Source organism: Dasypus novemcinctus, chromosome 8 (assembly GCF_030445035.2).
Source record: "Dasypus novemcinctus isolate mDasNov1 chromosome 8, mDasNov1.1.hap2, whole genome shotgun sequence".
NCBI lineage: Eukaryota > Metazoa > Chordata > Mammalia > Cingulata > Dasypodidae > Dasypus > Dasypus novemcinctus.
Genome location: NC_080680.1, coordinates 14,195,445 through 14,446,761, shown reverse-complemented (window position 1 = coordinate 14,446,761; position 251,317 = coordinate 14,195,445). Strand labels below are relative to the sequence as shown.

Here is a 251,317-nt window from a genome sequence, read left to right as displayed (position 1 = left end):
TGATCTTGGTATTCATAGACCACCACGAATATCGAGACTCAGAAAACTTTGCCTCCCTGGAAAGCTCCTTCATGCCCCTTTCAGGCAATCTCCCCTCACTGCAGAGACAAGCATTGCTCTTTTCCCACCATGGATTAAATTTGCCTGTCCTAGAACTGCAAGTAAACGGAGGCCATTTCTTATAGCCTGGATTCTTTCATTCCTCCAGGTCTTTTGAAATTCACGCGTGTTGGTCTGTGTATCAGCAATTCGTTCCTGTTCATTGCCGAGTAGTATTCCACCATGCGACGCCCTGACCTTTGTTTATCCGGTATCCTCTTGGGGCCTTTTGGGCTCTTCCAGTTCTTAGGGACCTTTGTGTGCAACGTTCTCATTTCTCGGGAGTGAACAGACTGGAACTTCTGGGTAGGATGGTGAGCGTGCATTGAGTTTCACCAAAAACTGCCAGATCATTTTCCAAGTGCTGCGCCATGTAACGCCAGCAATGAATGAGGCTTCCCGGGGCCCACGGGCCTCGCTCTGTGCTGGCGGCTGCGTCTCCACATGGCCTTCTTGTCCCCATCTCCACACAGCCTTCCCCCTGTGCCTCCCCGTCCTTGAAGGGCACCGATTAACGAGTCATACCTTCCAAGACCCTATTTCCACCCAGGGTCCCGTCATGGAGCCAGGGGTGAGGACGTGAAGGTATCTCTTCGGGGGGCCGCCCCTTGATCCGTGACGCTGTCTTCTGGAAGCGTTCTGGGCGTGCGGCGGGTGCAGGGCTGGTGCGCTGGGGTCTCCCGACACATGCAGCCAGGGCATCTGCCTCAGAGCTCGGTGGAGGACACTGAGGCCCCGGGAGGAGAGGCTGTGGGAAGGCTGCGACTGGGACCCCCAAAGCCCACGCGCGGGCGTGGGGTTGACAAGGCAGACGAGTGGCCCTGAGGCCTGAGACCTGGTGGTGGCCACGCTGTCTCATGCACACACCCCCACACGCCTTCCTTCCTAATGGACCATCGTCTCTCTCACAAGTCTCTGGCGTGGGAAACACTCCCGCCTTGGAATCACACTGAGGTTGAGAAGCCGCAGCGAGTCACTGGCTGAGCTCCAGGGAAGCGCGGACTTGGTGCCCTGCTCGGAAAGACTTCCCACTCGGTATCCCCATCACCCCCTCTGCTCGTGGTGCACCATGCGGCGTTTTACATTCTGGGCCGGCACCCAGCGGATTTTCCTGCCACCCAAACAGCAGATGGCCAGGAAGTAATAAGCACGGGAAAAAATAATTCCAGCGGGCACATTTGCAGTCAGAGAAGCATGGAGCTCGACACACGTCATCGTGTTAGGGCGAGGCCCTCCACCGGCCTGGGGCACGCAGGGTGGGGGACCGTGGCGGTGCTGGCCTTCAAAGGCCAAGAAGCCCTGACCCGCCGTCGGCCAGGGCTGGGGCTGAGCTAGATTCCGTGTTCTTCTCGGTGCCAACCTTTCTTCCATTCTCACAGAAGGTCTCCCCGGGTTTCCGGCCGGGGTTCCGTTCTCCCCCGCCCGGTCACAGCGCTGTGCTTTGGCTCTGAGCTCAGGTGGAGCACCTACACTGAGCCAGGCACGGCGTTGGGTACTTTTGAGACCGTGTCACTCAGGATTAAGTATGGCTATGAGCACCACAGAACCCAAAGTAATATAAGACTTGCGTAAACAAAATAGACATTTCTTTCCCCATCACGCAAATGATGCCCTGAGGCAAGCAGTTGAGGGTTTTTGTGGCAACTCCATGTTCTCAGGGACCCAGGTTCCCCCTATTGTTCTAGTCTGCCAGACGCAATACGTAGCCTCCACCTCATGGCCCATGATGGCTGCTTGAGTTCCAGCCATTGTGGTCGCATTCCAGCCAGTGGGATGGAGGAAGGGGGAATGCAGGGAGCACCCCATTCTAAGACACTTCTCAGAAGTTTCTGGATCTATCTCATGGCCAGAACTTAGCCACATGGCCACGCACCACAGGTGATGCTGAGAAATGGGGCTTCTACTCCAGGCAGCCATGCTCCCAACTAAAGTTGAAGGATTCTGTGATGAGGCAGAAGAAAAAAATGAACAGCGGCGGCCACAGCCAGCTCTGCCACATGTCCCCAGGCCAGCAGCTTCTAATAACTGCTGTAAGTTGACGTCTTACTGACATCTATAGTTTTTGCTAAATAGCCTAATCACCCAGAACCCAGTTCAAAAGGCAGGAGGCCATCCCCTCTGAGACGGCTCCCCTGCGCCTGGCTCTCGTTGTGCCACCCCTTCCGAGGGCCAGTGCTTCTCCGCGTGGTCCCCGGGTGGTGTGCGGAGGACTTGTCCCGCGCCGCCGACGCCCACCCCCAGGCCCCGGGCCGGGCCACGGGGGTCTCATCGGGGCCACCGGGGCTGGGTCCGCGGTGCGGCCTCACGCAGGCTCGGGGAGGGAGGGAATGAGTGCGTGAACGCATGCGTCGGTCCACCCCGCGCGCCTCTGAGCCTCGGGCGCACCCTCCTTCCCCCAGCCTCAGTTTCCCCCTCTGTCAAATGGGGACGAGCCCCTTTACCTCACAGCGTCGTGGCCGCTTGTACCTTTCCTTCCCTCCCCAGGAAAATAAAACTAGCGCTGAGCGCAGCTGCCCCTCTGTCGAGCGGCACAGCCCCGGCCCCCGCGCTCACGGCCGCCCCCCTGGCCTGGCGACGCGCGCCTCCCAGCGGCCGGGACAGCGGGGCCTCCCGGGAGGGCGAGGCCGGCAGCGCCCGCGGCGGCCAGCAGAGGGCGCAGCGCCCCAGCGCGGGCCCGAGCCCCAGGCCCGGAGCGAGAAGGGGACGGAGGGGACGTCTGGGCACGGGGGAGAGGGGCGCCGAGGGGACGGGGCTTGCCAGACGGCGTCGGAGGGCTGCTGGGCTCAAGCCACTACGGAAAGAACAGGTGACCTGGACTTCATCAGAATAAAAAGATGTTCGCGCTTCAAAGGACACTATCAAGAAAGTGAAGAGACGACCCACGCATGGGAGCAAATCGTTCCCAGTGTTACAGGCGGCAAGGGTCTAGTGCCCAGATTACAGAAAGAACTCCTGCAGCTCCACAGGAGGAGGACAGGTAACCCGATTTGGGGGGGGGGGGGCGCAAAGGACTTGAAAGGCCTTTCTCCATGGAAGATACACAAAAGGCCATAAGCTCATGAAAAAGGTTGAGCACCCTTAGCCATTAGAGAAAGGCAAGTCAAAACATAGCGAGGCACCACTCGCTCCGCTAGGGTGGCCCTTACGAGGACTTTTAAGCAAATCACTTTTATTGCTACATATTAATAAAGCATACAATCCATCCGAAGTGTACAATCAATGGTATTTGATATAATCATATAGTTGTATATTCATTACTTCAATCATTATTAGAGCATTTTCATTATTTCAATAATAATAAAAATAAACAAAAAAGAACAAAAGCCCTCATCACCTCTCAATCCCTCTATGCTGCCCCTCCCGTACATACCTGCTTCATCTGTTTCCATCTCTCTAGTTTATTTGTATTTATATTTTGTAAAAAAAAAAAAAGTCTTATATATGCAATATTACCCTTCTTCATATTTCACAAGGTTTCATTATGCTATACAGTCCCGTGTTACATTTTTAGCTTTCCTTCCAGTAATGGACATGTCCTTAGACTTTCCCTCTCAACCGCTATCACACGCATATAATAGCTCTGCTAGTTACAAACACTATGATGTGCTTTCACCAATTCTATTCATTTCCAGTGATTTACAACCTTTTTACCAGTTTTGCACAAACTAACCCTCAGCTTTCCATTCTCTAACCTCCTATTTTCTGGTGACCTATATTTTAATTATTAACTCCATGAGTTTCACAACATATTTAGTTCATAATAGCGCAATCATATTGTATTTGTCCTTTTTGCGTGTGACTTGCTTCACTCAACTAAATGTCCTACAAGTTCATCCATGTTGTTTCACAACTTCCTTTCTTCTTGCAGCTGTGCACTATACCATTGTGTGTATACACAACAATCTGTTTACCCATTCATCGATTGAAGGACACCTGGGTTGTTTCTATCTTTTGGCAATTGTGAATAATATCACTATGAACATCGGTGCGCAGATATCTGTTTATGTCACTGCTCTCAGTTCTTTGTTTTTTATTTAACAAATCAGTTTTATTGATACATATTAACCAAGCGTGCCATTCACCCAAAGTGCACAATCAGTGGTATTCAGCACAATCACATAGTTGTGCATTGTTCACCTCAATCATCATTAGAGCATTTTCATTATTTCAATAATAGTAATAAACAAAAAAACAAACAAGAAAATCCATCACCTCTCAGTTTCTCTATGCTTCGCCTGCTGTCCACAGCTCCCATTTCTGGTTATTCTTGCACAATTACTTTTTTTCTCTTTATAGAATGATTTATATTTACATTTTTTATAAAAGGAATCATACAATATGTCACACAATATATTTGGTTCATAGTAACACAATCATACCTTATTTGTCCTTTTGTGTCTGGCTTGCTTCACTCCACAACTGTCCTCCAGGTTCACCCACACTGTCGTCTAGTTTATGACTTCATTCCTTCTTACAGCTGTATAATATTCCATTGTGTGACTACACCACAGTTTGTTTATCCACTCATCTGTTGGTGGACACCTGGGTTTTTTCTGAATTTTGGCAATTGTGAATAATGCTGCTATGAACACCAGTGTGCAGATGTCTACTCGTGTCACTGCGCTCAGTTCTTCTGGGTATATGCCCAGCATGGTATTGCCTGGTCACATGGCAAGTCTATATGCAGCTTCCTTAGGAACTGCCAAACAGTCCTCCACAGTGGCTGTTCCATTCTGCATTCCCACCAACAGTGGATAAGTGTTCCTGTCTCTCCACATCCTCTCCAACACTTGTAGTTCTGTCTTTTTGATAGGAGTGAAACGATATCTTGTTGTAGTTTTGATTTGCATTTCTCTAATCACGAGTGATGTTGAACATTTATTCATTGTTTTTTTTCACCATTTGTATTTCTTCTTTGGACAAATGTTTATTCAAGTCTCTTGTCCATTTTTTAATCGGGTCATTTATCTTTTCTTGATGAGTTGTTGCATTTCTTTTATATCATTGATATCAATCCCTTCTGAGATACGTGATTTTCAAATATTTTCTCCCACTGAGTCAGCTGTCTTTTCACCCTTTTGATAAAGTCCTTAAAGGTGCAAAAGTGTTTAATTTTGAGGCGGTTCCACTTCTGATTTTTTGTTGTTGCTGCCTGTGCTTTGGCTCTAAGAGCCAAGAAACCACCCCCTACCACGAGGTCTGGAAGATGTTTCTCTACAGTTTCTTCGTAGTTTTAGGCTTCTAGGTTTTATATTTTGGTCTTTGGTACATTTCCAGTTGATTTCTCGTCTTGTTGCTCTGGCTAGACCTTCTAGCACGGTGTTGAAAACCTGTGGTGACGGCAGCAAGCTCTGTCTTACTCCTGATCCTAGAGGGGACGTTTTCAACCGCTCTGCACTGAGTACGTGTTGGCTGTGGGTTTTTCATATATGCCCTTCATCATACTGGGGAATTTTCCTTCTATTCCTATCTTTTGAGTGTTTTTTATCAAGAAAGGATGCTAGATTTTGTCACATGCCTTTTCTGCATTGATCGAGATAATCATGTGCTTTTTTTCTCTCGATTTGTTAATGTGGTGTATTATGTCAATTGATTTTCTTATGTTGAACCACCCTTGCTTACCAGGAATAAATTCCATTTGACGGTGATGTATAATTGTTTTTATGTGCCGTTGGATTCAGTTTGCAAGTATTTTGTTCAGAGTTTTTGCATCTATGGTCATGAGAGAGACTGATCTGTGATTTTCTTTTCTTCCAGTGTGCTTATCTGGCTTTGCTATTAGGGTGACGTTGGCTTCATAAAATGTGTGAGTGATTTTCCCTCCTCTTCAATTTTTTTTGGAAGAGTTTAAACAGGATTGGTGTTAATTCACAAAATGCTCGGTGGAATTCACCTGTGAAGCCAGCTGGTCCTGGACTTTGTTGGGAGACTTTTGATGACTGATTCTTTCTCTTTAAATGTGTTTGGTTTATTGAGTTCTTATATACTTTATAGAGTCAATGTAGGTTGTTTGTGTATTTCTAGGAATTTGTCCATTTTATCTAGGCTGTCTAGTTTGTTGATATACAGTTTCTCATAATATCCTCTTTTTTTCTTTTTCTTTTTTTGAGGTGCTGGGGCCAGGGGTTGAACCCAGGACCTCACATGTGGGAAGCCGGCGCTCAGCCACGGAGCACGTTGGCTCCCCTATGATGTCCTTTTAGGGTCCCTTTTATTTCTGTGGGGTTGGCTGTAACTTAGTCCCTTTCATTTCTGATTTTATTTGCATTGTCTCTCTTTTTTTCTTTGTTAGTCTAGTTAAGTGTTAGTCAATTTTATTGATCTTCTCAAAGAACAATCTTTTGGGTTTGTTGATTTTCTCTATCTTTTTTTGTTGTTGTTGTTCTCAATTTCATTTATTTCTGCTCTAATCTTATTTCTTTTCTTCTACTTCATTTAGGATTGGTTTACTGTTCTTTTTCTAGTTCCTCCAGGTTTACAGTTACATCTTTGATTTTAGCTCTTTCTTCTTTTTAATACAGGCATTTAGGGCTACAAATTTCCCTATCAAGACTGCCTACCCTCTATCCCATAATTTTGGTAAGTTTTCTCATTTTCATACATCTCAATATATTATTGATTTCTCTTGCAATTTCTTCTTTGACCCACTGATTACCTAGGAGTGTGTTGTTTAGCCTCCACACATTTCTTATTTTTTCCTTTTATCACGTATTATTGATTTCCAGCTTTTTCCCACTGTGATATGAGAAGATGCTTTGCATAATTTTAATCTTTTTTTTTTCTTAAAGATTTATTTATTTATTTAATTCCCCCCCCTCCCCTGGTTGTCTGTTCTCGGTGTCTATTTGCTGCGTCTTGTTTCTTTGTCCGCTTCTGTTGTCGTCAGCGGCACGGGAAGTGTGGGCGGCGCCATTCCTGGGCAGGCTGCACTTTCTTTCGCACTGGGCGGCTCTCCTTACGGGGTGCACTCCTTGTACGTGGGGCTCCCCCACGCGGGGGACACCCTTGTGTGGCACGGCACTCCTTGCGCACATCAGCGCTGCGCATGGCCAGCTCCACATGGGTCAAGGAGGCCCGGGGCTTGAACCGAGGACCTCCCATATGGTAGACGGATGCCCTAACCACTGGGCCAAAGTCCGTTTCCCAATTTTAATCTTTTTATATTTATTGAGACTTGCATTGTGACCTAACATGTGGTCCATCCTGAAGCAAGATTAATAAGCACTTTTTTTTTTTAGAAGATTTGTTTATTTATCTCCCCTTCCCCCTCACCCCCCCCGCCCCGGTTGTCTGTTCTCTGTGTCTATGCTGCGTCGTCTTCTTTGTCCGCTTCTGTTGTTGTCAGCAAAACGGGAATCTGTGTTTCTTTTTGTTGTGTCATCTTGTTGTGTCAGCTATCCGTGTGGGTGGCACCATTCCTGGGCAGACTGCACTTTCTTTCGCACTCCTTGCACGTGGGGCTCCCCTATGCAGGGGACAGTCCTGCGTGGCATGGCACTCCTTCAGCGCATCAGCACTGCGCATGGGCCAGCTCCACATGGGTCAAGGAGGCCCGGGGTTTGAACGGCGGACCTCCCATGTGGTAGACGGACGCCCTAACCACTGGACCAAGTCTGCTTCCCTCATAATCAGTTGAGAGGAATGTATAACTCACTAATTGGGGATACAACATTCTGTATCTGCCTGTTGGGTCTAGCTTGTTTACTTATTGTTCAAGTTCTCTGTCTCCTTGTTGATCTTCTGTCTCGTTGTTCTATCTAATGATGTGAGTGGGGGGCTGAAGTCTCCAGTGATCATTATAGAGATGTCTGCTCTTCCCTTCAGTTTTGCCAGAGTATGTCTCATGTATTTTGGGGCACCCTGGTTAGATGCCGAGATATTTATGACTGTTATTTCTTCTTGGTGGATTGTCCCTTGTATTAATATATAATGGCCTTCATAACTTTTTTGCATTTAACGCCTGTTTTGTCCTATAATAGTATAGCAGCCCCTGCTCTTTCTTGGTTACTGTTTGTGTGGAGTATCTTTTTTCCAAGTGGAAAAGTCTTGGCAAGGATGCAGAGCAACTGGAACCCTCATACATTGCCAGCGGGAATGTGAAAAGGTACAGCTGCTTTTGAAAACAGTCTGACAGTTCCTTCAAAAGTTAAACACAGTTACCCTACAATCTGGCAGTTCCATTCCTAGAGACATACCTCTGAAAATTGAAAATGAATGTTCATACAAAAAGTGTGCGCAACTGTTTACAGCAGCCTCACTCACAATCGGCCAAAGGAGGACGACCCACTGTCCACTGGCCAATGGACAGAACCTGGTAATGGGATACTAGTCAGCTCTCAAAAGGGACAAGGTGCTGAAGCGTCCTAGAGTGTGGGTGAACCCTGAAGCCTGGACGCTAAGTGACAGAGGCCGGATGTGAAAGAGGACGTGTTGTGTGATTCCATTTCTGTGAAATGCTCGTAGTCGGCAAATGCATGAAGACAGAAAGGGGGCTGGGGTGGGTGGGGGAATAGGGAATGACTGCTAAGGGATTGGGGTTTCTTTTGGAGATGATGTGAACATTCCAGAATTAGATAGGGGTGACGGTCGCCCAGTTCTGTGAATATGTGCAAAAGCACTGAATTTTTAAAGGGTGAATTTTGTGGTATGTGGAATATGTCTCCGAAGTAAAAGAGAAGACTCTGTGGTCAGTGGGAGAGCTGGGAGCGCGGGTCACTTCTGTGCCATGCCGCGGGGTGGTGGGCTGCCTCTCTGCCCCTCCCCAGACACTTGCGGCCTCTGGCTAATTCATCTTCTAATTCACATCCCCCACGAGCCTTTCTCCAGGCTGGACCTGGATGGGAAATTGCGGTTAGGAAAGCAGGGGTGGGCCCAGGAGGGGCGCAGCCGAGCGGCTGGGCAGGCGGGGGCTGGGGCCCCAGCTGTGCCCGCATGGCCGTCCTGGGCGCTGACTCAGGTCAAGGAAGAGGGCCCAGGTGTGAAGACAGGGTGGTCGGGGCATTCTCGAGGGGCTGGGAGCTCCTGCCCCTGCTGAGATGCCCGTGGGGCCGGGCAGTGGCTGGGCAGGGACGTAAAGAGGGGGTCCCCGCATCGGCTGCGGGGAGATGGCGACAAGCCCACCAAGTCACCAACAGTACCTCCTAATAAATGGCTTCATCTGACCCAGGAACAGGGGAAAGCCACCACTGGCCATGCGTCCCTTCAGCGCTTCCCAATTTTGTCCTGGGACAGCCTGACACTGGGGTGATGGGACCGAAGAGATCTGTCCTTCCTTCCGTCCTCCTGCCCTTCCTCTCCTCCCTCCCTGCCCCCTTCCACTACCCAGTGCTCTTGAGCCCAGCACTGCCTCCTATGTTAACTGCCCTTCTGCGAGGGGACAGTTCCTGTGCCTGGTGGATGGGGGCAGGAGGCTGTGAAGGGTCAACACGGCTTGCCCCGGGTCACCGAGCATCCCGTCGCAGCTGCCCCATGGGTGGGCAGGGCCGCGAGCCGTCGGTAGGTATTAGCCACGGAGGAAAGGGGAGGCAGGCCTGGGGCTCCCGGCTGAGGCCCCCCAAGCTGTGAGCAGGAGGGTCTGCACAGTGTGGGGTGCAGCGTGGGGAAAGGCAGGCCCTAGAGCAGGGGCATGTGCATGACCAGAAGAGAGCGCAGGCAGGGTGGGCGGCGGACCGGGCACCCCCCGCCCCGGCCGAGGCCCAGCGCCCTCGCGGCCAGGCGAAGAGCTGTGGGAGGAATTAAGGAACATGTTTGTAAAAACTGCACGCAGAGTAGTAGTCTAGAGGGGAAACCCCAAAACGTGGAGGTCGTGGCGTTGGGCTGTTGCGGTACAGGTGACTCCCACCCACCCCCGACGTGAACCTTCCATAACAGCATCTTACTTTGGTCAGGAAATCAGAGAAAACACACGGATTATAATGGGGAAAAACTGTCTCAAAGCACATGTTTTACCTTCTAAGCCAGGAGCTTCCCCTGGGCAGAAGTGAGGGGGGGTCCTGCCCCTGCGTGGACAAGGCTGGTGTGGGGATGTGTGTCCTCATGTACCCAGGGCTGCGCCCTGACCCCAGACCTGCCCCCTGACCCTGGACCTGCACCCTGACCCTGGGGCTGCACCCTGACCCCGGGGCTGCACCCTGACCCCAGACCTGCACCCTGACCCTGGACCTGCACCCTGACCCCAGACCTGCCCCCTGACCCTGGACCTGCACCCTGACCCTGGGGCTGCACCCTGACCCCAGACCTGCCCCCTGACCCTGGACCTGCACCCTGACCCCGGGGCTGCACCCTGACCCCGTGGAGCTGGTAGGTCTCCCTCTAGGAGGTAGTGCTGCAGCTGCATCCCCACGTGGGCTCCACTTATCCTGCATTTGTAAAAGCAAGAGCCTGGAAACCGCCCAACCACCCATCAGCGGGGTTTGGGCAGATAAACCTGGCACATCCACGCAGCCGGGAAACAGAATTGTAGAGAACGCTCTATCCACAGGCAGGAGATGGTCTTCGCCTTAGTTTGCTCCGCGCTCCTGTAACAAAGTAACAGGAAGTTCAGATCGAGGTGACAGCAGGCCACACGCCCCTGGGGCCCGTAGGGGTCTGGGATGGCTTGCCAGCAATCCACGGCATTTGTTGGCTGGTGGCATAACTCAGTTTCTGCCTCTATCACACGCTGTCTTGTCTGTCTGTGTCCCCCTTTTTACAAGGACCCCAGTTATACTGGATCAGGACCCACCCCAACCCAGGGTGGCCTCATCTCAACTGGTAACATCTTCAAAGACCCTATTTCCAGTAGGGTCATGTTCACGAGACTGGGGGCTAGGACTTCAATGTCTCTTTTGGGGGGTGCCACAGTACCTTTTGGGGGGTCACACATCTTTTTGGGGGAACATTGGTGCCCCTTTTTGGAGGAGCATATCTTTTGGGGGAAATGAATAAAGCCAGGGCCACACACTGAGCAGATGTATCTGAGCCGAGTGAGGGGCGACGGGGTTTCGGGGTGCTGCTGTGGGGTGGCAGCAGGCACAGCCCTGGGGGAGGACGGCCAGCCCGCATCCCAGGGTGACACGGGTGCCCCCCAGGAGCAGGAGAGGTGCAGACACCTGAGCTCCAGAAGACGTGGACTGGCTGCTCGGAGCACCTTTCTCCACGCAGCCCCTCATCCATCAACGGGGGACAGGGGAGCCCCGATGACAAAGCACCCAACAACAGCAGCATTTACCGTTATTTATCTTCAGCATTGGCATTCTGCGTATTGTGTGTCTTGGGGTAGGTCTAATTGGAATACACTGCACTTCCTGGACAAATATATTCATGTCTTTCATCAGAGTTGGGAAATCTGGGGCCATTATTTCCTCAAATACTCTTTTTCTTTCTTGTCTCTTTCCAGAACTCCCATAAAAATGAATGTTGGTGCACTTCGGGTTATCACTCAACTTCCTGAGCCCCTGCTCAAGTTTTTCCATTCTTTCTCTCTCTTCAGTTTTACTTTTTCTTTCCTCTATGTTGCTGATTCTTTCTTCCATGATTTCAAATCTCCTGTTGTATGCCTCTATTGTGTTTTTTATTTCACTTATTGTATCTTTCATTCCCATAAGCTCTGTTATTTTTTTATCCAAGATTTCAAAATTTCCTTCGTGCTCACTCACTGTCTTCTTTTTATTTCTCTTTCCCCTCCCTCACTCCTCCACCCTGAACTTTTTGTTGTCTGAGTCCATTCACTGTGTGATCTTCTGTGTCTCTTTCCTTTTTTTCTTTCTTGGTCTTCTCTTCTCATTTTCTCCTCTAGGCTTCACCGGGATTTGATCCTGGGGACCTCTGATGTGGGAGAGAGGTGCCCTGTTGCTTGTGCCACGTCAGTTACTGGTTTCTGTTGTGCTTGCCTTGACTCTCCCCTGCATCCCTCTTTTGTTGCATTGCCATCTTGCTGCGTCACTGCCCGCACAGGCCTAGCTCGCTGCGTGGGCCTGGCAGGCTTCCACCAGGAGGCCCCGGGTATCGAACCACCTCCTCCAATGTGGTAGACGGAAGCCCAGTTGCTTGAGCCACATCCGCTTCCCAAGTGTCTTCTTTTTTTTTTCAAAGATTCATTTATTTATTCCCCCCCCCCCCCGCAGCTTGTTCCTTTTCTTTCATTGGCTCTTCTCTGTGTCCATTTGCTGCAGTTTTTCAGTATCTGCTTGTCTCCCTTTTGTTGTGTCATCTTGCTGCACCAGCTCTCTGTGGTGCACAGGCTGGCAGCTCTCCACCACGCACAGGCCAGCTTTGCCTTTACAAGGAGGCCCCACCATATGGTAGACGGGAGCTCCGCTGATTGAGCCACAGCCGCTTCCCCCCAGTGTCTCCTTAATGTCTTTTATTTCTTTAGTCATGTTGTCCTTCAACTCCATGATTTGATTTAGGAGATCTAGGTGAACCTCATTAATCAGCTGTTTCAAGACCTGGAGCTTTGATTTGTATTTTTGCCTGACTCATATCTTCTTTTTCTTTATAAGGTTTGTAATTTTTTGCTTATGTCTAGGCATCTGATTCTGAAGCTGAGTATACTTTGATGTTCAATTTCTGTCCCTGGCCTAAGGATTTACTGTTAAGTGGCTGTGTGCCACCATGGTTCTTTGACTTTGGGTTCAACTTGTTCTAGATACTTAGGATTGTACCAGTTTAACTGCTCAAACCAGGGCTAAGGACCCATTATGGGGTGCAGGCCAGTTTCCAAGGGCCTTGGAGAGCCGGGCAGTAAGGGAGCCTGTTTGCCTCTTTTTTTTTCTTTTTCATGCACTTCTCAGGTGTGGCCAGCAGATGGAGCTCTTTGGCAGCCCTCTCAGCTCAGACCCCAGGTTCTAGGAGGGAAATGCATCTAGAGTAACTCTTCAGGCAGGTGGGTGGGGCAGAAGCAATGTCCTCAGGGCTGGCCAAGCCTCACCAACAAACTTTCTCAGAGGCTGTTCTCCACCGGGCCACCCCCTCCCTCCCTCTGCCTCCTCAGTAACCAGCCTGGGGCAGCAGGGAGGGTGTTTGGGAAGGCAAACTATCTTTAGGTCCCTGCCAGCTCTCAGTGCAAACAACTTCACAGCCCTACCCAGCCTGGAAGTGTGCGGCCCCTCCAGGGCCACAGACCCAGTTCCCTAACCAAAGTGCGAATTTCCTGCCGGCTGTATCCCTCCCCTTTCTTGGGGAAGAAGACCCCTGCAAGCCCCTCAGTGCACAGCCACTGCCCTCTGTTGACTGCTGTTTACTCCATAGGTGGGGGGATGGGTGTCCGCTGTGCTTCTGCAGCTCTTCTCGGGGGTTTGCAGCCAGCTGAGGCTCCTTCCCTTCACCCCTCTCTCTTCTGGGTGGTGCCTCCCCATCCCCTGGTGTCCTGAGCCCCAGAGCAGCCCTCCAGACAGTCCCCCCCACCCTCTACCTGTTTCACTGTCTTCTCTCTTTTTTTTTTTAAGATTTGTTTCTTTATCCTTGCCCCACCCCCCCATTGTCTGCTCTCTGTGTCCATTTGCTGTGTGTTCTCTGTGGCTGCCTGTATTCTCATTAGGCGGCTCTGGGAACTGATTCCAGGACCTTCCACAGTGGGAGAGAGGCGATCATTCGCTTGTGCCACCTCAGCTCCCTGTTCCGCTACGTCTCTTATTGTCTCTCCTCTGTGGCTCTTGTTGCATCATCTTGGTGCGCCAGCTCTCTGCATCGGCTGGCACTCCTGCACGGGGGGCACTCCCACGTGGGCTGGCACTCCATGTGGGCCAGCTTGCCCTCACCAGGAGGCCCTGGACATTGAACCCTGGACCTCCTATATGGTAGACGGGAGCCCAACTGCTTGAGCCACATCCATTTCTCCCCCGTCTTCTTCTTCTTCTTTTTTTTTTAAGATTTATTTATTTCTCTCCCCTTCCCCCGCCCCCCCCCCCCCCACCCCGGTTGTCTGCTTCTATTTGCTGTGTCTTCTTCTTTGCTTCTGTTGTTGTCAGCAGCATGGGAATCTGTTTCTTTTTGCTGCATCATCTTGCTGTGTCAGCTCTCCGTGTGTGCTGTGCCATTCCTGGGCAGGCTGCACTTTCTTTCGTGCTGGGCGGTTCTCCTTAGGGGCACACTCCTTTTGCGTGGGGCTCCCCTGCGCGGGGACACCCCTGCGTGGCACGGCACTCCTTGCGCGCATCAGCACTGCGCCTGGGCCAGCTCCACATGGGTCAAGGAGGCCCGGGGTTTGAACCGGGGACCTCCCATGTGGTAGACGGATGCCCTAACCACTGGGCCAAGTCTGCTTCCCTCCCCGTCTTCTAATCCTCCATCTCTCCCAAAGTTTCCCTGCTTTCAGTTATTTGGAGCATACACCTAGAAGTGGGGCTGCTGGTTCCTGTGGTAATTCTTTGTTTGACTTTTTGAGAAACTGCCAGACTGATTTCCACAGTGGCAGGCCCGTTTCCCATTGCCCCCAACAATGTACAAGTGTTCCTTTTCCCTCACACCCTTGCCATCACTTATTCTCCTCTCTTTAGAAATAATAATCGCCATTCTAGATGGTGTGAGGAGTATCTCCTTTTGAGCCAATACCTGACCTAGGGGCCGGGCATGCGAAAATCAGAGGGAAGGCGTTTCTGCATGGGGGGGCGGGGGCTGCCCGGGCGGGCCAGGCAGGGTGGCAGGGGTCCGCCGCCCAACCCCCGACCCCCCGGCCTTCCGCCACGATGTCCCGCCCCTCTGCCTCCACCTTGCTGCGACAGGGGGTGCTGGGGGTGGGTCCCGCAAACCAGGTCCCTGTCCCAGCTGCATCATGGACTGGGGGGTGGCCGGAACAACCTCCGTCCAATTCTGAGTCTCCCCTTCCCTGCGGGGACGACAGGGATTGTCCCGATAACGACACAGGACTTCCCCGGGGCGCGCAGCCCTAGGAGGAGGTTCTAGGTGTATCCCCACTTTAGGGAGGAAACCGAGGCCCAGGGACACGATGAGGAAGCGGCCGAGCCAGGGTCTGAGTTGGGCAGCTGGGCCCAGCGCTGGTGCATTTAACCGCTTGCTCTGCGTGGGGCCACGAGCCGTGCAAACACCGGTGGCTGCGTCAGCGGGCGCGTGGGCTGCCATCACGCTCCGCTTCTGCACTGAGTGTCGCAGCCCCGTCCTCCCAGCTGACCTGGCTGCAGCGCCCCCAGACAGGTGCTGGAGAGGTGGGGCAAGGCCCAGGGCTCGGGGCAGCTGGGCAGGGAGAAACCTGTCCATTCTGGAGAGAGCCTTCGCTCAGGGCTGTGCACAGAAAAGAAGCAAACAAGTGGCTCCCGGCCCCGTGGGGGAGAGGCTGGACCTCACTCCTAAGGGGACACGGAAATTCAAACCTTGCCCGGATACTACTTCTCTCCTGTAGAATCGCAAACAGACCAAAAGTCAATTAATCTGCTCTGTGGGTGAGGCTGGGGAGACGGACCCAGCCCCATATCACTGGTGGGAGTGTAAATTAGTACAACTCCTCAGGAGGGCAATTTGGCAACATCTACCAGAATTACACAGGCATAAACTTTTTGACTTAACAATTTCACTTCTGGGAGTTCTTCCTACAGCTGTACTTGACATGAGCAAAATTACTAATGTTCAAATTAGTTACTGTTTTGTTTTTAACAGCAAAAGATTGGAGCCAACCGTGTGTCCTGCAGTGGGGGGGGGCTGGTTACACAGGCTATGGAACATCCAGCCAATGGAATACTATGCAGCTGTGAAAAAGAACAAGGGGGCTCTGTACTAACTGTACAAACTGATACAGAAAGAATTCCAAAGCCGAGCTTTAGGCTGAAAAGTAAATGCAGGGCAGTGTGTTTAGCATGTTCCTTTTGGGTAAACAAATGGAGAAAATTAAGAATCTTCAACAGTCTTTGCATGCATGTCCATAAAGAGATTCCGGGAGAACACAGGAGAAACTAGAGAAAGCATTTTCAGATGGTGGGGTGGGAAACTGGCTCAATGGGGGGACAGATGTGAGAGGAAATGCCTTTTTTTTTTTTTGGTCCTTTCTGTTCTTTTATATTTTCTGGTTTTGAACCAGGTGACTGCAATGCCTATTCAGAAATTAAATAACAATAATAATTAAAAGTTTTCTTGCAGCCTCTCTTGGGTCTTGGGAAGGTTTTAGGGCAGACTTCCAATGCAAGGTGTTATCTTTGCTTTTCTTATTTAAAAATATACATCTATATTTTCTAATTGCTAAAGCGACACATGCTAATTTTCTCCATCTGGAAGGTGGGGATAACAGGAGGGTGTGGGAATTAAACGAGATGATCACGTTCCAGAACCAGACGCGGTGCCTGCACGGGCAAGAGCACGGAGCGTGCAGGGCAGCAGGAGCTGACCATTGTGAAAAATCAGAAAAGCACAAAGGGAAGAAAAAAAGTCATCCAAAAGGAAACAACCACTGATAATACTGGACCTATTTTCTTGCAGCACTTTTTTCTCAGACCGTTCTAACAACTGTTTACTGCGCTCCGACGATAGACTGAACTGTTTTGCAGTGCCGGGAGCCCCGTGGTGAGTGTACGAGTCAGCTTTTGCTATGGTAACAATCTCCAATCCCCAGCAGCTCACCAGAGAGGTTTTTTTTCATTCATTTTACACGATGGCTGCTCTGCTCCCCCCGCTTTCCGTTCTGGTTTGCTGAGCTGCCAAAAGTAATATACCAGAAACAGGTGGATTTTTACAGTGGGATTTATTAGCTTACAAGCCTAGTTCTGAGGCCTTGAAAATGTCCAAACGTAGACATCATCAGATGAAACCTCCTTCTGGAGACCGGCTGCCAGCAACCCCAGGCTCCTCCGCCACACGGCAAGGCACATGGCGGCGTCTCTGTGCTCTCCCTTCCCTTCCAGGTTGTGTTGCTTTCCGCTTCTTGCTCCCATGGCTTTCTCTGTCTAAATTTTATTCTCTTATAAAAGACCCACCCTGAATGAAGTGGGTCACATATTAAGGTAAGATCCTTCTCACCAGGAAGTTGATGTGGCTCAAGTGCTAAGACCCCCACCTACCATATGGAGGACCCGGGTTCCAGCCCTGGGCCTCCTGGTGAAAAAGAAGAGAAAGTGTGCCCGCAGGGTGAGCCAGTGCCCGCGCGGTGAGCCAGTGCCCGCAGGGTGAGCCAGTGCCTGCACGGTGAGCCGAGTGCCCGTGCGGTGAGCCGAGTGCCCATGTGGTGAGCTAGTGCCTGCACGGTGAGCCGAGTGCCCATGTGGCAAGCCAGTGCCTGCACGGTGAGCCGAGTGCCCGTGCGGTGAGCCAAATGCCCATGTGGTCAGCCGAGTGCCCACGTGAGTGCCCACATGGCGAGCCAAGTGCCCACATGGTGAGCCAGTGCCTGTGCAACTGAGTCATGTAGCAAGATGATGGCGCAACAAAAGAGAGACAAAGGGGAGAGTCAAGGTGAAGCACAGCAGAGACCAGGAACTGAGGTGGCGCAATGACAGGGAATCTCTCTCCACATCAGAGGTCTCCAGGATCAAATCCCGGTGGATTTCTAGAGGAGAAAGATGAGAAGACAGAAAGAGAAATAGATACAGAAGCTCACACAGCGAACGGACACAGACAGCAAAATCAGCAAGGCAGGGTGGGGGGAGGAAGGAAAAATAAATAAGAGTTTAAAATAAAAAAGCTCCTACCTACCACGGGTCCAGTCCCACAGGAACGGATTAACTGGTGTCCATACAACTTCAAACCCTCACTCCTTCCCCTTCCAGAACCCGGTTGGTGTGAGGACTGAGGCCTGTGTGGACCCACACAGCAGCTGAGACGAAACACACTCACATTCAAAGCCGAGTCACCTGCACCCACCTGCCACCTGCCGCGACAGGTCACGGGGCTGCTCCTCTCAGTGCTGCAGGGCAGCAGACTCTGGCCCCAGGGAGGCACGGCAAGGGGCACGGGTGACAAGGGTGGATTGTGCAATCCTCCTACAGGGAGGGGACAAGAGAACATGAGCAATACCTCGTTCTCACTCAGGGAGCGCAAACTAATAAATGCCCAGCATATTAGAAAAGAAAACACGGGCACGGTTTTACAAGCATTTTCCTGTGCCTTCAACAAATCCCTTACAACCATCATTTGCACGATATTCTGGTAGATGTGTTGTTTTTCATTGTTGTGTTGTTTTTATGCTCCCTCTTGTTGGAACCTATGATGGTTTCCAATCTTTGGGCATTTTAAGTAACTCTGATATCCACATCTCCTTGCTTTCCTTGAGGTCAATTCCTCGGAAAGGATCAAAGAAAAGGAATGTGTCTACGACTTCTGCAAAGCAGCTTTCTGAAAGGCTGTGCTAACTTACTTGTTCATTACAACATTTCAGAGTGCCCATCTTGCTACACGCTTGCCAGCACTGAATGTTATAATTAAAACAAACAAAACAAAACAAAAAGCTAAATTCCTGTGTGAAAATATTGATTTGGTTTAATTTGCCTTAAGATAGTTCCTGGTGAGAATAAACTTGGTTTTATATGCTTCGTGACCTTTTGTGAATTATCTGTGCCTGACCTTCATTCTTGGTTCTTTTGGGAGGTTGGTCTTTTTCATATTGATTCACGTGAGCTTTTTGCATATAAGTAACCCCTCACTTTTCATGTCTGTTCTGCTTTTCTCAGGTAGATCTGTGCCCTTTCGCTTTGTTTCTCATGGTGTTGGTGCATTGGGTTCTTGGGGCTGCCACAACCAATTCCCACAGATGTGCTGCCTGAAGACAGATGTGTATTCCCTCTGAGTTCTGAAGACCAGAAGTCTGGAATCAAGTGCCCGTAGGGCCTCCCTGCCTCGGCAGGTCCTAGAGGACCTGTGCTGGCTCCTACCAGTCTCTGGCGTTCCTGGTGGACTTTGGCTTGTGGCCGCGCGGCTCCATCTCCACGTGGCCTAACTCCCTGTGTGTCGGCATCGTCTCCTCTTCTCTCCTGTAAGGACATTTGTCACTGGGTTTAGGGCTCACCTCATGATCCTTAACTTACATTTACAAAGGCCCTTTTGTCAAAGAAGTTTCAAGAAAGAGGACGTGGACACATCCTTTTGGGAGCCACCGTTCCACCCAGCACAATGTGCAAACTCTATTTTTGAAAACATGGTCCAATTTTACCTAAACCTTTAAAAATCGCTCCCAACTCTTCTGCCTATTGCTCTTGGGTTGCCGGGAAACGGACTTTGGCCCAGTGGTTAGGGCGTCCGTCTACCATATGGGAGGTCCGCGGTTCAAACCCCGGGCCTCCTTGACCCGTGTGGAGCTGGCCATGCGCAGCGCTGATGCGCGCAAGGAGTGCCCTGCCACGCAGGGGTGTCCCCCGCGTGGGGGAGCCCCACGCGCAAGGAGTGCGCCCGTGAGGAAAGCCGCCCAGCGTAAAAAGAAAGAGCAGCCTGCCCAGGAATGGCGCCGCCCACACTTCCCGTGCCGCTGACGACAACAGAAGCGGACAAAAACAAGACGCAGCAAATAGACACCAAGAACAGACAACCAGGGGAGGGGGGAATTAAATAAATAAATAAAATCTTAAAAAAAAAAAAAAAAAAAAAAGAAACCCCTTGCCCACACCCATCCACAAATCTGACAAGTATTCACAGATACGGCATGACCTTCCTGGAAGCTGGAGCCAGGAGCCTGGACATCTGGGTCTACCACTCACTGTTGGCCTGCAGGCAACTCCCGTATCTTCTCCAGGTCTCAGTTTCTCCATGTGTTGAAAGGATGGAAATAGGGCAGCCTGCCTCCTCGGACACTTCTAGCTGGAGGTTTTAGGAGTGCCCCGTTGAGGCGCTGAGGGTCTCCTTCCTGCCTCTCCCCTCTGTGGCGCTTTGTTCTCCCTCAAGTCTTTCTTGACCTGACCTCTGTCCCTGAGGCCCAAGGTCCCCTTTGCCATGCTCAACCTCTGCACCACCTCAAAGGGCCAAAGCCCAGGTCACTCGCAGGCTGTGTCTCTTATCTCCATAGGCCCTGGGGCTTTATTCCAGCCTGGCTCATCCTTGAAATTCCTGTAAGAATGGTAGGAAGGGAAGCACTTGTGGCTCAAGCGATTGAGCTCCCACCTACCACGTGGGAGGTCCCAGGTTTGGTTCCTGATGCCTCCTAAAGAGGAAGAGCAAGACAGTGAGCTGACGCGATGGGTGGGTGTGGCAAGTTGATGCATCAAGATACCCAAGGATGGGAAGTGGACTTGGCCCAGTGGTTAGGGCGTCCGTCTACCACACGGGAGGTCCGCAGTTCAAACCCCGGGCCTCCTCAACCCGTGTGGAGCTGGCCCATGCACAGTGCTGATGCGCGCAAGGAGTGCCGTGCCACGCAGGGGTGTCCCCCATGTAGGGGAGCCCCACGTGCAAGGAGTGCACCCCGTAAGGAGAGCCGCCCAGCGTGAAGGAGGGAGCAGCCTGCCCAGGAATGGCGCCGCACACATGGAGAGCTGACGCAGCAAGATGACGTAATAAAAATAGACACAGAGTCCTGTGCTGCTGACAACAGCAGAAGCAGACAAAAAGAACATGCAGCAAATGGACACAAAGAACAGACAACTGGGGCGGGGGGGGGGAAGGGGAAAGAAATAAATCTTTTTTAAAAAGATACGCAAGGAGGAAAACATAACGACAGACACAACAATGGGAGCAGAGGTGACTCAAGCAATTAGGTGCCTGTCCCCCACATGGGAGGTCCTACATTTGGTTCCGGTGACTCCTAAAAGAAGACCAGCACACAGTAAACAAACATAGCAAATGCAAACAATAAGGGAATGGGGAAAAATAAAATCTTAAAAAAAAAAATAAAACTGTAGGAAAATACCCTCCAGGATTCAACGCCATTGGGACTTAACCTGCTGTTGTTCTGATGATAGCAGTTTTACTTGAGGTTGTTATTCAAAACCAAAGGCACTTCTGGTCACCAGTGACCAATTATCTTGCAAAATGGCAATTCTGCCTCTACAATCAATGTATATTTGCTTGTCAAAAGAGTCAGTGCAGAGGTTTATTGATCAGTGACTTCGTTCCTGGATGTACAGATATACATAAAACCTTCTGGAGAAATGGACGTCCCCAGCCAGGTGACCCCGGGGTCCGCTCCTGCGGCAGGTGCATGCTGAGTGCTGAGCCCAGAAGGTGGGGAGGGGACTGGGTTAGCATTTGGGGAGCACCCTTGTGTGCAGAGTCATCAGGTGATGTGGACTGAATCATGTACCTCAGTTTGGACGTGATCTTGGTCTTGGTCCACATTCTAGCGGGCATGGGCCCTTTTAAACAGGATCTCTTGAAGATGTGACTTCAGTTAAGGTGTGGCCCCACTGAAACAGGCTGGGCTTAAACCCAGAATCCTGGGGTCCTGTAAGCAAAGTGGAAGTCAGGCCGATAGAAGCCAGGGGAGCAGCCAGAAGCCGGGGGTCCATGGGAGCCGGAAGAGAAAGCCACTGCCAGGAGCACTGCCATGTGACAGAAAAGCCCAGGGCTGAGGACCTCTGGCCAGCCAGAGGACAGTGGCCCCAGGAGGAAGCCCGCCCCCGAGGCTCAGAAACCAGGAGCCAGTGAATCCCTATTGTTCAGCCAACCCACTGCGTGGTATTCGTTTTGGCAGCTGGGAAAGTAAAACATCTTAGGACTGGCCCACCTTGATGGTAGTCCCGTGGGGTGGGGTTAACAGATGAGCAGGCAAGCCCAAGAAGATAAGAGATGTGCCCTGATGCTCCAGGCATTAGCGGCAGGCCTTGAAGGTGAACCCAAGCCTAAAGATCGAAGTTGTCCCCTACCAGAGACAGCCCAGCTCTCCCCTTCTCTTGCTGACAGTCCCTCATCTAAGACTCAGCCCTGGCACATGACCCAGGCCTGGCCAATCACAGCACGCCTTCCCTTCCTCACAGCGATTGGTTCAGAGATGGACACATGACCTAAGTCAGCCAATGAGGCTCCATCCCAGCGTTTCTTCCACGGCCAAGGATGGGAAGAGCCCTCCTTTCCCTGGCATTACTGATCTTGGAGGAAGTTGGCCTGGGGCTGCTGGGAGCCACTGTTGCCTCCTTAGGAAGAGTCTGCCTGCGCATCTAGCCATCTCAGGTGGAAACAGAGCTGAAAGATAGGACAGAGACTCCAGAAAACCTCTCCTGAGCGCCTGGGTCCAGCCACTCCTGAAACTGCCCTGCTCGCTGGAGCTTCTATTGAATGGCTCAGTAATTCCCTTTCTGGCTTAAGCCAGCTTGAGTTAGAGTTTTATAAGTTGCAAGCAACAGTTCCTGAACAATTCACACTGCTGGAAGAAAGAACTAGTCTCTGCTTTTGAGTGCAGAAGAGACCAGTGTATAGCCTTGTGCAGGTCACTATCAGGAAATAATCCAGGGAGATTTTGCAGATCTGAACATTTCCCAGGACAGCCAGAGGACAGAAAAAGACAGAGGTAACAAACATCTGAAAGCAACCATAGAAACTGTGTGTGTGCGTGTAAAACAGAGAGAAAGCAAGCAAAAAAGCAAATGTGGCAAGATCTTGCAACTTTTCTTGTAGATCTGAAACTTTTCAAATTTCAAAACAAAATTCAAAAACAAATCTGCCGCCAATCCCATTTTAGCAAGCAGCGGGGAATGCTGGGGAGGCCCTGTACGAGGAGCCAAAGGGCAGCTGTCTGTGGGCTGCTCAGCCACACCCTGGCTGGGCAGCCTTGAGCATTGCCCCAGCTTCTTGGGGTGCAGCCTCTCACCCAGCGGCCTGGGTTACCAGGTAGGGCCTGGGCTCAGGGCCCACTGCCTCAGTTTCCATCTGGTCCCAGGGAGCAGAAGTGTGACCTCGGGCAGGTGACCTAGTGTCCCAGAGCCCAGTTTCCTCCTCTGTAAACTGCAGAGTCACAATTCTTACATCACAGGGGACTATAAGGACATCTGGGGGGCGGGGGTGGCCCCGTGAAATCCAGGTGCACGGAGGAAACCCAGTAACCGAGGAGAGGGCAAGAGGCTCCCTACCCTGGGTTGCTGGGAGGGACACGAGCTTGACGGCATGTCCAGGGCTTGGGCTGTGCTGCTTCTTGCTCCCCACTGTGGTCCAGACCTCACCTGGTGTCCTGAGCCTCCTGGCCCCGGGGCACGGGGTGGAGGAACCTGAGAGGGTCCAGGGAGGCTGCCTGGGGCAGTGTGTCAGCAACACAGCAGGGGAGGGGGGGCGGTGCGGGGGTGGGGGTGGGGGCGTCTGACCCACCCCCTCAGCAGCTCTTGGAGCCCGCCAGCTGCCTTCCTCACACCCAGGGCCCTGCCTTTATGCAACAAGATGGGGACAACCCCTTCCTACCCGGAAGCAAGGGGCAGAGCTAATGGGACCCTACACACGTCACTGAAAGCATCAACAGAAACCCCTTCTGTAACACCAAGGCAAAACAAAAGGATGGTCCGTTGTCATCAAACACCCTACCTTTGAGGACACGGAGGTAAATACTCAGGTGTGATATTTACATGCTCAGGTGCTACTCCAGGGTAAGCTCCTGGAAGTAGGATCCCGAGTCAAAGGGCAGGTGCATTTGTAATTTTCATAGATATTAACGGCCAAGGGCCGTCCCAGCAGCAGCACAGGAGCTGTTACCCACAGCCACACCCTACACAGTGCATTATCAAAGTGGCCGAGTTCTGCCGATTAGATAAGGCAGAGCACCCTGTGCTGGGGTCCTCCTGAGAGTTTGTCTGCAATTCTCTTATTATGAGCAAACTTGCTTTTTTTTTTCTCATATCTATGAGCTATTTGTATTAGGGTGGCTGTTAATTCTCCACTTACAGCATTTGGCCATTTATCTGTTGGGTGGTTGGTCTTTGCTTACTGATTTGTTGGAGCCCTTTATAAATGAAGGGAATTTGTCCTTTGTGATATGAATTGCAAAGTTTTTTTTCCTGCTTGTCACTTGTCTCTTTACTTAGTGGGACTTTTCGCCAGGCAGAGTTTTTTAGAACTAGATTTACCTATGTATATCTTTTGTACATATGAATGTATATATAAATACACACACAAATAGATGATGTGGCTCCTGGATTGTGTGCCATTGTGAAAAAGCCCTCTGCACTTGGAGTTCTTCAGAAAAAGGCAGTGTTTCATCTTCCTCCTTCCCATCTCCTAACCCTGGGCTTGGGGCCTCCTCCTCCAGGCAGCCTTCCTTGCTGTCCTGGGCAGGTGATACCTCCCTGGACCACACTGTGGTCATTTTCTGGTGTGAGGACCAGGTCAGGTACGTAATAGTCCCCAACAGAAGTTTGATAAATGAGTTACACCCACGAGGGGCACCTTCTGTCTGAACGAGCCAGGCCTTTCCAGGGATGTAGCTTTCTGGGACTCATGCAAACAATTTAGACAGAGCCTGCTGGAAAAAACCCAGAACCAAGGCAGGTGGGAGATGTTGCTAAGTGGAAAAAACCCTCTTTTGTGTTCATGTGGAGAATGACATGCTGCCTCTGGGGGTTCTAATGGGGATTGTGTCAAGTCCAATTTCTGGGCTGCATGGGGCCAGCTGAGTGCAAATTGGAACCTTGGGCCTGAGGGAGAGATGGGTGGGAGGACAGCCTGGCCTCGGCCACCTGCAGGTGTGGGGAGGGGCTGGGCGTGGTCAGAGCCCTCCCCAGACAGCAGTGTGAGCCCCCATCAGAGGGCCCCAGGTTCTGCTCCCCACACTTTTTTTTTTTTAAAGATTTAATTTCTCTCCCCTTCCCCCCACTCACTTGTCCGTTCTCTGTGTCTATTTTGCTGCGTGTTCTTCTTTGTCCACTTCTGTTGTTGTCATCAGCATGAGAATCTGTGTTTCTTTTTGTTGCATCACCTTGTGTCAGCTCTCCGTGTGGGCGGCACCATTCCTGGGCAGGCTGCACTTTCTTTTGCACTGGGCGGCTCTCCTTACGGGGCGCACTCCTTGCGCGTGGGGCTCCCCTACGCGGGGGACACCCCTACATGGCATGGCACTCCTTGCGTGCATCAGCACTGTGCATGGGCCAGCTCCACACGGGTCAAGGAGGCCCGGGGTTTGAACTGGGAACCTCCCATGTGGTAGACGGATGCCCTAACCACTGGGCCAAGTCTGCTTCCCTCTTTCTGGAAGAGGCTGCAGACCTCCCTCTGACGCTGTGGTCTTGAGCCCATCCCGGGACTGCCCTGTACTTCTTTATCCTCCCATAGAACACAGGCACCCTAGGGTGTGCCCTGCCTGGAGGATGCAATGGGCTTTCCTGTATCTGGCAGCTCTTCTCTCCATGGATGGGCTCTGCTGGCCGGGAGAGGGCAAGGAAGCCAGGGCTTCCCGCCGAGGCAGGAGTTTGCCACAGAGCCAAGGTGGGAGCAGTTTGACGAGCACGGGAGCCTAGGCAGCTCCAGCCATCCATCTTACCTACCCGTAATTCATGGCCGCCGGCTGGGCCAGCAGCAAGAACCAACCCTATGACTCCTGCCTGGGCTGCTAAAAGTTCCTCTTGGAGTCTTCCAGCAAATTTTGCTCACAGGAAGGTGGCTATATCCACTGCCCTCTTCAATGAGGAAACTGAAGTTCAGAAGAATTAACATGCCAGAGGTCATGCAGCAGGCAGGGGCAGTGCTGGAGTCTGAAGCAGATCTGAGGGCCTCCAGTAGAGCTGCTGAGCCTCCTCCTATGCGTCTCATCGCCTCTGCTATCAGTGCACCCCCTTTCCCAAAGGCACAGGGTAGGTGGAAGTTCAGAAAATGTGCTAAGCAGAAGCTGTCACTGGTAACATTTTGGTGTATCTCCTTCTGGGGTCCCCACCCTCTGCACCTTGTCTCCTAACATTTTCTTAAATCACTTTCCTTTGTCTTGATGGAACTCTGTAAGCAGCATCTAAATGGCTCGGTCTTGTTTGACTGTGTAAGAGTAACACGGTTTCCTTAAACGTTTTCCAGTTGCTGGCCTTTCAGGTCCTCTCTGAGGCTCACCATAAACAATCCTTAGTGGACATCCTTGTGCCTCACGCTCTACGGCCCTGGCCATTTCATTAGCGGGGTTTCCAGAACTGGGGCGTGTGCAGGAGCAAGTAGGCTGGGATTGGGGCTGTGTGGGTGCTCAGATTGGAGTGCTAGCTCTGAAGGGTGCAGGGTGACCCCTTTTTCGGGAGGCCCCGAAGCAGCAGGATGTGGCGCTCGCTAAGTCCTGCTGCTCAGAGGGTGCTGGCTGGAACCGGAAACAGGAAAAAGGTGCCTCCCTCCCCCTCCTTCCCATCTCCTGCAGCACCTCCACTGGCAACCAGCCAGCTGGGGGCCCTGGCAAAAGGGGACTGCAGACTTGCACCCCTGAGCCCCAGAGGGGGGACCAAGGGCGGGCATGGCCTGAGGGACGTGGCGGGGGAGCAGGCATGGAGCTCCGCTGCCCTGCAGAGATGCAGGGCTGAGAGAGAGCGGGGGTCGGCAGAGGTCGCAGAGGGTCCAAGAGCAGGTGCCCCCTCTGGGCTGCACCCCCCATCTGAGGACGTGGTGAGGATGAGAGGATCTATTCCTATGGCACAGCGACCAGGAAGGTCAGCACACTTGAGTATCCCGTCAGTGTTGGCTATTATTATTGTTATTTCAGCAGCAGCACTTAATTGATCTCTCTGGGATCCCACCACTAACTGGGCTCAGTGACCCACCCCCCCACCCCCATTTCGGACTGCTACTATTTTCTCAAGATCCCTGGCTCAAATTCCTGGTGGGAGGAACGGACTGGGAGTGGTCTAATCAGCTGAGCTGGAGGTGGGCTGATGGCTCCCAAAGTCATCTACATCTCAGGTCATTCTGGGGACCGCAGCACACAGGGAGCACAAGAAAAATAAACCCAACCAAATGGGATATGTAATTCTGTATTTCATGTGAGCCTAGCTGCATAAAATTAAACAATAACTCCATGCATGGGAAGAAAGATGTGAATGATGGTGCACTTACTGGATGAAAGCTTGGGGAGAGTTGCATGCATGCTGACAGATGTGTGCCCTCCTGAGGGGAGCCCAGCGGAAACCACATCTGGGTGGTGATGCAGAGAACAATCTAAGACCATTTTATTTTCCTGCTTTATGGATTTTCTCTAATGAGAATGTGCTCTTGAAAATCAATACATACATCCACACAATAGAATATTATTCGTCAATAAAAAGGAAGGAAGTACGGGCACAGCGTGGATGAGCCGTAAAACCATGATGCTGCGAGAAAGAAGCCAGTCACAAAAGGCCACATACTGGATGAGTCCATTTATAGGAAATGTCCAGACTGGGCTAATCTGTAGAGATAGAAAATAAATTAAAGAATGGATGTTGCTCAATGGTTTGAGCGCCAGCGTCCCATTTACAAGGTCCTGGGTTCATCTCCAGGTACTTCATAAAAATAAATAAACAAACAAATACTGTGTATTAAAAAAAAAAGAAAGCAAATTATTGGTTTGCCAGGGCCATTGGGGAGGGGGAAATTGGGCATAATTACTAATGCGATTTCTTTTTAGGGCAATGAAAATGTTCTGGAATTTGATATTGGTGGCACTCAACCTTGTGACTATAGTAAAAAAACCTCTGAATTGTTCACTTTAAAAGAATTTTATGGGGGAAGTGGCTTTGGCCCAATGGATAGGGCGTCCGCTTACCACATGGGAGGTCCACGGTTCAAACCCCAGGCCTCCTTGACCCGTGTGGAGCTGGCCCATGCGCAGTGCTGATGCGCACAAGGAGTGCCGTGCAGTGCAGGGGTGTCCCCCACATAGGGGAGCCCCAAGCGCAAGGAGTGTGCCCCGTAAGGAGAGCCGCCCAGAGCGAATGAAAGTGCAGCCTATCCAGGAATGGCACCGCACACACGGAGAGCTGACACAGCAAGATGACGCAACAAAAAGAGACACAGATTCCCAGTGCCGCTGACAAGAACACAAATGGACACAGAAGAACACACAGCGAATGGACACAGAGAGGAATGGGAAAGAAATAAAAAATAATAAAATAAAAAAAGAATTTTATGGTAGGTGAATTACATCTCAATAAAGCCCTTATGTAAAAAAAATTCATACACGCTTTTTAAATTTGAGAGTAAAGGCAACATCACATCATCTTTTGAATTATAAAGAAGGAAAATGGCACCTGTTCTTCCCAGTTGCTGGTCCTGCCGAGGGGCCCCCGCAGCAGGAAGGAGGCAGGCCCGCGCTGAACTGATGACCTTCCCCAAAGGCCCCCTCTGGAACTCCTGCCTTCGCTGACCCGCCTTCTTGGCCCACCTCTCCAGGGCTGCGCGTGGCTGTCACCTCGGGACAGGCCCGTGGGGCCCACGGCGGAGGCAGGTGAGCGCCGAGAAAGGAGAGCCGTGCACGCAGCGGAAGACTCGGCAGACCACACGGCCGGATCCCGCGAGACCCTGGAACGAGAATCTCATTTGGAACGAGAATCTCACTTGGAATGAAAATCCAGACCCGGGTCAAGGGGAAGCCCTGGGTAGCCTCAAAAGGCCTCACCATTGGCCTCCTGAGAAATGACAGGTGCGACAGCCAATCAGAATAGCAAACAGCTGGGGCCCCACCCCCAACTTTATAAAGGGGGAGGAGCAAACCCTTTAAAAAGCCCTGACGTGGGGTCCCAGGCACACAAGTCACCTTGCATTTCTCTTGTGGTTGGTGTCTTGGCATGGACCATGTACTTTTCTCGTTTCCTTGTTTCTTAATGAACTCTTCACTCCCTTACCTACCCTGTGGTGTGGCCTTAAATTCTTTTAAGTGACATAAGCCAAGAACCTAGAAGCCCGGAACCCAGAGGCATCGGGTAACCCAGGGAGGACCTCTCAGGTTAGCCACCTGGAGCAGGCAGCCCAGGCTGGGTTAGCTTGACCCCAGGAAGGCTACACCCTGCTGACGCAAAATCCTGACACTTTCCGGGGCTTGCAACATGACCGAGCCCTTCACGCTCCACATTCTGTGCCCTGAGATAAGCCAAAAATAGGTGTCACCCTGGCAGGTTCTTGTCCCCAAATAATAACACTTAGCATGTTTCCAACCAGCCACAACTCCTGAATACCACAGCTTCGTCCAGGATTTTGGCCAGGCCCCATTCGAGGATTTGCAGTGGCCATTGAGAACTGGGCTGATTTCCCACCATGTCTGGACCAGACCAACTCAGTAGCCATGGTGATTTGGGAATTCAACCTTGAAATCCTAGTATGTTTTTTTCAGGAGGCTTCAGAAACCGAACCTGGGACCTCCCGTGTGGGAGGCAGGTGCCCGGCCGCTCGAGCCACATCAGCTCCCAGTCCTGGTATGTTTAGTCTTTGGTGAGCCGGGCCCTCCCGAAAGCGCCGTCTTTTCTGGATGCCCTGTCTCTGAGTCGACGTTAGACCCCAGATTTGCACCAACAGACAGGCCTGTGGGCACAGAAAGTTGGTTGCTGCATGTGGCCTGCCCCTACCCAATCTGGACAGATGGCAGCCTGCCATCAGCCTGGGGCCCGCAAAGCCTTCCTGCGCCTGTACTTCTAGGACCAAGGTTCGAGGGATTCTGTAAATAGTGGGTGCTCTGTGGCTACTGCTGGGGACTGAGCCTTCCCAGAGGGCTGGAGCAGCGCTGCCCAACCCTCACCTCATCCTGTGCCCTCTCGGTCATTGGAGCTGGCTGGCCTGACCCACCTTCAAAGCCACAGAAAGGGGGTCTCGGTGGGTGGGACCCAAGGTGCTTCCCACAGTGGTGGACTCTGTCCCTCGGTGGGCCACTTGGGAGCTGGGGATGCAGAGTTTAATAGGGCAAGATTTGGGGGCCTGGAAAATTGAATTCACATCTTCATCCCTGTTGGAGAAATGAGCAGTCTGAAAAAGCTTGGAGTGGGAAACTGCTCCAGGAACCCAGCACAACCAGGTGATTCCTCCAAAGTGTCAAGAGGTCAACCTTCCCCACGGATGGGTTTCCCACACATGCACATTCACTCAGGCAGCATTTATTGAGCACCAACCATGTACCAGGACCTTTGGTCTTAGGTGGTGCTTCTCAGCCTTACCTCTAGTTTAGAATCACCTAGAAGCTTTCTTTTCTTTCTTTCAAAGATTTAGTTTTATTTTTTTATTCCCCCACCCTTGTTGTTTGCACTTGCTTTCTGCTCTCTGTGTCCATTTGCTGTGAGTTCTTTTGTGTCTGCTTGTCTTCTTCTCATCTCTTTAGGAGGCACTGGGAACGAATCGCGGGACTTTCTGGTGTAGGAGGGAGGCACTCAATTGCTGGAGCCACCGCATCTCCCTGGGCTGCTGCATCTTTCACTTTCTCTCCTCTGTGTCTCCCGTTGTTGCATCGTCTTGCTGCATCAGCTCTCCCTGGTGTGGGCTGTCAGCTCTCCAAGGCATGGACCAGCTTGCCTTCACCAGGAGGCCCCAGAAATCGAACCCAGGGCCTCCCATATGGTAGACGGGAGCCCAATTGCTTGAGCCACATCCACCTCCCAACCTGGAAGCTTTCACGCACACTGGGCCCTGCCGCAGACGCAATGAGTCAGCAGGTCTAGAGGTGGGGCCCAGGCGGCCACACTTTTTTTTTTTTAAGATTTATTTTTTAATTTTAAAATTTATTTCCGCCCCCCATTGTCTGCTCTCTGTGTCCATTCGTTGTGTGTTCTTCTGTGTTCGCTTGCATTCTTGTCAGCAGCACTGGGGATCTGTGTCTCTTTTTGTTGCATCATCTACAGCATCTGCTCTCCATGTGTGTGGCGCCACTCCTGGGCAGGCTGTGCCTTTTTTGCACAGGGCGGCTCTCCTTACGGGGCGCACTTCTTGCGCGTGGGGCTCCCCTACGTGGGGGACACCCCTGCATGGCCGGGCACTCCTTGTGCACATCAGCACTGCACGTGGACTAGCTCATTACATGGGCTAGGAGGCCCTGGGTTTGAACCCTGGACCTCCCATATGGTAGGCGGACGCCCTATCAGTTGAGCCAAATCCGCTTCCCCATCCATACTGTTTTTAAAGCCTCAGATGATTCCAAAGCCAGCCAAGGAGAAGGAGCCCCGGGCTGGAGGGGGAGCAAGAAAGGGCGGTGGGTGTGGTAACGGTGAGTCTTACTTTTGTCTCTTCAAGGTAGTGATGGCTGGGACAAGGAAGACGAGAGAGGAGCCAGGTCAGAGCTCACCGGAGTCAGGAGGCAGGATGCTGCCCTGCACACATGTCCTGGGCTTTTCCGTAATTAATTTTTTTTCATCTTAATTACGGTAACACATACATAACATTAAACATCTCACTTTCATTACACATATATATAAAATTCAGTGGTGTTAATTACAATTACAATGTTGTGCCAGTGTCACTGCCATTCATGACCGAACTTTTCCACCCATCAAACAGAAACTCTGTGCCCATTAAGCAGTAACTCCCCACTCCATCCTGTGCTCTCCCTCCCCGAGTGACCTCTAATCTACTTCCTGTCTCTATGAATTTGCATATTCTAGTTATTTCTTGTCAGTCAGCTCATACAACATCTGTCCCTTGGGCTTATTCCACTCAAACTCAAGTTTCATCCGTGTTGGCGCGTGTATCAGAACTTCATTCTCTTTGACAGCTGCATAGCATTCCAATGTATGCATACATCTGTGCTTAAAATTTCATTTATTTAAACTGTATTTTCTGCCCTACCGGAAATGAATATCTGCCACCCTCACCCACCCCTATCAGGATCTCAAAGACATTCCTGCATAATAAAGTATTTACTTAGAAAGTGGGCAGGGTAGCTTTCCTGCTTTCAGGCCTCTCTTTAGGATACTTCTGATGGAAGCCCCATTACTGTAAGGAAGTGAGTGCTGTCACCCGTCCATCGAGCCGTGACAACGTACTCAGCACTCACCCTGTAACCCTCTGCCGTTGTCTGCCAGGGCTGCTAGGACAAACACCACGCCACAGGGGCGGCTAGGACAAACACCACGCCACGGCTTGGCTTGAACAATGAGCGCCTGTCACCTCGCACTGGAGACCAGAAGTCCGAATCCAAGGTGTCGGCAGGGCCAGGCGTCCTCCCGCGGAGGGCTGCGTCTGGTGCTGGGGTCCTCCCCCACCGGCAGTCCCTCTCCTCTCTGGCTTCTGCTGGGTTCTGGTTTCTCCCGGCAGTGTCCAAGTGTCCTCTCTTCATAACACCTCCAGTTGTCGGGATTCAGACCCACCTTGATTGAATTTGGCCACACCTTAACCAACAAGGTCTTTGAAAAGTCCTGTCCACAGATGGGCTCGCGCCCACAGGAAGGCAGAGTAGGACTGAAGGGTCTTACATGGGGGGGTGGGATTCAGCCCCCAACACCCGCCTACAGCGGGAGTGCCAGACCCTCTGCACCTGCCCAAGGGGAGCTCCCAGTCCAGCTGGGGAGGGGCCCATGCTCGTGGGCGCGGCAGAGGGCGGGCTTGGAGGTGCCGTCCAGGACAGCAGGCGCCGGTGGCCCCCTATCCCCAGCCACCCCTCAGACCTCAGCTCTCTGACCCACCCCGCCCCCGGCACCCGCCTCCACCCCGTGTTGTTCCTCCCAGAGCAAGCTTCCCCCATCTCCACGCCTCTGGGGTCTCTTCTCGGTTATCTTCCCAGTCTGCCCGTCTAAAGTGGTAGCCCACCCCCTCCCCGCTGCCCTGCTCTCCTGGCACTCCCACCCCTGCCTGCTCTGCCTGCCCCCTCCCCTGCGAGAAGCGCCTGGAGGAGAAGCTTCTGGGCTTTGCTTCTGCTTTCACCCGGTGTTTGTTGAGTGACTGCGTGAGAGAGTGAGTGCAGCTGAGGGAATGCCCCGAAAGGAGAGCAGTCAGAGGCCAGCTTCCTGGCAGGTGTGGCCTCAGGGGCTTTGGAGAGGCCACTCCTGGGCTGTGCTCTGAGAGTGAGAGCGGGGAAGGGGTGAGGCCAGAGGGCCTTGGCTGCCCGAGCCAATCAGAGGCTGACCCAGTCCACGGAGGCTCTGGCAATTGGGTTCCTTAGAACTGGCTAGCTGCGGTGGGTGGGCCGATGTAGGGCAGAGGCGGTGGGGTCAGCCTGCCACCCTCCATCAACCGGGCCCTCCCGCTCTCCGGTGCACGCTCACGACCTGCCCTCTGCTCACCCAGTCACTCAACAAACGCCTGCTGGCCCCGCCGGAGGCGCAGGGGAGCACCTGCTGAGCACCTGCTGTATGCCAAGTCTACTGTCTCTGCCTCAGCCGTGAGCAACTGATGGCGCTGTCTGTCCTGTGACCTGCTGGGTCCCAGCACCTGCACAGAACAGGTGTCCTGGGTGTTTGACGTGTGCCCATGGGTCTCATCAGCCCAGGGCACCCAGGCGGCCTGGACTTGGGGGAAACCCGTCTGAGCCAGGGTACGCTGGTCCTGCAGGTGCCAAGTCTCACCTGTACAACGTGGGCGACTGTGCCTGCTTGGACCAACAGCTTCTAAGCAGGCATGTCCGAGGATCAAAGAGAGACGCTGTCCTGACGAGCCAGGGCTGTGCAGTTTGCAAAGTGCTCTTCACAGCCCCCGCTCAGGAGAGCCTGGAAACAACCAGCAAAGCAGACGGGCAACGTGGTGGGTGCAACTGGGTTCCCCCAAAGCCCCAACCCCGGGTGCTGTGACTGTGATTCTAATGGGCATAAGGTCTTGGAAGGTGTGATTAGTTAAGGTGAGGCCAAAACTGGGTTAGTTCAAAGTTTTAGTTTCCTAGGCAGCTTAAGGCAGACACCCTGAAATGGTTTGGCTTAAGCAGTGGGAATTGATTAGCTTACAGTCTGAGGCCAAGAAAATGTCCACATCAAGGCGACGCGCTCCCTGCAGACTAGCTGCGGCGCTCCTGGGCTCCTCTGCCCCATGGAGGCACACGGGGCGCCTGCTGCTCTCCCCTTCTCTTCCGGGTTTCCCTGACTTCAGTCCCTTGCTTTCTCTCCCTCTCTCTGTATTCAACCTGTGTCTAGAGGACTCCAGTAAGAGGGTGAAGACTCTGCCTGAGGACGTGGCCACCTTAACTGAAGTAGCCTTGTCTAGAGGCCCCACTCACAAAGAGTTGGCACCCCCAGGAATGCACTAAACCAAGAACGCGTCTTTCCGGGTCCACGCAGCTTCGGCTCACCACGTCCAGTATGACAGCTGCACTCATAGGACACAGAGGCTCAGAAACTTAGGGAGAAGGCCCCGTGAAGACAGGTTGCAGTGACACGTCAGCAAACCCGGGAGGCCGAGGCTGGCTGGCAAACCACCGGAAGCAGCTTGATATGGTTATGAACTCCAAAAATAGAGATTGGATTATGTCTGTGATCTGGTCTGTACCTGGGTGTGACTGAGTTAGGATTAGGGCTTTGATTGGGCCACGCCATTAGGGCATTGAGTCACCGCCCCTTGGTGGGTGGGGAGTCACAGATAAAAGGCATGGCAAAGGACAGAGTTGAGGGTTCTTAATGTTGGAGTTTGATGCTGAAGTCTTAAGCTGGAGCCCCAGGAAGTCAGCACGCAGAGGAAAGAGAAGCCAGCCCCAGGAAGAGAGGAATCCTGAGCCCAGAGAGAAGCAAGATCCTGGAAGGGAGGAACCCAGGAAGCCTGAACCCTGGCAGACATCAGCAGCCATCTTCCTCCAACATGTAGAAATAGACTTTGGTGAGAGAAGGAACTTATGCTTTATGGCCTGGTATCTGTAAGCTCCTACTCCAAATAAAAACCAATTTCTGGTATTTTGCATCAGCACCCCTTTGGCTGCCAAATCAGCACCGGAAGCAGGTGAGAGGCCTGGCCAGATTCTCCTGTAGCTTTCAGAGGGAGCATGGGCCCTGCCAACACCTTGATTTCAGACATCCAGTCTCCAGAACTGTGGGAGAATAAACTGCTGTTTTCTTTTTCTTTTCAAGCCACCCACTTTGTGGTTCTTTGTTACACAGCCCTAGCAAACTGATACAGGCAGTGATCTCCCTCCCCATCTTAGAGTCAAGGCAATGGAGGCTCAGGACCATCAGGTGGCCTGGCTAAGGTCACGCAGTGAATTAGGGACAGATGGCTGTCAAAGGCCCTGGCTTCCAAGGCCTGTCCACCTTCCTAGGTCCCAGGATCTGCTGCGGAGCCCAGCCCAAGACTCCCCGCAAGGAAGCCTGTCCCCATCCATTAGGCACGCAGCTGTGGACTCTAATGTTCAGGGGTGGCAGAGGGAGTGGGCGCTCTGTTGCGGTAGGTGTGTAAGTAAGGCTACCTGACTGCCTGTGAGAAACGCCGTCGGGAATTCACCTGTCAGGGCCCTTGGCTCAGAGAGCACACAGGCCTCACACAGGGACAGGCTCTCCCCTTGCCCCTGTGCCCAGAGGTGCACCCACCGACGTGTGGGTGCAGCCATCCTGCTCTATGCCCTCTAGGAGCTGGGAGTGGGCAGATGCTGGGGAAGGGGGAGGACATGATGGCCAGGTGTCTGCCATCCCTAGCCAGGCCCAATGGCCACAGGCCTGTAGGTGGGCCTGGCATGCTTCTGTCTCAGGACATCCCTTCTGGGGTTTTCTTTGGACAGGCCTGGATGTGCCCATCAGGGACAGGCTCGGGGACTCAGGGTGCCCTTCCCGAAATCATGAGTCCAAGCAATTGGCTGCCGCAGGAGTGGCACAAGTCCAGGATGACGACACCCATTCCGCAGGTGGAGAAACTGAGGCTCAGCCAGGGCAGGGACTGGCCTGAGGCCCCGCAGGTAGCGAGGGGTGGCTGGGGGTGGGGGGAGACTTTAGTGTCCGCAGAGCACGTGGAAAGATCCGCATCCACCCCGCCTGGGAGGCCCGGTTCCCTGTCTGGCTTTGAGGACTCCCCTGGGCTTGCCCGGCTCGCGTCTGCCGTTCTGCCCATCCCTTCCCTGGGGTGGGGCTGGGGCAGTTGAACCTTGGACACGACGCATGTCTCGTAAGGTGGAGATGAGGGCGAAATAATATAAATCAACAGGTGCGTGCCAAATGGGTAGCACACTGGGGTGTGCTGGTCCATCTGGGGGGAAAGTCCTGGTTTGTACTGTTTGCCCATTTCCACAGTGTAAGTATTTCCAGGATGGCTGACTTCAGGATTCCAACGCGGCATCCCCGAACCCAGCGCTGGGAAGCGGATCGTGCTGGCCGCTCTCAGGGTGCGTTTCAGCTGCTCCAGCATCCCCCCCCGGGGCCCGGAAGTCCCGCTGCTCTGGGTACCAGTGGGCTTCGCACGTTTCCCCCCCTTGAATCCACAGTGGTTTTGGTGTCTTACCTGCCAGCTTTTCTGTTACGTGAATTACTTGGTGTCCGGGGTGGGGGGCCAAGGTGAGAATACCCTGGGCAGCTCCCTTGTGCCAGCTGTGTGGTCACAGACAGGTGGCTTAACCTCATGGGGGCTCGGTTTCCTCATCTGGAAATGGGGCCAATGAGTATACATCCGGGGGTTAGGGGAGAGCGGGTGGGCTGTGACGTCAGTGCTTTGCACAGCTCAGAAATGAGTAGTAATGCGTCATCGACATATGCCAGGTCAAGGTCAAATGATGCCGAAGGGGGGACTTGTCTGTGGCAGTCCAGAGAGGGAAAGGGGAAGGAGCAATCAGGGATGGCTCCCTGGGGGAGGTGGCGTTTGGTAGAGGTGGGGGGCGGAAGAACGCTGTGGGTGGCGGGACTTGGGAAGCCAGCGTGTCCCCGGCTTGGTGTCTGTCTGAGGAGCTCTGGGATTCAGAGCAGGTTACTTCTGCTCTCAGGGCCTGGGGTTCCTCAACCGTAAAGTGGGCACACGGTGCGGTGAGGCCCCGAGGGGTGGGGTTTCTGAAGGCCCTTCCACCCCGGCCAGGCGCCGCCACCTCGGGTGCTCAGGCCTTCCTGAGGGCGGGCACACCCGCAGCCCTGGGCTTGCCCCTTCTCCCCCGCCAGGCCAGGGCCCAGGGCCCGGAGGCAGGGCAGGCCTGGGGGGCCCGCGGGCGTGAGCCTGCGGTCCCCTCTCAGGGGAGCCGAGGCCGTCGGGCCCACCGGCCTGCGAGCGGCTTTACGGGCTGCAGGGGCCCCGGTGTTAGAGCCGGGCACGGAGGAAGGCTGAGCAGCCCGCAGGCGCGCGGCGGACATCAGCGCCCGCCGCGACCCACCCGCCCCCGGCTGTGTGACCTTGGGCAAGTGACCTCGCCTCTCGCCCCTCGAAAAGCCTCCAAATCCAGTCAGGGACGTGGGGTAAGCCCCCCAGGCCGCAGCGCGGATTGAAAAGCCCCTGCCCGCACACCGCGCCCTCCCGGCGGGCGTCCAGGGGGCGGGGGCGCAGGCCGAGCCCCGGCCGCCCCCCGTGGCCCTCGCCCCCCGCCCGCCTGCGCCCGGGGGCACGAGCCGGCCGCCAGAGCCCGCAGCCAGGTGGGCGTGACAGGCCCCGCCCCGCCCGCGCCGGCCCCGGGGGCGGAGCGAGCGGAGGCCCCGCCCGCGCTCCCCGGGGTCGGAGCCGGTGCGGGGAGCAGAGCGCGAGCGCACCCGGAGCACGCGGAGCGCGGCGCCCGCAGCGGGGCCGGCGCCAGGGAGGAGCCCGCGGGAGCCAGAGCCGACGCCGCAGCCGCCACCCCTGCGCCCCGAGCGCCAGCCCCGCAGCCGGAGCGCGACCCGCGGACCCCGAGCGCGACCCCCGCGACCCCGCTGCCGCCTCTCCCCGCCCGGCCGCGGCCATGCACGGCGGCCGCTCGCCCTGTGAGTGCCGCGCCGCCTCCCCCCCCCGCCCGCCTTTGTGTGCGCGCCGCGCCACCGCAGCCCCCTCCCCGCGCGCCCGCCCCGCGGCCTTTGTGGAGCTGCCGCCGCCCCGGCGGTGCGGGGCCGGCCCGAGCTGGGCGCCCCCCACGGGGCCCGGGCCCCTCTCCGCGCTTCCGGGGGCCTCCCGGCGCCCCCTCCCCGGGATCCCCCCACCTCGGGGCCCCCGGGCCAGGCCCTCCCTTGCGGAGCGGCGGCGGGCGGGCGCTGGCTTCTCGCGCGCCCGCGGGCAGGTGCTCATGAGCCGGGTTTGTCCTTGCCCCGCAGAGATGGACGGCGATGGCGGCCGCCGGGACGCCCCCGGGGCTCTGACGGAGGCCGGGCGCGGCGCCGGTGCGGCCGCGGGCATGACGGAGCCGGCGGCGGCGGCGCCCCGGGCGCGGGAGGCCCGGCCGGTGCACCAGCGCTTCCTGCGGCGCAGCGTGGTGGAGTCGGACCAGGAGGAGCCGCCGGGGCTGGAGGCGGCCGAGGCGCCGGGCGCGCAGGCCCCGCAGCCGCTGCAGCGCCGGGTGCTGCTGCTGTGCAAGACGCGCCGCCTCATCGCCGAGCGCGCCCGGGGCGCCGGCCGCCCCGCGCCCCCCGCGCCCGCCGCGTCGCCGTGCGCCCCCGGCGGCCCCGCGCCCCCCGCTCCGGAAGCCGCGGCCGCGCCGAGCCCCGGCCCGGGTCCCGACCCCGGCCCGGCCCCGGCCGCCGCTTCGGCCCTCGACGGCAGCCCCAGGGAGGAGAAGGCGGCGGGGGCGGCCGAGGCGACCGAGAGGAAGGAGGAGGCGGGGGCGGCCGAGGCGAAGCCGGAGCCGGGGCGCGCGCGGCGAGAGGAGCCCGAGGAGGAGGAGGACGACGAGGATGACCTCAAGGCGGTGGCCACCTCGCTGGACGGCCGCTTCCTCAAGTTCGACATCGAGCTGGGCCGCGGCTCCTTCAAGACGGTCTACAAGGGGCTGGACACGGAGACCTGGGTGGAGGTGGCCTGGTGCGAGCTGCAGGTGAGCTGCTGGTGCAAGGGCATGTCCTTGTTTCTGCGCCCAGCCTTGCCTGGGCTAAGCCGCAGGCCTGGGGGGTGGGTGGAGTGGGTGGCCCCGGGGCAGGTGCCAGCCTCCATGGGTGGCCCGCCTGCCAGGTGCTGCCGGGCGTGTGTGGGCGGCCGCTGCGTGTGTCTGCCCGCAGGTTGGGGGCCCCCTAGACTGCTTTGGAGGCCTCGGGGTCCTGTGTGTTTCTAGGCTTTTTGCACCCAGGAGGGTGCTTGGAGGTGCGGGGAGAAGGGCCTCGTGCACATCGGGGGGCCCCCATGACCCCTCATTCCCCAGCCTGTGGAACCTGGGGGTCTGAGTTCTTGCGCCACTGCAGAATCTGGGAGGGGGTGGCCAGGCGGGCCCAGAGTGATTGGGGAGCTCTGAGCTGCCCTTGCCCTCTAGTGAGCAGCTGGCAGCTGGAGGACCTGCAGGGCTGCGTCTGCCCTGCCAGCCTGCCCAAGTCGGTGTACAGGGCCCGCTGGGCTGCAGGTCCAGGCCTTTGGCTACTCGAGGGCCCTTTCCCAAAATGGATGCGTGAGCGGTCCTAAAACCAAGCCATGCGGAACGCGGGCGAGGTGGGTTTCTTTTCCTTCTTTTTCCCTCTGGATGCCAAGGCCCTGGGCACGCATTTCCAGTGCCCTCACATTGGCTGTGTCAGCTCCAGCGCTGGAAGATTATATAAACGGTAACCCGAGCTGCGCGGGGCCGGCCTGGGGAGTCTGGGCAGCGCCTGTCACCGTGGGCTCGGGCGGCCCTCCCCGGGTGGCCGGCCCGACTGTGGAGGTGTAAACCTACCCCGCGCCCTGTAAACTTAGCCTGCCTCTCCGGCTGGGAAATGGGGTGCAGTTGCCGAGTCCTCCAGGCCCCTGCAGGGTGGCCTCTGTGTGCGTGCGCGCGCCGTGTGTGTGCACGCGGGCTCTTCGGTGGGCGTCGACCTCTCCTCCGCCCTTCTCCCAGGACAAAGAGCCCCGGAGGCCGCCTCTACCTGCAGCCCCTTTGCTCCCACTTTGGGAATGTGGGATTTTTTAATTTGTGGGGTCTGTGGCCTTCTGGCTGGGTGCTGGTGGGAGGCAGAGGGAGTGACATGCTCCCCCTCTCCCTGACCCCAAAGGGTCTGGACCCTCCCTGAAAGGTGGTCTCGCTGCCGCCGGTCAGGGCAGGGGGCTGTGGTCTGGAGGGCACCAAGTGCCCCTGCTGCATGAAAGGGCTGAGAGGAGAGTGCAGGCAAGGAGGAATTGGAAGGGGGAGAAGGTAGTTCTTGATTGTGGAGGGTGGCCGCGTCCCCCTCCCCTCCCTGTCTTGCCAGATGACCCAGCATGATGAGCTGGTGCTGCTGCCTAGTGCATCTGCAGGGCAGAGGACGGGCACGGGGTGCTGCAGCAGGCCGGATTCGAGTTAGAGCTCAGCAACTGGGCCCTGCCGATCTTGTCGAAGCAGGAGCATGTGACGCTTGGAGGTTTTGCTTCCCCGTTACTTTTAGGGAAAGGCAGGTGGTCTCATCTCTGGGTCTGCCACCTGCAGAGGGACACTGGGGGAACCTGACCCCCCCCGGGGCCTCTTTCGCTCCTTGACTCTCGATGGGCACGGTAAGGCTGGAGGTGGCTTTGAGTCCATCTGGTGGTGTTCTTGCCGAGCTGCTACTGGGTGCTCCGAGCTGTGGGGAGCAGTTCCTGTTGCTGGGTTAACGTCTGCTTCGGGCTGATGTGCAGAATTTGGGGTCTGCCCTGTTCTCGGAAGCGGCCCCCCATGCCTGGGAGCCTGTCGTGCGTCCTGCCCGTGCTAGGAGACTGCCAGAAACATCTTATTTCATCCTCGTCCTCGATCTGAGTCATTTTCCCCGTTGTATGGTTGAGGGCAGTGGGGAGGAGGAGTAACTTCCTAGGGAGATGGGTGGGGTGGGCATCGCAAGTTCATTTTACTGGCTGAAAAGAGTGAGGGAGGGTCGTGAGGTGGGGGGCTGGGGGGTCCCCAGGCAGGACCTGGGCCTGGCTGCTGCGTGGGGGGCCATGGAGTCTGCGCATGTGGGGGTCCCCAGCATGGGGCAAGGGCTGGGGTCCCGGAATGGGAAGGGGCGATGGGGGCTGAGGAGGTGACGCTCCCCAGGGTGGAGCCCGAGGGCCCCGACAGCCAGAAGCAGGGTCGCGGCGGGGAAGGGGCCACGGTTGGCCCGCGGTGGGCCCGGGGCCTGTTTGCGCTCACAGAGGGCACAGGAGGTTGCCCTTGGCAGGGTGGTTGGCTTTGTGCAGCGGGGGTGGGGGGCGGGGGCTGCTCGAGGCAACAGCGCAGAGTTGTTTTGCACACTGGCCCCCCCTGCAAGGGGTGACTGACTCCGTGGACAGCGGGCGAGCCAGCACGTGGCCTGTGGGGAGGGAGCATCGCAGGAGCCTGTGCCGTGCAGAGTCCCTCTCCCTCCCCGGCTGTGGCGGGGGGCTGCCGGCCAGGCCTGCTCCCGCTTTCGGTGGCTTTTTCTGAGGTTCCCTGCCAAAGGGAGGAAATGCCTCGTTGCTGGGGCCCGGCGGGTCCGGCTGGGAGGACGTGAGGTCCCCGCGCCTCTTAATTTCCATTGATAAGTTAGCGTTGAAAGGGCTTTGCAGAGAGAGAAACGTCAGCTCATTGCCGCCTCCCGGGGCGGCGGGATGGCTCACCTTGGTGAGGAGCTCCAGATGGTCGTTTCAAAGAATGACTCCCCTGTCTTTTCTTTTTTTTAATGTGCTTTTACTTTAGGCACCATGGCAGCGAAAATGCACCCAGGATTGCACAGCCCCGGTTCTATCACATTTTCCCATATTCCCGCTGCCAGATTTGACAGGGCCCCCCGCCGTGCTAAACGGGGTGCGGGGTCAAGCTGGGGAGACGCCGCGGTCGGCTCTGGGGCCTCCTGCCGTCCACTCACCTGGGGAGGCAGGTCACCATCCGGGCTGTGGCCTGAGCTAGAGTTTGGGGGAGCCTGAGTTTGCTTTTCGGATGCACTGGGCCCCCCGTGGGTGGCGCTCCAGCGGTGGGAACGAGAAGAGGCGGTTCCCGGCCCGCCGCCCTTGCAAGGTTGCGCTTTGGGGACTTCCTCCCTCTTCTTGGCTGGGGTCACTGGACAGCTACCTCGTGTCCAGAGCGCGCGCTCTCGGGCGTCGTTGCCCCTGAGCTGGCAGCGCCGTCCTGGCGTGGAGGAAACGCCTGGGGCCAGCACCCTGAAGCCATGTGGTCCGCGCGCCCGCCTGAGATGTACCTGCTTCTCCCAGGTGTCCTCAGGGACTTGCAAGAAAACGTGGACTTTTGCAGCCCCCCGCACTGGCCTGTCCCCCTGCCCTGGCCCGTGGCCGCCTTGCCCGCCTGCTCTCTGAAGGGAGCCGTGGCGGCCGCTGTTGCAGGGCTGGGCTCGCGGCGCCCGCGGAGGGGGACGCCGGCGGGACACTCCTGCGCTCGGCGCTGGGGTTCGGGGTCCCGTGCCCGTGTGAGGCTCCGTCCACTTCCTGGATCCTCAGGCTGGTGTAAGTCCTGGAAAGAAAAAGGTACCCGTGAGGGGTGCCGGGGGCCCAGCTCTGCCCGGAGGGTCCTGTCCGCTGTGGTTTGTGCCGACTGGACCTGAGGCTCCCTGGGAGCAGCGGGGGCAGCTGGGGGCGGCCAGAGAGGGCTCGAGCTGTGAAAATCCCCGTCTTCTCTGTTACGTAACCTGCGGTGTCCCGTTGCTGCCCGCGAGCCCACGGGGCTGACAAAGGGGCCGTGTGTTCCCCTGCGCCCCGCCCCTGGCCAGGGTTCCTCAGTGCCCTATTCACCTGCCTCACCACCCCCAAAGAAGGTGCTGTACCCAGCAAAGGGCGCAGAAGCGGGGGGTCTTACACAGGGTGGTGCAGGGAGCCCGCCAGGGCCTCTGGGCAAGTGGCAGGGACTTGTCCGGGGCCACCCAGCTCTGCCTTTGGGGTCTGCTCATCCCAGCTGCCCCAGGCAGCCTCCTGTTTAGTCACAACTACCTTGACGTCACCTTTGCACAGGTGAGTCCAGGTGCATCCACCCTGCTGAGCTGGGCCAGGTTGGAGCCTGACCGGGGGTTCTCCCCTGCCCACGCGCGTTGCACCGGCCGCCGTGGGAAGGAGGCCTGGCCGCCGGCCTTGCAGGGTGCCGATGAGCCAGAAGCAGCCGCGGCTTAGCCAAGGGAGGGGACAGACGCGCTGACCTTGCGAAGGCAGGAGGGGTGGGTGGCGTTCATTCGGGCAGGACATGTAGGACAAACTTGGCTCGAGCTTGCTGGCCGTCATTCTGTCTCTTTTTAAACCAAAAACCAATATTTTTAGAGAAGTTAAGTGTTCAGAAAAATTGTCCCCAAAGCGCAGGTCCCATGTGTTCCCGTTCCCCCAGTTTTCTCCTGTTGGTAACATCTTGCATTAGTTTGGGAAATTGGTTACAAATGATGGACTGAAACTGGTATCAATGCATTAAAAAAAAAATTTTTTTTTAAGGTGGTGCTGGTAATTGAACCCAGGACGTCGTATGTGGGAAGCAGATGCTTGCCCACCGGGCAACACCCGCTCCCCTGGTGTCAGTCCATTTTTAGTATCTGGAGCCTGCGTTGTGTGTGAGGTTTCACCCTCTGTGTGTGCACTTCTACGGGTTTGGGCAAATGAGTGACGCCATGCCCCGCCCCATACGGCCGTGACCAAGCCCCTGCTCAGAGCCCCGCTGTGTCGGGAGGGCTGCAGCTCGAGTCGGCTGAAGGCCCCTGCCTGGGTGCTCCGGGGTCAGCGCGCCGCGGGCGGCGGGGCCTTCTCCGAGGCACTGTGGAGCGTCAGGGATGACGGATGCCCGGCTGCCAGTTCAGCTCGGCGGGGTCTTGTGACTTTATTAGGCTGCCAGCACGCAGGGCGCCGGGAGTCGCGTGTGCTCCCTGCTGGAAGCGGGCCCTGCTGCGGCCGCGTGCTTGCCTTTCTGGGAATTCTCAGAGGCCCTGGCACGGGGGCAGGCACGGGCTGAGCCGCTGGGCCCCGGGGCACCGGGGGACTCAGGGGTGCCCGCGCCGGCCCTTCCTGAGCCTGGTGCAGCACACTCCAGAGGGAGGGCTGCCTCTCCCAGCCCCACGCGGCGGGCAGGTGTGCAAATGCTGCTCGTTGCATCTGCTCTCCCTGAGCTGCTGTTTTCTTCCCCCTCTGATGTGTTAAGAAGCCCTGAGAGAGGCAGCGAGATAAATGCTCCCGCCAGCACTGTCCTCTGGAACTGCCTGTGGGAGACTTGGAACGTGGCCAGTGCAAACGAGGACCTGAACTTCTAGTTTTATTTGTTAAATTGAAGTACAAAGACTCCACGTGAACCGGCTCCTCTGCTGGTTTAGACCGAGGGAGGGCGAGGGCAGCTCAGCAGCGGGGATTGCCACCCCCGAGTCCTGCGTGGACTTGGCTTGCAGGCGTCGCCTCTCTCGGGGAAGGGCCTGCTACCCCCGTTTCAGGTTATGACTGGATCTGCTCAGACCCAAGCGGCAGGACATTCCGCCAACCAGCCCGCCCCGGCTCTTGGTGAAGCCTGGGTGGTCCCGGGCTGGGCCCCACGGGGATAAAGTCCACGAAAGCCGTGGCTGGACACGTGGGGAAGTGAGAATGGGGCTCTAGTGTTGTGTCAGTGTTAAACGTCCTGCATCAAGCAGCCGCCGAGGGTGAGGGACGTGCTCTCTATCGCCCGGCGGTTTCGGCAGGTCCCGACCTAGCATTCAGGCTTAGGGGCAGTGGTTTCCCACCCGTGACGCCGTTCCCGGGTTGGCACCCGGGGGCTCACCCGGGGAGGGCTCAGAGCATCGTGGGTGGATTGTTAGAAGGTAGTGGTGGCGAAGGAAAGGACTGTTAACAGAGGGAGTGGACGCTCTGGAAGGTTCCGAACTCCAGGTGCCGTGCTGGGGACTGAGCAGAGCAGGCTCGTGCGTCCTCTCGATTAGGTCGTGTGGTAGTGTATCCGGCAGGCGGTGCCCTGGAGACACTGCCGTGGCCAGGACGGAGCAAGCCCCCTGCCCCGTGGAGGGAAGACGGAGGGGACAAGGTGCACAGGGACACCCGTGGGGGCGAGCGGAAGGGAGCGTGGCGTGGAGGGCGAGTCAGGCCGCGGAAAGGGGGCGAGGCAGGAGGAGGAGGGAACGGGCCGTGGGAAAGCCGTTCCAGGGGGAAAAGGCCAGCGCAAGGGCCCTGAGGCAGGAGCAAGCTTGGCGGCGAGGGGCAAGGGGGAGGGCCGCGGGGAGGGGAGGGGCCAGGGCAGGGACCCCGAAGGTCCTGGTGGGGAGTCTGGCCTCTCTCCAAGGGCGCCGGGCGCCGGGAGGGTCTGAGCAGAGGAGAGTCGTGGGCCGACTCGAGTTGCCACGGGGACAGCCGGGTGGAGGGGGGGTGGAGGCAGGGAGGCCAGGCAGGGGGTGATGGCCACTGTCCTGTCCGCCCAGAGGCCACAGGCTTGGGCCAGGGCGTGGGGTGGGAGCAGGGGTCGGGTCCCGGGTGTATTCTGTCAAATAAGAACCAAACCTGGACTCGGTGGGAAGAGTTGTGCTTCGCGAGGACGGCTGCGGGGAGGGGTCTTTGCAGTCGGGAGACCACGCATGCCAGGAGGTCTGCGAATGCCTCGCCTCCGAGCCAGGCAGGGAGGGTTTTTCTTTTATAGAGAGGAAAGGACCGGCCGTGGCGGAGCGGGGTGAGCGGGTAGCGTGAGCAGCTGGTGATTTTGAGCATTTTTTTTTCACAGGGGAGCAGCCTGTTTTTCTGGAAAGCCCCCTGTGAATTCAGGGGCCTGGCGGGTGACGTGTCACCAAAGTGGGGCTAACAAGCATTTTGTCCCGGCTGATGGGTGGGGGCCAGCCAACCACTTAGGAGGTGCACAGTGGGCACGGGGAGGCCATGTCCTGGGTGAGTGGGGGCAGCCGTGAGTCCCATCTTGTGTGTGTGGGGCTGCTTTGCAGTGAGCACACAGGGTGGGGGGATTCCTTAACCACCGCTGTTTTCCAGGAGCACGGGGCTCTGGGAAAAATTTACCACGGTGGGCCCTGAAGGTGGAGGCCCCCGGATTTGCTGGGTTAGACAAAGGCAGGAGTGGAGGGTGCCTGCAGGTTCTCCAGCCCGCCAGCCTCCGAGGTGCGGAAAGTGGGGGGTGGGCAGCAGACCTTGGTTTGGAACCTGCTAGACCTGAGCATCTTGTTGGGCAGGGCGGGCCCCCCAGGCTCCTCCGGCCTGTGCCGGCTTCTGCAGCAAAGCCGGAGGCCCAGGGAGTGTGCGAGGCAGTGAGGGCGGACGGGGGTCCAGAGTGGACCCCAGGACCTAGATGCGTCCCTGGGGCCCGCCCAGAAGGAAAGCCAGGCCCGGCGTCGTCTCCGCGAGGCCAGTGCTGTCCCCAGCTGTAAGCACCACAGACGGGGAGAGCAGATTTTTCAGGCTCCAAGTCCCACGAGGAGTCAGCGGCTGCCTTTTGAAAACCCCGCCCCTTCCTTTGGAGGTTATCCTTATCCTCGCTCCCACCTGGGCCGGCCAGGCTCCCAGGGCCGCTCAGCGTCCCCTGCCTGGGGAGAGGCTGCCCTAGGGCCCTGGGGCCCGGCCCGCCCCTGCCGCGCGCTTCCAGAACAGGCCGGGACACCTTTGGCCCGCCTGGCCAGGGAGTGTCCCCGGGGCCTGCGGCTGAGGCTCAGCGCCAGGCTGGAGCTGGAAGACGCCCGAGGTGATGGCGTGGGCTCCAGGCCGCTTCGTGGGGGCAGCTTGACCCTGTCCGGCCGAGGCCTGGGCCACGGGCCTCAGTCTCCCTCTGCGGTCTGCCCTGGCCGTGGTGGGCGGCTCCGTGCAACCCGCAGCGGGGAGGCGCCTGGGTCAGGAGACGTGGGGCCAGGCAGGGCCCTGGGACTGAGTGCCCTGGCTCGGCACCACTCACGGGCAGGCAGAGGCCCAGGGGGCGGCTTGGGGGAGGCGCAGTCTGTCCGGGCAGTGGGAGGGGTCCGAGGACGGCCGAGTTAGGTCTCCCCTTACCCCGCTCTCGCCCTTTACCCACAAATAAACTATTTTAAAGAAGTTGGAAGCAGAGGGAAAGTTGAGCCTGGGGAAGCGGTGGACCCCATTTCTGAGACACACCTGCCTTCCTCTGCTCTGCAGACGGACATCAGCCCGTACATGCCGGCAGGACGGACGGACAGCTGGCCACGGCTCCGGAAGTCCCTGCTGTGGGGCGGTGGTCCCGGGCGGCGTGGGCACAGGGCTTCGCGGCTGCCCGCTTTTGTCCCGGAGCGCCTGGGCTGGGAGAGGCGGCGGGCGTGCAGGCAGCGGCTGGACGTTTTAAGGGGCGGCTAGGATCGGCCTCTTTTTGGGGAGAGGAGTCTTGGGGACGCCCTTCAGAGGAAAAGCACACTCCCCCCCAGCACCGAGGCTCTGCTGCTTCCAAGAGCTTTCAAATCCAATTTTGTTCCCGGGAGGGTTGAATTCTAAGAATTTCTCCGAATGCCTGATTGCTATCTCTAATTCAAGTCGGCTTTCTTTAAATATATATTACAATTTCTTGAAAAGAATTAAGGAGGTGACGGTACAGCAGCCACATTAAAGGAATCTGCCAACACGTCCCCCCATAACCCAAGTGAATTCGACTACCTTTTTTTTTATGCATTAGGTTCAAATTCTTGTTTACATACTTATATGTTTTTTTTTTTTTTAAATATAGCTGGGCCATAGGGTTTAACTGCTTTTTAACAAACTTTGAAAAATTGTAGTAATGTGTATACGACTCAGATTTTCCCATTTGAGCCACTCTGAAATGAACAGTTCAGTGGTGTTATGTTCACAATGTTGCGCTGCCACCACCAGCCATTACCCAGGGTTTTGTGTCACCTCAAATAGAAACTCTGGTTTGTGATTCGAGGCTTGCTCCCCGTCCTTGCAGTTCTGGCTCTCGGGGAGGTTTTTCTAGAAGGGCCCATTCAGGCCTGCTTGGGGGCGGCTCCTGTCCCGGGGGCCTCGGTGCCTAGAGGTCAGCTGTCCTGAGCTGCTGTAGCCCGCCCGCCTGGCCTCTGCCTTCTGCTCCGCGGCCGGCCCTCGGGCGGGCGCTCGGCTCAGGCCTGCTGTCGGGCATTTCTGGGGCCCCGTGTTCAGGCGTCACCCAAAGTGTCCAGAAGAAGGTCTCCGTGGCGGCCTCAGATGCGAGAGAAGTCGTGGGCCTCAGGCTGTCTGGATGCCTCCGGAAAAGGCTCGGCCACTGCTGCGTCCTGCTGGGGTAGCCCAGGGCGTGGGGCCCCGGGATACGGGGGCAGTAGCCGTGGGGGCAGGAGGGGTGGGCGGGAGGGGAGTGCTTTTCCCAGGAGGACTGTCTTGCGCCCCGCGGCCCCTTGGCTGTGCACCCAGTCCCCAGAGCAGCTTTGGGAGGTCTGTGGGCCCTGCCTTCCCAGACGAGACTGGAGGCTCAGAGAGGCCATCCAGGGCACACGGCCAAGCCGTGGCCACCACCCAGCTCAGGCCACTCCCTGCGCCGCGACAGTTTCTGTGTGTGTCAGAGTGGTTGCTGCAGAACAGGGGGATGAGGGAAGCGGACTTGGCCCAGTGGTTAGGGCGTCCGTCTACCATATGGGAGGCCCACGGTTCAAGCCCCAGGCCTCCTTGACCCGTGTGGAGCTGGCCCACGCGCAGTGCTGATGCGCGCAAGGAGTGCCCTGCCACGCAGGGGTGTCCCCCGCATAGGGGAGCCCCAAGTGCAAGGAGTGCGCCCCTTAAGGAGAGCCGTCCAGTGCGAAAGAAAGTGCAGCCTGCCCAGGAATGGCCCCGCATACACGGCGAGTTGACGCAGCAAGATAATGCAACAAAACGAGACGCAGATTCCCGGTGCTGCTGACAAGAATACAAGCAGACACAGAAGAACACACAGCGAATGGACACAGAGAGCAGACAGCTAGGGGGGAGGGGAAAAGGGAGAGAAATAAATAAAAAATAAATCTAAAAATAGATAAATAGAAAGGGGGGATGTGCTGGGTGAAGCAGGCTTTGCTTTTGCAGACCTTCTCAGAGCCTTTGAAGCACCCATTTGCCTTCTGAGGCTCTTGGGAAGGGACAGCGGAGCCTTCATGCACCCCTACTTCCCTGTTTTTTCACTTTCTTATGGGACCAGAACGGTTCTGGGGTGTGATGTGGTGTGTCCACTGGGTGTGGAGAGTTGCTGGCGGGTGAAGATGCTTCTGCAGGGTTTCCTGGGAGCCCTGGCAAACCCTGATGTTGCCACTGGAGGTGCTGGGAGCTAGAAATGGGAAGTTTGCCTTCCCACGCTACTCCCCACCCATCTGGGACAGGAGCTGCCCTGGAGGGATGATTCTCCTGGGAGGTTGTCAGGACTCAGCCCCAGGCCCTCTGCATTCCTTACTCTGCCTCTGCTTGCTTGGGTGGATGAGCTGGGAAAGTTCTCAGCTGCTGGGGATTGCACGCGCAGACTTTAATTTATTCCACAGACCTGAAATCTGGAGGGAACCGGTTGAGGGCCGTGGCAGTGCCTCATTACATCAGTGAGGACAGCCATGCTTCTACTCTCCTTGGTCATGGTGGCGATTCGTTGCCAGGCTTGTCGCCTCGTGATAACACAAAGGCTGCCGTAGTTCCAAGCATTACAACCACATTTGAAGGTGCATGGATCGATGGACTCTCAGCAGCTCGAAGGCCCATTTCTCAAATGTCTATATCCATTTTTTAATTCATAACGGAGAGTATTTTCTAGTGATCCCCTTTTGTCTCTCTGGTTTCTGGTGATAAGAAGGAGGTAGAAGGCTGTGAGGAGGGTGCCGGAGTCTTTGTTGGTCATCGTATCCCTCCAAGATGGTGTTTGGCTCCCGTCGGCCCCTGCAGCCCTCCCCTGCCTGGGCCTGTGTCCCCAGCAGAAAAGTGCCCTTACCCAGCTCCTTCCTGATGCACCTGGGGCAGCCCTGGCTCCTCCCTGCCCCATACCCCTCCCTCCAGGGCACCTGACCTGTGGGTTTCTAGGCTCCCAGCCTCTCCCTTCTGTGCCTCTGCACAAGCGGGCGGCCATGTGGACACGCCTTCCTTTCCCACAGCTGCCTCTGACCCCGGCGCTTCGCCCACTCTGTTCTCTCCCTGCACTCTTCCGCCCTGCCCGTACCTGCCATGCCCCTCCCGCGGCTCAGCCCTCGCCCACTGGGAGGGCCCCCCCGCTCCAACCCGGTCTTGCCGGCCACGGCTCCAGGGGCTGGGAGAGCCACGAGCTGGTCCCTGGTGCTGCTCCCCGGTGCCTGGCCGCAGTGGGGGCTTGGGAGACAGTTGGGGGGCAAGGGAGTGAGTTGTGGGAGTGAGTACGTGTTCTGAGGGTCTCCCCCGAAATCTCTGAGATTCAACCCACCCATGGTAGCCAGGGCGGGGGGGGGCCAGACGGGGTGGGTTGGCGAGCGGCGGCAGCCCCGTTGGGCCTGCATGCGGGGTGCCAGGCCCTGCCCTCCCTGCTTGGATGTACCACCCCCCGTGCCCTGCCCCAGCACCCGTTGGAGGTGGGCATGGTCGGGGCCCTCCTCTCACAGACCAGGAGGCCGCGCCCTGGGTGGGCAGGGAACGGCTGACAGCAGGGCTGCCCTGACCCTGGGGGCTGGCCCTTGCAGCCCACCTCTCTCGGGGCGTCTCAGGGTGGGCAGCATTGCAGGACACTCACCCCAGGACTGGCTGCGCGGGGGCAGGGGCAGGGGCAGGGAGCTTGGCCGAGGAGCCTTGGCCGGGCCCCGGGGGTGGCGAGGGGCTTCCCAGCGTCGCCGGGGGTGGCACGGTCCAGCTGGTTTCAGCTTCAGCCTCTAGGGACGGGTGTGGGTGGGCTGGGCGGGCTTGGCCGGCGCCTCCCGTGCCTGCTCAGGGAAGGCATGTGCAAAGGCCCGGCGCCCGGATGAGCTTGGCCGGCCCAGGGTCCGCGGGGTAGAGGAAAAGATGTGGACCCGCTTAGAGAAGACCAAGGAGCTGTTCCTGGCACAGAAAGACACGAGGGGCCTTTACTGGGCCCCGTGTCCCCCGAGCCAGGCCCCACTTGGTGGGAGGGAGCCCCCCATTTCTTTCATGCTCTCCTGGAGACCCCGAGGCTCAGAGGGACATGGGAGGTTGTCCTTGCACCTGGGTTGTCCTTGTACCTGCTTAGAACTCCGTCTCTAGAGGCGGGGCACGAGGGTGCTGGGGGGGTGCCCGGCTGCTCAGGCCTCCAGGCAGAGAGCGGCCCAGCCTGGAGGCCTGCAGGGGAGTCCTGGCTGCCCCAGCACTTGCACCCTGCCCAGGGTGGACTCGGGTGCTCCTGAGAGCTCCCGGGATTCCTCCCGCTTAGAGACAGGGCCTGAGGCTGGGGCTTGCTGGCGCCTCCCCGCTGCAGCCTGCGCCTTGGGGGCCTGGTGGTCACAAGCAGCCGGCCTCCTGCTGCGGCCTGTCGGCTCCTGGCCTGCGCCATCCTGTACATCCCCAGGCGAGGAGTGACTCCTGGAGGGGCTTGTGGTGCACAGGGTGGCCAGCCATGCCTGGGACCCCGCCTCTCCCCGGGGCTGGGGCAACTTGCTGTCCCCTGCAGGGCATGGAGGGGTCGGGCCACGGGGACCTAGCCCCGGGCCCAGGGAGCAGGGGGCGCCCGAGGCGATGGGCTTGGGCTGAGCAGGCGCCCCAGAGCAGGGATGCCCGAGCTGCAAGGGAGGAGGGAGGAGGGAGGCCAGGTGGTGTGTGCCGCGGGGGCCAACCCTGGGCCGCCACGCAGGGCGTGTTTTCTGCAACTTAGGCTCCTGGGGAGCAGGATTCAATGGACAGTGAAATCTGATTAAAAAATTGCTCAAAATGTCCTTCCTCAGATGTGGCACTTGAGGAATCTCTTGTGATTTCTCTTCTGTCCTCGGGGATTTTTGCAGAGTCATAGCTGCAGCAGCCCTGGTAACGGGTGCCCAAGGCGGTGAGCCTCAGGCCCACAGCCCACTTGTGGGCCCCCCCCAGCTGCCCCTCCTCTCAGCTGCCCCTCCCCTGCCCAGGCTGCCCCTCTCCCCACCCCGGCTGCCTGTTCCCCTGCCCAGGCTGCCCCTGCGGCCCCGAGCCCAGCCAGGCCGCAAGGAGGTGCCAGGGGCCAGCCTGCAGCGGACCCCTGCAGTGAGGGCTGGAGCCCGGCAGCCTCACCTGCCGCCCCCTCGCCAGGGGTGCCTTTAAGGGTGGGTGGGAGGCCTGCGCCGCCCCTGCCCGCATCTGAGCAGGGCTGGCGCCGCAAGGGGGGCTTGCCGAGCGCCTCCCTTCCCCTGGCACTGTGGGTGCAGCCATGGGCCAGTCGCCCAGGCCAGGCCTCTCGGCCGCCCCGTGGCTCTCACTCGGCCCCTGCTAGAGGCGGTGGGGGCTGTGGGGATGACTCCCCCGTGAAGACCTGCTCAGGCCCTGAGCCCTGGGCCGCGGGGGTGGGCCTGTCTGTAGGTGGGACCTGTGTTAGGAGTGCGTCTGTGGGTGGGCTCTTTGGTACAGGGTGGGCCTCCATCTGCAGGCAGGTGGGCAGAGGAAATTCAGGCGCTGTCGGTCAGTTATTTTTCTGACTGCTGAGGAAGCCAGGAATCTAGAGAAAGCCACAGCGGGAGACCCAGGAGAGGGGGGACGTGAGACGGAGGAGAGAGGCAAGTCAGGGGGCTCCAGGGACGGCGACAGGCGGAACGCCGCCGACTCCGGAGAAGGCGGGGTCTGCCGAGACCTCGGTTTTGGACTCGAGCCTTTCAGTTGGGTTCCTGTTGCTTGAGCTACCTGGGGCGTGGCATTTGTCATAGCAGCCCTGGCAAACTCAGGCTTACCGAGGAAGGGGGCCAGCGGCACCGGCTGGGCAGACCTGGAGCTCGTTCGCCGACGTTCTGGGGCGCACAGGTCGCTGGGCAGACTGGGCGTTTGAGCCTGGCCGTGATGGCCCCTGCGCCATGCTCCCGCCCACGGCTCACTTCTGTGGTTGGTGGTGGCAGGGGCCGTGCAGGCTCAGGCCGTGGCGTGTTTGCAGGAGCGCCTGCTGACCTGGTTTCGGCACCCCAGTGTGAGGCTGGGGGACGTGCCCGGGCACCATCTACCTGGGAGCCGGGTCTCTGTCTCGGGGTGCTAGCCAGGCGCCCATCCTGCGTCTGCACCTTAGGAAGTAATGCTGCCCGGAAGGTGTCTGTGGAATTTTCCCTCTTTAATTGAAAGGACCTCGGAGAACAAAGCTTTTTTGGAAGGAATATTGAACTCACGGAGGGCAGAGCAGGGTGAGTGGTGGCAGCGCCGAGTATGGTGTTTCTGTCCACCTGGCGGTGGCGGCGGCCGCAGGCAGCCTGTCTGCGTCTGTGATCGTAGCAAAACTCAGTCGTCGCCCGAAGCCTCTTTGGCAGGTGCACGGCATCCCCGAGTTGCGGGATGGGTTGGAGAGTCATCTGGTGTCAGCGTGCGTGAGTTCCCTGTGCTGGTGGAAGGCCCTTGATAGGGACCAAGGGCCGGGGCCAGGGGGCTGGCATCTGCTGGTCACCCTTCCCCCAGTCAGCGGGTGCTGCGTCTGGCCCCTTCCGCCCCCTCGTGGGGTCGGCCTCTGACCAGCAACACACGGTACCTGATACGTCACGGAGGCCGGGGAGGCAGTGACGCCCGGGGGCCCCCGTGACCTGGTCCTGTTGGGTTGACGGGGCCCCGTGTCCTGGGAGAGCGGCCCCCAGCCCCGTGGAGGCTCCCCTGCTTTGCCCCTGAGCGGCCCCCCACTGCCCAGCATGCCTGCCCAGCCCAGCTGCTTCTGGTCAGTACTTCCTATGGTGCCCCTCTGGCCTGGGTGACAGGTGCTGTGTGGGACCCCCCTCTGGCCTGGGTGATGGGCTGTGTGGGACCCCCCCCCGCCCTGGGTGATGGGTGCTGTGTGGGACCCCCCTCTGGCCTGGGTGATGGGCGCTGTGTGGGACCCCCCTCTGGCCTGGGTGATGGGCAGGGGGGAACCCCCCAACCCTGGGTGATGGGCTGTGTGGGACCCCCCCCGCCCTAGCTGATGGACTGTGTGGGACCCCACCTGCCCTGGGTGATGGGCTGTGTGGGACCCCCCTCTGTTCTGGGTGGGTGGGTGTAATGGGAGACCCCCCCCAGGATTGGGTGGATGGGTGCTGTGTGGGAAAGTCCCCCAACATGGGTGATGGGCTGTGTGGGAGACCCCTTCCCCGGGGTGGCATCTGACATGGCCTTTCCCATCGCTTTCCTGTCTGGAGGGTGGGGGTCAGGGTGCCCATTGAGGGCAGTTGTGCGGCTCGGACATGTTTCCCATGGAGAAGCCCGAAGACACCAGGTGAGTGTGAGCTGGGGCGTCCACCAGCCGTCACCAAGGCCTGTGGCCGTCTCTGGGGGCCACAGCTAGTCCAGCACCTTCCCTGCACAACAGAGTGCTCTGAAGCGGGACAGCGTGGCTCTGCTGGTGCCCTGACCTCTGCTTGTCTCGACCCTTGCTCATGAACCCACGTCCAGGCGGGTTTGCCTGATGCTCCCAGGCCTGTGCCTGCCCTGGCTGGCGGACGCCCAGCCCCTGGTTGGCAGAGAGCTAAAAGCACGAGGGGCTCCCCGTCCTGCCCGTGCATAGCCGAGGGGCCCCGGGCAGGGAGGCGGCCTGAGCCCTGGCTGCTGCTGGCCCAGGCCCCGCGGCTGAAGCTGGACGCAGGTGTGGGGCCACAGCTGCCCTGACTGGGCAGGAGGCACTCATGCTGGGCTGTTCAGCCAGGGTGGCCACCAGCTGCCACGCGCCCGGGCTTGTGGTGGAGATGCTGAAATACGGCGTCCTCCTGTAAGCCTGCGCTGCGCGACTGTCGCTGGGAGGGCAACTTGCGGGAGAGAGGGAGTGCCGTGGGTGGAGACGTGGGAGGCTCAGCCCTGTCCATGTGGGTGGTGAGGGGGGAGGATGGGCGCCCAGGCAGCTGTGCAGTGCATTTCCTTGGGATCAGGTACACTGTCATTACCTGGGCCACTGTCATCTGTCTGTCTCTCTGTCTATGTATTTATCTAGCCTGTCTCTCTGTCTCTGTCTCTCGTATCTGTCTGGTAGCTAGCTATCCCTGTCTACCATATTATCTCTCTCTCCGTCTATTGGACTATTCCTCCATCCCTTCATCCATTTGTCATCTCTCTATCCATCTATCTCTCTGTTCGGATGAACAGATGTCCCATCTGTCTACCTGCTCATCCCTCTGTCTAGCTGTCCCATCTATCTCATCTATCTTCTATTTATCTGTCCACCTATAGCTCCATCCCTCTATCTGCCGCTTCCCTCTGTTATCTGTCTCTCCCTTTATCTGTCTATCCCTTCATCCGTCTGTTGTCTAAACATTTACGAGTAGGTTGTATACATCATGCTCCTCGAGCACTTAACCCTTGCATGTGTATTTCTTAAGAACAAGGGCACTCTCACTTACCTAGCATTTACTTTCAAATAATGTTTCCCCCTTACATAATTTAGGAGTTTTGTGTAATCGTGCCAACTTTTGAGTTTCTCGGAGAACAAGAACGGCCCAAGGTTGATGAATGTCCTTCGTCATTAGCAAGCGGAGACCTCAGAATTGTTTCCTTCAGGTGCATTTGAGTTGGGCTTGTCCTTTCCACAGTAACCGCCCCAGGAATTAAGCGCTGGAGGGCTTTGGGGGAGACTCAGAGGTGAGGGCACGCCCCAGGAATTAAGCGCTGGAGGGCTTTGGGGGAGACTCAGAGGTGAGGGCACGGCCCACGGGGTCAGGCAGGCCAAGCCCTGGCTTCCCTGGGCAGGTGGGGCCGTGCCTGAGCAGCAGCCAGAGGCTTTGGCTTTGCCCTGGGGGTGGCCCAGAGCTGCCAAAGATTGTTCTGTTGATAGTGCTGCTTTGGAGAGTAATTTGGAATCATTTAGGGACAAAGCAGGCCCTGGGCAGGCCACAGGGAGAAGGGAAGGAGGCTGGCCGAGCTGCTCCTGTCTTCTGCCCTTGAGCTGCCCTGGGGAGGGGTCCAGCCCTGGCTGTCTCCGTGGGGTTTCAGGGCTTTTAGACGCCAGTGGGCTCGCGTAGACCCTTCTCCTGGCATGTGGGGGCCCAGCCGCAGAGGGGCTTGCCTGTGTCCGCCCAGTCTCACTTGATTGCCTTTGAAAAGATGAAGATGGAGGGGTGGGGGGGGTGACTCTGCAGGGCCTGGTCCCCTCCTGTGGTCGGCCCGCCCGATGCTGGACCAGGCTGTTCTGCGGAGCGGATGTCTACGACGGCCCCCTGTGTGTGCTGTTCATCAAAAAGGTTTAGCTGGATCGCTGCTATCCCGTGTGTTAGGACAGTATTCCTCCTTACCGCCGAGTATTCCAGGTCAGCTGGCGGGGAGGTGAGGAGGTCCACCACCACACCAGGCAACCGAGAGCACCTACAGCTGCAAGCAGGAGAATCGCAGCCATCAGCCCTGTGGGATCTGAGCCCCCTGCCGTAACCCACTGCATGGACTGGGGGAGAGTGTGAACCACAATGTAAGCCATGGTCCACGCGCTGTGGCAGCGCTCCAGGGCGTGGTCACCAAATGCAGTGAATGTGCCTCACTGATGAGAGGGGATGCTGATGTGGGACGAGTGGGGAGTGGGGTATATGGAAACCTCTTATGATTTTTAACGTAACATTTTGTATGGTCTATTTATCTTTAAAAAATAATAATAATTTAAAGAAAGGTTTAAAAAGGAGACCCGAAGCAAATAGACTTAGTGTTGGTTCATTCCTCAATCTTGAGGATTTGGGGTGGTGATGCCCACTCTGCTTCTGATTGAGAGGGGCTTAGATCCCATGGGGCAGATGGATGGAACTGTCTTGCTTGTAATTGTAAATACTTTTTGTTGTTTTGGAAAGGGCCTTGTCCATCACCATCCTTTTGTTTGTTGTCCTGGAGAGTCCAATAAACTGGAAAGAAGTTCAACTGCTTTCTGTCGTTATAAATTCTTCCGCTTATGTTGGAATTTTATGTAATTGGGCTCATATGGTATTGAGTTGTTTTTGTCTGGTTGCTTTCACTCGCTGATATGTTTTGAGCTTCGCGGGTGTAGCTGCACGGTCGTTCCTTTTCATTGCTGAGCAGTGGCCGACGGTGTGGCTGGGCCATGCTTTTTCCTTTCGCCCGCTGCTAGACATATGGGCTGCTTCCAGGGTCGGACTATTAGAAATGAGGTTGCACTGGCCATTCCCACGCAGGTTGGAGGACGAGGGTGGAGCACGGGTGGGGGCCGGGTCACGGGCAGGGGGTCCGCTCTCTGGGTCCCTCATGGTGCGAGGGGCCTTCCCATGGCTGCCTGCAGCCTCCGTGGAGCCCAGGGAGCGCGCGTCTTCCATCCTTGCTGTCCCCTGCTTCCCTCGGGCAGCCAAGGCTGGGGGTCAGTGCTGGGCGCTGGGTGGCGAGTGGCCGCTGCCCAGTGGCCAGCAGCCCGGCTCGGGGGCAGAGCCAGGGCAAGTCCACGGGCCGCCCTGCGCTGAAGCGGCGCCTTCTCACCTCCCCTCCCGACGGGGCTGCCCGGCGCTGGGACCGGTGGATCGCCCGTGTGTCCCGCGAAGAGCCAGCGTTGGGCCTGCTCCGAGGGCCCATCAGCCTCAGTAAATATTTGATGACGGCAGCGATGGAAACACAAAGGTCTGCTCTGTTCTCCGGAGGGCGAGCGAGACGGTGACATTGAACGCCCCGGGCCTGCCGGCCGCTTCCGGGAGCGGTCTGTGGGTGCCTTTTAAAGGCAGGCCCTACTTGTCCGGGTTCCGACCAGCTCCCTACTGGAGCGGGGTCTGGCAAGGCGGAGCCCCCGGGAGCCCTGCCAGCCTCTGCCTGCGACCCGGACGGGACCCCCAGGGGTCCCGCCCACAGCGGGGTCTCGTCCTTCTGACGTGTCTTTGGGCCCGGGGCAGGGAGGAGTGCCTCGGACTCCGCAGCCACCCCTGGGTGGGCACCCCTCCAGGCACGCCGGGGCCACGGGGCGGGGCCGGCACTGGCTGCCCTGCCGGCTTCCCGGCCGGACCACCCGGCCCCGGGGTGTGAGGCTTCAGGTGACGGGGGCCCCGCGAGGCTGCTGGCCCTCCCGCGTGCACGCGTGTGCACCATGCTTGTGCCATCTGGTTCGCTGGCCGGGGAGGGGGCCTGTCCGGGGCAGGAGCTCGTGGGAATGGCGTGCCCTTTGAGGAGGGCCTCGCCGAGCAGGGCGGGCGCCCGCAGTCCCCGTGGCGGGCAGCCAAGCCAGGGGGGGACGCTGGGCGGATGCGCGCGTCTGGGGCTGTGGCAGCTCTCCTGCTCCGAGAGAGACACACACTTTGCACGGCTGGTGGCTTTTAAACAAAAGGCCTCGGCTTTTTGTGTCTTCCTTTGGAGGGAAGGAAAATAGGCCGGGGGCCGGGGCTGGGAAAGGAGCTGTTTGGAGGGACGGAGGTGGAATCTTGAGGGTTTCCAAAGAACTCTGTCTTTGGGTATGACCGTGAGCGGTTGTGACGATAGCAGGGGCTCTTTCCTAGACGTTCGGTCCATGCCAGGCCCCGAACTAAGTGCTTTTCCTGTGTGATCCTCTTCTCGCCTCCCAGTGGTACCTTGAGGCTGGCAGGGTACTGTGGGGAAACTGAGGCATGTGGCTGGAAGGGGCGGGGCGGGTGTGACCTGTTCTGTTGCTGCAGGCTCTGGAGCGGCGTGGGTCAAAGGCCATCGTCATTGGCTTTTTTTTTTCTTTTTAATTGAAATTGTGATTATGGTAACAGATTCACAGCGCAGAATTCCCCATTTTATCCACCTGCGTGGGTGCAATCCAGTGACGCTAATGACCTCACGCCGCTGCGCCGCATCACCGCCGCCGGGACCAGAGCGTCCCGCCAAGCCTTAACCCGGCCGTCCCCTGCCCCGGCCGCGGGAGCCGCTCGCCTGTCCCCGTCTCGGCGGGTTTGCTTGTTCAAGGCACCCCCGTAAGTGGAGTCATTCGCATGTGCCCTTCTGGGTCTGGCTGGCCGCTCGGCACGACCTCGGCCAGGGTCAGCGTGCCGGCCGCGTGCCCGCCCCTCAGGCCTCTCTGGGCCGAGTCGTGTCCCCTGGCCTGTCCGTTCGTCTGCCGGGGGACGCTGGCTGCGCCCGCCTCCTGGCTCTTGTGGGGCACGCGCCTTGGGTGTTGGCCTGCGGGTCGCCGTCCCTGCTGAAGTGTGGGCCCGGCCGGAGCGCCTGCTTCCGGGGGAGGCTAGGGCAAGCCCCTCCTGGGGTGCACTGGCTGCCAGTGGGGGGCTGCTGGCCTGACCGGGGCCTGGGGGCATCGCCTTCCACGAGTGCCACTTAGGACACCTGGCTCCAGGGCGTGACGCCAGAGCGAGGTCCCTTCAGACCAGGTGGGTGGGGGCCTGGCCTACGGGCAGGGGCAGCGCCAGGCACGCCCAGGCCAGGACTTGGGCCCGGGGCGTGCGGACGAGCAGCTATGGGTACAGGCCGGCCCTCAGCGTGGGGGGCACTGGGAAGCGGTGAGAGGCAGAGGCTGGAGATGAGCGGTTTCCCGTGCGCTCGGGGAAGGCTTCCCTCTCTCTTGAAAAGGAAATAGTAAGGCCGGCAGTGGCACCTCCCGCACTGGAGGGGTGGGGCGGGGGCTGTGGCTGGCGGTGGAGAAGGTCCTTGAGTGGGGCTGGCTCTCGGGGGTCGGGAGGATGGCCGGTTAGGGCCCCCCAAGATGCCCCTGTGCGGTTAGGACCCAGCCAAGGACGTTGGGCTCATTGGGTGGGCCCTGCATGGAATCACAGAGGCTCTGGGAAGAGGGAGGAGACGCTGGTGCCGGCTCGGAGGATGGAGATGGGGCTGCGGGCCAAGGTGGGCGGGTCGCCCCGGGACCCTGACTTTACCCCGCGAGGTTTTCCCGCTGCAGCCCTCCGGAGCCGTCAGCTCGTGTTCAGCCTCAGGCTGGGGGGAGCCAGCCCAGCCTGTCTGGGGCCCGTCCCGGGCTTGGCAGGCAGCAGGGTGGCTGCAGGCAGCCCTGGGGGACGTCCAGGCTCCCTGAAGACACTCTTGCAGCAGGCCCGCAGGGGCGCGGTCCTGGGAGGGTGCTCCTGGGGCGAGGGTGCCTAGAAGATGGATGGCTGTGGCTCCCAGGGCTGCTCTGGGGGAACGAGACGTGCTTGGAGGTGAGTGTTGGAAAGGAGGTGCCGGGGCCTGCGATGGTGCGGCTAGGACACTCGGGAGAGGAGTTTGAACTGCCCGGCACGGTTTGGTGGGTCACAGGGAGCCATTGAAGGCTCTCGGGGGAGGAGAGTTGATGGGTGAAAACGAGAGTCTAGGGACGGGGACCTGGCCGATGCGTCAGAGGTGCCGGAAACGGTGAGGGCGAGCCGAGGCGGCGTCTGTAACTCCCTGGGGCTGCAGCGGGAAGGCTGGTGGTTTGGTTTCCACCACACCGGGGACGCCCCCTGGAGCTCCCGCCCCCTGTGCGGAGGCAGGCGGCAGGCTGGCAGAGGGGGGGCTCCACCAGGCGGCGAGGACGGGGAGAGCCGCTCCATGCTGGGCTGCGCTGGCGGCCGTCACCGGGGGCCCAAGCGTCCTGGGCGTGGGACTTCCCGAGCAGAGGGCCCGGCAGGACCGAGGGCGGCGCGGGGGCCGGGAGGCTGCGCGGACGGGCGTGGCGGGCGCCGGGGTGCCCGGGGGGCTCGCCCTTCCTGGGCCAGGATGCTGTGCTTCCCGGCAAACTGGGGCGAGCCCGCTGTGCGCCCACGCCGCGCCCGTTCTCGTGGATGGAGACGACGCGGGAGCTGTGGGGTGGCGGAAGGGAGGAGGATGGGGAGCGGTGTTCCAGGGCTCGGGCCGGCCAGGCTGGACCCTGGTTGGGGTGCGTCCTCCGCGCGCTGGGCTCCGCTTTGGGCCCCTCATGCCTCTCTGGTCCTCACTTAGCGTCCCGCGTCAGGAGCAGGTGCCGTTGGGCTCCCAGCGGGCAGGTGCTCGGGTGGCGGGCTCGGGCCACTGTCCCGTGCGCCGCCTGGCCTGCTGCGGGAACTCAGCGCTGTGGCCCCCGCCCCCCGGGGCCAGGGCTTCTGCTCTGGTGGGTCTGGGGGAGCAGGCCGGGATGGGCTAGGCACCCCCGTGGGCTGGCATCACAGCGTCCTGGCCAGGGCGTGGGAGGGGTGGGCTGCCCTCACTTGCCGCTGGGGTCTGGGCATGGGGCAGGGTCCTGCTGTCCAGGGGCTCTCACTGGGGATAGCGAGAACCTGAGCCTGCCCACTTGGGGGGTCTGGTGGTGCCATCCCTTCTCCCTGGCCCCCATGTCCTGTGGGTACCCAGAGGTAGAGCTGGCAGGACCCCAGGGAGGAAAGAGCGGGAGGGAGGGGCGCAGCGGGAGCTGGCCGCGTGAGATCACCGGGTCAGCGAGCATGAGGCTCCAGGCTCAGGCAGGAGCCGTGGAACTTACTGGGACGAGCTGACGTTAATGGGAAGTTTCAGCTTCCCTTCTTCCGTGCTGGGTACAAATGGTCCCATTCCACACGCCCCACAGGCTGCGATGCACACTGATGTCGCCAGGGAGCCAGCGAGCCTGAGAGAGCGCTGGGGCTGCCTGGGCCCTCGCTCCTTCCTGGGGGCTGGCCCCCCTTTTGCCGGCAGAGGCACGGAGACCCTGTCCCCAGCTGGCTGTCGGCACCGGCTCTGGGCCAGGCCCTGCTCTGGGCACAGGGTGGAAAGGTGAACCCCGGCCCCGTGGAGCGTCGAATGAGTGGGCGGGAAGCAGGTGTGTGCCAAGCTGGGGACAGGCTGCTGAGTCCCCGTGGCCCAAAGCCGGCCTTCGGGCTGCGCTCTGCCCCTGACACCTCGGGGTGCCTGCCGCCTCTCTGCTCCCGCCTCCCACCCACTCACCCCCTCCCATCTCTGCCCCTCCAACCCCACCGGCCCCTCCCGTCTCTATCCCTCCTACCCGCCTACCCCCTCCCATCTCTGTCCTCACCCCCCACTCCTCCTATCTCCAACTTTCCACCCACCCACCCTCTCCCATCTTGTCCCTCCCACTCCACCAGCCCCTCCCCCTCCCCCACCCCTCCCATCTCTGTCCCTCTCCCCTCCCCCTCCCCCGCTCCTCCCATCTGTTCCCTTCTTCCACCCCCACCCCTCCCCCTCCCATCTCTATCCCTCTTCCCCCTCACCCCCACCCCTCCCATCTCTGTCCCTCTCCCCCCTCACCCCACCCCACCCTCACCCCTCCCATCCCTGTCCCTCTCCCCCTCCCCCCACCCCACCCCTCCCATCTCTGTCCCTCCTTCCCTCCCCCTCCCCCATCCCTCCCATCTGTCCCTCTCCCCCCTCCCCCTTCTCCCATCTGTCCCCCTCCCCCACCTCAACCCCTCCCCCTCCCGTCTCTATCCCTCTTCCCCCTCACCCCCATCCCTCCCATCTCTTTCCTTCTCCCCCCTCACCCCATCCCACCCTCACCCCTCCCATCTCTGTCTCTCTCCCCCCTCCCCCTGCTCCTCTCAACTCCCCCTCCCCCTGCTCCTCCCATCTGTCCCTCTCCCCCTCCCCCTGCTCCTCCCATCTCTGTCCCTCTCCCTCTCCCCCCACCCCCTGCTCCTCCCATCTCTGTCCCTCTCCCCCTCCCCACCCCCTGCTCCTCCCATCTCTGTCCCTCTCCCCCTCCCCCTGCTCCTCCCATCTCTGTCTCTCTCCCCCTCCCCCCTGCTCCTCCCATCTCTGTCCCTCTCCCCCTCCCCCCACCCCCTGCTCCTTTCATCTCTGTCCCTCTCCCCCCACCCCCTGCTCCTCCCATCTCTGTCCCTCTCCCCCTCCCCCACCCCCTGCTCCTTTCATCTCTCTGTCCCTCTCCCCCCACCAGCCTTTCCCATTTCCAGCCCTCTCTGCCCTGCGCTCTGGAGCTTGGGTGTCCGTAGCAACGGTTGCTGTGGTGGAAGCCAGCACCCACTCAGCCTCATCCCTTGGCGATATATTTTTGGCAACTGCACAGGGATTTGATTTGATTCGATGATTACTTTTTGGTGTTGACTTTTTCTCTTGCCGTGAGAATTTCGCGGCAACGCCGGTCAGCATTCGAGCAGGCGTTGGTGCGCGCCTCCTCTCCGCGGGCACCGCGGCCCGCCGAGGCCTCCCCTGGCGGCGTCCGTCAGCGCTGGCTGGGGGCGCCGCCCTCGACAGCTTCTTGTCTGCCCAGGCTCCGTGCTGGGGGTCTTGGCTGCTCGGGGCGTCCCGCTTGGAAGTGGGTAAAGCTGGGCTGTCGGGCTCGGCGACGCCGGGCGCCAGTGGCGGCCCACGACAGCCTCGGGACCCCCAACGCCAGTGCGATGTGTAGCCCAGACCCCCCGCTGGGGCTTGTGCTCTGACTCGATAGGCTTATGCAGACAGCCCGTTTGTTTCTGACAATTTTTAAGTCAACTTTAATGAGATGAAATTTACCTGCAAAACATGCACCAAATTAAAATTACAGCAACGTTTTGACAAATGAAAACACCTGTGTTAGCACCACAGTCATTTCCATTGTGCCAAAATGTTTCCTTGTAACTTCTTTAAATTTACTTTAAAAAAATTTATTGAAGTACACCACTTCTACAGAAACGTCAACGTAATTACACAGTAAGTGTGTGGTAATAGTTGTGAGCTTACAAAACACACGTGTGACATCGTACGGGGCTCCCCCACCTCAGCCTACCGCCAGCACCTTGCACTGTTGTGAACATTTTTAACTAATGATTAAAAGCATTCTCAAAATATTACTACTAGGCAAAGCGTTTTCCCCCAGCCCACTCCTGCTATTGTTATTAAGCCTGTTTTTACTGACGAGGGAGCGATGCCCAGAAGGGGGGTGCGGCATGGCGCGTCCGGCTGACCGCCTGGCTCTCCCCACTCGCGGCTCCTCCCTCTGGAATTTCTTCCTTTCTCCCCACCGCGAAGCCTCTTGGGTAGCATGCGCCGGGTCCCTGGTGCTGTTTCCACGCAGGCGTTCACGCTCTTTGCAGACCAGGCTTCTCGCCCTAAAACGCGGGTCCTCGGGCTTCTCCAGGCCGGGTCTGGCCCTCTGCGGCCCCTGGCGCGGGTCCCGGTACGGCTGACGGGCGGGTGGGCGGGTGTCGGCGGAAGCACCGAACGGGCACCCTGGGGCCCCCACCTGCGGCCTTTGAAGGCCACGGCCCGGTGCACGCGGGACCGGTTCTGGCCCAGGAGCAATTGCCGGGCGCTGTTCCCTCCAGGGCAGGAGAGGCTCGTCCCCCTGCGCTTCTCCTCTCCCGCCGCGTGCCCGCGCACTGGGAGCCGGGAAGACGGTCTTCGGCCCGCTGCCCCGAGTCAGCTCGTCTCCTTGCTCGGGGACTCCCGGGGGTCCCCGGGGGGCATCTAGGCTGGGGGGTGCGGTTTTCCAGGAAGCCTTCTTCAGTGTCCTTCCAAGGAACGCCATTGGGGTGGGCGAGCGCTCAGATGGGGGGTGGCCCAGGGCAGGGGGGGCGGGCGGGGCTGCCCTCCGCCTGGCTCCTGCACTGCCCCGGCCAGGAGCTGGCACCGAGGCGGACGCGGGCCTGGCCTGCCCTCTAGGAGCCGCTGTCCACTGAGTCTAGGGAGTCAGCATTTTGGGGGACTCGGCGGGAGGGAAGCCAGAGTCGCGCCTGGCGCCTTGCCTGGCCCTCTTGGCTTCCTCTTCCTTGCGTGTGCTTGGGGAAGTGCTGTGGCAGTGCGCAGTTGGCGGCCCGCTCAGAGCAAGACTTTTTTTTTTGAGGTACTGGGAATCGAAGCTGGGACTTGAAGGAGGCCAGGGGAAGGGTGGGCGGCTCCAAGCCTCCACATCTTGCCCCAGAGGGGCAGATGGTTCCAGCTTACCGCGGGGGCCTCCCAGGCCCGCCCCTGCCAAGAGCCACCCCCAGAGCATCTTACGCTCGGAGCGTCCAAGCCAGAGGCCGGCCAGCAGGAGGCCTATCTCAGAGGGCCAGAGAGCCCAGATTTTTTGTCCTGGTAGCCCGCGGGAGTTTTCCCTTGTTTTTAATTTAAGATTTTAAATGTATTGTTTAAAATTCTCCCGTTGGGCAGAACTTCAAGCAGCATGCCCTGGCATTCATTCTCCTGGAATCAGAAATGACTGAAGGGAAGCAGATGTGGCTCAAGCAGCCCGGACTTACACCTGCCACATGGGAGGTCCCCCATTTGGTTCCTGGTGCCTCCTAGAGAAGGAGTGTTGGTGCAGTGGACGGGCATGGCGAGCTGACGCAACGAGATGATGCAACGAAGGAGACACAAAGAGGAAAGACAGTGAGAGACGCATCAAACCAGGGAGCCAAGGTGGCTTAGGCGACTGGGCGCCTCTCTCCCATGTGGGGTTTGGTTCCCGGTGCCTCCTAAAGAGGGGACAGGCAGACCCAGAGAGCACACAGCAAATGGGCACAGAGAGCCAACAGTGACCATGGACGGTGAGGCAAGGGGAATAGGTATATAAAATAAACCTTAAAAAAAAAAAGACCAGAGATGGAGCTTAAGAGTTAACTTGATATCATGGCGCTTCAGTTCTGGTGGAGGAGTGGACAGCTCCCCAGGGGCTTGGCTTTCTCTTCTGGGGAAAAGAGGAACGTGTTTTCCTGTTTTCCGTTGGTTGCAGGATTGCTGTGTCACCTCAGGCCACGGTACTGCATTGTCATTGTCCTTATTTGGAGATGAAGGGCGATTTAAGGAGATGCCTGTAGGGGCCAGGGTGGCCGGGGGTGGCCTAGACCCCTGGGGAGGGGTCCTCGGCAGGACCCACCCCCAGGTTTGCCCCGGCATCCACAGAGGGGCTCGCGCGTCTTTACGCAGGCGTGAGCCTCCCACTCTGGCGCCCGGTGCGCAGTCGGTGCTCGGCACGTGCTCGGGGGTGACGCGGGCCGGCTCCCTTTGTCCCCATCCAGAAGAAGCATGTCCGCGAGAGGCCTGGCGGAAATCCCAGGAGCAGCGTCGGTGCGGGGCGTGGAGTTCCAGCCTCCAGCCGGCGGCTTTCAGCACACATCTGCTTCCAGAACAGATGCCGGAGGAGCGCTGCAGGAAATTCACCTCCGCGGCGTCCCTGGCTCTGAAGGGGAGGACAGCCTCGTGGTAGCCACGCTCCGCGGTGACCCGGGAACGGGCTGTGGCTGCGGTGCCCAGGTCAGCGCCGCAAGCGTCGCCCTGCCCTGCCAGCCGCCTCCCGCGCGCCTCTGCCAAGTACGTTCCGGCTTTGGTGTCATCAAGTTAATAAACAGATCGCGGAAAATTGCGCAGTCAGGAAAAAGGAAAACAAAATCTCCACCCTTGCAGCCTGCCCTGAACCCAGCCTGTCTCTGTCCTGGTTTTTTTTTCAGGTTATACTGCCTTAAAATCCCAGCCTCCGGGCAGCTTCGTGCCCTGCCTTTCAGCACCCCGAGGCGGTCCTTTCCTCGGGGTCCGTGGGCTTGAACATGACTTTCAGACGACACCGTCTTCCGTCAGCTTCCCCAGGCCCTGTCTGGGGATGTCTGGGTTATTTCTTGCCTTTATAAATATCTCTGCAGCCGAGAGTTCCGTGCAAAAAAACACGGGCGTTGCTATTTTGGGTGATTTCCCTGCGGAGATTTCCAGGGAGCGTTTGTGTGGCTTTGAGACAGGCCTTTGGTGGCCCAGACATTGTACGAGAGGCCCTGCCTCCCCGTTTCACAGCATCTCTGCTGGAAGCAGACACGTCAATTCAAAAGAAAGGTTTTATGTATTCTTTATTTTTGTCACCATGATCTGCCACCCTCTTTGTAGCTGAAAACAGTAGGAGAAATGGCATTTTTAGAGAGAACGGAGAGCGCCCCCCCTCTGGCCGCAGACCAACGCCCGGTTTTGCTTGGGTCTCTGTCGCCCTGCCCTGTCCTCTCCGTCGGTGCTTGCGTATGCACTTGTGGCGGGCGGTGGGCGGGCGGCCTTGGCCACTGCAGCTCGTGGCGGCGCCCGATGGCCCGTTGGGGGGGCGCCACGCTTGCGGAGCTCGCGCCCCCGTTTCTTGGTGTCTGTGCCCACTACCCAGCGGCGGTTCTTCCGAGTGATTTCTAGAGGAAAAGTTTCTAGACCCAGAGGCGGCCGAGTTGTAGGATGTCGAGACCTGGTGACGCCAGCAGGCGCGGGGGACCAGGGGACCTTGGGCTGGGGCTGGGCGGCACGGCTGTAGGGCAGGGACCTCAGCGCAGGTGCTCTGAGGTAACCCTGTCCCATAGAAATACAGGGAGCCCTGGTGCAAGCCACCTGTGTAGCATTCGGGTGAATGAGCAGGCTGCAAAAGCAAGAAGAGGTGGGTGTAACTTTAGTACTATACTTCATTTAACCCGATGGCCGCCCCTCCAAACAGCACTTTTTTCTTTTAACATGCTGTCAATATAAAATTATTGCGGTTTTAAAAATTCTTTAAAAACACACAACAACTAACTTGGCAGTCTAACACGTATTTTGTACCTACATAGCTTAAGAGCTCCTTGGACACCTGTGGCTCATCGCTGTTGACTTTAAGGGGAAGGCAGTACCGGATGTGGGGGCTCCCTTCTCTCCGGGAGTCTGATCTATGCCCTTGAGGCGAGTGGAGCTGCTTGGAGCATTTTTTTAAAGATTTACTTATTTTACTTAATTTTTTAATTCATCTCCCCCCACCCCGGATGATTCTCTTGTCTGTCTGTTCATTGTTTGCTCGCCTTCTCCAGGAGGCGCCGGGAACTGAACCCGGGACCTCCCACCTGGGAGGCGAGTTCCAGAGGCCTGAACCACATCCGCTCCCCGTGGGCTGCGGCGTCTGCTCGTTGCGGCGGGTGTAGCGCCTGCCTGTCTTCTTTAGGAGGTCCCGGGACCCGAACCTGGGACCTCCTGTGTGGTAGGCAGGTGCCCAACTGGTTGAGCCACATCTGTTTCCCCTGCTGGAGCATTGGACGTGCACAAGCACTGGGTGCCTGGCTGTGGCCCCCAAGCTTCTGCTGCTTGCTGTAAGAGGTCCTGCGGGATGGGTTAGCGGTATTGAAGACAGAGGGGGGTAGGGGGCCCTCGCCCACCCCAGGCTGCCTTGGGCCGCTGTGGTTCTCTCCCGTGGTCCCCCAGCCTGGCCCTGATTGGGTGCCTTTTTGTCAGTGCCTGGCCCAGAGGAGACGCCCTGCGGCTCGGCCGAAGCCCCTGCCAGCCTGGCCCTAGGGGGTCCTCTCAGCCCTGTTGGTGGGATCACTCTCCTCGCCCGGGGCGTCTGGAGAGGACAGAGTGAAGTCCAGGCCGCTTCCTTCCGGGCATGGGAATTTGAGGATTTACCCCCAATAAGAGGGGGCCAGAATCCCCCCTTTCCCACCTGCAAGCTCCCCGGGCTGAGAGTCTGGGAATTCCACCCATGCCGGAGATGCAGGGGTGCACGCATGGGTGTCTGCTTTCTGGGGAGGGTCCCTAGCACCCATCAGATTGCCACAGGCACCCTGGGGTGCCCCCGAGGCTCTCGAATGCAGTGCAGGGAGGGGGCAGGGCAGCCACGGTGGGACCTCCTGGTTGACCCCCCCAGATTACCAAGCGGCAGTGCTCCTGGTGGGAGCGGAGGGTGGACCCCCCACAGCCCCAGTGCGCACGCGCGGGTGTCGTGCTGCCGGCTGTCGCGCGGCCGCCCCTCCCGCGCGGGAGCTGTCCTTGGTGGTGGAAGAGGTCCATCCCGGCTGACGGTGTCCAGGGCACCAGCCAAATCTATCTTTAGGTGTTCCCAGGGGAAAATAGCCACAGGCGGGGAGGGGCAGCCCCTTCCAGAAACCAGATCCGCCCTGCGGTCAGGTGCCCGGGGAGGCCGGGCCGCCCCCGCCGGGCCTCTGCTCACCCCGGGCGAGTGAGGGGAGGGCGCCTGGGAGGAAGTGGCCCCCGCGGCCTGGCCCTGGCCATGTGCTCGGCCGCCCCGTCCCGTCTCCGACGCCCCTGCCGCTCACGTTCCAGGGGCTGAGGATGCGAGCAGATGTCGTCCCCGTGAGGAAATAACGTCAACTTGCCCTTGAGAAATAAAAACGCTTACTCATCGCTGCCCTGCCTGGTGCGCAGGGTCCCTGTGGCCCTGCAACTGGCCACGCGCTTCCGCCGTCCCCCCGTGGCTCCCTGCGCCTGCCCTCGTTCACCTGCTTCCTCCTTCCTGGGCGAGGCCGGGTCCTGGCGGCCGGGGCCCGGGACTCCTGGGTGCCAGGGTGGCCGCCCTGCTCTCCCCTCTGCTGCAGGGGCCAGTGCCTGAGGTCCTGGAAAGGCCCGAGCGCCGCGCGGCACCTGTGAGCCCTGACCGCGGCAAGCTGCGGCCCCTGCTCCCAGCTGCCACCTGGCGCCCAGGCCCCGGCCAGGAGGGCGTCCAGGTGATCCGCCCCTGCCAGCTGGCAGGTGCTCTGCAGAGGCCCCCCCACCAAGGACGTGGGATTTCCTCCCGGGGCACAGCAGTCCCCCCCGCCGACGGAAAGAATGGCTGGCTGCCCCCCCCTCGGGGCCTCGCAGAGCCCCCACACCAGGGTGCAGTGGGCTGGCCTGGCCACGAGTGTTCTCTGCTTCTCAGACGTCTGTGGACAGTCCAGATTGTCACGCGTCCTCTCCAGAGCGCTCTGCTCTTCATGGCTGCTGTACGTGGGTCCCAAGCTCGCCCTTAGCTTTTGGCTTGCATGGATTTATTTGTTTTAACCCTTTGAGTCTTTTACATGAAAAAGGCCAGCGTTGGGGCATCTTGTAACCACTGAGGATTTTACGATGCTTCAGATAGCAATGTGAGTTTAGAGTGAAAAAATACATACGTATGTTAAAGGTTTGAGGGGCTTTTCATTTTTTTAATATACTTTTTTGTTGTTTTAAAAAGATACTTAGATTACATAAATGTCACAAAGAAAATACAGGGGGTTCGCGTGTGCCCGCTCCCTCTCCATCACACGCTTTCCCACGTGAACAACGTCCTTCGTTAGCGAGGTACATGTGTTACGACTGAGGGACGCGTTTCGGAGCACTGCTGCTACGTATAGCTTATAGTTTACTTGTGGTTTACAGTCTTCCCCGCACAATTTTATAAGTGATGGCAAGATATATAACGGCTTGTGTCCATCATTGCGATGTTGTTCATTTACGGATAGTCTTCATTTAAGAATAGTCGTTTTGAAAATACCCATTGTTCTCTGATAGGAAAAACTCAAGTAGTTACAGAAGCGTATGACGTCAAGCCGCAGAGTACCCCCGGCCTGGTTGACTCCGCACGGGGGAACCCCTTGCTGAGGATGACTGACTCCGTGTTTGAATCTTGGGGCGCCAGCCCTAGTTGTAACCTTGGGTTCAGGGCTTCTCCGCCTTCCAGAGCCTCTGTGGCTGTCGGGGCCCCCGGCCCCCTGACCTCTACCTGGGATTCCACTTTCCTCTCCCGCCGCCCTGCAGCCCCCAACCCGGAATGGGCTTGACCTGGAACGGGCTTGACCCAGAACGGGCTCCTCTTGGCCGCTCTCGGACGGTCCTGCCTGGCCAGGGGCCCCTGTGTCCCAGCGTCTATCCCCTGTGCCTTCTCCTGTCCACGTGCCTCTCTAAACGGTGGAAACGTCCCAGGAAGGCTTCTGTCCGGGCGTCACGTCCCTCTCGTCCTTGCAGCTGCAGGGACCTGGGAGGACCCGGGACTGTGTTTCAGTCTCCAGGCGTGTAACGCTCCTGTGGAGCCTGGCAGGGCAGCCGCTCGCCCTGTCCCTGCCTGACCCCTTCCGCGCCGCTGCACTTCCAGAGTCCCTCTGCCTGTGCCTGGTCTCGGGGTTCCTGGAACGGGGAGCCCCTCCTCAGCTCCCCGTGAGCTCCTCGCGGGAAGAGGCTCGTGGTGACCCACCTAGCACAAGGGCGGCCCAGGGCGAGCCCACCCAGTGCTTTTGCACAGAAAGCAGATCTCCGGATCTGGCAGTGGTGAACGGGCAGGCTGGCCTTACTGAAGCAGCCCCAGCTGCCCCTGGCTCCCCTCCTCGGGCTGCGTGGTGAGAGGCTACGGTGGGTCAGGGCCAACAGAGGGTATCAGGAGCTCATCACAAGCAGTGTCCAGATGAGGAAGAACCTGTTCTGAGAAGGCTGCTGAGGAGACCTCTGACCTGAATCAAGGTCACAGTCTGTGGTGCCCAAATGAGGATGATCCTGTGTGCTCAGCGGACCCTGGATGAGACCTTAGAGATGAATCAGTGGTTCGTGGTCATGATGCCTGGATGAGGACGAGCCCATGTGCAGAGAGGACCATGGAGGAGACCTTGGACATGAATCTGGTTTGTGGTCCATGGTGCCTGAATGAGGACGATCCCGTGTGCTGAGAGGGCCCCTGAGGAGACCTCAGAGATGAATTGGGAGCTCATGGTGCAGAGAGTTCCATGAGAACTGAGGTGGGATCCCAAAAGGAGGTGGAGGCCAGCCTGAAACAGGCCCCGCCGCTTGGCTGCACTTGCGTGTTCCTTTCAAGCAGGAGGGATGTCAAGGGTGGGAGGGGTGGGAAGAGGGTATGGGGGGCAGAGGGGGTGGGTTCAGCTGCAGATTTGGACCATGGTGGGATAGGTGGCCGTGTGCCTGCGAGCTCCCGGTGACGGGAACGGACGCTTAGGCTCCGCCTCGGCTCCTGCACTGGGCGGGGGGCTGGACTCGCCCCGGGCAGCCCCTCCCTGCCCCCAGCCCCTTCCCCACGCTCCCGCCACCCGTGGTCTGGCCCCACCGGCGTGCAGGTGCAGCCTTCCCCTTGCCTGTGCCTGATTTGGATGTCCACAGTGGGATCTGCTCCCAAGGCCTTTTTTTATTTTTGGCTGAACTAGTTTTCTTAGTTCTGTCCTCACGGATGCCTGGGCAGAGCTCGCGTAGTTGAAACGTCCTGTCCTCCCCTGCCGTGTGCTTTGCCAGCCTCCTTTTAGGCTCACATGTTCTCTGGCCCCGGCCCCGCCCCCGGCCTCCCCGAGAAGGCAGAAACCAGGCTCCTCGGGGCTCAGATCGCAGTGCCCCCCCGCCCCGAGCTTCGCGGCAGAGCACGCCCCCGCACGGGCAGGAGGAGCGCGGCTCCCGCTTTGTCGGGCACCCTGGGGCCTGGCGACCTTGTGGCTCGCCCGAGGTCACAGCGTCGGTCTGCGGCAGAGCTGGCTTCTGAGCCTGGTTAATGCGAGTGGTAGGCAGAACCCCAAAACGGCTACCCAGGGGTTCCCGCCCTACTCCCCAGAACTGTGACCGTGACAGGATATCGTCGCACGGTCAGGTCCTAGTACCTGCAGGAGTTTTGCAGGGGTAGGTCCCCGTCAGTGGACTTCGCCCGCGTCAACGAGGCGATCGTCTAAGTAGGCCTCATCTAGTCCCACGTGCCCTTTAGAAGTGGGGCGCTTTCTCCGACTGGCAGCTGGAGTGGAGGTCAGAGAGGAGAAGGAAACAGGAGCCCACAGCCCACAGTGTCTGGGTGAGGGTGATCTCCCGTGAGAGCTGGCGGATGAATCAGGAGTTTCAGGTCCTGGCTTCCTGGATGAGGATGATCCCATGTGATGAGGGGACCCCTGAAGAGACCTGGGAAATGAATTAGGAGTTCATGGCCCGTGGTGCCAAGATGAGGACGATCCCATATGCTGAGGGGACCACTGAGCAGACCTCAGGGCTCTGGTGTTGTGGAGGAGGGGGCCAAGGGAGAAGGCATGTGGATGGCCTCTCGGAACAGAGAGCCCTCATGCACCAGTCAGCAAGGGAACGGAGACCTCAGCTCGACAGCTGTGAGGAACTGAGCTCTGCCAACAGCCGGCGTGGACCTGCAATGGATTGTTCCCCAGAGCCTCCAGATAAGAGCGCACGCAGGTGGGCTCACGCCTTGGTTTCTGCTAGGCGGAGCATCCCTCATTCAAGCTGCTACCCTTGTGTGGTCTTTGTTACACAGCAGTGGAAGACGGATACAATGTGCTCATCTTCCCCGGAGCTCTCACCTTTCTATCTTTTATTACCCCCCATGCGTCCTTACCCTGATCATCAAGGAAACCCTCTAGGCTCCCTCAGTCCCTAGGACAGATGACTTGAACTTGGTCTGCTTCCATCTCCTCAGAACAGCAGCGCATTGGCCCTGGAGGTTGACAGACCTGGTCGCTAGGAAAGAGACAATTCTGAGCTCCCCCTGGAGGAGAATGTGGGGGATTGCCTGCACAGGAAGGCTCCTGTCTCCCCAGGAGGCCACGTTTCTTTCATCGCTTCTTTTACCGGCCTCGGAAAGCCCAGAATAATAAGGAAGAATTCCAGGGGTCCCCCGGCTTCAGGAGGAGTTTGATCCAGCTTGGGAACGGGTCTCCTTTCCTCCTCTCCTGTCCTCATTGGCCTCTCCATTCTCAGGGCCATCTGAGTTGTCGTGGAAGGAGCTGCACCCAGGGGCCTTAGCCCCTTTCCCCTATTTCCAGCTAAAGCCCTGCGTGCCATTCTGGTCTGCAGAGTTCAGGTACCTGCCCTGAACCAGCCCCCGGCTTGGGGCGTGTCCCTGCTCCATCCGCTGAGCCAGGGCTGCAGTGGGGACAGATGGTCGCCATGGAAGCCGAGGTGTGGTCATGGGGCAGGTGCAGGGACCCCCGGGGTCCGCTCCGTGTGCCCATGGCAGGAGGGCGTGCCTGCGCCCGGCGCCGGCTGGGCGGGGACAGGCTTGGCCGCAGCCCTTCGCCACTGCGCTTCTTGTCTCAGGAGGTGCCGCCCCCTCCCCACCCTGAATTTAAAATGGTCTTGCCTCCTCTTGGCCGTGTGAACTTTAGGATCCGCTTTATTAAAGACAGACAAACTGAGGATTTGATTCCAGTTATGTTGAGTTTGCAAATACGTTTCGGCAGAGGCTCCTGTGAACAAAGGAAGGGCCACGAGGTGCTCGTGTGTGCGTGAGGTTTAGGGTCCCCAGTAAGTGTCCTTCCCCAGAAAGCTCTCGTGCCCGATTTGTGGTTGCTTCCCCAGGGGCTCCTTGCTGAAATGAACCATGTCTTCTTAAAAACCAAATGAAAGGACGCAGCCGTGCCTTTCTGTAATCCGGGGGTCCCTCCTCCGCCTCCTCCCCAGCAGCTGGCCAGGCCCCTTCCCGTGCTTCTGCTGGCCTGCCTTTGGGGGCCTTGGCGCAGAGGATTCTCAGTGGGACCCTGCCTGTCTGCGTCCTGCTGTCCCTTTCCCGCCGTCCCCATCGGACAGCCCCAGCAGGGTGCTGGCTTGCGCGGGGCCGGTGGCTCAGGCTGTGGGGGCCTCCCCGGCTCTCCCTCTGCAGCCTCTGCCGCCGGCCTTGCTGTCTGGTTTGGAGAAGCGGGTGTTGCTTCCCGAGGCTCCCCTGCCTCCCCCACCTGACAGCGGGGCTGGGTGCTGACGGCAAGCATTGCAGTGAATGGTGCTGAGATGCGGGCACGCCTGGCCACGTGCAGTTCTAGCTGCTGCTCCAGGCTGGGCGGCCCTGGCATGGTTCCAGCTGCGGGCGCACTGCTTGGGATGCCACCTTCCCTCTCCCAGTGTTGGAGGGAGAGGGGTCCAAAGGACATTTCTCCCAGTCTCTGTCCAGAGAAGAATCTGCTTCCATGCCCTAGTGGGGCTGCAGGTTGTTGACGGTGGCTCCCGGGGCGTGGGGGGTGTCGGGGCTGTGGGGGGCTCCCGGGGCGTGGGGGGTGTCGGGGCTGTGGGGGGCTCCCGGGGCGTGGGGGGTGTCAGGGCTGTGGGGGGCTCCCGGGGCGTGGGGGGTGTCGTGGCCGTGGGGGGCTTCTGGGGCGTGGGGGTGTCGTGGCTGCGGGGGGCTCCCAGGGCGTGGGGGGTGTCGCAGCCGTGGGGGGCTTCTGGGGTGTGGGGGTGTCGTGGCCGCGGGGGGCTCCCGGGGCGTGGGGGTTGTCGTGGCCGCGGGTGGCTCCCGGGGCGTGGGGGGTGTTGGGGCTGTGGGGGGCTCCCGGGGTGTGGGGGGTGTCGTGGCTGCGGGGGGCTCCCGGGGCGTGGGGGTATCGTGGCTGCGGGGGGCTCCCGGGGCGTGGGGGGTTTTGGGGCTGTGGGGGGCTCCCGGGGCGTGGGGGGTGTCGGGGCTGCGGGGGGCTCCCGGGGCGTGGGGGTATCGTGGCTGCGGGGGGCTCCCGGGGCGTGGGGGGTTTTGGGGCTGTGGGGGGCTCCCGGGGCGTGGGGGGTGTCGGGGCTGCGGGGGGCTCCCGGGGCGTGGGGGGTGTTGGGGCTGTGGGGGGCTCCCGGGGCGTGGGGGTGTCGTGGCTGCGGGGGGCTCCCGGGGCGTGGGGGGTGTCACAGCCGCGGGTGGCTCCCGGGGCGTGGGGGTGTCGTGGCTGCGGGGGGCTCCCGGGGCGTGGGGGGTGTCGTGGCCATGGGGGGCTCCCGGGGCGTGGGGGTGTCGTGGCTGCGGGGGGCTCCCGGGGCGTGGGGGGTGTCGTGGCCATGGGGGGCTCCCGGGGCGTGGGGGTGTCGTGGCTGCGGGGGGCTCCCGGGGCGTGGGGGGTGTCGTGGCCATGGGGGGCTCCCGGGGCGTGGGGGGTGTCACAGCCGCGGGTGGCTCCCGGGGCGTGGGGGTGTCGTGGCTGCGGGGGGCTCCCGGGGCGTGGGGGGGTGTCGTGGCCATGGGGGGCTCCCGGGGCGTGGGGGTGTCGTGGCTGCGGGGGGCTCCCGGGGCGTGGGGGGTGTCGTGGCCATGGGGGGCTCCCGGGGCGTGGGGGTGTCGTGGCTGCGGGGGGCTCCCGGGGCGTGGGGGGTGTCGTGGCCATGGGGGGCTCCCGGGGCGTGGGGGTGTCGTGGCTGCGGGGGGCTCCCGGGGCGTGGGGGTGTCGTGGCTGCGGGGGGCTCCCGGGGCGTGGGGGTGTCGTGGCTGCGGGGGGCTCCCGGGGCGTGGGGGGTGTCGTGGCCATGGGGGGCTTCTGGGGCGTGGGGGTGTCGTGGCTGCGGGGGGCTCCCGGGGCGTGGGGGTGTCGTGGCTGCGGGGGGCTCCCGGGGCGTGGGGGTGTCGTGGCTGTGGGGGGCTCCCGGGGCGTGGGGGTGTCGTGGCTGCGGGGGGCTCCCGGGGCGTGGGGGGTGTCGTGGCCATGGGGGGCTTCTGGGGCGTGGGGGTGTCGTGGCTGTGGGGGGCTCCCGGGGCGTGGGGAATGACCAAGGGGCCAGCAGGAACGGGACACGGGGCAGCTTCCTGGGACTGTGGGTGAGGCGGGCGCCCCCTTGGAGCCTGGCAGGGGGCGTGTGATGAGGTGCTGTCGGCCGAGGGCCCGCGGCGCGTGGCGAGGACCGCGCTGTCACACGCAGGCCGCAGGTGGGGAGCAGGCCCAGGCCAGAGGTCGCTGGGACCTGGGCTTCAGACAGCGCGCTCCGCGCACGGGCGGCGCGGGCCCTGGGGTGGCGTCCTGTAGGGGGGACTCTGGGCTGTGCCCATGGGCAGGGGGCGTTCAGCCCGTGCCACCCAGGAGCCCGCCACGAGCCCGCGGCCTGTTGGGGTGTAAGTTACTAAGACAAAATAAAATGCCTAGTCGGTTCTCCGTCATCTTAGCCACCTTTCAAGTGCTCGAAGCCGCGTGTGCCAGGGGCTGCTTTATTGGATGGCGCTACCGAGGAATATTCTGCCGGCTTTTCTCTCCCATGGCTGGCCAAGGAGCGCCTTTTTTTTTTTAACCAATTTTATTGATACATATTATTAAATCATGCAGTCCACCCAAAGTGTAAAATTAGCAGTGTTTGGCATAATTACAGAGTTGCGCATTCATCACTTCAGTCGTTATTAGAGCATTTTCATTATTTCAATAATAATAATAAAACAGGCAAAAAAATTCATCACCTCTCCATCTCTCTGCTGTACATAGCTGATATTTCTGGCTATTCTTGCATGTTTGTTTATTTTAAAGCAGTGTTACTGAGACATACTCACGTACGATACAGTCTGTCCAAAGCGGTCATCAGTGGCTTTTGGTATAATCACAGGGTTGTGCCTTCATCTCCACAGGTAGACCCCCTCCCCAACTGGTGAGGAAAGTGAAGACTTTTTTCATTAGAGCAGCTAATATGGAAGAATCATGCAAAATGTAGAGCGTTCCCATGTACCGCCCCTACTGTTTTTTCCTATTAGCATTTTGCTTTGTTACAATGGCTCAAACACCATTATTTTAATCTATAGTCCATACTTTACTTTAAGATTCAGTCTTTGTATTGTGGAGTTCTGTGGTGGCTGATTTTTTTAAATGAATTTTATTTTACATGTTAAATCCAAACTTTTTTTAATTTTTTTTATTTAAAAAAAATTTTTATTCCTCACCTCCCCACACCCCCCTGCGAGATGGCTCCCTCATCTGTCTGCTCGTTTTCCTCGGGAGGCACCAGGAACTGAACCTGGGATCCACGCTCCCCCTCCCCCCTTGTGGGAGGCGAGTGCCCAACCACTTGAGCCTCTTCTGCCTACAGCTTATTGCGACTCATCTTCTTTAGAAGGCACGGGGAACTGAACCTGGGCCCTCCCGTGTGTGAGGCGGGCGCCCAATTGCTTGAGCCACATCCACTCCCCTGTGTGGTCGGTTTATTTATTTACTCATTTATTTATTTCCCCCCCTTCCCCTCCTCCTGCCCTGCCGTTTTTGCTGTCTGTGTTGTCTTCTCTTCTCATTTTCTCTCTAGGATTCCCTGGGATTCCATCCTGGAGATCTCTGATGGGGTGAGAGGTTCTCTGTCAATTGTGCCACCTCAGTTCCTGGTCTCTGCTCTGCTTCACCTTGACTCTCCGCTGGTCTCTCTCTCTTTTTTTATGTGTCGTCATCTTGCTGCTTGATTCACTTGTGCGGGCACTGGCTCACACACGGGCACTCACGCGGGCACTGGCTTGCCTGCAGGCATGCTTTCTCTTCCTTTTCACCAGGAGGCCCCAGGGATTGAACCCAGGTCCTCCCATATGGTAGGCGGAAGCTCTATCACTTGAGCCACATCCGCTTCCCCAATTTAAAAAATTTTTATTCTGGTAACACATGCAACCTGGAATTTCCCATTTGAGCTATACTTACAGGTCCTATACAGGGTCCTGTGCTGTTAATTATGTTAGCCATGTGGTACCGCCGTCACCGCCACCCGTGACCAAAACGTTTCCTTCGCCCCAAACAAGCTCCGCCCCCGCGAAGCCTGGACCCCAGAGCGCCCTTCTGCCTCTTGTCCCTTGGGGCGCTGTGGCCCTCTGCGTGTGGCCCTCCCTGCCTGTGCTCCGCCCCACCCCCGGCTCCCAGGACGGTGCTGGCGGCCGGCTCTGACCTGTCCCCCGTGAACCCTTCAATCGCAGTGGCTCAGTTTGCTGAAAGCTGCTGGGAGCAACACGCGAGAAATGGGTCTGCTTTTACGACGGGATTTATGAGGTTAAAAGCTTACAGTTCTGCACAGTGTAAATATGTCCAAATCAAGCTGCTTTCTCCCCGAGCCACAGCTGCGGGTGGCCAGGCACGGGGCTGCTTCCGTGTGTCTATCCCCTCTCCTCTGGGCCCCGGTGCTTCCAGCGTCGGGCTAAAGGGGCTTCTCTCAGCTTCTGTGTCTGCGGCTTTTTATTCCTTTGGTTATAAAGGACTCCGGTAAGAAGATTACGACCCACCCTGGGTCATGCCACCTAATGAGACGTCCTTGACTGAAGTGATTTACTTAGCCAGAAGCTCCCACCTACAGTGGACTTGCACATGCAGCAGTGGACGAGCCCTGAGGGTCCACCGCTTCCAGCTGCCATCCACGGGGATGGAGGCTGGGGAAGTGGCGTGAGCCACCGGCATCGTCCCGTGCACGGGCGCTTTGACCCAACACCCGGGTTTTGGGAGGCAGACTCCTGCCATCTTGTACAGATGGGTGATGGAGCTCCAGGAGGCAGAGGGCCTGGCCTGAGGCCTCGGGGTGGGATTCAGTCCATGGTCTCTCAGATTTTACAGCATCCGTGGGCAGCCACCCCACTGCCCGTTTTGTTCCCACTGCCTTAAGCCGTGTTGGATCAGAAGACACGTTTGCATCTACCCCGCATTCCCGTGGGCGTGAGTGTGTGTGCATGGGGCCTCGGAGGGTGCCCCAAAGGCCTTGGGTGGGCCCTGTTGGACACCTGGAGTCCTTGGCCGCAGCCAGCAGAGCCAGAAGGCGGAAGCCAGCGTCCGAGAAAACCCCAGGGGGCGGCCGGGGAGCGTGCGCAGTGATGTGGCAGAGGCGCACCTGGGAGCCGCGGGGCCCCAGGGCCTGTCGGAGGAGAGGCGCGGCCTGTCCAGCCCTGGATTTTGGACTTGCAGCCTCAAAACCGTGAGGCAGTCGCTTCCTGGTGCCCCGGCCAAGCAGGGCGTGGTATTTGTCGTAGCAGCCCTGCCAGGCTGAGACACGCCGCTCTGTCCTGCGTCTCGTAATTGCCCTGGTCGCCCGGGCCTAGTCAGGGCAGGGTGCGGGGTGAGAAGAGGCCACGACGAGGGCGGCCCCTTGGCGCGCCAGCCCCGGCATTGTGCCCGCCGGCGTGTACCGTTGCCACCCTCGCAGCGCCCAGGAGGTCTCCGTTCTTGTCGCGTTCTATCGTAGGCTGGCCCGGGGCCCCCTCAGACATCTGCGCGGCCTGCAGCCCAGGCCTGTGCCTCCCGGCAACCCGTGCATGTGGACGGGCGCTCCCGGGCGGGGGCCACGTGTGTTCTGCTCCCCTCTGTGACCTCCCTGCGGGGGCCCCAGCCCTCCCAGTGGTGTCCGCTCACAGCCCAAAGCCCAGGGCCTCTGCCGTGCCCTGGCCGGTCCCTGCTGCCCGCCTGCTGCCACTCACCCCGCAGTGATGGGGCCAGCCAGGGGTCCTGGGGTGGCCCCCCGCCCCGGCCTTTCCCTTCTCTTTCCTCTCACTCGACCTCTGCAGGCGTCCTGGGCCAGGAGGGGCGGCGGCTCTGTCCTGGGCTACTCTGCTGCAGGTGGGGACAGCTCCCCCAGCTTTCCCCGTTTCCCCTGTCTAGTCCCCTGCCAGAAAGTGATGGACGGGCTGGCAGGGGAAAGTGCTGGACTGCGGCCCCGGCCTGGGGAGGGATGGGGGCCGGCGGCTTTTCCTCCAGGGCTTTTCAAGGGCCTGTCCTAAGATGACCCACCGGTGGCCTTGCCAGGGAGGAGGAGAAGGGGTCTCCCGGTGCCCCGTCGCGGTGACCTCAGCTTCTGGCCCTTCCAGACCTCACTGTGGGTCGGCCCTGCCTGGTTTGAGAGCTGAGGCTGGCCCCAGGAGGGTCTAGGATGGGGGGGCCTCTGCAAGTTGGGGAGCTCCCAGGTTGCACGTGTTCTGCCCAGCTGGAGGAGGACCTCCTCGGCGCCCGCCGCTCGTCATGGGTGACCCCTGATGGTGGGGCACCCTGCGGTTTCTACGCAGCAGTTCATGCAGTTGTGGTACACTGCTGCCCTAAAACCAAACCAAGACTTTTTATTTTGAAATAACTGCACCCTGAAAGAACGGTTGCAAAAGTAATGCAGAAGCAGTGCCTCGAACTCGGGCGTTCCCCGCCCCAGCAGACACGCAGATCCCCCGCTGTTGTTAGCATTTTTCCTCATTTGCACCGAACCTCATGTCAGCAGGTTTTCTCAGGGCTCAAACATGCGTAAAGCGGAAAGTACACACAGCCGCCGTGGAGCCCTGTCTCACTCGGGTTCCGCCTCAGCCGTGGATCCGTGAGTTAATTGTGCAAAAAGCTCCATCCAGCCCAGCAGGAGGTGCGTTCGCCATAAAACTTTGCTATTTGTTTTAATCAACTCCGTGTAATAACTTGTAATGGAAGCTCAATCCAGAAGAAAAAATATTTGACCCTTAGGAGGAAATTTTAGGTTGTAGACATGTTACTAAAATAAAAGTTTAAAAAAAAACAAAGCCACTAAAAAAATTTTGCTGGGAAAATGAGTATTTGCCACCGTTGTGGTCCATAAGGAGAGGATCTGGGGCATTCAGAAACCATAATTAAATACGATTTCACTTACGTGAAATACCTGGAATAAGAAACCCAAGAGATGGGAAGCAGATCACAGGTTACAGAGGCAGTGGGGAGGGGGAGAAAATGGGGTGTCCATTGCTGAACGGGCACCGAGTTTCTGTTTAGGGCCATGAAAAAGTTTTGGTAGTGGATGGTGGAGAGGCTAGCCCAGTATCACAAACGTCAATATTGTGACCGAATTGTACACCTGAGAGTGGTGACAGTGAAATGTTGTGTTATGTTTATGTTACGAGGAAAAAAATAAAAAAGAGAATTGGCCCTCAGAGACCCTCATGATCACAGGAAATAAAAAAAGATTCCACTGAGCCTAATTTTATGGTGATGGAAATAAAAGGCTTTCAAGAGAAAGTCTATGTCATTAGGCAAATGGGCAGGAATAGAGGTGGGACTCCAGACAGGAGGAGGGAACGAAGGTAAAGCCGGGTGGGTTCGCGCATTTTTAAAATGGCTGTGGCCGGTCTTTCATCACTCCGGTATTTTGATTCCTTGGGAAACATTTAAGAGGGCACTGTGCGCCTATTTTATTTAAAAGGCCAGTAGTTACAAAATGCTAGGAATGACATGCTTTACGACTGTTTGAAGTTAGGATGGTATGTTCTGGATGCCACCTTCACTGGGCGAGGGCACCTGCTCTTATGTCCTTTCTTTTCCCCGGGGCTTTGTAGGCAGATGGTGGGAGGGCCGCTGCGTGGGGCTGGCTGCGGGGGCTTTGGGCTTTTGTGCAGAGGGCAAAGGTCACAGGTCAGAGGTCTTCAATGGCGCAAAGGCCCTTCTAAAAGCCTGGGTTTGCGCCATCTCCACCCTCCGCTTCTTACCTCTGCCCCCTTGCTCCAGTCTTATCTCCAGAGGCGGCAGGGGTTGGGATCTGAAGTTCCAGCTTCGACCTTGGGGAGTTCCAAACTTGAGATCGTGGCGAGGATGAGAAGTGGAGGATGGGCAGTGCTGGGCTCTCCTGCCCCCCTGCGAGCTTCACTGAACTGTCTTCTCAGGATGTGTGGGTCGAGACTGCCCAGGCCGTGCTCCGGGGCTCCGCAGCCAGCTGTCCCTCCTGGGGGGACGCCACTTGCGAGCCGGTGGCTGCCCCACGGGCCGTGTCGGCATCCACGGGCGGGAGGGCCACGCCCAGCGCGGGTTGCTGTTTATACGGTAGCTGCATGAAAATTCTTTTTCTTAATCTTCTTAGCGATGCCTCTCTTTAAATGTGAATTAGGAAAAAAAATATGCCAGCACACCTGCGATTTCGCATATTTTATTGCTCAACAGGAGGTTAGAGAGAGTACTTAGGTTTAAAAAAAAAATGAGTTTATTTTACAAACTGCAGTAAATGTCAGGGGTGGCACATGGCAGCTGAAAGTTTGTCAACACTGCCCAGCTGTTGAACTCCCTCTTTCGCTGGCCCACGGGGTGCTCGCTGTTGGCCGTTGGCACCCGGGAAGGGTAAATAAACACGGCTCCGTCGAGCTGGCAGCTTCCACTGCTCCTGCCCCCCCTTTGGGGCCCAGCTGCTGGCGTGGGATTAGCAGTCCTGGGGTGTTGAGGCCCACAGGAAAATCCTGGGCCCCCATGTCCCAAGCGTCCCATCTGGAACCTAACACGTCTGGGGGGGGTGCTCCTTGGAGGATCCCAGACATGCCCGGTGGGCAGCTGCCCGCCCTTCGCCACAGCCAGGGCCGCCCCCAGGCCAGCGGCCACCCGTCCGGCCGTCCCCCTCGTTTTCCCTTCAGTGCCCATCGCTTTTCCCGTGGTGGCCTGTTTCCCAGGCAGGTGGTACCCCTTCATCCCTGCCTCAGCTGAGCAGGCGGGGGCTGGTGAGTCGTGAGTCTGGAGGAAAGCCGGCTCTCTGGTTTCCTGGGTGCTCCTGTGCAGACCCCGCTGTGAGGAGGGGGTGGCCAAAGAGTGGGTGGGAGGCTTGCTGGGGACCTGCCCCTGGTGTGGGGTGTGCAGGGTTTGAGGCTGGGCGAGGGGGCAGCAGGGAAGCCCTCCCACCCAGGTGGCCCGCCTTTCGGTGGGGGTGGGGCTGGGGGCCAGGGGAGGCGGGGCCACCTGGGTGGGAGGGCTTCCATACCCCAACCAGTCGCGGACACCTCTGGCCGGGGGACACCTCTGTGGGGAGGACGCCCCTCGGGCCGTGTCTGCTTCAGGGCCCGGGCCCTTCCTCCCCGTGGCTCACGGAGACTTTGGGGTGTGGAAAGAGGCAGGATCCTTGGGGCATGGTGCAGCCTGTGGGTGCACGGGGGGTGTCCCGCGCCACCCAGAGTGGGGTCTGCACACCCTGTGAACCTACCTCGCGGTCCCTGGGTGTCTGGCGGGCCCGGGGCTGCTGGCCCTGAGTTGGAGCGGCTGCAGGCAGAACATTCTCCAAGCGCCCCCTCGCCTGGCATTCCACCTTCTCCAGGCCCAGGACAGTTCCTGATAGAACCTTGAAGCTTATTCATTTTAAGGTACCGGGGGCTGGGGATTGAACCCGGGTCCTCGTATGTGGGAGGCCGGAGCTCAACCACTGGGCCCCATCGGCTCCTCTGAGTTGGTTTTTTTTCATTTGTTTGCTTGTTTTTTTTTTTTGTTGGTTTGTTGTTTTAGGAGATAGTGAGAACCAAACCCAGGACCTCCCATGCGGGAAGCAGGTGCTCAACCGCTGAGCCACATCCGCTCTTGACGCTTGTTTTTATTCTGATTTGCTAACCAAATGCAGCCGGAGAGTCATCTCACACCAGGCGTCGTCACCCCGGGACTTCTGTGGGTTCCAACTGCTCACCTCGCCCTCTTGCTGTTTGCGTGTGTGTGCGTGGAAGGTTGCCGCCTCGCAGGGCGCTTGTTCTTGGGCTTTTGCTGAAATAAGAACTCTGCAGAGACCCTCCAGGAGGGGGAGGGTTGCACAGCTTTGGGTCCACGGCCCAGAGGACTCTTCCCGCCAAGGTCCACGGGAGCGGTCCAGCCGCTGTGTTTGGGGCATGCCTCTCTGGTGCTCCTGGGTGCACAGCAGTCCGCAGGTGTGTTCCCCCTGGCCCCTTGGGAGGGCACACTGGAACCTGGGCGGACTCCAAAGGCGCACCTGTGTGGCCGCCCCTGCTGCCCCTACCTGGGCCTCTTGGCTGCAGGAAATGAGATCCAACTGTGCTTTGAACGTTTTTATCCTTTATAATCAGATTCATTTTCTCCACCTCGAGGGCACAGGTGCACTAATTTGCACAGCACTGGAGCCGTGGGAATCTGTGTTCAGTGGCCTCGCTCCAAGCTTTCGGAGTGGTTTTGGTGGATGGATTGTTAGGGTGCTCATAACCTGCCCCCCTCAATACCAGAGTTTTTTTACAAAATGTAACTCTTGTAGGATTTGGAACGCTTCCTAAGAAGGGATTATGTGCTTTCTTTTGCCCTTACACCTTGACCTTTCGTTCCACAGATATTCACAATATACCCGTGCCCGGGTCAATTCTGCCGTCCCGGAGGTGCCAGTCGAGTGGCGCAGGCACCAGTGGCCGCCAACGGGGTGAATCAGTTGTGGGAGGCAGGGATGGGGTGATGTCATGGGGAAGCCTTCTGAGGAGGAAGTCAAGTGTCATGTGGTTAAAAGTAGCCGAGGGGATAGAATAAGAAGTGCAGCCCCCTTTCCCCCTCCCACCTCCATCTCCAGCCCACCTCCAAGAGGCAACTGTCGTCCACATCCTCTGAATCTGTTCTTCTATGTGTGTTTTGACGTGTCAACTTTGAACAGTGTCCACCATGAAAAATGAACATGTAGCATGATGCACGGTCTTTCCCTTTACCTCTCAATTTTTGTCAGTTATGTTATTTATCACATTCATATTTTGCTCTGAAATCACAGTGAAATCTTTCATATTTGACTGGCGGTTGGTTCTAAAATGTTGGCAAAGATAATTGATAATATAAGTGATTCTGGAAGTTTCCTCTAGAATCATGTTAGAATGACTAGAGCTCTTGAAAAGGAATTGTAATTGAAATTTTGCTGCGCGAAGAAGGCGGGCAGGCCGGCACCATGGGTGCATCCATTTCCCTGCCAGCTTCCTTCCCAGCCCGTGTCAAGTTGAGTTACCGCCGTCTCACAGGCTGCCAGGAGTCAGCTCGGCCACTTGCTGTTTTGTGTTGCTTTGTAGTGTGTTCTAGTTGCTAAGCTGCTCAAGCAGATACCATGAAATGTACTGGCTTTTACTCTGGGAATTTATTAGCTTGCAAACTTACAGCCTGAAGCTGTGAATATGTCCAAAAATCAAGGCACCATCAGCCTTCTTCCTGAAGACTGGCTCTGGCCACCCGGGCTCCTCCGTCACGTGGCAAGGACCTGGCGGCACCTGCCGGGCTCTCCCTTCTCCGGGGTTCTTTGCCTTCAGCTGCTTGTTTCCGTGGCTTTCTCTCTCTCTGTCTGAATTCCGTTCTCTCATACAGGACTCCAGGAAGAGGATTAAGACCCACCCTGGATGAGGTGGGTCACGCCTTGCCTTAGGTTAAGCTCCCGCTCACCAAAAGATCCTGCCTGCAGTGGGTCCACCCCACAGGAGTGGGCTAACGTTAAGAGCATGCTTTCCTGGGGTCAGCTGCAAACCACCTCGTGGTGTTTGGTTGGAATACTTCTCTCAGTAGCTTTGTTTCATCTAGAGTGCGTGGGAGGTAACCTTTGAGCTCTTGCCAGCCTGAACGGTCTTTTTCCCTGGGCCCTCTCACCCCCTGGTTTTAATGTGTATCTGACTGGGTCTAGAATTCTAGCTTTGGAGCCAGAATTTGGAAGATACCGCTCCCCTGTCTGCTGGCAGCCGATGTTATGGTTCAGACCTCTTCCTTTGCAGATATGATCCCTGGTATTCTGGAATTTCATTGGATTGGGTCTGGATATGGGTCATGTTTCATTTGTTCTGATCTGGAGTTGGTAGATCCCTTTATTCTAAGTATTTGTTTTTTCAGCTCAGGAAAATTCTATTCAGTTATCTATGCATTCCAGCCACGGAAATCTGTTCTCTCTTTGATATGCGCTCGACTGGACTTTCAGTGGTTCTTTCATGTCTCTTAATGTTTCCCATATCTTTCTTTTATTCCCATTTGGTTTTGAATATTTCTACTTTGCAAAATACTAGGATATTTCTACTTTGTAAAATACATTTTAAAAAATTAATTTACATGTAATGAAATACATGGGTCTTAAATATACCATTTGATGAGTTTTGGCAAAGGCATACAGCAGGGTAACCCAAGTCTTCTGCTGTGATTGAAAGCATAGCCATTGCCCCCCAAAGTTCTCTCAAGCCCCTTCCCAGTCAGCCCCCAACAACCAGAGGCAAGCACTGTTCTGGTTTCAATCTCTCTGCATTTGCGTTGCCTTGTCTAGAGTTTCACATAAAAGGCATCATTCTGTATGCACTGTTTTGTGTCTAACTTCTTCCATTCAGCACAGTGCTTTTGAGATTTATCTGTTTGTTGCTTGAATCAGGATAAAATACATTTTTATGGCTGAGTAGTATTCCTGTTTCGGTAAACCAAACTTTGTTTTTTTTGTTCACCTGATGACAGACATTTCAGCTGTTTCCAGTTTGGGGCTATTATGACTAAAGCTGCTTTGAGAATTTGTGTACACGTTTTTGGTGAATATATGTTTTCATTTCTCTTGGGTAGATTCCTGGGAGTGGAATTACTGGATCATAGAGCAGGTGTAAAAGACCGCCAAGTAGTTCTTCACCAGCCATGGGTGACAATTTCAGTTGTCCCTCGTCCGTCCTTGCCAACATGTGGTATTACCAATCTTTTATTTTTTATTTTTATTTTATTTTTTTTCCTTTTCATTAAAAAATTTTTTTTGAAGATACATAGATCACAGAAAATGTTACATTAAAAACTATAAGAGGTTCCCATATACCCCACACCCCAATCCCCCACTCCTCCCACATCAACAACCTCTTTCATCATTGTGCACATTCATTGATTTAGTGAATGCATTTTGGAGCACTGCTGCACTGCGTGGATTATAGTTTACCCTGTAGTTCACACTCTCCCCCAGTCCATTCAGTGGGTTACGGCAGGATATATAATGTCCAGCATCTGTCCCTGCAATATCATTTAGGACAACTCCAAGTCCTAAAAATGCACCACATTGCATCTCTTCTTCCCTCTGCCTGCCCCAGCAACATCCGTGGCCACTGTCTCCACATCAATTTTAGAGTTTCTTCCTTTACTAGTCACTATAGTTCTATAGTAGATTACCAGTAAGTTCACTCTAATCCATATTTTGTTCCTCTATCCTGTGGACCCTGGGATGGTGATGCCCACTCCACCTCTATATCTAGAGGGGGCTTAGATCCCACATGGTTGGTGGATGCAATTCTCTTATTTGGAGTTGTAGGCACTCTCCGTTCCCTGGTGTGGTGGTTGACCATCTTCACCTCATTAACTGACCTCGGTAAGTCCAGCGAACCAGAGAGCAGGAGTTGCAACTCTGTTGAGGTTCAGGGCCCAGCTGGCACATAGACAGTCCAGAGATTCAAGTCTCCTGAGTATACACCAACCCCAGCGCCAACCACAGGCTCAGTACACAAAATTCCAAAGTAGGGCCCACTGACAAGGCACAGAACTCCGGAGCCATCTGCCATGACCGTAGGACCTGGGTGTCTCCGTAGCCCTCAGGAGCACCACTACCTGGGGTTGTATCTACTTTGGCTGTCTCTGGGATCCTCCTGAGGTGTGCGTAAGCGTGACCCTTCTGATGACCTCCTGACTTAAATTTCACTCTTCTGGTGGGTTTGAAGTGGTACCTAGTTGTGGCTTTTTTAATTTCTGAAATTTAAAGAACAATCATGCATACCACGCAGGACTCTTCTACATCGCCCACCACCAAAACCTTACGTTGTCGTAACACAGTTGTTACAAATGATGATAGAACATTGTCGTAATATTACTGCTCTCTACAGCCTATAGCTTCTATTTGATGTATTTCCCCCACAAATCATGCTATTAACACCATGCATTGGTAGTGTATATTTCTGTAGTTCGGGAGAGGATGCGCTCATGTTTGTACTGTTAACCGCGGTCCCTCTTCCATCACAGGCTCACGGGGTGATATGGCCCCCTGCCTTGTTCAGTCCATCCAAGTGGCTCTCATAGTCATCAGAGTCGTGCTGTCATCACCTCAGTCAATTTTAGAACGTTTTCATTTCTCCAGAAGGAAAAACCCCATACCCCATTTTACCCCTCTATTGCTGTCCCTTAGAATTGATATATCTTCTTTGTCGTTGCTGCACAATATTTCAATATTTCTGTTACCATCTATAATTTACATTAATTGTAATTTCCCTATGTATCACCATATTCTTAGCACTTTGTAAAAGAGCACCTTATACTATTAACTACGATATTCACCACTGAAATCACTATGTTAGACAGTCCCTAGATTATTCTTTCTTCCTCACAATTGAAATATTACATCTACAGACTGTCCTTCAGCCACAATCGCATTTATCAATCAGCAGTGCTAGTTATACTCACTATAATGTATTACCATCAACTCTATTCATTTCCACACATTTACAATAAACCTCATTAACAATTCTGCATCTATTAAGCTTCAGCTTGCATTCTTAACCCACATTCCATTTCATACTCCTTTCTTGTCTTTAGTTTCTCCCCTTGGAAATAAATTCTCTATTATGACAACTTTTTATTAGTAGAGGTCAATTTTAGGAACCCGCTGGGATAAAGCCTGAGATGCGAGCCTCAGTGGCTCTCAGTTTCTTCACAGAAAGTTGTGCTTTCATCAGCTCAATCCATTTCAGAACATTGTCATTACTCCAAAAGGAAACATCCCATACCTGCTGTTATTAACTCAGCATTGATACAGCACCTTCTTTACCATTGTTGTAAAAATATTACCATGTTACTCTTTTCTTTAAAAAAAGATTTATTAATTTTTATTTATCCCCCCTCGTCCACAGTTCCCTCGTCTGTCTGATCATTGTTTTGCTCACTGCATCTGCTTGTTTTCTCCAGGAAGCACTGGCAAACAGGGATCTCCCACATGGGAGTCAGTGCCAGACAGCCTGAGCCACATCCGCTCCACCGGGCTGTGGCGTCTGCTGGCTTGTGGGGTCTGCTTGTTAGGGTGGGTGCAGCGTCTGCTCTTCTTCTTTAAGAGGCACTGGGACCCGAACCCAGGACCTCCCGTGTGGTAAGTGGACGCCCAATTGGTTGAGCCACAGCCACTTCTCTACCATATTACTCTTAACTGTAGTTTATATGTTATGTTGGTTGTATTTTTCATGTCCATGTTCTTTAATTCTTAAGTTTCCTTAATTTGCATTTCCCCGGTGACTAAAGATGTTGAGTACCTTTTCGTGTGACTGTTGGTCATTTCTGTGTCTTTTTGTTCTGAAATATCATGGAGTTCATGTCTTTTTTTATTATGAATTATAGGAGTTTTGTGTATAACCTGGATATGAGACCTTTGTCAGATATATATATTGAGATATTTTCTCCTGATCTGTGGCTTGATTTTTATTTTCTTAAAGAAATCATCAGTTTTGGTGAGCAGAGCATGTTTCCATTTTATTTTCTAGATGAAACTTTGAACTTTTTGTACGTAGTCTCATTGGTTTTTAGACTGTGTCTTAACACTTTTTAGTAGGGACATCTCAGTTTACGTTTGCAAGAACTCCTTGACAGTTCCTTTTGTTAGAGAAGCGTGCTCCTATTTCTGTACATGAACTTCCTGACTCTTTACGGGAACATTAAGTGGATCTATTTCAGAGTTGCCTTTCTGTGTCTGAATTACGTTCCTGCTGGGTTCGGCCACGCCGGTGTGTTTTTTGGTGGTGGTGTGTTTGCTCTGTGGGTGGCCATCCTTTCTCCAGGCCCGCTTAGGAAGGAGCCTGGTGCTGGTGGGGGTTGGTGGGGGGAGTTGGGGCGCAGAGGGGCCTGGTTTTGGGGAGGCAGATGGCCTGATCCGAACAGCAGCCGATCCGGACGTTGCCCTTGCTCTGCTCCCAGCGCCCCCTTCTCTCACTGGACTCCCGGCCTGATGCCCTTGGAGGTCTTCCGGAAGGATCCCCAGGAGTCTTGGGTTTTTTTTCTGGCTCTGGTTCCTCCATCCATCCAGATGCACCAGCTTTCTGTCTTCCTGGAATTCCTCAGAATTTCTCTGTTCTGGTGTTCAGGCATGTTTACAGTTTCCTTTTAAAACATGCACGTGCTTTTCCGCTGTGCAGCGGTCGGGTGGAGGAGGCGGGTGCACGTGCGTGCTTCTGCCTGCGGAGCCAGAGGCCTGGAGATGGGTGGGGGGGGGGTGTGGGGGGGTGTTCCGGAGAGCGGCGCCCACCCCCGGCAACAGTGCTGCAGAGAAGAGCCGGCGCGTGGGCGGCACAGGCGGGCGGCGTGGCCAGGTGGGCGGGGGTGGCGAATTCCGCCTCGCACCCTGAATTAGGCACACAGGCGTTGGGGCCGTGCGCTCTTGGCGCTGGGGTTTTTGACTGCAGGGAGTAAAATAAGCACAATTCATTTACTGCGCGGTGCAGTCTGGAGAGCAGAGGGCTCAGCAGTTCTGAGCTCTTCGAGTCTCATAAGTGCAGGGCGGGGAGCACCCTGGAAGGGTTGTAGGAGGGGCCGGGAGCCCGACTGCGGAGGCAGGGATGAGGCAGTGGGGCCATGGGGTGGTGCGGGCTGGTCGTGCGTGGACTGGGTGGGGGGCAGCTGCGGGCGCCACAGGGCGGGCAGTCTGGGAGAGCTGGTGGCGCAGATGGAGGGCGACCGCTGCTCACGCCTCCGGGCGCAGCGTGCACGTGGGTCAGCAGGAGAGAATGGTCATCCCGGGCGGGCCGGCCGTTGGGGCCACTTTAGATGGCCTGCCGGTGTGGGGCGGGGCACTGGGGGCCCCAGGGTGCAGGGAGGGGTCTGCTGTTCCCCGGCCCCCAAGGGCCCCCGGCTGCTGTGCTCCGCTTGTCGCGGGCTGGCCGGCTTGCCTTTCCGCCTCCGGTTTCTGGCACTTGTCAGCGTCTCCTGCTCTCTGCTTCTAATCTGCTCTAGTCTTGAAATGCCTTGTTACAATTGTGTATAATCGAAAAGGAAACGGATGTCTCGTTCTTTTATAAAAAGGATCCAATGAGTCAGCGCTGGCGGAGGGGACACAGGCCTCGGGGAGGTTTCCATGGAGCAGGCACGTGGCCCGCAGGTCTGAGTGTCGGGCATCGCTGGCTTCCAGCTGCCTGGCTCGGCCGAGCTGGGCTGGGGGCTCTCTTCTAGCGGGGCCAGATGTCCCACGCCAGGGGCCAAGGGCGGCGGCCTCGGGGAGCCGGCAGCCCCTCCGTTGCGCTGTGCGAGTGGCTTCTGCGCTGGACAGGCAGGCTGTCTGTGTTTGCCGTGCTGCCCTCCACGGGCAAAGCAAGGAGGGACTCGCTTGGGATTCCGATCGTCCTCCTGAAACCTTTCCATGGAAATCTGTGCGCTGTGCGCCCGGGACGGGAAGCCGTCTTGGAGGCCTTGGAACGGGATTAAGCTCCCCAGGTTCCCTCCTGGGTCTTTCCACCACTGTGCTCCCGAGTGGGTGCAGGGAGGCGGCCCGAGCCGATCCCAGGGCGCCGTCCCAAACCAGGCCTCGCCGCGCCCAGAGGCCGGGCTGCTCACGGGGCGCCCGACTGAGCGTGTTTTGTGTCTGCAATTCTAGGACCGCAAGCTGACCAAGCTGGAGCGGCAGCGGTTCAAGGAGGAGGCCGAGATGCTGAAGGGCCTGCAGCACCCCAACATCGTGCGCTTTTACGACTTCTGGGAGTCGAGCGCTAAAGGAAAGCGCTGCATCGTGCTGGTGACGGAGCTGATGACGTCGGGCACGCTCAAGACGTAAGCAGGCCGGCGGGTGCCGGGGCCGCGATGGCCAGGGTGGGGGCCGGGGCCGGGTGTGCCCGCCGCGGTCCCAGCCGAGGCCTGGGGTCGCCCCACTTGTATGTGTTTTAGCGTCCTTGTTGCCCCAGCAAATACCGTGCCGTGGGGATTTGTTGGCGCACAGGCTGAGGCTAGAAGTCCAAAACCGAGGCGTTGGCAAGGCGGTGCTTTCTCCAGAGGCGCTGGCGTCCTGGGGCTGGCTGCCGGCCGTCCTCGGTGCTCGGCTTCTTCGTCATGTGGTGACACAAGAGGCAACATCTTCTCCCTTCTCGTCTAGGTCCTGTTGACTTTCGACTCGTTGCTCCCTGTGGCTTTCTCACTCGCTGTCTGAATTTCATCCTTTGCTTATAAGTGGCTCCAGAAGTAGGGGTAAAACCCCTCCCGATTGGGCTGGGTCCCACCTTGACCGAAGTGACCTCGTCAAAGGTCCCAGTTCCCCTGGATTCACACCCGTAGGGAGGATGATGTTTCGAACGTGGTTTTCTAGGGAACATCTAGCTGCAAACCAGCATGTGTGATAAATCACATTGTCCTCCTGGCGAGAAAAAACCCCCTCCCCAATGGAAACGAGTCAGAACACCCCAGCAGTAACTTAGCTTTTGGCCTCCTCAGGCTTCCTGGGAGGAATGGGAGCCATTTCTGGGAGACAACAGAGGAAATCTGTTTCTCAGCCTTTCCTCTTCTGTCCTACGCATTTTTATTGCTTATGATTTATTAGAGCAGTTTTAGGTAGACAGAAAAATCATGCAGAAAGTACAGAGTTCCCATATCACACACCCCTGCCCCCATGGTTTTCCAATCCTGCTAACATTTTGTATTGGTGCCTGGTACAACTGATGAGCCACAATGATTATAAGTACATGATTAACCACATCCATCAGTTCACGTTAGGGCTCACTTTTTGCATTGTACGGTTCTGTGGGATTTTTATTGCTTTTATTATGAAAACTTAGATGCAACCTACAATTGCCCATTTTAGCCACCTTCAAGAATACAGCCAACTGTGTTAATCACAGGCCCAGTGCTGTGCCACCGTCGTCACCACCCGTGCCCCAGACACTTCCATCACCCTGGAAACCGTGCACCCGTTAAGCCTCAGCTCCTCATTGCCCTCTGCCCCTGGTAACCGGAATTCTAATTTCTGACCCTACGAATTTGCGTATTCTACCATCTCATGTGCGTGAGGTATTTGTCCTCTCGACGCTTTGTCCCTTGTGTTTGATTCTACGGGGGATGCCAATAGGCACACGAGCCGAGGTGGTTTGCTTTCCCGCTGCGCGTTGTCTGGCGTCTTGTCTCTGGCCTGGGGCTCCGTCCCGGCTTGGAAGGCAGGCCCCTGGCCGGGCGCTGGGCAGGGCGCTGGACGCTGGGCGGGGGGCCCGAAGACACGGGGGCCGGGGGTGGGAGCGTGCGGTCAGGCACCCGGGACTGGTCAGCGTGCGGTGGTTCTGGGGGGCCCAGAGATGGGCTTCGGTTGCCCCGTCTCCCCCGTGGGGCCGGGCTGGACCTTTCGGCTCACGGGGGGTGTACATCAAGCAGGTAGAGGAGCCCCAGCCTGGCCGGTGGGCTCTTTTCCCCGCCCCTCCCTCCCCCGGGGCCCAGGGCCCTCAGCGGCTCACGCAGGTGTCCCGGTGCGCCTGGACTCCCCGTGCCGCCCGGTTCCCACGGGCCCAGGCTCCTCTGGGATCTGGGCAGCCACGCGGGCTGAGCAGGTGGCTGTCTCTCTGTCTGGTGGAACTCCGTCCCGCCCCAGCCATCCACACAGGCCATCCAATCATCCCACCCCCCACCCACGTGCAGGGCTCCACAGCGCAGCGAAGCCAGGATGGCGCTGGGCGCGTGGTTTCGTCGCGGGCTCCCCGGGGCGAGGGGAGCAAGTGGAGGGTGGTAGGCTGCCGGGCGTGCTCTCCCCTCCCCTACCTGCGGCCCAGGTGAGGCCCGAGTGCCGGTGAGCGGCTCAGCCATTCACCTGGTGGCGCCCGGCTTGCTCCCCCCTCCAGGTACCTGAAGCGGTTCAAGGTGATGAAGCCGAAGGTCCTGCGCAGCTGGTGCCGGCAGATCCTGAAGGGCCTGCTGTTCCTGCACACGCGCACGCCGCCCATCATCCACCGGGACCTCAAGTGCGACAACATCTTCATCACCGGGCCCACCGGCTCCGTCAAGATCGGGGACTTGGGCCTGGCCACCCTCAAGAGAGCGTCGTTCGCCAAAAGTGTCATCGGTGAGCCCACTCCTTCCCCTGCTGCCCCGGGGGCCTGCGCGGGGCCGGGTGGGGCGCAGGGGGCCCGAGCGTCCGGCTCTGGTTGGGGAGGTGTCTGGGGGACGGGGACCCCTCGGGTCAGGGCATCTGCGCCTCCTCTCTGGACTCTCCTGTGTCCACGGAGGCGTGTGTGGGCAGCACAGGAGCTCGGAGGGCAGGTCCTGGGGCGTGGGAGGTGGGTGCTCCAGGCGGGGAGAACTCAGGGTACGTGGGGAGCAGCCGTCACCGCAGAGAGGGCTTGGGGAGGCGGTGTGTGGGGGAGCCTGAGGAATTCCCATTTGGAACCCGGTTTGCAGGGCGTCTCTGCCGTCCGTCCCGCGTGTTCTACTCAGACGCCCCATCTTTGGGGAGCCGCCCCGGCTGCCTGGCCTGGTGAGGTGCCCCTGGGCAGCCCAGGCCCTCTGGATCTCTTCCTCCACGTGCCTCGCCCGCGGCTGGCGCTCAGGTGCCCACTGATGCCCCGGTGCGCGGCTGAGGCTCTCCTGGGAGTCTGGAAGAACGTTTTTGGGAAGAGGGCGCTTGGAGGGGGTGGCTGTGGACGGGGCTCGAGGAATCCAGATCGTCGCGGGTCCAGGAAGCCACTGGGCTCGGCAGAGGCCCCCGTGCGAAGGGGCTCTGAGGGGGGCTGTTTCCCACCTTACCGGATCCGCTGGTGATGTCCCCACGCAGGCGGGGCAGGGAGAGCTTGAGCTCGTGGCTTCAGGAGTTGGTGGTTTTGTTCCACCCCTGGGGGCAGATGTGGCAGAAAAGGAGAGCTCCGTTCACCCCTGAGAACTGTCACTTCGGCGGGAGTGGGGGGCCCCAGTTCCCTGGGGGCAGCCTCGGCGGGTGGGGAGCGGGGCCGAGCGGGGCCGAGCCGGGTGGCGGGTGCTTCGGTCTTGGGGGTCTGCCCTGCAGAGCCCGCCTCCGCGTCGTCGTTGGGCCTGGCCGCCCGGGGCTGCACCCTGTCCTGGAGAGGTGGGGTGCAGCGGCGCTGGCCTGCCCGGGTGGGCCTCGGGCTGAGGGGGCAGGCGCCCCAGGCTGTGAATTCCGGGCAGTTTGGGGCAGTTTGGGGCAGTGTGGCCCTGAAGGGTGGTGGGAGTCACTTTTTCGAACATTGGTTTATCAGCAGGCAGGTGGCCCAGCTCTGCGGGCGTCCCGTGTAGACCAGCTTTCCACTCCACTGGAGATTGGGGCGCTCCTGCTAGAGGGCCCGGGGCTCAGCTCCCTGCCTCAGCTGCTCGCCTTGGGCAGAACGGGGTTCTCGTGAGCGCCAGCTCCCGGGGCGCGGCGTGGTGAGACCCCAGTCCTCAGTAAGGAGGCGGGCGGCTCTGGGTGGGGGACTTGTAGTCAGGGCGGGGCTCCCAGCCAGGCTCAGTTACGGGGGCCCCCCGCCAAGGCCCATTCACGGGGACCCCCGCCCAGGCCCGTTCACGGGGACCCCCGCCCAGGTCTGTTCACGGGGGTCCCCGCCCAGGCCTGTTCCTGCTGTGGCCCCGGCCAGCCGGGCCTTCTCCCGGTGGTAGGACGGGGCCCTTGTCGTCCTGAGGTGCTGTTCCCTGTGGAAGGGCTAGCCCTAAGCTGTAGACCTGCTGTGCACTGGGGAGGGGTCCCCCATGCTTCCTGCCCGTGAGGAGGGTCTCCCTGTGTCCCTGCCTCTTCCTGAGGAGGGTCTCCCCGTGTCCCTGCCTCTTCCTGAGGAGGGGTCCCCCTGTGCTCGCTGCTTCTGAGGAGGGGTCCCCCTGTGCTCTCTGCCTCTTCCTGAGGAGGGTCCCCTGTGCTCCCTGCCCCTGAGGAGGGTCCCCTGCACTCCCTGCTTCTGAGGAGGGGTCTCCCCTGCCTCCCTGCCCCTGAGGAGGGGTCTCCCCTGCCTCCCTGCCCCTGAGGAGGGTCCCCTGCCTCCCTGCCCCTGAGGAGGGTCCCGCTGCGCTCTGTGCTTCTGAGTTGGGTCTCCCTTGTGTCGTGTCCTGCCTGCTGAGCACTCACTTCTGTGCTCCGCCGTAAGGGTTTCTCTCCGGCGGATATTCTGGGCTGTGCTCTGGAAGTGACCCGTTTTGAACGCTGCGACAGCCGCGTCCTCCCGCTGCGCTGCCAGCGTGTGGGAAGGGCACTTCCGAGCCTCTCGCCCGCGCGGCCGCGCCCGCTGCGTCTGGGCCGCCCTCCCGCCTCTCTCACCCTGGACCTCCGGGGCTCACTCTCGGCCCGGCCCGTCCAGGGGCGAGGACTCGCGGCCCGCGGGAGCAGCTCTCGGTGGCCGTGTCTCCACGCCGCTGGGCGCTCGCTGTGACGCCGCGGGCTCACGTGGCTGCGCGTTCAGGGTCACTCGGGGGGAGTCTGCCCCTCGCAGACCCTGGGGCCTCAGCTCCTCCCAGGTGGCCTTCTGTTGTGTTTGTGTGGCCTGGCCCCCTGTGGACGGTGGCCTGGATACGGTCCCTGAACCGGGGTGAGAGGCAGGGAAGGCGGGCCCACCCGGAGGGCTTCCCGGCGGAGGTGGAGGAGCCATGCCCGGGGGTGAGAGGGAGAAAGCTCAGCGCAGAAGGGAGCAGGGTGGACGGAGACTGGTCTCCCAGGAAGAGCTGCAGCCGGCCACGGAATGGGGCAGGACGTGCGGGGGGGTGGGGGGGAGCCCTTTGGTGTCAGCTGTCGCCGCCCGCCCTGGGGGCAGTTCCCCAGCCCCTCGCAGCCCACGCGGCCCCGGGGTGCAGGCCGGGCGCTGACCCACCCTGCTTCCCTGACTGCTCCCGCAGAGCGTCAGGGCCACTCGTGACCCTTTCTTGGCAGACCCTCCTTGCGGGCCCTCGTGGTGCAGGAGCCCTGAGGGGACCCCGGCGGTCCCGGGAGCTAGAGGACCCCCGCCGCGTCTGCTCCTGGGCGGCTGGGCCTTAGTTTCGCGCCTAGCTGAGCGAGGTCAGGGCGCTCCCCGCCCGGCAGTGCGGTGCTCGAAGCCGCCTCCATACCCTCCCTGGTTCCCACCGAGGACGCGTGTACCCTCCTGAGAGACCCAGGAACCAGCAGACCCTCACCCCTGGGCGGCGGGCGGTGACCCTGGGAAGGGCGTTTCCACGGGGTTCCGAGGCGATCTCAGCGTGGAAACGGCAGCAGCCCCTCCAGCGCCCCGTGGTCTGCCCCTGATTCCCACCCTGTGCCCCCACTGCCCGCCCACCTCCAGGGGGCTGGACCCCCCCAGGCAGGCACACCTGGTCAAACAGAAGAGGCTAAACCAAACCCATTTCTCCAAAAAAAAAAAAAGAAGAAAAGCTTATTCCAGAAGAGCCTGGTTTGGGCCCTGGAGGAATTTGGGGAGAGGGCGGGTTCTCCCAGCAGGGAGGACAAGCCTGGGAGTTTTTATGGGGGGGCTTTCTACAGGCACCTGCCAACCCCCCCTGGGACCCTCGGGGTGGAGGTGTGGAGAAACAGGGGCTGCTGGGCACCAAGGGTGGGTCAGGAGATGTCACAGATGCTGGGCAGCGATGTGTCCCCGAGCTAGGGGTGGATTTGGGGGCTGCTGAGTGGGCACTGAACCCATACGTGCACCTTGTATGCGGTGTATATATGGTTACATATATTTATATACATACTTTTTTTTTTAAAGTTTACTTTATTTATTTAACACCCCCCTCCCGTTGTTTTCACTTGCTGTCTGCTCTGTGTCTGCTCATCTTTTTAGGATGCCCCGGGAACCAAACCCGGGATCTCCCATGTGGGAGGGAGGTGCCCAATCACTTGAGCCACCTCCATTCCCTGCTTGTTGTGTCTCTCATTGTGTTTCCTCGTTGTGTCTTCTTATTGTGTCATCTCGTTGCGTCAGCTTGTCAGCTTGCCACGCCACGCCCATCATGTCAGCGCGCTCTCTTGCTCTTCTTTAGGAGGCATCAGGAACTGAACCCGGACCTCCCATTTGGTAGGCGGGCACCCATCTGCTTGAGCCACATCCACTTCCCCACACGTTATTTTTAAAATTCAGATTTAAATGGCTACAGTTTGAGGAGGGAGCAAAAAGTTGGGGTGCTGCAGTGTTCCCCAGAGGATGGGCAAAAGGGGGCATTACTGGGAGTTCCTCTGCCTTTGCTGAGTCGGGGGCCCCTGCCCCCCGACAAAGCCAGTCCTCACGGGAGCCTTTGGGGAGCTCATTGCTGGGCAGGGCAGCTGGTTCCTGGGTTCCCAAAGGCAGCAGAGGAGGCAGCGCCCTGGACGCCTGCTGCGTGGAGGTGGCCCTGGGGCGGCTCAGGCGTGTCTGCCCGTCACAGGGGCTTGCAAGGAGAGCGGGGGCTCTGGGTACTGGGCGGCTCAGCTCTGGCTTTCTGCCCCAGCGGCCTGGGCAGTGGTTTAGGCTGAGGCCCCCTGGGGGTGTCCCCACCCCTTCAAGGCATGTGGCGCAGTGCCTGCTGCCCGATGGGGCTCTGACCGTCATCCCCGTTTTTAACGGTGCAGCCCCGTCTTTTCCGGTTCCAGGAAGGAGGAGATGGTATCGCCAGGGCTTGATTGGGAATTGGTGGGAGTTTATTTATTTACTTATTTAAATTTATCTAGCTTTAAGCCAAGTCTTCTGTTTATTTTATTTTAACATTTGTTTTATTTATTTCTGTTATCCCGCCTCTTTGTTTGTGTTTGCTGTGTCTCTTCATTGTGTGCTTGTCCTCCTTTCATTCAGGAGGCACCAGGAACCAAACTGGATCCTCCCATGTGGGAGGGAGGCACCTAATTACTTGAGCCACTTCCGCTCCCTGCTTTGTCGTGTCTCTTATTATGTTTTCCTCCTTGTGTCTCTTGTGCCAGCTCACCGAGCCAACCTGTCACACCAGCTCGCTGTCTTGCCTGCCTTCTTAGGAGGCACTGGGAACCAAACCCGGGACCTCCCATGTGGTAGGCTGGAGCTCAGTCCCTTGAGCCACATCCGTTTCCCTTTGGTGGGAGTTGTAAACACTTAAACGGGCTCCCTTCCTTGAGCAAAGGAGAACATACCCTGAATACGGTACCTTTCACACGTCTGGGTTAACCTGGCTACGTTTCCTTGTCTCTCAGTTACAATTTAAGGAGTTCACAATACCTGCCCCGGGGTCTGGGCAGGCAAGAGCTGCTAGTGGGACTCCCCAGTGGGGGCACTGGGGAGGGATCATGGAGGGGGCTGAGGGCAGGTGAATACATCACCCCTTACTCAGGTGGGCTCAGAACCATGTGTAGGGGGTGGTCCCAGCCCGGGCAGTGTATTCACTCTTATGTGACAATCTTAGTGGTAGAAAAACACTTTAAAAAGATATTAACTTAAAAGTTGTCTGTGCAAAAGTTTTAAAATACACTCATCTGGTTTAAAAACCCAAAAGAATGAAAAATTCCTATCGAAATCTCTATTTGACTTCTGCCCTCTCTCCACTCCATTCCCTTCATTTCTGATATTTCCTTCCAGAATTCTTTCTGCATGGAAGCCAGTTGAAGCATACATTCTTGTTTTCCATTTTTATGCAAAATCTTAACTTTTTTTTGGTCCAGTACATAATCCATATTACATTGGAAAATACGGGTAAATGGAAAAAAAATATATAAACTCACCCGGGACCCATTTGTATCCAAGAGAGAACCACTACAAACATTTCCATGTATTTTCTGACCCTTTCCCTCATGCTTTTTAAAGCAATAATTAGCTCATGCTATTTTCCATCTGCTTTTCAAAAAAAACTAAAACATTTTGAAATTCTTTCAATCCACAAATATATATAGAAGTTAAAAACAGCCAATTGGGCCTTTTTTTTTTTTTTTTAAAAGCTTTCTTTATTTTTCTTACATTTTTTTTAGCAGTTATAGATTTGCAGAAAAATCTTGCAGAAAATACATAGTTCACATACACCTCCCCCCCACAGGTCCTATTTTAATGAAAGGTTTTCATGATTATGAAAGCAAAACCTGCTTGTAAAAAATCTTAAAAACCCAGGAATGTAACTGAGAAGCAGAACTGCCTCTGCCCTCCCGCCTCCAGAGGCCGTTTGCTCGGTTTACCTTCTTTCATTTGGGGTGGTCCTCGTATAAGTGTGATTTTATACTATTGTTACCTTTTTGTTTCTTTGAGGTACTGGGAGCCAGGGCATGAACCCCGGACCTTGTATGTGGGAAGCTGGTGCTCAACCACCGAGCCACATCAGGTCCGCTGAGTTGGTTCTCTTGTTCGCTTTTGCTTGTCGTTGGTTTCCATTTTCCTTAGGAGGCACCGGGAACCGAACCCGGGACCTCCCACGTGGGAAGCAGATGCTCAGCCACAGAGCCACATCTGCCCCCCCGTTGTTCCTTTTAACCTAACCTATTACGGGTGTCGTGCGTCAGCGTTCCTAGTAAGCATCAGTTTTAAGTCTTTTGTCTTCGTTCTGGCACAGTGTTCACTCTCTGTGAACATGACCTTCGGCAGCCCCCTGGTGTGCGCCATCCCCCGTCCCTCCCAGCACTGGGGCTCTTTATTGGTTTCGCAGGGCCACAGAGTGCTCTGACGCGTGGGTGCACACAGTTTTCCTGTCCACCCCCCTGTTGGAACCACCGAGGGCCTGCCTCCTTTTGGCAGTTCGAAGTAGCTCTGCTGACGGGGAGAGCTTGCCCTGCTTGTCTGGGGGCTGCCCGACGCTGAATCTGTCATTCATCGAATGGCATCTAGAGAGACAAGGGGGAGGCTGGCTCGGGGCTTTGCCTCCTTGGAGAGCTGCACCTCCAGGGTTTTGGCCCAGACCGTCCCTTGGGGCCTGGTCGTCTCCCAGCGCTGTGGGCAGAGGGCGGCGCTCCAAGGCTTCGTCCAACCCTGACATCACGTGGTCCCAGGTAGGATTTTTGGAAACTGGCTGGCATGGCATTTCCTTGGGGTCCTGGACCCAGGCCACGGCAGGTCCAGGCCTTGGACAGGAGGCACAGCGTATGGGGGTCCTGGCGGCCTCTCTCTTGGAGCTCCCTCCCGTGGGAGCCGAGCTGGGCATTCCAGGTGTGCCCTGGGCAGGTGCTCAGGGGAGTGGGCGCTGAGAGGTGGGGAGGGGCTCCTGGGCTCGGGCTCAGCTGCGTTCCCTGCCTGTGACCGGCTGACCACTGTGCCTCTCGCTCCCCGCACAGGTACCCCTGAGTTCATGGCACCCGAGATGTACGAAGAGCATTACGACGAGTCGGTGGACGTCTACGCCTTCGGGATGTGCATGCTGGAGATGGCCACATCGGAGTACCCCTACTCGGAGTGCCAGAATGCCGCCCAGATCTACCGCAAGGTCACCTGTGTGAGTCGGCCCGGGGCCCCCTGGTCAGGGAGGACATCCAGAGCTGGGCTTTGTGATCTGTCCCCAGATCCTCAGATGGCTGCGTAAGGAAAAGGTGGGGGAACTGAGGCTCAGTGTGGCTCAGCTGGCTGCTGGAGGCCAGCAGATGAAATCATGCCGTGGTCCTAGAAATAACAGGAATAAATGGTGCAGCTGGCCCTGCTCCTGGGAGGGGTGCCATGGCACTGCGTTGACACATTGGCTGCCACCCGGTCCTTGCTGGACACCCTTAATTCCCACAGGACAATGGGGAAACCAAGGCAGGGAGAGGTTCGAGCATTGCCAGGGGCCCCCGCCCAGGAGGCACACCCTGGCTGCCTGTCCTGGAGTCCCCTCCTCTGGGCTGCCCCTGGAGCTGCCTGTCCCCATCTTCTGTATTTGGAAAACACATCTTTGTTTTCCTTTTTGGCCCAGCAGTCAGCGCTCGGCCGGCTGCCTCTCTAGGCATTCGTCAGCCTCGGGCAGACGTGGGAATGCTAGTCCCCGTTTTGCTGTCGCTGTGGTTTTTTGCTTTTGTTGGGGAAGCTTCAGCTGTGCAAACAAACCGGGCATTGTCTTCCCTCGGCACCGACCCCAGGCTGGCTGTGCGCCCCCACTCGATGGAGGGAACACAAACCGAGCCCTGGGGGCGGGGCAGACAGAGCCGTGGCTGTTCCGTGCCCTTTTTACCTCTCCGTTTTCTCCCGTGCCCGTCCAGGGAGGCTGCGGGGGCCTGCAGAATCAAGCTTTGCCTGTGAGCGCCAGGCTGTTGTGATTCCCCGGCTTTCCCAGTGCACCCTCTGCTCTCCCCAAGCCCAAGCGTGGGGTGGCTCTGGGGCCTCGTGGCAAAGCCTGGGCTCACGCAGGGCTGCCGTGTCAAGTGGCTACCTCTTGAGTGCAGCTCTTCCCGGGCTGCCTGGCTCGGCTTGGCTGTAGCAGCCTCTGCCCACACTCCTAGGGCCCGGGAACCTGGGTTCTCGGCATCCCCGGGGCAGCTTTGCCCCCATCTTGTCCCCTCCACCCTGAGCCCTTGCAGATGGGAGCTCTGTTCTCTCCTGTGGCTGTTAATTCTGGATTTTGAGTCAATCATCTGCTTTTCTGGAGCCTCCGTGGCACAGCAGGCCGTGCTGTGCTTGGCACGGAGGATTCCAGGTGGAAAAGGCAGAGTCCCTGATGCTGAGGCACTTGGGCATGTGACTCAGAGACCCCTCCCACCCCCAAAAGATGCAGGATGCCCGGGGAAGTGCCGGAAGGAGGGGAGAAGAAGCCCTGGCAGCCATCTAAGCTTTTTCTATCAAGCATCTCTTAATTTTTCCAGAATCTACTCTTCACCCAGTATAAAAGCCTTTTGGTATTTGCAATAGCAGCACCCCACTTGCCTGGTACCAGAGTCAGTCTGCTAGGTGCCAAAATTCAGATACCATGAAATGGGTTGACTTTTACGGTAGGGATTTGTTTGCTTATAAGCTTACAGTTCTGAAAATGTCTAAAATCAAGGCGTTATCAGGTGATGCCTTCTCCCCAAAAACTGGCTGCTGGCAATGCTGGGCTCCTCTGTCACATGGCAAGGCACAGGGCGGCGCCTGCTGGGCTCTCCTTGCTCTTCCAGGCTGCTCTTGACCTCCTCTGGCTTTCTCTTCCTTCATGGCTTTCTGCATATTCATCTTTATAAAGGACTCCAGAAAGAGGATTGAGACCCACCCTGGGCCATGCCCCAGCTGAAGCGATCTAACCGAAAGGTCCTACCCACCACAGGTCCACACCACAGCTTTAAGGGCATGATTTTCTGAGGTGCATAGCATACATGCAGTGGCAGGGGGAGGGCGTGGGAGAGATTTAGGGGTTCATTTCCCAGCATCTGGGTGTGTGTGCAGGTGAAAGCGGAGTCCTAGACAGCTGTTGGGGTTCTGGTCTGGAAAGTGGGTGATGGATGGTGGTCTGGCTACTGAGCCTGGGGAGGACGGGAGGGCTAAGCAGCATCCAGCATTGGGTGCCGGGTGTTCTTGGCTGCTCTGATCCTCCTAGCACCTCCCCCGCCACTGTCCCCCTTAAGTCCCAGGAGACAGGCAAGGCTTCCAGGCCCTGAGTGGAGCGGTGCTCTTATCTTGCCTCTGTTCGTCTCTTTGCAATGAGCCCTCCTACCCGGCTGCTTCAGTGCACCCCTCCATTCCCTCGCGCTGCGGTACGGGCAGCTGAGCTGATCCACAGTCTGGAGACCACCCTCGGCTCCTGGATTCTCAGACTCAGGCGCCCTCAGCCCCCCAGACCCAGTGTCCCTCAGCTCAGAGACGGGAACCTCTTTAATGCTTCCCATGTTCTTTCTCCAGCACGTTCTTCGCCTGCCTCTGGGGTTTAGGTGAAAATATTCACCCACACTTACATTTATGATTTTTCCAAACCATCTGCCCTCAAGTAATGATTCTTGCTCCTTTCTCTTGGTGTTGTTAAACCTCCTGTTTTAGTCTCCTAGCTGCTAAAACAAAAACCCTGCAGTGGGTTGGCTGAGACAACAGGAATTCATTAGCCTCTGGTTGCAGAGGCTGGAAGTCTGGCTTCCTTCCAGGGTCAGTATCATCTGGCAGCTAGTGGTCTTTGGGCTTCCTTGGCTTTTCCGTCACTTGGCAATGCATATGGCGGCGTCTTCTCTTTTCTCTTCCAGCTTCTGTTGACTTCCAGCTTTTTGCTTCCCGTGGCTTCTCTTTCTGTGTCCAGTTTCCTTGGCTTCTCACAACTTCAGCCCTTTTGGATTAGGGCCCCCCCTTGTTTGGTTTGGGCTCACCTTATCAGCATCTTCAAAGTTCCTCTTCACAGATGGGTGCGCACCCACAGGGGGTGGGATCCGAACGTGCCTTTTGTGGCAGACATGATTCAATCCCCAGTATGTTCTTTTTTTCTCTTGACTTCAATGAAATGGTACGAGGGGGTCTCATCTTGAATGGGGGTGTATAGTTAAAATTACCCTGGAAAACCCCCTAAATTTCTCATAGAGCTCAGCGTTCCTGACATCTATTGCCGCGTAACAAAGAAGCCCTCCACGCCGAGGGTGGAACAGCTGTCATTTTCTTATGCTCATGGATCCTTTGGGTCAGGGGCTTGGAGGGGGCACATCGGGGATGGCTTGTCTTTGTAACGTGGTGTCTGGGTCTCCGACGGAAGCAGTTGGAGGCGACTCGAGCTGCTGGGACTGGAGCTTGAGAGTTGGTCCCTTGTGTCTGACACCTGGGCTGAGATGGCTCCAGCAGCTGGGGGGCTCGCCGGCGCACCCCCCCTTCCTCTCCGGGTACTTCCAGTCCCACCCAGACCCTCCTCGCCTCGGCGGGAGGCCCTCAGAGAATCTGAGGCTGTGCTCTGTCGCTGCCGCGTGCCACGTCATTGAGGGGCAGGGGCCGCGTGCGGGAGCCTGTGTGCCCTCATGCCCTCATGCAGTGGAGCCTCTCCCGCGGCGAGACGCCCGGCCTGTGAGCGACCCGGGGGGCGTGGGCGCAGAGGCAGGTGCAGAGCGGCGGCCTCCGGTGGGGGAGAGCTGCCCACGCGGCTCGGCCGCCGCGCTCCCTCTTCAGGTCGCCGCTGGGAGGCCCTGCAGGGTGAACGGTCGCGGCTGCGGGGTGGGGAGTTCGCAGCCTTCAAACGGGCTGGCTCGCGGGGCCTCCACCTTGCTGCCCGCACAGCCCTCCCCGGAGGCCCCGGTGGCGGGCAGTTAGACTCGCAGGGGGACAGGCTCGAGGGGGTTGAGTCCCTCCTTATTTCCCGAGATCCCCTGCCCTCTGTTCTGTGAGATGCGTGTTTCCGGTGCCCCTGAGAATGGGCAGGATTCCAGGACGCTCCGTGGGGCATCAGCGCTGGGAGTCACCGCCGGGTGTAGACTCTCTTCTCATTGTGAAATGTGATCCTTTATGTTCTCTTGGTTTAAAAAAAAAAGCCAAGGCCAGACCTGCTGTGGCTAAAGGGAAAAAGGATGTTACAGCTGAGTCCCACGTTGTGTGTACAGTTTTCTAAACTTGTTGCTCCCCGATCCTGCCCCCACCAGAAAACAGCACACACTCACCAGCCACCACCCCGGGGGGTCGTGATGGGCTCTGCTGCCTCTCCTGAAGCCCGCGGTTCTGGCTGCCGGCCTGCTCGCCCTGCCCCCTCCCCGCCCCTGCCTTCCGCTGGCCGGGGGCCACTGGGTGGGAAGATCACCTGGCCCCTACAGCGCCCTAGAACTGGGCGCCCCACCCGGCCCAGGAGCGGGTGGGAAAGGGCCCGGGCGCCAGTCACCCGGGCCGAGAGCCGCCCGAGGCTCCCCGGGGCTGCGCCCTGGCTGGTCTGGGGCAGCTCCTTCTGGGAGAGGCCCACCTCCCAGCTGAGGGGGCCCCCAGGCTGATTTGCAGAAGACCCCGGGGGGGAGGGGCGGCCACCAGGCGCTCGGCCATGTCCGCGTCCCCGATCGGCACAAGCTGTGTGTTCTGGGGGTGGCTTTCGTTCTCCCCTTTCCCTCTGGTGCTGAAGTCTCCTGCCGGCAGCTCAGGGCAGGAGGACGGGCCTGAGGGCGGCGGAGCGCACAGCGGCATCCCCCGGCCTCCGCCTGCCCTACGTGGGGACGTGGGCGTGGAGCCGCCCGGCACCCGGCTCCCGGGGCCTGGCCCGTGTGCTGTGTGCTCCGAGCCTCTGCGCCTGCGTCCTCGGGGGTCCTCTGGGCTTGCAGCACCCTCAGGTGGGCACCCTGCCGGTGCCCTGGGTGGGGGTGATCCCCGGGCTGGCGTGGCCGGCAGCAGGGACACGGGATGCCCGTGGTGGACCCTCGGGTCCTGTGCCGTTGGGGGTGGGCGCACAGTGGCTTGGAAAGGCTCCTCCGCTCTGTGGTGGGTGTCGTGCAGACCCACCACCGTGGGGGCTTCCTCGCCGCTGGGCCTCAAGGCTGAGGCTTTGCTGGCAGGACCACCCCTGATCCTCCCCTGCACAGGAGCCGAGAGAGCAGGCCCTCCACCCCCCCACCAGGCATCCTGCAAGGAGGGCCTGTGGGGGCTGGCTGCCACGTCCCACCCTGGGCGGGTGCAGCATGGGGGTGTCATCCTTGCCCCCGCTGTGGCCCGGCGAGGCCCCTGGACCCGCTGTCTCCCAGGGCCCCTGGTGGAGCCGTCCTGGCTCCGTGGTCCTGGCCAGCAGGCCAGGGGGTCAGGTTGTTTCCCACAAGCGCCCAAAGGGAGAGTACCCCTGTTCAGGGCACATGGGGCCTGCATGGTGGGGACCCAGTGCCCTCCGGGACCGTGCCGCGAAGCCTGGCACCCGCAGCTTGCTGCTGCCCAGCAGCCTCGAGGGGTGGGCCAAAGGTGAGTCCCCGGCTATGGGCGGGGAGGTCCGAGAGCTGTAGGGGTCTGGGATTTGTCACGCTGTGACTGTGCCTGCTGGCGGGGCCTCTCCCTCCTCCTTGTGCAGGGCCACGGTATGTACAGTGGGCGCCCTCTGTGTCCCAGCCGCGGTCAGGCTTCATGTGCGGTCTAGCCAAAAACTCACTTCTTCACCGCGGCCTGTGAGGGGGATGCTTTTATTTTCCCATTTTACAGATGGGCACACTGAGTCCCAGAGAGGTGAAAACAACTTGGCAGAGGCCACACGAGTCGTACAGGGCAGCGCCGGGATTGCCATCCAGCTTTGCTCCTGAACCCAAGCACCCTTCCCGTCAGGGCTTCAGGAGAAGGGACGCACACTGCCGGGACAGTGTGCGTGGTGAGGGTGGCGGAGGTGGCGACGTGGGAGGAAGGGAGAGGTGACTCCTCCAGTGGGGAAGCTTCTGGGTGGGCGTTAGGGTTTCAGGAGAAGTCTGCCCTCGGGGACGGCTGTGGAGCGTGTGTGTATTTCCCACCTTCAGGTCGGTAGGTCTGAATCGCCCCCTGTATTCGTCAGCCAAAGCTGTGCTGATGCAGAAGTACCAGAACTCTGTTGGCTTTTATATAGGGTATTTATTTGGGGTAGAAGCTTAACAACCACAAGGTCCTAAACAGTCCAACTCAAGGTACCGTGCACATAAGAGGTACTTTCTCACCCAAAGCCATTGGCCTCGTGTGAAGCAAGATGGCAGGCCATGTCTGCAGGGGCTCAACCGTCCATAAATCATCAGGAGTCAATCTTGCTAAGTTCTCTGCAACTTTGAAACATAAGTTTCAATAATAATTTTATCATTTACTTCTAAGCCTCATAAAAGGCCTTTTTCGTGTCCATATTCCTACCAAGTCTCTTCAGCACACTCTAGGCCTTTCGTATCAAGCGTCTCCCAATTATTTCCTTCTAAGGCCTTATCAAAAGTTTCTTTAGCAGCCATATTCCTACCAACAGTCTCTTCAAAGCAATCTAGGCCTTTTCCACCAAGCATCTCACAATTCCTCCAAAAAATATCCCTTACCCATTTGTAAAACTGTTCCAGCATTTTGGAAATTGCAAAAGCACCACCCCACTTCTCGGAACCAAATTCTGTATTAGTCAGCCAAAGGGGTACTGATACAAAGTACCAGGAATCTGTTGGCTTTTATAAAGAGCATTTATTTCAGGAAAAAGCTTACAATTACAAGGCCCTAAAGAATCCAACTTAAGGTACCACAAGAGGTACGTCTCGCCCAAAGTCTGTAGCCAGTGTTGGCACCAGACGGCGGGTGCGGTCTGAGGGTTCAGCCTTCCTCTTCCTCTTAAGGCCCTCTTCCAGTCTCAGCTGTAGGCTGGCGGAAGGCTCCTGTCTCTTCCTGGGGCATGTTCCTTTCCAGGCTCTGCTGCTCTGGTCTCTTCACAGGGTCAGCTGTAGGCTGTCAGTCTCATCTCTCTTCCCGGCCACGGCATCCTCTGCGTATCTTCACTTCCTTGTGAGGGTCTGTTTTATCAGTCCAAGGGGCTGGGTCTCAGCACTGAGTCGGACGCTAGTGACTGGTTGAGTCAAAGCCCTAATTTTAACGTAATTGAATTGGACGTCTCAGCTGAATCTAATACAATCAAAGGGTAACACGCCCAGAGAAGCAGACTGGTTCACAAACATAGTCCATCTCTCTTTTTCTGGAATTCACAAATACCATCAAACTGCCACACTCCTTTCTGCCACCCTCATGACCCATAACAGCCCCTCAGCAAGGACCGTAAAACAAGATGAAATGAAACTCACGCAGAGCAAGTCTTCCGGGCACCACCTTTCTCTTCTGATGGTTGTTAATGTGAGGTGAGCAGAACAGAGACGGGGGGTTGGCACCCTCGCCTAGCCTGGCTCTGTGGCTTTGGGCCAATCCCTTGGTCTACCCTGAGCCTCAGTTTCTTTATCTGCAAAGGACAGAAACCATATCTGCATTTTGAGGGTTCAGGGATACCTGTGCACATTGTCCAGTGTTACTTGGGAAGGGGGCAGGTCTCCCTCCCCCTCTGTTTGTCTCCATGTGGACATCCCTGGCCCAGTTCAAGAGGAAGCTCTGTAGCCCAGTTCTGATCAACACCTTTCCAGAGACCAAATGCTATATTTGAGGTGTTACATTCAGTATCAAATTCTGCAGCTTAGGTTGAGGCCATGCCACGTGTCTTTGCCAAGGTGACGGTCGTCACGAAGCTGTGAGTGTGAGTAGAGATCTTGACCTTGGTGAGACCAGGCCAGCCAAGATGGCGGCTGACTGCCTCGTGCTTTAACAAGCGGTGTGGGGAGCAGGTGCAGCTCAGTGGTTGAGTGCCTGTTTCCCATGTATGAGGTCCTGGGTTCAATCCCCGGTACCGCCTTAAAAAAAAATGGTATGGAAAAACCCCGACGACATTTCCAGTGGAATTTGTTTCTTCGAGGAGGCCTAAGTGGTAGGAAAACGTGTCTGTTGGCTACAAGCAACAGGAGATGGCAGATTTGCAGGGGGGATGTCACACAAGTCACCAACTTATTCCAGGCATTGCTTTATCTTGCCTGAGGTTTGTTGAATTTCTCGGAACTGTGAACAAATAGTTTTCATCAAATGTGAGAAAACCATTAGCCACCATTTCTTCAAATATTTTTTCTCTTCCCCTCTTATTCTGTCCTTCGTAGGCTGCAGTTATACATTTATCATATGCATATGTGGCCACTTGATATCCCAAGATTAAATTAGCTGACCAGAGCCTCAGTGACCAGTTTTTTCTCTGTACTTCCTCTCAGATGATTTTATTGGTACATTTTTATCTGAGTTTGCCGGGGCTGCTATGACAAGTACCACACACTGGATGGCTTAAGCTACAGGAATTTATCGGTTTGCAGTTTGGAGGCTTTGAAGTCCAAAATCAGGGTATTGCCAGGCACGTTTTCTCCCGCAGCCTGTCCTGCTGAGGTGCTGGCTTTGTACCGGCCTTGGGCCTCCTAGGCCTGTAGATGCATCTCTGCCCCCGTGACCACCTGTGTCCAAATTTCATCTGCTGAGAAGAACTTCAGCCGTAGTAGATGAAGGCCCTCCCTGATTCAATGTGGCCTCATCCAAACAGGGTCTTTGAAGGTCCTGTTTACAGAGGAGTTTGCATCCTTAGAACTGGGCGTTCGGATTTGAACCTGTCTCTGTGGGGGCACGATTCAGCCCACTGCAGTCTTCAGGTTCACTCCTTGTTTCTTCTGCAGGGTCTAATTTGCTGTTAATCTGTTCTAATGAGTTCTGTGCTCCTCATCTTCAGTTCCATTTGATTCTTTTGATACCTTCCATTTCCGTTCCTTGTTCTGTTCATTTTCCTTTAAGTACTTGTATGTAGCTCTAAGAACTTCTAACAGCTTTATCTGCAAGTTCCAGCATCTCTCTCAATTCTGGGTCTCTATCTGTTGGCTGATTTTCCTGCCCAGTTGTGGATCACATTTTCCTGCTTCTTGGTATATCTAGTAATTTTTGATGAGATGCTGTACATTGTAAATGTTTGTTTATGCCTTTGTGCTACGTGAGCTCTGGGAGTGAGTTTTGCCCGCAGCTCCCCTGCTGTTGTCATCCAGTCTTGTGTAATTCCCTCTATGCACATGCATTCGACTTCTCAGCCACGACTTGGGGGAACCTATCTGCTGATATCTGGGGCTCTCATTCTGTGTAGCTCCCTCCTCGCTGGACCTGCAGCCTCTTCAGCCTCCTGGAGGCTGATCTCTGCATCCGCAGCTCACTGAGGCTGCTGGGCACCCTTTGGGCTCCCTCCCTGGGCCACAGTCAGGGAACTACCTCTAGGCTCACCTGATTTGGTCCTTCCTCCCAGAGCTCACCGTCCTGGGAGTGTCTGAAAAGAGCTGCTTTGTCTATTTTGTCCAGTTTATTCGAGGTGACCACACCCGTTACTCACTACTCCATTGCAGCCAGCCTGGCAAGTTCTCATGCAGTGGGAGACCACCCCCCTGAGCAGCCAATTCTGCATGTCATTTGGGGTCAGCTAACCATCCTGATGTGGCTTTCAGGGTATCAAGCCAGCCAGCTTTGAGAAAGTGCACGATCCCGAAATCAAGGAGATTATTGGGGAATGTATCTGCAAGAACAAAGAGGAAAGGTGAGTGCCCGTGCACAGAGTGGGGTTCTGTGATGTTTTCCCAGCGGCAGTTGTTGCAACTGATGTTTGGAGCTGTGCTCCTGATAAGAAAAAGAGAACTTCGAAAGACGGAGAGGGGGGAGCAGGTGCAGCTCAGTGGTTGAGTGCCTGCTTCCCATGTACGAGGCCCTGGGTTCAAACCCTAGTACCTCCTGAACAAACAAAAAGAGAGAGAGAGAGAGATGTGCTTCAGGGCCATGGGGGTGTCGGGCATGTCAACAGAGGCCACTCTGCTGACGCTGGACTCCTGCCCGCGGCACCAGGGCTAGTCTGCGGATTTCGGACAGGTTAACCCTGCCTTCCTCCCTCGCCAGGCCCTTCCCCAGTTGGTCAGCCAGAAAGCTGGCAGTGCTCTCCCAGCCCTCCTGCCTCCCTCCGTCCACCTCCATACTCCTCCTCCCCTCTACCCCTCTTCTCTCCCGCCAGCTCCTCATCCGTCCTCTGCCCTCCCCACTCCTCCCCTTCCCCATCCTTCTCTGCCCTCCCCCAGCCTTCCTTCTCTCTCTGGCTCCTCGCCCTCCTCCCCTCCCCTTCTCCCTCCACACCAGCCCGGGCTCCTGCTCCCCGGTGTTGACCACTGTCTGTCCACGGCTGCCACCGCCCCTTCTCCCTGCAGTGACCCTGAGTCTGAGCCCTGTGCCTTCTCTACTGCCCCCTGCAATTTACCATCTTTTATTTCTTAAAAAAAAAAAACAATCTAAAAAAGTACAAAATGTAACCCGTATCCCAAAAGAAGCCAACAGCCATGCGGAGCCAGTACATGATCAAGCAAACCCTGGGACGCCGCCACCCAGACAGAGAGCAGCACCAGCAGTCTCCCTGAGCGTCCTTCCCCCGGTCACCCCGTCCTCTCTGGGCAGGCAGCTCCCCAGGTTCTGGTGGTCCACACTGAGAGCCGGCTCAGCCAGCAGGTCCCCTCCCAGGCACACCCCGAGCTGCACGCACGTGTCCCAGAGCTGGCCCGGGGCGGCGGGCTGGGAGCCACCCGACGTCCACCAGTCGGTGGGACAGGAGCCCGCTGCCCTCCCACGCGCACGTCTCGGCAGCAAACGGAAGGAGCCGCGACACCCGCGGCCGTGTGGGCGCGCTCACAGACTTGGTAAATGGAAGCAGCCGCCAGGAGAGTGTGCAGCGGGAGTGCGTTCCATGCGGTTCCAGGCGCGCAGGCTGGGGCTGCGGGTTTGGGCGGCACCTGCTGAAGAGCCGCGTGGCAGCGGTTGCCGGCGGCCCCTCCCCTCTCCCCACGGCAGCCGCGCCCGGGGCTTCCAGCTTAGGTCTGTGTGGTGCCTTGAGCCGGGGTCCCCGCAGTTGGCCTTGCTGCTCCCCGCCTGCCCCCCTTGCTGCAGCCCCCGCTGGCTGCCTTGCTGTTCCCTGGCAGACCCGGGACCCCAGCCTCCGGGCGGGAAAACCCTGCCTCTCCCCCTGCTGAAGATGCCCGAACCCTGCCCTTTGTGCCACCAGGCGGGCGTCTCCATCCGCCGCTGTCGAGCTCAGCTGAGCCTCCGTGTGACGGCTGGGGGCTCACAGGCACCTGTTATACCTGCTCACCGGGGCTGGGGAAGAGCCCCTGTTCAAAAACTATTTTCCGTACTCATTGCGTTTTTTTCTTTACAATGAGTATGTTTCATTTTTATAGCGAGGGAGGAGAAGCCTGCTGCTGCTCTAGTATATACGTGTACAGATGCGCAGTTCTCCCCCCACTGCCCCCCGCGAGGTGGGGAACGCCCATGTAAGCTGGTGAGCAACGCTCTCACGGGCAGAGCTCAGCCCACCGGCTGGGTGAAACCGGCGCGGCGCCGAGCTGCCCCGGGACGGCCGCGGCGGGCGAGGGGCCGCGGCCCCCCGACGGTTCAGGTGTGGCGCAGGTGCGCTGCCGTGTGGGGGTCCGCCCGCGGCCCTCCTCAGGCGCCCCTCCCTCCCCAGGTACGAGATCAAGGACCTCCTGAGCCACGCCTTCTTCGCGGAGGACACGGGCGTGCGGGTGGAGCTGGCCGAGGAGGACCACGGCCGGAAGTCCACCATCGCCCTCCGGCTCTGGGTCGAGGACCCCAAGAAGCTGAAGGGGAAGCCCAAGGACAACGGGGCCATCGAGTTCACCTTCGACCTGGAGAAGGAGACGCCCGACGACGTCGCGCAGGAGATGGTAAGGTGGCCGCGGCCGTGAGGCCGGAAAGCGGGTGTCCAGCCAGGGCCGGCAGGCTGAGGTTCCGAAGGTCAGGAGGGCAGTGGTCAGGACGCCCGCCCCCTCCGGGAAGAGCGGGCGCTGGAGGAAGGGCCACTCCGACGGCGCGCCGCCGGCTGCGTGGGGTCACGGCTGGTCCTGAGGATGGGGCTGGGGGCCCCGGTCTCAGCGTCGAGCGGGTCTGTACGGCGACGACGCAGGAGCGCGTTCTCCCCAACGACTCGGGGCTGATGGCCGTCAGGGCTCGGGCCCGGAGGCCGTGTGTAAGATGCGGAGGGCGAGCCAGGCGCGGCGGGCAGAGGGGGGCTCGTTTGGCCAGGCGCGTTCCTGGGACGCGGCAGGCTCGGGTTTGGGGTCTCCGCTTTCATTTGGCGTTGGAGGGGCAGCGCTGCGGTCGTTTCTGTTTCCAGCCTCTGTCGTTGTCGTGCTTTCCGCTTCTCGTCCTCCCTCCTGGGTCTCCTCCCTCTGGCTGAGCGGTGGGCAGTGAAGTGCAGGTCGGGCAGGGTGCTTAGCGGCCCGGCCCACGGCTGGCGCGACCCCTCTCTGCCTCGGGTGCCGGGCGGGTCTTGGGGGGTGGGGAGAGCTGACTGCGGAGGAGGGCAGGGGAAGAAGCCCTGCAGGCGAGGCACGGGCATCAGGGAGGCACAAGGCGGGCGGTAGCGGAGGTGCGCGGGCAGCCCGGCACTTTCCGGAGCCTTCCGTGCCAGGCCGAGCGAGTCTATCTCGGTTCTCTAGGCCGACGTGCTCAGAAAGCCAGGAGGACAGCCACTGGCCACGTGTGGGAACGTCAGTGTAAATCGATGAAAACGTGAAATTGCTGCGTTTCAGGTGCTCGGTGGCCAGGCGTGGCTCCGGCCACAGCGTGGACAAAGCAGCTGGAGAGCGTTTCCATTGGGGCAGGCAGTTCTCCTGGGCAGCGCCGCTCTGGACTGCGGGAGGGTGTTGGGTGGGCGGGGTGTGGTGGCGTCCGAGCAGGGTAGGGACACGCCCGCTGGCGGAGGCTGACCTGGGAGAGGGGCCGTGGCTGCGGCCAGGACCGCGGGTCTTTTCTGCCCCCGAGGGCCACCGCCTTGCAGGGGGATGAGACAGACACAGGCATTGGTTTTTGTTTTTATTATTTCAGTGCCCCAGCTCAGGGGTTTGGCCCAGGCAGTGAGGTTTTTGGTTTTTGTGTTTTAGGAGGTACCGGGGATCAAACCTGGGACCTCGGACATGTGAAGCAGGTGCTCAGCGAGTGAGTTAGTTACACCCTCTCCACCAGACACTTTTTAACGTACAAACGAGCAAGAACTCAAATTGGTAAGAGAAGCATTCACGTCTCCGCAGCAGCGAAAACCCAGCTGGGGAACAAAAATCTAGAAAGGTGTTTGCTATTGCAGGTTAAAAAAAAAGTAACAGATGAAAATGAAATGATACTAATTTTGACAGGAAATAACCAGCAAAAGTAAAACCTCCCAGGCTCCATTGAAGGGAGGATGCTGTCGGCGCCCACTGGGTCTGGCATGGTCTTTTAAAAATTTATTTTAGAGAAGTAGTGGGTTTACAGAAGAATCATGCATAAAATACAGCGTTCCCACACACCACCCTTTTCCTGCCACCTTCCATTGGTGTGGCACAGTTGGCATGTTCTTAGGGACTGCACTTCTTTGGCTCTGTGTTTGGAGAGCCACAAACACACACTTTTTTAAAGATTTATTTTATTTATCTCTACCCTCCCAGTGTTTGCACTTGCTGTCTGTTCTCTGTGTCTGTTCATTGTGTACTCATCTTCTTTTTTTTTAGGAGGCACTGGGAACTGAACCCCGGACCTCCCATGTGGGAGGGAGGCACCCAATATCTTGAGCCACCTCTGCTCCCTGCTTGTTGGATCTCTCCTTGTGTGTTTTCCTTATTGTGTCTCTTCATTGCGTCAGCTTGCCTCATCAGGCCATCGCGTCCACTCGCTGTCTTGCTCATCTTCTTTAGGAGGTGCCAGGAACTGAACCCAGGACCTCCCATGTGGTAGGCAGGCACCCAGTGGCTTGAGTCACATCCACTTCTCCTATGCATTCCTTTTAAATTTTATTTTTCTTTTCACAAAGTAAACTTTTGATTGAGATGTAAGCAAAAATGAGTGCGTTGCCCCTAATTGCACATACAGCTTGATGGGTTGTTCACAGGCTGGGCTCACTGAGCCCCGGGTGAGTCTGGGGTACAGGAGGAGATGGGAAGTGTGCAGATGGTGGGCTAGAGCAGGAAGAGGCGAGTTGTGCAGCCCCTTTGAATGGGCTCCACCGGGTCAGGCGGGTGGGAGCGGAGGACGCTGCTGGCCGCTGCCCTGAGCCCACTACCCCTCTTCTCTGTCCCCACCTCCTCCTCGCTCTCCCCTCTGTTCTCTTTTTCCTCCTGTCTCTTCTTCCCCTGACCCCTTTTCCGTCCCTCTCCCCCTGCCTTGCCCTTTCCTCACCCCGTCCCCTCACCCCTTCCTTTGCCTCCCCCCCCTCCCCCTCCTGTCTCCCTCCTCTTCTCTCCTTTAAAACATTCCTTTCTTTGTGAAGTACGTCATTCCTGAAATGGGTCGCTCATGCAAAAGGGGGTCCAGAGCTTGGGCTCACTTTAAAGACTGATGATAAAATACATGGGGCGTACCCCCATACCTCCCGGCCCCTCAGGACCCCCGCCCCCACCCCCCTGTTCTCCAGGACACACTGGCTCGAGTCCGCGTGAGCATCCGCAGACACCTGCAGCTCTGCCTGGGCTGTGCGCGTGGCGGCGAGCGCGTGGCTCCCACCCCCGAGGCCCGACAGGCTGGTGCGGTGCCCCCGCAGGCCCCTCTGCCGGGCTCCTCCCCTCCCCTCCGCCAGCCCGTCTGCAGCGGCCGGGGACCAGGGGCCTCCAGGGTCCCGAGACGCGCCCGCCCTCCTCCTCGGCCCCCCCCGCGCCCCCGGCTTGGGGCCCAGGACCCCGAGGTGGGCGTGCCGTGGGGGACCCTACCCGGGCGAGGCCGAGTCGTGCGCAGCCCGACCTCTTCCTCCCTGAGCGCGGCCCCCTCGCGTACGTGGTTACTTGCGTGGTAGCGTCTCCTGTGTGTTTAAGTCAGCACACATACTCTTTTTTTTGCCAATTTTTTTTTTTTTCTTTTTTTTAAAGATTCATAGATCACACACATAGTTATATAAAAAGGAAACTGGCACAGATGGAACAGCAGTCTCGGTTGTCATTTATAGCTGCTAAGCTTTAAAGGTGACTGCGGTGAGAACAAAGCATCGTGACAGCTGCTCCGCTGAGCCCAGGTGGTGGCCGCTCACCTCGGCCGGTGCTTTTTGTTCTTAAAAGGCGAGGTTGGCAAGGGTTAGGTGTTGGAGATGTTCTAGAATCTGAAAGAGACCTCCTTGCTAGATGAACGGGAGGGTGTGAGGAGGTGCAGCTGTGGCGGCTTTCTCCCCCTCCCTCTAAAGTCAACTCCCAGAGAGGCTGCAGAGTGGGGGCACAGCTTCCGTGGGGAGACGGGTGGGGTGGGAGGTGGACAGGCGGGTGGGGAGCTGTGGGAGGGGAGGTGGACAGGTGGGTGGGCGGGCAGGGGCGGGGCAGGCGGGAGTGGTCAGGCAGGAAGTGGGCAGACGGCCGGGCGGGTGGTGGATGAGGCAGGTGGGAGGTGGGCAGGGCAGGTGGGCGGGGGGCTGGGCAGGCGGTGGACAAGGCAGGCGGGGGTGGGCAGGTGGGCGGGCGGTGGGCGTGGTTGGTGGGGGTGGGCAGGCAGGAAGTGGGCAGGCGGGTGGGCAGTGAGCAGGAGGGCGGGCGGGTGGGGGGTGGGCAGGCGGTGGACGAGGCAGGTGGGAGGTGGGCAGGGCAGGCGGGCGGGGGGTGGGCAGGCAGGAAGTGGGCAGGTGGGCGGGGGGTGGGCAAGCAGGAAGTGGGCAGGCGGGCAGGCGATGGACAAGGCAGGTGGGAGGTGGGCAGGGCAGGCAGGCGGGGGTGGGCAGGCGGGCAGGCGGTGGGCAGGTGGGCGGGTGGTGGGCGCGGTGGGCGGGTGGTGGGCGCGGTGGGCGGGGGGTGGGCAAGCGGGAAGTGGGCAGGCGGGCAGGTGGGAGGTGGGCAGGCGGGAAGTGGGCAGGTGGGCGGGCAGTGGGCGGGCAGGCGGGAAGTGGGCAGGCGGGCGGGCGGTGGGCACGGCGGGCGGGGGGTGGGCAGGCAGGAAGTGGGCAGGCTGGCGGGCAGTGGACGAGGCAGGCGGGGAGTGGGCAGGGCAGGCGGCTGGGGGGTGGGCAGGCGGGAAGTGGGCAGGCAGGTAGGTGGGCAGGTGGGCGCGGCGGGTGGGGGGTGGGCGGGCGGTGGGCGGGTGGGTGGGTGGTGGGTGGGCAGGCGGGAAGTGGTCAGGCAGGGCAGGCGGTGGGCAGGTGGGCAGGCGGTGGGTGGGGGGTGGGCAGGCAGGAAGTGGGCAGGCGGGCAGGCGGTGGACGAGGCAGGTGGGAGGTGGGCAGGGCAGACGGGTGGGGGGTGAGCAGGCGGGAAGTGGGCAGGCGGGCGGGGTGCCCATACACCGAGGGTCCACGTGCCACATGGTACCAGCCCTTCCCGCATCTTCACAGCCCCCGCGTACTCAGAGACGCCAGCGCAGCGCAGAACGTGTCTAAATTCTCCATCAGAGGAAAGAAATAGGAAAAACACCTTGAAAGGAACACGACGGGTGGCTGTGAAGACAGGATGAAAATAGACCATGAACCGCAGCGCTCCGGCAGAGCCTGGCCGCCCACGGGGCAGGCGCGCTCGCTGCGGCCCCACGGCGTTTCCTTAGCGGCCTTTGGTGGTCAGCTGCGAGTGAGCCCCCCTGCGGGGCCTGCCTGGAGGCGGCGAGGCTGCCGGGCTGCGGGGGCAGAGGGGGCAGCGGGGGCAGTGGGGGCGGGGCCCTCCAGGTCCCCCGGTGTTGTGGGCCTCAGCGGGGTTCTCCGTCTCTTCCGGGCGCTGCTGTCGGGCGTCGGGGGCAGTGACGAGCCCCCTGGCCTGGCTGGGACCCCAGCCCTCTCTCGACAAGCCCCTGGGGGTCGTACCCTCGTTCTCTGGAGCCACCTGGAAAAGTCCCTCCCGGGCTCTCCGGCTGGAGGACGAAGGTCTCGTTGCCTGGGCTGCCTTTCCAGGCCGGGCTGCCCGCCGGCCCCCGAGCCCCGGCCCGTGGTAGCCTGGGGTGGGGAGAACCGGGCGCTCCGCCTCGGGCCCTGCCTTTTGGTGGCCACGGTTCCCCTCTGAGCTGGGTCCACTCACCCAGGAGCAGCCTCCGCCCGCGCCCCTCCTTCCAGGGGCTTCCGGCACAGACCTCAGACCTGAGCGAAGGGCAGACGTGATGTTAGGCGTCTCCGGGATTCCATCTGGTTCCCTGGAGGGCCTTCGGGCTGACAGCGGAATTTCCTTTTTAAGTAAAAACGAGCTACTGGCAAATGTGCAGGAAAGTTGCCGGTGTGCTTTCTCACCCTGAGCAAGTGGCTGATGTGCCCCATCGCCCTCAAGGTCTTTCTGCGTCTCTGCTGCTTACGCACAAGGCCGTTGCTGGTCAGAAGCAGGAATTAGCCCCGACGCATCGCGGCCGTCCAAGCCTCACGCCCGTCCACGGTTGGTCGCTTTTCCCGGGGTCCTGGAAGGAGCCGGCTCGGAGGCGCCCTGTGCATGGGACGTCACGTCCCTTTGGTCTCCTTTGGACAGGAAGGAGTCTCTCAGTCTTCCCTTGACCCGTCATGACCTTGATGCGTCTGAAGAGGACAGGCCGGCTGTTTGGGGACTGTCTCTCGGGTCGGGTTTGCTGTTTCCCGGGTGAGATTCAGGAGGCGCATCACTGGCAGGAGTTCCCCAGGACTGGAGCTGTGTTCTCTCCGCGCCCTGCCTCGGGCGCACGATCCCCGCCTGTGCCGTTGCTGGGGGTGCTCGCTCTGTGGCGTTACTCCTTGACCTCTGTGACTGCTAAGAACCTTATGGGGCTTACAGCCATATATCCAGGTTTTCATCAAGCTTTTTATCCATTTGTTCCATCTGTGGACTCCTGGTTTTCTAATTAGTTCAATAGGTTACGCTCCATTTATTATTAGTCACTTATTGCCGCATAATAAATTGTTTCCAAACATGACCATTTAAATACTGGTCATCTCATTCGGGTTCTGAGCCCCCTCAGCTTGGCTGGGTACTTCCGGCTCACATCTCTCATGAGGTTGAGTTGAGATGTTGCCCAGCGCTGCAGCCTCTGGAGACTCAATTTGGACCAAAGGCTCTGCCTGCAAGTCGCTCTTTCGGCTTTTGGCAAGAGACTTCAGTTCTTCCCCACGTGGCCCTCTCCATGCGGCTGATCACAGCGAGAGCAAATGATTCTTGAGAGAGATCGCACAGGCCCAGCCCGTGGAAGCTCCGTCTTTTTTCCTTTTCCTCTCTTCCCAGTCTTTCTATAACTTAGTATCGGAAGCGACATCCCATCACTTCCACCACTGTAAATTATTTATGGTCTTCCCACTTGCAGAGTGCATGTGGAGACTTTGTGGCCGTAACTTTAATACTTTCTTTCCTGTGACACGCACAATGTCCCACATTCGGCCGGCTGGGAGGCCCTTTGTGCTGTGTCCTTCTGACGTGCTCCCACAATTCTTTGGGCACCTCCTTAATTTCTGGCACCTGAGGATCTCCCAGGCTCAGCTGACACTTTTCCTGCCCCAGCACTGAATCTGCCAGTTCTTCTAGGACCCCTCGTCTCTTATATAACAGAACTAGATTCTTATCATGGAACATGGTAGTTAGGAGCCAAGATTTGGGTGCTGAGTGTGCTCATCGCCGTGTCGACACTGTGGCTCGCAGGTCCTCTCAGCGGGCGGAGGTGAGGAAGGGCTCCCTGTGTGTACACTGATCCACACGCACGTACACTCAGATCTGTAGTGGTGCGTATTTATGTATCCACCACCTGGTGAAAACCACACGTTCACACTTAATCGCCAATTCCAACCCAGCACCACAAGGGTCACCCTCATTTTGCCTGTTCCTGTTTTTATAACTGGTGATAGCGGGAAGCCTGGCTTCCTTTATTCTTAGTGTATTTTCTTATCTGATCGGTCCAACCTGTCCAACCCCCTCCCCTCCACCGCTGATTGTGTTCCCCGGCCCCACAATGCCCTGGCTCTCACATCTCTCAGTGGGCCTCCCCACGTGTCGACACCGGCCTTGTGCCGCCCAGACACTGATTCTCCGTGCTTCAAGGCCCTCCTGCTGGGGACCCCTCAGCCCTGCTTCAGCTGTGACCCCAGACTCTGGGCCACTGCTGCTCTCTCCACATCCCCTGCAGTGGAGACCTGACTCGGTCTGCCCTAGCAAATGCCATTAGGGCTGATGTTTCCAGGCAGGGAAGGGGAGTGTGTGTGGATTTGGAGTCTGAGCCATGACTGATAGGCGTGTGGTCATTGCAACTGTCCACCTAGCAGGAGCACCGCCTTCAAAAGGAAAAGAGAGGGGGAAGTGGATGTGGCTCAAGTGATTGGGCTCCCGCCTACCACACAGGAGGGCCATTTTCGGGTCATGGTTCCTCCCGGAGAAGACAAGACAACAAGCTGGCACAACAGGCTGGTGCGGCGAGTTGATGCAGCAAGAGACACATGGAGGAAAAAACAATGAGAGACACAACAAAGCAGGGAGCGGAGGTGGCTCATGCAATTAGGCACCTCCCTCCCACGTGGGAGGTCCTGGGTTCGGTTCCCAGTGCCTCCTAAAAAAAATATAAAGAAGATCAGCATGCAACAAACAGACAAAGCAAATGCAAAACAACGAGGGGATGGGGAGAAATAAAGAAAATCTTTTTTTTTTTTTAAAAAAAAAAAAGGAAAAGAGAGAAGCTCTGGCTTGATTGCTCTTGTGAACTCAGGATATTTCCTGACGACCGCAGGGCCCTTTTACCAATGCTCACCAGTGCTCTAAGTCAATTGTAGAATTGAGCCAGGAGGGGGTGCACCCCTTTCTGATCTCCGCTTGCACCGTGCACCTCCTTCCTGCACTTTGATTGTGTTCCCGTTCCCAACTGTGGCACCCTCTGGCCTCTGTGCTTTCTGCGCGCACGTCAGCAGCAAGGCCACATCCCAGACGTGGGCCCAGCCGCAGCCGCCCGCCTGCCCTCCAGCCTTTGCCGCTTTTTGAGCTGCTCTCCCTGCCCAAGGGTTGTTGTGCTCCCAGAGGAGACAGTGGGCGGCTGCCGCTGCTGCTGCTGGACTGGGAGCAAGCCCGTCCCGGGGGCGGGGATGGGGGAGGAGCTGCTGGAGGGTGTGGCTTTGGCTCTGGACTCTGCAGGAGGGGTGTGGGTCCCCACACGGCTCTCTTTTGCACCTGAGGCACCCATCACTGTTCCACCGCGATCTGACACACAAGGCCCCTTTCCCCACAGGTTTTTTTTTTTTTTTAATATTTATTATTTATTTATTTCTCTCCCCCACCCCAGTTGTCTGTTCTCTGTGTCTGTTTGTTGTGTGTTCTTGTTTTTGTCGGCTTCTGTTGTTGTCAGCGGCATGGGAATCTGTGTTTGTCTTTGTTGTGTCATCTTGTTGTGTCAGCTCTCCGTGTGGGCAGCGCCATTCCTGGGCAGGCTGCACTTTCTTTTGCGCTGGGCGGCTCTCCTTACGGGGTGCACTCCTTGCGTGTGGGGCTCACCTACGCCGGGGGCACCCCTGTGTGGTAGGGCACTCCTTGCGTGCATCAGCACTGCACATGGGTCAAAGAGGCCCAGGGTTCGAACGGCGGACCTCCCATGTGGAAGGCGGATGCCCTAACCACTGGGCCAAGTCCACTTCCCCTACAGGGTTTTATAGTTGAGCAAGGGCAAAAGGTTTGGGACAGATAACGAGACGATTACTAATGTGTGGAGTGCGTCTTGCCTCTGGGACAGGCCGAGTGATGGGAGCAGGCGGGGCAGAGCCTCCTTAGTGGGGTGCAGGAAGGCCTCCCCGAGAAGGGGATCCCACAGCAGACACCCCTCGGTCCGGCGCCACCATGCGAAGCCCAGGACCGAGCCCCCGGGTGGGGGCAGTGCGGGCTGGCGGTTCCCAGCGGCACCCACTGACGGGCTGACTTCCTTTGCAGGTCGAATCTGGATTCTTCCATGAGAGCGACGTCAAGATCGTGGCAAAGTCGATCCGTGACCGGGTGGCGCTGATCCAGTGGCGGCGGGAGAGGATCTGGCCGGCTCTGCAGTCGCAGGAGCAGCGGGACACGGGGAGCCCCGACAGGGCCCGGGGCCCGCAGGCGCCCCTGCATGTGCAGGTGACGTACCATGCGCAGGGCGGGCAGCCGGGGCCGCCGGAGCCCGAGGAGCCCGAGGCCGACCAGCACCTCTTCCCGCCCACGCTGCCGGCCAGCGCCACGTCCCTCGCCTGTGAGTGTCCCCGAAAGCCCTGGAGGGGCGGGCCGGGGGCTGGGGGGCACCGCCCAGCAGCTACGTCCCCACCCTCACTGAGCGCCGGGAGAATCGGCCCTCTCGAGGGAAGGTGAGCTCCTTTCCTTTTAGCGAGACACCCGGGGAGGAAGGCAGGGCGTACAGCGGTGGGCAGAGGCCCGGCGTGTTAGAGTGTGGCGGTGCTTCCCGCCGTCCACATCCCCGGCCACCCCGTCTCGGGCTCGTTTCCTTCCCGCCCAGGTCTGTGGGTGGCAGGCCCTGTGGGAAGGGCCCCCACCCCGGATTTCAGAGCGGGCGTGGCTCTGGGGGGGCATGGGCGGTACTGGGGGCTTCCCCGCGCAGCACGGAGATCTTTCTAGGACATCCCAAGGTCCGGCTGCTCGGGAGGGATGGGGCAGCCGTGTGGCCGGACCCAGGGCCTCCCGTGCCTGAGCCAGCGGAGTCTCAGAGCCCCGGGTTCTGATCCCAGCCCGCTCCCTGCCCGGGGCGGGCGCAGGTCCCCATCCTGTGGCGGATTCTGGTAGTTCCTGCCTTGTGCTCAGGGGAGGCTGTAGCCATGGCGGGAGCTGACAGCCGCCGTGCTCTGCTGGACACTTGCCCTCTGGGATGAACCCTCCCCAGCGTTACTTCAGTTTGAGGACAAAGCCTGCCTGGCCCTTGGTACCTTCTAAGAAAGCGTTCTCAGGGCATCTTTGGGACTCAGTGTATCTGGCGTCATAAGGCGCTTTGACAGGAGACTCTAGTTTCTTCTGCAGATACAGACAGGAGGGTGTCCTCCTTTGCCCTCAGTGTCCTTTTCCGCTCATCCCACAAGTTAACCTGGAGTGGAGTTACAGAGCCCAGCCACCCACTTGGCCAGTGTTGCACTTTGTTCGCGGGGCAAGTGTGAAGTAGCCCATCTGGTTTCTTTAACACATGTGTCCTTGTTTATGATTACAATAGCTAAAGGTTCTTCAAAGTCAGCTATTTAAATTCAGACAGGCCGTCTATCACTTTAACATAGTTCGGTCTCCTCATGATTTCACTCGAACCTCCTTAACTTTGCTTTGGAGAATGAAATTGTTCCATCCTGGTTCCCATTTTCTCCTAAATCCAGAAAGTTAATCAAAGAGCACAAACTTTTTGTAGGAAAAAGCTCCCCAGGTCAGAAACACTTAATTGTTGGGTAAACCATTTCTAGAATGGACAGTAGGTAATCTCCTTTTGTCTTACTTTGAAGAGGCATCGTTTGGGGTCTAGAAAGATGTTCCACTTGGGGTAAGATATTATCCTACAGGTTCGACCCAGTATCAGAAAATTAGCTTTAGCTGTTAAATTGCTAGAGCTAAATTCAGTGACGGGCTTTCGCTATGCAAACATACAGTTTTGGGTCTGACTTAGAATGATTCTGGCATTTTCCATGTAACATCTTTAGATTTTTAAAAAGTGTTTTTACTTATTTGTTTCCATTTTTTTTTACATAATGTAGTCACACGACATAGAATTCAAACATTGAAATTATCCTGCATGACATTGCAGTGATGGATACAGGCCATTATGCATTTTGTCAAACCCTGTAAAACTGTGCAGTGCAAACTGGTTAGCAGCAGTGCTTCATGTGTTCATCAGTTGTAAGAAGCGTACTACACTAACGAAGGGTGTTGTTTATGGGGAAGAGTGTGGGAGGGGGGAGGGGTGGGGTGTATGGAAGTCCCTTATATTTTTGATGTAGCATTTATGTAATCTAAAACTTAAAAAAATATATATAGTCAAAGAGGGTGGATGGCAAAAAGCCATTTAATTTTTTTTCCCCAGGGGCAACCAGCATTGCCAGTTTCTAACTCTCCTTCTGGGATAACCCCTCACCTATAATCTCCACACTCCTCCATTCCCCTTTAGGACACAAGTGATAGCAGGTGACACACTTTCCTGCGCCCTGCTTTTGGTCTTTCCTCATTAGAACAGCGGGGCACCCCCTCCTTCCATGGGGCTGCCCAGCCTTCCCGGGAACGGCTAGATCGTATTAGTGAGAGAACTTCCAGGCAATGCCAGAGAGCAGACCCACTGTCAGTCTTCTGTTATCAGGACTGTTCGGGAAACGGACTTGGCCCAGTGGTTAGGGCGTCCGTCTACCACATGGGAGGTCTGCGGTTCAAACCCCGGGCCTCCTTGACCCATGTGGAGCTGGCCCATGCGCAGTGCTGATGTGCGCAAGGAGTGCCCTGCCTCGCAGGGGTGTCCCCCGCGTAGGGGAGCCCCACGCGTAAGGAGTGCACCCCGTAAGGAGAGCCGCCCAGCGCGAAAGAAAGTGCAGCCTGCCCAGGAATGGCGCCGCCCACACTTCCCGTGCCACTGACAACAACAGAAGCGGACAAAGAAACAAGATGCAGCAAATAGACACAGAGAACAGACAACGGGGTGGGGGGGGATTAAATAAATAAATAAATCTTTAAAAAAAAAAAACAAAAAACACACACAGGTGTTTTGGATAAAACAGATGCGTCATTTTTTCTGTGACCTGACTGTTGGGTTTTCCTTTATCAGCCCACCTCTCTCTCTATCCTGAGCTCACTACCGTGTCTTTGGCCTAACTCCATTGAAGCACGCAGTGACTGACAGTTTTGTCAGTGAATTTTTAAAAAGTTTTAAATTTACCTCCAATGTTCACTTTTCAGTATGCAACTAATAAGTACATTGGCTTTTTAAAAAAGCAAAACAAGAAAGTGGACGTGGCTCAACTGATGGAGCATCCACCTACCACATGGGAGGTCCAGGGTTGGATCCCCAGGGCCTCCTGACCCGTGTGGAGCTGGCCTACGCACAGTGCTGATGCGTGCAAGGAGTGCCATGCCACGCAGGGGTGTCCCTTGCGTAGGGGAGCCCCGCGCACAAGGAGTGCGCCCCACAAGGAGAGCCACCCCACATGAAAAAGCGCAGCCTGCCCAGGAGTGGCACGGCACATATGCAGAGCTGACGCAGCAGGATGACGCAACGAAAAAAAAAAGAGGCGCAGTTTCCTAGTGCCACCAGATAATGCAAGTGGATGCAGAGGAACACACAGTGAATGGACACAGCAGACAAACGGGGGGGTGGGGGGAGAGGGGAGAGAAATAATATTTAAAAAAAAAAAAGCAAAATGTCACCCATATGGCTAAAATCCACCCTGCCCATCTCTCTAACCCTGGTCCCCTGGCCACACATTATTTTTATTTTTTAAGGAAGCTTTAGGTTACATAAATGTTATGTCAAAAATACAGGGGATTCCCATAACCCCCCCCTCCCCGCATTAACAGCACACCTCCTGGGTCTGGGTCTGGTGCCTTTGTTACGAGGGACGAATGTGTCTTGGAGCGTTGCTCCTGCAGGGGTGATTTACCATCCAGAGTGGTCGCGCAGGCGCAGGCTCCCCTCGCGTTTTGCCGTGACATCTCCTCGGCTGTCCCTTATTGGCAGTTTAACACCTGTGCTTGCTTTCCCACCTGCTTGGGCACAAATGCTAAAAGGCATCCAGACGTTTGAGAGAGTAACATAGAAAGTCTGGAAGTTCTTGAAGAATCCTTTCTCCCTGCAGCCCCAGCCTCTGTGAGAAACAGAGGCTGCGTGTGTGATGCTTCCCCCAGAGGCTCCCACGCTCGCTGACCGGGGCGTCGCCCGGAGCCGGGCGCCGGGTGCTTGGGCGCTGGGTGGTGGGAGGGGGGCCAGGCACCTGGCAGCTCAGCGGACCCCGGAAGCGGCCGGCAAGGGGCTGTTGGGGCCGTTGAGCCCCTGAGGGGCACCCCGAGGAGACTGGCTGACAGCACCCTGTGCATCCTGGCCGTGCGTCCTAGGAGAAACTGCCTTGATCACACAGGCAGGGCTCTCTGCCTTTCGTGTGCCTCTCTGGAGATGTGTCAGGTCTCCACGCACTGTCCTCTCCTGCCTTCCCTTTCCTCTCTCTCACTCCCCCCTCTCCCCATCGTCTTCCCCCTCCCCTCCCTGCTCCGCTCCCTTTCCTCTCTCTCTCTTTTCCTCCCTCTCCCTCTCCCTCTCCTTTCCTTCCCCCCTTCCCTTCCTTTTCCTTTCCTCCCTCCCTGCCTCCCTCTGTAAGTGGAAATGACTCGGCAGGTTGGCTCATTAAAAAAAAAAAATCAGAGCCATTTGTCTAATTGGTTTTGCACAATCAAACTCAGCGTTCCTAATGTTTTCCTAGGTTACAGCTAAATTCCCTTCAGCTTCTGGGAAAAATACATTGATGCAAAGTCACCAAGATTTCCCTTTATTTTGTCTTAAGTTATAAGAGGACACAATATTGACCCTCTAAAATAGCTTGGCGTTCTTAGGTGGCAAATCGTAAGGTTTGTGGAGCTTTTTGGAATCTGGAAACAGTAGACCTAAAATGCAATGGTGAAAAGGTCTATCTATCTATCTATCTATCTATCTATCTATCTATCTATCTATCTATCTATCTATCTATCTATCATCTATCTAATCTATCTAATCTATCTATTTTTGAGGTGCTAGGGCCGGGGATTGAACCCAGGACCTTGTATGTGGGAAGCCGGCGCTCAACCACTGAGCCACATCCGCTCCCTAAATTAGTTTTTTGTTTGCTTCCTTGTTTGTTTTTTTTTGTTTTTAGGAGGCACCAGGACCTGAACCTAGGACCTCCCGTGTGGGAAGCAGGCGCTCAGCCGCTCAAGCCCCACCTGCTCCCCGGGTTTATTTTATTTTCCATCCTCGCTGGCACAAGCAGTCGGGGTGCGCTGTCTCCCCAGTCTGCAGGCTGTGCGGGTCCACCACACAGCCAGGTTTGGGGGCGTGGGCGCTGGCCCAGCGGCCGGGCCTCTGAGTGCCTGACATGCGGTGCCCCGGGGAGGCTGCGGTGCAGGAGCCCCGGGGCAGCCCCAGGCCCCCTGCACTCCCCGCACGGCTGCGATCATCCCTCCCACTCCCGTTTCCCACATGGTACCAGCACCACCAGGGCCCGGGGTTTGGACCGGCTCTCCCAGCCGACGTCGAGCCCATGCTCTTCACCACGTTGGGTGAAGGCAGTCAGGTTCTCCCCCCTCCAGGAGAAAATCCAGCTGATCAGTGTTTTCCCTGCACCCGACATTAGCTCTTGGGTAACTCGGACGTTTCGGCACCTCGTGCCTTTTCAGAGCCCAGGCGAGCCCTTACTTTCCCAGCTGGGATAAGCCTCGCTGAAAACACGGGTCGGCTAGTGCATCGGTGAACAGGGGTGGAAATAACTGTAGCTGCCCTGTGGGGGGACCGAGTGACACGTAGACCTGGGAGCTGGCCAGGCCCGGGGGGCACCCGCCGGACATGGCTCTGTGTCCGAGGGGGCTGTTAATAGGCTCTCGGGGGTCCGGGATGCCATGTGATACACGCAGTCCTCAGTACTGCTCTGTTGATTCACACGACACGTGCTTGATTTCTGCCAAAGCCGTCTAGGTGGGCTGGCTGGGCACGAGCCAGCGTGCCCGTTTCCCGGGGCCATGCGGGGCCGCCTGGTGACGCTGCGGTGGGGTGGTGTCCGGGAGCGCTCCCCTCTCAGCCGGCCTGGCTTTGTCCTCCACAGCGGACAGCACGTTCGACAGCGGCCAGGGGTCCACCGTGTACTCGGACTCCCAGAGCAGCCAGCAGGGCGTGGTCTACAGCTCGCTCCCCGAGGCCCTGCCCGCCGCCGGCCAGGCCGCGTACAGCCCACCCGTGAGCGACGGGCCCTGCCTGCCGCACAGCCTGCCCGCGCTGGGGGCCTACCAGCAGCCCGCTGCGGTGAGTCTGCCCCCCACTTGCCCTGGGCTCGGGCAACGTCTCCCCGACCACCCCAAAAACGGCCGGTCTCGTCTGAGAGCTGGGAGGGCTTCGGGGCACGTGACGGGGCGTGCGGGGCTGGGGCGTGAGCTTTCTTGGCCTGTGATCAGAGACATAGTCGACGTTCCCATCAGGGGACGTGCAGGGGGTAAGTCAACCGCTGGGAGAGGGCCACCTTTGCTGGGTATTAAAGAGCTGCAAACTAAAGTCAGCTTAGGGGAAGTGGACTTGGCCCACTGGTTAGGGCGTCCGTCTACCACATGGGCGGTCTGCGGTTCAAACCCCGGGCCTCCTTGACCCGTGAGAAGCTGGCCCATGCACAGTGCTGATGCACGCAGGGAGTGCCCTGCCACGCAGGGTTGTCCCCCCCATAGGGGAGCCCCACGCGCAAGGAGTGCGCCCTGTAAGGAGAGCCGCCCAGCGCGAAAGAAAGTGCAGCCTGCCCAGGAATGGCACCGCACACATGGAGAGCTGACACAGCAAGATGACGCAACAAAAAGAGACAGATTCCCATGCCGCTGACAACAACAGAAACGGACAAAGAAGACGACGTAGCAAATAGACACAGAACAGACAACTAGGGTGGGGGGGGGAAGGGGAGAGAAATAAATAAATCTTAAAAAAAAAAAAAAAAGTCAACTTGAAAGTCCCAGTGATGGAGAAAGAAAGTATGGCATCTGAGAATCGGTCCCCGTGCCCCCCAGTGCTGGCGCGGCGGTGGCGAGGCTGAAGGGGTCCACCTGCCCTTCTCCACCCCGTCACGGCCCAGCCCAGGGCTGAAGGCTCCCTCGGCGGTGAACAGACGCCTGTCGATGACCGGCTTTGGGTGCCACGTGGCCTGGGCCGTAAGAACCTGCATTCCCGTTGACCCAGGGCCCCGTTCCTGAGAAAGTTCCTCGAACAAGTTGAAGGCGATGCCTTAGTTTCCTGCGGCTGCTGTAACAAAGACCGCAGGCTGGGTGGGATCGTCGTCTCGTGGTGCTGGAGGCAAGAAGGCGGAAATCCAGGTGGCGCAGGGCCGTGCTCCCTCCGAAAGCTGCGGAGACTCCGTGCAGCCTCGTGCTGGCTCCTGGCTTGCCGGCCAGCCTCAGCGCCCTTTGGCTTGCAGCCGCCTCACGCCAGGCTCCCCCTGCCGTCGCCGGCCTCCTTCTCCACTAACGTGCTCCTCATTTCTGTCTGCGCCCTTCCCAGCCTCACCAGCAGCACCTTTAACTAGAGGCTCTATTTCTAGCAGCATTCTGTGTGTGACGATCGAGGTGTTGTCTTAGAAGCTGTCTGCACAGCTTCTGAGCCCTCACCAGAATTTTTTTTTTTGTAAGTACCAGGGCTGGGGATTGAACCTGGGACCTGGTATCTGGGAAGCCGGTGCCACATCGGCTCTCTTGAGTTGGTTTCTTCATTTGTTTGCTTGTTGTTTGTTTTTTTGTTTTTAGGAGGCACCGGGAACTGAACCCGGGAGCTCCCTTTTGGGAGGCGGGTGCTCAACCACTTGAGCCACATCCGCTCCCCATCACCAGAATTTAAAATGCACACCTTCCTATCAACCGTCTCTTTGGTGTCAATGAGGACTTTTCTCCCAAGCACCTTAATATCCTTCCAGCCTCTGCCCACGCCCCAGTTCCAAAGCCACTTCAGCATTTTTTAGTATGGTGTTGCAGCAGCCCTGGGAGATTAAATGCAGATGAACTAAAAAAGCATTCCTCACGTTTACGAAACAGTCGACGCGCCCTCGCGGTCCGGCTCTGATGGTACGTCAAGCCACCCTGGGCGTTTCTCCTCCGGATTTTAAACAACCGTTCGACATTCTAGGGCAGAGCCAGGGAAAGTGTTTGCTGTAAGAACGTTGGAGACGCAGAATGACGGAAACAGCCTCATGCTGGGAATTTACCTGTGGAATGATTTCTGGGAACAGGAAAACACTGAGCGTAATAGGTGAAAATAGGAACTTGCTGGATGAGGAGGGTGGCATAAATAGGAAGTCAAAGGGTCACTTCTTTCACGGTTCCCGAGGTGCCCTTGAGCTCCAGGCGCAGAGGCCCTCCCCGAGCCTGCGCCCTGCTGCGGGTCCCTCCTCTCCCGGCCGTTCGGTCGGGTCGGGTGGCCTCTGCCTGCACCCGTCCTACCCCTGCTCCCAGGCCTGGCTGCCGGCCGTGGGCTCTGACATTTTATCTCGAAGAGGGTTGACCACTTGGGGCAGCGTTTGCGGCCTGACCACCCCGTCCCGCTGGCCGCCCACCACCCACCTCTGGGACCTCTGTTCCTCTCGTTGGGGCGAGGCCCCGGCCCGTGTCCCGTGGGGACCTCTGATCCTTCCCAAGAACATCGGGGCTGGGGGCTCCCCGCCGGCCGGGCGCATCCCGGAGCGCGGCGTCGCTGTCCCCTCCTGTCTGCTCGGGGCCGGGCAGGGGTAAAGTTGGGTGAAGTTCCCTGGGCAAAGCAGTCGACGCCACCGCTTGCCCCATAGCCCTGGCTTCCAGAGACCCAGGGTGTTTGCGATGTCTTTGCATTTTACGATTTAAAAGGGCAGGAAAGAGTTGATGAGGCGAAGGGTGGCTCCCAGATGGTGGTTTGGGGCTTGAAGACTGACCCGAGCTGGGGCTGAGCAGGGTCGCTCCCACCGAGCTTTTGAGGCTCTGAGCCCAGGGCTTGGATTTTCCACGGCCGTGAGCGCCGCGCCGGGCTCCCGCCGTGCCTGCCTCCATGCAGCGTCCACCCCAGAGCCGTGCAGCAGGTCTCTGCCCCCTCTCCCGAAGGAGGCTGCTGCACAGGCAGGCCCGGGGCCTTCCGTCTCCCTGCCTCTTCACCTAAAAACGCTCCGCTGGGGCTGGAAAGGGCCCCCAGGCGGGTGGCGCAGCGACAGGGCCTTGCGGAGGTCCCCAGAAGCCCAGCCTCAGCCCTCGCCCTGTCCCAGCCTGGGCCTCTCCTGCTGGGCGCTTGCCATGGTGTTACGCCGCTGGGAAGGGGTGAAGGAGACGCTCGGTGGGGGGCGGGGCCCAGCCCTGGAGGCAGCCCGGCTGAGCGCACACGGGGCCACTCCCCGCAGTGCTCCCCGGCCTCCAGAGCTGCCTGACGCAGGGACCTTGTTCTCCAGCCCAAGTCCAGGCCCCTCCGTCCCCTGAGCCTTCTGTGTCCTCTGGGCCTCGGGCCCAAGTAACCCCCTCAGCCATCAGAGGCCCCCAGTTCTCCGAGTCCCCCCGGGCCCAGCCCAAGGCCAGCCCTCGCCCCCAGCCATCCGGGTCCTCTGGGGCCAGCCTGGCCCGAGCGCCGGCTGCACTGGTGCTTGGGCACCCGACACCTGCTTGGCAGAAGCCCGAGGGGCTGCGGCTCGGGGCCGGTGGATGGTGGAGTGGAATCAGGGACACAGGCTTGGGGGACAAGACTCACTCCACTTCGGCTACAGATAAATCCGGAGCAGAGGCTCGAGCCCACGTGCTACCTGCTATTTCCGTCTTGCCCCCCTGCGGCTCTTCATAAAGCACTTACTGTGAAAGGTGAAACAAACGGTAGCAGGGCTGGACATGACCGTCATCTCTTCCATCCGGAAAACCCCAAGTGAGAGAACATTCCACGGCCAACAGGGAAGAATCCCAGCCTCAGAAGCCGTCGGCCTGCGCTCAGTCTCGTTGGCTTCTCCCGTTACCATTACTTGAAATAAATCCCAAACATGGAGACATATTTCCCTATAAATATTTGTGCGTATCTGTAAACGATAAGGACTCTCAGGAAACAAAACCACAATACTGTTATCAAACCAAAAAAATTAACAGCAATGCCTAACATCAAGTATGCCGAGTTCAAACCTCCGTCTGGACCCGCCCTTGGGCAGGGCGTCTGTGGGGTAGACCTGCAGTTGACTGCAAGGGCTCGCACGTTTCTGAATTGGAAGCTTCCCTTCCGTACTGGAGTTCTCCAGAGAGAACCAGCAGGACTTGTGCGTGTGCAGATAGTCATTAAAGAATTTGCTCTTATGACCACGGGGGCTGGCAAGTCCAGACTCTATAGGGCAGGCCACTGGCTGGAAACACTGATACGAGTGATGTTGAAGTCCTTAGACCAGATTCCCCAGGGGAAGGATGGCTGACTGGAAATTCTAGCAAGAGCCAATGCTGACACTGAGGCAGACATTCTTCTGACACCTGAAGTCCTCAGTTCTGGCTTTTCAGACCTCCAACATAGCTGAGGGCAGTTGCCTTTTGTTAATTGTAGATGCAGTCAGGTTATTGTAGATGCAAACCCTACCTAAAGAATCCCACATAGTAACAAGCAGGCCAGTGCTAGGTCAAATAACTGGGCACTATAGCCAGTTGACACATGAAATTAACCTTCACATCTTTCTTTCTTTTACCCTTTGTATTTTCACTGAGGCGTGCTGGCTCTGCAGAGTTCCTTCTGTCTGCATTTTGCTGCATAATTTTGCACTGCTCTGCACGTGTGTTTCCATTTTGCCATATTCTGTGACTTGATCTACTGACTGTTTACTTTTTTTAGAGTTGCAGTCATATATGCAGTAAGCATATATCTTGATATCCTTTCCTAACTTACAATACAACAAGCATTTCTCCAAAAAAAAATGATCTTTTTTTGTGGCTGCATAATATTCCATGGAGGGTAGTGTTCCAGAACATTCTTTCATTGGACGTTGTGGCTGCTCTTGACTCTTCCCTGTTGAGGGTCGCTCTGCCCTGGTTTCTGCTGAATGAGGTTCCCAGGTGAAGCATCCTCGTGGGATGCGGGGGCACCAGGTCACCCGGCCCCATCCTGCTCCCACTGCCGGGGAGCACTGGCTTGGGGTGGGGGGTGCTCCTCAAGGCAGCGGCTGAGCGGGGGTGCCTGGGCTTCTCTCCGCAGCCTGGCCTGTCAGTGAGCTCCGTCCTGCCCCCCGCCCGCCCCCCGCTGCCCCAGCAGCATTTCCCAGAACCGGCAATGACCTTCGCTCCCGTGCCGCCGACGCCCAGCGCCCCCGGGCCAACGGGCCTGGGCCAGCCGGCGCCCCCCAGCCAGCAGGTAAGCGCGGGGTCGCCCCGTCTCACGTCCACCCCGGCCACCTCGGCCAGCCCGCCGTTTGGGTAGGGGTTGGCCACTGCACTGCTTTAAGGGGTCCCAGCCGGGCGGGGGGGAGGGGCTCTGGACTGAGATCCAGGCCTGGGGGAGCCCCAAGGAGACAGCGCAGCCCGGATAGGGGCTGGGTCTGCAGGGCCAGCCGCCTGGGGGGCCGGGTCAGGGCGAGGCTGTGGCCCTCCTTGCTGTAGCTCCTGGCCCTGTACCCGGCCGGGGGCGGGGAGACCCCACGGGGAGCCTTGCACCTCGGCGACGCAAGACTGGCTGTTCCCATCCCCACCCCGGAGCCGGCCACGAAAACATGGCGGGTGGGGTAGAGTGGGTGTAGCTCAAGTGGGTGAGCGCCTGCTTCCCACATGCAAGGCCCCGGGTTCGATTCCCAGTACCTCCTGAAAACAAACACACAAGTGAAAAAACCAGCTCTCACTGGGGAATGGCTGTAGCTCCGTGGTCGAGCACCCGCTTCCCATGTGTGAGGGCCTGGGGCCATTCCCCGGTACCTCCTAAAACAATAAACAGAAGAAGGCAGGGGGTGCGGGTGCTGGCAGGCCGAGCACCCATCACCTCAGGCCTCACCCTGGGAGACCCAGGCCCCTGAGACCGCCCGTCTGTCGGCATGACCCCGGTGCCGTCTCCCCGAGGAGACGGTGGCCGCCTTGGGTGAGCTCTGCTGTCCGCCGTTAGTGGCCCGGCCCCTGGCCTCCTGCCGTCCGGGGTCTCCCACTCCCACCTGCCCCCACCCCATCTCTCATGAGGTGCCTTCCACAGGGACGCATTACTCCTGACCCGCCGCCCTCGCCATGGGGGAGCAAGACCGCCCTGAAATCACCCCCTTCCTGCACCCCCGAGCACCCCACACCAGGGCCCCCGTGGCCCCCTCAGCCCTCCACGCTGCCCGCCCCCGCCAGGCCCCGTCCCCCTGTCTCAGCACAGCCGCCGCGGGGCCCGGGGACACCCCTTCTCCCCGTCCTGTTTCCCGGCACGCGCTGGCCGGTGTCCACCCCGAGGTCGCCTGCCTGAGCTGCTCGGCCCGGCAGGCCGCCCTCGCGGCGCCCTTCACGCAGGGCGGTCCCCGCGCCCCGTTTCCTGGGGCTGCCAGAGCCGAGCCCCCCGGGCGGGCCGGGATGGAGTCCCGGGCGAGGCGCTGCCCTCCGCCCCCCCTTGGGCCTCCCGCCCTGGTGGCCGGTCAGCGGCGGGCGGCCAGGTCTCCTGCGCCAGCCGCGCCGAGCGCAGGGCCCCTGGGCCACGACCTCGTGGGGCTCGCCTCGGTCACCTGCACGGCCGTGTTTCCAAGAAGGCCCCGTCCTGCGGGGTGGGGGGTCAGGGCCGCAGCGTATTTTTGGGGGAGATGTAGCTCAAGCCGTGATACTAGCTCCAAAGAGTGGTGCGAGGTGTGTGTGTGAGCATGTGGAGGGGGTGTGAGCGGTGGGGTGTGGCGGTGTGTGCTGGAGGGGCCTGTTTGCGTGGTGAGGGGAGAGGGGTGTGTGGAGGGGTGTGTGTGAGCGTGTGAGTGTGCATGTGGAGGGGCGTGTGGGGGGAGGGGTGTGTACATGGGGAGGGGTTTGTGGTACGGTGTGTGGTGTGAGTGGATGTGGAGGGGCGTGAGCGTGTGGGGTGGGAGAGTATGCGCGTGAGCATGAGCGTGTGATAAGGTGCGTGTGGGGGGAGAGGTGTGCGATGGGCATGCGTGCAAGTGTGTAGGGGTGTGTGCGTGAGCATATGGGGTATGTGTGGTAAGGCATGTGAGTGTGTGGAGGGGTGTGTATGAACGTGGTGGGTGTGGTAAGCGTGTGGTGTGTATATGGGAAGGTATGCGTGTGAGCGTGGAGGGGTGTGAGCGTGTGGTAAGGTGCGTGTGAGCGTGGAGGGGTGTGAGCGTGTGGTAAGGTGCGTGTGAGCGTGGAGGGGTGTGAGCGTGTGGTAAGGTGCGTGTGAGCGTGGAGGGGTGTGAGCGTGTGGTAAGGTGCGTGTGAGCGTGGAGGGGTGTGAGCGTGTGGTAAGGTGCGTGTGAGCGTGGAGGGGTGTGAGCGTGGGGTAAGGTGTGTGAGCGTGGAGGGGTGGGAGCGTGTGGTAAGGTGCGTGTGAGTGTGGAGGGGTGGGAGCGTGTGGTAAGGTACGTGTGAGCGTGGAGGGGTGTGAGCGTGTGGAGGTGCGTGTGAGCGTGGAGGGGTGTGAGCGTGTGGAGGTGCGTGTGAGCGTGGAGGGGTGTGAGCGTGTGGTAAGGTGTGTGAGCGTGGAGGGGTGTGAGCGTGTGGTAAGGTGCGTGTGAGCGTGGAGGGGTGTGAGTGTGTGTTGGGGTGTGTGAGTGTGGAGGGGTGTGAGCGTGTGGTAAGGTGCATGTGAACGTGGAGGGGTGTGAGCGGTGGGGTGTGGCGGTGTGTGCTGGAGGGGCCTGTGTGCGTGGTGAGGGGAGAGGGGTGTGTGGAGGGGTGTGTGTGAGCGTGTGAGTGTGCGTGTGGAGGGGTGTGTGGGGGAGGGGTGTGTACATGGGGAGGGCTTTGTGGTACGGTGTGTGGTGTGAGTGGATGTGGAGGGGCGTGAGCGTGTGGGGTGGGAGAGTATGCGTGTGAGATGAGGAGGAGCGTGTGATAAGGTGCGTGTGGGGGGAGAGGTGTGTGATGGGCATGCGTGCAAGTGTGTAGGGGTGTGTGCGTGAGCATATGGGGTATGTGTGGTAAGGCGTGTGAGTGTGTGGAGGGGTATGAACGTGGTGGGCGTGGTAAGCGTGTGGTGTGTATATGGGAAGGTATGCGTGTGAGCGTGGAGGGGTGTGAGCGTGTGGTAAGGTGCGTGTGAGCATGGAGGGGTGTGAGCGTGTGGTAACGTGCGTGTGAGCGTGGAGGGGTGTGTGTGTTGGGGTGCGTGTGAGCGTGGAGGGGTGGGAGCGTGTGGTAAGGTGCGTGTGAGCGTGGAGGGGTGTGAGCGTGAGGTAAGGTGTGTGAGCGTGGAGGGGTGGGAGCATGTGGTAAGGCGCGTGTGAGCGTGGAGGGGTGTGAGCGTGGGGTAAGGTGTGTGAGCGTGGAGGGGTGTGAGCGTGGGGTAAGGTGTGTGAGCGTGGAGGGGTGTGAGCGTGGGGTAAGGTGCGTGTGAGCGTGGAGGGGTGTGAGCGTGTGTTGGGGTGCGTGTGAGCATGGAGGGGTGTGAGCGTGTGGAGGTGCGTGTGAGCGTGGAGGGGTGTGAGCGTGTGGAGGTGCGTTTGAGCGTGGAGGGGTGTGAGCGTGTGGTAAGGTGCGTGTGAGCGTGGAGGGGTGTGAGCGTGTGGAGGTGCGTTTGAGCGTGGAGGGGTGTGAGCGTGTGGTAAGGTGCGTGTGAGCGTGGAGGGGTGTGAGTGTGTGTTGGGGTGTGTGAGCGTGGAGGGGTGTGAGCGTGTGGTAAGGTGCGTGTGAGCGTGGAGGGGTGTGAGTGTTTGGTAAGGTGCGTGTGAGCGTGGAGGGGTGTGAGCGTGTGGTAAGGCGCGTGTGAGCGTGGAGGGGTGTGAGCGTGTGGTAAGGCGCGCGTGAGCGTGGAGGGGTGTGAGCGTGTGGTAAGGCGCGTGTGAGCGTGGAGGGGTGTGAGCGTGGGGTAAGGTGTGTGAGCGTGGAGGGGTGTGAGCGTGTGGTAAGGTGTGTGAGCGTGGAGGGGTGTGAGTGTTTGGTAAGGTCCGTGTGAGCGTGGAGGGGTGTGAGCGTGTGGTAAGGCGCGTGTGAGCGTGGAGGGGTGTGAGCGTGTGGTAAGGCGTGCGTGAGCGTGGAGGGGTGTGAGCGTGGGGTAAGGTGTGTGAGCGTGGAGGGGTGTGAGCGTGGGGTGGGGTGTGTGTGTGTGAGCGTGGAGGGGTGTGAGCGTGGGGTGGGGTGTGTGCGTGTGAGCTGGGGGCACGCCCCGCGGCCCCGCGTCGCTGGCCGCAGGTGAGGCGCGCCCGCAGCAAGCCCCTCCCGCCCGCAGCCGCCCGCCGTGGCCCCGCCGGCGCCCCTGCCGCAGGTCCTGGCCCCGCCGCCCGCCATGGCCCCGCTCCAGCCCGCGCCGCCCGCCCTGCCCGCCTACCTGCCGCCGCCCGCGCCGGTGGTGGCCGCTGCTCCGCTGCCGCCGGCGCCCCTGCAGCCGCTCGCCCAGGCGCCTGCGCCCCAGGTACTCGGGCCCCTGGCGGGGGTCTCCGTGGGGGGGTCCGCGGCGTGACAGAGGCCTGCGTGGCCGCCCGCGCTTGTGGCCTGGCTCGGCAGCCCGGGATGCGTGCTCCCGGCCTCGCTGCCACCCCCTCGCCTCATGCCGGGGCTGCAGCCACACGCGTGCTCCGGGCTGCGACCGCCCTGGGGGTTTCCGGGGGACCAGGCGGCGTCCCTGCTGGTCTCCGGCCTGCCTTTCTCTCCCGGTTGGAGCAGATGGGCCTCTGGCTTCCTTCTGGGTCTTTCTGGGCTGCGAGCTGGCCTGGGTCCTGGGTGACCTTACAGCATAGCTGCCGTCGTGGCCTCCCCTTGTGAGGGGCAGCGGAGACTCGGGCAGGCGGTCGCCCTGCGCCCCGCCCTCCCAGCAGCATGCCCGTCGTCAAGGCCTTTTTGTGCTTTTGGGGTCACACTCAGCACCGATCCCAGGAGCACTGGAAAGGGGGAAGGTTAGGCTCCTGCCCAGGATAGAGGCGTCAGCGGCCCATCAGCAGTCCAGGGCTGCGTAGCTGTGGATTCACAGCCCGCAGCAGCCCCGGCCAGGGGGCTTCTGGAAGTTGGGTAGGAAGCCGAGCAGTTCCTGACCTCAGAGGTCCTCAAGTCATTCGATTTCAGTTGCAAAACCAGTCCCTAAGGCTTTTTCTAGGGAGGAACATTTGTCCGTGACAACAGGAATGTTTGATAGCATGGACTTGACGCAGCACGTGGCCAGAACTGCAGCGGCGTCCAGTTGAACTGTACCAGCGTTAGTAGACGGATATGAGCGCCCCACGACGTGGGCGCGGCTTTTACCCCACGTGCCCCCGGCGACCCTGTTAGCCAGCCGTGGTCAGGTGGGCAGCCCCCCCGTGCTGAGCACAGCAGTCTCCCACCAGTCTCCCACCAGGGGAGCGCGCCCTGGGGTTTACAGGCACCTGCTCAAACTCTTTGATCTCCACCTGTTTGATACCTGGGCCTCTGTGGTCCCCAGGGTCGTGTCAGCCTTAAAAGTGTAGTTAAGTGGTCCCTCGCTCGCCGGCTTTGGGCTCTGAGCTGCTTTCCAAGTTGACTGACGCACCTTGGCGTCTTCCCACCGCCTCGCGATGGCACCGAGGCGTCCATAAGAGGATGTTCGTAAGAGACTTTGGAATGAAAGTCTTCATTCCAAAGAGGGCCTGCCCAAGAAGCTACTTAAACGCTCCAAGTCCTAAATCCAGAAGTCAAGTGCAGATTGTCAAGGATGAGCGTGCATAGCTCATTGAGAAGCTGTACACGCAGGAGGTTTGCTGAGGGACGGGGAGCCTGGTCGGCCCAAGCCGCCTACCCTCCCCAGGAAGTAGGAGGCGAGGCTGGCCCGCTTAGGGGGTGCTGGCCGGTGAGCTTGCACCGAGAGAGACCCCCCTCCTCCCCCAAGAGTTTAGTTTCTGTTTGAATTTACATCGATTCAGATGGGTGCGGCCTGATTTTCACAAATGAAAAAGCCTTCCAAGCCGTGTGGTCACTGAAATGGCCCCTTGTGTCTGAGCTGCCACTGGGCTCCTCCGTGGACGTCACGGGCTGGTGTGAAAGCAAAGAGGGCCCTTCCGGGAGGCATTCCACACCCTTCCCCAGCTTCCCACTTGCCTTGTGGATTGGAAGGGCTGGGTTTTTGCGCCTGGGTGCTTTTCCACCACCCAGAAGCCCGGAGGCGAGCACCCGAGCTGTCCTCCTTGCACAGCCGAGCATAGCCTGGTGCTGGCCCCAGGGCCCGTGGGGTCGGGCCGGGGCAGCGGCTGACACGCTCTCGTCTCTTCCAGATGCCCTCGCTTCCCATCGTTCCTCCAGCCGCACCGCTGACGGGACCCGACGGCCTCCCCGCAGCCCTCTCGGACCTGCCGGCCGCCAGCGTGGCTCCCGGGCCGCCGCCCCCGCAGTATTTCTCTCCGGCCGTGATCCTGCCAAGCCTCCCCCTGCACCCGGCGGCCCCCCTGCCCGCGGCGCCCGTCCTGCCTTTGCAGGCGGTCAAGCTGCCCCACGCCTCCGGGGCCCCCCTGGCCGTGCCCTGCCGGACCCTCGTGCCAAACGTGCCGGCCCCTGCTGCCATCCCGCTGCTGGCTGTGGCCCCACAGAGCGTCGCCGCCCTGTCCCTGCACCCTGCCGTGGCCCAGCTCCCCGCCCAGCCGGTGTACCCGGCTGCCTTCCCGCAGATGCTGCCCGGGGACATCCCCGCGTCGCCCCTCCACGCGCAGAGCGTGCGGGCCGTCCCGCAGCAGCCGGCACCGTCCCAGCCTCCCACGCTTCCCCACCAGCCCGGCCTTGTCCACCTTTCCGAGCAGGCCGCTCCGGTCTCAGCAGCCGGCACCCAGGTAATCCATCTGCCGGTCGGACTCCTGCTGCCTCCTGAGCACCCAGAGGGGCCGAGACCCCTGGGGCCCTCTCCTGTCTCTCCCTGCCTCGCTCTGCCCCGGGACCGAGGTGCTGTCCCTGTGGCTCGTGTTTCCCACAGGAGGCGTGTGGGGCATGTCTGTGCTGCCCCCCACCCATTTCCCAGCATGCATCAAAAGCAGCGTGCATCGGGGGGCAGCAGAGGGGTTCCCACAAACACGCCTTTCCCAGGACTCAGCATGCCGGGGGACGGAGGGTCCCAAGGCTGCACCTGGCATTGGCCGTCCCTGCCCTCTTCCGGGCTGGAGCGCGAGGGCAGCCTCGGCGCAGCCTGACTGACACCTGTGCCCTGACTCAGCCCTTCAGAATTAGCCGCTGGCCAGGCAGGCGGGGATAAACCCCCGTCCCAGCGGCAGGGAAACTGAGGCACATAGAGAAGAAGGGGGCCTGGCTGTCGTGAACCAGGCTGGCGGCAGAGGGGTGGGTGGGGCTGGGAAGGGCGCGTATGGTGTGAGCGAGGGCACGCTGTCCGGGCGGCGTCAGTGGACGGCTCGCGGCGGGGCCACGTGGACGCGTGCTGGCACGCGCCTGGCAGGGTGACCGGGCGCCCCGCGGGCTCCCTGCAGGTGTGTTCCGTGGCCATGTTCTTCCTGCCCGCTCGTGCCAGGGTGCTCCCGGCTGCCCACACACGTGGGCGTCCTCCCCCGGCCCCGGCTGCCCGCCTCCCAGCTGTGCCCACCTCGGGTTCTCATCCGCTGGTGGGCCAGCGCCTCCTTTCAGTGTTTATCAAAGGAAGGTTCATCCGGAAGAGGGGAGGTGCCTGGTACGAGCCTCCAGGCTGTCCTGAATTCCCTCTGAAGCCAGACACCGAACTCCTAATTTCACTTTGGAGAACAGAGCAATCCATGTCCACCAAAAGGGTGGCATTTGTTTGTTTTTTTAAACAGTGCAAAAAAGAGCCTGGAACCAGTGTCGTAACTGAGCCCGCCTGGTGCAGACAAGGTTTCAGCTTTAATTTGGACTTGAGCTGGTTAAAGGGTCAGGTCTGTTTTGTGAGGACAGCCAAGGAGGAAGGGGCGGAGCAGAGAACACGGAGGCACGTGTGCGCCTCGGAGCCTCTGCCTTGCAGCCCTGATCCCTGGCCGCTCTGCATCGTTCCCCAGACCACCTTGTCCGCTGGGCCCTTTGCTCAGCCCTCGGGCACTAGCCAGGCTTGGCGGCCGTCCTGCTCTTGGGCAGTGGAGGTCCTAGAAGTTTATTGCGGGGTGCCGAGCTGGGATGCCGCCCCATAGCTGCCCGAGAGCTCCCTGCAGGCAGGAGGTGGGGGTTGGGTCCCTTTGGCCAAGTTGCCACTGAGTGATGGGTAAGGCTCTGTTTCTGATTCCCCCCTCCCCATGGATTGTGAATTCTGGTTGCTTTCCAGAAGCTTCCAGGAAGCCTAAGTAAAGGATTCTTTCCCGTTTTTATGAGACTGAGAAGCTGCTCTGAATTTTCATCCTTCTCTGTCTCCACATTGGTGGTTATTCCATGGCCTCTGTCCTCACCCTTTCACATACTTGACCCTTCTCCTCTCCCTGTCCTTTTACCCCTCTCCCCCAAAGGGCTCATTTTTTAAAAAATGATTTATTATTTATTTATTTCTCTCCCCTATGTCCATTCGCTGTGTGTTCTGTGTCCGCTTGTATTCTTGTCAGCGGTGCTGGGAAACTGTGTCTCTTTTTTGTTGAGTCATCTTGCTGCATCAGTGTGCAGCACCACTCCTGGGCAGGCTGTGCTTTTTTCACACTGGGCGGCTCTCCTTATGGGGCGCACTCCTTGCACGTGGGGCTCCCCTAGGTGGGGGACACCCCTGTGTGACATGGCACTCCTTGCGCGCATCAGCACTGCGCGTGGGCCAGCTCCACACGGGTCAGGACGCCCTGGGTTTGAACCCTGGACCTCCTCTGTGGTAGGCGGATGCTCTATCAGTTGAGCCACATCACCTTCCCCCAGAAGAGCTCTTTAAAAGGGATAAATGAAAATGAGGAGATAGACCTTCCGTTTCCAAATTAACCCAGTGGAAGGTGGCTGGGCCTAGGGGTTTTTCTCAGGATGTCAGGAAGGGTTCTCTGTTCGAGGCCGTGTGGCTTTGACTAGGTTAAAAGTGAAGTTCCAGGCCCGGCAGGGGGCGGCAGGGCCTCCTGTCTTCTGATGACAAGCGTTCTTTGCACTTACAACTTTTTCATTGTGGCTTTTACTGACTTTTATTTTTCAGTTTTGATTGTGGAGACATACGCAGCCTATCGTTTCCTATTTGCACTCAGAACTTTTCTTTTTTTTTAAGATTTATTTTTTATTTATTTCTCTCCCCTTCCCTGCCCCTCAGTTGTCTATAACTTTTTATTTTTAAAGAAGCTTTAGATTACATAACTCTTATATCAGAAATACAGGGGATTCCCTTATACTCCACCCCCTCCCCCTCCCACACTTTCCTCCTTAACAACATCTTTCTTTTTTTTTTTTTTAAATGGGAAAAAGATTTATTTATTTATTTATTTTTTATGCGCTTTGGTTTTATTTATTTTTTTTAATTATTTATTTTTTAAAATTACATTAAAAAATATGAGGTCCCATTCAACCCCACCGCCCCCACCCCCCACTCCCCCCACAGCAACACTCTCTCCCATCATCGTGACACATCCATTGCACATCTCTGAGTACATCTCTGAGTATCACTGCACCCCCAGTCAATGGTCCACATCATAGCCCACACTCTCCCACGTTCCATCCAGTGGGCCCTGGGGGGATCTACAATGTCCCATAATTGTCCATGAAGCACCACCCAGGACATCTCCTCGTCCCGAAAACGCCTCCACATCTCATCTCTTCCTCCCATTCCCCAAACCCAGCAGCCACTATGGCTACCCTTCCCACACCCATTCCACATTTTCTCTGTGGACATTGGATTGGTTGTGTCCATTGCACATCTATGTCAAGTGGGGGCTTAGATTCCACATGGATACTGGATGCACTCCTCCTGCTTTCAGTTGTAGACACTTCTAGGCTCCATGGTGTGGTGGTTGACCTTCTTCAACTCCATGTTAGCTGAGTGGGGTAAGTCCAATAAATCAAAGTGTAGGAGCTGAAGTCTGTTGAGGCTCTGGGCCTGGGTGTCATATTATCAGTCCAGAGATTCAAATCCCCTAAATATATCTAAAACCCCAGCACCAACTACAATTCCATTAAAGTAGCATGCAAGTCTTGTGAAAAGAGATCCCCTCTGAGTCCAATTCCATCACGCAGAAACACTAGCTCCAGAGAAGGGCCATCTGCCATGGCAGTGAACCCCATCTGCCATGATCATAGAACCTGTGGGTCTCTTTATTCCTCAAAAGAACCAATACCTGGGGTTGTATCTACTTTATCTGTCTCTTAGACTCTGCTCATTTATGCATAAGGGCATTCCTTCTGACAACCTCCAGACTCTTTTTTAGAGACTTATAGCCTTATATTCTCATTTCTCCTTTCCATTTCCCCCTTACATTAGGTCAAACAGCATTTTGAAGTCATGTTATTATATGTAGACAGGGATATTCTGCTGATCCGTGTTGAATCTTTAATTCAAGGTCCTTTTCTAGTTGCATCTTCAGCTGATATGTGCTAGTGATCCCTTGGTGCCAGGGAGGCTCATCCCCGGGTGTCATGTCCCACGCTGGGGGGACTGCACTGCATTTACATGCTGAGTTTGGCTGTGAGAGTGGCCACATTTGAGTAACATGAAGGCTGTCAGGAGTGCTACTCTAGGCCTTATTCTTATTGGAGGTGTATAGGCTCAAAAGCATAGCCATTAGTATCAGGAGCCCACTGTTGGGCCCTCCTTCCTTCCTGGTTCTTGCCGTTGCACCTGGGGAACTGCCGTTGCTCCCCCAGGGCCCACGACAGTGACCCCCCGGCCAGGGGCCCAGTACCCCCCCCCCCAGCTATTGTTTTTAATTGTTTTCACTATGAGTATATCTAGACATTACTATATACCCTGGGCATATGCCCTGTATAACTCCCTGTCAACCATATATATCCTGTCAATAACATCCTATATCAGTATTCCTCTGCTGCCATTGTTGAACCACTCTGTGATCCAAAACTTCCTGTTAAGTCAATCCCAGCATAATGTCAGCTTCACAAGAGTCTTAGATCACCGAAATTCATATATACAATAACAACCTCTTTCATTAGTGTGGTACATTTGTTACAATTGATGAACACATTGAAGCATTGCCCCTATCCATGGTCTATACTTTATATTTTGCACTGCATAGGTTTAAGGATTTGACAAAATGTGTAAAGGCTTGTATCCATCATTGCAATGTCACGCAGAACAATTCCAGTGTCCCCAGATGCCCATTTTACACCTATTCCTCCCTCCCCTCAGAACCTCTGGTGGCCACTGCCTTTGTATCAATGATACAAGTTCTTCTGTTCCTAGAATAATATACGTCTACTTTGGTCCACTGTTGCATTCCTCAATCTTGTTCATTATGTTGGTTCATTCCTCAATCTTGAGGATTTGGGGCTGGTGATGCCCATCTGCTTCCCACTAAGAGGGGGCGTAGAGCCCCTGGGGCAGGTGGATGGACCTGTCTTGCTTGCAGTTGTCGATCTCTCCATGCTGAGCTTTTTTTTTTTTTTTTTTTTTTGCTTTTTTTAAAATTGAAGTATATCATTCATACAGGAACATGCATAAACTATAAATGTATAGTAAAGATTGTGAACTTACAAAATGGACATATATAACATTGCACAGGAGTCTCATACATCACCCTTCCACCAACACTGTGCATTGTTGTGAAACATTTATTACAAACTATGCGAGGGCATCATCAAAATTTTAGTATCAACTGTAGTCCTTTTCTTACATTTGGTGTATTTTTCCCTCAACCCACACTATTTTTTTTTAAATGTATTTTTGTTACAAATGTTGTGGACTTGCAAAACAATCATACAGATGTGTAGATTTCCCATACAACTCTACACCCTGGTGGAACATTTGTTACAGATTGTGAGATAATATCATCAGACTATTACCACCAATCATGGTCCATAGCATATACTTGGCACACTTTTTCCCTCCATCTCCATTATCAACACAGTACAGCTTTGGCACTAAGGCAAGAATATTACAGTATTGCTGGGTTTTTTTGTTTGTTTGCTTTTTTATTTTTGTCTTTATTTTTTAATATTATATTCAAAAAATATGAGGTCCCCATATATCCCCCACCCCCCTCACCCCACTCCTCCCACAACAACCACCTCCTCCATCATCATGAGACACTCACTGCACTTGGTGAACACATCTCTGAGCACTGCTGCACCTCATGGTCAGTGGTCCAAACCATAGCCCACACGCTCCCCCAGTCCACCCAGTGGGCCATGGGAGGACACACAGTGTCCAGTAACTGTCCCTGCAGCACCACCCAGGACAACTCCAAGTTCTGAAAACGCCCCCACATCACATCTTTTCCTCCCACTCCCTACTCCCAGCAGCCACCACGGCCACTTTCTCCACACCAATGCCACATTTACTTCCATTGCTAATCACAACAATTCCAGAATAGCACATCAGCAAGTCCACTCCAGTCCATACTCCTCTCCTCCATCCTGTGGACCCTGGGATGGCTATGTCCACTCCACCTCTGTATCAGGAGTGTCCACTCCACCTCTGTATCAGGAGGGGGCTTAGCTTCCACTTGGATGATGGATGCAGTTCTCCTGTTTGCAGTTGTAGGTGCTCTTGGCTATAGCATGGCTGGTCACCACAGTCTGTAGGTCACCCCGATCATAGTTTCCCCATGCTTCTCCATATTCCCATCACCCTGCACGCAGAACTTTTTGAGGGGACTTAGCTAGAAATTCCTCCACGAGGTCCCGATTTAGATACTGTTAAACCAGTTACTACCGCAGGAGGCTATGGCGATGCCCGTTTGTGTGTGTTTCTCTTGAACCCACGTACTCACCGTAGTAGGTAATGATGTCTTACCTAGAGGGGGTCTTGCCTCTGAAAGGGAAGGGTCCCTGCGCTTGCCTCCTTCCTCCCCCACCCCCAGCGTCTGCCTGCCTCAGTCCAGATTGACCCCGCACCCACCTGCAGAGCAGGGGCTGGCCTGCAGTGGCTGTGGGCCCAGGGGCAGTCAGCACCCTCTTTACCTGTCCCCTGCACCCCACAGATCCTTCTCGGCCACCCGCCTCCGTACATGGTGGACGTCGCAGCCCAGGCCTCCGCCGGCCCGGTGCCCCCCGTGGCTGTCCTCTCCCCACCTCTGCCGGAGATGCTGCCGCCGGTCGCCGGCCCCGAGCTCCTGCCCCCGTTCTCCGGCTCCCTCGCCCCTGCCGTGGTGGCCGCTCAGGGCCTGCCTGCCCAGGCCGCTGGCCTCCTGCCTCCCGCGCACCCACCGCTGCCCGCGGGGCCCCTGGTCACCGCCCCCTGCCCTGCCGTCCAGCTGACGGTGGAACCTGTTCAAGAGGTACGGGCCCTTCCCCGCCGACAGCTCGGCCCCCGGGCGGGTTCACAGGCCGCTGCTGCCGTCCCCTGGCCCAGGTGCCGTGGCGTTCTCAGCCGCCAGGTAGAAATGGGAACCTGGCCCGGGACAGCCAGAGGCTTCTATTATTACCTCTCTCTTCCCTTTCACTTTCCTTAAATCCACCTCAAAAGGGAGAGTATGATTTTTACAAGTGGACTTAGAAAACAGGTGCCCCGGGAGGTGATGCAAAAGCCCGCGAGAAGCCTTTATGGGGCCAGCCTGTTCTCTTTCAGGCATGATAAAGGGGGTGAATGTTCTGGAAAGGGAGGTGGCGCGATGAAGCCCCCAGGTTTTAGGAACCAAGCATTCGACATGACAGCCTTCCCGTGCCCCCCGGCCCCTTCCCCTGCCATGGCTGGGTGGCTGCAGTCAGCAGAGGCCGGGCGGGCTGGACAGGCCATCCTGCGGAGGAAAGCAGGCTCACGTGTTCCCCCGCGCTTGTGTTTTAGGAGCAGGCCACGCAGGAGAAGCAACCCGGGCTCCTGCAGACCTGTGACAGGTACCGTGGCCCAGCCGTGCTGTGGGGACCGGGAGTGGGGAGTGGGGAGTGGGAGCGCAGACTCCGCGTGGCCGGGCCATCTGGGATGCAGTGGGCTGCCCTGGCTGGGGGCTCAGGAGGGCTGGCTGCTCCAGTGTGCCCCGAGGCCGCCAGAGGCTTTAGCAGATGTCACTGCCTTTTAATTACAACATTTGCAGGTTTACAGAAAATTATGCAGAAAATACAGAGTTCCCCAACGCCCCCCTATGCTCCGCTCCTTGCGTTCGTGTGGTACGTTTGTTTCAGCTGATGACAGACGTTTTTTATAACGATGCCACCCCTTGTGAAAGCCTTACCTGGTAAAGCCACAGCGAGCTGTGGGATTTGTGGCCTGATGTCCCCGGCCACCTGCTGCCCCCTCCCCTTTGATTCCTGGTGCTGGTCCATGGCCTATTCCAGAAGGGACAAGCCCTGGATGGGACAGAGAGGTGGAAGGGCCCAGAGGCCTGACAGCAGCCCCACTGGTTGCTGTGTTCCTGTGTCTGGTGCCCAGGGGGAGACTGAGGCACGGCAGAGGCTTTGACCGCTTCATCCGCATGCGTCCCTGCGAGCTGGCTGGGGCCCGTTTCACTGATGGACAGGCCGAGCGGCCTGAGGGCTTAGAGCCAGTCACTCGGGGGGGCAGGCTTGGCATCCCCCCTGACCCCGAAGCCCATGCTTTCCCCAGCCGCACCCAAAGGCCTGCAGTGGAGAGAAGGAGGGGGAGCAGGCCCCGGAAGCAGGCTCAGGTCCCCTCTGGTAGGGCCGCCCTCACGTCCACACAACGTGGCGGGTGCTGGGCCCTGGAGGCTTTGTGGTTGTCTCAGTCTGCCAGAGCTGCTACGACAAACACCACACACCCCGGTGGTGTAAGTAGAATATATCAGCTCACAGTTGTAGAGGCCGGACGTCCCGAATCAGGGCGTCGGCAGGGCCGGCCAGGCTTTCTCCCGGGGATCAGTGGGTGCTCCTTCGTCCCGTGGCCACGTCCTCGGTCCCCTCCTGGGCTGCCCCCGGCTCCTCTCTGTAAGGCCTCCATCGTATGGCTTGAGGCCACCTGTTCAGCTTGGCCACACCTAAAGAGGACCTCACAAGGGCCTGTTCGCAGCTGAGTCCTCACCTTGATTGATGCCACATATTCAAAGGTCCTCTTTCCAGATGAACGTGGCTTGAGGTCAAGAGCCTCTGGGTTGGGGATGTGACTCAGTGTCCCTCCCAGGCTGACCACACCCAGGCAGGTGCCCTCGAAAGCCACGTTTCCCGGTGGGAGCTGCCCGTAGGCCATTTGGGGCAGGCTGCATTGACGTTCTTGGTTTCCACTCAGCTACGGAGGTTCTGACATCACCTCCGGGAAAGAGATGAGTGACAGCTGCGAAGGCGCTTTCGGGAGCGGGAAGCTGGAAGGCAAGGCTTCCAAGAAGCACCACCGGAAGTCCACCCGCACTCGCTCCCGCCAGGAGAAAGCCAGCCGGCCCAGGCTCACCATCCTGAACGTAAGTAGGGCCCGGCGCGGCCAGGGCGTGTGCACCGGGGCGCGCGCGCTGCCCGTGGACCGTCCCCCGCCCCGCGCTGACGGGGCCGCTGTGCGCAGGTGTGCAACACGGGGGACAAGATGGTGGAGTGCCAGCTGGAGACCCACAACCACAAGATGGTGACGTTCAAGTTTGACCTGGACGGAGACGCGCCCGACGAGATCGCCACGTACATGGTGAGGCGCGTCCGGCGTGCCGCCGGGGGCGCCGTCCCGTCACTGATCGCGGTCCCCTCCGCGTCCTTTGTGGACGTACAGAGACCAGCGGAGCGTGCTGTCCCCAGCCTCGGGGCCTGCCTGCCTTGGCCAGTGCCGATCGGTCCCCGGTCCCCCGGCGTGTGGCTCGGTGCCCGCGGGCCATTTCCTGAAGCCGTGCATCGCCCTCAGTGGAGAGCACTAAGTTCTGCTCTTGGAGCTGCCCCAGCTCCTCCCCTGGCTCCGCTGAACCTCCTGAGGCTCCTCCACACTGGTGTTTCCCAAACGGTCCTAGACATTCTAAGCTCTTCTTCCCAACCCCTCAGAGGGTGTCGTGGTGAGTGCTGGGTGGAGGGGAGTGACGGGCGCGACCTCAGAGCCTGTGCCCTGCTCCGACCCCCGCGTCGTCCTGCCCGCCCGGGGGCTGGGCTGCAGAGCCGAGGGGGCCCGTGTTTACCCTGCGCCCACCCGGCCCCTGCCCTCGGCCTCCGCAGGCACCGCCCCTGACCTCGCCCGGCTCCGGCTGCGCCCCTCCCAACCCCCCCAGCCCCCTGCTGTGCAGCCCACCCACTGGGTGCCTCCTAGTCACCCTTCCGGTTCTCACCGTGGGGTCCCCACTGCTTCCCCAGACCCCGGCCCTGGGCTAGGAAGGAGGGCTGGTGGGTCCTCGGTCAGCGTGTCACTGAGTGATCGTGCAAGTGAACGAGGCGCGCGTTCGTGCGTCTCCAGGAAAAGGATGCGCTGGAGTTTTCCAAGCTTGTTTTCCCACGAAATGCTTTTGTGGCACAGCTCTGAGCCCCTTGGAGATCAGCGTCCTTTCCACCCCATCCCTCACCTCCGAATGTCATCTGGGAGGCCATCTAGAGGACTGTCGGTGGCACTGCCCAGTGGCACATCCTATACCGTCCAGCGCAGTCACCGCTGGCCCCAAGGGGTCGTTGAGGGCTTGAAATGTGGCTGACGTGACTCAAGGCTGTAAATCCGTTTCATTTTTAGAAACTTACGTTGCCAGGAGCAGATGCGGCTCAAGCAGTTGAGCACCCGCTTCCCCCATGGGAGGTCCTGGGTTCAGTTCCCTCCTTAAAACAAAACCAACAAGCAAGCAAACAAAAGACAGGGAGCCAGTATGACTCGGTGGTTGGGTGCTGGCTTCCCACATACGAGGTCCCGGGTTCAATCTCCATCCCCAGTACCTCAAAAAAACAAAACAGAAAACCTTCCGTCACCCCGCGTTCCCAGTAGCTGCCGTGGTGGACAGCACAGTTCCGGGGGTCACCGGGACGCTGCCTTCTTGGACCGTTTCCCTCGGCCATCCCCAGAATGTCCTGCGCACGCCTGTGCTCTCACATCCAGCCCTGGCTCTCGTGACATTCTAGAATGGGCATTGTAGGACCCTCACCCCGCTCCCCACCCCCGTCCTAGTTTGCCTGGGCTGCTGGAACAAAATGCCACAGACTGGCTGGCTTAAAGAAGAGGAACTGATTGGCTCCCAGTCTGGGGACTCCAAGTCCAAGGTCTTGCGACAGGCGGGCCCACCTAGAGCTCCTTCCCTGCCTCCGTCACGTGGCGTGCGCTCCCTCGGGCTCCCCTTGTGGCTCGAACGCCTGCGGCCAAGGCCCCTCTGCTGACCCAGGACCACCCTGATTCCGCTTGGCCTCCTCTTGGTGGGATCTTCGAAGCGCCCGTTGACCAGTGGGCTCCTGGGCCCGGGGAGAGGACTGGAGCGCGTCTTTCCTGCCCTCCCCAGCCCCTCCCGTGCTTGCTGCCCTTCAGGTCAGTCCACTTGGGCGTCCAGTGTCTTCCTGTGACGGCACAGGGCCTCGCTGAGGGTCAGCTGCATCACCGGACACAGTCTAAGCACCAGGTCACTGCTTCCCCAGCCCCAGTAACCGCAGGGCCTCTCGCCTTTTGTTCGTTTTGTTTTTAAAACGTATCGTATCCCACAGAAACCTAATGGCATGGTGAACCCTTGCAGCCCTAACCCCTGGCTATAATTGCTATACGGATTTTGGGTTCCTTATTCCCTTGTCCTAACAGTTTCTGTGGGGTCCGCATGCGCCCTGCGGTCATGGATAGGAGTTAGAAGTTGGTTCAGAGATTTGTAGAAAATGATGCTCTTTCCCGGCTTGGTTTTTCACTTGACAGTATGATTCTTCTCCTATTTTTCTTGGTTCATTTTTTTCTCTTAAATATTGTGCAAAAGGTTGGCACTGGGCTTTTTTTTTTTTTAATATTTTTTTGTTTATTTCCCCTCCCCCCCCCACTGTTGTCCTTTCTCTGTGTCCATTTGCTGTATATTCTTTTGCGTCTGCTAGCATTATCCAGCGGCACTGGGAAACTGCATCTCTTTTTTGTTATGCCTTCTTGCTGCATCATCTCTCTGTGTGTGTGGCGCCACGCCTGGGCAGGCTGTGCTTTTTTCACACTGGACAGCTCTCCTTATGGGGCGCACTCCTTGCACATGGGGCTCCCCTACGCGGGGGACACCCCTGCGTGCCAGGGCACTCCTTGCGTGCATCAGCACTGCGCGTGGGCCAGCTCCACAGGGGTCAAGGAGGCCCGGGGTTTGAACCCTGGACCTCCCATGTGGTAGGCGGACACCCTATCAGTTTAGCCATGTCTGCTGCCCTGCACTGGGCATTTTTAAGCCCAGTCTAAAATGTTTTTATGAGACAAGTATCTTCGTTTGCCAGGTCTGCCCTAGCAGACACCACAGGCTGGTTGGCTTAAGGAGCAGGGATTTATCGTCTCACAGTTTTGGAGGCGAGAAGTTCAAAGTCAGGGCGCAGCAACGGCGTTCTGTGGTGGCAGGCCGCGCAGCTCTGCCTCCTTCCTGGCTGGCCGACCCCTTCCGTCTCCTCCCCAGTGTCTGCTCCTCCTCCCACTGTCTCAGCCACTGCCGGGATTGCCTTTATTTATCTATTTTATTTATTTATTTATTATTTTTTTCTCTTTATTTTTTTAATGTTATATTCAAAAAATATGAGGTCCCCATATACCCCCACCCCCCTCATTCCACTCCTCTGCCCATAACAACAACCTCCTCCATCATCATGAGACACTCATTGCGTTTGGTGAATACATCTCTGAGCACCGCTGCACCTCATGGTCAATGGTGCACACCATAGCCCACACTCTCCCACAGTCCACCCAGTGGGCCATGGGAGGACATACAATGTCTGGTAACCGTCCCTGCAGCACCACCCAGGACAACTCCAACCCTCGAAAATGCCCCCACATCACATCTCTTCCTCCCACTCCCTACCCCCAGCAGCCACCATGGCTACTTTCTCCACACCAATACCACATTTTCTTCAATTACTAAGCACAATAGTTCATGAATAGAGTATCAGTAGTCCGCCCTAATCCATTCTCTATTCCTCCATCCTGTGGACCCTAGAATGGACATGCCCACTCCACATCTATATCAAGAGGGAGGTTTAGATTCCACATGGATGCTGGATGCAATTCTCCTGCTTGCAGTTGTAGGCATTCTTGGCTCCCTGGTGTGGTGGTTAACCTTCCTCACCTCCATGTTAGCTGAGTGGGGTAAGTCCAATAAACCAGAGTGTAGGAGCTGCAAGTCTTTTGAGGCCCAGGGCCTGGCTATCACATGGTCAGTCCAGAGATTCAGGTCCCCTGGGTATACATTAAACCCCAGCACCAACTATAGTTCCGGTAAAAGTAACAGGAGAGGCTTGTGGACAAAGATCACATCTGAGTCCAGCTCCATCACACAGAAACACAAACTCCAAAGTAGGGCCAACTGACATGGCACTGAACTCCATCTGCCATGACCATAAAACCTGTGGGTCTCTGCAGCCCTCAGAAGAGCCAATACCTGGGGTTGCATCTACTTTTATCGGTCTCTGGGACTCTGCGCAGGTGTGCATAAGGGCGACCCCTCATGATAACCTCCTGGCTCTTTTTGGAGACTCATAGCCATATAAACTCATTTGTCCTTTTCATTTCCCCCTTTTCTTCAGGTCAAAAAGCATTTTTAACTCCTGGTATTATATGTAGACTGAGATATTCTGCTGGTCTGAGTTGACCCTTTTATTCAAGGTCATTTTCTAGTTACATCATCAGCTGGTACTTGGTAGTAATCCCTCAGCACCAGGGAGGCTCATACCCGGGAGTAATGTCCCACACTGAAGGGAAGGCAACACATTTACATGCTGAGTTTGGCTTCCTGAGCAACATGGAGGTTCTCAGGAGGTAACTCTTAGTAACCCTGCAGCTCTAGGCCTTGTTCTTATTTCAGGTGCACAGGCTTATGAGCATAGTCATTAGTATCAAGGGCTCATTGTTAGACCTTCCTTCTTTTTTGGTCTTTGCTGTTGCACTTGGGGGATTGTTGCTATTCCTTTAGGGACTGTGCCTTTATTTATAAGGATTCCAGTCGTATGGATGAAGGCCCACTTGGCTTCAGCGTGGCTGCCCCTTCACCCGCTCAGACCTGTGTTAGCGTGAGGGTCCCCCTCCACAGGTGGGCATTGGGGCTAGAGCACATCTTTGTGGGGATGGTGACAGTCCACCCTCTTGACTCCAGAAAGACATGTTCTTCCCACATGCAAAATACCCACCCTCCTTCGCGTGGGATTCCCAGCATTCTAAAAGGCTTAGGCCGTTTCAGGAACCACTCAGGGTCCAAGAGCGCATTTACGCGACTTCAGAAGGTGCCTCCGGGGGACGCGCTCCAGTCCCCAACGCCAGGCACCGACCAGCTCCTCATTGGGGCTTGTAGGGTGGGGGTCTGCTAGGGAGGGCAGCGACACTCAGCCTGGGGGCGCCGTTCTGCCCATCAGCCCGTCATCAGGAGCAATGGAAGAACTTGTTCTGGAAGGAATCCAGGACGCGTGTTTCCAGGCAGGGGGCGCCTAGGGGAATCCTGGTCACTTTCATAGGTGTCTGGGTAGGAGGAGATGCTGTGGGGAGGGAGAGTGGACACTGGGACACCGGGTGGACATGCCTTTTCTGGAGCACGTGGTACCATTTTCTGATATGCCGCAGCATCCTGTCTGGCTGAGTGACTGCGGACATGGGCCAGAGAAGGGCAGGTGGCAAGAGGAGAGCAGGATACCCTTAGGGAGAGACAGGGACACTGGTGTGTCCCAACACGGCCCCGGCAGGGCGCTGCGTGGTGTCTGGGCGGACAATGGGATGGAGGGTGTGCCAGCTCCTTGGCTCCTCTCTCCTCCACCGTCCCCCAGGGAGAGGTGAGTGCTGGGTCAGGAAAGGCCCGGGATTGCCCACCATGGTTCTGCAGTCTTGGGATTTGGGGTACAGGCATCATCCTTGTCACTTCTCAGGTGTAGGTGGTGGCCAGGAACCAGACATGGACCCACAGTGGAGCGTTGGGCCATTTGGGGCTTGCCTCGCTCGTTCTGGAGACCCCTGCCTCTGGGTCTACATTCAAGAGGAGCCGCGGGACTCTGGAAGTGGGATTCTATTGGGAATGACCCCGTGAGAATTTTTCAAGTTCTGATCATGAAACGGTTGTGGATGAACCAAGCCGGTGCCCCAGACAGGGCCAGGGGGTCGAGGCCACAGGTCACAGGCCAGGCTAGCAGGGTGTAGTGGATTCCGGCTGCCCTGGGAGCCGGACACCAGCCAGAGATGGGCGTGTTCCCATGGAGAGGACGCCCGGGTGTCTCTTTGGCCTGGGTGCTCCTTCCCCGCCCCAGGCACCAGTCCGAACCTCCACTGCCTGGACCTTTCTTGGCCTTCAGCTTCCAGGCGCCTTCTCTTTCTCATCCTGTGAGGTTCCCTGTCCTCAGTCCTCACTCTGTCCCCATCCTCTGGGCTCCTTACCCTGCCCGGCTCTAGCCCTGCCCTCCCAGGGGCCAACCCTCACGCTCCAGCCCCGGCTGCCTCCAGGTCAGCCGGCCTCTGTGCTGCCCCCAAACCTTTTGCTCATGTGGTTGTCCGAGCCGCCGCCTTGGCATGCGGCCTTCTACATGATCTCCCCGTTTCCTCCACCCACCTTGGCTCTCTGATCTCCCCTCCTTCGCTGAGACTTTCTGCTTGACCAGCTGCCTTTCCAGTCCCACAGCCAGGCCCCTGCTGGACACCCACCCATAGCCTCGGGTCCCTGCAGGTGGGCGTGGTTCTCTAGGGCAGCGGGCGACCCCAGATCAGGCCTGGGGATGTTTTTCTTGTGCTGCCGCTTCTCACACACCCCACCCGGCCGTGCTGCTGTCATGGGACTTTGCAAGCCGTCACCGCTGGGACTGAAATCCTTCTGTGGGCTCCCCTCTGAGCCTGGCTGGAATTGCGTACCCCAATTAGGCATGTTCTTAATCTTCTGCATTCAAGTAGGACCCTCGAAGATGCCGTTTTTAGTTAAGGTGTGTATTAGTCAGCCGAAGTGGTGCTGATGCAAAATACCAGATTTCTGGTTTTTTGTAAAGGGTATTTTTATAAAGGGTATTTATTTGGGGTAGGAGCTTACAGATACCAGCCCATAAAGAATACGTTACTCCCCTCACCAAAGGCTGTTGCCACGTGTTGGAGCAAGACGGCTGCTGACGTCTGCCAGGGTCCCGACTTCCTCTTCCTCGGACGGCTCCGTGGTCCCAGCTTCTTCCGGTCTCAGCTGTAGGCTGGGATAAGTCTGGTCTCTCTGCCGGCCTCGTTCCTCTCTGGACTCAGCTGCTCCATTCTCTCCACAAGGCCAGCTGTAGACTCTCAGGCTCTGTCTCTTCCCGGGCCTCTGCCGTGTCTAATGGAGCCTTCCCTCCTTCCTCACATATCTGCTCCTCTGTGTGTTCAAAACTCCAACCTCCCTTCTCTGAGGGGTGGTTTCTCTGTGAGTTCCTGCCCACCAAGGGGGCAGGGACTCAGCATCCTACTGAGCGGCCCAATCAAAGCCTTAATCATTATTTAATCAAGTAAAAGTGAAACCTCTGAATCCAATACACTCTAATATGCCCAGAGGAGCAGACCAGTTCACAAACATCACCCCAATATCTATTTTTAGAACTCATAAACTGCTACAGGGTGGGTTTTAGTCTGGAATCCTGGAGGTCCTAGAAAGAGCTAAAGCAGGAAGTCTGCAGGGGCCCAGAAGAGAAAGGAGAGGACATCGCCCGTGCAACTGGAAAGCCAAGGAGGCCCAGGGAGCGCTAGCAGGCCAGAAGGCCAGTCTGTGGGGAGAGAGCCTGGCCTCCCTGACGCCTCGATTTCAGACTTCCAGTCTCAAGACTGTGAACCCGTAGAGTCTCACTGTTTAAGCCAGTCCAAAGAGTGGTGTATGTCATAGCAGCTCAGGCAAACTAAGACGCAGGAGAAGGTAAGCGGCCACTAAGGAGCCATCCCACCCCGGTTCCAAGGTAGCCGTTCGCGAGCCAGTGCCCTGTGCTGTGTGTCCCTGTGCACAGGTGGAGCACGACTTCATCCTCCAGGCGGAGAAGGAGACGTTCATCGAGCAGATGAAGGACGTCATGGACAAGGCGGAGGACCTGCTCAGCGAGGACACGGACGGGGACCGCGGCTCAGACCCGGGCACCAGCCCCCCGCCGCTCGGCGCCTACGGCCTGGACGCGGGAGAGGTGAGCTCCCGGATGCGCGCCAGAGTCCCGGACCAGAGTCGCGGCGCAGGCCGGCATGGGGGGTGGGGGCGTCCCACGGCTGGTGGGGGGCCCTGGAGGCGGGCCTTTGGGCCCGTCTCTGCCCTCCCTTGAGCTTGCAGCCCTTGGGGAGGAAAACGCTGGGGGCATCCGGCCTGCCCCCCTGGTCGGCTCCGCCATCAGAGAGAGAAAGCAAAGTGTTCGGTGCCGAGGCAGACTTGGAGGAGGGCGGGCGCTTTCAGCCCGGGGAAGCGCCCGCGTTCCTGGCCTGTCCGGTCGGCTCGGGCCGCGCTGTGCTCTGAGCATCGTTCTTGCTGCTGCGTTGTCCTGATTCCCGGCCCTTTGCCTCTTCAGGAAAGCCGGCAGTCCCAAGCGCACGCCCCGGTGTATCAGCAGAACGGTGAGTCTGCCTTCTCGGCCGCGCTGGCAGAAGCAGACAGGGTCTTGGGAAGAAGCATTCCCGTGACCCCCCCTCCGCGGGCAGCCAGGGAGAGCCTCTCAGGGGCCCTGCTGGCCCTGCCACCCCCTGCTCCCGGCCACCGCCCTCCCGCCGCACTGCGTCCGCCCTGGGCAGTGCGGCCTCTGCTCCCTGGGCCTTCGGGCAGGCAGGGCGGGGAGGGCCCTCTAGAGCCTAAGCCAGAGCAGCGGGCGCTCGGGGCACGGCAGGTGCCAGAGGCGTCCCGTGGCTGCTGTGCAACCACCCCCTGGCGGGAGACGGGAGCAGGACAGCCTCCCCCAAAGCCCGCCTTGCCGCGAGGCTGAGCCCCCCTCGCTTCCCGGAGGCTGCTGCCTTTGGCCCTGTGCCCACCCCTCCCCAGCGGAAGGCGCCCGCGGAGCCCCCGCAGGTCTGCTGAGGGAGGCCAGGCTGCCGCTGGTGGGGAGGGGCTCGTTCTCGCGGCGCCGACGGGTGTTGCTTCTCTTCCGCCCCGCAGTCCTGCACACTGGAAAGAGGTGGTTTATCATCTGCCCGGTGGCCGAAAACCCGGCGGCAGAGGCTCCCGAGGCTTCGCCCCCACTGCCTCTCACGTCGCAGCGGCCGGACGCCAGCCAAGGTAGGGGCCGCTCCCGGTACCGGAGGCGCAGTCCTGGAACGGCCGGGCACCGCCCCGCAGCGCCCGCAGGGCCCCCGGGCCCTCCCCCGCGCCCCCGGCCAGGGCGCCGCCCGCGCCGCTGCTGTGCCGCCAGGCAGCGCGCCCTCGGAGGCCAGGCTGCGCTCGGGTCTGCTGGGCGGGGACCGCGCTGCCCCCGCAGGTAGCACAGGGGCGCGCCTGCGGTGCGTGGGCCCCACTGCGCTGCTTCCCGCCTCACTAGCCTCCAGCTGTGACTTCTCCAGACGCCCCGGGGTTGGCTTGGCTTGGGGGTGGACTGGGAAAGTCCATTCAACGCGGGATGGTCTGATTTTAAGTGGTTGATCCGCCCCCAGCCGTGCGGACTGCCGACATGCTCGCACTTTGGGGTTGTCAGCTAAGTATGGATTCCAGGGTCCCTCAAGAGGCTGAAAAGAGTTGTTTGAAAAATGTAAGGTTTAATTCCCTGTAATTTAGGAGAAAAAGTTGCCAGGGACACAACTTGTCCTAACTTTATGATACGTCCTCGAAAAATATCTGGAAGCCAATTTTAATTTCATATCATTTGTGCTTCCCTTTCCGGCGACTTCCACTGTGCTTTTGGAGATTCATTTCCATGGGGAAAAGTCAGCCTAAGAGCAATTTAAAAAAAAGCCCAGTGAAGCCACATACCAAACTGGAACATGATGATCACTGACGAAGGGTATTCAGACCAGGTGGGGAGAAGCGAGCCTTATCTTTGATGGTCTAGTTTTTACTATATAAAATGTATTAATTCTTTTTTTTCCATTTTTAAATTTTTTTACTTTAAAGATACATGGATCACACAAAATGTTACATTAAAAAATGTAAGAGGTTCCCATATACCCCACTCCCCACACCCTCTACTCCTCCCACATCAACAACTTCTTTCATTAGTGTGGTACATTCATTGCGTCTTTGAGGACTACATTTTGGAGCACTGCTGCGCAGCATGGATTATAGTTTTTGTTGTAGTTTATACTCTCTCCCAGTCCATTCAGTGGGTGATGGCAGGATATATAGTGGCCTGCATCTGTCCCTGCAATATCATTCAGAACAACTCCGAGTCCCGAAAATGCCCCAATATCACACCCCTTTTTCCCTCTCCTTGCCTTCAACAATTCCCGTGGCCGCTGTCTCCACATCAGTGATAAAAATTCTTCCATTGCTAGAGTCACAATAATTCTATAGTAGGATACCATTAAGTCCACTTTAATCCTTATTTTATTCCTCCATCCTGAGGACCCTGGGATGGCGATGTCCACTCCACCTCTAAAATCAAGAAGGGGCTTAGATCCCACCCAGCTGATGGATGGAATTCTCCTGCTTGCAGCTGTAAAAAGCAATTGTGGGGAAAGCCATTGTAAAAAATAAAGCTGTGAGCGGATGTGGCTCAGTGGTTGAGCACCGGCTTCCACATACGAGGTCCAGGGTTGATCCTGGCCCTGGTACCTCAAAAAAAAAAAAAAAAGGCTGATTTCTAGTATTGCATAACAATTAAGAAGTCATGTGCTGAAGTTAAACCCTAGTGCCTTAATCTGTGCACTGAGTGACCTTAGGAAACCTTTCTGTCTGAGCCAGTTTCTTTATCCATTAAAAAGAAAGGGGTGGGAAGGGGCCCCTTCTGGGAATGGCAGATCAGGTCATTTGTATTAACTATCCACTGAGGATGACCAGAACAGCTGGACAGATGATAAACATCCTCTGCTTGAAGGAACTAGGGAGAATCGCAGCCCGGGTGGAGACCCTGGCAGGCCAGCTGGGGTTTGGTCCACTCTTTCCTTGGGGGTGTTTGCCAGTTCCTGCTGGGGTAGCTGAGAGGCCGCGTGTTGCTTCTATCTCTCCAGGCCAGAGAGCAGGGGCTTAGAGTCCAGGGCCTGGCAGGTGGCCCTGCTGGACCCCCTGCTGATGTCCTACACTGCAGGGGCAAAAGTCACCCAGAAGTAGGTCCACGCAGAGACGGGAGCCCGCCTTCAAGGCCTCTCGGCTCCCGAGGTCTTGTGCTGAGCCCCAGACAGAAGCACCCGCATCATTTCTGCAGGAAGGTACCATCATTCTCAGTCTGAAATTGCCTGTACTAACAATTTTGCAAATATATTATTTGACATGTGCTGAGAAAGTAACTAGGCTCAACTTAACTATGAGATGTGGACAGAATGCACAGCACAGCTGTTTGAGGATTCTAAAGAATAACTAGCAGAAAGAAAGAAGGATACCAGTATTCGGCATACCACGGAATCGGCGCTGAGTCTGGCATTCTTTCCTTCCGTTTCTCCTGGCTTGAACACAGTACAGCCTGAAGATCAGAAGTAAGCATTGTGTGTGGACAGAGAGAGCCAGGAGAAACCTTCCAGTTCTGGCTCCTGGAGTAGGAAAGGGAACTCTAAAGCTCAAAGTGAGGGAGCAATCCCTCCTCCATTTCTTTTTTTTAAATCCCCATCCTCTTGCACCCCAGCCTGCAGGCAAATCCATGGCTATAGCTCTGGTGGAACCAAAACTATGAAGGAGGAGAACCATCCTCTCCATTGGTCAGCAGAGCCGTGGATTCACGAGCACAGAGCCAGACCCCAGTGCTTTTATCCTTCCTCTCTATATTCTACTACTTGGACTGGCTGGCACAGTTGTGGAAGGAGGGTAGTTTGAGGTCCACGGTTCAGAAAGGGGAGTCCCAGGGAACCAGAAAGTTAGGGAGATCATGGAAAGAGAGGAACTTGGGAAGGCAACCCCATGAAGTTCTCACCCCTGACTTGTGTAGGCAGGGATCTATCTGTTCTATCTGATCCTAATAGACCAGATCCTAATTAGCATATAAAAAACTTTGAGAAGTGAGCTAATGGATAGACCTGCCCACCCAGGTTCCAGATTTACCCCTGAGTGGTGCACATGTTTCATAACAGAATAGAATTACGAAGGCGTTGGAGGGAAGTGGGTGTGGCTCAAGCGACTGAACTCCAGCCTAGCACAAGGGAGATCCTGGGTTCTGTTCCTGGTGCTTCCTGGAGAAGACAAGCAAGACAGGGAGCTGGTGTAATGGGCTGGTGCAGTGAGCTGGCACAATGGGCTGGTGCAGTGAGCTGGCACAATAAGATGATGTAACAAGTAGACACAAAGAGGAAACACAGTGAGAGGGACAACAAAGCAAGGAGTGGAGGTGGCTCAAGCAACTGAGTGCCTCTCCCCAACATGGGAGGTTCCAGGTTCAGTTCCCAGTGCCTCCTAAAGAGAAAACAAGCAGACACAGAGAGCAGATAGTGAGTGTAAAACAATGATGGGGGTGGGGAAGATAAATAAATAAAATCTTAAAAAAAAAATAAAGATACTGGAAAATGAACTCACTTTGGAGCCACAGCCCATAGAAGGCAGGTTGGGACTTGTAGCCTAAATTAACTAGGTAAGTTACCAGCAGAAACAAAAATGTCAACATTCACTCTTAAGATCTAAACAAGATCCAGAATGTAGCATTATTCAAGGTGTTGAGAATACAATCTAGAACTACTCACCAAATTAAGAAGGATGAAAATGTCAACTTGCATGGGAAAATCACATACCAATGACAAGATGACGTAGATGGTAGTTATCTGACATAAGACAGTTATTACAAAGATGTTTGAACGAGTAGTCATAAATGTTTCTGAAACAAATTTTAGAATAGAAATTATCAGCAGTGAAATAAAATATACAAAGAAGAAATAATGGAAACTTTAAAACTGAAATTAAAATCATTGAAATTACCCAATCTGAACATTTACAAAAAGAGAGAAAAAATGAACAGAGCCTTAAGAACCTCTGGAACAATAAGAAAAGGTCAAATGTTTGCATCATCAGAGTCCCTGAATGAGGGGAGAAAGAGTACAGTGCTAAAAGACTATTTTAAGAAATAATTCTGAGGACTTCCCAAGTTTGGCAAAAGACATAAATTTTCACCTTCAGTAAGATGACCAAACCCGAATAAGTTATATCTAAAGGAATATATACCTGGTCATATCATAATCAAACTGCTGAAAACTAGAGACAAAGGAAAAGTATTGAAAGGAGCTAGAAGAAAAAAATGATGCATTACCTGGAGAAGGAAGACCAACTTGAATGACCAAAGTTTTTTTCACCAAAAACCATTGAATTCATTGGGAGCAGATATAGCTTAAATGGTTGAGTGCCTCTTTCCCACATGGGAGGTCCTGGGTTCAGTTCCCTGTGCTTTGTAAGAAAACAAAAAAGCAACAGGCAAATAAACAAACTCAGGTGAACTGATGTGGCTCAGTGGTTGAGTGCTGGTTCCCACATACAGGATCTTGGGTTGAATCCCCAGTCTTGGTACCTCAAAAAAAAAAAAAAAAACCAAACGCACACACACATACAGACCATAGAATCCAAAAGGAAATGGCAGGACATTTTTAAAGTGTCAGAAGAACTGTCAACACAGAATTCTATATTTAGGGATAATACCCTTTAAGAATGAAACCAAAATAAAACCGAGATGGAGAAAGCCAAGAATTTGTAGCCAGTAAGCCTGCTCTAAAAATACTACTAAAGGAAGATTGAGACTGAAGGAAGAGCATCAGAAATTGTAAATATTTGGACAGATATTATAGACTGTTGTTCTCCTCTTAATTCTTTAAAACAAGAAAACAAAAATTATAATATTGTCTGATGTGGCTTACAATGCATGTAGCTATAGTATGTAACACAGCTCTGTCAGTATGGGGAGGTGTTTGGTGAGGTATCTCCATTCCAACTGAAATGGTAAAGTACTGATTCTACGTTGTGGTAGTTTGAGACTATATGTACCTCCAGAAATTCTTGCTCTTGAAACTGGTCCTTTACTGTGGGTGTGAAGCTATTGTAGGTAGGACTGTTAACAAACTAAAATATAGGTAGACTGTGAAAAGTATATATTTTTGTAATTCCTAGAGCAACCACTAAAATAATCATAGAAAGAGATACAGTGAAAGTTAATAGATACGAATTAAGATGGAATATTTTTTTTAAAGTTCAGATAACCCAAAAGAAGGCAGTGAAGGGGAAACAGAGCATCCAAAAACAATGGAAAAAACAGAAAACAAGTAATAAAATGGTAGACCAAAATTTAACCATCTAACTCATTAAGTGACATGTAAATGGTTTAAATACACCAATTAAAAGACAGAGATTCTGAGAATGGATAAGGAAAAAACTTGAATTAACTTTACAATCTACAAAAAGTTTATTTCAGATATGACATAGGTAAGTTAAAAAAAATGGTAAAAAATAAACTATGCAATGCTAAACAAAAGAATGATGGAGAAGTTATATTAATTAATATCTGACAAAATGAACTTGAGAGCAAAGAAAATAACCAGGGATAAAAAGAAACATATGTAAAAAAAAAAAAGAAACATTCATAAAGGGTCAATTCAAGAAGATATAACAAACCTAAATGTGTATGTACCTAACAAAAGAGCTTCAAAATGGACAAAACTGAAAGAAGAAATAGACACATCTACAATTAGAGTTGGCGACTTCAATGCACCTCTCAATAATAGATAAAACTAGTATATAGCAACTCAACAAGGATATTGAAAACCTGCATAATGCTATCATCCAACATGACCTAAATGCCATTTATAGAACTCTATCCAACAAGAGAATACACACTCTTTTTAATGCATATGAAACTATTACCATATTCTAAGTCATTAAAGCAAAGCAAATTTTAAAGACTTGAAATCATACCAAGTGTATTCTCTGCCCATAATGTAATTAAGCTAGTAATCAATTACAGAAAGAGAACAAAAAAATTTCCAAACACTTTGAAATTAAACAACCCAGTTCTAAATAATTTTTACGTCAAAGCAGTCTAAAGGGAAATTAGAAAATATTTTAAAGTGAATGAAAATGAAAATATAACAAAATTTGTGGGAGATGCACTGGGGATTGTGGGAAGATGGTAATGGTAGAGTAGGGAGCTCCATGGCTCAGTCCTTCCACCAAAACAACTATTAAATAGGCAGGCAGTATCTGAAATAGTGATTCTGGAGGCCCGAAGAACACTGTACAGCAGCCAGGGAAGAGCCTGATACATTATGGTAAAGAACAGTAAATTGCTCTCTCTGTGTGGCAGCTACTGGCGCCCATTCCTCATCCTTGCAGCAGGTCGTCACAGAATCCAGCCTGGCTCGTTCACTGGCAAAAGAAAGGGACATAAAAATCCTCTTCCCCAAGTGTGGGAGGGTGGGTGGGGGGCACAGGTGATCACTGATCACAGTTTTTAATTAGCAAATTTGGATCTCTAGGGACTAAACTCCCAGTCAAAGTTGGGCTTAAACTCTGCAGCCAAAAGGCAGAGTTTGGCAGCATGGATAAAAAAAGCATGACCCAACTATGCTGTCTGCAGGAGACTCACCTTAAATTCAGTGATACAAGGTGAAAGCAAAAGGGTGGAGAAAATATACCATGCAAGTAGTAACCAAAAGAGAGCTAGAGTGGCTATACTCTGATAAAATAGACTCTAAGTAAAAAACAATTATAAGGACAAATATGGTCATTATATACTGATAAAGGAGACAATTCAACAGGAAGATGTAGCAATTCTAAATATATATGCACCTAACAGCAGAACCTGAAAATATTTGAAGCAAATACTGATGGATTTGAAGGGAGAAATTGACATTCTACGTTAATAGTAGGAGACTTTGGTACACCAATCTCAGTATTGGATAGAACATCTGGTCAGAAGATCAGTAAGGAAGTACAAGATTTGAATGATATTCTAAAGTAACAAGACCTAAAAGACATATATAGAACATTTCACCCAATGAAAAAATACACATTGTTCTCTAGTGCACGTGGATCATTCTTCAGGATAGACCATATGTTGTGTCACAAAACAAATCTCAGTAAATTAAAATATATTAAAATCAGGCAGTGTATATTCTCTGACTACAACGGAATGAAGCTCGAAATCAGTAAAAAAGGGAGAATTGTTAAATTCACAAAACTATGGAATTAAACAACATAGTCTTAAGCAACCAGTGGGTTAAAGAAGAAATCAGAAGTGAAATTAGGATATATCTTAAGGCAAATGAAAATACAAGATAATAAAACTTAAGGGAAACAGCAAATGCAGTGCTGAGAGGGAGGGAAATTTATAGCTCTAAATGCTTACATTAAAAAAGGAAAAACATTTCAAATCTAAGACCTAACCTCAAACTGGAAGAATGAGAAAAAGAACAAATTAAACCCAAAGTGAGCTGTATGAAGGAAATAATAGATATTAGAGTGGAGAAAAATGAAAGAGAAAAGAAAACAATAGAGAAAATAAAAAACAAAAGTTGGCTCTTTGAGAAGATCAATAAAATTGACAAACCTTTAGCTAGACTGACAAAGGAAAACAGAGGATACAAACAATGAAAATCAGAAATGAAAAGGGGGGCCATTAATACCAACCCTGCTGAAATAAAAAGGACTATAAAGGATACTGTGAACAACTGTATGCCAACAAATGAGATAATCTAGATGAAATGGGGAAATTCTTAGAAACACACAGAATACCAACCCTGAGTCAAGAAAAAATAGAATATCTCAACAACCCAATTACTAGCAAAGCATTTGAATCAATAATCAAAAACTTGCCAACAAAGAAAAACCCAAGACCAGATGACATAACAGGGGAATTCTACCAATGTTCCAAGAAGATTTAACTCGAATTCTGCTGAAACTCTTCCAACGAATTGAAGAGGAAAGAATACTCTCTAATTCATTGTACGAGGCCAACATCACCCTCAAACCAAAGCCAGAAAAAGATAGTACAAGAATATAAAACTACAGATCCATATCTCTTAGGAATATAGATGCAAAAGTCTTTAACAAAATACTAGCAAACCAAATGCATCAGCATATTAAAAGAATGAGTAAATGGGATTTATCCCTAGTATGCAAGGTTGATTTAACATAAGAAAATCAATTAATGTAATAGACCACATTGAAAAAATGAAGGGGGAAAAAATAAACACATGATCATCACGATTGATACAGAAACACATTTGACAGAATCTAGCATCCTTTCTTGATAAAAAACACCTAGAGGGAAGTGGCTAGCAGCTCATTGTCTACCATATGGGAGGCCCTTGGTTCACGTCCCGGGGCCTCCTTGTGAAAGGCAGGAGTGCCGCGGCCTGCAGTTACCACGGAGAGCCAACTCAGCAAGGTGATGCAACAAAAAAGAAGGGAGACAAGCAAGAACACAGAGGAGCAAGCAGCAAATGGACACAGAGCAGACAGCAAGCAAGCTGCAAGGAGGGGAGGGGAAATAAAAAAATAAATACAGACACAGAATGGACACAGACCAGACAGCATGCAAAAAAGCCACAAAGGGGGCAGGGGAAACAACACCTAGAAAAGTAGAAATAGAAGGAAACTTCCTCAACACGATAAAGGGCATATATGAAAAACCCACAGCTAACATCTACTTAATGGTAAAAGACTGAAAGTTTCACCTAAGATCCGGATGCGCACTGTCACCACAGTTATTCAACACTGTACTGGAAGTTCTTGCCAGAACAGTTAGGCAAGAAAAAGACATGAAAGGCATCCAGGTTGGAAAGGATGAAGTAGAACTTTTCCTATTTGCAGATGATATGATCCTATATACAGGAAATCCTAAAAAGTCCACAACAAAGCTCCTAGAGTAATAAATGAATTCAACAAAGTGGCAGGGTACAAGTTCAACACCCCAAAATCAGTGTTTCTATACACAAGTAATGAACAATTGAAAGAAGAAACCAAGAAAAGAATTGCATTCACAATGACAACTAAAAGAATCAAATGTCTACAAATCTAACCAAGGATGGAAAAGACTTGTATACAGAAAACTACAAAAAAATTGTTAAAAGAAATCAAAGAAGACCTAAATAAATGGAAAGACAGTCCATGATCATGGATTGGAAGACTACATATCATTAACATATCAGTACTACCCTTTCAAAGCAATTTATAGATTCAATGCAATCCCAATAAAAATTCCAACAACCTTCTTTGCAGCAATGGAAAAGCCAGTCGTCAATTTATGTGGAATGAGATGGGGCCCCAAGTAGCTAAAGCCATCTTGAAAAAGAAGAACAACGTTGAAGGACTCACACTTCCCAATTGTAAAACTTATAACAAAGCCATAGTCATCAAAACAGCATGGTACTGGCACAAGGCCAGACATGTTGACCAATGGAATTGAACTGACAGTGCAGAAATCAACCCTCACCTTTATGGCCAACAGATTTTTGAAAGGTGTCAAAGACCACTCTTGGGGAAAAACAGTCTCTTTAACAAATGGTGCTGGGAAAATTGGATCTCCATTTACAAATAAAAGGAAGACCCTTATCTCATGCCATATACAAAAATCAACAAAAAGTGGATAAAAGGCTTAAATATAAGAGCCAGAGCTATCAAACTCCTATAAGAAAATGTAGGGAAGCATCTTTATTATCTTGTGCTGGCAACGGTTTCTTAGGCTTTTCACCCAAAGCATGCAAACAACAAAAGAAAAAAATAGATAAATGGGACCTCATCAAAATTAAAATTTGTGCCTCAGAGGACTTTATCATGAAAGTGAAATGACAGTCAACACAATGGGAGAAAATATTTGGAAACCACGTAGCCAATAAAGGTTTTTTTTGTTGTTGTTGTTTTAAAGATTTATTATTTATTTCTCTCCCCTTCCCCATCCTCCCCCCAGTTGTCTGCTCTCTGTGTCCATTTGCTGTGTGTTCTTCTGGGTCTGCTTGTATTCCTGTCAGCAGTACTAGGAATCAGCGTCTCTTTTTTGTTGTGTCATCTCTCCTCTTTGTGTGTGTGCAGCACCACTCCTGGGCAGGCTGCACTTTTTTCACACTGGGTGGCGCTCCTTGCACGTGGAGCTCCCCTACAAGGGGGACACCCCTGCGTGGCGGGGCACTCCTTGCGCGCATCAGCACTGCGCGTGGGCCAGCTTATCACAAAGGTCAGGAGGCCCTGGGCTTGAACCCTGGACCTCCTATGTGGTAGATGGACGCTCTATCTGTTGAGCCAAATCCACTTCACCCAATAAAGGTTTAATATCCAAAATACATAAAGAAATCCTTCCACTTAACAAAATGATGACCCAATTAAGAAATGAGCAAAAGACTTGAATAGACATCTCTCCAAAGAAGATATACAAATGATCAGAAAGCACATGAAAAGATGTTCAATATCATTAGTCATCAGGGAAATGCAAGTGAAAACCATGATGAGATACCATTTCACACCCATTAGAAAGGCTGCTATTAAAAAACGGAAAATAACCAGTGTTGTAGAGGATGTGGAGAAATAGGAATACTTATTCTTTGCTGGTGGAATGTAAAATGCTGCAGCTACTGTGGAATACAGTTTGGTGTTTCCTCAGAAAGCCAAGTATAGAGCTACCTGTCAATCTTACAATTAGGTATATACCCAGAAGAATTGAAAGCAGGGACTCATACAGACAAAGACAGTACCAAAAAAAGAGTACAGACAAATCTCTTTCATGTGCTTTCCAGTAAAACATTGGCAAATCAAGTCCAGCAATATATAAAAAGAATAATACACCATGACAAAGTGTGGTTTATGCTGGAGAGACAATATTAAAAAATCAATTGATTCACCTTATTAATAGTCTAATGAAGAAAAAAAATACATATGATCACATCAGTTGATACAGAAAAAGCGTTTGACAAAATATAGTATCTATTCATGATAACAATTTCTCAGCAAACTAAAAACAGAAGGGAACTTCCTCAACCTGATAAAGGACATCTACAGAAAACTAAAACATATTTAATGGTGAAAGAAAAAATATATCCCCCCTAAGAGCATAAAAGCAAGGATGTCTGTTTTCACCATTCTTATTGAAACTGGAAGTGTTAGCTGACTTACACACTTGCAAGAAGCAGAAATAAAAGGTGTAGAGATTGGAAATGAAGAAATAAAACTGCCCTTTTGCAGATGACATGACTGTATGTATAGAAAATCTCCAGGATTCTACAAAATAACAAAACTCCTAAAACAGTTTAGCAAGGCCCCAGGATACTGAGTCAATACAAAAAAATAAATCATATTGCTATATACTGGAAGTGAATAATTGGAAATCAAAATTTTAAAGGCAATGCCATTTACAATTGTTTAAAAAATGAAATACATAGGTATACATTTAACAAAGCATATACAGAATCTGTAAGCAGGAAACTACAAAGTACTACTGAAATAAATCAAAGACCATCGAAATAAACATGTTTTGTTCCTGGATTGAAAGTCTCAACAGTAAAAATGTCATTTCTCCCTAAATTGACCCAAAGATTTAATGCGGTACCTACTAATCAAAAAAGTTAAACAGAATATTTTTGTAGATATAGACTAGCTTATTCTGGGATATATATGGAATGGCAAAGGAAGTAGAAATAGCTAAAACAGTTTTGGAAAAGAATCACAATTGGAAGAATAATACTAGGCAGTAGTAAGACTTATAGTGGTACAATAATCAAGACACTGTACTATTGGTGAAGGTATTAACACATAGCTCAGTGGAACAGAATAGAAAGCCTAGAAATAGACCCACACAAATTATGGCCATTTGATCTTTTTACAAAGGTGCAAAACTAATTCAATGGACAAAGCATAGTCTTTTCAGTAAATGGTGTTGGAACATTTGGCCATCTGTATGCACAAACTTGACCCTCAGTTCTAAACTTCATATCTTACAAATGAATTCAAAATGGATCATAGATCTAAATGTGAAATGTAAACCTGTACAACTTTACGGAGAAAACCTTTGTAACCTGTGGTTAGGCAAGGAGTTCTTAGACCTCACCCCGAAAGCATCACCTATAAAATCAAGCAACAGACTGGGAGAAAGTATATTCAATTCACATATATGACATAGTATTTGTATCTGGAATCAATAAAGAACTCATAAACCTCTACAGTAAGAAAACAACTCAGTTGAAAGATGGGCAAGTGGGAAGTGGGTGTAGCTTAGTGCTTGAGTACCTGATTCCCGGTACCAGGTTCAATCTCTGGCACTTCCTAAAACAAAAAACAAAAAACAAAAACCAAAAACGATGGGCAAAGGAGTTGAGCAGACACTTCATCAGAGGAGATATAGGGATGACAAATAATCACATGAAAAGAAGTCCAATATCATTATCTATGAGGGAAATGCAAATTAAAACTACACGGTATCACTACACTTCTGTTAGAATGGCTAACTGACAGTACCAAGTCTTGGTGTGGAACTGGAACAGTTGGAACTTCCATATAATGCTGCTGGGATGAAAAATGGTAGAGCCAATCTGGAAAGCAATTTAGCAGTTTCTTATAAAATTAATCATACACTGACCATATGTCACAGCATTCTCACTCTTCATTATTTACTCTAGAGAAGTGAAAACTTGTGTTCACTTAAATACCTATATAAGAAGAATTATAGCAGCTCTATTCACAGTTGTTCAAACTGGAAATAACCAAAATATTCTGCAATGGGTGAATGGATAAATAATCTATGCTACCTCTATATAATGGAATACTACCCAGCTATGAAAAAAGAAGTGAACCGTGGACATATGCAACAATGTGGATGAGTCTTAAAGGCATTATACTGAGTGAATAAGCAGTCATGAAAGATGACATATGGTGTTATTCCATTTATAATGATATTTTCCAAAAGACTATAGTGATAGAGAACAGGATCATTTGTTGCCAGGGGTTAGTGGTATGAGAAGTGAGCAATTATAAAGGGCTAACAAAAAGAAGAGTTTTAAGTTTAGTGGAATTGTTCTGTAACCTGTTTGTGGTGATGATTACATGAATGAATATACATTTTACAGTTAATAGAATTCTACCACAAAAGAAAAGGGCAATTTTACTGTGTGATAAAAAATTTTAAAACAAATACTTTGACATAAAGGTGAAAGAAACTAACCAGGCAGACAGTGAGGCAAGATAGCATGAAAGAATAGCAGCAGAAACAACAGACAACAAAAAAAGACTTCCGTTTTTGCTTTAGGCCAAGGTAGAATACAGGCACCAAATTTATTCTTCCTCAGAAGTAAACAACAAAAAAAAGTATAGGAAACAGTGTTTTTCAGGCTTTGAACATAGGACAAAAAAGTACATTGATCCCTGTGAAACTGAAAAAACTACGATCACCTAGGTGATCACCTACTTCCTGGAGAAGGTTTCCAGGCTAGAGCATAAGCAGGGAGGAATGTAGGCAGAGCTCGGCCAGCTCCCAGTGGTGAGGAGACAGACTGAGAGATGGGAAAGACCAAGGAGGCGAGAGCTTGCAGGTGGCATTCTGGAGAATAGAGAGCTGCACACAGAGCCAAGTCTGCAGGCCAACCGAGGGTTCCTTGATTATTTAACAAAGTACTGATCCCAAGTGTTGAGGAAACTAGCAAAGGCTGGAAAATGAACCACTGAAAAGTATTAGAGGGAATGGTTCTCAGAACTCATGTAGGGTTGGGAATGCTGGTTCCCATTAGCCAGCTTGGAAAACCTCATAGCTCAAATGGTATTGGGTAGAGTACCTAGAAGGGTCTTGTCTTGTAGTAGAAAGTGATAACCCTGCAACTAAGTGTTCCTCTCATTCTGCCTAACAAATAAAGCTGTTTCAAAATCACTGCATCCTAGAATAAAGCTCAAGAATATTTATAGGAATACAGATTCATCCAGCATTCACATTTACCAGACAGGACAATATGCCCTATGATGAAAAGATACACACAATTGAAACCAACCCGTTTATTAGAATTAACAAAGAAGCACATTAAGACAGTCAGACATGTTCCATGTTTTCCAAAAGCAATAGTAAAGGAATGTAATTCACCATATTGATTAAACTAAGAGACGGAATCCATATGATCATCTGAATAGAGGGAGAATAACCATTTGGCAAAACCCAGCAACTGTAAATGTTCTTGACCAACTAGGAAAAGAAGAGAACTTCTTCAACTTGATAATAGAAATATAAAAGACTGAATGAATGCTTTTTCCCAAAGATCAGAAACAAGACAAGGCTATCGCCTCTCACCACTTCTAGTCAACATTCTTTTGGAAGTCTAAAAGTTCAAAAAGACAAGAAAAGGAAATAAAAGGTATCCATTTTGGTAAGAAAAACCTAAAATGGTCTTTATTCCCATTTGTGTCAAAAATCCAAAGGAATGTACAAAAAGCTACTAGAACCAATGAGTTTGCTAAGGTTATATGATTCATGATGGATATACAAAATACATTGTACTTCCATATACTAACAATCAAAAATTGAAATAAAAAAATGTTTATGATATATGAACTATTTAGGTTAAATCTGACCATAGGTACAACTATGCTGAAAATCATAAAACCACATTGAGAGCAATTAATTATAGAAGATCCAAATAATTCCTGTTCATGAATCAGAAGATACATGAATGTTCCAGTGTTAATGCTCCTCAAATTGATCTATAAATTCAGTGCAGTCTTAGTCAGAAATCCCAGCCTTCTTTTTGTAGAAATTGATAAGCTGATTCTAAAAATCATAAGAAAATACAAACGACATTGGAATTTGGAAAAAGAAGAACAAAATTGGAGTGGTAACACTACCTGATTTCAAGAATTAATATTAAACCAACCGTATTAATCAAGACAGGGTGGCATAGGCATGAAGAAAAACAAATCAATCAGTGGAACAGAATAGAAAGTCCATGAGTAGATCCAGACAGATATAGATGCTTGATTTTCAATAAACAAGGAAATTTGTGAACAGAGTATAGTATTTTCAACAAATAAAGTATTGGAACAATTGGTTATCCATATGCAAAAAAAGGTCAGTTCATATTTCATATCATATACAAAAATTAACTTAAAATGGGATGTAGATCTAAATGTAAAACTTGAGAACTATAGAACTTCTAGAACACCATTGGGAGAAAAATGGTGACCTTGTGTTAGGCAAAGATTTCTTAGATACAACACCAAACACAATCCTTAAAAGAAAAAAAAAAGAAAATTGGATTTAATGAAAATTAAAAATGTCTGCTCTTTAAAAAACAGTAAAAGAGTGAAAAAATAAGCCAAAGACTAGAGAAAAATATTTGCAAAGCACATATCTGAGAAAGAACTTAAATTCAGACATGGGCAACTCTCAAAATGCAATTATAAGGAAACAAACGGGCTGATGAAAACATACACAAAATGGTGATATAAACACTTCACTTAAGGTATGTGGATGCCAAGTACGTGTATGTAAAGATGTTTAACATCATTAGGAGAGAAATGCAAGTTAAAACCACAATGACAATAGAATAGCTAAAATTTAACAGACAGACTGGACCAAGTGTGGATGAGGATATGGAGGAGCTAGGAACTCTAATATACTGCTGTTGGGAATACAAAATGGTACAACCACTTTTGAAAAGAATTTGGCTGTTTCTTAAAAAGTTAAGCATACACCTCCCATACGACCCAGCCATTTCATTTCTAGTGATTATCCAAGAGATAAGAAAGTATATGCCCCAGTGCAAAGGATTGTACACAATTGTTTATAGCAGATTTATTTTTAAAAACCAGAACCCAGAAGGATCCTTGGTATCCATCAAAAGGTGAATGGATAAATACATCATGTTTTGTCCATACAACATGGTACTACTCTGTAAGAAAAAGGAACTATTGATGCATGTGTCACTATGGATGATTGTCACAATAATTCTTCTGAATGAAAGAAGCCAGATGGAAAGAGTACAAAAAAAAAAAAAAAAAAGAGTACATTTATATAAAAGACTAAAAAGTGGTAACTAATCTCTAGGGATCAGTAGTTGCTTGGGGATGAGGGTATAGTAGGAAAGAGAAGAAGGGGAAAATTAAAAGGCTCATGTGGAAACATTTGGGAGAATGATGGATATGTCCATTTTATTGGTTGTGGTGATGGTTACCCACATTTTGCATTAAAACTTATAGAGTGTATGCTTTATATATGTGCAGCTTATCAAATATCAATTATACCTCACATTAAAGCTGCTAAAAATCAAACAATACCTATAACAAAAGAAAGCAGACCCTCCAAGGCTCCAGAGAGTGGAGTTATCAGAAAGATAACTACGTTTGCTTGCTATGTTCAAAGAAATAAAAGACTAGATTCAAAATCCTGGCAGGGAATTGGAAAACTATACCAAAAAAAGAGAAAAAGAAAGAAAAACACCCCCCCCCCAAAATAAAATCGCAACAAAATGAAATTCTAGAACTGAAAAATACAATAGTTATCTCAATGGATGATTTGCACACTGCTGAAGAGAGAATTAGGAAAGTAAAAGGTTGCTCAGGAGGAAATATTTAAAATGAATCAAGGATAATAAAAACAATGGAAAAAGCAAAGAACCAAGAAATTTAGGGATTTCAGTGAGATGATATATGTAATTGGAGTCTCAGAAAGTGGCAGAATAAGGCAAGATAATGCAGAGAATTGCAAGGCATTAAATCACAAATTCATGAAGCCTTCAACACCAAGTTGTAAAAAATCAGATCTACACTTAATTATTTTGGAGTTGAAAGTACTGGAAACCAAAAGCGAGGAGAAAATTTTAAAGAATGTTAGAGGAAAACAGCAGGTTACTTTAAAGTAACAATTATATGGACAGCCAACAACTCAGTAAAAACAACTTGTGCCAGAATACAAAGGAATACTGCTATCCTCAAAGTGCTAAAAGAAAATAAGCACAAATCTCAAATTCCATGCTCAGTGAGAGTATCCTATGAGAATGAAGGAGTAATGAAGCCTAAGGAATTCATAACTTGCAGATCTCAACTAAAGAAATATTAAAGGAAATTTTTCTTTAAAAAAAGCTGCAGCAGAACAGTGAACTCCAGACAAGTGGAAATGCGGGAAGAGATGAGAAGTAATTCAAGTTATAAATATAGAGATAAATCTAAATGAATGTTGACTATATAAAAAAAGATAATGTCTTTTGAGTTTTAAAATATATTTGGCATGTTAAAATACGTGAAAATAAGGGCCTATATATCAGGGGAGGGGAATGCACTTAAAGGGCTCCAGGGTTCTATTGTCTGGGAAGAGAGCCAAAGTCAACAACATATATTTTAATCTCCAGAATAACTCCTATAAGAATTGTAGAATAGTATATGTCTTTGAAGCTAATTGTGGAGGTGTGAGGTGGGGAAGGAATTAAACAAAGAAGGCAAGGAAGGAGAGGAAAAGCAACACTGAATATGCAGAACACATAGTTCTTAGTAAGATGGTAGTTTTAACCCAAAGAGGTGAGCATTTAAATTAAATGTAAAAGGATTAAATCTCAAAGATTATCAGGCATGGAAAAGAAATCAGTAACAAATTCAAAATGCTGTTTATAAGAGATACATCTATACATAAGAATATGAAAAGTTGAATGGAAAAAGATGGAGCTTGCAAACATTAGCCTCAAGAAAGCTAGTGTTGCTTTCTTATCAAAGTAGACTTTAAGACAAAAACGTATTGGAGAAAGATTCACCAGGAAGATAAAATAATTCTATATTTGCATGTGTGTAATAATATCACCTCAAAATAGGTAAGTCAAAAGCTAACAGAACCAAGTGAAGAAATAGATATACAATCATCATGGGCGATTTTAATCTTTAAAACAGGAAGACAAAATAAATATATAGATTTGAACAACAGACTTAGTCATCTTGTCCTGTATGTAGAACACTGAACTTAATAACTACAGAAGGAACTTTTTTTTTCCAAACACACATAGAATATTTTAAAAATTAACCATAGGTTGGGAACAGAGTAAATCTCAATGAATTTTAAAGGATCAAAATAATTCAAAGCATGTTCTCTGACTGCAGTTGGAAGAAAGCCAGAAACCAGTAACAAGAAGATAATAAAAAATCCCCATGTTTGTCAGTTAAGAAATGCATTTATATGTTAAAAATGGGGGCAGGTATATGGAACTCTGATCTTTCTCTAAACTTACAACTTCTGTAGTTAAAAATAAAATTTTTAAAAAGAAATGCATTTATACATATCCCATGAAACAGAGAAATTATAATGGAAATTAAAACAACCTGAATTTTAATGATATGAAAATCATGCCAATGAAAATATTACATTTCAAAACTTTCTGGATGCAGCTAAAGCCATGCTGGTAGAAACTTTCTACCCTTAAATGCATATAATAGAAAGGAGAAAAAGCTAAAACTCAATTATCAAAGAGTATTAGCCAAAGGGGGGTGCTGATGCGCACAGTACCAGAAATCTGTTGGCTTTTATAAAGGGTATTTATTTGGGGTAAAAGCTTACAGTTACAACACCCTAAAGAGTCCAACTCAAGGTTACTTTCTTACCAAACTGTTGCCATGTGTTGAAGCAAGATGGCAGGCGAGGTCTGCAAGGGCTCAGCCTGCTTCTTCCCTCTTAAGGCTCCGTGGGTCCAGCTTCTTCCAATCTTAGCTGTAGGCCAGCATAAGGCTCGTCTCTCTTCCCGGGGCTTGTTGCTTTCTGGGCTTAGTTACTCTGTTCTCTTCAAAAGGTTGGCTGTTAACTATCAGACAAATACCTCTCTCTCTTCTTGGGGCCTCTGCCGTGTCTATGGAGCTCTCTTCTTTGTCCCTCTGTGTATCTACTTCATGTTCTTGATTTTTTTTTTTTTTAAGATTTATTTATTTCTCTCTCCTCCCCCTTACCTCCCACCACAGTTGTCTACTCTCTGTCCATTCACTGTGTGTTCTTCTATGACCACTTCTATCCTTATCAGTGGCACGGGAATCTGTGTCTCTTTTTGTTGCGTGATCTTGTTGTGTCACCTCTCCGTGTGTGCGGCACCATTCCTGGGCAGGCTGCACTTTCTTTTGCGCTGGGCAGCTCTCCTTACAGGGCGCACTCCTTGCGCGTGGGGTTCCCCTACACAGGGGACACCCCTGCGTGGCAGGGCACTCCGTGTGCGCATCAGCGATGTGCATGGACCAGCTCCACATGGGTCAAGGAGGCCCCGGGGTTTGAACCACGGACCTCCCATGTGGTAGACAGACCCCCTAACCACTGGGCCAAGTCCGCTTCCCCATGTTCTTGATTCAATGTCCATTTATATAGCCCACTGAGGGCAGGTCAACCCTGCATGCTCTAATAATATAGTCGAATGAAAACCCTAATCTTGATTTAATATATTGTAAAAGTGAAACCTCTGAATTTAATACAATCAAAGGGCTATCACACCCAGAGGAATAAACCAATTTACAAACATAATTGATATCTCTTTTTGGAATTCATACATATCAAACTGCCACACAAAGTATCCACCTTCAAAAATTAGTAAAAGAAGATAAAATTGAACCAAACAAAGATGGGAGAAAATCAAGTGGATAAGAGAACATTAGTAAAGAAAACAGAAAATCAGTGAGTATCAATAAAGCAAAAAGGTAGTTCTTTGAAATGGCTAAAATTTGATCAGCCCTGGTGACAGACTAAGAAAAAAGAGAAGGCACAAGTAGTCAACAAAAAGAAGGGCATTGCTACAATCCTATGGACATTGAGAAAAAAATTTATGCAATTAAGCTTGAAATTTTATATGAAGTAGATAATGTATAGAAATACAATTTATCAAACATATAAAAAATAGAAAATTTGAATAGTACTATATAAAAAAAAATTGAATCAGCAATTAAAAGCCCTCTTACTCTTACCCCCTGTAGTGATATAATTGCTATAATAGTAAGCTTTCAGGTTCAAGTGTAGGCAGGAAAGAAAGAGTATCTCTTCTCTATTGTTTCAAAGGTTCTCAACCCGACTCCATTATGTGGAACTAGGACACAGCCCATCATTGTGGCCAAAGGAATAGAACCACACAGATTGAGTCAGGTCTAAGTTACATGCACACTGCTGGAATTGACAGTAGGGAACAGTTGTTCACTAAAGCAAACGCACAGTGCTGCTACCAAATGATTAAAGCTGCATGGTCAGAAAGACAGCAAATGCTCATGATAGTGAGAAAGGCAGACTGGCCCAAATGCTGGAAAAGAGAAGTGACAATTATTGAGAAAACGAGAGATCTAAAGGAGTTCGTGTGAATAGTAATCTGCCCAGCTTAAAAAGCAGAGAGGGAAACAGACTTCCCAGAAGATAATGAGAAAGAGATCAAAACACATAGCATAAGAAATTCAGAAGTTGATATACATTTATTGTATTTGTATGTTCTTGTATGAATGATATACTTCAATAAATTTTTGTTTTTAAAAAAATTCAGTATTTGCCTCCTGTCTGAGAGGAGCATACATATATGAGACACAAGATACATTTGATGAAAAAGAAATAAACTTATACTATAAAGATGCCTTCCCAGCAAGATGATGTTGCAACAAACTTTTAAGGAAGGATTAATGCTACTATTACTCAACTCTTTCAGAGAAAGAGAAACAAGATTCTCCTGCTCATTTTATGAATATAGCATAACTTTGACATCAAATCTGAAAAGGACATTGCAAGAGAAGAAGATTACAGGTTGGCCTCTCTTATCAACACATATGCGAAATCCCAAACAAAATATTAACAAATTGAATCCAGTGATATATGAAATGGAGACCATAAATGATGCAGTTGCATTGATTCCAGGAAAGCAAGGTTGGTGTAGCGTCATTTGAAAATAAGTAATGTAACTTACTACATTGGCAGATTAAAGGAGAAGATGCATATCATCATCTCAATAGATGGAGAAGAGCACTTGATAAAATTTAACACCCATTTATGACTTTAAATAATAGGAGTAAAAAGCAATTTCTTTTAATTGACAGTGGATAGGTACATAAAAATAACAGCAAATATTTTTAGTGGTGAAATGTTGAACACATTGTTTTTAAGATTGGGAACATAATAAGAATTCCCTTTATTACCATTTCTATTCAATATCTGCTGTACATCCTAGCTAGCACAGTGTGAAAAATAAAAAGGAAGGAAGAAGGAAGGGAAGAGAAAGAAAGAAAAGGAAAATTTTAAAAAGCAGTAAGAATTACCCTGGCTTATACAATAAAATCTAGGCATGTCTTACTCAGCAGCATGCCTGTGGTTCATACCTTGGACCATGTACTTTTCTTGTTTTCTTGTTTCTTAAACTCTTTATTCCCTTGCCTACCCTAATGTGTGTGTGTGTGTGTGTGTGTGTGTGTGTATATACATATATATAAAAGAATATCTGGGGATGGGACCCAGGCATTGCCATTTTTTTAAGTCCTCCAGGAGATTTCAGTATGCAGCCAAGTTTAAGAACCAGGGTCCTAAACACTGGTTGTAAATATTTAAGCAAGTGTCAGGCTTGTGGCATAATGGTTATTTTTCATCTGAAGAAAATGCCAAGTATAGTAAATGACCTGCCATGCATCTTGAAACAAGATTATCCAAAGCAAATTGTTGTTTCTTTGCACCGATACAAATACCAGGTTGTTTTTCTTCTACTACCTAGTCAGGTATTACCATTCTTTAAATACAAATGCCATGGACACTTAGAGCTGAATGATTACCTGATTCCTCTGTGTAATTCCATATTATTGTTATATAAAATGTAGTATTCCCTTTAGTGTTACTACCTTTTATTTAATATTTGAACAGAACAAGGTAATTACTTTTACTCAGATGTCCTAGCTTTGAAATCTTTGGGCCAAATTACATTTCTTTCCAAGGAAAAAAAACATTGGGGGGTGGGTGGGTAGGTAACAATATAATTTTGCATTTGTACCTCTATTTGATGAAATTAAATAATTACTATTTTCTAGAGTTATAAGAAATTGGAAGGGAAGAAATAAAACTGTCACTGCTGATAAGGTGATTATAGGCATAGGAATTTAAATTTAGAGCTAAATTATTAGAATACATAAGTTACCTAGGTTACTAGATACAAAAAGCAACCATCTTTCTACATACCAGCAATTCAGAAAATGAAAATTTCATGAAAGATTCTGTTTACTTTAGCATAAAACATATCAAGGGATGAATCGAATAAATATGTAAGACCTCTATACCAAAAACTATAAAAAATTGAGAAAAATTTTAAGGAAATGAGTGGAAAGGTATATACCATGTTCATGGATTGGAAGATTCAATATTATAAACACCTCACCTCTTTCCAAATGTTCCGTATGTTCAATGTGATCCCAGTTAAAATTCAAAGTTTTTTTTTTAACGGGCATTGACAGGCTAACTATGAAATATTTATGGAAATGCAAGGGCAAGAAAAGGCAAGGTATTCTACAGGGGAAGAATGTTGTCTGCTGGATATTATGCTGAATTATATAAATCTACAGTAATGAAAACAGTATGATATTGGAATAAAGATAAAATAGATCAGGGGACTAAAATCTAGAGCCCAGAAATAAACCCACACACCTTTGGGTAATTGATTTACAAGGAAAGTCTTACTGCATAACAGGATAGTCTTTCCATAAAAGGAATTGGGACAATATGCTACCTACCTGGGGAAGAATGAGACTTCCCTCTAGGTGCAAAACCTAATTACAAATGGATTGTAAATCTAAATCTCCCAGAAGATAATATAGAATATCTGTATGACTTCTGTGTGGGAAAGACATTAAAATTTACAAAAACATCACCAAAGGAAAAGTGGATTAAATGGATTAAATTAGATTACATTAAAATGAAGAACTTTTGTTTACTAAAATTACCACTATTCTAGCAAAGAGATAAATCACAGGGTGAGCGAGCATACTGACAATACATATAATCCATAGATGGTTCCTAGAAAACACATAAAGGATTCTTACAAATCAGAAAAAATGATGACTTGACAAAATAAGCAAGGCACTTTGACAGATATGTCATGAAAGATGTCTAGATGGCCACCAGAGGCAAAAAAGGGATGCCATTTAACTAGTTATCAGGGAAATGCAAATTAAAAGCTCAGTGAGATACCACCCCACACCACCAAGATGACTTAAAGCCAGCATTGAGGACAGAAGCTCCAGGAGACTGCTGGTGGGTTCAGAAACTGGTAGGATCACTTTGGAAAGCAGGTTAGCTTTATCTACTGAAGGCTAACCATATGTACACTCTGTAAGCAGCCACTCCCCTCCTAGGTGTATACCTAACAGAGTGTGTGTGCAGACACAGACTAGGAGATGTGCATTAGTAATAGTCCCAGTTAACAGCAGTCCAGGACAGCTGCACATCAACTGTAGAAAGCATGAGTAAGTTGTGGTACAGTCATAACACAAGGCAAACCAGACAGACTCTGAACAACACAGCTGAATCTCAGAGTGATGAAAGAAAGAGGGAAACGGACTTTGGCCCAGTGGTTAGGGCGTCCGTCTACCATATGGGAGGTCCCCGGTTCAAGCCCCGGGCCTCCTTGACCCGTGTGGAGCTGGCCATGCGCAGTGCTGATGCGCGCAAGGAGTGCCGTGCCACGCAAGGGTGTCCCCCGCGTGGGGGAGCGCCACGCGCAAGGAGTGCGCCCGTGAGGAAAGCCGCCCAGCGTGAAAAGAAAGAGCAGCCTGCCCAGGAATGGCGCCGCCCACACTTCCCGTGCCGCTGACGACAACAGAAGTGGACAAAGAAACAAGACGCAGCAAATAGACACCAAGGACAGACAACCGGGGGAGGGGTGGAAATTAAATAAATAAATCTTTAAAAAAAAAAAGAAAGCCAAACACAAAAGAGCAAATATAGTATGATTCTACTGATATAATATTCAAATTTTGACATAACCAGACCATGGTGTTTAGAGCAGTAAAGCTACAAAGGAAACGAAGTGTTCCCATAAACCTCACGTTAGCTTTGTGTGGGGAGGGGACAGCTGGAGTCTAGAGTGTGAGGAGTGTGAGGGGGGCTTTGAGGTCCAGGTGGTTTCCCACTTTTTTTTTTTTAGTGCGTTTCCTTTTTTGTTTTGTGCGTTTTGTGTATGTTTATAAAAAAGGAAAAGGGTGGGTTTTTTTTAAAAGAAAGAAAAATAGGCTCGAAATCCAAATAAGTTTGGAATATACTGCATTCTGTGTCTTCCAAATGAACACATGAAAGGCTCTGGAAATTCTTAAAGGCACAATTGAAATTGGTTTCATTGCACGTTTCCCAAACTTACTTGACCGTGGAACATCCCCCCCCACCCAAGGATCATTTGTGAACTCTTGGGGGGATGGACACTGGTGCTTCCATGCTTCTAAACCTCCCAGAGTGTGTGTCTGACCCATGGGAAGGTTTTGCTCATTCCTTGGGATGGAAGTGTACGCAGCTCACTACTTAAACAGATCATTTTACAAACTCATTAAAACACTGTGGTTGAATGGACCAGTGGCTGCAGTAGTTACAGGTAGACAAGAACCGTGTCTTGATGAGGCTTTCCTTCTCACAGGTGAGGGGCAATGGGCAGACAAATTCTAACAAGAGAGGGAGGCAGCGGAATGCTGGCTGGTGCTCCACATCTGCTGAAAGCATTTTGTGCAAGTGTACAGCCAGTGTCAGGGCCCGAGGCAGGAATGAACTTGGTGTGTTGGAGAAACAGAGAAAAGACCAGTACCAGATCATATAAGGCATCCTTTTGGCCAAGGAAGTGCCCGGAAAATAGGGGCAGAACACACTGGTAGAAAGGTTTTGTATGTGTGTATTTTAATTTTACCGTGGTTATGCATGTATATCAGATTTCACCACTTTAACCATTTTAAATATACAATTCAGTGGTCTTAACTGCATTCACAATGTCGTGCTCCCATCAGCACATCTATTACCAAAGCTTTTGTGTCATCCAAAACAGAAACTTTGCACCCAGTAAGTAGTAACTCCCCATCCCTGCTCCCCCCCAGCATTGGTAACCTCTGGTCTACTTTCAGTCTCTATGAATTTGTTTCAGAGATTGCATATAAGTGAAATCATATAATAGCTGTCCGGCTTCTTTCAAGCAACATGTTTTCAAGGGTCATCCATGTAGCTGCTTGTCTCAGAACTTCATTCCCTGTTTATGGCTGGTTATAGTCTGCTGTGTGGAGAGACCACCTTTCAGTTATCTACTACTCTGTCAGTGGACACCTGGGTTGCCTCCACCTTTTGGTGATGGTACGAAGGTATTTTTCCTGTTTCTTCTAGATCCAGCGACCTGTAAGGACCAGCTGCCCTTGCAGGAAAAACCCAGTTTCCCAGCCACGCAGCAGCTCCTGAGCCAGGGAGGCATTGGGGACCCTCCGGGGGGGCCACCGGCCCCTTTGGCGCTGTCCTCCCCACCGGTGGCTGCCGCACCCCAAAACGTGGCAGCACCAGCCACCGCCACTGTACCTGGGCCAGCAACAGGGACTGCCATCCAGGCAGGTGGTCCCGGGACCCCTCAGGGGCCCAGCAGTGAACATGAGCTCCTGCAGCCCCGAATGCAGGCCCAGCCTGCCGTGTGGCCCCCTGGCACGGGCCGAGAACCTCTTGTGCCGCCTTTGGAGGCTACCCACTGTGCCCCGGGCCTCGGGGAGCCCACCCCAGCCACTGGATCCAGTGCCCAGGGGGAGCCTCTGCTGGCCCCTGCCCCTGTGTCAGAGCCTAGCCCCCCTGGCGGGGCCCCACAGCCTGCCTTCAGCCAGACTGTCCCCTTGTTTCCTGCGGCAGTGGTGGAGCCTGTCAGCCTGGCTGCCCCCCAGCTTCCCAGCCCCCCACTGGGGCCTGCTGCCCCCGCCCAGCCCCCCTCAGCCTTGGAGTCTGACGGTGAAGGGCCGCCCCCCAGGGTGGGCTTTGTGGACAGCACCATCAAGAGCCTGGACGAGAAGCTGAGGACTCTGCTCTACCAGGAGCACATCCCCACATCCTCCGCCTCGGGGGGGACCCCAGGGGAGGGGGGCGACAGAGACTTCAGTCTGGAGCCCCCAGGGGGGACCTCTGCAGGCGGGGCTCCCCTGACCCCACAGGAACCGCCTCTGCCCTCAGTGCCAGGAGATGTGCCCCTAGGACGGGCCCCACCGCCCCAGCACACGGTGAGTGCTACACTGATGTCGGAGGCAGCTGGTGCGGGCAATAGACTAATGGTGGAGGTAGCTGGCGTGAGCAGGAGATTGATGGTGGAGGCAGCTGGCATGGGCAGTGGGCTGATGGAGGTGGCCAGTGCTGATAATACACTGATGGTGGAGGCTGCAGGTGCGGGTAGCAGACTGATGGTGGAGATAGCTTGCACAGGTGCACAGGTGGTAGACTGATGGTGGAGGTAGCAGGAACCGGTGGTGCACCAATGGCCGAGGCAGCCAGCAAGGGTGGTAGACTGACGGTGGCAGCAGTCGGTGTGGGTGGAGAGGCAGGAGCAAGCCAGCGGGCAGGTGGGGGCAGCCTGGCCACGTAGAAGCCTCTGCTGCTCACTGTGACCTGCCCGCTGGGGCCTCCCTCACCCACACGGGTTTCCAGCAAGTGGCCCTGTTGTAGTGACAAGGCGGGTCTGATGACTCAAGCCCAGAGCGGTGCTGCTGGGCCTCCTGCAGGGGAGGAGGGAAGGCAGGGCCCAGCTTCTGAGCCAGGGAGAAGGAAAAAAAAGATCTGTCTTGTAGCTACCAGAGATGCTGACCAGTGAGCCTGTCTTTTCCTATTTCTTCTTGAAGTTGGAAAAGTTAGAAACAGTGACCGTACAAGCAGATGCACTGGAGCAGGGACGGCCTTTGCCAGGAACAGGTAAGGGGACTGGGGGTCGCCTGGGCCCCAGGGATCATGCGGTGACATTGGTTCCCTTGCCCTGTTCCCTTCTGCATCTGTCCTCAAGCCTTATTCCCCAAAGCACCGTGGGTGGGCCCCGTCACTGCCTTTTTGAGATGTGGCGGGGGTTCCTCATGACTTTCCACTAGAGCCCACCGTGTTCTAGAATAAGCAATGTGTTCACACTGAAAAAGAATTACCCTTTCTATGGAAATAAATAAAGCCCCCGTCATGTGGTTAGGACACTGTGGGAACTCCCCAATGAATGAGTGTTCTCAATCCAGGGGCTGGTGACACCCCTCCCTCATCTCTTGAGCAAAGTTTCAAAATACCCAAGGTCCTTAAGTATTTCTAATAGAGGGTAAGGGTGAAGTTGGATGGGGGGATTTGGCAACAAGACGGAAGCTGCAGCAGGTCAGGGCAACCTGTAAAGGTTCTGGAAGATGCATTTCTTCTGTTACTCCTGGGGCGTTCCTCCTGCCTGCTGTGAATCTCTGTGGAAACTTCCTGCTTTGGTTCTTATTTCATTGCCTGAATCCTCGGGGGCTCCAAAGGTAGTTGGTCTTAACCTCTCAGGCTGGAATTTCTTGGGGGACGTGTAAGATAAGAAAAGGATCCTGAAGAAGGCTTTCTGTAATAGGAACCTTTGTGTGCATCTGTGGCAAGGTGCAGGGTCTGCTGACCAGGCTGACCCACCCTAGCCCACCTCCCCCTGCTGGAAAGCCGCATTCATGTCCAGATGCTCCAGGAGGGGCTGGGGAGTGTGCATGGGGCTGGGCAGCCGTCACACGGTCAGAAGCTGCAGCGCCTGGAAACAGGAACCGGTGCTCTGCAGCCTGGGGATGCCGAGGGGCTTGGGGGCCAGAGCTTGGGTGCTGCAGAGGGCGAGAGCGAGCTGGGTGGTGGAGGGCGTGCTCGGTGCTCTGCACTGTGCTTCTGCTGCGCCCCAGCAGAGGCTGGCCTCCGTGTGAGAGATCCAGTCCCTGGGCTTCAGCGAGGTCTGGTCACTTGCAAGCAACAGCCGCTCCAGGATCCAGGGCACACAACTTGGCAGAGGCGGCTCTAGAGACAGGTCCTAGTTCAGAGAAAGAGGGTGTGAAGTTGGCTGTGAACCCCACGTCCCTGGAGGTTTGCAAAGAGGGGAGCGGCAGCACCCCTGCAGGGGCTGTGGAGAGGGGGTCAGCCATGACAGACTGGTGCATCTCCCCTGGAATCTGATTTGGGATAAACTTTCCCTCGCGAGTTTCCACGCCGGATGTGCCAAGGAGACCTGCCTCCTGCGTGTGCTTGGGGCTGCACCTCTCAGCCTTGCCGACACCGCCCCTCTGCAGCACGGCGTCCCCTGGGCGGCCTCATGGGGGCCTGCCCTTAGCTTTCTCGAGCCTTATGAGTGCCCCAGCTCTGGCCAGGGCCCCGCGCATCTAATTCCTTCTGCTCTCTCCTTCACTCTTCACAGTGGCCCAGGGAGACGTGGTCAGAAATGTCAACTCCCCTTTCTAGACTGAGAAAACTGACCATCTCAGAATAAGCAGGCATTTCCATGACATTTAGGAACCAGGATTAGAAATTAGCCCTACTTATCTTCTCCTCCCCTTCCCTCAAAAGACCCTTTTAAAATCTAGAGGGGAAAAATGGGTGGAAGCCATTCCAGTGCAGAAAGTCTACACCCAAAAACAAAAACAAATGTCCTGGGTTTGGTTGCCGGTACCTCCTGAAAAAAAAACAAAAACAAAAGCAAAACAAACAAAAACAAGTCGGGGAAGCCAATGTGGCTCAGTGGTTGAGCATTGACTTCCCACATCGTATGGCGTCCCGGGTTCATTCCCTGGCCCTGGTACCTAAACAAACAAAGTGTACATCCAGGGGCCCAGGGTGGGTGCCCCAGACAAGCTCAGCGGCACCGGGGCTGAGGGCCTGTTTCGGTTTCCCTTTCCCATACAAGCGTTCCAACCCACGGGGTGACACTGCCACACGCATGGGGTGTCTTGGCGTATCTTTAGTTTTCAAAGGTGGCTGGTCCCACAAACTACTGTTGAAGCGCCGGTCCCCCGCCCGGCCTGCCACAGTCCCGTGGGGTTCCCCTTCGCGCCATCCCAGCCTGAGTAACTGTTCTGGTATTCCTACGACAGAAGAGTCTTCCAGCAGCTCGCAGGGCTCCGGTGGACGCGCAGAGTCGGACCCGGCTGTGCCCGCCAGCCGCCTCGAGGTAGGCCGCCCCGGATGCGCCCCTCGGCCGAGTCCCGGGGGCGGGCTGTCCCCTGGAGGCCACCCTGAGTCTCTCCCTCCCCGGCTTGTTTCCCAGGACGCCCCTGCGTCCGCGAGCCCTGCCCGCGCAGCGCCTGAGGACCAGGGCGCCGGGGCCGAGCCCGCACGGGCGAACGCGGGGCCATGGGCGGCGGAGGGCGCGGCCTGCCCCCCTCGCAAGCGGCAGGACGGCAGCTCGCCGGCCAAGACCGTCGGCCGCTTCTCGGTGGTCAGCACGCAGGACGAGTGGACCCTGGCCTCCCCGCACAGCCTGCGCTACTCGGCCCCGCCCGACGTCTACCTGGACGAGCTCCCCGCCAGCCCCGACCTGAAGCTGGCGGTGCGGCGGGTCCAGACGGCCTCCTCCATCGAGGCGGGCGCGGGCGAGCCGGTGTCCAGCGACTCCGGGGACGAGGGCCCGCGGCGGAGGCCGCCGGTGCAGAAGCAGGCCTCCCTGCCCAGCAGCGGCAGCGTGGCCGGCGACTTCGTCAGGAAGGCCGCCGCCTTCCTGCACAGGTCCTCGAGGACGGGCCCGCTGGGCCCGGAGCCGCCCGGCAGGGAGGGCGCCAAGATCCCCACCATCAGCATCACCTCCTTCCACTCCCAGTCGTCCTACATCAGCAGCGACAACGACTCGGAGTTCGAGGACGCCGACATCAAGAAGGAACTGCAGAGCCTGCGAGAGAAGTACGCGCGGCGTGGGGGCGGGGGCCGCGCATGCGCGTCTCCGGCCGGCGGCCCCGCTGCCCCGGGGACGTCTGGGAAACGCCCCGGATGGAGTTAGCGGAAGCGCAGGCTGCGCGGGTGTGCTTGGAGCTGGGCGTTCGGGGCGGCGGAGGGAAGAGGGAAGTGGCGAGATTGACTTAGATCCGACCCTGGGGACGTTGAAGGCAGACAGCTCTGCCCTCAGAGGCGCCTCGTGCCTGGCTTCTGCTGGGTTCTCCAGGGAGCGGCTCCCCTTCTCCCCACGTCTCCCTCAGGCACCTGTTTCTTTTCCTTTTGTTGCCTTCCACTTAAGAGTCCAAGGACTGTCACTTAGCTACGTTCCTTCCTTCCGCTCACCCTTTGATCTGGCAAATCTTTAGTCTGCCCCTACCGTGGCGCCGGGGTCAGAAGGGTGCTGATGGGTCAGGTGGGAGGGGCCTGGCATTTTGTTCTTAAGATGGGACTGCCGCGGAATTCACCAGCAACCAGAGACCTGGCGTCCTTCTGGAAGGTGATTTTGACCTGGGTGCTCTTAAAACTGGTTAATAGCAAGAAGGAGCGGATTCCTGCCGCCTTTCTCCGATTACTGGCTTGAAACTGGGCACAACCTTTGCTCTCCCTTATATATGCTCTCCGCTGCGGACTTAGGCAGCACTGGGCCCAGGAGAGTGCGGGCGCTGCCCCTGCCCCCCCCACGCTGGAGGGTGAGTCAGGGCTGGCCAGTCGGGGATTTATGGAGTATCTGCAGATTGCTCAGCCTGCCACGGGTGCTGTGCAGGAACCGAAGGGGGCCAGGAAGGGGGCTTGCTGTGTGCAGCCGACACTGGTCTTAGAGGGGCGGCCTGGGGCAGCCATCCTGTTTGGCAGAGCCTTTGCTAAGGTCAGCGGGAGGACCAGAGAACGGGCCACAACCCACGGAGAGCGGCAGGGACTCTGCCAAGTGCACTGAGTGTGCCGCCTCTGCTTCCCCGACGGCCCTCTCAATTAGGGGCATCCGCTTGGGGCGGCAAGGGGTCAGCCAGGGCAAGGTGGAGGTGGGAGGCTGTCCAGGCCTGGCTCGTACCCCAGAGGCAGGTCGAAGTGCCAGGCTGGGGCCTGACTGCTGGGAGGAGAGCCTTGGGGGTGAGACAGGAGAGTCTGGCAGTGAGAAAGCAGGTGGCGTGGGCCTCTGTTGAGACGAGCCTGTAGCCTGCAGGTAGCAGAAGAGGCTGTTCAGCACATCCCTAGGAGTGTCAATTGAGGGGATGTGGTGACCACCAATCCAGTGGTCTCAAACCTTAGTGTGCCTTGGAATCCCCCCCAACCAGAGACTTTGTTAAAATGCAAATTCCCAGGTCCCACCCCAGAGTCACTAATTCCAGAGAGTGGCTGCCAAGCTCCACAGAGTGCGGTACTCGGCAGAGAGCACGCTTCGAGAAGCCCCTCTGCAGACTGCTGGGCACTGCACTGGGGGCAGCTGCAATCAGGCATCTTGGCCGACCCCCCGGGGAGGGCAGCCAGGGGTGCGTGCCTCCCAGTGGAGGACCCCAGAATTACGTTGAAGGTGACACACTCTCTGCTTACCTGGTATATCTCTCACATCAATCGGCTTTCACTCTTGAAGTAGTGTACCTGTTTCCAAAGCTACGTGGCACCTTGCTGGTTGTCCCTGACATTTGCGGCAAGAAAGCTACTCAGATTTTTTTTTTTAAAGCCCTAGAAAGTCATTTTCCTAAACCAAATCCAGCAGGAGTTGAAGATGACATGAGCAAAAATCAGAACTTCCTTCCTCATGTCCAACCCTGAAAGGCACCTGGTTTCCTAGCCCTAAAAGCAGGAGGCCGGGGGTCTCCCATCAGGCTTGGAGGCTGGCGCCCCCTGGCTTGGAGAAGCCATGGCCCTTCCCTCACCAGTGATATTGCCTGTTTTTTACTTTCATCTTTTTTTTTTTCTTTTTAAGTTTTTATCTTGGCAGTTGCAAAATAATACAAACCCTATATGAAGAACTCCAGCATACCCCAGATCTACCAGTTTCAACATTTTCCCACATTTGCTATATCATTCTATCTAGCTAGCTAGCTGTCCATCTATTTTCTAAACATTTTAAGAGTAGTTTGTATACATCATGCTCCTTGAACACACTATACTTCCATGTACATTTCCTAAGAACAAAGACATTGACTTATGTAGCCACCATAGGTACAGCTGTCAAGTTCAAGAAATTTAGCATTGTACTTCCAGCTTAACAGTGACTTCTGCCTCTGCGTCCCGTGCAAGACTGCAGCCCAGGATGGGAAGGGTGGTGTTGCCTGCAGAGGCCCCCATGGGGCAGCCTCCCTGCCAGCCCCCCGCCACTAGCAGTCCCCAAGTGCGTTCCACAGGCGTGCTCACTCGCGCCTTCCATTCATCTAAGGTGTCTTTCCATACTCTGTGGCCTCGTGTGGAAGAAATCACACACATCTGTGTAGTAAACCGAGGCAGTCTCTCACTTCTGAATGGCTATTATTTTGTCTTCACCTGTGTTTAGGATTTATTGCTAAGCATAAATAGAAATTTGAAGTCATCCACCCACCCCCACCTACCATTAAAAAATTAAAAAAACGGGCAGATGTCAGGTAGATATTGCTGTCTTAGACTTTCTGACAGCTCTGAGCATGACAGGGTAGGGGGTAGGTGGGTGTGGTGACAGCATTACACTGATTTCATATGTACTGGAAACCAACTCTACTGGAAGTGACTCCTCAACGCCCCCATGGGGCACTTGAGGGGCTCGTGTAAGGCGCAGTTGAGTCTGTTGAACGAACACACACACACACACACACACACACCAGGTGCCCACAGAGCCTTCCTCCCAGGGCAGGTGGGGTCGCTGCGTGGTGGGAAGCGGCTGAGGGACCTCCCTGCCCTGCCTCCCTCCTCTGCCTCCTCCAGGCACCTGAAGGAGATCTCTGAGCTGCAGACCCAGCAGAAGCAGGAAATCGAGGCCCTGTACCAGCGCCTGGGCAAGCCGCTGCCTCCCAACGTGGGCTTCTTCCACACGGCGCCCCCTTCCGGCCGGCGGAGGAAAACCAGCAAGAGCAAGCTGAAGGCGGGGAAGCTGCTGAACCCCCTGGTGCAGCAGCTGAAGGTCGTGGCCTCCAACACAGGTGGGCCGTGGCGCCCCTCCGGGCTGCGCCGGGGAGGGGCTAGGCAAGGGAGGTGGGGGGAGGGCAAGCACTGCCCAGTTGGAGAGCGGGGAGGGCGAGCAGGCCCCCGGAGGGCTGCGGGGTCCCAGAGCCCTGGGAGAGCGCGGGGGCTTTTCCTCTCATGCCTGCTCTCCTGGACCTGGGAATGGCCCGGCCGGCCGTGGGCAGGCCTCTGTGCCTCCTGGACCCCGGATAGAGAGGGACAGGTGGCCAACAGGCAGGGACCTCTCCAAGCCCAGTTCCGGCCCTCAGTGAGAGATGGGGGTGCCATCAGAAGGGGCTGCCTGGTTTGCCGTTCAGTCCTCAGCGTGTGTGGAAGGAGGCTGGAGGGGGGCGCGGTGTCCACAGAGCTGGGGGAGCTGGGGCTGCCTGGGGTGGGAGGGGTGTCCATGAGCCCTGCTTCTCCGTCTTCCATCTGCTGACCCTGCCTCACTGGGCGTCTGCGGAGCTGCCTCTGGGGGGTGGGTAGGAGGGCGCCAGGCCTAGGGGACCCTTCTGGCTCTGCCATCGACAGCGCTTTATCAAGGAGGGTCCCTGGCAGGCCTTCTGGCTCCTCCAGCTCTGCCCACCCTGAGGTAGGTGAGGTGGGGAGCCCGCTGCTGAGTGAGCACAGGAGCCCACCCTTGCACCTGCGTCCTGCGGGGTACACTCACGGGAATGGGCTGTGATTCGGCCTGTGGAAGCCCACCTGCTCACCTGTGGCCTAGGGGTCTGTCCCCAGATGGGCTGGGGTCTCCTAGCTACATTTGAACAACAGTGACTCAGAGAGAAAGAACCCCTGACGCTGCCTTCACGGTCGGCAGACACTGTGGTCACTCACCAAGCTCCCCAGCACCCCGCCGTGGGCGCGAGGGCTTTGTGCCCCCTGGCGTCCGGCGGACTCTCCAAGGTCACCCAGCAAATGGCAGAGAGGATCAGACGTGCCCCCACCAGGGGCGGGGGCTGGCCGGCGGCGCCTCATCGTACCCGTTGCCGTCTTCTCCCCCGCCCAGGTCACTTGTCAGACTGCAGCAGAGGCCCTCCTGTTAAGGAGCCTGCCGCCCGGAGTGCTGGGCCGGCCGCGGACAGCAGCGTGGCGTCCCCGGCGCCAGCCCCGTGCGGGAAGGCGGTGCAGACCCAGCAGCCCTGCTCCGTCAAGGCCTCGCTGTCTGCTGACATCTGCTCCGGCTTAGCCAGCGACGGAGGTGGAGCACACGGCCAAGGTGACTTCCAGCTTTCCGCTCCCCGGGCATGCACTAGCCACGCAGGGCCTCGGTGCTGTCCCCAGGACCACACCGAAGTAGAGAGCAGGGCACGCGCGGCAGCAGAGCCTGCTGGGCAGCTCCGTAAAACCAAACCAGACAAAAAGCTTGCCTTTGAACGGAAAGGACGGAGTTGCTGGGGCCTCGCCCGGCCTGACTGCGAGCGGCTCAGAGGGAGGAGGTGCTTGGCTAGGACGGTCCTAGGGGAGGTCACCGAGACCCTCGGGAGGCCTGGTCCCTGACCAGGGAGAGGAGTCAGGCGTGGGAGGCAGACGTGGCAACCCCGGCGGCTTTGCGGCGGCGAGTCCTAGCTCGGCCCGGCCCCCTGTACCCCCACCCCGGCCCCCAGCAGAGCCAGCACGGTGCTAAACACCGGGTCCTTCGGCTCAGGAAGGACGGCTTGGGAGGAGGGCGGAGCTTTTGGGCTGGGAGACTGACCTCGAGATGGCAATGTCCTCTGTCCAGCGCGGCAAGGGACCCAAGCAGCCGCTTGACAAAGCGCTCCGTCTTGCTCCTCAACCGTCTGCGCCCAAAGAAATCGTGGTCACTGTGACAAAGGTGCCAAACCCAGCCCCCATGCCACCCGCCCGCCCCTCTGGGAGCTCGCCTCTCTTCTGCTCCTACCCAGCCTCCTTTCCCCCACATGGTCAGTGGCTTTGTCCTCTGGGCTGGGCTAGTTGGAGCCGTGGCTGTTAAGTAGCAGAGCTGATGTGACTGGTGTGGTAGGAGGCGGAATCGCAGCGACTTGTACTTGATAAGTGTCTCTTTGTTTTCTTCCCTTTATATTCATTTGCAGGCTGGACGGTTTACCATCAAACGTCTGAGAGAGTGACCTATAAATCTAGTAGCAAACCTCGTACCAGATTCCTCAGTGGACCTGTGTCTTTGTCCATCTGTCTGTATTTGTTCTTTTGTATTTTATCACCTCCTGTCCCTTGGTTTCTGACCCCGCTCCTTCTCTGTCTTCACTGGTGCTTCTAATGCATTCAGTAGGATCCCTTCCCCTCCCCGTTGAAATGACCTGTTAACACCGAAAGCAGTACCCCTGAGCCTTGCCTTTTTGAACGCTCTCCATCCACACCCCTCCTCTTGTCCTCAAGAAAGCTCGTGGGTATGCTTTTGGCTCGTGCCTGGACCCCGAAAGCATGTGCACAGCCTCACCCGCCCCCCCAGCCCTGGTCGGTGATGCCGTCCAGGGCACACCAAGACGCTCCGTATCTTGTCACTCTTTAATTTTGATTTATTGTGTTTTTTTTTTTAAATGTCAGAAGTGGTTTTTTTTGTTTTGTTTTTATTTTTTTCTGTTGCGATGGTGGCAAATATACACGTCCGCTGTCCCCAGTTCCAGCGACAACAAAAAGACAACCCCAACCTCCTCTAGACGCATGGTGTTTTCACCCATGTTTGGACTCTGAAGACATGCATGTAGCAAGCCGATACATTCTAGAAGGTCACTGGAGGGTATACCTTCTGCACCAGGGCTGTATTCACGACAACACTCAGTACTGTCTCTACCCGCTGCCCCCGCCCCCGCATGTGAGGTGCTGAGAGAACGTGCTCCAGCTAGGACGCCCCAGCCCTTCGCCTCCCAGACACGGCGTCTGGTCACCTCCAAACCGCACGGTGACGCTTCTGCCTTCTCCAGCCCCTAAAGACACGGTTCACTGAACCTGTGGCTCTCCTGCCCGGGGAGTGCCGTCCCTCCCACCCAGCCTTCCCGGCTTCTAGCTGGAGCACTTCCCTTGCTGTACTTTCTTCTGACCTTTGGCGACCTCACAGATGAGGTCAGTTAAGCAGTTCCTGCAGTCCCTCCCGAACCAGGTTCCACGCCAGCCTCCTCCGCCCAGGCATCCCATTTCCGGTGCTGGAACTTCTGCTTAGGGCCTTTCACCTCCCTGCGGGTGTTTCCCCGGCTCAGAAGGATTGGCCGAGAATGCAAAAGCCCAGAGGGTTTTCAGGTTTTTCTTCCGCAATGAAAAAATGAGGCTTTTTTTTAAAACAATGGGATGGAGATCCTGGCTTGGGGCACCTGACTTTTTGCTGGTGCAAGAAAGATACATTGTCCTTGTCAGGATCCGGAGGCCACGTCCACGGCTAGACAGTGACTGGAGCAATGTCCCTTCCCATCAGCTCCCCGCCCGGTGTCTCCACTGGTTCATCTCCAGGCCAGACAGGTGAAAGGCACAAGACCGCTCAGAAAGGCTCCAGGGCTTTTCCGAAGGCCCAGCGTTTCTAAGCATAGGCAAGCGACTCCTCGTCCAGTGCTGACGGTCCCCCCGTTTCAGCCTCGATGTCCCTGGGCTGTCTGGCTTTGGGTTAGCTGCTTAGCTGAGGCCCGGGGTGCGGGGGGAGCGCACTCGTGGGTGTCCTAGACCTCTCAGCCGGGCTCCCAGGTGCGCTCGGTGCCGGCGTGTGCGTGCAGCTCTCCCCGCCAGGCACCTGCAGCTCAGAGGAGGCCGCCCGTCACGCCGGGGCGGCCGCAGGTCGGCAGGCAGGAGGGGTGGCATTTAGTCCGAGGCAGAATTAGAACAGATGGCTATTTTCCCAAAGAGCGTGATGTGTACAGCCGAGACGGTCATCATTCTGTCAGATGGTGGGTGGTTGTTTTTTAAGAATTCTCACTTGTTCTGCCATTTATTATTGCTCCGAGACTGAAAAACAAAAAACAACCACTGAGGCCGAGCATGGACAAATGGTTTGGGTTTGACCCGCATGCCCGTGACCAGGAAAGAAGGACTGTCCGGCACGGCTTAATGGCACACGGGCAGACAGGGCCCCGCCAGTGCTTTTAGACGGCAGTGAAAGCTGGCTGCCCCTTCTGGGAGGTTCCAGGAGCCTGTTGCAATGGGACATCTGGGGCCCGTTCTCTCCCCAGTGTTGTAACTCGACGGCAGGGCTTTGGGCAGGCTGTGGCTGGGCTCGTATCGTCCTCAGGCCCCCCAAGTGGTCAGGGAGGGCTTGCAGGCTGTGCTGCAGCCCCGGACCCTGAGCAGAAGGCGCAGCAGGTGGCAGGCGCAGGCTCGGAAGGGTCCAGGCAGCCCAGCTCACTCTGCTGGTGCCCCGGCCTGCCCCTCCTGCAGGGGCCGGGGGTCCGTGGGAGACGGCAGCTTCTCATTGAGCACCTCAGTGCTGCTTCCTGTGCTAACCTGGCAAGGGGGCCCTCAAAAGAGAGGGGGGCTTGGCCCTTGCCTCGGTCCTTCTATCGTTTGTGAAAAGACCAAATGAGAAGGAAAAAACAGACTCAGAGCCAGTCAGCTCCAGGGGTGCAGGGGCCCCTGAGGGCCTGGGAGTCAGGGAGCCCTGGCAGAGGGGCCACGCTCGAGCTGGGCATCGAGGGATGGGTGGCACTGAAAGGGGGAGAGGAGAGCACTTGGGGCGGGCCAGGATGTGCCGTGGAGGGCAGGGTACTGGCCCCCCAGTGGGCTGATGATGCTGGAGGAGAGGAGGGTGGCGGTGGCTGCAGCAGGTGCGCCGAAGGCCTGGGGTGCAGGCGGAGCAGCCAGCTGTCCGGCCTGGTGGCCAGGAGACGCTGTGCATGTGGTGCAATGCTGGTGGTGGCACACACGTGTGCACTGCATCGCACTATGGGTACGTCTGTGCTACATACGTGTACAGGCCTGCGTGGGTGCGCGTATGTGCCTTTAAAATTGTTGGTTACCTGCCTGGATTTGTGGCATCCCCGCTTCCCGGCACAGTGGAAGCAAAACGGCTTACAGCTCGGGGACAGAGAGGTCACGGCGTCCACTGTGCAAACCCAGGCCCAATGAGGGCGTGAGCCGGGCAGGCCGAGGGTTGCCGAGCCCTGGGGCAGAGCCAGGCCAGCGCAGCAGGCAGCCCAGAAGACCTGCGGTATGGGGGGCTCAGTGTTGTGAGACGGTGTCGGCAGGGGCCCGGCCCTGGCTAGGAGCCCAGGATGGCGGACAGGGTGAGCCTGGAAGGCAGGAAGGGGCTTCCTGGTGGTGTGGCCCGAGGGTGCAGCCCCGGGGGTGCGGGGCAATAGCTGGGCCAAGCCCCAGTAAAGGCGTGGACCACAGGGGCCCGCGGCCCATGCCTCAGCAGCCCCTCTGAGCATGTGCTCAGCCACCTGTCTAATGGGGCCCTGGAGGCAGCGGTGACATCGGGTGTGACCTTGGCAGAGACCTCACCACCAGCCTGGGCTGGGAATGCCAGACGTGGGAAACGGCCTGCTGGGCTTGGCAGAGGCACCTGGGAAGCCCGGGGACTCCTGGAGCGGGGGCTCGGGGAGAAGCGACCCAGGCTCAGAAACTCGAATCGAGGAGTGTTCCTGCTGGTCGAAGCTCTCGTCAGACCCCTCTGCCCTGCCACCCCCCATCTGGGCTCTTGCCCCTCCTCTCGGCAGGGGCAGTTACTCATGTTTTTCCGGCCCTTTCTCCAGGCCTGTCGGAAGCATCTAGTGTCGCTGGCTCTCCTGGTGTTTTCCATGCAGCTCTCAGCAGCTTGCCTTGCCCCTCCCCGGGGACTCCCTGATGCTGCTGCCTGGCCCTTGTGGCCCCCTCGTCCACCCCAGACTGGACTGTGCCCTGAGCAGTGTCCTCTGGGCTCTGGAATGTCCCCCCTGGTGTGTAGTGCCTTCCTTTCAAGGAGGGGGCAGCATGGGGTCAGGGGCTGCTTGGGTCCTGGGCCTCCTCCCCCAGAACGGCCCTCTGCGGTGGGTGTGATGGGAGGATGCCTGGAGAGGAGGGGCTGCCCCCACCCCCAGGTGGGCTGTCGGGGAGCAGGCACCTGTATGACAGGTGGTGACTGAAGCCCAGCAGGACGGAGTAAATGTCCCCAGGTCACTGCTGGGTGGCACTGAGACAGAGCCTCGTTTCCCAGTTCACACTTCAGGGACCGTTTTTGACCCCCGCCCGTGAACTTGGTTGTTTGAAGCAGAGAGATCCGAGTGGTGATTTGTGCACCGTCGGCTTTGTCCCAGAAAGCAGCGTCAAACGGCAACTGCGCGCAGGAACCAGCAGTGGTGCTTGGTGTCACGGGGCACGCTGAGGCCAGCTGGCCTGGATCTGGGCCCGAGGACGTGCTTGGCTGACCTGAGGGGAGGGGGGTCCGCCCAAGGAGGGCAGTGGACCCTGGCCTCCTCCGGCCCCTCCTACACGGGTGAACTTTCCCGGCCAGGCTGCCGGGACAGCCTCGCAGCGGGTGGGCTTGAACAGCCACCATCAGCTCGCGACTCTGAGGCTCGGGGCAGGCCACGGCCTCGGTGTTGGCAGCGCGATGCTCTCTCCCCAGGACCGAGGCGTCGATACCGCTCGCCACCCTCCGTGGGCCCCTGGGCCTGAAGCCCGGCCTCTGTCTCACGGCAGTGTCCTCTCCTCCCGCTTCGGTGACCTGCCGGTTCTCTTTTGAAGGCCTTCAGGGATCTGGATGAATCCCACCCTTATCCAGTGGGCCACACCTTAATAAAAGTAACATCCTGAGGAGCAGATGTGGCTCAAGCGGTTGAGTGCCTGCTTCCCACACGGGAGGTCCCGGGTTCGTTTTCTGGTGCCTCCTACGAACAAAACAAAAACAGAAAAGCCAACTTGGGAGCTGATGTGGCTCAGTGGTGGAGTGCCAGCTTCCCACATACAAGATCCCGGGTTCAGTCCTCAGCCCCGTACCTCAAAAGCAAAAAAACGTGTTCAGGAGGGCCTGTTTAGGTCCGTAACTCAATCTCCTACAACTCTGATATCAAAAGCAAGCCTGACAGATTGCTCCAGGGCCTGCCCACTTTCCCAGCAGTCTGCCCGAGTCAGCCTTGCTTGTGAATACTTAGCAGTTGATGCAAGCCCTTTGCAGTCCCCAGGGGTCTGGGCAGTGGTGTTTTCTGCATGCGTGAGCATCCAGAGATGCTGACAGGCTAGGCCAGGTGACCGTGCTCTCAGAGCTGGATACAGGCGGGCAGGGCAGAGCGGGGGCCTAGGATCACCATTGCCCGAGACCCCGCGGGGCCCGGCAGTGAAGAGGCCAGCAGCCCTGCGCTGTGAGGGTGGGTCTTCTCCACACATCTGTCAGACAAGAAACAGAGGAAGCCAAGTGAAAGAGCTGCTCCTTTTTCCTCAGTGCCACCCCCTTTAAACTGGGAGAAGAAATTAGAGCATTTCTGGGAAAAGACTTCTGTGCCTCTCACTCACCTCGAGGCCACAGTCAGAGCCCACGGGGAGCGCCTCACTGAAAGGGCCCCAGGCTCCCCAGCATCAGGCCTTTCTGTACTCTTGGCCAGGGGCAGAAGGAAGCCCTGTTGGCTGGTGGTAGCTCCTCCAGCAGCAGGCACAGTGTCTGGTCCGGTCCTAGTGGCCCAGATCCTCGACTCGGATTCAGTTGACTCTAAAATCGTCCTAGAGTAGGGGTGCCAAGATTCAGCTCTGAAAACAGGCCCTGGCTCCTCCTGGTGTTTCCAGGAAGGCAGCGGGCACACAGGGCAGGCCCTTCTCTCTTCCTTCCCAGTAGTCATGATAAATAAATGCAGTGCTTCCAGCCACACCGCAAACGGCCAGCCAGGCCCAGAGCTGCCTTTCCCTGCTGCAGCCCCAACCTAAGAGCTAGGCTGCTGTCCTTAAGGGCACCTGTACAGGGCCATTGTAGCCAGCCAGGTGGAGAATTGGTGCCCACAGCTGGCCTGGGTGTACAGCTGCCGTCTTCATCTGCCAGGCTGCTGTAACAAAGACCACAGGCTGGCTGGCTTTATGAACAGAGGTTTATCCTCTCATGGTTTTGGAGACCAGAAATCCAAAATCAAGGTGTCGGCTGGGCCATGCTTTCTCCAGAGTCTCCTGTAGGGTTCTGTCTTCCACAGACTCCGTGTCCAATTTCGTCTGCTTACACGGACTCCGTCATACTGGAGGAAAGCCCATCCTGGCGCAGTTTGACTTCACTTTAATAACACCATCAAAGGTCCTTTTTAAAATGACAACAGATGTGGCTCAAGTGGTTGGGCACCTGCTTTCCACACGGGAGGAGCTGGGTTCAGTCCTCGGTGCCTCCTAAAAACAAAAACAACAAGCAAAATGAAATAAAACAACTCGGGAGCCAGTGTGGCTCAGTGGCTGAGCACTGGCTTCCTGCATATGAGGTTCAGGAGTCAATCCCCGGCCCTGGTACCTCGGGGGGAAAAAAAAATGACATCACCCTAGAGGGACTATGGAAGAGAAGTTCTGAAGATCTAGTCTAAATTCTGAGACAAAATCCTACTAGAAATCTTCCCGTGGAAGGGAAGCTTAGCTTGTTTTCTATAGTCAGAAGGATACTTGAGGGTTTGTGACCCTTATGGGTTGATCATGTCCCCCACGAAGACATGGCCAAGTCCGACACAGCCCTGGTCCAGTGGGGGATGCACCTGCTTAGCTTTACATTTTTGTCTCTACCTTAGAGACTAGCAGATGATCACCTCATTTTCTCTTGAAATTCACCTCAGAGGACATAAAGAATGAACTTTAAAATAGAAAAAAAAAAAGCCCACTTAATGTGCACTGGGTTTCAGAATTTCAGGAAACACAACTCTTCCCTATGTTTAGAAGCCTCCATTGGAGCCCGATGCCACAGTTGTCCTGCCCTGTTCCCGAGTAGCAGGAAGAGCAGGGGTGTTTGCGACTGTCACTGGGAACCCTCTTGTCGGAGAGGTCTGGGCAGGAGCCTAGAGCCGACTCGGTGCTGGCAGGGCCTTGCTGAGGGACCCTGGGGAGCGTCCGAGCCTGTCCTTGCCCCTCCCACCCCCGCCTACCCAGCTGTGTCGATGGTGAGGCCACACACCCCCTTCCTGCCCGCCCAGCTGGCCTGCCTGCCCCAAGGCTTGCATGGGCACGTGAGACACAGCCAGCACCCCACCCCACAAGCTGGGCACTGGCTCCTCAAGCCTTGCCAGAAATTATGCATTGCCCATGTAGGTTTTAAAAGTCCATGTCCCACCCTTGACAACCTCCAGTGGCCTTAGTGGTGGTCCAAGCGATCAGGAGGCTAGAACGTTCCGGGTGGAGGTCTTGATAAGGAACGTGCAAAGAGGCACCGGTGTACTCAGAGGAGGCCCCAGGGTCACAGGGTCTGCCTCTGCCCACGACTCCACCCCCATTAGCAACTCGTGACATTCCCAGTTAAATGCCCAACAGAGGCCTGACTTGCACCAGTCATCCAAGGCCCTGGATTGGCCCCAGACCTGCCAAACAATGTATCTTTTTGGACTTGGAAAACCTCTGGATGAGCCTCAGGCAGCCAGGCAATGCCTGCCAGCTGGCTGCATCCTACCCAGCCATCCCGGCTGACTCTTAATGGGTTTTCTTGCCTCAACCAGTGGGCCTCCCAAAAGCCCTATGTTTGAAAGCCAAGCAGAGTTCCTTTTTTTTCTTTTTTCTGATATGCTTCTAGAGACAAACACTTCCACCTGAAGCTTGGAAAGCTTGACCTTGGCACCTCCACCTCCTCCGTAAAGCTTGTGTTCCCCGCACAGTCACTCAGGGTCGGGGCTGCCCGGGGAGTCCAGGTCGGGGCCTCTCGCCTCTCCTCTCTGAGCTGCTGACTTTTTGTCTGCCCTTCCTTGCCTAATGAGGACTTTGGCTTAAAGTTTGGTAGCTTGTCCCGCAGGTGTGTGCTGTCCCGCCTAACCGTGTTGTCTTGTATCGTTTCTTTTTTTTTTTCTTTTTTCCCTTGCAGGGTCTGCCCTGAAACGTCTCTGCCTAGGCAAAGAGCACAGCAGTAGTAACTATCCGGGTTTTTTTTTTTACCCCCTTTGTGGTTCTCTCCATCGCATGGGCTTTCTCATGGCTAGAGTGCCGCGCGGCTGGCTGGCCTGGGGGAGCCGAGGGGCCGGGCTCTGGGTCGGGCGTGGGACGCTCGCTGTCCTCCCTCCGTGGGGTCGTGCTTGCTTCTGCCTGGCGGGGGAGCTGCCCCGAGCTCCCGACACCCTTTGCGTCTCCATGGCTCCTCGGCTTTGTGCATCTCCCCAGTTCACATTTAACAGGCTTATCCTTTCTCCGGAATATCCCCAAATCACTAATGATTAATTGGCTCCTTTTCCAAAACCGTAGGAATGAGTATTTCCCTGAAGTGCTAAAGCTGAGTGCCTCCTCAAGAGGAGCGAAGTCCCGAATTGAATGGGTATTAGTCCACCTGGGCCCCACACTTCTCTCTCTATCTCGTGGTTGTTTCCCCACCCCTCCCTTTTTTTTTAATTTTCTGGCTGAAATGTTCATGTAGAAATAGCTCCGTGTGTGTAAAATCTCATCACTAATTTTTAAATTGTGTGTGTCTGTGCTTTTTCATTGCTAGCCACTAAAGTAGACTACATTTCTGAACAGCTTGTTTGAAGAGATGGTCATTAGATTATTTTTCAATGCAGAAAATTCCCAATTCGGCTCATTCCAAATTGCCAATCAGAAACCGCAGGGAGTGAGGCACGGGATACAATTTTAAAGGTCCTGTTTTGGTCATTTAAAAAAAAACCAAAAAACCTTTCAGTGAAGCGGCCAAGCACTCGCACCTTCGTCTTGTCCCTGGGAGCCCTGCTGTCACGAGGTAGGCAGGGCAGCTCCCAGACTTTTTCTAAAGGGTTGTCCCGTCTCCCCAGCTCCTACCTGTTAAATGAAATGCCATCAGCCCTGGCGGGCGTCATGGAGCTTGTTCGGCCGAAGTTAGGTGGGCCCCTACTCTTTTTACGCTTTACAAATACCTTCCCCAAATGCCCTGGGAAGGAAAGGTGCAATATCTGTATTTTAAATCCAGAGTAGCCAAGGCATTAAACTTTGTGGGGATGCCAGTAATTCAGCCAAAGGCAAGCCACTTCCTGAAGCCAGAGGCTTGCTAGAAGGACGGCAGCGGCGAGCGGCCCGAGCCCACTGCCCGGCAGAGTTCACCTCCGCAGGGAGCTGCTGCCCACTCAGAGCCACGGAGGCAGAGGCCAAGGGGCTTGACTCCCTTCACACCTCGCCGCGCCTCCTACGCTAGCGCCATCCCGGCTGTGCCACGGCGCGTCGGCGCCGCGCGAGCATCCGAGCCCTCTCCCCCAGGAGCCGGCGGCCGTGCAGGGGCCTGCACAGAGCGGGCCCGAGGCGCACCTGCCTGCCGCCGCCGGCCGGGGGAGCCCCCCGGGCAGAGGCCCCTGCCGCCGCCCGAGTCAGTGCCCACCAGCTCCCACCACAGGCCCCGCCGTCCAGACCAGCTCTTGAAGCAAGGTGTCGCCTGCCCTCAGGGAGCCCATTGTTTCAGCCATCACGTAAGAGTGACCGGAGCCAGCCGGCGGCGCTGGGCGGGCGGGCGGCGCCACCGACCCCGGACTGTGTGTGTGTGACTCCCTAGGGTCCTCCGCCAGCAGCCTGGTCCCGGGCCCCGAGCCGGGCCCGCAGCCCCCCGTGCCGGTCCCGGCGCAGGCCAACAACAGCAACAACAACCGGAAGGCCACCTTCACGGACGACCTGCACAAGCTGGTGGACGACTGGACCAGCAAGGCGGTGGGGGCCGCCCAGCTCAAGCCCTCGCTCAACCAGCTCAAGCAAAGCCAGAAGCTGCAGGACATGGAGGCCCAGGCCAGCCCGGCCCCGGCAGCCAGCGAGGCGCGGCCGGTAAGTGGGGCCACGGGGGCTGGGGCGGCGGCGGCGCGGATGGGCCAGCGCGCAGTGTGCAGGCCTCGTGTGAAGCTCTCCGCTGTTGGTGATCTTATATGTGTGTATGAGGCTTATTAGAAGGAGTTGGCTGGCGCGACCGGAGGGCTGGCAAGTCCAAACTCCACAGGGCACGCCACAAGCTGGAAACTCCCATAACGATGATGCTGAGGTCTTTACTTTGGATTTCCAGGGAAAGGTGATGTTGAGGCAGAAATTCTTCAGACCGCCAAGACCCTCAGTTACGGCTTTTAAGATCACCAACTGATTGGAGGAGGAGACTTTCCCTGCATTCCTGAGGGCAATCCGCTTTTCCCTTTGTGGGTGGTAGATGCAATCCATTGGTTGTAGATGCATATTCCATTTGCAGAATATCCTCACAGCAATGGTCAGGCCAGTGCTTGACCAAACTACTGGATTAGATGACCTAGCCAAGTTGATATACAAAATTGACCATCACACCCAGGAATTAGGTTTTCTGACGTTATGGGTGGGGAAACTGTGGCAGAGCAAAGTTACATAGCTTGCCCAAGTTGTCCCAGTTGCCAGGTGGAAGGGACAGTATCAGAAGCCAGGGAGCCCGCCCAAGCAGCACCTCCTGGCCCAGGTATGACAATACCACTCTCTCTTAGCTACTGTAACTTTATAGAAGATTAAGTATCTAAATAGTAAAAGACCTATAAACTTAATCATCTTGTTCAAGATTGTCTTGATTTTTCTAGGTCCTGAATATTTCCATATACATTTTAGAAACAGCCTGTCAATTTCTACAAAATAGCCTGCTGGGATTTTGATTGGGATTTGTAATGAATCTGTTGATTAGTTGGGTAAGAACTGACATTTTAACAATATTGAATATTCCTAAGATGGCATTGTCCTTTAAAATTCATTTTCCAATATGTATCAGTCAGAGTTGAAACAGAGAGAGAGAGTGTATGTGTGTGTGTGTGTGTGTGTGTATAGGAACACATACAGAGAGACTGATTTAAAGGAGCTGGCAAATCCTAAATCTTTAAGAGCAGCCATCAGGCTGGAAAACTCTTAGGCAGGAGTTGATGCAGTTTTGAGGCAGATTTTCCTCTTTTTTAGGAATTCCTCAGTTTTTCTTTTAAAGCAAACCCACATTATCAAGAATAATCTCTTTTACTTACTTAAAGTCACCTGAGTATAGATATCAATCACATCTACAAAATACCTTCCCAGAAACACCCGGTTAGTGTTTGAATAACTGGGATTCTAGCCTAGCCAAGTTGACACATAAAACTAATCATCACAGTCTACCTCTTGTCAACTTGGCACCCATAAACATCTCCTTAAACCATACTTAATCTCCAAATAAAAACAAAAGCTAAGTCAAATTTCCACCTAATGTGATACCACTGTCCTGCATACAACCAAAAATGTACACTCTTTCCAAAAGAGGATGTTTTGGGGGGTGACATCGCCTTGATATCCTGTAATTTATATATTATGATAGAAAATTAATACAACTTCAATATATAATGGGATAAGAAGGAAGAAAACAAAGATAATTGACATATATATACACACATTTATACATGCACACACAAACATGTAACAAAATAAGGAAAAAATACTCATAGTTACAGACCTTGTTTCTGTAACTAGTCATGTGGTCATACCATATTTATAAGCTATCTTCTTCCACTACCCATTTCATATTCCCTTCACCCTCAGCAGGCACCTCAGCTGGTTGTGGTTCTTTGCCTGGTTGAGTGTCCCAGCCTCCGTTCCTGGAGGGTCTGGGCCATTAGACCTGCCTGTATTGGGTTGTTGCAGTTTCCCATTGACTTTGATCACAGGGCATGGTAGTACCAAGAGATGCCCTAGGGGATCTCCTGTGTTTCAGGCAAACTCTTCCTTACCTCCACTGTGTAGTTACAGCCCAGTTTCCTCTTGATAATCCAGACCAGTCACTCCCTTCTTTGCCTGTTGACTCAGGGGCATGGAAAGCCCAAGTGGCCGGGTGGCAGTCTTAAACTCCCAGTTTAATGAATCGTTGTTGTGTGCTCCTCCTTCTTCTTACAAGAACACCAGTCGTTGAATTTAGTCCTTAATGAGTTTAGTCATTAATTAACATCTGCAAAGCCTCTATTTCCAAATAAGGTCACATTCTGAGGTTCCAGGTGGATGTGAATTTTGAGGGGACATTCAACCACTGCAGTCTGCCCTCTGGGTCCCCAATATTCACATCTGTCCCATGTGCCAACTATAGTCATTCCATCCCCAAAATTCTTTTCCCATTCTAACATTAAATCTAAAATCTTATCTGAACATCATCAACTCAAAAAGCTCCAAATCTCATCTTCCCAGTCACCTAAATCAAGGACGAGTGCATCTCTGGATATGGCCTCTCCTGGGACAGAGGTCCCCTGCATCGGTGAACATGTGACCCTAGAAAGCAAGTTGTCTGCTTCTGAAATACAGCAGTGGGGCAGGCAGAGGGCAGCCAGTTCTCAAGCTGAAAAGGAGAAAATGGAAGGTTTCACTGTTCTAAAGCAGTTCTGAAACACAGCAGGGCAAATTCCATTGCCTTTCAAGGCCTGAGAGTACAACTCCCCTCTCCTTCTGGCCTGGGGTTCTACCCACTGGTCCTTGGCAAATATATGAAAACAGGGTTGATTTTTGGACCTGCAGTCTTGCTGGATTTACCCATTAGTTCAGAAGTTGGTCTGTCTGTTCTTTTAAGTTTTCTACATACACAGTCTCTTCATCTGTAGATAAGGACAGTTTTTCCTCTCCAGCGTGTCCCTTTCATTCCTCTCCTTGCGTCGGCTGGGTCTTCCCACGCAGGGGTGGCGAGAAGCGGGCAGAGCCTTGGGGGAGATGCACCCGGCATTGCCCCTCTGATGCCGAGCTAGCTGTGCTGTCCGCAGATGCCCCGCACAGACCCAGGAGTTCCCGCTGGTCTAACTCGGCGTGCCGAGGGGGCTATGCGCAACGGGGCGCTGCATTTGTCAAATGCTCTGCTTACATCTCTGGAGTCCATCTCAGGGTTTTTCTCTCGTGTGAAACCTTGACTTCCGACGTGGTGGCAGCCTGGCGTCACTGGGGCGAGCCCCGCTTGGTTGACATTTGCAGGGTTTGATTTGCCGATGTTTTGTTGAGGCCTTTTGAAGGCCCTCGGCCTGTCATTTCCTTTCCTCGTCGTGTTTAGGCATCGGGGTCGTCAGCCGCCTCTCCCGTCCCTTCCAGCGGCTTCCCCTACGCGGCTGTGCCCTTGGGTGGTTGCGAGAGCATGAAGGGGCTTCTCCACCGTCACCTCCCGGGCACATCCACTTCATCCAGTCTCAGGCTCCTGGCTCCTTCCCGGCCTGCGCCTGGACACGTCCACAGTGCTGCGGGGCTTCTGGGGGGTCGGGGTCTCCCCTCCATGGCCCTGGCTGGTCATACAGGAGGTGTTGTAGGCAGCTGGGTAGACGGGTTTTCAGTGGGCCACGAGAGGATGCCTGTCCCACAGCAGGGTCCTGGGGCAGGTACAGCCTGGGACCGATCGCCGCCAGTGTAACCCTCCCTCTTCTTGTCTCCGTGTCTCTTAGATAAACCCGCCGCCAGCAGGAACCCCGGTGCCCGGCCCTCTGTCCACCACGGTCATTCCCGGAGTCGCCCCAGCCCTACCCATGCCAGGTACTGCCCTCTCGGGCTTTCCAGCCCCGGCCCGCGCAGCGCCTCTGGGCCTCCACAGGAGCCTGCTCCCGGCCCCCCTGCCCTGGGGGCACTGGCCTGCGCAGGTGGGCCAGCCGGGGGCTCAGGGCAGCTGGGACCTTGCCCAGCCACCCGGCCTGGGCACGCCAGGCCTGCCGAGGCTCCCACCATACTTGCAGCCGCCCGCTGTGCGCTCGGCCGGCCCCAGGCTGCGCATCACGTAGCCGCTCTCGTGCCGCTCGCCAGGCGGAGAGCTCTGGATGGCCCAGAGCCCTCAGGTCGGGGGTTGGCCTTGGCGTGCCCGGCCTGCCCACCCTGACAGGGCCACCCGGGGCAGGCCCAGCCGCAGAGGGGGGCTGCGTGCCGCTGGCAGTACCCGCTCCCTTAGTTGCTGGAGACACTCTACCCCCGGAGGTTCCAGCGGCAAACCCCTTGCGACCTTTGCGCCCAGTTCCTCTACTTGAATTGATCCTTAGAACATTGGAATAATAACCCCGCAGAAGTCCAGTGCCTTGAAGCTCCGCTTCTTCCGTGCCCTGATGGGAAGAGGTCGTAAAGAAATGTCACGTATCAGAAAGGTGTATTTGATTTCCGATTGGCTTGTGAGTTTATACCTTGTATTTCTTATTTTAAGTTGCAGAGATGGGGATGGTTTACACATTCGAAGCTATCTTTAGTTTTCTGTTGTAAAATGCCTTGGAAAAAAAGTAGAATTATTACTGTGAATATCGGGGCGTTGCTAACGTGCCCGGCAAGCTCCCCTCCGCTCAGCCCCTGGGAACAGGAGGCCTCTCTGTGTTGCCACAGTGGCCAGGAGAAGAGAAGAGGAATCGCATTCTTAACCAGCGCGTTCCGGGCACTCCTGGCGAGCTGCTGCAGCATCCCGGTGGCTGAGGCCTCTTAGGGAGACATGTCAGCAGCTTTGTCTGGCTTTGGGAACCTGCTGGAAAAACACAGAGAACAAACAGCCCTCAGTAACCCCCGGGCCGAGGCTCGGCTCAGCTCAGCCCGAGGAGGGGGGTAGGGGAGCAGACCCAGGCCGGACTCTCCTTTCTCTCCCATGGTTTACGGCACCGTCCCCTCCCTCTTTCAACTCACGAGCCGTGTTCTGCCCACCCTTTGCACACGGCCCGGCCCATTCAGTCCTTGTAAGGGCAGGGGTGGGCCAAGCATTATCTTCTCCTGGAAGGTCCAGGGGGCTCAGTGCAAACAGGCTGAAAACTGTCCCAGGCCAAGCGCAGAGGCCCCCCAGGTCTCCTCTGCAAAGACGTTTTCTCCTTCCTGATGGAAGGCCGACCGCCTTGCGCTCCGAGATGTGAGATGTGACTTGTGCGTGGTTCTCCTGTGGTGTGGAGCATTGGTAGAATGGTTACATTATTTTGGTTTAAATACCTTACACCACCAATTCAGTCAGAATTGGCTTTTCTAGGCAACCATGCAGAATCTTCTGCCTGGGCAAATGCTGTCGTAAGAGATTTCTGTCCTCTGTAATGCACGCCTCCGTCTGTGTGGTTGTGGAGCCTTGTCTGTTTCATGAGTAACTGGAACGCACCCTCACCGCTCCCTCCTCCAGCTCTCACTAGGCGTAAAGTTTGAGCCCCTCTTGCCTGTCAGTTCTTTCCCTGTACACCGACAGCCAAGGTGGCTTGAAGTCCCTGAGAGATTGTACATATTAAGGAGAAAAATAAACATTTTTGCTCGAAAACAGTGTGGAAGAAAATCTGTTTCTTGCCCACGCAGGAGCTGGCCTGGCCTCGTAGGGACGGGAGGGTGCAGAGTGGGGCTGGGTGCAGAGGCGTGGGTGGGACACAGCTGCCTCCCCAGCGGGCAGCCCCTGGGCAGGGCCCAGCCGTGCTGTGGGGCCGCGGGGCTGCCTGGGAGTGGGGCCAGGCTCCTGCCCGCAGGAACCCCCTCCCCAGCCTCTGGGGTTGGCAGGTCAGACGTGGGGGCGGGGGGCAGCCTGGGCTCCCGGGGAGACCCGGCCCTGCAGGTGCCAGGTGGCAGTCAGGGCAGTGAGCTGAGCCCTTCCGTCGTTGAGTTGCTCCTGAGTCAGAATTACCATTGGGGAGTTAGTGGGGCGAGCCGAGGGGGAGGCGCCTGAGGCCAGCCCTCGCTCGGCCCACCCCACGTGGGTCCTGTGTGCCTCCATTCCCTCTGGCTCGCCTTCCAGTGGCTGGGGGTGGGGGCCCTCCCTCCGCCCCCTCCAGGGCCAGCATCCATCCCTTGAGGGGCTTGGCTTCTCGGGAAGGCTCGGGGCTGATTCGAGGGCTCCCCAGGGGCTGCTGCACGCTTTGGGCCAGGGGTCTCCTTGCGCGAGGCGCGCCAGCTGAGGGGCCTGCTTTCGCCCCCCCACGCCGCCCGTGTCCTGGCTAGCGCTCTGCGCACGCGGCGAGGCTAGGGAGGTTGGGGGGGCAGAGCTGTCTGTGCTCAGCCTGGGCGGCTGCGTCACATCCCCAGGGGCACAGCGGAGACCCCGCGCACAGGCCAAGGGGCGCTTGGGGAGGAGCCGCCGCAGACGCCCCCTGCAGCCGGCGGCGGCGTGTGGGGTGCCGAGCTCTGAGCAGGTGGAGGGGGGGCACGCTGGGTTCGCCGGAACCTCACGGTTCCCCCAGGTACAGGTGGCAGTGCCCGCCCAGGGCACCGTCAGGTTTGCGGGAGGACTGGAGCTCGGAGCAGCCTTCCAGGGCCCCTGCCTGGAGGCGGACGGGGGGCTGCTGTTGCCGGGAGCCTCGGCTGGGCCGCGGGACCGCCTGCACGTTGTGCGGCTCGGCCGCGGGAGGAGGCCAGGCCGGCCCTCGAGGAGCGGGTGCCCTGGGCTCGTCACCCCGCGTGCGCGTCGGCAGCCCCCCCCCCCGGCGCGTGTTCGGGGCGGGCCGTGCGCCAGCCGGACTCGAGTCGGGGGCCCGGGCCCCGCGGACGAGTGGCCAGCCCCCGGCAGGACTGTAACGAGCTGTGGCCGTTTTGTTTTCTAGATTCTGAGCGTGAGAAGCCCGACTGAGCCCCGGCAGGCTGATGCCAACCCAGACGCCAGGCCCCGTGTCAACTAAAGCGGAAGGAGGGACGCTGGGAAGCGTGGGGCCCTCGGGCGAGCCGCGCTCCTTGTCCAGTCCCCGCCGTTTTGTAACCACTTTCTAAGCACTTTTTTTTATTCACAATTGGAAACACAAATGTAATGCAAGAATAAAAAAAAAATATTTTGGGGGAAAAAAGAGCTTTGGTTCTTAAAACACGTCCTCCTTCTGGGCGGGCCCTCCGCCAGGCGGGTGACTGCAGAGAGATGACAAGGAAACGGGGATGAGGAGAAGAGACAGGAGAGCGGGGGGCCTGGGGCAGCTCGGGGTTGCTCAGCCATTGTGGCAATGGCGTCCCGGGTGTAGGGGTGATTATTTGCATTTTAGATGGCACTTTGCAGTCTGTGAGCTCGGGGTCACACCACTGACCTTGTCCCACCATGTGGAGAAGACACCCAGGTCCCAAGATCTGAGCCACAGCCCAGAGTGAGGTGGAACGGCAGCCGCGCTGGGTTAGGCCCTAGCTCCTGTGCTCAGCGTCACCTGCTCCCGGTCACAGCCTGGGACAGGGTGCTGGAGACATCAGACTCGGGGAGGCTGAGCAGCAGGTCCCAGAGGCTATGCCAAATACGACACAGAGACTCAGGAACACAGGCGGCCCTGCCGGCCCGGCCACAGTTTGGAATTCCCTCCCGCCTCCCCCGCTGTGTGTCACCTGGAGGCACGAGTCACCCACCACCCCTCCTTCTAGAACTCACAAGCACCACCTCCCAAGGGCCTGAGCCCTCCGGCTATGGTGAGTTAACAGGGACAGGCCCGCGTGGTGGGCGGCTCTTCCCCTGATGGATCCCAAGCCTAGCCCAAGGAATGGAAAATCTTCACGTGACCTTGGCGTGGACATGTGCAGCGGGAAGGCGCCCACGGCCTGCAGAGGAGGTGTCCACCGGCCTGGCCAGCAGGAACAGGGGCCTCGGCAGGTCCCGAGCAGAACTCGGGGTCCCGTGCCCCGGGATGGGGCAAGGTGACCTCTTTATTCTCATTCACCTCGACTTGGAATTGAGCACTTCCTCTCATGACGAGTCTGGATAACAGACCACAAGATGAGTAGCTCCTGTGATTTTGTCACCGGTGGAGAGCACAGATGTGGCGTATCATACCGTTGCTGCAGACACCTCAAAACGTCGTGCGTGTTCACCGTGACATAATGCCCAGCCCCTGAGACGGAACGCCTGTTCAGTTGACAGGAAAGCGTGGCAGTATGAGGCTTTCTGTTTATAATGAGTCTTCAGGGCACCGCCACCCTAAGGCAGGTCAGATCCCACTTTGGGGAGGTGGCCAGCAGAAGCATCTGGAGAGGCGGGCAGTCCATCTCTCCCCAGCACGGCGCTGCTGCTTCCACCGTGAAGCCCTTCCCAGGTGTGTGCTGGCCATTTTGCACACCTTTGTGACAGAGCAGAGAAGCCCTTACATCAAGCCTGAGCTGGCAACAGTGTCTAGGCAGAAGTTTCAAGAATTTGCATGTCCCCCCTCCATCGAGGGCATGCTTTCCCTCTCCTTGTCATTCCGATTTCCGTGTATGTGCTGCCGAAGCCAGCCCCAGCCAGAAGTTACAGCCTTCCTTTTTCGTGGTATCTATTTTTGTCACCTTCTGTCTGTGGCACATGTTATTGGTTTTCTGTTGGCTGTAGTAATGCAGTGTTTGCCTTTTCAAACAAGTTTATTTGAATCTTTTTTTAAAGAAAATAATTGTACAGTTGTGTATTAGGCAAAAGGGGTGCTGATGCAATGAACCAGGAATCTTTTTGGCTTTTATAAAGGGTATTTATTTGGGGTGGAAGCTTACAGTTACAAGACCCTAAAGAGTTGTACTCAAGATTACTTCCTCACCAAACTCTGTTGCCACATGTTGAGGCAAGATGGCGGTGATGTCTGCGCAGGTTCAGCCTTTCTCTTCCTTTCAAGCCTCCGTGGGCCCAGCTTCCTCTGATCTCAGCTGTAGACTGGCATAAGGCTTGTCTCTCTTCTTGGGCCTCATTTCTTTCCAGGCTCTGCTGCTCTGTTCTCTTCACAAGGTCAGCTGTAGACTCTCAGGCTCATCTTTCTTCCCAGGGCTGCAGGATCAAGGTTCATCCCTCTTCCGCGTCCATGGTGCTCTCTCTACTCCCCTGTGTGTATCTTATTCTGTGTGTCTCCTTGCGTGACTGTCCCTTTATATAGCCCACAAAGGGGGCGGGGACTCAAACTGAGTCGCCCAAATGACATGGTTGAATCAGAGCCCTAATATTGATTTAATAAAGTAAAAGTGAAAACTCTGAATTTAATACAATCAAAGGGGTATCACACCCAGGGAACAGACCAGTTTACAAACATAATATCTCTTTTTGGAATTCATGAGTAATATCACACTGCTGCAAGGTGGTACACGAGCTAATGGTAAAAATGGTGAGAGCCGATGGCTGTTAAGAAACCCAGCAGTGGCTCATGGGTGACTCTAAGGTGGCAAATCCTAAATTGCACAGCAGGCAGCTTCCAGAGAGTTCTGGTGGGGCCCAGGGTTTGGGAAGGCAGCGAGGTTGGGGTGACACAGCTGGAAGGAGGAAGCACTTGGTCCTACCACAGTGTAGCTGAGCAATTATCCATTTTCCCCAGCATGTCACCAGAGGGGCTGGTGATGGGGAAGTGGGCACCATCTGCTCCTCAGCCCCCCGGGCTGCGGGTTGCCCTCCACGCCCAGGTCACCCAGTGCTCACAAACGCCAGCGGATCTCCCCCGGCTGCGGGATAAGCCCATCTTAGACTATAAGGCCTCGCCCAGCAGACACGGCTTCCGTCTGCTTTGCCTGGGGTCCTCACTGCTGGAAGGCCCCCCGCCAGCCCCGCCTCTGCGCTTAGGCTGCTGCTGTTCACCCTTCCCAAAAGGCTCAGCCCTCCTCTCTGTCCCCCGCCTGCCCCAGGATGCGTTCTTGTCACTCCTGCCCTGTGCCAAATCTGGTCACACATGGCAAGTTTGCAGGGTATGCCTTGTGTGATAAGCTTGGTTTTTGTATTATACATATATTTTTAAATTAGAGCAATTGTAGGTTTCCAGAAAAATATAGAAAGTACTCAGAATTCCCATGTAGCCCATCCAGCCTCCCCACAGTTTTCCCTACTGTTAACCCTTTGCCTTAGTGAGGTACGTTTGTTACAATTGAACCAATGTTACTGTAATTATTAACTAAGTCCAGAGTTTGCAGTTGAGTGTATAACACTCAACACTCTGTGTTGTACAGGTCTATGGATTTTACTCTTTTTTTTTAGTTTTTATTGTGGTAACATATTCACCGTGAAATTTCCCCCTTTTAACCGCTTTCACATGTGCAGTCCAGTGGTGTTACTTGTATTCACAATGCGGTGCTCCTGTCACCATTGTCCATGACCAAGGCTTTTCCACCACCCTGTACCCAGAAGGCCCTAACTCCCCATTCCCCGCTGCCCCCCAGCCCCCGGTGGCCTGTATTCTGGTTTCTGACTTTAAGCTTTGTTTTAAGCCTCCCAAAGGCTGAGGCCAATCTTGCCAGACAGTTCTGATTGCAGGTCGCTGGTGTACGATGAATTGTGGCATTAGAGTAAAGTTCTCTTTCTGGGCAGCTGCAGCCCAAGTGGGTGCTCACTGGCTCTACTGATAGGATTTCAGGGGTAGGAAGGACCCTGTCCCCGCCTGGATGCCTTCTGCAGCATCCCCACAAACGGCGGTCCAGCCCAGCCTGGGCGTCTCCCGGGACGGAACGCACATTCCCCGGCAGCCTACTTTCCTAGCTCCTCCTTGGAGCCAAGTCAGCAGAGCTGCCCTCCTGCTGTCTGCTCTCAGACAGCTGCTCTTGCCAGAGTCAGCCGTGAGCCCTGCAGCTCCTCTCTGGGTTGAACAGCTTCGCTTCTCTGAAAAGGATATCCCGTTCCAGGGCTGGTCGGTTCTTTATCATGGGGGAAAACCCAGCGATACCAAATGAGGCATTCCCCCAGGGTCCTGAGTAACTGAGGTTGTGCTCTACCACAGAAGGAGTCTTCTGCCCTGGCATGGGAGCCTGGCCCTGATTTATTATGCAGTTTCTTTGGGAAACAAAGCACATGGCTTATTAAATAATTTTTGGTGCACCATCCACTGGTAAAATGGAAACTATACTTGTCTCTACTTGCCCACACTTATTTTAAAACTAAAATTAAGTGACTATCAAATTTATATGTGTCTGTTTTATATATTCAGAGAAGGACAGAGGGAAGGGAAGGGGACTAAGATATATTTGAGATAGAAAATTTAGGAAAAGAAATCACACAACTCCTCTTTTTACCAGGCCCCACTAGTGCTATTGGACCTAAAGCTTTGGAATCCTGGATTATGGGTGTATTAGTCTGTCAAAATGGTGCAGATGCAAAGTACCAGAACTCTGTTGGCTTTTGTAAAGGGTATATATTTGGGGTAGAAGCTTATAGCCACAAGGCCCTAAAGAGTCCAGCTCAAGGTACAGTAAGAGGTACTTTCTCACTCAAAGCATTGGCCACTTGTTGAAGCAAGATGGCGGGTGATGGCTGTGAGGGCTCAGCCTTCCTTCTTCCTCTTAAGGCTCTGCAGTCCCAGCTTTTTCCCATCTCAGCTGGGAGAGTTCCTGGTTTAGAAGCCAAGCATGCAGGGACTGCTGCAAGGTAGGGTTGGAGACTTGGAGGGGAAAGGCAAGTCAAGCCTCCCTTCCCCTCACACCCCACGTCCAGACCATCCACCTCTCAGACAAATTGGGAACCATTGCCCTCTTGCACCAACCTGCGGGGAAGGCTCCAATAGGCTTTTGCTTTCAGGTGTCCCTACTTCTCCTCGTGCGCCCACAGTACAGAATGACTATTTAAAACCTTCCAGTACAGAATGACTATTTAAAATCTTTGTTTCCAGCAAAGATGGAGTAACAGGTATGGGCTTTACCCTCCCACCTGAAACAAAACTAAACAACAAATGGAGAAAATACATGACAAAATTGTTTTGAAACTTGGGCATCAGGCAACAAAGGGCATTTGATCTCCAAGAGAGAAGAAATAGGTGAGGTAAGCCCTGTGATTACCCTAGCTTGATGCTTTGAGAAAGTTCCCAGGCTGCGACACAGGGAAGGAGAACCCAGGCAGAATCCAGCAGACTCCCCAAGTGAAGATGGGGCTCAAGAGTTTGGGGAAACCAAGGCACATTCATAGGACAGAGTACCAGAGAGGAGAGAGCTGTCCAGAGAAAGAACACAGTATGCACAGAGGAGCCTCTCAAGTATTGGACAGAGTACTGGTTAAGTGTGTGCATGTGAGGAAATTACCCAAAGGCTGGGGAAAGAACCACCTAAAAAAATTAGAGGCAATAGGCATAAAAGCAAATGCTGAAAGGATAAAACTTGCCAAATAACTCCCCAGGACAAAGCTCAAGAATAATTTATAGGAATACAAGTATATCCCAGTGACCAAGATAAAATGAACAATGTCTGGTCTCCAATACAAAATTATCAGATTTGCAAAGAAGCAGAAAAATATGACTCATAATGAAGCGAAAAACTGAACAAAACTGATCCAGAACTCACATGAGAAGTGAAAACAGCAGACAAAGGCATTAAAACTTCTATCATAATGGTATTTCACATTGAAGATATTTTTAAAAACCCACCGTGGTAGTTTGAGTCTTTATGGACCCTAGAAAATTATGTTCTCAAGCCGTTCCTGTGGATGTGAGCCTCTTGTACATAGTACCCTTTGATTAGAGCACTTCAGTAAGGTGTTACCAGGGTGGGTCTTAATCCTCTTACTGGAGTGCTTTATGAATGGGATGAATATATAGAGAAAAAATGTCACAGAGACAGAGAAATCCCTAGAAGCTGAGAGAACACCATAAGAGCAAGAAGCTGAAGTCAGTGGAGCACAGGAAAGAGGAAGTCAGAAGCTGAAGCAATGAGAACTGGAGGAGAATGGAGATGCTGCCGTGTGCTGGTCCTCAGGGAGAAAATTATCACCTGATGATGCCTCATTTTGGACACCTCCCCAGCCTCAAAACTATAAGCTTGCCACCTAATTATTATAAAAGCGAACTCAAGAGCAAAAGAGAAAAGCAAACAAAAAAACAATTTCTGTATATACCATTTCTGGTATATTATGTTGACAGCCTTTAGCAAACTACAATAGCCACTTAAATCATACTTCTGGAGATGAAAACTACGTCTGAGATTAAAAATACTCTGGGAGGGGTGCCGAGCACGGGGGAAACAGTGTGGGCAGCTCATGAGGGAGGCCTCACTGGCTGCAGGCGGATGCAGGTGGGTGCAGGCAGGTGCAGGAGAAAAGCAAGATGCTCAGACTCTGGAGACCAAAGGAACACAAGGCAACATCCAGAAAGGAGCAGGACAGACAGACTAAGAGGCCACCACAGAGGAACTGTGAGTCCTTTGTTCCGCGGCGGTACCCGGTTCCCATCCCCAACCCTGGAGACAAGCAGCCTCTGCACTGAATGAGGCTGGCTGGCAGCCTTGGACTAAGAGGGTTGGAGAAGCCTTCCTCCCAGGAACAGGGAGCTCCTGATTGGAGAATTTGGGTTGCTGGGTCCTGGTTCCAGTGGGCCAGGTCTTGGCTCCTTCTGACCACTGTTTTCAACACTGACCCAGTAGAGGTGGAGACTGTGGAGGGAAAATTTAAAAACAAAAACATAAACACTCCCCTCCATAAAGATGAGGTGAAGAGCTGGCCAAAGAGCACCACCTGCTGGGAAGGAAACACACTTACTGGTAACCAACAAGATTTGGAAAAAAAAAAGTTCACTAGAATCTTTCCCAACCCTCTCCCCAGGACCCTTTGGAACTGGTCTGTACCCACTTTGTGGGTCCCTGGTCTGGTTTTTTTGTTTGTTTGTTTGTCTGTAGGAGGTACCAGGGATAGAACCCAGGACCTTGTGTATGTGAAGCAGGTGCTCAACCACTGAGCTATGTCCATTTCCCAATAGGAGTTAGTTTTTTCTTTTTTTTTTAAGGTTTTGGGATCGAACCCAAGACCTCATACATGGTAAGCAGATGTTCAACCACATGAGGTACATCCGCCGCCACCACCACCCCGGCCTGGTTTTGATCCATTAACTATGGGCAATTTTAAAGATTTAGAATAAGTTGAACCAAGTGTCAAAGAAGAGCTTTAACACAAACTTGATGAACAATTAAACCCTAGGCAAGAGAGAGAAATTGACTGTCAGAGTAAACACATCAAGATACCTAGATGCCAGACATCAGCAAAAAATTGTGGGTCATAATAAAAAAACAGGAAGATATGCCCAGTCAAGGGAACAAATTAAAAGTTGGAGGAGACAGAATTCAAAACAACTAATCAAAGCTGGCCAAACAAATCTAAATCAAGGAAAAGATAAAAGATATTAGGAAGACATTTCATGAGCATAAAGAAGGATTTAAAACATACAAAGAAAAATAACTTATATAACTTATGGTAATGAAAGGCACAATAGAAGAGATTTTAAAATATACTAAAATCATACAATGGCATAGTTGAACAAGCAGAAGAGAGGACCAGTGAACTAGAAGATGGGACAACTAATATCACACAAATGAACAGAAAAAAATGGAAAAAATAGGCAGGGCCTCAGAGAGTTGAATGACAGCATGAAATACACAAACATGTGTTATGGGTGTCCAAGAGGGAGAAGAGAAAGAAAAAGGGGGGAAGGAGTGTTTGAGGAAATAATGGCTAGAAATTTCCTGGCTCTTATGTGGGACATGGATATATATGTCCAGAAGCACAGCATACTCTAAACAGAATAATTCCTAACAGACCTTCTGAAACACATACTAACCAGATTGTAAAATGCCAAATATAGAGAAGCCTGAGAACAGCAAGAGAAAAGCAACCCATCACATACAAGGAATGCTCAGTAAGTGCTGATTTCTCATTAGAAACCATGGAGGGAAGAAGGCAGTGGCATGCCATATCTGGCAAAATGGTCCTTCGAAAACGAGAGAGAGGAGGGGCAAGATGGCAGCAGAGTAAAGAGCTCCAAGGGTTAGTTGGTCTTACAGTGCAGTTAGTAATCACCCAGAGCTATCTAAACCACCTGGTTAAGAGGCCCAGGAGACAAGAGCATCCTGCAACACCCTTGGAAGAACAGAAGGAGAAGACTGCCCATCTGCAGTGAAGATTTGTGAGTAGAGCAACCCCCACCACGGAAGCCAGTGCCCATCTCCCACTGGTGGTGCAAGACACCTCCGGAACTATTCCCTGGCTCGAGTTGGAAGCAGCATATCCCAAAATGGGGAAGGAAGAGGTGGTCAGGCACCAACGTCAGTAATTGATTAGTAAATTTGGCCGACTGAAGTCCAGTCCTAAGAACAGCTGAAGTTTGAAGCTGTCCAAGTTAGAAAGAGGCTGGTAGCTGCATTGTAGCTCCACCCCCAGCATGAAGGTAAGCAGGGCCGACTGAACCCACAGTGCTGGTGGGGGCCAGCTTCTTTCCACCCAGGTGGGAATGCAGCCCTAGCCAAGGCTCAGCCCCACCTCCAGCAGGGAGGAAGCTGGGGAGACCTGCACCAGCCACTCTGGCCCACTTAGGGACATGCTTGTGGCTACATCCCACCCTCAATAGGACAAGAGTGGGGGTGGTGTTTCCTCAACCACTCTGGGCAACTGAAGCCACTTTTAGACTGCATGGATTAGATTACTGAGCACTCCTATGGCTCCATCCCCACCCCTGAGAGGAAAGTGGGACCAAACTCCCTAAGCCTTTCCAGGCAACTGCAGCCCCTTTTGTCCCACACACATACTAGACTGTTGGACACGTCTGTGACTTGATCCCTGTCCTTGGGGCAGGAAGAGGGACAGTATTCCCGCAACCTCTCTGGGCAGTGGCAGCCACTTTCTGCCTACACAGACAAGACTGTTGGACAAATCTGTGTCTCCATCCCTGCCCCCAACAGGGATGAGGAGGGCTAGTGGTGCCTCAGCTTCTCCAGGTAACTGCAGAGCCCACACTAAGTAGATTTGTGGGTACACATGAGGTTCCATCCTTGCCCCTGGCAAGGGAGGAGGGGGCTGATGATTTGTCTGTCTCTCCAGGCAACTACAGATGGTCTTGGTCTGCGTGGCTTGGATTACTGCACACAACTGTGGCCCCATCCCTACCACTGGTGGGGAAGAAGGTGGGTGAAGCTTCATCAGTGCCTGGGGCAATGCAGATAGCTTCAGCCTCCATGACTTACAGTACCAACCACATCCTTGGCTCCTACTCCACAACCAGCAAGAAACAGATGAAAAAGAGCTGAAAAAAAATTCAGACTGGCTGAACACAAGCCACTATAATGTTCCAACTTAAGTTGAACTAGGTATCAAAGAGGGGCTATAGCACAAAGCCAATTAAGTAGAAAGCCCTAGACTAAAGTGAGAAACTGAATCCAGAATAAATATATCTCATAAATCAGGGGCTGAAACACCAACAAAAAATTACAATCCATACCAAGAAACAGAAAGAGATGACCCAGTCATAGAAAAAAACTAAGCCTCCAGATGACATGAAAGAGTTGAGACAACTAATCATAAGTGATCAAGTAAACCTCCTTAATAATTTCAGTGGATGGCTAAAGAGATTAAGGATATTAAGAAGACACTGGGTAAGCACAAAGAAGAATTCAAAAACATACATTTCTTATGGAAATGAAAGACACAATAAGTGAAATTAAAAATACGCTGGAAGAATATAACAGCAGATTTGAAGAAGCAGAAGAAAAGGATCAATGAGCTTGAAGATAGCCTCTAAAAGGGAACATACAAAAGACCAGATAAAGAAAAAAATGGAAAAATTTGAACAGTCTCAGGGCATGAAAAGATAGCAAGAGACATGCAAACATACATGTTGTGGGTGTCCCAAAAGGAAAAAAGAAGGGAAAAGGGTAAGAAGAAATATTTGAGGAAATAATGGTAGAAAATTTCCCAACCCTATTTTTTTTTTAAAAGATTTATTTATTTATTTAATTCCCCCCCCCCCCCCCCCCCCGTGGTTGTCTGTTCTTGGTGTCTATTTGCTGCGTCTTGTTTCTTTGTCCGCTTCTGTTGTCGTCAGCGGCACGGGAAGTGTGGGCGGCACCATTGCTGGGCAGGCTGCTCTCTCTTTTCACGCTGGGCGGCTCTCCTCACGGGCGCACTCCTTGCGCGTGGGGCTCCCCCACGCGGGGGACACCCCTGTGTGGCACGGCACTCCTTGCACGCATCAGCACTGCACATGGGCCAGCTCCACACGGGTCAAGGAGGCCCGGGGCTTGAACCGCGGGCCTCCCATGTGGTAGATGGACGCCCTAACCACTGGGCCAAAGTCCGTTTCCCTCCCAACCCTATTGAAGGACATAAATATCTATGTCCAAGAAGCACAACATACTCCTATCCAAATAAATCAAAATAAACCAACTCCAACACATACTAATCAGAATGTCAAATACCAAAGATAAAGAATCCTGAGAGCAGAAAGAAAAGAGAGATTCATCACATATGAGAGATGCCCAGTACGATTAAATGCTGATTTCTCTTCAGAAACCATGGAGTCAGGAAGACAGTATGGTATGATATATTTAAGGTACTGAAAGAGAAAACCTGCCAGCCAAGAATCTTGTATTTGGCAAGATTGTCTTTTAAAAATGAAGGTGAGTTTAGAATATTCACAGATATATAGAAACTGAGAGAGTTTGTACCCAGGAGACTCACTGTGGAGGAAGTACTAAAGGAGTGAAAATATAGGAGTGAGAGGTTGGAAGAGAGTCTAGAAATCAAGATTATGTCAGTAAAAGTAAATAAAAGTGTAAAAGGAGTGGTAAAAATAAGATATGACAGATAAAACACAAAGATCAAAATGGATAGAGTAAGGACTGCCTGTACAGAATACAAGATTAATATTAAAAAATCAGGACTGTTTCTATACACTAGCAATGAGCAATCTGAGGAGGAATTCAGAGAAAAAAATTCCACTTACAATAGCAACTAAAAGAATTAAATATTTAGAAATAAAATTAACTAAAGCACTTTGTAATATTCAGAAATACTATAATGCAATGCTAAAAAAAAAAACAAAAACAATACCTAAATTAATGGAAAAACATACCATGTTCATGGATGCTAAGACTAAATGTTAAGATGGCAATTATGCCCAAATTGATATATAGAATCAATGTAATCCTGATTTTAAAAAATTCCAACAGCATTTTTTAAAGAAATGGAAAAACAATTACCAAATTTATTTGGAATGGAAAGTAGCCTGGAATAGCTAGAAGCATCTTAAAAAGGAAGAATAGAAGTTGGAGGACTCTCTCTTCTGGACTTTAAATCATATTATCTAGCTACAGTGGTAAAAATAGAATGGTACTGACATAAAGATAGAATTATAGACCAATGGAACTAGATTGATGGTTCAGAAACAGATCCTTACATCTACGGTCAAGTGATTTTTAACAAAGCTATCAAGCCCACCCAGCTGGAGCAGAACAGTCTATTCAACAAATGGTCCTTGGAGAACTGATATCCATATCTAAGAGAAGAAAGAGGACTCCTATCTCACACCTTATTCAAAAATTAATTCGAAATGGATCAAAGACCCTAAATATAAAAACTAGAACCTCAAAACCCCTAGAAGAAAATGTAGGGAAGCATCTTCAAGACCTGGTGGTAGGTGACATTCCTTTTTTTTTTTTTTCCTTTTATTTCTCCCTCCCCCCCTGCCCCAGTTGTCTGTTCTCTGTGTCTATTTGCTGCGTGTTCTTCTTTTGTCTGCAGCACAGGAATCTTTGTTTCTTTTTGTTGTGTCATCTTGTTGTGTCAGCTCTCTGTGTGTGCATCGCCATTCTTGGCGGGCTGCACTTTCTTTCGCACTGGGCGGCTCTCCTTATGGGGTGCACTCCTTGCGCGTGGGGCTCCCCTACGCGGGGGACACCCCTGCGTGGCACGGCACTCCTTGCATGTATAAGCACTGCACATGGGCCAGCTCCACATGGGTCAAGGAGGCCCGGGGTTTGAACCGCAGACCTCCCATGTGGTAGACAAACGCCCTAACCACTGGGCCAAGTCTGCTTCCCAGGTGACATTCTTAAACCTTACACAAAACCTACAAGCAATGAAAGAAAAAATGGATAAATGGGACCTCCTCAAACTTAAACGTTTTTGTGATTCAGAGGACTTTGTCAAGAAGGCAAAAAGGCAGTCCACTCAATGGGAGAAAATTTTTGAAACCACATATCCAATAAGGGTTTGATTTCCATATTATATAAAGAGATTATACAACTCAACAATAAAAGAGCAAGCAATCTAATTTAAAAATGGGCAAAAGACTTAAATAGACATTTCTCCCAAGAGGAAATACAAATGGTGAAAAAGCACTTGAAAAAGTGTCCAATATCATTAGCTATTAGGGAATTGCAAATCAAAACTACAATGAGATATCATCTCACATCTCAGAGAATGGCCATTATAAATTAAAAAAAAAAAAAAGAAAACAACAAAGTTGTTTTCTACAACTATTTCTCTGCATCCATGGGGATGTAGAGAAATAGGAACATTCCTTCATTGTTGGTGGGAATGTAGAATGGTACAGCCTCTGTGGAAGACAGTTTGGCAGAGACAAAATATAGACCTGCCTTATAATCCAGCAATCCCTCTACTAAGAATACATCCAGAAGAACTGAAAATAGTGATGTGAACAGACATTTGCACACCAATGTTCATAGTGGCATTATTCACAATTGCCAAAAGATGGAAACAACCCAAGTGTCCATCAGCCAATGAATGGACAAGCAAAATGTGATATATGCATATAATGGAATACTATGCTGCTGAAAGAAGAAATGAAACTGGGACACATATGATAACATAGATGAACCTTGAGGACATTATGCTGAGTGAAATAAGCCAGATACAAAAGCACAAATATCGTATGTTCTCACTAATATGAACTAAATACAAAGAACACATAGAGTTATACCCTAGATTATAGGTTACTAGAAGATAGGAGGGGGGCTGAAAAGGGGTAGTCATGCTTAATGTATGTAGAATTTTTAATGAGCTTGACTGTAAAAGCGTGGAATAGGATAGAGTTGATAATAACATGGGATAGTGAGTATAACTAACACGGCTGGTTTATAAATGGGATTGTGGCTGAAAAGGGTATTCTTAGGATGTAAATGTCAATGTAAAGAAAGCTAGAGAATAGTCCAGGGACTGAATAACACAATGAACCTGGAGGCAGATGAGGATTGCAGTTAATAGTACAAATACAAGAATGCTCTCCTATAAAGATTAGTAAGGGTAACTAAATGATAAAAAGAGGGTGGCGGACTGGCCCAGTGGTTAGGGCGTCCGTCTACCACATGGGAGGTCCACGGTTCAACCCCCGGGCCTCCTTGACCCATGTGGAGCTGGCCCATGCGCAGTGCTGATGCACGCAAGGAGTGCCATGCCACGCAGGGTGTCCCCTGTGTAGGGGAGCCCCATGCACAATGAGTGCACCCCATAAGGAGAGCCGCCCAGCGCGAAAGAAAGTGCAGCCTGCCCAGGAATCGTGCTGCACACATGGAGAGCTGACACAGCAAGATGACGCAACAAAAAGAAACACAGATTCCCGTGCCACTGACAACAGAAGTGGGCAAAGAACAATCAGCAAATAGACACAGAGAACAGACAACCGGGGGTAGGGGGGGCAGGGAGAGAAATAAATAAATAAATAAAGCTTTAAATAAATAAATACATGATAAAAAGAGAGACAAAAATAAGATATGACATATAAAAGCCTAAGGATAAAATGGTTTAAGTAACTATTGCCTTTATAGTAATAACAATGAATGTTAATGATTGAATTCCCCAATCAAAATACACAGAGTGGCAGAATGGATAAAAAAGCAGAATCCAACTATATGTTCTCTACAACAGATTTGCTTTAGTCCCAAAGAAACAAATAGGTTGAAAGTGACAGATTGGAAAATGATATTCCATGTAAACAGTAACCAAAACAGAGCTGGGGTAGCTACACTAATATTGGACAAAATAGCCTATAAATGTAAAACTGTATAAAAGACAAAGAAGGATATTATATATTAATAAAAGGGGCAATCTATCAAGAAGAAAGAACAATCATAAATACTCATGCACCTAACTAGGGTGCCCCAAAATACATAAGGCAAACACTGGCAAAACTGAAGGGAGAAATAGGTGTCTCTACGATAATAGTGGGATACTTCAATACACCACTCTCAGCATAGATAGAACTTCTAGTCAGAGGATCAATAAGGAAAACAGAGTTCCTAAAAAATAGGATAAATGAACTAGACCTAACATACATATACAGAACACTGCACCCCAAAAACAGCAGTGTATACATTCTTCTCAAGTGCTCATGGATTATTCTCCAGGATATACCACATATTAGATCACAGAACAAGTCTCAGTGAATTTATAATAATACAAAGCACTTTCTCTGACCATAACAAAATGAAGCTGGAAATTAATAAAAGGCAGAGAACTGAAAAATTCACAAATATATGGAAGTTAAACAATACATTCTTAATCAGTGGGTTAATGAAGAATTACAAGGGAAATCAGTAAAAATATCTCAACACAAATGAAATGAGAACACAATATATCAAAACTTACAGAATGCAGCAAAGACAGAGCTGAGAAGGAAATTTAGAGCCCTAACTGCCTACATTTAAAAAAAAGGAGAAAGCAGTAAAATCAAAGACCTAACTACACACAAGGAAGAACTAGAAAAAGAACAGCAAACTAATCCCAAAGCAAACGGAAAGAAATTACAAAGACTAGGGCAGAAATAAATAAAATTGGAATTAAAAACAATAGAGAGAATTAACAAAATGAATAGCTTGTTCTTTGAGAAGAATAATAAAATTGACAACCCCTTAGCTAGACTAACAAAGAAAAAAAAGATGCAAATACATAAAATGAAAAATGAGGAAGGGGATATCACCACTGACCCCACAGAAATAGAGTATCATAAGAGGATACTTTGAAAAATTGTATTCCAACAAGATGGATAACTTAGACGAAATGGACAAATTTCTAGAAACACACAAGCAACCTACATTGACGAAAGAAGAAATTGATGTACTCAACAGACCAATCACAAGTAACAAAATTGAATCTCCAAGTAAGAAAATCTCCAAGTAAGAAGACCCAGGACCAGTTTTCTTCACAAGTGAATTCTACCAATCATTCCAGAAAGAACTAACACCAATCCTGCTTAAACTATTCCAAAAAATAGAAGTGGAGGAAATGTTGCCTAACTCATTCTGTTATGCCAACCTCACCCTAATACCAAAGCCACATAAAGATGCCGCAAGAAGGGAAAACAATCTCTCTAATGAACCTAGATGCTCCTATAAACAAATGTATGCCAACATATTAGACAACTTAGATGAAACTGAGCTAGAAACACATAAACAACCTACACTGACTCTAGAAGAAACAGAAGGACTCCAGAGACAATCACACGTAAAGGGATTGAAACAGTCTCAAAAACCTCCCAACAAAGAAAAGCCCCAGACCAGATGGCTTCACAGGTGAATTCTACCAATCATTGTAAGAAGAGCTAATACCAACCCTGCTCAGATTCTTCCAAAAGGTGGAAGAGGAGAGAACATTACCTAACTCATTATGTGAAGCCAACATCACCTTAACACCAAAGCCAGATAAAGATGCTACAAGAAAAGAAATTTAAAGACCAATCTTTCTAATGAGTTTATATGCAGAAATCCTTAATAAAATACTTGCAAACTGAATACAACATCACATTAAACAAATTATACACCACGATCAACTGGTTTTATCCCAGGTAAGTAAGGGTGGTTCAATACAAGAAAATCCATTAACATAATACTCCACGTTAACAAATTGAAGAGGAAAAAATCACACGATCATTTCTATCGATGCAGAAAAGGCATTCAACAAAATCTGGCATCCTTTTTCATAGAAACACTTCAAAAGAAAGGAATAGAAGGAAGAAAAACACAGCTAACATCATACTCAGTGGTATAAGAGTGAAAGCTTTCCCTATAAGATCTGGGACAAGACAAGGACGCCCACTGTCACCACTCTTATTCACCATTATCTTAGAAGTTCTTGCTAGAACAGTCAGGCAAGAAAAAGAAATAAAAGGCATCCAAATTGGAAAGTAAGAAATAAAACTTCCACTATTTGCAGATGACATGATCATAGGAAACTCCCGAAAAATCTACAGCAAAACTACGAGAGCTAATAAAGGAGTTCAGCAAAGTGGTGGAATGTAAGATCAATATGCAAAAATCAGTAGTGCTTCCATACTTAGCAAACTGGGGAGGAAATCAAGCAAAAATTACATTTACAATAGCAACTAAAACAATCAAATATCTAGGAATGCGAAGGACTTGTACGCAGAAAACTATAAAACATTGCTGAAAGAAATCAAAGAAGACCTAAATAAATGGAAGGACATTCCATGTTTATGGATTGGAAAACTAAATATCATTAAGATATCAGTTCTACCCAAATTGATTTAAAGATTCAATGAAGTCCCAATAAAAATCCCAATAGCCGTTTTTGCAGAAATGGAAAAGCCAATTATTAAATCTATTTTGAAGGTCTTGGGGCCCTGAATAGCCAAAAACATCTTGAAAAAGAAGCGTAAAGATGGAGGCCTCATGCTACCTGACTGTATCACATATTACAAAGCTGCAGTGGTCAAAACAGTATGGTATAGGCACAAGGATAAACATATTAATTAGAATGAAATTTAGAGTTCAGAAATAGTCCCTCACATCTGCAGCCAACTGATATTTGACAAGGCTGCCAATTCTAGTCAATTGGGACAGAATAGTCTCTTTAACAAATGGTTATGGGAGAACTGGATAACTATCCAAAAGAATGAAAGTGTTTCCTGTATCTCACACCCTATAAAAATTACTCAGTATAGATCAAATACTTCAATATAAGAGCTAGGATAATAAAACTCCAGAAGAAAATGTAGGGAAGCATCATCAAGATCTTGTGGTAGGCAATGGTTTCATAAACGTTACACCCAAAGCTTGAGAAACAAAAGAAAAATTAGATAAATGAGACCTCCTCAAAATTAAACTTTTGTGCTTCAAAGGAGTTTGTCAAGAAAGTTTAAAGTCAGCCAACTCCAATGGGAGAAAATATTTGGGAGCCACCTATCTGATAAGGGTCTAAAATCCAGCATATATGAAGAAATCCTACAATTCAACAATAAAATCACAACCTAAATTAAAAATAGGCAAAGACTTGAAGACATATTTTTTTTCAATGAGGAAATACAAATGGCTAAAAAGCACATGAAAAGATGCTCAACGTCACAAACTATTAGGGAAATGCAAATAAAAAACACAATGTGATATCATTTCACACCTATTAGACTGGCCACTATTAAAAAACAGAAAACTACAGGTGTCTGCAAGAATGTGGAGAAATAGGAACACACATTCACCACTTGTGGGAATGTAAAACAACTGCTGCTGCTGTGAAAGACAGTTTGATGTTTCCTCAGGAAGCTATGTATAGAACGCCGTGTGATCCAGCAATCCTGTTCCTAGGTATATACCCAGAAGAACTGAAAGCAGGGACATGAACAAATATACGCACACCAATGTTCATAGTGCCATTATTAACAATCACCAAAAGATGGAAACAACCCAAGTGTCCATCAACTGATGAATGGATAAGCAAAACGTGGTATGTAGATATGATGGAATATTATTCAACTTTAAGAAGGAATGAAGTACTGAGGCATGCAAATGGATGCACCTTGAGGAACTTATGTTGAGTGAAATAAGCCAGGCACAGAAGGATAAATATTGTATGATCTCACTAATATAGCTAATTATAATAAGCAAACTCATAGCAGTAGAACCTAGAAGATAGGTTACCAGGAGGTAGAATGGAGGTAAAGAATGGGAAGGTGAAGCTTAATCTGTTCAGAATTTATTAGGTTGATTGTGCTAATTGTTAGGAAATGGTCAGAGGTGATGGTAGCACATTATTGTGGCTATAATTAACAGTGCTGCAGTATGTGTATGAATGTGTTTAGAAAGGGGATGAATGTGTTTTGGGTCATAAATGATACTAAAAGGAAAGCTAGAGGATAATACATGGGATTGTTTAATACCATGAGCCCTGCTGTGGACAAGGATTGAGTTAATAAAACAAATATAAGAATGTTCTTTCAGGATCCGTAACAAAAGTACATCACTAATACAAGGTTTTAATAATAGCAAAATAGGGACTATAGTTAACATTAATAGTTTAACATTCCTGCATCAATTGTAACAAAGGTACCACACCAATGTTAAGTGTCAACAATGGGAGAATGTTGTATTTTTTATTCTTAGGAAAATGTTATATGTCACAGAAACAACTAAGTTTCTTTGTCAGTTATATTGTTTTCCTCTGAGGTTTCTCTGAAAGTATATGTACAGCTATAGGTCAAAGCTTTATCTTAGGGAGAAAAAAAGAAGAAGTTTACACAAGAAGGAAGGCAAGTATATAAATTATGTTCTATCAATTGAAATAACCCTGGTAAGAAGATGAAGGTGTGGCATGGTCAGGTGTCTTGACAGACAGGGCCTTTTGAACATCTTGAATGTTACATAGATACATGGGATGTAAGTGTATCCTTATTACCAAAGGTATGTTTACAGGATAGATAGAGGCCCTCAGAGTAGCTAAAAAAATATTAAACTTCCCCTCCTGGGGAAGTCCTGCTATTTTCTCAAATAAGATGGGCAAAAGCTCTGGAATAGAATAATAGCCTTGCCTAATAAAAGCAAAGAGGCTAATAAGCCAAGCCCTCAAGCGTAATGCTTGCATCTGTGAACCTTATACTGTTATGCTGTAAAAATGAAACTAAGCCTAATTATTGTTAATGCTTGAGAGTTACCTCCTGAAAACATCCTTGTTGCTCAAGTGTGGCCTCAGTCTAAACCAAACTCTGCAAATAAATTTACTACCTCTCCCCTGAAGTGCAACAGGACTTCTAGGGATGAGATTCCCTGGCACTGAAGGATTATTACTAAGCCTTAATCAGCAATGCATTTGGAGCAAGATCTTGATCAAAAGGAGGAAATATTAAGTAAAATGGAGTTTTTATGACTGGGCCGTCAGTGTGAGATGGGAGATTATGCTTACACAGGTCTCAGCCAAATTTCACAAACTGCCACAGTAAGCAAGCCACAAACAAAAGTGCTCCTGAGGACTCTGCAGATGTCTGGACACCAAAGGCAAGCCTCATGGCCACATGAAATCCACACCCCCTCAGCAGGTTTTATCTGGGAATAAATAAAATGATATTTCCCCAATATAACCTAGGTATACTCATTTATAAATCTCCTCAACATGATTCTTCTACTTCTTTTACTTGAACCTGTAATTTTCAATTTACTGTTAAGTTTATTTCTCAGAGATTTAAAGCCTTAAGAGTGTTCCTATGCTGGTTGAGCCTTGAAATGCAGCAGATGTGTAGCCAATACCCAGTCTCCAGTTCTTCAGGTCTGCCCTGGACAATAACAATGATGATGGACCAGCCCAATCCCAAAAGCAAGGAGTATGAACCACTGCAAACAAAACAATTCCATTCCTCTGCTTCATAATATCTGTGTCCTTCTCAGCCTGAAGCAGTGTGGACATCATTCCGAATCCCTCAAGATTAAGGAATGAACAAAAATAAGGGGGTGTGTAACTGCTGATTAAAGCAGATTTATTGTTATTGTAGTTATTATCTTGTGTTAAATGAATACCTTGAAACATGATATAAAATTGTTACTTAAAAAATACTCTGGGTGAGATTAACAACATTATAGTATAGAATTTGAAGACAGGGCAACAGGAAATATACAAAAATTAAATACAAAGAGAAAAATAATTTTTATAAATAAAAAGAGGCGCAGTGAGCTGTGTCATAACCTTAAGTGGTTCATTATACGTGTACTTAGAGTCCTCAAAGTCTTCCTGAAATATAAGCCAGAACTATTCCAAATTAGATAAAAATTATAAACATAATTGTCCAAGATGTTACCTGAACCCCAAGGACAAGAGAAACCAAGAAATATCATAAATTGTTCAATATCAGTGATAAAAAGAAAATCTTGAAAGTAGTCAGAGAACACCTTGATATACAAATGGAACAGAGGTAAGGATGACAGCAGATTTCTTTTAGGAAACAATGCAAGGCAGAAGACACTGGAGCAATATCTTTGAAAGTAGGGTGTGACAGTTTGAAGCTTTGGTGAATCCCAAAAAAAATCATCTTGGAGCTAACCCGTTCCTGTGGGTGTTGATTGGATAGAATTCAGTTGGGGATCTTTGACTGGTCTTCAGTGAAGACCCAGGGTGTGTTCACCCACTTGCTGGAGCATTTATAGATGGGAGAAATGTTCAGAGACACACAGGGGAAAAAAGCCACCAAGAAAGGGAGCTGCCATTTTACTCTGCTATGTGAGAGAGGATTCCAGAATTGCCTATGGTTGCATAAAGACAGAAAAATGTCAAGAGGCTGAGAGAGAGGCCAGAGGCTGGAATCAGTGGAGCAGCCTGAAGCTGAAGAGATTAGCCCAGGGAAAGACAGCTGAACTTGGGGAGAATGTGAGCCTGGAGGAGAAGGCACAGACCAGCTGCCATTTTGCTTTGCCTCTGGCAGGAGTCCAGGAACAGCAGAGCAGCTGACCTTTGGTGAAACAACATCTCTGATGATGCCTTGGTTTGGATATTTTCACAGCTCTGGAACTGTAAGCTTTTACCCCCCAAAATTCCCATTATAAAAGCCAACCTATTTCTGGTATTTTTGCATTGACAGCCTTTAGCAAACTAAAACAGAAATTGGTTCCAGGAGAGTGGGGTGCTGCTGCTATGAGAATACCAAAAATGTTGGAATGGTTTGTAAATGGGTGAGGTGGAAGGTTCTGGAGGAATTGCAAGATGCTTGACAGAAAAGGCCTGGATTGCTTTGAAGAGACTGTTGGTAGGAATATGGACCCTGAAGTTACTTCTGATGAGGACTTAGACAGAAATGATGCCTGAAGGAAGACAGCCCTTGCTTTAAAGAGGCAGTGAACTTGGCAAAATTGACTAATGTTGAATGGAATGCAGAATCTGAAAGTGACAAGCTTGAATGTGTAGCTGAGGTTATTTCCAAGCTGAATGTCGAAAGTGCAGACTGGTTTCTACTGGAAGCTTACAGCAAAATGTGGCAGGAAAGGGATATGCTGAGAATGGAACTCCTGGGCACAAAGAAACCAAAAATTGATGGTTTAGGAAATTCTGAGCTTCCAGAAAGCAAGTGCCTAGAAGATAGTGCCCCATGTATAGTACTTAACTACAATTGGAACCAGCCTACCATTTCCTTGAAAGTCAGGATTGGAAATGTAGCTATCCAGAAAGGATTTGTAGCAAGTCCTATTATCTGATGGTTGGTACCCTCTGTGAACTGCATGTGAAACCAGCAAGCTTTTTGCAAGATCTGTATGAATGGAACCACTGTCAACCTGGACTAAAAGGCAAAACTGTGGAAGGTGAGGTCTGAAGTTGAGACGTCTTCTCTGGCCAAGAGAGGGACCTCACCCATGTGTACAGGAAAGGTGAGTTTTCCCTGGCATTTTAAGAGGATGGGCCTTCTGCCCCATTGTTCAGGGAGATTTCTGGCACCCCAGGCTGTAGAGAGGGTCCTGCATGTTCCTGAGGAGTTGGGGAGAGGTAAGTCACCACCCCACTGTTCTGAGCTCATGCCCTGGTGATCTGGGAGATTGTGACCCTCACCCCAGTGTTCTTGGAGGTGAGACCTGGAGCTTGGTAGCCACCGAGATGCTGATGAGAGTGGAAACAAAAAGATGGCTGCTGGGTAAGCCCTTGGAAGGGGTCGGCCTCCAGGAGGCCCCAAGAAAGAGACATAATTCTATAGATGACTCTCAGACTTTGGAATCTAATGGAGTATGCCCTGCAGGTTTTCAAAACTGTTTGGGACGTGTGACCCTGTTTTTCTTCCAATTTCTCCCTATGGTAATGAAAACATTTATTCTATGACTCTCCTTCCTTTGTATATTGGAAGCAGATAACTTCTTTTCTAAGTTTTACAGGTCTACAGCCAGAGGGAATTTTGCCCCAAGACAGACTACATGCCTGTAACTGATTTTGATGAGATTCTGTACTTCGCATTGTTACTGAAATGATTTAAGGCTTTTGAAATATTGTGATGGGATGATTGTACTTTGCAACATGTCTTTTTGGGATCCAGAGGATGGGGTGTGACAGTTTGAAGCTTTTGTGAATCCCAGAAAAGATCATGTTCTTGGAGCTAATTCACTCCTGTGGGTGTAGGACCCTTTGGATTTAATTCAGTTGGGGGCCTTTGATTGGAGTACTTCAGTGAGGTGTGACCCAGGGTAGGTCCTGACCATCTTGCTGGAGTCTTTATAGATGGGAGGAACACTCCAAGATACACAGAGGGAAAAAAGCCATAGAGAAAGGGAGCTGTCATTTTACTCTGCCATGTGAGAGAGGACTCCGGGATTGCCCAGAGTCGCAGAAAGACAAAAACCCCAAGAGCTGAGAGAGAGGCCAGAAGCTGAACTCAACAGAGAAGCCTGGAGCTGAAGAGACATGGCCCAGGGAGAGACAAGCCATATGACTGGTTGCCCACAGCTGAACAAAGGGAGAGAGTGAGCCTGGAGGAGAAGGCACAGACCAGCTGCCGTTTTGCTTTGTCATGTAGCAGGAGTCCAAGATCAGCAGAGCAGCTGACATGTGGTGAGACAGCATCTCTGATGATGTCTTGATTTGGATATTTTTACAGCCTTGAAACTGTAAGCTTTTACCCTAAAAAATTTCCATTATAAAAGCCAACCCATTTCTGGTATTTTTGTATTGGCAACATTTAGCAAACTAAAACATAGGGAAAGAAAACTATCAGCCTAAAATTCTATCCCTGTAAAAATATGTTAAATATAATAATATTTAATAAAATATATCAAATAACAGCATTTCAGATATTTCAAAATCTGAAAGAATTCAGAGATCCACACCACAAGAAATGTTAGAGGAAGCCCTTCAGGCAAAAGGAAAATGTTACCAGGTGAATATATGGATCTACACGAAGAAATGAAGAGCACCAGAAGTGATAACTACATGGATAAATATGTATTTTTTAATTGTTTAAATTTATTTTTAAAATAACTTTAAACAAAAATACTAACATTGTATTAATGTGTATGAAAGTAAAATGTGTGGCAACAATAGTACAAAGGCCTGGAGGTGATTAAAAAAAAAAAGTAGATTACTGTGAAAGGTTTATATACTATATATGAAGTGGTGTAAGATCACTTGAAGGTAGACTGTGATAAGTTAAAGTTAAAGAAACCACTAAAATACAGGGAATTGTAACTAATAAGCCAACAATGGAGATAAAATAGAGACATAGAAAAATACTTGATTAACCCAAAAGAAGGTGGAAAAAAAGAGAGAAAAGGAGGAACAAAGAACAGATGGGATAAATAAAATCATATAGCTAATTTATTAATAACCTAAGTCTAACTATATCAGTAATCACAGTTTGTAGTGGTATGTACATGGTCTAATGACTTCAGTTAAAAGACAGAAATGGTCAAATTGCCTCCAATAAACATCCTTTAAATATAAAGACACAAATAAGTTAAGGTAAAAGGATAGAAAAAGGTATACCATCCTAATAGTAAACAAAAGGAAGCTAGAATTTCTATATCAATATCAATGGAGATTTCAGAGCAAAGCTAATTATCAGGGACAAAGATGATCATTTCATAATGATAAAGGGGTCAATTCATCAAGAAGACATACAATTCCAAACATTTATCCAAATAACAGAGCTTCAAAATACATGAGGGAAAAACCAGAAATTCAAAGAGAAATAGACAAACCCATAATTATAGTCAGATATTTCAATATCCCTTCCTCAATAATAAAACCATTAGACAGAAAGCCATTGTAATAAATAATCTGACTCCCAGGTTTTTTTTTGACTGCTGACAGCTTTTAAGTGTAATCCTTCCTTCTTCCCCTTCTGCCTCACAACTGGCCAAGCCCAGTGCTCCTCCCATTGACACTGGTATGAAGTTCAGACCCCACAGAGGACCCCTTACCCCATCCCATCCCCTAGCCACCATAAAAATTCCAAACCAGAGTCTTTTTCCTTCTGTCCCTCGACCCATTTTTGGACCTGCTGATGGGCCCCCTGCTCTCTCAGAAAACCTCCTTATGTGAGTATAAACCTTTGCATACCCTCTTGGTGTGTGCGTGGGGGGTGGGTTGTGTGGGATGTGTGGGTGTGATCATCAGCCTTGACATCCAAACCAAATTTTGGGTGTTGGTCCATCCCGTTTATGTAGAATGGCTACAAAAATAAATAAGAATATAGAAGACTTGAACAATATTATCAATCAACTTGACCTGATTGACATTTATAGAACACTCCACCCAGACCAGAATACACACTATTTTTATGTGCAAATGATCCGTGTACCAAGATAGACCCTATTCAGAGCCATAAAAATTAGTCACAATAGATTTTAAAAGATTCAAGTCACAAGGTTCTCTGACCGCAATGGAATTAAATTATAAATAAATAAGAGAGCTCTAGAAAATGCCCAAATATGTGAAAACAAAAAAGACACTTCTAAATAACCTGTGAATCAAAGAAGAAATCAAAAGGGAAATTAGAAAAAAAGACAAAACAGTGAAAACGAAAGCACAATATATCAAAAGTCGTGAAATACTGCTAAGAAAGTATTTAGGAGGAAACATATGGTACTAAGAGCCTATATTAGAAAAGAAGAAAAGTCAAATTAATGACTTCATTTCCCACTGAAAGAAACTAGCAAAAGAACAGCAAATTAAATCCAAAGTAAGCAGAAGTATTGTTGTTATTAAAAAACAATAAAAGAGAAAAAATAGAAATAATAGAGAATATCGATGAAACCAAAAGCTGATACTCTGAGAAACAATAAAATTGTAAAACCACCAGGCAAACTGCTAAGGAAAAGAGAGAATACACAAATTATATATATCGTAAATGAGAAAAGTGACATCAAGACTGATTCCATGGGAATTAAAGAGTTTAATAGGGAGTATTATAAACTTTATGCCAATAAATTTGACAACTTAGATTAAATGGACAAATTATTTGAAACACAAATTAGCAGAGCTTACTTAAGAAGAAACAAACAGAAATAGCACTATACCTATTTTATAAATTCGTTTTGTAGTTAAAAAGCTTCCCACAAAGAAAACTCCAGATTAAGATGACATCACAGGTGAATTATAGATATTTTGTGAAGAAATAATACCAATTCTACACAAACTCTTCCAGATAATTCTGCTGCCCTCTAAAAAATTTATAAACAAAGAAAGGCTGCATTATACTGATAACAAAACCAGACAAAGACAGCAAGAAAAGAAAATTAGAGACCATATCATTCATGAACATAGATGCAAAAATTCTGAATAAAATTTTAGTAATTCTAGTGCAGCAATATATGGAAAGGATAATACCTCATGACCAAGTATGGTCTGTCCCAGGAATTCAAGGATGTTTCAACCTTCAAAATTCAACCAGTATAACATTAGCACTTTAATAGCAACAGAAAGTGTCAAATACTCAGTGATAAATCTGACAAATGATATGAAAGACCTATATAACATTGCCGAGAGAAATTAAATAAGATTTAAACTGGAGAGAGATACTGAGTTTATGGGTCCAAAGACTCGATATTGTTAAATGTCAATTTTCCCCAAATTGTTCTACAGATTCAATGTAATCCCAAATTTCCAACTTGCTTTTTGTGTAAAAATTGACAAGTTCATTCTAAAATTTATATGGAAATCTGTTATAGTTGCCTGGGCTGCTCAAGTCAGTACCATGGAATGGTTTGGCTTAAACAATTGTAATTTATTAGCTCGGTGTTTTGAGGCCAGGAGAACGTCCCAATCCAGGCATCACCAAGGTTATGCTTTCTCCCTCAAGACTGGAGTGTCCTGGGGCTGCTGCCGATTCCTTGGTCCCTCTGTCACATGGTAAGGCACATGGCTCTTCCTTCTCTTCCAGATTCACCTGCTCGCTTCCAGTGCTTTCTCTCTCTGTGTCTAAATTTTGTTTTTGAAGGACTCCAGTGATAGGATTGGGACCAATCCTGCCTGAGGTGGGCCACGCCTTTACAGAAGGAGCCTCATCAAAAGGTCCTACTAGAGAAAAGAAAAAAGAAACAAAATTAAAAGAAAAGGTCCTACCTAAAATGGGTTCATACCCACAGGAATATAGTAACTTCAAGAACATGTTTTTCTGGGATACGTATAGTTCCAAACCCTCACAGAATGCATAGGACCTAGAATAACTAGAGAAATTCTGAAAAACTTTGAGTAAGAAGAATGAAGTTGGGGGACTGGCACTGCCTGACTTCAAAAATTATAATAATCAAGATTGGGTGGCAATGCACCAAGATAAATTAATAAATAAGTGGAACAGAATAAAGAGACCAGAACAACTGGGTATCCAATAAACTGATGTTTACCTCACATCATATATAAAAACAAAGCAAAAATGTATCATGGGTCCAAAATAAAACCAACAAGTATAAACCCTTTAGGAAAATCATTATGACCTTTGGCTGGGCCAAGATTTATTAAGTACAATGCCAAAAGTAAAATATGTTTTTAAAAGCTAATATACCGGAGTTCATCAAAATTTACTTCCTTTTAAAAGACACTGTTAAGAGAATAAAAAGACAAGCCAGAGATTGGTACCTGACAAAGAATTTGTATCCAGAATACATAAAAAGTTCTAATACAGAATAATAAGGAAAAAATGACCCAGTTTTTAAAACTAAGCAAAGAATTTGAGGTGATACCTCACTAAAAGAAGAAAGATGGATGGCAAATAACCACAAAAAAGATTCTCAATATCATCTGTCATTAGGGAAATGCACATTAAAACCACAGTGAGATAAGCCTGTGGTACTTCCAGGAAGATGGTGTCAAACTAGGTAAGCAGGGAAGCAAATGTGGCTCAAGCAATTGGGCTCCTGTCTACCATATGGGAGGTCCAGGGTTCGATTCCTGGGGCCTCCTGGTGAAAGTAAGCTGGCCCACGTGGCAGGCTGGCCTGAAAGGAGTGCTGGCCCATATGGAGTGCCAGCCCATGTGGCAAGCTGGCCCGAGCAGAGAGCTGGCACAGCAAGATGACACAACAAAAAGAGTCACAGAGGAGAGACAATAAGAGACATAGCAGACCAGGGAGCTGAGGTGGCACAAGAAATTGAACATCTCTATCCCACTCTGGAAGGCCCCAGGATTGATTCCCAGTACCGCCTAAAGAGAGGACAAGCAAACACAGAAGAATGTACAGCAAATGGACACAGAAAGCAGACAACAAGGGGGGTGGGTGGTCAATAAATAGATCTTCTTTTAAAAAAAGTAGGTAGGCGAGGTTCAACTCTTACAAAAACAATAGAGGGAAGGCAAAAAGCTGCCCAAGGGAGCTTCTTTGGGGATGTGCAGACCAGGAGAGGGCTACACATTGTCCAGGAGGGCAAAGGACAGAGAGACGAAGAAACCAAAACAAAACCCATGAGTTACTAGCCCACATGGAGGCACAGCACCCACCCCCCACCCTCAAGGTGAACAACATGGGTAAAACCTATGGCACACTGCAGCCAACTGAAAGGGGAACAGACATCTTACTCCCTGGGAAGAGAGGGGGTGTGGTGGAGGGTGGAGTGGTTTCTCTTCAGTGAGTTTGGCCAGGAGAGCCGGCTTTGAATCTTGGCTCTGGCCAGACCAGGCCAATGGAGGTTGAAAGAGACAGCCATGGAAAGATTAGCTGGCAATCACCATCTACTGGTTAGCATCGAAACTACAAGAAGAAAAACAATGCTGGGAAGCAGACTTGGCCCAATGGATAGGGCATCCGCCTACCACATGGGAGGTCTGTAGTTCAAACCCCGGGCCTCCTTGACCCGTGTGGAGCTGGCCCACACACAGTGCTGATGCGCGCAAGGAGTACCGCGCCACGCAGGGGTGTCCCCCGCATAGGGGAGCCCCACGGGCAATGAGTGTGCCCCCTAAGGAGAGCCGTCCAGTGCAAAAGAAAGTGCAGCCTGCCCAAGAATGGCACCACACACACGGAGAGCTGACATAGCAAGATGACACAACAAAAAGAAACACAGATTCCTGGTGCCGCTAATAAGGATAGAAGCAGTCACAGAAGAGCACACAGTGAATGGACACAGAGAGCAGACAACTGAGGTGGGGGAGAAATAAATTTTAAAAAATAATAAATCCTTAAAAAAAAAAAAGAAAAACGCTTTTTGGAGTCTCTCATATGTCTGAGACCCTTTGCATCTGATCGGCACCCCATTTTGGGCCCCTGTCCCTATTTTGATCACTTAAGCTAGGTAATTTTAAAGCCTTAGAATAAGTTGAACCAAGAACCAAAGAAGAGCCATAAAAGAAAACCATTAAGCAAGAGAGATAAATTGACTGTCAGAATAAATTCACCAACATAATCAGATGCCTAGACATAGAAATTACATAAAAAATTACAGGCCATACTAATAAACAACGAGAGAAGGCCCAGCCAAAGGAACAAACAAAAATCCTGACAAGACAGAATTTAAGACAACTAATCAATGATAATCACACAAATCTCCTAAATCAATTCAAGGAGTCAAAGGGAAATAAAGGTCAAAGAGATAAAGGATATTATGATCACACTGGTGTTTTGAAAGTGCTCTAATGATTAAGTGATGAATACACAACTCTGTGATTATACCAAATGCCATTGATTGTATCCTTTAGATAAACTGTATGGTTTATGAACAAAATAATAATAATAGGGAGGGTTGGGGGAAATAAAAATATAAGATATGGACTATAGTTAATAGTAAATCTTCGATGATGCTCTTTCATAATTTGTAACAAATATCTCACAAATATGCAAGGCATTGGTGGGGGATATGGTGTATGGGAGTCCAGAATGATGTTATGCATGTTTGTTTTGTCAGTTCTCAACTTTTACTATACATATATTGCTTATGTATATTCATGTATGAGTGATATACTTCAATAAAATTTTTAAAATAAAAATAAAAGAAGACACTGAGTGAACACAAAGAACAAATTGAAAGGAAGGCTGAAATGAAAAGTAACAGATTATGGGAATGAAAGAAACAGTGGATCAGATTAAAAATACATTAAACCACCTGGGGGAGGGGAGATAAATAAACAGTAAATAAATAAATCTTTAAATAAAAGAAGAAAAAACATTATGGGGAGCAGATGTAGCTCAAGTGGTTGAGTGCCTGCTTCCCACACACAAGGTCCCAGGTTCGATCGACAGTACCTCCTAAAAACAAACAAAAACAAATGAAAAAAACAACTATCATTGGGGCATGGCTGTAAATCAGTGGTTGAGTGCCTGCTTCCCATGTATGAGGTCCTGAGTTCAAGCCACAGTACTTACTAAAAAGAAAATACATTAGAGGCCTATAATAACCAATTTAAAATGGCAGACGAATTAATAAGTGAAGCTGAGGACGGATCATCTGAACTTGGAAAGACAGGGAAACAGAAAAAAAGAATGGAAAAAAATTGAACAGGGTCTCGGGGAATTGAATGATGAAAGAATATTTGAGGAAATAGTGACTGAAAATGTCCTAACCATTTAATGAAAGACATAAATATCAATATCCAAGAAGGACAACACGCCTGGAACAGAATAAATCTGAATAGACCTTCTCTGAGACACCTACTATTCAGAATGCCAAACACTAAAGGTAAAGGAAGGATTCTCAAAGCAGCAAGAGAAAAGCAATACATCAAATACAAGGAAGTTCAATAAGACTTAAGTGCTGATCTCTAATCAGAAACCATTGAGGTGGGAAAGCAGTGGTGTGATGTATTTAATACTGAAAGAAGAAAACTCCCAGCCAATAATTCTTTAACCAGAAAAGCTTCCTTCAAAAATGACAGTGAGTTTAAAGTCTTAAAGAAAAACTGAGAGAGTATGTTACCAAAGACCAGATTTACAAGAGATACTAAAGGGAGTGCTGCAGTCTGAAAGGAAAAATTAAGGATGAAAGATTCAGAGAAGTGTGGAAATAAAGATTATTAGTAAGGGTAACTTAAAGGGTAAATAGATAAACAACAGTAAGATATAACAACAGAAAACCAAAGGATAAAATAAATGAGTAAGTAATGCCTTTACAATAAACATTGAATGCTAATGGATTGAACTTCCCAATCAAAAGACATAGATGAATAGAGTAGATTTTTAAAGAATGAGCCATCTATACACGGTCTACAAGAGACTTACCTCAGAAGTAAGGACACAATCAGCTTGAAAGTGAAAGTTAGGAAAAAGATGTTCCATGCAAATAGTAACCAAAAAGATCTGCAATAGTGATACTAATATTGGACAAAATAGATTTTAAATGCAAAATTGTCACCAGAGATGAAGAATGTCATTACATATTAACAAAATGGGCAATTCAACAAGAAGAAATAAATTAATATTTATACACCTAACCCAAGATACATGAGGCACACACTGACAAAACTGAAGGGAGAAATTAGACATCTCTACAATAATAGTGGGAAACTTCAATACACCACTGTCAGCATTAGAAATTACATCTGGACAGAGGATAAATAAGGAAACAGCTTGACTAATATGATAAATGAGCTAGACCTTACACACATTTTTAGAGCATTACACCCCAAAACAGCAGGATATACATCCTTCTAACATGCTCATGGGTACTTCTCCAGGATCGACCATATGTTGGGTCACAAGTCTGGTATCAATAAATTTAAAAAGACTGAAATTACACAAAGCACTTTCTTTGATCACAGTGGAATGAAGCTGGAAGTCAATAATTATGGAAAAGGGGAAAATTCATAAATACATGGAGATTAAACAATGTACTCCTAAATAATCTGTGGGTCAAAGAAGAAACTGCAAGAGAAATTAATAAATATCTCAAGATGAATTAAAATGAAAACACAACATATGAAAACCTATGAGATACAGCAAAAGTAATGCTGACAGGGAAATTTATAGCCCTCAGTGCTTACATTTAAAAAGAAAATAGGTTCTGAGGGGAGGGGGAAGGAAGAATAGAATAGATGGAACATAGGACATTTTTAGGGCATTGGAATTGTTCTGCATGACCTTGCAATGATGGATACAGGCCATTTTAAATTTTGTCAAAACCTATAAAAGTGTACAGTGCAAAATGTAAACCATAATGTAAACCATTGACCACTGACTCTGGTAAGTAACAATGCTTCAATATTTGTACATCAATTGTAACAAAGGTACCATTCACATATAAAATACTAATAGGAAAGAGTGGGAGAGGGAGCGAGGGTTGTGAATGTAGGAATCCCCTATATATCTATGTGACTTTTCTGTAAACTAAAGCTTCTTTGAAGATAAAGAAGAAGAAAAAAAGACAGTGGGGGGAACATATGGAAGAAATTATCACTGTACATAAAAGATAACAGATATTATCATGATGAAAGATAGAATGAAAAAATTTCATTTTTTTTTTGTATTTTATTATATTATTTTTTATGTGTTCATATTTTGGCTTTGTTTTGGGGGAGTTCTGGATCATAAAAAAGTCACAACTGTGATGGGGAGGATCACTGGTGTGGGGTGTTAGTGATTGGGAGATGTGTGTGGAGGGGTGCACTTGGAGCATGCCCCTATGGCATGTTAATACATCATGGGACATTGTCTTGGTGGGTGGAGACCCACACAATAACCTAAAGAATATTGAATTCCCATCCCAGGAAGTCCTACTACATTCTCTAATAGAGCAGCAAGAATTCCCCAAGTACATGGGCAGTGCCTAGCAAAGGAGGACAAACTATTATGCCAAGCCCTTAATGATGATGGTGGTACTTATGAACCTTTTCTTGTGAAATTGAAACTTAGCCTAGTATTATGTATTGCCTAAGAATTACCTCCTGAAAGCCTCCTTGTTGCTCTCTTTAAGCCAAACTCAGAATATAAATGCATTACTCCCCACCCCTGCCCAGCATGGAACATGACTGCTTGGAATGAACCTCCCTGGCACCAAGGGATTATTACCAAGTGCCAACTAGTGATGCATTTGGAAAAAGACCTTGACCAAAAGGGGAAAATATTACCTACGATGAGCTTTTGTGGCTAAGAGATTTCAAAGTGAGTCAGATGGTCATTCCAGAGGTTATGCATAAGCATGTCTCAGCAGGATTTCATTGACTGCCACAGTAAACAGTGCCTCAAACAGTGGGCCTCCTGAGGGCTCTAGAGACATCTAGACACTAAAGGCAGGGCAGACAGTTTCAGGAACTCAGCACCCTGTCAGTGAACCTTCTTTGGAATATATGCTCCCAATGTAACAGAGCTAGATTCATTTATAATTTCCCTACACATGACTCTTCTGCCTCTTTCATTTGAATCTATAATAGCACCATACTCGTTAAATGTATGTCCCAGAAACTTAAATCTTCCAACTGTTTATATGCCACTTGAGCCCTGAATCTCAGCAGAGTTGTACCACCTACTCTCCAGTTCATTGGACTTTCCCAGACAACTAACAAAAGGATAATGATGAACAATGCCCACCCAAAAAAACAGGGTATTTACAACTGCAAGCAAGACAGTTCCATCCATCTGCCCCATGGGATCTAAGCCCCCTCCCAATCAGAAACAGAGTGAACAACACCACCCTAAAATTCTCAAGATTGAAGAGTGAACAAAGATAATGGGGAACTGCAACTATGGACTAAAGTAGGCATTATTATTCTAGCAATGGAAGAATGTGTATCATTGATATAAAGACAATGGCTGCCAGAGGTTCTGAGGAGAGGGAGAGCGAAGAATAGATGTAACATGGGACTTTTTTTATTGACTTATTTTTATTTTTTCTCATTTTTTAATATCTTTTTAAATGATACATAGATCACACAAAATTTTACATTAAAAAATATAAGAGGTTCCCAAATACCCCACTCCCCACAACCCCATTCCTCCCACACTGACAACTTTCATTAGTGTGGTACATTCATTGCATTTGATGAGTACATTTTGGAGCAGTGGGTTCTGGCAGGATAAATAATGTCCAGCACCTGTCCCTGCAATATCATTGAGGAAAACTCCAAGTTCCAAAAATGCCCCAATATTACACCTCCTTTTCCCTCTCCCTGCCTTCAGCAACTCCTGTGGCCACTGTTTGGGGACACTGAAATTATACTACATGACATTGCAGTGATGGATACAGGCCATTAAACATTTTGTCAAAACCTATAAAATTGTGTGGTGCCAAATGTAAACTACAATGTAAACTACAGCCCATGGCTAGTGGCAATGCTTCAATATGTGTTCATCAATTGTAACAAATGTACCACACTAATGCAGGATGTTGTTAATGGGAGAAAGTGTGGCAAGTGGAGGGATGGGGTATATGTAAATCTGCTATATTTTTTATGTAACATTTATATAATCTAAACCTTCTTTAAAAATAAAATAAAGAACTAAAGTTGAAGACCCATCTGCACACCTGGAGGAACTAAGAAAACGAACAGCAAACTAATACCAAACCAAGCCAAAGGAAAGAAATAATAAAGATCAGAGCAGAAATAAATGAAATTGAGAACAACAACAACAAAAAAATCAGTAGAGAGGATCATCAAAACCAAAAGTTTATTCTTTGAGAAAATCAATAAAATAGACAAATCCTTAGCTAGACTGACAAAGAAAAAAGAGAGAAGATGCAAATAAATAAAAGCAGAAATGAGTGGGAGACATCGCCACTGACCTGCAGAAATCATAAGAGGATACTATGAATGATTGTACACTAACTAGACAATGTAGATAAAATGGATAAATTCCTAGAAAAACACTACAACCTATACTGACCCTAGAAGAAATAGAAGACCTCAACAAACTGATCACAAGTAAAGACATTGAAACAGCTGTCAGAAACTTCTCAAAAAATGAAAAGCCCAGGACCAGACGGCTTCACAGGTGAATTCTACCCGTCATTCAAAGATGATCTAATACCAATCTTGCTTAAGTTTCTCCAAAAAACTGAACAGGAAGGAATGCTACCAAAATCATTTTATGAAGCCAATATCACCCTAATACCAAAGCAAATAAAGATACTATAAAAAAAATTATCGAACAATTTCTCTAATGAATATAGATGCAAAACTCCTCCACAAAATACAAAATACTCACTAAATCTGAAAGCACATTAAAGGAATTATACATCACAATCAAGAGGGTTTTATCCCAGGTATGCAAGGGTGGTTCAACACAAGAAAATCAATTAGTATAATAGACCACATTAATAACTTGAAGAAGAAAAATCACGTGATCATCTCAATTGGCTCAGAAAAGGTATTTGACAAAATACAGCATCCTTTCCTGTTAAGAATACTCCAAAATCTCTCATGAGAAACCATGGAGGTCAGAAGGCAGAGGAATTATGTATTTAAGATACTGAAAGAGAAAACTGATAGATACTAAAAAAAGGAATATTTTGGATATTCCTATCCAAAAGATAGGAATAGAAGGAAGTTTATCAGCATGATAAACCCACAGCTAGCATTGTACATGACAGTGAAAAACTAAAAGCTTTCCCACTGAGACTGGGAACAAGGCAAGGACAAATGTTGTCACCACTATTATTCAATATTGTGCTAGAAGTTCTAGTTAGAGCAATTAAGCAAGAAAAAGAAAGGCATGCAAATAGGAAAGGAAGAAGTAAACTTTTTCGCTATTCACTTACACAATCCCATATCTAGAAAATCCTGAAAAATCCACAATAAATCTACTGGAATTAATACACAAGTTCAGCAAAGTGGCAGGATACAAGATTAATATGCAAAACTCAGTAGCCTTTCTATATACTAATGAGCAATCTGAGGAGGAAGTAAGAAAAAAATTCCATTTATAATATTTACTAAAAAAATCAAATATTTAGGAATAAATTTAACCAAGGACATAAAGGACTTGTATTCAGAAAACTACAAAACATTGCTAAAAGAAACCAAAGAAGACCTAAATAAACAGAAGGACATTCCATGATCACGGATTGGAAAATTAAATATAGTTAAGATATCAATTCTATCCAAACTGATTTTCAGATTCAATGCAATCAAATAAAAATCTCAGCAACATTTTTTTTTTTTTGCAGAAATGGAAAACCCATTATCAAATTTATTTGGAAGAGTAAGGGACCTCTAGTAGCCAAAAACATCTTTAAAAAAAAGAATGAGGGAAGCAGACTTGGTCCAGTGGTTAGGGCGTCCGCCTACCACATGGGAGGGCCGCGGTTCAAACCCCGGGCCTCCTTGACCCATGTGCAGCTGGCCCATGCGCAGTGCTGATGCACACAAGGAGTGCCCTGCCACGCAGGGGTGTCCCCCACGTAGGGGAGCCCCATGTGCAAGGAGTGCACCCCATAAGGAGAGCCGCCCAGCGCCAAAGAAAGTGCAGCCTGCCCAGGAATGGCGCCACACACATGGCGACCTGACACAGCAAGATGATGCAACAAAAAGAGACACAGATTCCTGGTGCCGCTGACAACAACAGAAGCGGACAAAGAAGAACACGCAGCAGATAGACACTGAGAACAGACAACTGGGGCGGGGGGGAGGGAGAAGGGGAGAGAAATAAAAATAAATAAGTCTTTAAAAAAGAAGAAGAATAAAGTCGTAAGACTCTCACTCCCTGAGTTTAAAGCATGTTGCTCAGTTAAATTTGTAAAAGCAACATGGTACTGGCATAAAGATAGATCGACCAATGGAATCAAATTGAGCATTCAGAAATAGACCCTCACATCTACAGTCGTGATTTTCAGCAAGGCTGTCAAACCCACTCAGCTGGGTCAGAACAGTCTATTTCACAAATGGTGCTGGGAGAACTGGATATCCATAGCTAAAAGAAAGAAAGAAATAGGACCCCCATCTCACACCTTATACAAAAATTAACTCAAAATGGTTCAGGGACCTAAATATAAAATGTGGAACCATAAAACTCCTAGAGGAGAATATAGGGAAACATCTGCAAGATCTTGTGTTTGGCGGTGGCTTCTTAAACCTTATGCTAAAAGCATGAGCAGAAGAAAAATAGATAAATGGGACCTCCTCAAAATTAAACACTATTATGCTTTGAATGACATTGTTAAGACGGTAAAAAAGCAGCCTGCTTACATGGAGAAAATTTTTGGTAACCACATACATAATAAGGGTTTGAGCGCCATGTTATATAAAAGGATCATACAACTCATGATAAAAAGACAAACAACCCAATTTAAAAATGGGCAAAAAATTTGAGTAGTCATTTTTCTAAAGAAGAAATACAAATGGCCGAAAAGCACATGAAGAGATGCTCAACATCACTAGCTATTAGGGAAATGCAGATCAAAACTACAATGAGCTATCAGTTCCCGCCTTAAAGAATGGCCATTACTCAAAAAAACAGAAAACTACAAGTGCTGGAGAGGGTGTGGAGAAACTGAAACACTCCTTCACTGTTTGTGGAAATGTAAAATGGTGTAGCCTCTGAGGAAGACAATTTGGCATTTCCTTAGGAAGCTAATGCCCTATGATCTGTCAATCCCTCTACTAGGAGTATAATCAGAAATGAAATTAAGAATACGAACAGACCAGACATTTGCACACTGATGTTCATAGCAGCATTATCACAATTGCTAAAAGATGGAAACAACCCGTGTCCATCAATGAATGGAGAAACTAAGTGTGGTATATACATACAATGTAAGAAGAAATGAAGTCGTGATGCACGTGACAACATGGATGAAACTTGAGGACATTATGTTGAGTGCGATAAGCCAGACACAAAAGGACAAATATTGTAAGGTCTCACTAATATGAACTAAATATGCTGAGTAAATTCATGGAGTTAAATTCTAGACTAGGTTACTAGGAGATAGAATGTGGGCTGAGGAGAGGGAGCTGAAGCTGAAGGTATGTAGACTGTTTAATAAGGTGAATTGTAAGTGTGGAGAAATGGATAGATTAATGGTAACACCTTATAGTGAGTATAATGGAGTAGTCTGAGGCGGTTAATGTCAACTGACAAGTTAGGGGATAATCTAGGGACTATGTAACAGTGATTTTAGTGGTGGATGATGTGGTTAATAGTACAAACACTAGAATGTTCCTCTACTACAAGGTGTTAAGAATATGCAGATACATGGAAAAATACCAGTAATGTAACATATAGTTAACAGTAATATTGATATTTTACAGCAATGGCAAAGAAGTTACTAGATCAATACTAAGGGTCAATAACGGGGCTGTGTAAAAGGGTATGGGATTTTTCCTTTGGGAGTAATGAAAGCATTCTGAAATGGTCCGAGCGGATGACAGCACAACTCTGCGATGAAACAGAACCACTGAGGGTACACTTTGTATGGGTTGTACAAGACAGGGGACCATATAACACAGTGAATCCCATTGTGAATAATGGGCTGTGGTTAACAGTACAAATATGAGAATGTTCTCTCATGGATTATAACAAATATACACTACTAATACATGGTGTTAATAATAGGATGATTTGTGGGGAAAACACCAAATATAAACTATGGACTGTACATAACAATAACATTATGATAATATTCTTTCATCAGTTATAACAAATGTGCCACAAAAATGTAAGGAGTTGGTGGTAGGATGATGTATGGGAATCCGGTAAGGTATGCATAATCGTTTTGTAAACTCACAACTTCTCAAACAAACAAACAAAAAACATAGTGAGATGCCACTACATACCTATTGGAATGGCTAAAATTACAAAGACTGGGAAACGGACTTTGGCCCAGTGCTTAGGGCGTCCGTCTACCACATGGGAGGTCCACGGTTCAAGCCAGGTCCACGGTTCAAGCCCCGGGCCTCCTTGACCCGTGTGGAGCTGGCCCACGTGCAATGCTGATGTGCGCAAGGAGTGCCGTGCCACACAGGGGTGTCCCCCGCGTAGGGGAGCCCCACGCGCAAGGAGTGCGCCCGTGAGGAAAGCCGCCCAGCGCGAAGGAGGGAGCAGCCTGCCCAGGAATGGCGCCGCCCACACTTCCCGTGCCGCTGATGACAACAGAAGCGGACAAAGAAACAAGACGCTGCAAATAGACACAGAGAACAGACAACCGGCGGAGGGGAGGGGAATTAAATAAATAAATAAATAAATAAATCTTTAAAAAAATAAAATAAAATAAAATAAAATTACAAAGACTGACCACACCAAGTGTTGACAAGGATATAGAGGAACCGGAACTCTCATATACTGCCAGTGGGAGCGCAATATGATCCTAGTGCTTTGCGAGACTGTTTGGCAGTTTCCATTAAAAAAGTTACCCATAAATCTACCATATGATCCAGCCATTGCATTCCTAGGAATTTACCTAAGGGTAATGAAAGCATATGTCCATACAAAGACTTGCATCAGCTTTATCTGTAATAGCCAAGAACTGGAAACAACCCAAATGTCTATCAGCAGATGAGTAAACAAAGTTTTGTATAGCCTTATGTTTTATATTACTCAACAACAGAAAATAATGAACTACTGTTAGGTGCACTGTGGATAAAACATTCATTATGTGGAGTAAGAGATGTGCAACAAAAAAGAACACACAGTGTATAATTCATTCATATAAAATTATAGAAAATGCAAACTATAATGACAGAAAGAAGCTCTGTGGTTACCTGAAGATGGAATGGAGACGATTACAATAGGGGCATGAGAAAACTTCTGGAAATAATTGATAAGTTCACTATCTTGAACTATCACATATGCCAAAATTTATCAAATTGTACCCTTTAAATGTGTATGTCAATTAAATCTTAATAAAGCTGTTTAAAAACACACACACATGCAAAACCCCTCCTGTGAGCTACCACAGCTCTTCGAGTCAAGTCTGTGCCTTTGACTCTGGGGCCTCCACACCACCCATGCGAGGTCTCCAGACTCATCTGCCACCCTCTCCCTTGCTCCCAAGGCTTCATTCCCCAGCTGCCTTTCTTCTCTGCTGATGGCCTGCGGCCTGGGGCACTGCTCCTGGGTTCCGATGATAGGCCCCACCTTGCTCTCTATCATGGTGTTTTAGATCTCTGCAGGGCATTGTTGCTCTCTGCTGATCTTCTGCTTCCTCCCTCGTTTTTGGTCTCTCTCCCCCCAGTAGAATGTAAGTCCCACTGAAACGGGCCCTTCTCTGTTCCCTTCTCTGCCCTCCAAGTCCAGAGCAGAATTTGGCACACCTATAGTGCTCAGTGGATCTTGGCTGAATGACTGAGTGGACTGGTAGACAGGTGAGTGAAGGATGGCCCACCTCTGAGCAGGAAGGGGCCAGGCCACCATAGGGTGTGGGCTGCAGGAGCAAGCCAGTGTCAAGGTTCTGAGGCCACAGGGCAGTGCGGCTCCTGCAAGCTGGCTGAGCTCCGCCCCCTTCCTGCTTCCAATACCGCTCGCTGATGGTGGTTGAGGGCCCTGGACACACACGGCTGATTGTTACCTAGAAGGAGGCCGAGACCTGCATGTGGGTCTTGCACCTAACTGGAGAGGGTGGAGGAGTTGGGAAGCTGCAGGTGGGCTCTGAATATCTCATTATCTCATTATTATGTACATGAAGGAAGGGGGACACCGGGCACCTCAGATACCCACAATCTCCCCAATTCAAGTGATGGGATGGAGATTTGAACCCAGGTTAATTCTAAAACTTGAGCTTCACTGTCTGTCTTGGGTTGTCTTTTGTGGACCCTAGAAATTTATGTTCTTAAACTAACCAATTCCTGTGCATGGAAGCTATTGTATGTTTTTTCAGTTAGATTCCGTTAAGAGACCTTTTGATTAGATCACTTTTTTATTAGATTGCTTTAGGGCCTTTGATTGGACTATATCAGGGAGGTGTAAGCCCTGTTGGGTCTCTGCACTTTTGCCGGAAGCTTATATAAGTGGAGAACTGAAAGGAGAAACACGGAAAAAGAGAGCCGCCATTTTACCCTGCCATGTGAGACAGACAACTCCAAAGATTGACTACTATCATGCTTGCCATGTGGCAGGACTCCAGGATCTGCTAGCAGCAACCTTTGGTGAGAAAGCATCTCTGATGATGCCTTGATTTGGACATTTTTGTAGCCTCAGAACCGTAAGCTTTTACCCTAACAAATCCCCATTATAAAAGCCAACCCATTTCTGGTATTTTTGCATTGGCAGCTTTGGCAAACTAAAAGACTGCCTAGAAAATTTCTTGGCCTATGTCAGAATTGAGTTTTTAAAGCACACACAGGTGGTGGACTTGGCCCAGTGGTTAGGGTGTCCGTCTACCACATGGGAGGTCTGCGGTTCAAACCCCGGGCCTCCTTGACCCGTGTGCAGCTGGCCCATGCGCAGTGCTGATGCGCGCAAGGAGTGCCCTGCCATGCAGGGGTGTCCCCCGTGTAGGGGAGCCCCACGTGCAAGGAGTGTGCCCCGTAAGGAGAACTGCCCAGTGCAAAAAGAAAAGTGCAGCCCTGCCCAGGAATGGTGCCGTACACACAGAGAGCTGACACAACAAGATGACGTAACAAAAAGAAACACAGATTCCCGTGCCGCTGACAACAACAGAAGTGGACAAAGAAGATGCAGCAAATAGATACAGAGAACAGACAATGGGGAGGGGGGGGAAGGGGAGAGAAATAAATAAATCTTTAAAAATAAATAAAGCACACACACTCTCTCTCTAATTTCCTTTGCTTATAAGAACTTCGGCCCTATTGGACTGAGGCCTGCCCTCATTCAGTGTGGTCACGCCTTGACTAATAGTATCATCTTCAAAGGTTTGATTTATAAATGCTTTCACACCCTACAGGACTGGGGGTTAGGACATGGACATTTCTTTATGGGAGGTATGAGTCCATCCCCAAAATGTACCTTCTGGAAAATTGTGATATTTCAGCGACTCTCTTGATCACTGACCTGGATACCCCAATCTCCATTAGTTTCCAATGCTCCTGAGTGTTTTCTCAAACTCCAGCAGGTCAGCTTGACCCACTCGGAGGCAAAACATCACACCACAGAAGCACGGGTCCCACCTGACGGCCAAAACTCCGGGATCATCCTGGGTACGGTGACTGTGAAATCAGAGCTGGTCCAGAAACTGTACTTCCCATTTTCTCTTCCTACTCACCTGGTGAAACTTGGCAAAGTTTTGTGAGAAATCTCAGGGTGCTGTGGTTAGCAGAATTGGGCTGAGGGGGTGCCCAGATGGCTCGGCCATGCCCCCCACACACCCTGAGAGCTCCTTCAGGTGTGGCATCCAGTTGGGTCGGTCTCCAGCTTTAACTCCAGGCAGCCGCAGCCAATTTTGCTAGCCAGGAAAGCGAGTCTACAGTTGCCAGAACTCCTTTTTTAAGAGAAGACAGTCAACCCCCAATTTTTATATCATTGAAAACAAATTCAATGATTAAACACTGTCTGCCAGAAAAAAAATAACGATGCCTGGGATTTGCTTTTCAAAGGGTCGGGGTGGTGGACAAGGGTAGAGGTGGTTTTGGGGATGGTTTGAGGAATCATATCTACCTCAAAAGACATGTTTGAATCTTTTTTTTTTTTTTAAGATTTCTTTTTTATTTATTTCTCTTCCCTCCCCCACCCCAGTTGTCTGTTTTCTGTGTCCATTTGCTTTGTGTTCTTCTTTGTCCGCTTCTGTTGTTGTCAGTGGCACGGGAATCTGTGTTTCTTTTTGTTGCATTATCTTGCTGTGTCAGCGTTCTGTGTGTGCGGCGCCATTCCTGGGCAGGCTGCACTTTCTTTCACGCTGGGCAGCTCTCCTTACGGGGCACACTCCTTGTGCGTGGGGCTCCCCTACATGGGGGACACCCCTGCGTGGCAGGGCACTCCTTGCGCGCATCAGCACTGCACGTGGGCCAGCTGCACACGGGTCAAGGAGGCCCGGGGTTTGAACCGCGGACCTCCCATTTGGTAGACGGATGCCCTAACCACTGGGCCAAGTCCGCTTCCCATGTCTGAATCTTAATCCACGTTCCTGTGGGTGTGAACCCATTTGTAAGTAGGACCTTTTGAAGAGGTTATTGTTGTAAAGTGTAGTTATTATAAGGTGTGGCTAAAGTGAATCAGGGTCTTAATCCATATGCCTGGAGGCCTTATAAAGAGAGGAAAATTCAGTCACACTCAGCCAGAAGAGGCCAGAGAGGAGAGAGAGTCAGCCATGCGATGGAGGAATGATACCACCGAACACTGCCAATTCCATGGCCCTCCAACATCTCGATTTTGGACTTCTAACTTCCAAACCATCAGCCAATAAATGCTTGCCGTTGAAGCCACCCACTGCGTGGCATTTGTCATGGAAGCTCCAGCAGCAGACGAAGAGAGATGGAGAGCTGGGCAGTTAGATGCTGATGGCCGAGGCTGGGCAATGGGTGCCAGGGGCCGCGTTGGTAAGCTCCGTTTTGTATGTATCTGAAAGTTTCCAAATAAGCACAAAGCACTGGCCAGGCCGCTCCCTCTGGGTGACAGCCATGCAGAGGCTGCACCCTCACTGCAGAAGCCAGCCCCCCGCCCCCTGCCTCGCGCAAAGCCTTCGGGCGGGGCCTTTACAGGGATCTTCTGGCTTGCACCCCTTGGTCCATGAAAGAGACAGTTTTCACTCACCACCGGGAAAATTCTGAAAGTCTTTGTTCCCTTTATGTCACTCAGAATGCCATAAGCAGCATGAAAGCATCCTCCAGTTCACCCCACCTTGGTGGCGGCCCAGGAGGGAGACAGAATCAACACCGTCCCTCCCGATTCTCCTTTGGGGGTGGGGGCGGAGGTGGCGTTGAGACCTGTTTTCAGGATCTCACTAGAGCTGTAACTAAGATGTCCCCTGGTTCTGATGCCATTTCTTCCCAGAGGTGTTTGGAGAACTCTAAAAATAAATGCAGAGTATCCTGTGAAGACTTCTCAGTGCTTGAGTGCAAAAAAAAAAAAAAAAAAAAAACCAGAAAAAAGAAAAAGAAAGAGGATTCCTCCTGTAATTATCGTGTTCTTACAAGTCATTCCTCTTTCTGTATGGTTATATGGTCAGTCGTCATCAGAAGAAAATTACATATTTGTACGCAGTGCCATGAAGCCATTATAAAAAGCAGCATTCCCACCCTCCGCCCCACATGCTAAGTGTTAGTAAAATCAAATAAAGACATAATTGTTTTCCACTTCTTGTCAGAGGAGGGAGCTGTTAGTGGTTTTCAAAAGCCCAGAATGCCAGCTCTGAAAGGTACCTGTGATCCTCCAGGGACTGGATTTCAGCCCATTCTATTCATTTTACAGATGGGGAAACTGAGCCTGGAAGACTCTCCCAGTCCTTCCTTGGAGATTAG

General features: G+C 53.3%; 1 protein-coding gene and 1 long non-coding RNA gene across 2 annotated transcripts; one reads left to right on the top strand and one right to left on the bottom strand.

Annotated features, from left to right (window-relative positions):
* Nucleotides 1-10,371: 10,371 nt before the first annotated feature.
* LOC131279403 (uncharacterized) lies at nt 10,372-38,625 on the bottom strand. Its single transcript, XR_009186731.2, has 6 exons — nt 38,510-38,625; nt 28,107-28,377; nt 21,245-21,385; nt 18,888-18,986; nt 17,881-17,999; nt 10,372-10,616 (listed from the first exon to the last, which is right to left on the bottom strand). It is a non-coding gene; the product is annotated as an uncharacterized lncRNA (long non-coding RNA).
* Nucleotides 37,897-208,055, top strand: WNK2 (WNK lysine deficient protein kinase 2). Its single transcript, XM_071216586.1, has 29 exons — nt 37,897-38,644; nt 91,063-91,235; nt 93,278-93,498; nt 100,594-100,751; nt 110,152-110,240; nt 112,203-112,422; nt 121,528-121,819; nt 127,380-127,576; nt 132,464-132,619; nt 136,595-136,777; nt 138,585-139,133; nt 145,353-145,649; nt 146,156-146,205; nt 147,548-147,716; nt 147,815-147,931; nt 155,332-155,502; nt 155,875-155,920; nt 156,453-156,572; nt 181,675-182,540; nt 183,153-183,222; nt 185,373-185,449; nt 185,546-186,174; nt 189,103-189,317; nt 190,349-190,558; nt 191,394-191,492; nt 199,238-199,282; nt 200,879-201,141; nt 204,741-204,828; nt 207,819-208,055. Exons 1-29 carry the CDS (start codon nt 37,901-37,903, stop codon nt 207,842-207,844), a joined length of 6,540 nt encoding a protein of 2,179 aa, XP_071072687.1. The 5' UTR covers nt 37,897-37,900; the 3' UTR covers nt 207,845-208,055.
* Nucleotides 208,056-251,317: the final 43,262 nt, after the last annotated feature.

Excerpts from the sequence above, each read along its gene's own strand:
- WNK2 (XM_071216586.1), top strand. The coding sequence starts at position 37,901 with ATGAGCCGGGTTTGTCCTTGCCCCGCAGAGATGGACGGCGATGGCGGC. Across the intron at positions 91,236-93,277 it reads ACGTCGGGCACGCTCAAGAC|GTACCTGAAGCGGTTCAAGG; the intron begins GTAAGCAGGCCG and ends TCCCCCCTCCAG. Across the intron at positions 147,932-155,331 it reads ACGAGATCGCCACGTACATG|GTGGAGCACGACTTCATCCT; the intron begins GTGAGGCGCGTC and ends CCCTGTGCACAG.